Here is a 260,717-nt window from a genome sequence, read left to right on the forward strand (position 1 = left end):
ACTGACTGCACTCACTGAGCTGGCTCTGACACTGCACTGAATGGAGAAACCTTTTGTTGGGACAGTTTTTATTGGACCTTTATTCCAGGAGGAAGCTAATCTAATCTGTGAACAAACACTCTAATCTGTATTCTGAACCTGAAATTATGACACCACATTCCTCCAAGAAATATGCAATACATTTACTTAATTCATTTCTGTATAACCTTTGCAACATTTAATTGCTCTTTAACGTAAAAAAATCTATATATATTATTATAAAATTATCTCACAATTTAGACTTTTTCTCTCTGAATTCTGAGTTAAATCATGCAATTGTGTTATTTTCCTGAATTGTCTGTATATCTTGTAATTCTGTAATTTTTTGTGTGTGTCCACCGCAGAATAATAAAAAAGTAACTGTTAATTTTTAGCTCATAATTCTGACTATTTTTCTTGAAATAGCAAAATTATTAATCACAATTTTGACTTTTCTTCTCAGAATTGTGAGTTTATATTGTGCAATTCTGAAAAAAAAAGAGATAGAATTATGTGAAAAAGTCTGAATTCCCTGTCAGAAAAAAAAATACACCTGGTTAGGTGTGTTTTGAAGCATGGCTGCTGGTTTAAGATGGTAATGGGCTGGTCCTAAGCAGCTGACTCCTGCTTAGCACCAGCACATGACCTGATAACCAGCTAAGGACCAGCTCAAACAAGCAGCCATGCTTCAAAAACATACCTAACCAGCATATGCTGGTTTTTTCAACAGGGTTGTGAGATTGCAATTAATTTTTTACATGTTTTATCCTGTGGCAGAAACAAGCTTCCCTAAAAATGTGACCTGGACATTTTCTTATCTGGTTACATCGAGAGGATTTAGTGGTGAAACTTCTTTTAATTGCATTGAAAAAGCCTTTGAAAAGGATCTGTCAGGATAAAACAGAAAAACAAAATACAAAATCTTATACAGTCCCTTATGATCTGTTGCACTGATACTTTACTTTTACATAATTCCCAACTCTTCTCCGCAGGAGTTTTGATCAGATGAGCATCCAAACAGCAGATTATGTGATGACCGACACCTGTCCTACCCCTGTCCGTTCTCTGTCTAAATCCACCCTAAGCCTGGACCTCACATCACTTCAAGATCCATCTTCTCCAAAACGCAAACACAGGAAGGTAGGTGGAAATATTCTGATACGGGTAGCTCTGGGTGATGTCTTTCAATGCTTACATAAAATACAGATATTAAAATTCACTTTACTTTGATATTTCCTGTTAAAAACATACTGATCTTAATTACATCACTAAAGTTTACCATAAGGAAGAGAATGTAGACTGGATTTCCAATGCAGAGACTAGTTTGCTATAGCCTTGGGCAGCTGCTTCTCTACTTTCATCAGAGAATCACATTACAGCAGTCACAACTCTCTGTACAAGGAAAATACCATCAAATTCTAAATCTGTCTGAAATGTTTTCCGTGTTTTATGTGGTCCTTTTTTTAATTCTGCACAGATGTTTTTGTAGAAAAGACTCATAAGCCGAGAATACAGTAGGCCTAAACAGTTTCTTCTGCTGGTTTAACTATACTGTGTGAAAATACTTAGTAAAAATCAACTGGTGAAGAAATACCCTAAATGTGTACTTTTTATAATCCTTTTATTTAAAACAAAAATGTTTGATATTAGTGAAATAAGTAGTTAGGTAAAGTTATTTATATTCGGTTTTCCAGTGAACAGCCTCTGTGTTGTTAGCTTCTTAATTAGCCTACAGAGGGCAGCACAGGATGAACAACAGCTCAAAAAAATACAAGTCTATAGTAGCCTACTACAGTCTTTACCACGCTAAACAGAAAATTAATACTCTAAATTTGTAATATGTATGGATATCAAATACTCATGAAAATGTGGATATTAATAAGATTTAAACATTATATATAATTATACAGTATATTAAACATATATTAATATGTATGGAAGAGGATATGGGCCAAGCAAAAATTAAAAAAAAAAAAAACCTACTCAAAATTAAAGTCATTATTAAGCGAGATTAAACTCGTTACATTAAAAAAACTTGTTAAATTATGAAAAAAGTCAGTCCAAATTAAATGTTGAGAATAAACTTATTAAATTAAGAGAAAAAGATTGTTGTGTTTTGAAAAAAAAAGTCATTATATTTCGAGAAAAAAAGTCAAAATAAAATGTTGAGAATAAACTTGTGAAATTATAAGAATAAAGACGCTGATTAACACTGTCCAATGAGAGAAAATGAACATGACAAGAGTGTGTTTGCTTATTTTTTCTCGAAATTTAACATGTTTTTTCTGCAAACACGATGACTTTTTTCTCGTAATTTATTTCTCGTAATATGAGTTTATTCTCAACATTTTAATTAGACATTTTGCTTGAAAATGTAAGAAAATATAATGCACGTTTAATCTTGCATTATAATGACTTTAATCTTGAGAATTGTATTTATTTTATTTGTTTTGCTTTGCCCTTATCCTCTTTTGTTGTTGTGCCCAATTTGGACCCCCGGCGAAATTATTACCCACCTCGATCAAGTAGCTACCTGATTGCCTAATCCTAACCCCAGCCCTAATCCTACCCTCTCACTCACACCTACTCCTAAACCTACCAACTGATAGTTTTCATGTGACGTCACACAGGAACGCACCCCCACATGTTGACCTCAATTGACCGCCAGTTATTTTTATGAGGTTTGCATTTAATAGTAAGACAGTGATATTTAAAGGCCAAATTTGGTATACACCTTATTGATGATGCATAGTTTGTACAGGCAAACAGATGAACGCAGAGTATAAATGCAATGCGCATTATAAAGAAGACACAACCATTTAGCGCATTGCATTCCAGGCTCATCTGCTTGCCTTTATGAAGCACACATCATCAATAAGGTGTTTGATCTTTTAGTATCACAATTTTAAAGGCACTTTAAGTGTTTCACATTAAACATTTTAGAATGTCCCATTGTGTTTATAGTAATTGAAATATTGCTGTGGGTGATTTGGATTGCTAATGGCCCAAAACCTGTTTTTTGTTCACATATCTTTGTTTTATTCTTTCGAGAGATGATCTAAATATTTTTGGATTGGAACAGATAGAAAATCGACAGTCTTGTGCTGCAGTTCTATGGATGTTTTGCATGCCAGGTCTTCGAGCTGGTCACTTGACTGAAAACTATCAATACTAGGGGGGTAATAATCTGGCAGGGGATCAGAATTGGGCTCAACAACTGTAAGTATGTATTATACAAGTGACATGACATACTTGGAATTCGTGCTCTGCATTTAACCCATCCAAAGTGCACACACAACATTGACCACACACCCGGAGCAGTGGGCATAATTTATGCTGCGGTGCCCGGGGAGCAGTTGGGGGTTCGGTGCCTTGCTCAAGGGCATGTCATGGTATTGAAGGGGGGAGAGAGCACTGTACATTCACTCCTCCCACCTACAGTTCCTGCAAGCCTAGACTTAAACTCGCAACCTTTTGGATTATAAGTCTGACTCTCTAACCATTAGGCCATGACTTGTAACAATGCAACAATGTAACAGGGATCTTAAATGTACACTTTTTCTTATACAAATATATACATTTGAATTTAAATTTTTTGAAGTCGGTTTTCCGAACATGCATTAGCTACTGATAAACAGACATATATGCCCTAGATCAGTGGTTCCCAACCTTTTTCAACTCGCGGCCCACATAACCAAACAAATATGTTTGCGCGGCCCACTGCAAAAAAATTAACTGACCCTGCTATTGTTTGGTTAATAACTTAGCACTCAGAAGCTAGATTGTTAACTGTATTTATTGAATGAACTAGGGCTGTGCGATATGGACAAAAAAAACAAAACTATTGCGATTTCTTTGATCAATTTAGAGATTTCGATTTTAATCACAATTTTGACACACACATATATGCTTTACAGTCATAAATGCATTCAGGATTATTTTGAAACATATTTCCAAAAGTAAACCAATTAGAGCTTTATCAAAAAGTTGTGAGGTCTCTAGAACAGACATACGTCAAAATAATCGGTATAGTAAAGGTGTAACAAAATAGACTTACTATGGCAAAAAAAAAAATTTTTTTATATATATATAAATAAATCCCATGTCCAGGGACTTTTTTCTTTTTTGCCATGCATTGTTCATAGAGCTCATTAATTGTAGCGGTGCCTCAGGTGTTGAAATAGATTTCTTATACATTATACAGGTTCACACGTTATGTGTATGCGGTGCAGAAGCAGCAGCGAGAGCGCATTAATGTAACGCGAAAGCACATTAAAATAATGCACAAGCGCGAATCTCTCCGCTCGCATGTGGATTTCCTTTGCTTTGTCACAAAACCAGACGTGCTTGCTCAGATACACGCTGATCCATTAACATGGGCTCGGAAAAAAGGCGCATCACAGACAGTGTGTGAACCTGGAGCTACGTAGGCATATGCCCACTTGCCCAGCCAGCCCCGGTCCATTCTGTTCTCGCGCTAGGCGCGCTCCCGCCCTGCATTCTAATTGGATCAGAAAGCATACTGCGGGAGGTCAGGATCGCGGAAAATTGTGCTATAAAGCCATTTAGAAATCGCGCACGCTCAAATCGTGATTTTATGACGATTTCTATTAATCGCACAGCCCTAGAATGAACTGGCAATGAACAGAAAATATCTCGGGCTGGCACCGCTCAGCAAAACGGGAAAAACCAGATCCAGGCAGAGCTCGGCAGCGGGAAGGCAGTCAGCGGAGCAAGCAGTCAGGAGGGAACATGTTAACAGCTATTGAATTTGTTGTTCTGTAGCATATGCAGCAAAAATATAGTTTATTACTTAGTTTCAGTTTAATACTTATTTTTGTTATTTAATTATATATATGAAATGATGTTATTATGTTATGACTTAGACATTTTTACATATATTAGCAATATTATTATTTATTTTAATAGTAATTGGCAGCCCACCTGCAATATCACCGCGACCCACTAGGGGGCCGCGACCCACAGGTTGAAAACCACTGCCCTAGATTTTATTTTTCTGTGGCCATTTATGCATAGTCCACTTTTAGTCCTTTTAGTCACATTGCTCATTACCAATTGATCTGAAATGCTGATTGTCTCTTTATCAAAGACTTCCATAACAACAGTTGAAAATATAATTAAACTATTCAGTTTGACCTTCTGAGTTGACAGAAAACTAAAGTCAAAGTCCCACAATAGTGAAGTCAAACAAAGACCTCAATGGCAGTCTTAAGGAGTGCTGGCCTTGCTGTTGTCAATAACAAAGAGAACTTCAAGGTTTTATTCCTCTATGTATAGCCATGTGATGCCAAACAAATAACACACCTTCCCTACTTATGATTTATGTTTAATGCTATTTAGAAGAACATTTTCATCTTATACTTTACTGAATGTATATTAATTCAGCATTATTCTTCAGTCTCATACTCAAGGCTCAGTGCGTGTAGAGCAAGACTGTGATCAAACAAACTGTGAAGTTCATTGGTCATACATAATTGCGACTGAACATGCAAATGTAATAATGATACATTAGAAATGTAATTTTATTTTTAGGGGTTCAAGTGTGTAGTGCTGAAACCCTATTGTAATTGTTAGAATGGCCAAGGCTCAGCACGTAAAACTAATCGCATAGACCAAACTGTAAGTCATAGAGACTTGAAAATTGGAGGGACATATCTTTTGAACGGAATGAGATATCGTCGTCAAACTCAGAACACTCATGTAAGAGGTCAATCTGAGGTCACATGAAAAAAATGTGGAGCTTGGCCACTATAAGCTATAAGAGGAAAAAACATTAAAATGACTATGCGCACCCATTTTTCTATATATATATTTATTTATTAGGGGTGGAGCGGTTCAACTTTTTCACTTCGGTTTGTTTCACGGTTTTAGAGTCACCGTTTTGGTACAATTCGGTATGTGCTATGTTTTTGAAAAACTATACTTTCAAAAAATTGTATCATATATTATTAAGAATATTCTAACTACAAGTAACAGCACAAATAAATACAATAAGGTAAAGATAGAAATAAAACAGAAACAGAAGTTACAGAAACTTTTTAATCAAGAGCAGTGAGTGATTTCTTTGTTGTTGCATGCTGTTCGATTAATATAAAGATTGTCACTTCCAGTGCTCTGATACAGTAGGCCTACGCTCAGCCGGCTTTGTCTCCTGTAGGATACTTAACCAAGACGGGGATTTTGACATTATTTTCGTCAATTGTTTGTACAATACTTCAGAGAGAGATTGATATTTGCGCGCGTTCTGAGCAGGTTCTGAGGCGCGGGATTGCGCGCGGATGAGCGCACTCACAAATGTTCTCACTGCGCGTGCGAGCTCGAGTCTTTTGGCTCTTAAATGTTTAAACTGACAAAGCTTAAATGAGTTTAGTTTAACCACAAATTTCAACGTGTGGTGGTCAGGTCTCACCTGTGCGTGCACGCCATCACCAGCCGGGTAATGACGGAATAAATGACTGATCATACTCCAGCATACAGCATTCGCATTGAACAAGAGTGAATGGTTTTTCCACGTGTTTTTTTTTTTTTCGTTTTTTTTTTCTTCATCGCTGATGTTGTAGTAATGTCAGGGAAGCCCGAATGTGCATCAATCAACAGAAATATTAGCTGAACCCTGTTTGTTTTACTTGTTATTTGTAGCAAACCATATTACAGATGGTTTGTCAGATTTAAGCTGATCCGCGGTCCCAGCGCGTGCCGAACCGTGTGGAGAAGAACGGTTCGATTTTCTTCAGTGAACCGTCCCACCCCTAATACAGGTCCTTCTAAAAAAATTAGTATATTGTGATAAAGTTCATAATTTTCCATAATGTAATGATAAAAATTAAACTTTCATATATTTTAGATTCATTGCACACCAACTGAAATATTTCAGGTCTTTTATTGTTTTAATACTGATGATTTTGGCATACAGCTCATGAAAACCCAAAATTCCTATCTCAAAAAATTAGCATATCATGAAAAGGTTCTCTAAACAAGCTATTAACCTAATCATCTGAATCAACTAATTAACTCTAAACACCTGCAAAAGATTCCTGAGGCTTTTAAAAACTCCCAGCCTGGTTCATTACTCAAAACCGCAATCATGGGTAAGACTGCTGACCAGAAGGCCATCATTGACACCCTCAAGCAAGAGGGTAAGACACAGAAAGAAATTTCTGAACGAACAGGCTGTTCCCAGAGTGCTGTATCAAGGCACCTCAGTGGGAAGTCTGTGGGAAGGAAAAAGTGTGACAAAAAACGCTGCACAACGAGAAGAGGTGACCGGACCCTGAGGAAGATTGTGGAGAAGGACCGATTCCAGACCTTGGGGGACCTGCGGAAGCAGTGGACTGAGTCTGGGGTAGAAACATCCAGAGCCACCGTGCACAGGCGTGTGCAGGAAATGGGCTACAGGTGCCGCATTCCCCAGGTCAAGCCACTTTTGAACCAGAAACAGCGGCAGAAGCGCCTGACCTGGGCTACAGAGAAGCAGCACTGGACTTTTGGACAAATTTTGCATGTCATTCGGAAATCAAGGTGCCAGAGTCTGGAGGAAGACTGGGGAGAAGGAAATGCCAAAATGCCTGAAGTCCAGTGTCAAGTACCCACAGTCAGTGATGGTCTGGGGTGCCATGTCAGCTGCTGGTGTTGGTCCACTGTGTTTTATCAAGGCCAGGGTCAATGCAGCTAGCTATCAGGAGATTTTGGAGCACTTCATGCTTCCATCTGCTGAAAAGCTTTATGGAGATGAAGATTTCGTTTTTCAGCACGACCTGGCACCTGCTCACAGTGCCAAAAGCACTGGTAAATGGTTTACTGACCATGGTATTACTGTGCTCAATTGGCCTGCCAACTCTCCTGACCTGAACCCCATAGAGAACCTGTGGGATATTGTGAAGAGAAAGTTGAGAGACGCAAGAACCAAAACACTGTAGATGAGCTTAAGGCCGCTATCGAAGCATCCTGGGCCTCCATAACACCTCAGCAGTGCCACAGGCTGATTGCCTCCATGCCACGCCGCATTGAAGCAGTCATTTCTGCAAAAGGATTCCCGACCAAATATTGAGTGCATAACTGAACATAATTATTTGAAGGTTGACTTTTTTTGTATTAAAAACACTTTTCTTTTATTGGTCGGATGAAATATGCTAACTTTTTGAGACAGGCATTTTGGGTTTTCATGAGCTGTATGCCAAAATCATCAGTATTAAAACAATAAAAGACCTGAAATATTTCAGTTGGTGTGCAATGAATCTAAAATATATGAAAGTTTAATTTTTATCATTACATTATGGAAAATAATGAACTTTATCACAATATGCTAATTTTTTGAGAAGGGCCTGTAGCCTATATATATATCCGGCTCATGCAGTTTATATATATATATATATATATAAAAAAATTTAAAAGTGAAAGATGGAAGTTGACTGCAATACAAATTTTAAATCAGTAATTCTTTTTTATAGGTATTTTTTAATATTAAAACTTAAGATATTTTTGTCTACAAATGACCTTCTACTTTATCATCTAATCTGACATGACATAATAAAGATGTTGCATTATTTGGCCTTATTAATGTCCAGTAGTCTGTTGAGAGAGGCACGCTGGTAAGAGAGGAAGGGTGTGGCGTTTGGCTGGATGTGCTCGATTTTCATACTTTGACGGGATGAATAATGCTGTTTATCTTTGAGTTGCACAACAGCTCTAAAGGGAGTTCGCTTGCATGTGGCATAACCTGCAATGCTCATGGACTGGTGCCACCAAAGTAAACAGAACATGATTTCGACTTCAAAAAGTTTTGTGATTTGTCCGGCTCATGCAGTCTGCGACTGAACAGCGATTGAATGACAGACAGTCGGAATATCGATTGTAATCGAGGACCGAGCTGGATTAATACCTGCTGGCTATGTGTTTCTTCTGTTTTTATGGCTGACAACTTTGGATTGCTTGCAACGATTTCTGCGTCCTGATGTCGGTACATGTGTAAAAAAAAAAAAAAAAAAAAAAAAGCGGGGAGACTAACTCGATCCTTATTTCAAGCTGGATAAAATGGTAAGGAGAAAGCTATTTTGTTTAAAGCCAATAATATGTTAAGGGAAAGTATCTGTGTTTGTATTCGCTGTTTTATGGCGCTGTGCAGTGGGGTTTTGACTATCAAAATATAGTGAGCTGCCCAACGAAGCCTACCTAGACAAGCACGTTTAGGAATCTCAAATACGCGCTCAATTTTTGCCCGAATGTGCTGTTTGAATCTTAATCCGAGCTGAGCTGAATTGGACATTTATGATTATGATGCCCAAATTTGACATTTATGTTTATGATGCCCAAAATGCTGTAGGCAGCACTCATAGACAGTAAAAGATTTTGAAACACCAATTTCAAAATGAATTCTATTCAATTCAGTTGAAATATGGGCCGGAATTCGGATGCCCTCTTACATTTAATTACTTAAAATTACTTGAGTTCAGCTATTAAATGCTCATTTGATTATTCTTCTCTTTCAGTCATGCCAATTTATTGAGTTTATTAAAAAAAAAATAGAATAGAATATTTTGAATTTTACATTGTCACGTAAAAAAATATTGATGCCAATGGCAATGTCAAGATTTAATTTATTACCACATTTTTATTAAAGTAAAAGCTACTGTAAATATTATTTTGTTGGATATAACATTACCAAGCTGTAAGCATTTCAGTTGCACTGTTATGAATCTGAAAGCTTATATAATGTCGGATTAGGGTTCTGTGTTGCCATGAATATTATGTTGAGGTGCTTCCTCTTGTTCTCGGGTGACTGTATGTTCTTGCACTTATGCTCTCCAGGTCTGGGTTGGTCTCGTTCAGATTTTGAAATTATAAAGAGGATGTTTTATGACTTGTCTCAAATTGTCCTGAGACATTACATAATTTCTCAAATGACTGTGTGTGATAGCGGTCTTTTGTTGAATCTCTTAATACGATAACTAAGATTATGCAGTTTATATTTAATTAAGAGTATAATCATGAATAACTGAACTTGAAGCAATAAAGTACAATAACCTGTGTGCATTGTGCGGTATAGATAGAGTCGTCCAGGAAGTTCTGCTCGCACGTGGGGGGAAACAAATATCAGTTACTATAGATACTGTTTCTATTGAGGAAATGAAGATAAACAACCAATAGTGAAGCTGAATAAAGAAGCAAAAAAAGTGAATATGAAAATTCTGGAAACACAAATAATGCAGTGACTCTTTGCTTTGAATACTTAAAAAAAAAAAAAATGTGATGACTGAAATAGAGAAAAACACGGCACTCTCATTTTTTGTATATTGCCCTCCTGTTTTATTTTACCATTATAATATAATATAATTTAGCCAGTGGAACTAAAACAGTTCATTTCTGACTGAAATCTCCAACCCCTCTCAGCATGGCCACAATTGCTCCAGTTTAATAACAGTTTCATAACTGAGATATGTATTTATTTAGATGTTCTTACGTGTTTTCCCTTTCTTGTTTTACCAGAGTTCTGAGGAGAAGAGTGGAGTTCTCAATCGTATTGGAAGCTTTTTCACTCGGAAGAAAAAAAACAGAACCGCATCAGATGACAATGATGAAAATTTGTCACCGGAGGCAAACAGCTCAACCAAGTATTCAAGATCAGAACACAAAGAGATCGAAGATTCAGTGTTTGGGCCGGGGAATAGAAGTCCCAGTGTGTGTAGTGTAGCCTCTATTGTTGCAGATGGAGGAGACTTGCCTTTTGCTGACAGTGACAGTAGTGGACGAGCAAGTGTAAAAGAGGTGGAAGTGATCAAGGGGAGCAGGGTTGCTACTTCCAGTGACAAGAGGACTGAGAATCTGGTGAAGGAGGTGAACAAGAAGCTCAAGGTGTACCTGGAAGAAACAACAGATTCAACAATAAAGAAAAGTTCAGACGTCCCTATACACACCCCTGACACACCAAAGTCTCCCGCGGTCTCAAGCAGGACGGAGACTAAAAAGACAGTTTTGAAAACCACCGTCACAGGTGGTGGGAATTACACCGCATTGGTGGGGGTGACTCTGGGATCACAGTCCAGAAATTCATCATCCTCTGATATTCAGCCTGGAGAATCAAGAGAAACAGACATAGAGAAAAAAAACAGCGCCAAACGAAGCAATCAAGAAAGCAATAATGAGCTTCTCGCCCCAATGAACACCACTTCACCTGAGGCAGAGGAGAGGTCAGTGCAATCATCTCCCTCACCTGGTCAAGTACACAAAGCCCTGTGGGTGGAAACTCACGTGAAAGAGGAGGAGAGTGAGAGCTCCATTACTGACTCACTTTCTAATACAGAACCTGCTCTGGCCAGCCCAGCTAAGAGTTATTCTACCCTCTGTGCAGCTCCTAGCAACACTTTTGCTCCTTCTCAAGCTGCAGAGCCATCCATCTTCACCTTTCATGCTGCAAAAGACAGCATTGAACCACCAGAGGAGGAAACTCAAGACAGCCTCATTCCTAAACACCTGCATGCTGAGAGCAATGAAGAGAAACGCAGAAGCTTGAAACGGTCAAACAGTGAGAAAGCTTTTGCTGAAAGAGTGCTTGTTGGTTCTCAGTCAAGCCTAGACGGGGAAGAACAAGCTGAAACAGAGGCACAAAGTGAGACTAACTTGGATATAACACAGAATTTACAGCAGGTTAAGGTGAAAATGTAAGTATTCTTGTGTTGTGTGTGTGTGTCTGTGTTGGGTTACTGAGCAGCGAGTCCTTTGTTCAGACTGCAATGTGATACTTGGATTCCCATGATTTTGAGTACGAGATGAACAATGACTCGTAGATCTTTCCATAGTGTTGGAGCTACATTAGTTTGCTTTCAGTAGTGGTAATTCTGTTAATTAATTTGTTTACTATTATGATTTTGCTCATATTAGTAATATATATTATGGTAATATTCTTTTGTTTGTTTGTTTAGTTAATTGGTTTTATTTATATGTTTAGTTTTATTTTTGGTTAGTTTAATAACTACAATGTTTGAGTTAGACACCTGAGGGCAGTAGTGGGCACAGGTAAAGGTAAATATAGGTAGGAAGTAGGAGGTGTCCTGTAGTACCTGGGTGATGGGCATATGGTTTTTACCAGCGCGAGAGATGCTCTATTGTTTGCTCAGTTTGAACAAATAAACCAGCCACAACCCTGAATCCAGTTTGAATTAGATTTATTTCTTGCCTGCGTACATCACCTGCCCAGGGTGCTAGAAGTTGTCGTATGAAGGTTTGATTTAAGTTTAATTTATTTTGTTTGTTGACAAACAGCCACTACACATAGATTTAGATTTTTATTTTTGTGTGTGTGTCTGTATATATGGGATGGAACAGTACACAAATGTCATGGTTCGGTATGTACCTCGGTTCGGGGGTCACGGTTCGATATGATTTCGGTACATATTTAATTTTTTTTATCTGCAGTACACATATACATACAAGGAATAAATTCTTGAAATATATTTGATTTGCCATGTAATCTGCTGGTGTTGGTGCACCGTTTTTTTTGAGGTCCAAGGTCAGCGCAGCCGTATACCAGGAAGTTTTAGAGCACTTCATGCTTCCTGCTGCTGACCAACTTTATGGAGATGCAGATTTCATTTTCCAACACGACTTGGCACCTGCACACAGTGCCAAAGCTACCAGTACCTGTTTTAGAGACCATGGTATCCCTGTTCTTAATTGGCCAGCAAACTCGCCGGACCTTAACCCCATAGAAAATCCATGGGGTATTGTGAAGAGGAAGATGAGATATGTCAGACCCAACAATGCAGAAGAGCTGAAGGCCACTATCAGAGCAACCTGGGCTCTCATAACACCTGAGCAGTGCCACAGACTGATCGACTCCATGCCACGCCGCATTGCTGCAGTTATTCAGGCAAAAGGAGCCCCAACTAAGTATTGAGTGCTGTACATGCTGATACTTTTCATGTTCATAATTTTCAGTCGGCCAAGATTTTTAAAAATCCTTTCATTGTATTGGCCTTAAGTAATATTCGAATTTTCTGAGATAGTGAATTTGGGATTTTCCTTAGTTGTCAGTTATAATCATCAAAATTAAAAAAATAAACATTTGAAATATATCAGTATGTGTGTAATGAATGAATATAATAAACAAGTTTCACTTTTGAATGGAATTAGTGAAATAATTTTTTTTTTTTGATGATATTCTAATTATATGACCAGCACCTGTATACAGGGCTGGACTGGGACAAAAAAAGGGCCCTGGCATTTTTGCTCACACCGGCCCACCACAGTCGGTCAGACATAACCAACCAGTACACCATCCTTGCGGTCCCTGTAGATATGCACATCTACTGTTCCATTCCCAAAAACCCCTACAAAGCTGAGAACTAAGTGCCATGGACCAGTGTACTCACTCTCTTTTGACTGACTCCCTGGTGATCAAAGGTGCTCTCCTACACTGCTAACTCAATCTGGCTTGACTATACATACGGACAGAGAGAGAGATGATTACAATTATTAGGAAGAGTTATTAAAAGTACACTTAACAAACTATGCAAAATCGCTTTCATAATCGCAGACGATATACAGGCTGTAAATGGTCTGCCATTGTGAAAGCGATTTTGCATAGTTTGTTAGAGAATTAGGCCCTGTGTATTAAAATGGATTGTACTTCAGTTCCAACAGTGACAAAGAGGAGGGCGCGCTGAAACTTGGTTCAATGTATTTTATTTTGATAAAGTATCAACTGGGTTGTCAAGTTAGCAATGCTGGAACTGATGTGTTGTTTGTGTGTGTGTGTGTGTGTGTGTGTGTGTGTGTGCCGGCGTGATCACTTCAACTGTTTCCTTACGCCAGCTGAATCAACTTTAAACACTTAATGTCTGATTAATAATGCATCACTGTATAAAGGTCTGCTTTTGTATTTGTGTACACTTGATGAAAACAAAACAAAAATAAAGAAAACAAATAGGATGTCACTTTTTGCCATTTGAGTTTCTTTCTGTGCACAAAAGTAAGCCTGTCACAATAATGGACTGAAACTCAGCATATATAGGCTATGTTACGTGTCGCCCCTTCCCCCCCTTGTTTATCTGTTAACTAAATCAAATATATTTTAAGAATGTGTTCCTTGTATGTATATGTTTACTGCAGATTATATATATTAAATATAATAATAATATAATAAATATAATAAAAATAATATTAATATTTTCACATGTAGGTGGGATTTTTTTATTTCTATTTATACTAATGTCTTTTCAAAATAAGTTTGTGATTCGCTAACCGCCGAGTGCACGTTGCCATCCAGGCTTCAGTGTCATATGATCCTTCAGAAATCATTCTAATAGTCTAATTTGGTGTTCAGTAAACATATCAATAATGTTGAAAACATTGCTGATTTTTAATATTTAATATTTTTATATTATAAATAATATATTTAATAAATTTTTGTGGAAATAAATGAGTGTTACATAATGTTAAAAAAGTGCTGCCTCAATGTAATATGATTTGATTATCTCGTTCATCATGCTTTTATGTCTTTCCACAGATTACCTAACCCCAAAAGTGTGAATGTCAAGCAGTCTAAACGACAGACGAATGAGTCAGTAGAAGATTTTGCTGTTTTTGTCCAAGAGCAACCTCTTGATGAAGATGTAGACTGCTCCTTTGAACTTTCAACGGAAAACAGAGACGCTACAGACCTTGGGAAGGAATTTTATTTACCAGAAATGCCTATTAATAAAGTACCATTGAATACTAGGATGACCAGTGATCAAAACTCATCTGTGCCATCCAAAGGTATGGAAAGAGCCACCAGTGGACCAAATGGGGCAATTAAAGCAAAGACCCCTTCACCACAACTTGCTCCTAAAACAAAAGTAATGTCTCGCATTAAAAGCCTATCTGAGGCATCAAAGGTGGACGTGCCTCCAGTACGGAGGATTTCACAGAAGCAGACAGATCAAAAGGAGATTAAATCTCAGACAGAAAAGGACCGATCCGTTACACTTAACAAACCAATTGACATCAAGACTGGAATTCCCAAGAAAAACGTACCAGAGATTCAAACAAAACCAAAGAAAGTGCTGGAGGTTGTTACAGTGTATAGTGTTTCTACAGAAGCTGAAAGACAGATGTCCACCAAACGTCAGAATGAAGCAGCATCAATAAGCCCAGAGCGGAAAATGTCACCGACTAAAAGAGTGGAAGAGAGGGATGTTTATGATGCCTCCCAAATGAAAAAAACTTCTCAGCCCAATAAGGAACAGGTCAATCTTTCAAAGCCTAAAAGAGAAAGAAGTCTAAAACATTCCCTTTCTGCTGATAAATCCCCATCTTCCGCAACTTCAGTGGAGAACTCTAGTTCAACAAAACATAACACTGAATTCAAAGCATTTAAAGATATCCAAAAGTCAAAAACACAACCGACAGTTGCAACTGAGAGAAGTCCAACATCAAAGAGTAGTTTTTCTTATACAAAGAGTAAAGTCAAATCAGGTGACATTGGCAACATAACCGAGGAAAAACCTTCTTCCTCAGCACTTGGCACGGACCGAAAAGAGCAGAACATTGAAAAGGAGAAGCCAGCGAATGAAACCCAGCTGAGTGAGCCAAAGAGTCCAAAAAAATTCACGACTGATGTGTCACCAACAGGAAGGAAGCTGCCTCAAATGACACCACTGAGCCCTCAAAAACAGTCCTCAGATGGAGAAGTTGCCCACGGAGAGAGTGAGTCACATGAACCAGTCTCACTGCCACTTACCAAGCCAGAGAGAAATGAGTCATCACTGGTTAACGGCCCTGTTGCTGATGGCAAATCTTCCAAATGTGATCAAGCCACTGGGAATGCTGTAGCCAGGGTATCACCAGAGCTCAAATTGGAAAGCCATATTAAGGAGGTGGATGATTTACAGTCAGCAAATCCATGTCTCAAAAGTCCCACAAAACTCAAACCCAAGAAAGATTTTAGGAAGGCGGAGCTAACAGCAGCTTCAGATTCAAAAATGGACAAAGGCAAGAAAATGACAAGTTTGTCTGTCACAACCACAGCTGCTTTGAAATCTGACAAAGTAGAACATATTTTTACACAATCAGCCATTTCTGAAAGTGAAAACTGTGATGTTGCTGAGACCAAAGTCACACCAGTTGTGTCACTTTCAGAAAACAATGATTTACCATCCAATCGAAAGACAGAATCAAATCTATCAATTTCTACAGACCCACATGTGCAAGTTGCATCAGATAAACTGCCAGATATTTCTAAGACGGATGAAATTTCCACAACATCTAAGACGGCTAAACAATCAAATGCCTTTTCTGAAACAAATGTTGAGAATTCTGTATCTTCTAAAACCAAAGTAACACTGTATTTGTCTTCAGAGAAGACCGATTCACACTCAGAAAAGCAGACAGAGTCAGATCTTCCAGATTTATCAAACCTACATGTCCAGGATATACCAAATAAGCAATCAGTCACAGAAAAGCCACTTACTGAGTTCAAGAAAGAGAAATGTGACCTTTCCAAGGAAAATGAAATTTCCTCAATACATGTGACAGACCATAACACAACCAGTGATCTTAGCACTCAAGGTATTGGTAAACAACCAAAACCCACTTCTGAAAAAAAGGGTGAAAAATCTGGTGCTGTTGAAAACACAGTCAAACTGGATGTGTCGCTCTCAGAAAACAAAAATTTGCAGTCCACAATACCACTGACTGAATCAAATATACCAGATTCATCAGAGTCACATGTCCAGATTACGCCAGATAAGCAGTCAGATGTTGACCCAGATAAGAATCTTGAATTCGAGAAAGAGACATGTGCCCTTTCTAAGGCCGATGACATTTCCAAAATAGCCAATACATCCAAACCATCAAAAGCCACTTTTGAAATAAAGAGTGAAAAATCTGGGGCTTCTGAAACCAAAGGAAAACTGGATGTGTTGCTTTCACAAAAGAATGATTCACACTCAGAAAAACAACAACCAGAGTCTGATATACCAGTTTCAACAGAGTCACATGTGCAGCTTGCATCTAATGAGCAGCCAGATGTTGTCAAAGAGAAGTCCAGTGCTGGATTTGAGAAGAAAGCTGATCTGAGTGTTAAAGGTACAGAGAAGTCTTATAGGGAACAAATTATTCAGGTCATTTCAGAGAACTCGTCTAAGACAACCCAAATGTCTGAGACTAAAGAGCAAAGTGTGGAAGATAATGTTCATTCAGATTTAAAACATCCAAAAACAATTCCACAACTAGATGAAAAGGTTGCAAGTGAAGAAGGAAGTGGGAAATGCAAAGTATTAGAGACGCAACCGGTTGAGTCTGGAGACTTGTGTAAAACAATCCCAGAGTGTGTCAAACAGAATGAATCAAATAAACTAAAGCAAGTTGATGAGACACCATTAGCAGTGATCACGGCTCCAGAGGCTGCTTCTAAACCCATTCGAAAAGATGATCAGACTTCAGATCAACAACTAACCTCAGTTAAAATAACAGATAAATTGACTTCCAAAGTGGACAGAAAGAGTGAAGTCCAAGTTAAAAATACAGAATCCAAACTGAAAGTCAAGAATCTTATGAAGCCTAATGATAAAATACCAGCTACTAACTTACAAAAGCTGAAACCACCAACTGACCAAAATATTCACCAGTTTACTTCTCAGAATCTTCCTTTGGAGCCCAAAGGCCTCTCACAAAATAGCAAGGCACCATCTAGTTGGTTAGACGTGGACCAAAGTTTTGAGAAGAAGAAAACAGAGAGACGTTTGGATTGTTCTGCAAGTGATGACAAACAGCTTGACACTTCTAGTGACTTTGATGATTTCATACGTAACATCAAGGAGAACTGTTCCCCTTTCTCTTTACCACCAAGAAAACATGGGCAGAACAAGATGCCGTCACCTCCTTTTGCCATGCCTGCCATTAAAGAAGATCACTTTGAGAAGATATTTGACCCAGAACAGTTCCAGTTTGGGACAAAAAAAACTGTAGGACCTAAAGATCCCTCTCCAGCCATGATGATCAAGAAGAAAAATGAACAGGCAAAAACCCACCCACAGTCCAAACGTTCTGAGGAAAGCCTTCTTTATAAAGGTCTCTTGTCTAGACGGGAACAAGACAAAGACAAAAAGGTCACAGTCACTGAGGAGAAAACTGATGGAGAAAATCAGAACACTGAAGGTTCAGGAAAAATGCCCTCAAGGTTGGAAAAAATGTCAATAATCTCAAACCTTGTGAACTACCCAAACAGAGCCAGAACTGACCCAACAGGGGTGGTGCCAACCTTAGGAGATCGGAGGGACATATCGCTGACCCATGCTATCACCACTGTAAAAGAGGGGCTTGCTGATTTGCCAGATTGTGGCAATGTAAAGGCAGGACCTGTTGATTCAGTAAAGAGCCCATACACACCTCCACCTCTTCCAACTTTCTCAGAAGTCAAGCTGCCTGACTTTTTGGAAAAAATAATGAATAAAGGCAAAGAAGCTAACACCATGAGCCAGCAAAGGCCTGACACTGGCTCTGTTCCTTCATTGGATTTGAATCTCACTTCCAACAAATTTAATTCAAGCATGGGACTGCAAGGCATATCGGTAACATCCCCATCCAACAGCACTCAGCAGATTCCACTGCCCACACCCAGCACTCTCTCACCAACATACACAGAGGTAAGGAAGATGTTAATACCAAATGTCCATTGTTTTCAAAAATCTTCTGAGTAAGAATTAAGCCCCAAAATTCTCTTGCTTTACATACTATTGAAACTGAATACTTGTAGTTTTACTAAATTACCAGTTTTCAAGAAAAAAAATAGACCTTCAAAGTACAGAAAACGTATTTCTGTGACAGAAATCTATCATCTAATTAAAATGTTTCTCTCTTACTTAGATTAGATCAGATCACATTCCAGTGAATTGTAAACTTTTATTTAAAAAATCCTTTTCAATATTAAATGTAATTCTACACTACTCTAGTCATTTGGTTAATCAAATGTAGTCATTCTTGTCGAGGGAAATCTCATGAGCCACCAAAGTACAGTCTTTAAAGATATTTTTTTTTACTTTTGAGTACTTCAGTTACACCTTTCACTTTAAGTATGTTTTTGGCTAAATTTTTGACACCAATACTGTAACTACATTTCATAATACTTTTTACACATTTTACACAAACATTATTTATACAGTAATTGTATTATGTTAGTAAAGCATGTGCTTCATACACTAGTGCTTATGTGTACAAAAGCCTTTATTTATAGTTTTTTTTTTTCACAGAGATGTAGGGAAGTCTTGCTTCACTTTTGAAACTGCTTAGGTTGTCTGTACTTGCCAGGTTCAATCATTATCAGTGGAAATTTTGTCAGTCTTGTCTTTAAGACACAAGAGGAATGTTAAGCCCTCTAGGCTTCAGTTTGTTTTTATAGGTACCACTGATCTCAGTACCATATTGAGCTGTGTTGTATTTAAACCAAATATCCAGTCAGTCTCACAAAGTAGTTTTGAAAATGATCGATGTTCATGTCAAAAATTTTATAATGAAAATAGTGTTTGAGTATTAACTAAAGTTTTTTGATTTCTAGACATCTGGTGTAAGAGGCTTCCACAGACGCCCTGGAAAGGTATTGCAAAACCGAGGATACTGATCTGTACAGAGTTGAACATAATAATAATTTACCATACATTTATTTTGTATACATTTTAGTGCAGCTAGTTTATTGTTATTTTCCAGTTCATTATGAACTTTTACAATGCTTCAAATAAGAAAGGAAAAACAGTTGAACACATTTATGGAGAATGTTTCAATATCATTGCTTGCAGATTGTGATATACCAACAACCTAATTTTGGAGGAGAGACATATGAGGTGTTCAGAGACATAGAAGATGCCACCTCCCTAAACCTCTGTCCACTCATCTCCATAAGGGTCGTTAGAGGATGGTAAGGACAATCACTTCCTTCTACTTAGAATGTGACGAATCCTGTGATATTTTAAAATGCAAGGTTGCTAATGTTAATGTTTGTCCTGTTAGCTGGCTGCTGTATGAAAAGCCAGGTTTCCAGGGCCGGTCCATTGCACTGGAGGAGGGGCCATCAGAGATAGCAAATGAGTGGGCAGAGACAGAGCCCAGTGGGGAAATACAGCCAAACGACCAGCTGCTCCCAACCACACCCATGGTTATTGGCTCCATTAGGCTTGCAGTAAGGGTGAGTCAAAAATCGTGAGTCATATACTTCAGTGCTTGACCTCAGTCCTCTGATCAATCAGTCAAATTAAACAAAAAAAAAAAACACTAGCATGCATGCTTTGATCTTTGATAACTTGCTCTAGTATTTTACTCTCAGGACTACACCACACCGAAAATTGACCTGTTCACAGAGCTGAATGGGATGGGACGAATGTCTTCATTCTGCGATGACACCATAGAGACCTGTTCATTTGGTATTCCTCAGAATACTGGGTCCATTAAGGTTCACAGTGGAGTGTAAGTGAACTTCTGATCTTACATAAATGTTTGTACCTTTAAGATGATGTTTTACCCCAGTGATGAAATAAATAAATATACACTATTATATATATATGATCCTCGAGAAATAATTTTATGAAAATTTAAGAAACTTTTCTTATTATTATCAATGTTGAAAACTTTTGAAAAACTTTTTTTTTTTTTTTTTACTTGAAATTGAAATGTTATAAATGTCTTTACTGTCACTTTTGGACAAAAAAATCTTACTGATCCCAAACTTATTATCAGTAGTGCATGGGAGCAAAACTTAGATATCTCAGAACTTAGACACAAGCCTCATGTTTGTCCTCAATGCATGATCAAGTGGAAAGTTTTGAGTTTGTGTTAAGAGGTTCTGAGAGGCAAAGAGACTGCGTTTCAGTTGGAATGTTGTTTTCTTGTTGTTGCATGTTGGATGGAGATGACATTTTCAAAATATTTGTTTTCTGCATTGGCATGTTTGTTCTTTGCCAAAACTTCATGAAGCAATAAATTACAAAATGAAAGTTATCTTTTACCAGGTTCTAAAATCCTTTTTAGATCGATTCTTACTGTAGTTGTGTGTTTGTAGTTGGCTGGTCTTTAGTGACCCAGGTTTCCAGGGTCTTTTAGCTGTTTTGGAGGAAGGAGTATATCCCTGCCCTCAGGACTGGGGCTTTCCCACTCCCTTTGTAGGATCACTGCGGCCCTTGAAAATGGTAATTTCATACCACTCACTTTCACACACTCATTTCATCTCATTCCATCTTTTAACAAAATGTATGAACAGAGGTTTATATAAAACTGTTCCTTTTGCTTTTTACAGGGTGTAATTAAGGTGGAAAATCCCAATGAAATTAAGGTGAGCTTTACATGTTAAATCACAATAGATGTAAATGAGCTCACTGAGAAAAACACAACAATTTAAGACTACCTAATTTTACACATTTATTTGGTGAAAGACATTCTGTACAGCCTGGAATTAAAAAGTACCTGTTGGTGCAGGTACTCTGGACCAGATTGAGCTTGCCCAGAGGCGGGGTTTGTCCTTGATCTATGCCTGCTCAGCCCGTGCCACTGTTTGTTCTTTTTATTTCTGAGCCGTGAATGAGCAGCAGTATTGTGTCTGACTTTGAAACTAAAGATAAATGCAGCCAGAACTTTGGCAGTTCATGATTCTCACAGCAGAGGCATATGATCCGATAATGCTTTAATTACAATTAAATATCACTTGCAAGAAACGGTCAAATGGTTATAATAGACCAGGGAAGTCAGCTTAGTTTGTTGGCTTAATTAAGTTCCTGGCATTCCTCCTGAACTCATGTCCTTCTGGGCTTTGAGCGCAGTATACAGGGCTTGAGTCGGCTCTTTTCTGAGGCTCACCGACACTGGGGGAAGAATTCAGAATTCCAGAATTCAGAATATTCTGCCCACAAGTGTACGCACACATAATGCAGTCAAACACTGAACATGTCATGTATTTTGCTGTATGAAATAAAGCATCTTTTTCATGGTAGTTTTTTATTTACTAATAATTGAAATGTACAAACTTTAATAATAACTGATGCAGTGTAGAAAATGAATTTCTGGTGACCTCTGTTGCTTTCAGTATTGATTCACATTTTAGATTTTAATGAAGTTTTAGTGTGTCTCATAAAATATGTGTGAATGTAGTTGACAGGAAGTTATTCTAAATATTCAGGAAGCTTTAAAGTGTTTTTTTTTCTCTATTTAAAATCAGGCGGTACTCTTTGAAAAACCAATGTTCAAAGGGGAGTGCTTAGAGATCGAACGGGATATTTACAACTTTGATGAAGTAGAGGAAGAGAAGAAGGATGAAGAAGATGAAACTGAGAGTCCTGACAGCATCAGGAGAAAGAGGCTGAGTTCTGTCGGCTCACTGAAGATCCTGAGTGGCCTGTGAGTACATATTTTGACAGTATGGCTGACATGGTAGGATTTTGGTTTTTTGGTTTGGTCTCAAAGTCTGCAAAGGCATCCAGACCTTTAACATGTCACTTAATAACTGTAGATCTACAAATACCTCAATTTCTTGATGGTTTATTGCCTATAGTTGGATCCAGCAGTTATTCATGTCATTGTTCTGTTCATATATAGCTGGGTGGGATATTCTGCACCAGACTTCGAGGGTCGCCAGTATCTTCTGGAGGAAGGAGAGTATGCAGACTTCACTGACTGGGGTGGATTAGAAGACAGGCTCCTGTCTATACGTCCTATATTAGCAGTATGTACATGGAGATCATTTCTGAATAAAACAGTTCAAGATTATTATTAAATAAACAATTTACAGCATAACCTCCTCACAGCAAGTTATGCTGGGAAGACCTGAAATGAAAACCATTAATAAACTTTGTTTTTCTGATGTACACTGCTGTTTTCTTGGAATAAGAAAGTTGCAAGTTGTTTCATGGTTTGGTGTCCTTCTGTAGGAATTCATGACTCCTCATGTGAGAATGTTCAGTGAGCGGGATTTCAGCGAGAGAGGGATGAATGTGGACCTGCTGGAACCTGTCATTAGCATGGAAGCCACTGGCTTTGGCATAAAGACACAGTCGGTGGAAGTCCTCTCTGGCGTGTAAGTGTCTGCATGTAAACTCCCTGTTTCCTCCTCCAGGCACCATTCTTTCTTTTTCTTCCTTTCTTTCATAACCTTTGACCTTGGTACTCCGTAAATCTGTCAGTGAAATGTTTATATCCCTTGTGGGCAGCTGCTTACAGAGATAAAATAAAAAGTAGTTCACTCAAAAATGATAATTCTGTCATTATTTAACTCATTATTTAAGTGTGCAGAAGTCATAAGGATTAAAAGGAAGTCCTCAATACAGAGTCATGAACCAAACTAACCAGCTGTTTCTGTAAGACATATACATATTTTTAGGGAAGTCAGTACTTTTATTCAGCAAGGATGCATAAAAATTCAGCTTTGCTATCACCGATATAAATTACATTTTAAAATTTGCCTTTACATTTATGCATTTAGCAGATGGTTTTATTCAAAGTGACTTTGCATTCAAGGCACACATTTTGTCAGTTTTTGCTGTCCCCTAGGGATTGACCCCATGATCTTGACATTGCTAATGTAGCACTATGTTCTACTGTTTGCGCTATATGTGTATATGAATGTATATGAATATATATATATATATATAAATGTGTGTCCGTTAAAAGCACTAACTCTTTAATGTCTGACTGAAAAGGTGGATAGCGTTTGAAAAGGCACACTTTTTGGGTGAGCTGTACATTTTAGAGAAGGGTCTTTACGGGAGTCCAGAGGACTGGGGAGCACACAACTCCAAGATCTTGTCAATTCAGCCTGTGGTTTTGGTAATCATTTGTCTGCAATATCTGCCCTATTTTTGCAATTATATTTTTTTCAATTTTATTTGTTAATCAATAAAACCTTGCTTGTGTTTGAATTGCCATATCTTATCATCTCTTTTTTTCTGCCTCAGGAACAGGCTGAAGGACTGTCCAGATATAAGGTGAGTTTAATGGACTTGCCCAAATGATATGGTCCCAACTGGATTCTGATTATAAAGGGAAATCTATGCAATGGATTTAAAGCTAAGAGCTAAGAGTACCACAGTCCTATGTAGTACTCTTAGATTAGGGAAATGAAGATGATAGGCAGGATGTGTACAGCTTTGTGAATGACAGGCATTCAGGAATTCTGCAGGCACAGAGTGCTAGTTTCAACTGAAGTGAAGATCTAGTTATTCCAGTTTTTGTGACCATCTTCTGCATATTATCAGAGTGATTTTATATCAGGAAGCACCTTTAATTAAAGCTTCATTCATGTGATACACTAATGAAACACTGACTCTTGTTGGTTCTCAGGTGCAGTTGTTTGCTGAACCAGGGTACAAGGGAGCAATGCAGGCTTTAGATGAAAATGTGGCATTCCTGCCGGAGGGCTTCTACCCCATGTCCTGCAAGGTTTTGGCTGGGAGGTGAGAAATTTTGCCTTCAACCAGAATTACATTAAATGTGCATAAAACTTTGCTCAGAATGATCAGCAAGATTTGAGTGTTTCAAAATAATCAGCATTTCATTGGGTATGTCTCTGCTTGAAGCTGGGTGGTGTTCGATGGCCCACAGTTCACTGACAACATGTATGTACTTGAAGAAGGAGAATACCCCAATCCCGAGTCTCTGGGCCTACTCAACTCAGACTGCAAAATCAGCTCTGTCCACACTGTAGGACATGTGAGTACTGAAGAGACGATGGGGTCAGAAGAAAAAGATCCCTAGGCTATTCAGAATATTTAATTTGGTCCAACTGAAAATGGGGCTCTGAGGTTGAACCCTCTTCTCGTGCCCTATTGGATGAGTGCTGTCTTGGCACTACATATTACTTTCATTGATCATGTAGGTGTGTTTTTAAGCCTTGTTAACTTAAACAACTAGACATTGTTGCATTGAACATAATATTCATCTTGCTTAACAGGATGATAATTTTTTGTAAAACCAAGAATGACAATGCTGAAAATCTAAAAAGAAATACATAGAAAAAATATATATTTTGTATTGTATTTAAATATTTATATATGAAGAAAAACATTTCAGCATGTCTTTCAACTGAGGTGTGTTCATGTAGTCTGTCACGTAGTTATATTATAGCTATTTGTTTTTTCCTGACAAAATATGTTGCTAAAAATAATTGTCACTGTGGCAAAAATATTTTTTTTTCAAAAATAATTTGTGGTGAGGCAAAATAAAAGTGAAAATGTTGGCAGGAAATAATTCTAGAGAGATTTCTGACATCTTCAGTGTTTTGCCGGCAAAAAGGTACTAAACATTACAACATATTCAAAGCACAGCCTATGATTTCTATAATTAAATTATTTGATTTTTATAATAAACACATGTTCACTGTTTCTCTGTCCGCTCAGGAGTTCTCTATGCCCTCCATCACACTCTTCTGTAAATCTGGCTTCAGAGGACGTAAAGTGGTTCTGACCGATGGCGTTTTGAATCTGTCTCTGGCTGGCATTGATGGGCGGGTCAACTCTCTGTTGGTTAATGGAGGAATGTGAGTGGTTTTTGAAGCACATTCAAAGCTCAGATTTTGGTGTAGGTGTAGAACACCAAATTTAGTGTTATTGTTCTCCTTTATGGTTCATTTGGATGTGAGAATATTGTTACTGAATAGATTTTTCTCTGTGTTATTTGTGTTTGTTATTATCAGCTGGGTGTTGTATGAATACAGCAACTTCCATGGTCGTCAGGTCCTGCTCCATCCCAGCGAGATCGGTGATTGGCAGAAGTTCCAAGGCTGGGAGCAGATTGGCTCTCTGCGTCCGTTATTACAGGTATTAAATGCCACCACATGCCTAGTTATCAAGCGAAAGTCCTAAGCGAAATGACTTGTGTTTTACTGTGTGCGTGTTCAGATCCAGTGGGGTTTGGCTAGTTTTGCTTTTACAGTAGGTGTGAGAGTTAATTATTTGGGAAACGCACATATAAAGGCAGGGCGTGTTCAGATCCAGTGGGGTTTGGCTAGTTTTGCTTTTACAGTAGGTGTGAGAGTTAATTATTTGGGAAACGCACATATAAAGGCAGGGCAAAACCAGCACAGCATATGGACAGTAAATCCAGAATGAGACCGTTAATACCCATGATGATATAATAATACATTGTTAAGAGTGTTTTTGAAAGAAGATCTTTATCAATAGTAGTTTCTATCATTAATAATATTGCTAGTTTTAAACATTCAAAAATGATAATGTATCTTCTGTGTCTTTCCCAATAGAAACGTGCTTATTTCCGGCTGCGTAGTGCTGAAACGGGCTACTTGATGTCTCTGACTGGACCACTGGATGATTTAAAGCTGCTCCGGGTGCAAGTGCTGGAGGAAACTGGTGGTCCAGAGCAGATATGGGTCTATGAGAATGGACTACTGCACTGCAAGGTACTCAAGACATCTTTCCAGATCCAATTCTGTACTCGAGTGCACCTGTGATGTTGACTCTGGTTCTGTTTAATTCAATTCATGTTTATTTGTATTCACAATAAAACTTGTTGCAAAGCAGCTTGACATAAAATGAAAGTTTCTACATTACATTTAGGAGTAGCTTATCAGTGATGACTATGTCAAAGTGATATCCTTATGTTGAGTAAAAAACATGCAGTTAGTTAATGACGCGTTCAAACAAACGGTGAACACTATAATGATGGTGAACAGCAATGATTATATGTTGTGATCAAACTTATAGGAAACTTTGGTAGTTTTGTATGTTGGTTCAGGGTTGGAGTCAACTGAGGTCCTCTAAGGGGTTGGCATAATCTCTTCTCAGGTGTTCAATCATCTCAGATCTTTGTATGGGCTGGATCCAGACTGAAGCTTGTGTAATTCCAAGTAACCTCAGGATTCCCATCCCGTGGCAAAAACAGAGGAGCAAATAGACAAAAATAGTGTAGCTGCTGTTCAAACCAAGCAAAACATTATAATGTGCATTAGATCAGAAATAACGGAGTATGAGGTTATGACATATTGACATTATGACATCATTATGTGAATGATTGGTTAAAGAGATGTGTCTTTAATCTGGATTTAAACAGAGAGAGTGTGTCTGAACCCCAAATGTTATCAGGAAGGCTATTCCAGAGTTTGGGAGCCAAATGTGAAAAAGCTCTGCCTCCTTTAGTGGACTTTGCTATCCTAGGAACTACCAAAAGTCCAGCGTTTTGAGACCTTAGGGAGCATGCTGGATTGTAGTGTGGTAGAAAGCTAGTTAGGTACGCAGGAGCTAAAGCATGTAGGGCCTTGTATGCAAGTTGTAATATTTTGTAACTGATAAAGGACTTGAGTAGCCAGTTTAGAGATTTAAAATTGATCATGATCATATAATCTTGACCTGGTAAGGATTCTAGCTGCTGCATTTTGGACTATATGTAGCTTGTTTATAGAAGATGCAGGACAACCACCTAGAAGTGCATTACAATAGTCCAGTCTAGAGGTTATGAATGCATGAGCTAGCATTTCTGCTTCAGAAACTGTTTCTAAGTTGGAAGGAAATTGAAGCTCTTTTTCAAAAGACGAGTTGCTGTCTGCTTATCGTGACCATGATCTCTCTCGCATTTTCTCTTCAGATGGTCGAGGACTGTTGCGTGGAGACGTCTGGAGGTGTGGTGATGGCAGGTGGCAGGTTGAATATCTCACCTGAACTAGGCAAAGACAATCAGTTCTGGAGCATCACAGGAGACGGAATCATACGCAACAATCTCAAGCCCGACCTTGTGCTGGAGGTCAAAGGTCAGTACTTCATACACTTAAGAAAAAGTGTAAAAGAAAAGACACTGAAAAGAAAAGACATGAAATTAAACCAAATAGCTGGAGTGGAACGATAGATAAACATTTACATGCACATCTGGCGTGTGTGTCTGTCATTGATAAAACAGCACCCTCCACTGACGAGGTCATAAACTCTTACTGATGACACTTTCTGACGTCACATCATACCTGTGTGGTATTTTTATTGGCAACTGGGCGATATATAAAACAAATGTATATCTCGATATTGTCCACATTTTTATGATATTCTATATATATCTCGATATGTTTGCATTTCCATTTAAATAATAAAAACATTCTAGACTGAAAAACAAACAAGCTGGAGTTGAGTGATTTAAATGAAAGCATCATTGAGCCGGTCTGTGTTCTGTCATGAGATCTCGAATGTATTGTTTGCGATTGTTGTCGCTGTATAAATGCAGTGTATAAACTCAATCGCTGTTGTGTGAATAGAGAAACATTCAGGCTATGGCAGTGTGAAATTACTATTAGGAATTTCACTGTTATAATGTCTTTCATTTGTTTTACCAGTTTTCATAATATAGACAGAGAGACTGTATAAGTCTTACCTATATACCTATGTGCTTCAACAAATAGCTCTCCATCTGAGAGGGTTTTTAGTGCCAGTGGGAACATAGTTTTATGCAACAAAGCTTCTTTTAAATCAGAGACAGTAGACAGACAGACTTGTGTTCTTAGCTAAAAATTTGTAAAAAAAAAAATACATATCCCAGTTTAATTAGTTACTCCAGTTGCACAGTGTAAATTGTGAATTGCATGCACTAAAAACGTTGACAGGATGCACTTTCTGTACTTGTTTTGCACTACTTGAGTTACATATACATGTGTTCATTTAATAAAAAGCAGTAAGTGATCACTTAGTCTAGAGTTTTTTTAATTATTTAAATGAAAATGGAAACATATCTAGATATATATAGAATATCGTAAAAATTTACAATATCGGGATATAATTTTTTTTATATATATCGCCCAGTGCTATTCAATGGTCAGAAATACTTTGAAAGGGAATAATTTGAAAAATTCTTTTCACATGTAAAGCAGGAGATAAGGGACAACATGTAAGATAAGGTTAAATTATTAATTTGGAGTTTGACAACAATCTCTGTGATGAAAGATCATTGCTGTTTTGCTCCTTTTGTTTGTCTGAATTCAGAATGAGGCTGTTTTGGTTCAAATTTCTGTGTAACTTGAGCGTCACTGTGATGTCAGTCATCACAGTGGAAACCCACATTTGATGCCACCTAGTACCCACTTAATGTATTACACCTTGTCTGTCTACATTTATTTGATCAGAAAATACAGTGAAACAATATTATAAAATATTATTTCCATTAAAAGTAACAGTTTTCTACTTGTTTTAAAATGTCATTTATGTCTGTGATGGCAAAGCTGCCGCTACTCCGGTCTTCAATGTCATGTGATCCTTCAAAAATCATTCTAATATGCTGATTTATTGCAAGAAAATCATTTTGGATTAATAGAAAGTTCAGCTTTTACTTGAAATTGCAATCTTTTGTAACATAAATCTCTATTCTGTCACCTAATGCATTCTTTCTGAAGGAAAGTATTCAATTCTATAAACCAAACTTTTAAATGGTAGTGTAATTTAAATCTAGAGAGGAGTGTTTAAAGTTACTGCCTGTTGAAATCTTGAGAAGGATTTGAATTTCTTAATCTATTCCTCACCCAGGTGGCCAACAGTATGATAAAAATCAGGTGATTCTCAACACCTTCGATGAGCAGAAACCCAATCAGAGATGGACTGTGGAAATCCTTTAGTGCTGGAGTCAGAACAGAACTCCTGCTATCCAGCAGAAACCCTAAAATGTCTGAAGATGTTGTGCACTGAGAAGATTATCTAAATCAAAAAACCCAAAATGGCTCAGATAAATCTCTGTCACCGATGGGATTCTTATCCCAAGATGAGAATGTGTGGGAGACCAAACCTTTTGAAATAATCCATCTAGATTAGTTAATCTTCGGACGTTCAACTGAAGTTCATAGACTCCATCAAGGACCCTAATGATACCTGCCAGTTTCATCATCTTGTGTGCTAGTTCTCTTTTTGTCATTGCTCTACATTGACCTATAAACACAAAGTACTGTCCTGCTTGCAATGCAATGGTTTTACCAAAGAGTGCGCAGTAGCATAACGATTTGTATGGAGCTGCACTTACCTTTTGTGTCAGAAAAGAGTCGAGGTTAATTCCGTATGTCCCAGTTTACCCTTTGCCTGTCCTAATTACACTTTATAGGGGCAAAAAGCACCTTCTTCGTTTCATAAGTAGCTGTGTATTTTGACTAAATTATTTTTTGCAAGAAATATATAAATTATAGATACTTAGTATAGTCATATACCGTACTACTTGTACTATTGCCTTAATATCTTAAGAGCTCCTAAAGGTTTTCTAGTCTGCAGCCTTTCATGTCAAATCTCAGGATGGTCTCTAGTAAAGGGCTTGTGCATGTTATTGTGCCATCAGCCAATCAGCAGTCATGACATTATTTTCTTGTGGCTCTAGAGTAATTAATCACATTAATGGCTTAGATGATTGGCTCAAAACAACCTCGCCGCTGAACTAGGCGCCCATGAGCAAAAACTTTACGTTTTAAATGACATACTTCCAAGGGCTCCTGCACCAAATGAGCAGCTGTTCAGATGAATGAGAATACAAACAGATATTATAGACCTCACTGAATGTCAGGCAGCATTTATTGCCATTCAAACTCAACTGAAGGCAAAATATGGGAACTCACTGACTCGTACAATTTTACAGTCGCTGTACAAAGGTTTTTTTTTGTAGTATGTCAGATTATTCTGCAAAATAAGTATAAAAAGCACTATTGCACATATTATAATTTTTTATAAACATTTCCTCCTAGCTGTGCAGATCTGGCATCAGTTCACTCCTGCTAACAAACTCACATAAATTTGAAAGATCTGTTGTTCTGCTCTTAGCTTTTTCTGTCTCTCAGTTTTCTTTTATACTGATATTTTAGTAGTTGTTGTTGTGTGTATGTTTGTGTACATTTTCTGACCTGTTTAATAATCTGTTTTAGCGTTTTTGTATGTTCATGGCCATATTTCCAAAATATACTGTTACATTTAGATTTTTTTTTTCTTTTCTTTCCAAGTTGTTTACGAATATGAATCATATGTAAAATAGTAATATGTTTTAAAGAATGAACAGGGCTTGCCTACTGATTTTATAATGCAAAATAAAGACACTAGCCATTAGACAAATGTTTTTAATTCATCAGACACTGAAAAATGTGCCACCATAGGTATATTTTTGGTTGCTGTAGTTACTCTTTTTGGTCCTCGATGGAGACTACAGTTTTGCCACGAGCATGACCCTGCTCTACTTTCTGAAAGGCCTGAGGCACCAGAGCAAAAGAGAACACTTCCTCCACCACGGGACGGACCTACAACGACACAACAACACACAAATATAAGAAGTGAAATTGAACATCCTGAGAGGACTTGAATAATGCCTGCAGTTTAACGTGATGATGACTGATCTGTGTCACGTTAATCTCATCCAAATCCACTGAATATAAATTGTTAAAGTGCGCCTGTAATGCATTAGGTGGTGTTCGAGTGGTGGGGGTGTCAAGTGGGTGTATACTATGTTAGCTGTGGGTTTAGTAGTGTGGTGTTGTGGTTAAAACTCGGAGCTAGTAAACAAGAAACTGCTGGTATGACCCACACAAGAACCAAGCTACGAGTCGTCGATTTGCTTTATACCTGTAAAGATGAGGTTTCAAGTCACCTTTGTGGTAAATGTACTGTTGTCTTCATGAAACATATGATGTGCTGAACTGATTTATTTCATTCCTTATCAGAGGTCAATATATTATAATCTGAATGTCTACAATCTGAAGCATTAATAACACTAATATGAACAAAATAAATACTTTAGACTTCCAACGTGGTTAGGAGTTACTAAATAGACCAGAAGTCTGGCCAAACACTGTTCTAAAATATTGAAGATTTTAGTATCATGTATATCTTCTTAAAACACTCATTAACCACAGTCCTATAGTTAAGAGCGGAAACATAAACATAGTTGGTAAGCAAACACAGCACTTACAAGCACAGCAGCACACTGCTTTAAAGGAAATAAGATGAGACACATTTCCTGCCTGCTGCACTGCTGTGATGTTTCTGTAAATGTTTTTCTGCTTACCAATATGGAAAAGCTCCCTTAAATGCTACTTGACATTAAACCATAGAAACAGAAATAATCAAACAATATAGTACTTAAACTTTTTCATATGGTTTCTTTCTTTTCTATAATGTCTGACATTAAATTCACTAAAATCTCAGCTCCAGAACAACTCTTTCAGTGAAATGTTTTTCTTGTGCATACAGTACGTCTGTTATCTGCAACACCTGATGTTTATCATATGGTTAGTTACACTTCACACTGTTTTTCCCACCATGAAGCTGATGCACCGTCATAACACGAGTTCATAATGACTGTTCTGTCTTGTTTCTGTGTTCAAATACATGTGGAAGTGTGATCACAGACATTTTGTATTGCTGGTTGTAACGATATCAACCTTCATATTCATCCGGAAGAAGGAGGCGGGAACCGGCGGACAATCAAAAACATTTTAATAACAAAATAAACACAAAACAGCGCACCAGCCCCTCACGGACGACTGGTGCGCATAAAATAAAAACCAAAACACAACTAAAAGCCCAGGCCTGGTCCTCTCTCGTCCTTCACTGTCGTCGCTCCAGTTTTATATCCTTCCATCTCCTCCATGGGCCTCGAGACCGGTGGGACGAACAGGTGTAGTTCATCTCCAATCACTCCCCCGGCCTCGCTCCCATGTACCTCGGCCCCGCCCCACTCGTCACATACCCCCATCGCCCCTCGCAGGCCGGGGGGTACTCCCGAGACTGCGCTCTACTCCCCCCCCCCCCTCCCTCCGGGGGGGCCGCTCCCGGGGACCTGCGGGAACCTGGGGGTAGGACAGGCGAGGCGAGAGAAAAGGAGATGGAAGGAGGAGCGACAGAGACGAGAGAGGGGAGAGAGGAAAAAAAAAAAAAAAAAAATTCCGGTTCCCAGACGCACCGCTGCTCGGCCCTCCACCAGCTGGGTGATCTCCTCCGCGGTGCCTGGCGGTGGCACTGGACGGCCCTCGGTGGACGGCACGACACTCCTCCGCCGCCCGGTGGACGGCGACGGCTCCTCCGGTTTTGGGCAGCCGGCAGGAGTCCCCCGTTCCCTGCTCCTCCCCGTTCCGGCGGATGGCAGCAGGCTCCGGCCACCTGGCGAACGGCGCCGACTCCTCCGCTCCCTCACGGACGGCAGCCGTCTCTCCACATCGTGGGCGGCCGGTAGCGAGCTCGCCCGTCCCCGGCAACTCGCTCCAGCCCACCGCCTCGAGCGTCCATGGCGGCACACTCCTCGCCAGCTCGTTGGCACCGCGGATTCACCACAGCGGCGAGGGATCTTCAGCAGCGCGTCCCTCCTTCTCCCGGGCTTCGGCACCACTGTAACGATATCAACCTTCATATTCATCCGGAAGAAGGAGGCGGGAACCGGCGGACAATCAAAAACATTTTAATAACAAAATAAACACAAAACAGCGCACCAGCCCCTCACGGACGACTGGTGCGCATAAAATAAAAACCAAAACACAACTAAAAGCCCAGGCCTGGTCCTCTCTCGTCCTTCACTGTCGTCGCTCCAGTTTTATATCCTTCCATCTCCTCCATGGGCCTCGAGACCGGTGGGACGAACAGGTGTAGTTCATCTCCAATCACTCCCCCGGCCTCGCTCCCATGTCCCTCGGCCCCGCCCCACTCGTCACACTGGTAAAGATAAGATGTCGTTCTGTTTTGATAAGGAGACATTTTTCTTCCTGCGAGATTCTGCAGGGGAAAATAGATAGACTGATGTAAATCACTGTCCGTGTGAACAACCCAAACTACAAAAACTGAGAATCATGACAGATCGAAGAGACATGTCAGACACACACAGGCTTCTGTACCTTTCCAGCATCAACCATCTCACTGATCTCGTCCAGCGTAGGCCCGCTAGGAGCAAAGAAACCCCAGCGATAGTGCACTCCTTTCCTGAGGTGCTGAGAAAGAGAGAGTTAGTACTCAAAAGACTTCTACTTCCCTGACAAAATAATGAAACGGTATCAGGTGATGAGGTTTAGGTTCCTGACCCTTCTTCCTTTTTTTCCATTCTACCTTCACCCATTCAGGATCAGTATATACACTCATTAAATCACTAGATCAATGTAGATCAAATATAAAATACAACTACACAATTAGGGAATGTAAAAAGACAATAAAAATAAAGTTAAATAAAGCACTGCAGGGCACATGGCAGATCTGTGAAAACCAGTGAAGGGAACAAACTGCAGATAAAAATATTTTTAGTGCAAAAAAACCCTTATTCAATCTGATTAAAGTGTGATAATGAAATGTTCAGCCATTTACTGGGTCAGTATGTTAAAATGGCACCAGGAATTCATAATCTAATTAAAATGTGGAAAGTTTAAGGATTTTGCTACGCATTTACATCATATATACATGTGCAAAATGTAAATGTTTGTACTGTACTAGCTACTATAAATACAATTTGTCAATTTAAAGCAGCACTATCTAACTTTTGGCGCTCTAGTGGTTAATAAACAGAACTGCACGAATCCCGCGGAAGAACATTCTAACCTGAACCACTTCTCTAAGTTTCCTTCTATTGCGATTCACGTAGGTATGTGTTATTCCGCAGTGGTGACGACCATAGACAGTATAAAACATCTAGGTTACGTATGTAACCACGGTTCCCTGAATAGGGAACGAGATGCTGCGGTGACGTCACCGGCTATGGGAACACCCCTTGATGTGACGAATGTCTGAAGCCCTATACCATCCCGCCAATCCTATTGGCCAAATAGCGCTTGCACCGCCCTACGCATGCGTACGCATCGTATACCTGAGTGCCGTGCGCTATTTCACTCAGATTTCATGAACTGAAGAAATGCTATCAAGGTACGGAGCGGCCGGGACCGCAGCATCTCGTTCCCTATTCAGGGAACCGTGGTTACATACGTAACCGAGATGTTCCCTTTCATAGGTCACTTCGATGCTGCGGTGACGTCACCGGCTATGGGAACGCTATACCATAACGCCTGACGGTTAGTTGGGATTTATTAGTACCTGATAGTTGGGATCCAAGGAAAGCATCTGCTCAAGCGGAGAGAACCTGGGAGCCAAAAGCCATCCTCACATCCAGACTGTAAATCTTGACAAAAGTGCTCAGTGAGGAACATCCTGCCGCAGCACAGACATCACATAGAAGAACCATTGAGAAAGCTTGTGATGAAACCACTGCTCTCGTGGTATAAGCTCTAAATCCTAAGGGCGAAGCGAGTCCGCGGGTCTCATAGGCTAAAGATATAGTCTCCATCAGCCAATGTGCTCTGCTTTGTGACAGCATGGCCTCTATTTTGTGTCCTAACAGACAAAGCTGGTTGGACTCACGCCATGGAGCTGTTCAGTCAACATAAGTCTTCAGCGCTCTAACAGAGCAAAGACTCAGATCTCCTGACCCCACCTCTGCAGGGGGTAAAGCCTCCAAGACCACTTGTTGAAAGTGAAAGGGTTCGAAGCGACCTAGGGACATAATTAGGCCTCGGTCGCAGCAATGCTTCCACAGAGCCTGGTGCAAAATCCATGCACGAGGGCAAAACAGAAAAAGCCTGTAAATCCCCAACTCTCTTGAGGAAGGATAAAGCCACAAGAAGAACTGTCTTTAAGTCAGGATTTTATCCGGTATAGTTTCAAAGGGCTAACGAATGCCCTGATAAACCTTGCAACACAATGGATAAATCCCATGAAGGAACTCGCACAGGGCGGAAAGGCCTCAGCCGTCGCACGACTTGTATAAAACGAGAGACCAGCGGATGACGGCCCACTGAAGCACCATCTATATATATATATACATATATTATATATATATATATATATATATATATATATATATATATATATATATATATATATATATATATATATATATATACGTGGTTAGCTGAAATGGCTGCAACGTAAACTTTCAGAGTGGCTGGCGTTACTCCATAGAGAAACGGTCTTGAAGGAACTCCAGTACTGAAGCCACTGGGCAGTAAACCGGATCCAATTACGAATTCCACACCAGGTCGTAAACAGTTTCCATTTGAAAGCATATAAGCGTCTCGTAGAAGCTGCCCTAGAATTCATTATAGTCTTGGTGGTTTCAACAGAAAGACCGGGACATATTAACTCACTCCGCTCAGAGGCCACGCCCACAGCTTCCATAGATCTGGCCTTGGTGCCAAATCATTCCCTTTTGCTCGCGATAGTAAGTCCTGTCTGAGGGGAATCTCCATGGAGAGCCCGCTAACAGACTGACCAGGTTTGCAAACCACGGCTGTGTGGGCCACCACGGAGCTACCAGCAGCAGCTGCTCCACTCTGTCCAGCCGAATCCTTTTGGATAACACCGCTGGAATTAACGAATCGGAGAAAAGCATACAAGCTGGTTCTGGCCCAATTGTGAGCTAACGCATCCAAGCCCAGGGGCGATGGAGGGCATAAGGAGAATCACAGCGGGCAATGCGTAGTCATGCTCGACGCGAATAAGTCCACTCTTGCTTCTCCAAATATTTGCCATAAAAGGCTCACCATTTGGGGGTGCAACCTCCATTCCCCCTTTTTCATTTTATTTTTTTTTTGCTCCAGAGTCTGTCTGGATAGCAAATCCACTCCGAAATTCAAACGTCCGGGTACATGAAACTGCTCTGATCGACAGAAATCTGTTCTGAGACCAAAGAATAATATTTCTCGCCAGCCTGCGAGAGCGTAATCCTCCTTGATAATACAGATACGACACAACCACTGTGTTGTCTGATCTGAGTAGAACATGACGGCCGATCAGCAGATTCGAGAAATACTGGAGAGCTAGAAAAACCGCCAGTAATTCCAACCTGTTTATATGCCAACTGCGTTGTGTCACCGTCCATACTCCGTGAGCTGAGCGCCCTTGACAAACAGCTCCCCAACTGGTCAAAGACGCATCCGTCGTGACAGTCTCTCTGGAAGCACAAATCCCCAGCCGAACTCCAGCTAGAAGGAATTCGGTTGACATCCATTGTCTAATTGACATAACACACCTCCGTGTCACCGAAATCGTCCGATGCGGAAGACAACGGGGTGAAATGTTCTGGCTTGTCGTGAAAGGGTGCATATGAAGTAAGCCCAGACGGATTACAGGGGATGCCGCTGCCATTAGACCTAAAAGTCTGTGACCCACTTTGAAGTGACGTACACATGACGCGAGAGACTGAGCGCGCGAGAGAGATAGTCTTGCTGTCATCGCGCGAGAGTCAAGTTTATTCCAGAAGGTTATCTGCTGAGAGGGAATTTAAAGCACTCTTCTAGAAATTCGTGCATGAGCCCATGCTGTTTAGATGATTCAGCACAAGATCCCGATGGGAGTGTGCTTGAGTCTGCGATTGTGCTTAACACCAGCCAATCGTCCAAGCAATTCAATACACGAACGCCCTGGAGCCGCAACAGGGCTAGAATTGCGTCCATGCGTTTCGAAAATACTCGATGAGCCAAGGCTAAGCCGAAAGAAGAACTGAATGGTGTATCCGTGACGAATTGTGCGTAACACCCATAGTGAAAATGCCGGGCAAGCGCTACCTTGCGGCCCATAGAACGTAGTGGTTTCAAAGCCTCCGCCTGCAGCGTTTCCACATGCATTAACATCCGAGCACGGAAAGCTCACAGCGTCCGTAAGCAAGGAAAGCGCATGTGTAAAAGTCACTACGTTTCGTTGTGTCTAATCCTGAAGCGTATCCGTGGCAGAATTAAATTCAACAAAATGAATACCGGGCAACGCCTCTAGCGTGATTACAGCAGCTGTGTGAGCCGTCATAAACAGGCTGTCTTAGTCAGCCTCTTGTGCCGTCCCTGAACTCTGAAGGCTGGATTGTGCAGAGTGTCTGAGGGGGCGCTCAAGTGATAGCTCGATCCAATGATGCTGCGAGGCAGTCAGTGTTAGAGCGTGGAGACTGCAGTGAGAGGGTTGGATGTGCATTAGCGGTCCAACAGCGCTCTCTAATGGAGGCACAGTCCCTGGCGAACAGGAAGGAAGCGCATGCGTCAAAGTTGCTGCGTTTCGTTGTGTATAATCCTGAAGCGTATCCACGGCAGGATTTAATCCAACAAGATAAACATCGGGCCACGCCGCTAGCGAGAACGCGGCAGCTGTGTGAGCCGTTCATAAACTGGTCGTCTTTGTCAGACTCTTGTGCCGTCCCTCAGACTCTGAAGGCTGGATTGTGCAGAGTGTCTGAGGGGGCGCTCAAGTGATAGCTCAATCCAATGATCCTCGAGGTGCCTTTGCTGCGAGACAGTCAATGTTAGAGTGTGGGGACTGCAGTGAGAGGGTTGGATGTGCATTAGCAGTCCAACAGCACTCTCTAGTGGAGGGCACAGTCCCTGGCGAACAGGAAGGGAAGCGCATGCGTCAAAGTCGCTGCGTTTCATTGTGTATAATCCTGAAGCGTATCCACGGCAGGATTTAATCCCACAAGATAAACATCGGGCCACGCCGCTGCTGATTAACACGCTCGAGTGGGGGAGAGCGAGCAAGTGGAAAAACTCCAGTGCATCACTGTATTCATAGTCAAGCCGCACATATCGCCCCAAACCACCACCTCGTGCGCGGCCTCAGCGACCGCAGAAGCGAAACGGTGGGGGTTAGACGAGAGGGGACTTATAGAATTACACTCCAGAGCGCGGATTCTTTTTAATTTATTTTTTTTTACTGTAGCCGTAGGCTATCACGGAGAGAACGCTGCTAACGAACCTCTCATGAGCGCCTCCTCGTGATAAACCCATTATACGGCTCTTACCTTTCGTTGACTCATCGCGTCCGCGAAGAGGAGTTACACACTGCTGGAAGAAAAAACCCGCTGAGAACGCGAGATGGTTTCCATAAGGCACAGATGATTCGCTTCCCTGAAGGAATGAAATCTGAGCGAAATAGCGCTCAGGTATACGATGCGTACGCATGCGTAGGGCGATGCCAAGGTCAAGGTCAAATTTATTTCTATAGCACCTTAAAACAACATGAATGTTGACCAAAGTGCTTCACAATCTCAACACAGATGCACATACAGTTAAAACATAGCATATCAAATACTTCAAACCAAAAACACATAAAAGATAAAAATAAAAATAAGGACAAAAGCCTAGTAATGACACAAAAATGTGCAAATTACATGATCATTTAAAAAATGCATACAGCTTTTAGACGCATTTTAATATGCTTGTGCAAAAAGGTACGTTTTAATCGATGTTTTAAACACTTTTAATGTAGGGGAAGCTCTAATTGATAGTGGAAGTGTATTCCATAGTTTTGGAGCGTAAACTGAGAAAGACCTATCACCCTTTGTTTTCAGACGGGTTTTTGGAACGTTTAATAATAACTTAGATGACGATCTAAGTGATCTCTGAGGAGAATATGAACTTAAAAGTTCAGATATATAACTAGGGGCGAGTCCATTTAGAGCTTTAAACACATAAGTTAAAACCTTAAAATCAATTCTCTGTTTAACAGGGAGCCAATGAAGAGAGGCCTGGATAGGTGCAATATGTTCCCTCTTTTTTGTCCCAGTAAGGAACCGAGCTGCAGCGTTTTGGACAATCTGCAATCGTGAAATCGATGATTGACTAATTCCAGCATACAGTGCATTACAATAATCGAGTCTTGTGGATATCAGAGCATGAATTACTATCTCTAAATCATTAAAAGTCAGAATATGCTTCAACTTACGAAGACACTTTAGTTGATAAAAGCTGGCCCTAACTACAGAATTTATTTGTTTGTCAAACTTCATCTCACAGTCAAAAATGACCCCTAGGTTTTTAACATAAGAGTTACTTTTTAACTGCGAATTGTTTAAAAAAGCACTGTATTTGTTAATTTGGGTTTTGGAGCCAAACAGGATAACCTCCGTTTTATTTTCATTTAATTGGAGAAAGTTCTTGTCCATCCATTCTCTAACATCCTTTAAACAAGCTAATAGGAAAGAAGCAGATTCATTTCCAAAATCTAGTAATAAATAGAGTTGAATATCATCTGCATAGATGTGATAGTTGATTTTATGATGCTCAAAAATCAAGCGCAATGGAAGCATGTAAAGAGAGAAGAGAATTGGACCCAGGATGGAGCCCTGAGGCACCCCACAAGCTATTGGTGCTGTGGACGAAGAAAACTCTCCAATTTCAACAGATAAGCTCCTATTTAAAAGATAAGACTCAAACCACTGCAATGCATTGTCACGAATGCCGACCTCATAATTTAATGTCTGCAACAGAATAGAATGGTCCACAGTGTCGAAAGCTGCGCTTAAGTCTAACAAAACAAGGACTGCACAGTTGCCAGAGTCGACTGAAATCAAAATATCGTTAGTCACTCTAAGTAAGGCAGATTCAGTACTGTGTTTAGCTTTGAAAGCAGACTGAAAAGGATCTGAGATGTTATTTACAGTTAAGTACAGCCAAGCGCTATTTGGCCAATAGGATTAGCATGGTATAGGGCTTCAGACATTCGTCACACCGAGGGGTGTTCCCATAGCCGGTGAAGTCACCGCAGCATCGAAGTGACCTATGAAAGGGAAACTGTAACGTCCCGATCGGGCTACAACAGTCCAAACATAAGCACTTATTATCAGTTTACTGTAGTGGTTCGGGATAAGACAAAAACCTGGTTTTGAAGATGAAATCATGATGTACTCGCTCATTATATATATTTGGCAAATTTTGAGTACAGAAAAAGTTACATAGTGCAGTATGAGTGCAGCTTTAATGTCAGAAAAAAAGGTGTGGATTTCCTGCTAAAACATCAAACAACTGAAAAAAGTGATCTGGCAAACTACCAAAGAACATTTAAAAAAAAGAGAAGAAAAAAAAACCTTTACAGTGCAGTGCACAAAGAGGGTCAGTAAGTTTAAGTTTTTTTTGTTTTTGTTTTTTTTTGAAAGAATACTTTTATTCAACAGGGATGCATTAAATTGATCAATGGAAACTGTAAAGATATGTATAATGTTACAAAAACGATTTAGATTTTAAACCAATGCTGTTCAATGCTGTATCACGGATTCCACAAAAATATTAGGCAGCACTTTTTTCAACACTAATAATAATAAGAAATGTTTCTTGAGCACCAAATCACCAAATTGATAATTATGCTGAAATTTCAGCTTTGCCATCACAAACATTAATTACATATTTAAATATTTGTAAATAGAAAATGATTGATAATAATAATAAACTTTATTTTATAAAGCGCCTTTAAAAGCAGCTTCTTAAAGCGCTGAACACAATATAATCAATACAATAAAAAAAACTACAAAATCAACACGCAAATGCAAGTTTGAAAAATATTTATTATTTATTAACTGAGCATCCTTCAGTTCAAGTGAAGTTCATTTATTGTAATAATATTTCACAGTATTACTGTTCTTACTGTACTTTTGATCAAATACATGCAGCCTTGCTGAGCATAAGCAACTTCTTTCAAATACATAAATAAATCATACAAATCCCAAAATTTTGAACAGTATTGTGTAAACTCAGTATCATCCCTATTTTCAACCGCTTCTTGGGTCTGGCTTCTGATAATCAGACAGTAAAAATCAAGTTGAGGATGGGAGGAAGTCCTTCATTTACTTTCAGTTTATTTTGGTTTCTTTTTCCTGCAGCTTGGTGATATTATTAACAGAATCACTGAAGTGATTCATGCATGCTGCTAATACACCCACACAAGGTTGTGGCAGAAGAAACTCATTTATTCTTTCTCAACTCATGGAAGGAAAGTCCCTACCTTCAGCACTTTGCATCCTATGGTGACTCCAGACTGCATCATTCCACCTGCGAGGCCCAGTCGGTCTGTGTTGTGCAGGACTGGTGTTACTAGAGTAACATATTTAGCACCATTCCAGGGTTTCAGAAAATCCAGTGCCCATTTTTCACTTTCACCCCCAATATTATCTAAAATCAAATCAAACCTGAAAGAGAAATAGTGAAAGGGGAATAAACTCAAAGTCAATGTCAAGTAAAAAGAAAAAAAAAGTCACAAACTGCTCAAACACTAACTTTTGTAATGTCTGTAGTTGTTTTTCAACTGGTCCAGCAGTGTAGTCCACAACATCATCAGCACCCAGATCTCTCACCAGCCGCTCGGCATTCTGGGAACATGTTACAGTCACATGGGCGCCCCAGGCCTTTACCATCTGTAGAGAAGCAGAAAACTAGATTAAAAATGTCACATATACAGAGACATTACACACAGATGATTATGTTTGAATGCTCATTGAGGAGATGAAATAGAAAAAAGTGTGACTCCAACATTTTTGTAAAATGTTTAAGGAAAATGCTAAAACTATTTTTCAATCATTATTATCACCTGTAAAGCTAAGGTTCCCACTCCTCCTGATCCTCCCAGAATAAGAACACTGCATCAGGAAAGGATAGCTCTATTACAGTCAGTCTTAATTAACTCCACATCATCCATATGATTCATCCAAACTGCTAAAAATAAAGTAAGACTGATATAAAATCATCATTGTTGTGTTCAAGAAGTGTTGCTGAGATCACTATGTAGGCAAAAAAAGCAGAATTTCTTGCATAAAATGATATGATAAGAAGAATCTGCTACATAACGTAGCATATTTGTAAAATAAATGCTTCAGTCTGTTACTTAATGTTTTTTGTAATTATTTTGAGATGCCTAATCTAATTTTGATACATGCTAATTCAGTTAATAATTCAGTTAATACCACAATGACATAAGTAACGGAATCAGTTAGTGTCTGGAAATAAAACAAGAGAGAACAAGAGGAACAACAAGTAGTTTTAGTTTAAAGGGGTCATACGATATATTTCCATTATTTTTTACCACTTATAATGACATAAACTTCCCTTTCTCTGTTCCTTGGGATTAAATTGATTGCATTTCAAACATTTAAGAATGTGAAATGAAATACAGGAGTTAGGAATAATAGTATCAAATCAATGCTGCAGTGGATTTTTATTTTTGCTTTATTTTCACTTGATTCCACGCGATATCACCCCTTGAACTGAATGAACTAAACACCTGAACTGCTACTCGACTCAACAGGAACAACAGACAACATGGGACAATCACTGAAATAACTGCAAATCAGTACTTGCCGTTTCTGAGAAGAGTTGTCTTTGTTCAGGCCTCCAGTAGTGACGATGGCAGACCAGGCTGTTGCCACCGCATACGGGATGGATGCAGCTTCCACATGCCTCAGTGATTTGGGCTTATGTGACACCTGAATCACAGACATGAACATTAAACATCTAGACGTAGAGGCAATGAAACGGCATTAAGGACAACAGCTGTATTGTGCTCTTAATCTATATATGTGAATGATCCATGTGTAAAATGTTTCGTCTGTTTATCCTAAAGTGAAGTGACATTCAGCCAAGTATGGTGACCCATACTCAGAATTTGTGCTCTGCATTTAACCCATCCGAAGTGCACACACACAGAGCAGTGAACACACACACACACACACACACTGTGAGCACACACCCGGAGCAGTGGGCAGCCATTTATGCTGCGGCGCCCGGGGAGCAGTTGGGGGTTCGATGCCTTGCTCAAGGGCACCTTAGTCGTGGTATTGAGGATGGAGAGAGAACTGTACATGCACTCCCCCCACCCACAATTCCTGCCGGCCCGGGACTCGAACTCACAACCTTTCGATTGGGAGTCCGACTCTCTAACCATTAGGCCACGACTTCCCCCTACTACTCCTGTACTCATACTACAAAACATCTGAATATTACCTCATTGGCACTGAGAACTACAAACTCTGCCAGGCTGCCCTGCTTCCACGGAGGGATAGCGGCCCACACCTGAGAGAGAACAACAAGCAGACACTGGCCTCAATAACTGACGACTTATGGTCTAGGGTTATTAGTGTCCATTATATATATGTAGTTACAATGTTATATGGAATAATAGCTGAATTTGGCACCTGATCTCCTGGTTTAAAGTACTTCACATCTAGCCCACATTCCATGATCTCTCCGGATACATCACGCCCCAAGATTAGAGGAAACTCACTGCCTGACTGCTTCATGTTCAGTCGGTCACGTTTCATGGCCATAGCAGCTGCTCCATAACCACCTACAAGAAAGATCAAAGAAAGACCCAAGTATACTGTAAACTCCTACCAAAAATGTTTTAAAATATTCAATGTATATAAAAAAAATGCATGCTCTTTTGTAAGCATTTACGGCATTAAAGACCAGGTAAGGCCGGTCCTAACATGCCTTGTGACTCTTGATTCTTACACAATAACACAATAACACAATCAAGTGGTTTGTTTTTACATGACTTAGCATAAAGGCAAACTGGTGCAAAGGTAGGTTCACGCTGTATATTTAAGGAGGGTTTGTAAAGATTCTCTGATTTTGATCAGTAGTAAAGATATGTGATATTTGAGATTTTTTATTTTTTTTTAATAACTACACTTTGCACATGTCCTCTCAAAAAGACTTCAGGATGAGGTTTAGTACTTTTAGGAAAACTTGGTTCTGATTGGTTATTATATTGTATATTGTTCAACAGATGTAAAAATTAAACCGAAAAAAGAAATAAAATATAACAAATAATATATATATATATATATGAAAAATACTGGCGCTTAAACTAAAATTAAAAATATAAAATAATCGAAATAGTACATAAATAAGCTTCACTAATTACAGTTCATAATGACTAGGCAAATTATGACTGCATGACAGTTTCTTTATGGAATATGGCCTTATGTCATTCACTGTCGTAGATTTTTTTAACCATGTAAGATTCCTACATTCATTATTTCTGCCACAAGATAAATGAAACATATAAACACAGTGATATGAGTGATTTGGGCGGAACGCCTGTCACTGTCACTTTACCTCTCATACTGATGTCGAGGATGATTTAAACCCGCAGCGTGCACCTTCACGGTCACTTCATTGGGATAATTGATGATCGGAAGAGCCGCGTTCTTGGTGAACCTCAACACCTCGTTTTTCCCGTATTTGTCGATGACCCATGCGGGCATTACATTCCTGATGGAGGCTGAGAAACTGAAGCGTCCTCAGAGAGCACACCAACCACCTTCTACACATAAACATGACTGATCAGTCTAAAACACTCCAAAGCTCTTCTCCTGAGAATCTCTCACGGTGTCATAAACCCGTCATTAGTTATAAATAAAACACCTAACTGCTTTATACCATCAGGTTCAGCGAAAACGCATCTCGTGCCCTGCAAAAGTCAAAACAAACCAGTGAACTTTCACACGACTGACTGAACCAATCAGAAAGCAGAGACGATAGGACGTCAACGGGAAGTGTCATGTCAGCCTCCGGCTAACCAAAAATGTAACTAAAGGTTCACCGCAATGTTTTTCTTGGCACCGTGTTTAGGCTGGGATAACAGTTAGATCAGCCTAAACGTTTTTTAGCAGACTATAATGGATATTTTAATCTAATATCTAGACACGTGGTTTAAAATTACATTAACACAAGACTGAAACATAAGTTCAGGAGGTAGCAGTGGCATCTCTCAGCAGCTTCCTGTGAATGTTACGCAAGCTATATTTAATATCCAATATATGCTTGGACTTTTGCTTCAATACAAGCGTGCTCATAAAGCTTAATTCATATATTTGAGCAGGTGCTCTAAGATGAAGGTACAGGAATAATCCTTTATATATCTGAAACGAAATATCATATAATTCAATATTTTTAGCATTATTTTAAGAACAGATGTAGATATACAGTAACACATTTCACATTTTGGTCCTTGTGAGCATTTATTAGTGTATAATTAAACAATGTATTTGCTTAGCAATGTAGTGCTCTACATTTGATTAATAGGTGTTCATGTGCACACCTTGAGTTATGTACTGTATGTAAAAAAACCTTATTACATGAGGCTTCAGATAATATTACATACATCTGGTCTGTTCTTTTCTTTTAGAGCTTTGGGATCTGATACAGGAGGTTCTACACAAAACCCTAGTTCTCTCTGTGGGGTTGTGGCTCTGAAACACACTTACGGCCTGCTCTCCACTGGGATTGCTCAGTGTGGCTAACAGCTGAATGGTGTAGGCTGGTGATGCAATGATTCAAACTAGCATTGTTTTAAAAGCAGGACAAATTATCTTACCATATGTCCAAAATGTTATGTTTAGATAATGAGAGTGAAAATCGATTTTACGTCAATATACGGGTGCATCTCCAAAAATGTGAATATCATGGAAAAGCTCTTTATTTTTTGTAATTTAATTCAAAAAGCAAACTTTCTTATATTCTAGATTCATTGCACACAAACTGAAATATAGCTAAAGATTTTTGGTTTAATTCTGATGGTTATGACTTACAGCTTAGGAAAATTTAAAATTCAGTATCCCAAAAAATGTATAATATTTTCTCAAAGATTAATTCTAACGGATGTTTATTTATGTACTCAGTACTTGGTTGGGGCTCCTTTTGCATGAATTACTGCTTCAATGTGGCGTGGCATGGAGGCGATCAGCCTGTGGCACTGCTGAGGCGTTATTGAAGCCCAGGTTGCAGCTCCTCTGTATTGTTTGTCAGATGTTACTTCTCTTCTTCTCAATAGATTCTCTGTGAGGTTCAGGTCAGGTGAGTTGGCTGGGCAATCAAGCACATTAATATCATGGTCATCAAACTACTTGGAAGTGGTTTTGGCACTGTGGTTAGGTGCTAAGTTCTGCTGCAAAATGAAATCAGCATCTCCATAAAACTTTCGAGCAGATGGAAGCATATAGTGTTCAAAATCTCCTGCTAGATGGCTGCATTAACTTTGGACTTCATAAAACACAATGGACACTTAGATGGCTGCATTGACTTTGGATTCTGTGCCTCTCCAGTCTTCCTCCAGACTCCAAACCTTGATTTCAAAATGAAATGCTAAATTTACTTTCATCTGAAAAGAGGACTGCGGACCACTGAGCAACAGTCTAGTTATTTTTCTCCTCACCTGAGGTGAGATGTTTCTGACGTTTTCTCTGGTTCAGGAGTGGCTTGGTTCTAGGAATGTGACAGCTGTAGCCCTTTTCCTGAAGACGTCTGGTTGTGGTGACTCTTGATGTGCTTCACTCCACTCCTTTTGAAACTCTCCCAAGGTTTTTGGATCAGCTTTTCTTGACAATCTTCCCAAGGCTGTGGTCATCCCTGTTGCTTGTGCCCCTTTTCCTATAACACTTTTTCCTTCCAGTCAACTTTCTATGAATATATTTTGATACAGCACTCTGTGAACAGCCAGTCCTTTCAGCAATGACCTTCTATGGCTAACCCTCCTTGTGGAGGGTGTTGATGATTGTCTTCTTGCCATGTGTGTACAGTTTTTATTATAAACAATAGAAATCACTACACAAAGTCAGATCAAACTATAGTAAATATTTGTTTTGTCTGCCAAAAAGAAAATTCAATCACTTACACAGCAATTACAGTATTCCAAAGTATGAAGCTAAAGCTTTAGGGTTGCACTCTTTTGTATTGTATTTATTTATTTTTATAATTTTTTTGTTTTTGTTAACTAAAATATCATGATAAAATTTTATGATGATGCAAAGATTTTGGTGTAAAGTGAACTGTACATTGAAGTTGTGTGTTGTTACGCTGCTGAGTCTTGTTCTAATGGTAGTGTTACAGAGATCAGCGTTTCGAATCTTCACATTGCACTCCTTATCTTTCCAGAAACTATGAGCGTTACTTTGTGAAGGCTCAACAAAATACTCCGCTTAATTCTAAGAGGTGCATCCTTTGCATGTCCTTGAGGGCTCCTCTGGTTTACCTGTGCAAATGTGATTTGTATCACCTGATCTGAAAGGCCTCTATCACCTCCAAATCCGAGGCCATGGTCCTCAGTCGGAAAAGGGTGGCTTGCCCACTTCAGGTTGGTGGAGAGTTCCTGCCTCAAGTGGAGGAGTTTAAGTATCTTGGGGTCTTGTTCACGAGTGAGGGAAGGATGGAACGGGAGATTGACAGACGGATCGGTGCAGCTTCTGCAGTAATGCGGTCGATGTACCGGTCTGTCGTGGTGAAGAAAGAGCTGAGCCGCAAGGCGAAGCTCTCGATTTACCGGTCAATCTACGTTCCTACTCTCACCTATGGTCATGAGCTTTGGGTCATGACCGAAAGGACAAGATCCCGGATACAGGCGGCCGAAATGTGCTTTCTCCGCAGGGTGGCTGGGCGATCCCTTAGAGATAGGGTGAGAAGCTCAGTCACCCGGGAGGAGCTCAGAGTAGAGCCGCTGCTCCTCCACATCGAGAGGGGTCAGCTGAGGTGGCTCGGGCATCTGTTCCGGATGCCTCCTGGACGCCTTCCCGGGAAGGTGTTCCGGGCACATCCCACTGGGAGGAGACCCCGGGGGAGACCTAGGACACGCTGGAGAGACTATGTCTCCCGGCTGGCCTGGGAACGCCTCGGTGTCCCCCCAGAAGAGCTGGAGGAAGTGTCTAGGGAGAGGGAAGTCTGGGGTTCTCTGCTTAGACTGCTGCCCCCGCGACCCGGCCCCAGATAAGCGGTAGAAGATGGATGGATGGATGGATGATCTGAAAGGCCAAATAACCTTACTGATGTCAGTCGGGGAGTTTAGCATGGCAACAACAACCAAGAAGGGCATGAAACCTCCAGCTAAATGTGACCCTCTGAGAGTAGGGTCTTTTCCTGAAGCCGTATAAATGGATATTTATATTGATATGGATATGGATCAATGAACCGACCAGCAAAACAACACTTTTCTGATCATTTCTAAGACAAAATAAATCCTGCGTATGTGTATTTGAGATTCAGTGTATTTACAGTACATGATCTTCACACACAGGTTTGCCTGCTGTCATGGTACCAATAGCACTTTCAAACCGAGGCAGCTGACATTACAGGACTGGACCCTGTTGAAAGTAGCCCACTAGATGGAACAACAAGCCAACTTCCCAATGATCCATTTGTATGGAGAATCCAATGAGAGAAAGCTGGACCGATCGGTCAGAGAAAGGACACACACAAAAGGATCATATCGAAAATGCAAAGACTGAACATGTAGAGTTCAGAGGAAGTGAAACCAATTAGAGTTAAATTTGGTGTCTAGGTACATAAGTGAGAATGTGAGTGTAAATGCTGTATCAGCGCACACTGGATCTATATGAGACTGTCTCTATTAATTCTTCTTAATTTGATTAAAATACAACTTACATGTATTCTGCAGCATTGGCATAAGTGGAGTCACTGAGTTAAACTGAGTTATAAACTGTGATCTTGAAAATGACCTCCTGTAAACCTTACACCATAGTACAGTAGCAGATATTGTAAAAACATGAAAACAATTCAGTGAGGGAAAACTTGAATGAAGGTAATTGTAGTCTGAGAGATAGCTTGTAGATTTCAGAATCCACAGTTTGCATGACAAGCAGCGAAACTGCATTTGTTCTTTGCAGTTTAACCACGCTGTGAAAGTGCACACATCCTGTTTCTAACGTATGACAATAGCTTTTTACATCGGAAATGAACTTCAGTGATGTACAGAATATGGAGTCATTATTTATAGGTTATTTACTGAATAAAGAGAGCTGATGTCTTCCCATCAAAAGTCAGGTTGCAATTCATTATATATATATATATATGTGTATATATATATATATATATATATATATATATATATATATTATCATCTAATTCTGTTTTTCTTAAGATTCTTGTGTTAATTGTGTTGAAATCATTGATCACATTTTGAGTTATGGTTAATTTCGATCATAATAGTGTGTTGAGTTGTTCAGCACACAATCACAATCATGTTCAACACTGATAAACAATGTCTGTACACATGTGAAAGAAAATAAATTACATATATACCATGGGTTCAAGTTTAATATCTTTGGAGCTCTGTCACTTTTAAAAATGTTTACAGTTGTACCAGTATGAAAAGTTAATCTTTAAAATTAATGCAGTATATTATACGTACTGTATGTACAGTATACTGTTAAAAGATTTGGTCAAGATTTTTTTTACATTTTTGATATGCTTGCCAAGGTTGCATTACTTGATCAAAAACACAGTAAAAAAAAAAATAATAATATTGTTAAATATTATTACAATTTTAAATCACTGCTTTCCATTTTAATCTATATTAAAATGTAATTTATTCCTCTGATGGCAAAGCTGAATTTTTAGCAGCCCATACTCCAGTCTTCAGCCTCACGTGAGCCTTCAGAAATCATTCTAATATGCTGATTTTGGTGCTCAAGAAACTTTTAATCTTATTATCAAAGTTAAAATCAGTTGTGCTGCTTAATATTTTGTGGATCTGCCATTTCTGGCCGCTGCCTCTTATAATGTAACTGTTCTGAGTTTGAGAGGTGCATATGAAATCACACACAATCTTCACATAGCAGTCTAAAAACACCTGACCACAACACAAACACACACACACACACACACACTGGCACAATACTTGTTACAGTACAGGTTTCTCAAAAGACAAGTTAAGAATAATAATAATATAACTAATATACTTAATAAAGAGTAATTCATGAATCTCTTTAAATTATCTTCATATTCAAAACAGAAAACTATTCACCAAGAACCAGTGGTGGTGGTGGTGGGGGTGGGGGTATATTAATGTTGATGTAGATGTTATCATATTAATTTATTTTTGCACTCACTAGCATGTAGCGCAAACAGTTTAATTGTTTGTAGTATGGCATGCACTGTTATTTATACCAGTTAGTTCTCGCTGCCTTTTTCATTTCTCAAAGAGGCTCAAATTAGTAACTCACAACAGGCCAAAACAAAACCACATCCATCAGTGACATCAGGGTTTTTTTATATGACACTTCAGCGTGTCCTTCTGTTTTCTTTAGAACAGATGGTGATCAATTTATTTTTTAAACAATTAACGTCAGTAAGTGACGATGACCATGATGAGCCTAGGGAGGTTTTAGAGAGCATGAGCTCCTCTCCAGTAAAGGTACATTTATTTTCTCATGGGTGAAATACAGTTATTTTCAACAGGAATCTGTGTGATTGGAAGATTCAACAGAGGGTGAAAATGTTCTCCACACAGATTTTAGTCATTCTAATTTGTCGTATTGACCAATATAAAACTGCTTCTGTGTGGCCAGTGATCCATACCTTGTTATTCTAATAACATGGACCTTTATCAGTGGTAATGTTACTGCACCTTTAACACTATGTCTACACCAGGCATGTCTACGCAGTCTACGCAACGGCCATCTACACTATGCGTCATAGTGAATGTTCCAAATCCATTTGTTTTGTCATCAGATCTAAATTAAGTTTGCATATTGTGTTAGAAATAGAATAGGTGCTATGCAGCACATCTGCTGTAGACAGCATCATTGATTATATAATGGGTTATATTTGTTTTTACGTGTCCCATTCACACGAAGAACAGTTTCTAGAATTCACACCAAAGCACAGTAACATTCTGTTTATTCTGTTTATTCTGAAATTCTCAAGCTCTTTAAAGCACGATAGATTAGGAATTGTTGTTGATCAGCTTTTAACAATAACAAAAACAAACAAATGATATAATCTGTGCTGTTTACGTTACTGCTGTTTATTTTTTTAATTTTTTTTAGCACTTTGAGATTTTGTTGAAATAAAAAGTGCATTATAAATAAATTTATTATTTACTATTATTCTCATAGAATTAGGTAACATTACATTTATTGTCCTTGGTTTGAATAGGCCTTAACTGAGATGTTCTCTGACTGAGCTACAACAGTTTTCATTAACCATTCACTTCTTGTCAGAAATAGGGAGGTTATATAAATTAAGAGAGATATTTTTTTATTATCTACCAAAGTATTCATCTAAAGCTTTTGTTTTTAGATTTTTTAAGTTTGAACTTTTAGTATTTTCTATCATGCTTTTGTCATTTTTATTAGTTTTGTTCTTTTAAATATACATATACTGTAAAGCTTTATTTTTAGTTTTATTATAGCTTTATAAGGTCTTCATCTAACATTTATTTCAGCCGTTTTCAATTACTGAAATCGAATAAGTAGTTTTAGTTAACAATAACAACAGTAGATTCTATTAAAGGCTGTTTGTTTCAATATCAACTCTAAATGATCAGTTCAGGGGTCAAATACACTGCAAACCATCCCAGATCCTCAAATGTTTATAAGCAGATAAAAAAGGTATGATGTTTACTGTAAATATTCAACACGGCTGAACTGAGACATTCTGTTCCCCATCAGTTCGGCCCCTATGGGATCATTATGAGAAACAATACAGTCTTTTCTTGAAATGACCTAATTGAAACCATTTATTGACCAAACATTTGGCGAATGTCTGCATGTTCATTGAGAGGCCTGCTGTTAGCCCTGGAGGGTTAAGTGTCCAATTAATATGAAGAGATAAATGCAGTTTCTCGCAAACACACTCCTAAAATAAATTAACCAAGTTCCCTGTTCGAGTTTCGGGTGAACTGACCGCTTATACCACTCTAATGTAGTCTAACATCAGAGGGACAAAAACATCAGCATCTCAAAAGTGACCTTACACACTGTTTAAGGTAACCTGTTATGAAGAAGTACTAAAAATATTTTTTTTTCAAGAAATCACTATTTTAGTCTTTCTACTTTGGTTTATTCAGTGTGTTTATGCATCATTACTTAAATTACTCTTTAATACAGAAACTTTTATAAGATTGCAAGCCAGCTTCTAATGAGCTTAAAGGAACACACCACTTTTTTGCAAATAGGCTCATTTTTCAACTCCCCTGGAATTAAACATTTGGGTGCAGCAGGTGCAGTGATATTACGCAGCGCCTGAAAATAGTCCCCAGCAACTCTGCTATTGCTGCAACTACACAAACTATAGGGTCTATTTTCAGGCGCTGTGTAATATCACTGCGCTTGCTGCACCCATGATACAACTGCAAAGTTCAATGATCATTACACCGGAATGAGGGTATAGTTCCTACTGTAGGTATATTCAAGAGTCAATATTCAAGATTTTTATTTGTTACATACAGGATTAAATAGGGCATATATAACCAGCAATGAAATGTGAGTCAGGTCCGCTCCATGGACAGTGCAATTATTAAAGAATACAACACAGATGAAAATGTACATAAATATGGGTACGAAAGAATGAAATAAAAGTAAACAATAAAAATAAAAAATAAAAAAAATCTAAAAAAGTTGTATGCTGTAGAATTAAATATAGAATATAAAATAATGTGCATGAAAGTATACTGCAGTCTTAAATATTAAGATACACAGGAATGTACAAGAGGTGAATGTGCAAACAGGTTGACACTGTCACTATGTGAGGTGGAGAATGTTAAATATATTTTCCTGATTAATTCAATATTATGTGGAGATAAGTCGACATGTATATGCCTAGAAAAACGCAACTTTTCATTTTCTGTCCGTCTTAGTACATGATGTAACTACATAAGAGTCAAGTTTTCAAATGGAAAAATATTGAAACTCTTTGTTCATTTTTGAGTGAGACGCTATCGGTCTAATCAGATTCAATGATCTATGCTAAGCTAAGCTAAAAGTGCTGCCACCAGACCAGAGATCGGCTGAATGGATTCGAGAACGGTAAAACCCAAATGTTTAACTCTAGGGGAGTTGGAAAATGAGCCTATTTTTTTTAAAAAAGTGTAGTGTTTCTTTAAGTGTAATGGGATACAATAAGATGGAAGAGTTGTAGTTTGAAATAACAATGTTTCAATCTGGATAGAGAAAAAGAAATGTGAATGAAGTGAGTATAAATACAAAAGAAGACAGTGATGAAGAGAGAAACTGAATGAAAGGAAACATCTGTTCCAGAGATGGAGGATGTGGGGCAGCAGATAAAGAAAAAGTGCACACCCATGTGATGTGAACGTTTTTCTTTAATGTCAGATTAATTGAATCCTGAGCAATCAAACTGATTCTGATCCGAGAACATGTCTGAACGGAGGCCTGAGTCATTTTTTTATTGTACTGAGTGGTGTGAGAGCATGGGCTATTGTTATTTTATTCTGATCTAGTAGGCAGATATTGTAACCTGCTTGATTGTTTTTTAAAACTGAAAGACTGCACACATCCGTCTTCCTTCCTCTGAACACAGGTGTGCCAAATAAACTGCTTCAAAGCCAAATTCAATAATTATATTGACAATGTTAAAGGAATTAAAAAAGGTCCACTCCAGTGTAATACTACAATCTATGCGCATTAGTCAAAATCTGATAGAATATAGAATAGATAGAATGTCTGAACACATTTGAATTTGGATTAAAAAAAAACACACACACAACCATATAACATCATCCACTTTATTTTTGCATATAGAGACATTTTTAATTATTACAATTAATAGTTCATCACAATTAGAACAAAAATATATTGGAGGAGGTGGATTACAATGATCAGATTCGTAGTCTTTCACAAGATGTTGCGACTGACGAGTTCAATGGAAAGCAGGACTAAAACATAGCAAAGAGTCTAATGGTGTGCTTTTGTTGGGGTTTGGAGGACCCTTGGTACATTATACATATATTTTATAAAACAACAACAACAAAAAAAAAAAAAGTAAATGACTGTGAGTTGTTGTGGCACCTCCTCGTCAAGTTGTTCTTGTTGTGTCTTCTATCTTCAAGAATTTTGGAAAAGTTTGCTCTTCATGTCTTTGTTCCTCTTGGTCATCTAAACATTCTTCATCAGTTTAGGATCTACTGTGGATGAAGCCCAGGGTGGCTGCTGGGATCAGCAGGCACAGCGCAGTGGGCAGCGGACCCAGTCCTGCAGCACTGGAACTTTTATCATTTGAATTTACAGTAGAATTGGTGGTCTTTGTTGATTGGTCCTACACCAACATGAAAAAAATCAGAATAAATATGCAGAATATTTTATATTACTGTAATGTACACTGTTAAAAGTAGAAATGTGCAGCTGATCAGACTGTTAAATAATGTTTGCCGCTGTAACCTAGTTTAGTCAGGTTAATACAGCCATATTTAACATAATTTTTTTTTTTTTAATTATATCTACTTCATTTTGATGTTACCACAAAGCCCATTTTAGTTTTCCCGCCCGTTTTTTTTTTTTTAACAGTATATGTCAATTTAAAATTTATTTTAAGAAGCTGCTTGAAAATGCACTTTGTTGATGGTATTACTATTCTAGTAAGGTATATTGACACTTAAAATTAACAGACTCTATCATGTTAAGTAGAGAAGACAAAATCCACTCACGCTTCTGCATCTACATGGTATGCAAAGAATTGATGACACCTTTCTTATATAATAATAATTAATAATTATGTAACAAATGTATCTAAGGTTATTACAAATTAATTAACAAAATTACTAAAGAATAAATAAGAAAGATGGAAAATGCAAAATGCAAAAAAAAAAAAAAAAAAATCTTAAGGCAAGAGTGAAAGAAATGATGTTTACCGCATTAGATGAAAAGGGTAAGGTTATAATCAGAAGCCCAATGCACAATGCAAGTATTTTATTCATGATGATGCCTTCTTCTTCTTCTTCGTCCAGAGTGTTTTCTGTGCCCCAGAGAGTCTGTGCTCAGTGATGCAGGCGTGGTGTTTTATTCTCACAGTTACTGATGTGTGACGTGTGTAAACACCTGCCCATTGGTTTATAAAGTATCACATCCTCTTATCTGAGAAGATCTCTATATAAAAGCTATTTTTAATGTGAAATACACTACATTTTTGAATAAATTTCAATCTAAGGTAACCGTATTGTCTACTCTATTACCTTAATAAAACTATTATGAAACTCTCTTTTGTGTTACTTTGTTCGCTCTGTTGTTGGCATGAGAAAAAATATGGAGAATCTGATAATGCTAAATATACAGTATCTGTACTCATCTAATTCTTCAATAAAACCCATGGGGAAAACTATTATAAAGCTCTGATTATAAATCTTAGAAGAACAAATTTATACCAGTTTGACTTTAAAAACAAATGAGATACGAACATATACTGTACAATCATCTAATTTATTTGAGCATACAGACACATTCTGAGATGTGTCTGTGTATATTGTGTATATTGATCACATTTTAGTAAATGTAAAACTGTACACATCATGTCTATATAGAAATGGAAATTGGGCTGACATTTTAAATGCGTGATTACTGATTTAAATAAGGGAGTTCTTTGACCTGCTTAACCTCAATCATATACTGAGCATAGGAGAAACAAACTCTACCAAGAATACTTGCCATTGAGTAAGTGAGATCTAAAACAGGGACTTTGGAGCAAAACACGACAAAGAGCCCAGTGGTGTGTTCTGTGGCAGGACTCCGAGTGGCAGGTGTCTTTCAAGCTCACTAAAACAGGTGCAACCAAACAAATTTCTCTTGGAGAAATTCTCCAGACTTTACTCAATTTCATTAGTTCAAATTCATTACAAAAATGTGAGCTGTGAGTTCTATCTTCAGAATTTGTAGACGTTTGCTCTTTAGGTGAATGGCTGTCCATTTTACCACTGTCTCATTCTTGGAGATCAATGGCGAACGCTCTCCATCCATCAGTTTAGGATCTACTGTGGATGAAGCCCAGGGTGGCTGCAGGGATCAGCAGGTACAGTGTGGGGGGCACAGGACCCAATCCTAATTTGTGGAAGTAATGTCTCCAACTGTTGTCTTAGGAGAGTTATCCAACACCAAACATGAAGGCAAAGGAAAGTGCTCACATTTTACTGTGTCCATGTTACAGAGCAATTTCATAAAACTGGATCTATCAAGATGCATTTGATACCATATATTATTAACTATGCTTACTAAGTAAAGCATGTATGCAACAAATAAGTGCACAAATCATTTTCTATAAACCTAAGACTACAAATGAAAAAAATCATAGCACCTACCTGAGTTGAAAATGGTATGGTGATGATCAGCATCGCAAAACACAGTATCCAGACGTTATTCATTGTTATGCCTGTGTCGTCTTCTTCCAGAGAAGCTTTCTGCTGGACCAAGGGTCAGTGCTCAGGTGTGGGGCTGTCGGGCTACTTTTAAACCCAAAGTGACGTCAAAAACACCTGCCCGCCCATGAGGTAAGAGAGTAGGCTAATGATGAATTGTTAATATATTCAATTACCATTACAGGTTCTCTAACTTACTGAAGTAATATATTAAAGGTTATATGCTAAAGTTAGTCATAACCATAGCAAAAGTAGAGTATACTGCTCGAGCGCTTTCCGTTAAGATATCGTAAAGTAGGCTACATCGATAAAACCCATTACTTATCTCTATGCTATATGTTTACGTAGCTACCACGACTGAATAACAAAAGCTGTAGTGTTTTGTTTAAAGCGTATGTAGGAGAGCCACCTTCAGGTCGTGTTACGCGTGCATTTTTTTCTGTGAAATCTTTTTTGTTTATTCAGAATTAACATGATCATTGTACAATGTGTTTTCCTAAAGGAAACAGAATAACCTATAGAAAAGCACATGGAAAGATTTCCAATAGATATTTCTACTATCTCCAATGACAATGTCAATTTGACATAACCATATAATGTAAACATGTCATTTAGAACACAGAAGAACATTAGAACACCAAAGAACCATACATTCTGAAAGCTTTTTACCTTAGCACAGCACAGCTGCCAGCCTCTCATGAGGAGGCAAAACCATAAAAATCTCTCTATACATTGTGTCACATAGGGGGAGTGTTTTATCCATCTAATAAGGATGCATTTTCTTGTCACAAGTAATTTATCTATCCATTATGTAACCTTGTTGTATCCAGTGGCAGTGCCGTTGCCTTTCTTTTGGACCGCAGTCCCAAAAGAAAAAGACCGGGATCCATTTTCAGTTTTCAGAAAATAGTAAAATCTAGATACAAACTAATCATTTTATATTGTTAGTAATATTTTAAGATGAGAATTTACTGGACTGAAGAAACTTGTTTAAAATGTTTATATCAAATATGATACAACAGTATTTTTTTCCAATCTCCTTTGTATTGAATTATGTGTTTTGCCCTCATGAAAGACTTGATCTATAAACTAAACATTTCAAAGATTGTATAGATTTATACAGTTTAAATTGCTCTCATCGCTGCCTTCGAAGTCCTTAATAGACACCCACAGCGCCCTCTTGCGTTTCAAATCCTGACTCACAACATGAAAAAGGCGTTTTCGTTTATATGGATGGTTTGTTTGTTTTCAGCTTCCGTACCGTAGATGTGCATTGCTTTTATGGTTCCGGTAGACACAGAGTGACGCCAATGCGGAGGAGGAGGTCACATCCCACAACAAACGCTCGTCCTGGTCGCAAACTCACCTGTCAGAGTCCTCATGCTGCTGGTTCGGCGCTCGGCTATAGGTTTCGGCGGTGTGGCTCGATGGGGACTGCGCTGTCTGTGCTCCGGGGGCCGGTACCGGGACACGGTGCTGCTGCCCCGCACTGAATTCCCCATGAGAGTGAACGGGCCGAATGTACTGGAACGAGAGATCCAGATCCAGCAGGTAAATGTGAAATAGATAACTTAAAATAGCTGCTTAAAACCGAAGAATCTGATCTATCGTTAAACGGTTCTGTTCTGAAACTTCATTAATCATTAAGATGATATCACTTGTAGTAATTTACTTCCATAACACCCACACACCTTGAGATCACGGATGAAGTGGTCGTTTTAAACTTTTCTGTTGTTCTACAGAAATGTGGTTTTGACCAGCTGTACACATGGCAGAGAGAGAAAAAAGTTAAAAAGGAGTACTGTCTTCATGATGGACCACCATATGCCAACGGAGACCCTCATGTTGGGCATGCTCTCAATAAGGTACATTCTGTCAGATCATAAGTAACGTTACACAGTTCATTGCACACATTCAGGGTTTTAGAAATCCCAAAGTCCAATAGCTGAGCTTGTTTGGGGAATTAAAGTTTCAAGTTTAATTTGTCATGTACAAATAAAATTTACGTTGAAATGCTTTTTGTAAGGCTTAGACGGTCAACAGCAGTACAAGAATAACAACAGAAATAAATAATAAAGGGGCAAGTAATTCCCGGCCCCTCTAAAAAAATGTTTAATCCCTACTTATGTGTAAAGTATACATTGTGCAATATCTTTACAGCATCCAAGTGTGTTGGTATTGTTATTAGGAAATTATTTCACAACTTTTATTACACACCAATATATATACAGAGGTCTGGTGAGTACAGCTTTGAGACAAGTAGATGTTCCTGGATCCAGCAGATCCTTTATTTTTACTTCAAAGACATCTTGTATAGTTATATGCCTAAATCTACAGGAATGGAAATATGCATCTTCATTTGATCTCTCCTGCAGATCCTCAAAGACATCCGGAACCGTTTCGAGGTGCTGAGAGGAAGACAAGTGCACTTCGTGCCCGGTTGGGACTGCCATGGGCTTCCCATTGAGCTCAAAGCACTCGGAGACCTGGGAACCAATGAGCTGAGTCCTCTACAAATCAGACAGAAAGGTCAGGATGTCACATACAATGAACGCTCTGGTTTAATTAGTAATTTGTCTAGATCTTAGAAGCTTGTGTTTATTTGAGAAAAAATAACTGTCAGTAAAGTGATGTTGCTAAGATATGTGCCTTTTGGTGAATCAAGAACTTCCTGTCTGTCTCTCCGTTCAGCGCGGGAGTTTGCAGACAGGGCCATATCTCGGCAGCGTGCTGCGTTCCAGCGCTGGGGTGTGATGGCGGATTGGGAGAACTGTTATTACACCTTTGATGGGAAATATGAAGCGGCCCAATTGAAAGTCTTCCAGGAGATGCACAGCAAGGTGAGATAAGTTTTTCCACTACAACACAGCTTGACATGTTTGATTTTATTCCATGTGAAGGAGTAGTTTGCAAAAAAAAAAAAATATTCTGCAATGATTTGTATTACGGTTGATGCTACTATAAAAGTTATTACAGTCTCTTAAAAAAAGAGAAAAAAATGCAGTATTGTAAGGCTGAATTCAATTGATCAAAAATACTTTTTAAAACTCTTTTCTTAATATTTGAATATATTTTAAAATATATACTTCATTCCAGTCTTCAGTGTCATATGATCCTTCAGAAATTCTTCTAATATGCTAATTTGTTGAAAACAGTTATGTTAGTTAATAGGTGATATTTTTTATCCATATTCTTTGATGAATAAATTCAAGTATTTCTTTGAAATAATAATCTTTGTGTACAGGGTTTAATATATCAGGACTACAAGCCTGTTTTCTGGTCACCATCATCCAGGTGAGAGAAGCTCAGTGTGTGCAGTCTCACATAAAGCTTAAAAGACATGAAGCTTTGTATTTGAGGATTTAGCTGTTGTACAGTATTTCTGCTATATTCTCTGTCTCGGTGAAGGACAGCGCTTGCCGAAGCTGAGCTGGATTATAATCCAGAACATGTGAGCCGTGCTCTATACATCACTTTCCCCCTGCTCACCCTGCCAGCCAAACTCGCTGCCAAAGCAGGTGTGTGTGTGCGTTTGTCTTCTACACAGAGTTAAAATTGTTTAGCTGTTTCTAATGCCAGTATCTTTGCCTGTGATTTAGAAAGTTGGGGTCGTGTGTCTGCTCTGATATGGACGACTCAGCCATGGACAATTCCAGCCAATCAAGCGGTTTGTTACATGCCCAAAGTACAGTAAGTCACACACCCATGCATCTCTGAGTGGAATGCACATGATACAGTATGTTTTGATGGAGTTCGTGATCACATGTTTTTCCTCTTCTTCAGGTACTCTGTAGTGAAGCGAGCTGATAATGAGCAGCTCCTCCTAGTGGCCTCAGAGCGCATCAACAGCCTCGCCTCTATACTGAAGACAAATCTAGAAAGTTTGGCCACATTCCCAGGTAGATCCAGTGTTCATTTGTGGCCTGAATTACTTCACATGATGCCTTTTAAACTGCCCTTTTAAAGCATTTCATTCATCTCCAGGGTCAGACCTCGAAGGTGGAGTCTGTCAGCATCCCACAATTCCTTCAAAACAAGTGCCTTTGTTGCCGGCTAATCATGTGACCATGACTAAGGGAACGGGATTGGTCCACACAGCTCCTGCCCATGGCATGGAGGACTACAGTGTTGCCACACACTTTAATCTGCCAGTAGTAAGTCACACCTATGTATGCTGAAAAAGTAAGAATTTGGGGTTGTTGGCATGACTTTTAATCATCTGTCTCTCTTCACTAGGAGTGCATGGTGGATGAGGACGGCAGGTTTACAGAACTGGCCGGGCCTGAACTGCAGAAGAAATCGGTGATGACTGAAGGCAATGCCACAGGTGCGAGAGACAGATGAAAGAAAGAGATCATGTTGATACAAGAAAAATAGAACTAGCTCAGACCATATGAAATAATAAAGAATACGCATTCTAGGAATCATAACTAATGTTTTGTGTGCATGGGCAGTAATCTCAGTGCTGCAGGCAGCAGGTGCCGTTGTGAAAGAGGAGGACTGTGTTCACAGTTACCCATATGACTGGAGGACCAAGCAGCCAGTCGTGATTAGAGCCAGTAAGCAATGGTTTATTAACACAGCCAGCCTCAAAGACAAAGCTAAGGTGAGACAATAGAAAGAAGACTGTTTAGATTTTTTGCATAGTGATTTTTTTTTAAATTAAATTATCCTGTAATGCTGAAAAAAAATTCTAATTCTCATTTCTGTAATGTGAAAAAGTTTTTTTTTTTTTTTAGTTACTCAAGCAGAAGTATTACAAATGTGACAGATTTCTAATAAGTTTCAAGTTATAGAAGTGCTTATCTGCAGATAATAAACTCTTGTTGTGTATTTTATAGGACGCCCTGCAGAAGGTGCGTGTGATACCCGAGTCGGCGAGGTCCAGTTTGTTGGCAATGTTGGACAGAAGAACATACTGGTGTATATCTCGGCAGAGGAGCTGGGGCGTCCCCATCCCAGTGTTCTACCAGAAAGAGACTGGAGAGCCACTCTTAAACAAGTACATACTTACACCGTCATAGACACACTCAAACACACATAAACTACACATTTAATTCCCACTTTCTCCCTCAGACATTCAGTGACACACATCGCTAAGGTGTTCTCTGAGAAGGGGAGTGACAGCTGGTGGACGGAGCCAGTAGAGACATTTCTGACTCCAGAGGTTCTTCAGAAGGTACTTTTTCATATACTACCGGTAGAATTAAAAAAATATGTATAATTTTTTTTTAAAGTCTCTTATGTCACACGAAATCATTCTAATTTGTGCTCAAGAAAGATGCAGTATATGTTATAAATTGTTTGTCAGAGTAAAGCAGGTGCTGTATCTGATTATGTACGGGGTGAAGATGTCTTGGATATCTGGTTTGATAGCGGTGCCTCATGGGCCGCTGTGCTCCCAGGTGAGTAATCAAAGTGGTGCTTAATTGTATTTACACATTAAAGTATTTGGTGTCTGTCTAGTTACAGAAGTTTTTTTTTATCTGCTTGTCTTGGGTCCTTTGTAATGTAATCTTACTGCCTCTCTTTCAGAATCAGACCCGCGCGCAGACTCGTATGTGGAGGGGAAAGATCAGATCGGCGGTTGGTTTCAGTCGTCTCTCCTCACCAGTGTAGCTGTACGGAATAAAGCCCCTTACAAGTGAGTCATATAGTCAAATGAAAATATACATGTCGAAAAACATATTGGTGACCACCTTTGTGTGTTTCAGAGCTCTAGTGGTCCATGGATTTGCTGTGAGTGAGAGAGGAGAAAAAATGTCTAAGTCTGTAGGCAACGTGATCGACCCAGATGTTATTATTAATGGAGGGAAGGTAAGAGACGGTCAAACAATAATAGAATGAAATCATCAGTCTGTGTTTTCAAACATCAGTTTCTCTCTCCAAGGACTTGTCTGTCTCTCCTCCATATGGTGCTGATGTTTTGAGATGGTGGGTTGCAGAGTCAAACGTGTTTTCTGAAGTTCAGATCGGACCGAACGCTCTAAACGCTGCTCAAGACAGCATCAACAAGGTCTGGCTTATAAACTAAAGCTGCTAATTAATGCTAATTCAAAAGGAGATTTTTACACTAGCTTTTAAAAGTTTGGAGTCTGAAAGAATTTTTCATTAATACTTTTGTTTATCAAGGATGCAGTAGATAAAAAAAAAACACATTTAGAATGTTACAAAAGATTTATATTTTAAATAGATGCGGTTCTTTTGAACTTTCTAGTCCTCAAATCCTGAAATAAAAATGTCACAGTTAGTGTACAGTTAATGTAACCGTTTTCCACATTGAAAATAAGAGTAATGGCTGCTGAGAATTCAGCTTTGCCATCACAGGAATAAGTTAATTTAAAAATGCATTCATATAGAAATCTGTTATTTTATATTGTAATGTTTCACAGTATTATGCATAAGATGTTTTATCACCTACCCTAAACTTTTGAATGGTAGTGTAGATCAAAGTTTTATATGCTAATGGCCTCTTTCTCAAACTGCTGTTCTCTCTCTCCAGCTGAGGAACACACTGCGGTTTCTTTTGGGGAATCTCCAGGGTTTTGATCCTCGTTCCCAGGCCGTGGACCCTAAACAAATGCACTACATAGATCAGTACATGCTGCACGTGCTCAGAGAGTTCAGCATGAAGGTGAGTCTCCGTGTTAACCAGTTCGAATGTTTGTACAGCATAAATCAGCTCTACACTGCAGTCGATCATGTCATGTGTGTTTGTGTGTACTGAAGGTAACCGATGCTTACAGTGAGTTTGACAATTGCCGTGCTATCCGTCTGCTGCAGTCCTTCATCACTAGAGATTTATCTAACTTCTATTTCAGCATCATTAAAGATCGGTAACCACTCATTCGGTTATGTAACTTTGTGTTTTTAAATCCTTAAGCAATTTTTTTTAATATTCTCTAGTGAAAAAAGAAGCCTCACTCTCTCTTTCTCCCTCTCAGGCTGTATTGTGACCCTGAGGACTCCCTTGGTCGGAGATCATGTCAGACAGTTTTAGAAGAGATTCTGGATGGAGTAAGTCGTTCTATCGCTCCTGTACTCCCTCATCTGGCTGAGGAGGTGTACCTACACGCTCCTGGACATGATGGTACACACACTTTCTGTATAAAACTGATGCTGTTCATCTATGGACTCGTTATCCCACTGTAGCGCTTCTCACCTCCCTCTTTGCCTGTAGTGGGGGACACTTTGTTTCGTAGTGGTTGGATTAAGACCAGTTCAGTGTGGCGGAGGCCAGGACTGGAGGAAGCAGTGGAGGGAGCGTCTGCTGTCAGAGATTCTTTCCTGTCATCTATTCCGGGATGTAACGCTGCTGAGTATGAGCTCATCATTGCCATTGAGCCCGGCCTGTTCTTTGAGCTCATGGAGGTACATCATTGATTTTAAGGCCTGTTCACACTACAAATGTTGGACACAGAAATACAGCCCGATTGTGATGTGTCTGTTCAGACAAGTGCATAAAAATGGAAGATCAACATGCAAATTCAATACCTAACAGTAGGTAGTCCATAAAGCACTAAGCAACTTTCTGTTTCTGACACATGTTTGTTACAGAGATAAAAAAAGTAAGTTAGTCTGCATGAACGTGTTTAAACAACCATTTCGATTTTTGTGTTTGCTATGAGTGCCATGAAGTTGTGGTTTTATGTGACCGCAGTGGCCCTGGGCCTGTAAACAAAAGCACAAATCTTATTTGCTGCCCAGTTTTGTTTGTAGTGCAATGGAAAATAAATTAGAACTCTGCGTGAAAAAATAAAAATGTGACCTTGACAGCATGCAAATGTTTGTGTCAGTCTGAACACACACATTAACATCTGTTCATTCAAATGAACAACATTTTGTGCTTCATTTGCTTGCAGCTAAAGTTTTTTTTCACTCTTCTCTGTCAGTCTCTTCAAGAGGAGCCCACGTCCACCTGCTCCCAGCTGACAGAGCTCATGATGGCCTCACGCACCACTCTGACAAACTCTCTCCCGCGGGATTTGCCATCGGATGCCATCACAAGCACAGGAACCTTCCTCATCAACCTGGAAGGTAAGATACTTTTCTTCAGATATAAATTATCCAGTGTTTCTTTCTTTTTATATATAAATTCTCTGTGTGTTGTGTAGGGGGCCTGATCCGGGAGGAGAGTGCATACATCGTAGCTGCGATGCCCACATCTCTCTCACGCTGTCCGAGATGTAGACGATACACATCAGATGAGCCAGACTGCCTCTGCCCACGATGCCAGAATGTGCTGGAAAATGCCAAGTAATCACCCTGACTGTTGCTATGACTACTGCTCAACCACTGGCTCTCCTCCTCCTCCTCCTCTGGTGAAAATGATTGCAAGGGCTAACATGGACCAGATTGAAGCTGCTATTGTAAAGGGCAGAAAGTTGTCTGAAGGTGTGGGAGAGGGGGATGGTGTTTCTCAGGGGTCAAACGGGAGATGAACTGTTATAAGGAGGAATTTGGAAGGAGTTTATTTGTATGTATATTCAAGTATATTTTATTGTGATAATTTGAACTGAAGACATGATGTCAGTGTGACTAATTCATGAAGCCAAAGCAGAAGTCAGTAGTGAACCCGGTCTTAAATTGTGACATCTAACAATGGGTTTACAAACTTTGAATGTTCATTCTGCTTGTTTCATTAATGAGGCTCAGTGAGAGGAGAGTTTGTTCATTTTAGTTTTTTTGATGCTTTATGAGTCACTTTTATTGCTAAACCAATAAACAGTACATACATGGAAGAGAATAGGAATGTCAAGATGAATCTTCATGTGTTCTCACTTTCCCAAATTTATGTACCGTAATAATATTGTCTTCATGACAGATTTACTCAAGCATATGTAAATTACTAACAGGTTAAGTAAATGAGCTCGTCTGCAGTTGTTTTTTCTTGCTGGCTAATGAGCTATAGCCTATTGCACATGGATTTCTTGAGGAAACTATAATAACGTGAAAGCTAATACACTTCTAATATACCACACTGTGTTCATTTTTCCCCATATTACAGATAAACAAATATGCACCGTAGGGACAGTACTACCGGTGTTGAACCAAGTTCCTTGACCATAGTAGGCGCTGTATTGAGCTAATCCAACCTACTCATAAACCCAATCTCAATCCTAATCTTAAACCTACCCTCACTACAGCGCCTGCTGCTAGGGTCACATAATTCGGTGCAACAAATATAATTAAATGTCTTTGTGGTTCTTTTATTCTAACTATATTCTAATGTTGTTGCTAGTTTTTTGCTTTTGTTTTGAGTACAATGAGATTCACAACCGTTCTCTGAAATTCTTTATTTTTGGTTTCATGGTTAACGTTGCATTTATATGAGCAGCCAGGCACAGCTGGTACGGGACTGCATAAAAGGTCAGAAATCTTTCTTTTGTCTCACCTTGCAATCACACCTAAACTTGCACATTTACAATAACATACAATAACAGATGTCATTTTAATGCTTGTTTACTAATAAACAGCATAAATGAGACATTGCAGACATGTTTAATCAGCATAATAAATGAACAATAACATCTAGAATTTGGAATAAAAAATATAACCCCTGTGGTTTTAATATACTGTAATGTTTTGATTATACTGTTTACAGCACAATATTATTTAAATTTAAAGCTTCCTTGTAAAGCACATCATTCTTCTTTTAATACATGACTACTGTACATGAATAACATTGTTTTTAACCTAATAACACTCTAGACACTAGAGACTCAAGGCCCTATATTTGTGACACGTTTAGTGTGCACAGGCATTGTGGGATAGCACATCCTCTAGAAAGTGCTAGTGCTCTAGATATCCTATTTTAGTGGCAGCTGTGAAAAAGAAATTCAAGTTTTAATTCAATTTAGCAGATGACTGATGACGATGAAGATGTGTTTATTTAAGCTACTGACTGGGTGGTTTTCCAGGTCTCAGGGCTTCTTGAAATCTTTTAAAGTCTATATTTTATATATATTTTTATATATATATAAAAAAAACACATGATTCTCATTCTTTCTTCCTGTGCATTTCTTTATATCAGGGCTCTTCATGTAAAGAGTCCACAGCCTCCAGCAGGTTGAGGGCAAGGCTGTACTGGCCGTGGTTTTCGGGGAGCATCTCGATGACTTTATTGATCAGTCGACTGCTCTGAGACAGAGGGACTGAGGGACAGCGCAGCTCACTGGGGTCCTAGCAACACACAAACCATGACACAGATGAGTGTAAGATGGTAAGAGATCTGAAAACTGTGCAGTCTGTGTGATCTCACCATAGCCTTCAGCCAGGTGCAGAGGGTGGGCGGCAGACGGGCCAACAGCTCCATGTTGGGTTTGGTCTGTAAATGGGAGTGGAGCAAAGAGAAAGCGAGTCTCTGACCAGTCAACACCAGCAGCTGAGAGCTCAAAACATCTTTGTCCTGCACCTCCATCATCACCTGCGATATAATGATAAAAAGAACAAGTACAAAGAGAAAGTTAAAAATAAGAAAAAAAGATAAAGATATATACTAAAAGAAAAATGAGAAAAGTAGAAAGATAAAATGCATACTAAGAAAAAAAATGAAAAAATTAAGAAAAATAAAAATTAAGCAATACATTACAAATAAAAAGGAAAAGAAAGAAAAAAATTACACAATGAAAAAAAATAGAACAAAAGAAAAGGTTAAAAAAAGCAAAAGCAAACAGCTCATTAGCATCTCTATATTTCACTCTTGTATATATGCTCAGGAGGTTTAACAGAGTTTGTGTGTGTGTGTGTGTGTGTGTGTGTGTGTGTGTGTGTGTGTGTATGTGTGTGTGTTACCTCCTCTGCCCGCAGATCCAGGCCCTGGTTGTAGAGCTCACAGACGAGGTGTCTGCGCAGGATGTCAGTATTGACCTGCAGTACAGACGAGAGCTCCATACACACAGATGGCCACATGTCTTCAGTGCTGCTGTGTTTGACACCGTTCTCCTCAGATTCAGCTAGAACCTGCACCCAGCCTGTTAACACGTTCATCAGAAACTACACACACACACACACACACAAACACAAGAGAGTCATACATCAACACTGGATTCAGAGGCAAGCTATAAACATCTTATGATTTGTTATTTGAGAATCTCTTAGTCTTCATTTCACTGTACAAGATGTATGTGACTATAAAATCTTTGGAATAAAACAAAGCCATTTTGCATGGATCTTGATTGCAGTTCTCCCTCCAATATTGAGAGTGGCACTGTGACTCACCTCTTGTCTCACAGCCACCAGACTGTGGTCCATGTCTCCACTGGGCAGCAGCTGGATAGAGGACAAATCTCTAAAAAATGCATTCTTACCCTGTAGGTGACAGAAAAAGACAACATGAATTAGTCATAAAACAGACATTTCAATAACATTTTTCTTCCTTATAGTGATGTATATTCGAGTAAAACTTTAGAAGTAAAAATTAGGTCAGTACATGTTGAGTTGAAGCTGTGTCACTCATAAGAACCATGGCTAATAATGTCACCATTGCTTTTTTTTAAGGCACCAAACAGCGAATTTCAAAATTTGATTGAGGTGTGCATGTATAAATGCAGAATTGTGTGCTTTTACCTTGCTGTCAAACAGGCTGAGTGGTTTCAGGCGCAGAGAGAAGGTCATGGCCGCGTGCAGCAGTGATGCTAACACACAATGATGCTGAACGAGAGGATAGTGAACGGACCTCTGATCCAGAGCTAACTCCACTATAGACACTGAACCCTCAGCACCGCCCCACACTTCGTCCACGCGCACATCTGGAGCAGACACTTTCTCCACCGCTGAATCTGCCTGAGAGAGACAAGACAATTAGAATATATGTCTCGCTTTTATTTCAACCCATTCATTGCAAATCATTGTAAAATCCACAGTAACTTAAGACATGCTTCCGCCCATGCATCCACTGTTTAATCAGTCCTTACTCTAGAGAAAAAAGGAAAGAAAGGAAGAATAGAGGAAGACGAGACCTCCATCAGGGCTTGCAGTAACTGCACACTGGAGCCCAGGAAACTCCTCAAAGCTGCGTCTCCCATTCCTACATCCTAAACACACACACACACACACACACAGAGAGAGAGAGAGATGTTAAATTCAAATGAAACAGATCTGAATGTAATTTATGCTTTGTGACTTCTCTTACCCGTCTGCACAGTCGGTCTTTTGGTGCCTTTCCCACCTACATCAACACATGCACAGTCAATTCTTAAATCTTAAACGGCACACAAAGAGGAAGAGCCACAGTACACAGAAATACAAACCTTTTCCATCAGGAAGGCAGCAGCCGAAAACCGCTTGACTATGAAGGTCTGCCACATCATAACAGAGACACCTGAGAGAAGAGCATAGATGAAGGAGAGAGTTCCATGTGAAGAAATATGCTGTGGCAACTTCCTTTCCATTGATCTGCCAACACAATGAGTTTTCTTTTAATCAATGTACATCATATATCTCTTACCGAACTGAATGTGAGGATTGGATATCATCTTTAAAAACTCCACTGACCACTCTAAGTACTGCCCCACCTGAAGAGAAAGGGAGAGATGACTGGTTGATGTTTCTCCAGTAGCAAATTACAAGGAATTCAAGTTCCTTTAATACTTCTTTATTTTTACGAACAAGCACTTAGAAATAAATAAATGCAGTTCTTTCACAAAACGAATGAACAAAAACAAAACTAATTTGGTTCCGGTATTTTTCGGGTAATTTCTAAACAAGAACTTGTTCTTAGTTACCAAATCTATTAAGACAGCTTTGTAAGTGTTTATAGTCTTTACCTCAGGGTCTTTGTTCCACTGGACCATGTTTTCCCAGCTACAGTGAGCAATCAGCACATCAGGAGACAGAGAATTTGGGAACCTCTGACACACACACTCTAGTAGCTCTAAGACAACACAAACGCAGATGCTTCAGTCAACCACAGAACACACTAAAGCTTAAAGAACTGTTATAAATGGAGAACACCCTGGAACAATTTTAAATGATCTAATATAAGGAACATGATCAGGAATCTCCAGAGTTACCCTCCAGTTTCTTTTCCTCGCCTTGCTGTAATTGCTGTTGCATGGGCTCATTCTCTCCCCTCCGTTGTAGAATATCCCTCAGGAGATCTGGAGACACACCCTGTCTGAAGATCAGTTTAGAAACACAGTCTGCTACACCACCTAAAAGACAAACAATTCAAAGAAGAAAACATTTGAATTCATATCATTTAATCTTAGCTGGTATGAAAGCAGATATTTTAAATCTTATTGTTACTGACAGCCGCAGTATACACAATTGTTAAAAAGTTTTGGGTCGATAAGATTTATTAAATACTAAAGAAGAAACTAAATAAGATTCTTGCGCTGACCAATACTGCTTTATTTAATCAAAAATTCAGAAAAACTGTTATATTGTGAAATTTTTGTAACATTTTAAATAACTAATATACTAAAATACTTCTTAATGTAATTATTCCTGTGATGGGAAAGCTGAATTTTCAGCAGCGATTCATCTATTTTTCTTAATAAAACCATGATTTTTTTTTAAGAATATAAACTTCTGATCAATTAAATGCATCTTTACTAAATAAAAGTATTAATTAAAAGAATTAAAAAAAAATAATAATAATAATAATTTTGGAACAGTAGTTTATTGTTTGATTATGTACCTCTGCCACTCTCTAATAGCATTTTGACCGAGCAGCGTGTGACAGCGCCACCTGTAGAGCCCTGAGGAGATGGCAGGCAGAGCAGTGTTTGTAGAGCAAGAACATCCTCTAACTGCTTTATACACACCACCCACTGCTCCAACTCCAGAGAAACACATTCCCACTCCTCCTGAAACTGCACAGATTGAAAGAGAGAGAAAGAGTTACACACATACTGCACTCTATATCTCTATAGATATATATAAAAAAAAAAACCCACACACACACACCTTGCTCTCTGCCAGCCTAGTAATGGCATTCTTGGCTACACGATGAGCGACTAGAGCCGCCAGTAGTGCGGCAGCGGAGCTCTCAGACTGAACACAAGCGGTGCGCACCTGCTGCCACCAGGGCGAGACAGACTGGCCATCCCATGACTCATCCACCGCTCCTGATGGCCATATGTGCACAATTAAAAAGTTGTTATACTGGATAAAAATAAACAGGTTGATCTCTCTCACAGATGATGTTAAAGACCTTTGATGGAGCTGAGGGTGGACAGCAGTGTGCCCAGGTGTGAGACGGCGTCTGGGTACTTGAGTACATCCTTCTCTTTGTTCAGCCAAACTGACAAGAGCAAAGACTGCCAGAGAGAGACATAAAAAAGCAGAAATTACATTTAAGCAAATCATGTTCTATTCTAACCATTCCAACCCATTTTTTCTCTTTATATCACTTACCAGAAGCTGCTGAGGGCTGATGCCACTTTCCTGCAGAGTCTCACAAACTCTTTGTAAAGGACTCTGACCAGACAGACAACCCCAGAACAGGAAACTACCTGAAATACATACAAAACTCACATTTGTGATGCACCAATACTAAAATTTAAATGTTACAAATTATTTTCTTGCTACTGCCAGTAACTGATATTACAGAAAATTCTACACTATATTGCCTAAATAAAATAAAACTAAAACATTACTAAAATTTGAAATGCTAAAAATGAGTGCATAACATTATAATATACAACATGAAAATTGATAATCATTTTGAGATTGGCTAAAGAGTACATTAACAGTGTTCTTAAATGCACTATGCGATAAATATCGAGTTTTACCCAGTTGGGTCCAATCGGTATCAGGTTGTTTAATCACTCTGAGCTCTCCATTCACCCACTCCAATTGAGACAGAAATGTTCGGACTGGCAGCGGCCCACTTGAGTCTTGAGCAAATGAGACACAGGGCCGAGAGTTCATCTCTGTGTATCGCTGCAGTACTGGGTCGACACGAGCAAGATCCTCCTTAATGCCAGAAAACGACGGCTGTATGGAAAGGAGGACTCTTTAGTTCAAATCCTAGTGTGACAATAATACATTATTTTAGGTAAACTAGATAGTGTCTGTATTTCTCACATGTTCAGGCTCAGTGGGTGATGTATCTGGTGTGTGCAGTAATTGAACGTCGGTGTAGAGCTGGAGAAGTCTGAGCTGAGATGAACAAAACTGCAGCAACGATTTGTCCACTGCTTCAGGATCTAAAACAAACACACATGAAAAACAGATTAAACATTGACATAAGTGTTTAAATATGAAAGAATACACAATGCCCAGTGAGGACTGAATGTGTTACCTTGTTCTTTCAGGCTAGCCAATAATGAACGAGTAACATTGGTCAAACAGGACACTGGTGGATTCTTATTGGACAGAAGTGACTCCAGAGCCTGTCAATCAATCAGATATTTTATTTAAGAATTTGTTAACATATGCTGTATAACATATTTATGTTTGTATATGTCTTACAAACCTGTTTCTTAATAGCTGGATGTTTAATGTCCAGTAACACACTTTGGGCTTCACTCTCAAGCAGAGCTGTCAATTAAAATGTACAGGTCAACTCAAACATGTTAACACATTTGTGCAATAGAACTAAAAGACAACATTGAGTAGTGGTTCTTTGAATTTTTTTTATGGATGACAACTTGAAGGTGTTTCACGTATATGCATGGTCTATCATGAATATTAATGAGGTAGGTCTGACCTGGCTCCACCTCCTTGCTCCTCAGAAGAGTGGTGAGTCTCCTCAGCAGGTGCATGTCTTTAGCGCGCTCACTCTTTTTATCACTGACCAACACAGAACAGACACATTTGCACTAACCTGCATTGTGTGTGTGTTTGTGAATATTAATGTGCACAGCTTCATGAATATTTATGTATGATTGTGTACCTGAGTGCCAGGTGGAATGGTATGGTGATGGCTCTCAGGGCTCCACTAACTGGGTCAAACAGACACACTTGTTGTGTGTGGATTTGCCACCCCTGACTGGTTACACTGTTCACACCCATTAACCTGTGACCTGCATACAGCAACCTGAAAGAGAGAAACCTGAATGAATATGCTTCTTTTTTTTGATGGCAGCAATCAGGAGAGTGGTTTTTAGTTTTGTGTGTGAGTATGTACCTGCAGTGTTTGCCCACAGTAAAAGCCCCTACTCGTGGTCCATGTTGAGTTCCCCACACCTCTAAAATGCCCCTACGTGGGGCATAAATCACCAGAAATTGGGCATGCCGGCGGGGCATAGAAGGAGATGTGGCTAGATCTCTCTCCCCACGAGCTTCGGACACCTGCACCCATCCGAGCTGAGCGTCACGATAGCCTGCATGGACATAATACAGATATTATCTAAAAACATTATTGTTTATATATACTGTTCAAAAGCTTTTTTAATAATATTTATCAAATATAAATTTCTATATTTGTGAAATCATTTTTCTCATGCTCAGCAAGGCAATGTTATTGTTACAATACTGAAATATTATTACAATTTAAAATTACTATTTTCTATTTTAATAAATAAAGGTGAATTTTGTGGTGTCTTCAGTGTCATGATCTTTCAGAAATAATTCAGGAAACATTTCTTATTATAAGGAAATAGTGCAGCTTAATATGAAACCACAATAATTTTTTTTTTTGTTTTACTGTTTTAATGTTTAAAAGGATTTTTTAGCTTTTCAACACAAACCTGTCATATAGACAAACCGTCCGTAATGATACTGATTTAAGTAACAGCTGTGATGCTTTTTTTAAGTGAAGCATTCATCACACTGATTCAAATCCAGTGAGTCACATGTTGTTTTGTGCAATTTAATAGGAACAGGTTCATACGACGCCTGTTCGCAAATCTGACTACATTAGTCGTGGTAAACTGCTCACCCTTCCACATCCTGATAGCGATGCCTCGTGCCACATCCAGCAGCGTAACTCTGCCAAAGTCATCTGTGACTCCAGCCATAGTGTTACATGGAGAGAGACAGATAGATTCACCATGCCGACGAGAATCTGGAAGACCAAACCTGAAGAAAGCCGAAAAATGTTAAATGTGTTTTTTTTTATTTTGTGTATATAATTACAAGAAGTTAACAGGCAATGATGTGCATGGTAGGAGGTAGTTTTATTGTACATAAACTTACCTAACAGGAAGGGATGTGGCCGGCTCCACTTTTGGCTTCTGTTTCTGCACGGTCTCCTCTTCATTTTTACTCTTCCATCCCAACCAGCCACTAAGGAGGAAGATAAGAGAGAGAGACTGAGACCAAGAATGAGTAAACATGGAGTGAGACTAAACATGACAGGTCAGTGCTAATAAGAGCCAAGACTTAAAATAACCCTGACACACAGACCTGGCAGCACTGAACAGAGCTGATGTGAGTTTGCTGGCCACAGCCAGAGCCACATGGGAGAGAAGAGGCTGAGAACTACCCTGAGAGAGTGAGAGAGAGAGGAAAATTGGCCATAATCAACAAGAACTACTACAAACAACTCCTAGAAAAAGATGTGTGTGTGTGTGTGTACCTCTATAGCATAGAAGAACCCAGTGTAGGGTCCACCTCCCACTGTGATATACTGACTCATAGCAGGAGGGCTTCCTTTAACCGAAACATGAAATCCTCCAAGCAAAGATGCATTTTTCATCTGATCGAACACACTGAGAGTAGTAATACCTGAAAGAGAAAGACATTACCTTACACTGCAATTCAAAAGTTTAGCATCAGTAATTATTTTTTTAAAGAAAATAATAAGCAGTGATGCTTTCAACTGATTAAATGTGACAGAAAAAAAAAACATTTGTAATATATCAAAAGATTTCTACTTCAAATGTTCTTTTGAGCTTTCTATTCATCAAAGAATCCTGAAAAACATTTATCACGTTTTACACAAGAAATACTGAGCAGCACTACAGTTTTAACACTGATAATACTAAAAAAATGTTTCTTGAGCACCAAATAAGCATATAAGTATGATTTCTGAAGGATAAAAAAGAAAAAAACATAAGAGTTAAGAACTCTTTTACCTATGCTGGAATGGTCTGTAATTTTGTCCATGTCTTGCAGGCCCCACTTCTTATAGGTCAGTGGTGGAGGCTGGATGACATCACTTCCTGCTGCTGCAGCTGAAAGGTAAAGAAACAGATGCAGGGAATACACCGGGTGAAATCAAATAACATGAGGCAAAATTAAAAATAGGTTAGGGACTACTGGTCACATGATAACCTGTCAACATCTCTCTCTCTCCTACCTCTGGCAACCTGGTTTCGACAGGCACGTAAAGACTGGAAGAGACTAAAGCCATCGATGGTGACAAGGGCTGCTGGATACAAAATACTGAGCTCCTCATGCTGATAGAGAAACAGACATTTCAACATCTGATCAGAGCGTAATTAGAGTAGGTGGACTGAGTTTGGGCCACTGTTTAAGTTAAGATGTCATGTTTAATCTTGCTAACAATTGCTTAACACATGCTTTGTGACGAAATGAATACATCAAGTCTGCGTAAGATGCATCTGTACCTGTTCTGTTACTCCAGGGTGACGTGGAATCTCAAAGGTGCGACACTTCAGTTGCAGCACAGGATCTTCATGCAACAATTGGGCCAACAGAAGAACACCGCTCTACACACACACACAAACGGTGGATAAAACCAGTGGATTGTCTGCTCTGCTGATATTGGTCTGGTTTTGATTAAATATGACTTTTTATTAAACATATCAATGCATTAGAGTCTGAATTCAGCTGGTGCGCTCATAGGTCAGAAAACATCACGGTACCTCTGTGTAGAAACGGACATAACCTGAGCTGAATCCAACCACAACACAGGTCCAATCAGGCCGGCCAGTAGAACTCCTGAACACATAAACACATTACGAGCACAGAGATTACCATTTGAGGTCGGTAAGATCTTTTAAAATGTTTTCAAATGTTTTTTTAAATAACTCTTATGCTCAACAAGTTTGCACTTATTTTATCCAAATTACAGCAAAAAAATAGTAATATTGTGAAATTTTATTATAAATGAAACAACTGTTTTCTATTTTAAGCCATTACTCCAGCCTTTCAGTGTCACATGATCCTTCAGAAATCATTCTATTATGCAGATTTGGTGCTCAAGGAACATTTCTAATTATTTTCAATTTGGAAAACAGTTGAGCTGCTTAATATTTTTGTAGAAAGGGAAGTTGTGGCCTAGTGGTTAGAGAGTTTGACACCTAACCCTAAGGTTGTATGTTCGAGTCTGGGGCAGGCAATACCATGACTGAGGTGCCCTTGAGCAACTGCTCCCCGGATGCCACAGCATAAATGGCTGCCCACTAGGGCTGCACGATATTGGGAAAAAATGACATTGCGATATTTTATTTTTCTGCGATATATGATACGATATGAAATCTAATTTAATTTTTTCTTACAAACAAAAATGGGGTGAGCACACTCACATTCTCATTTTAAATCATTTAAACATCAGAGTATTATTTAAATTAGAGTAAATAATTTTTAACTTTAGGATATGGTTTAAATTGTTAACATATCAACTAACATGAACTTACCACGAGCAATACTTTTGTTACTATATTTATTAATCTTTGTTTATCTTAGTTTATAAAAGCACAGCTGTTCATTGTTTGGTAATGTTACTTCACAGTGCATTATCTATGTTAACAAATACTATACAACTTGCTCGTTCTTATATGCGCCCTGTTAAACTGACTTAAAAACACATGCAAATGATAAACTTTCACTCTATGATGGTTGAGCTGTGCAATTAATCTGCGAATCACATTCGTCAAGGGCTGGGGAGCAGCTGGCCCGTACAGTTAATGAAAAACGGATCAACTACGACAGCCTACATTGCACATCCTGCGATGTGACAATCGTGGATTCGTACATCGCGATATCGATGCTTAAACGACACATCGTGCAGCCCTACTGCCCACTGCTCCAGGTGTGTGTTCACAGTGTGTGTGTTCACTGCTGTGTGTGTGCACTTTGGATGGGTTAAATGCAGAGCATGAATTCTGAGTATGGGTCACCATACTTGGCGGTATGTCACGTTACTTTCACTTTTAAATTTTTTTTAGGATTCTTAGATGAACAGAAAGAAGCATTTATTTTGTCACAATTTACTTATTGAAACAAAATAAAAGGCTTTACGGTCACTGTATACAGGAACATGTATGTAAGTGTGATGTTCTTACCTCTTCTGGCTGGACAGTGGAATACAGATAACACTACTGATACACTCCCTGTGGAAAGTGTATAAAAAAAAATTAAAACCAGTGAACAACAACAACAACAACAACAAAAAAAACTATTCTCACTTTTTACAGTCCTCCTTACAGTAGACATATGTTTTTTAAAAAACATTTACAAACTCCATTACACATAATATAGCTCAGTCCTTCGTTTCTGTCTTGTAACTCATTCTTTCTTGTTTGAGGGATTAAATCCCTTCATGTCATTTCCCATAAAACCATCCAATCCTGACCCTCCCCTCTCCTCTTCTGTCTCTCACCCCTCCTCAGCGCTCAGCGTTCCACTCCAGGTCACAGTGAGGGTCATCTCCTCCTGCCCACTCTCCTCTGTCCGCCATTTAGCTGCAAATCATTAAATTCACATACAAGTTATGCCAATCAATCACCAATAAAAAAGAGAGTAATCACTGCTGTGTGTATGTGTGTGTACCAGAGAGAAATGTGGCTTTATGATCTCGAGCGATGACCAGCAGATCTGAGCAGGGTGAGAGAGACAGCACACAGTCCTGTAGCCAGGGGGCGCTCTGCTGCTCCTCCTCCTCAGCCTAAGAGAACAACATGCCGAATTCAGAGGAAAAACATATTTTTTTTATTGTGCATTTATGTTATTTTGAGGTCCCTGGTGGAGTTTATGATTATTAATGATTATTTATGATTATTAATGATTATTTATGATTATTAATGATTATTATGATTATTAAGTGCCAGCCGTTCTATCTGCCGAGGGAATATACTGCTATACTGCTCATTTCGGTGTACATTCCCCCGTTCAACATCATCAGCAACAGGAATGAAGCACTAAATGAACTGTACCAGCACATCAGTGAGCTGCAGACAGCACACCCTGATGTTTTTCTCATTATAGCTGGGGATTTCAAATATGCTGACCTAAAGAGTGTGTTTCCAAAAATACACCAACACATTAACTTTCCATCACGAGGTAATAACATTTTGGACTTTGTTTACACCACACAGAGAGGAGCTTACAAAGCCCTCCCCTCCCCCACCCCGGAGCCTCAGATCACATCACTGTCATGCTAATGCCTGCATACAGACCACTCATTAAAGTCACCAAACCAGATCAAAAACAGATTCAAGTGTGGCCAGAAAGATCATCAGAGGTTCTTCAAAACTGCTTCAACACAACTGACTGGGACATGTTTAAGCAGGCTGCCACATGCAATAACACCACTGACCTCCAGGAGTATTTAGAGACTGTCACTGCCTACATCAACAAGTGTATTGATGATGTAACGGTCACAAAAACCATCACTGTCTGGGCCAACCAGAAGCCGTGGATGACAGGGGAGGTCTACAGACTCCTGAAGACACAGAACGCTGCCTTCAGAGCTGGAGATTAGGTGGGCCTGAGAACAGCCAGGGCCAACCTGTCCCACGGCATCAGAGAGGCTAAGAGACAGCACTCCAGGAGGATAGCTCATCAATTCAGCGACAGCAGAGACACTAGGAACCTGTGGCAGGGGATACAGACCATTACGGACTACAAGCCCCCACCACGGACCTGTGACAACAACATCTATCTGCTGAACGAGCTGAACGCCTTCTTCGCTCGCTTTGAGCAACAAAACAGCACCACTGCACAGAAGACTCCACCTCCTCCCAGCGACCAGGTGATGATGCTGACCCCAGACAGCGTGAGGAGATCCTTCAGCAGGATCAATGCACGCAAAGCTGCGGGTCCTGACAACATCCCTGGGCGTGTACTGAAAGACTGTGCAGCAGAACTCACTGATGTCTTCACAGACATTTTCAACATCTCACTGAGTCAGGCTGTTATTCCCACATGTTTCAAAACTACCATCATCATTCCAGTTCCGAAGAAGCCATCTCCATCCTGCTTCAATGACTACCGTCCTGTTGCACTTACCCCCATCCTCATGAAGTGCTTTGAACGGCTAGTCATGCACCACTTGAACGGCTAGTCATGCACCCCTCCCTGGACCCCTTCCAGTTTGCATATGGGTCCAGCCGGTCAACCGATGATGCCATCGCCACTACCCTCCACTCTAGAGCTGAAGATCTTTGCCCGCGGGTTCGGGCTTAATTAATATCATCTTATGCGGGCTTGGGCTTGCGCTCCGGTTTGCGAGGTAAATGAGCGGTCATGTGATGTGTTTCGATTAGAAAATAAAGATCGATTTCGACGAGAAAGATGCGAAAATGAATGCTGAGTAGGTGTAACGGAGGCTTGCCTATTGGGATTACGTTTTGGTTGCACCAGCAACTAAAACAAAGTCTGAGGTGTGGAAAAGTTTTGACCATGTTTATAATGAGAATAATGAGTGAATATTGACGCACCATTAGTGAGCGCAGGAATGCGCCTTCTACAGTGGATTCAATCATTTTCCTGGACAAAAACATGTAGGCTTAGCCTAATCTCTGTGAGTAATGGTTTTTCAAATGATAACTAAATATTAATTGAGTCTTAAATGCATAATGTGGACAGAGTATTTACGCTAATGTTGGCATTATTCTTTTATTAAATATCATCTGCTAGTGCGAATACCCATCTTAATTTAAAATTTATCTTAATTTAATTTGTTAAAAATGACTCGTTTTTATTGTTGCGTTGGTCTATTTATATGCTAAATGAGCCTATGTCTAGAATGCTGAAATGTTACGATGTCACAGAGGACTTATTTTATTTCTTTATTCAAACTTCCAAGTGGTCTAGTCTACGTTAGTTATGAATAAATTATGTTAAAACATATATAAATGACTCATTATTGACAAAAGGCAAAAGAGTTGTGTGCGTGTGCACATTTAAATAATGTCGGGCTGTAAACGGGTTCGAGCTTTAAAAAAGCTGTTAATCAAAATGTACTTGTCGGGCTCGGGCCGAAACCTGTCGGGCTCGGGTCCTGTCGGGCCTAACTTTTAAGGCCTGATTACAGCTCTACTCCACTCAGCACTCACACATCTGGACAAAAAGGACTCATATGTCAGAATGCTGTTCATAGACTTCAGTTCAGCATTCAACACAATCATCCCTCAACAGCTCATTTACAAACTGGTCCAGCTGGGGCTCAACACTTCGCTGTGCAACTGGCTGTTGGACTTTCTGACTGGAAGACCTCAGGCAGTACGGGTCGGCAGCAACACACCCAGCACCATCACACTGAACACTGGGGCCCCCCAAAGATGTGTGATGAGCCCCCTCCTCTTCACTCTGCTGACCCATGACTGCACACCGTCACACAACTCCAACCTCTTTATTAAGTTTGCAGATGACACGACTGTGGTGGGTCTCATTAGCAACAAAGATGTGACAAACTACAGGAGCGAGGTGAGCCACCTGGCCGGATGGTGCAGTGACAACAATCTCTCTCTGAACGTGGAGAAGACGAAGGAGATTGTTGTAGACTTCAGGAGAACACACACTCAGCATGTTCCTCTGACCATCAACGGTGCGACTGTGGAGAGAGTGAGCAGCACCGAGTTCCTGGGTGTGCACATCACAGAGGACCTCTCCTGGACTGAAAAAACCGCAGCACTGGCCAAGAAATCAGCATCTCTACTTCCTCCGCAAACTTAGGAGAGCCAGAGACCCACCCCCCATCATGTACACCTTCAAAAGAGGCACCATCGAGAGCATCCTGTCGAGCTGCATCACTGTGTGGTATGGCGCCTGCAACACGTCCTGCCGAAAGACTCTACAACGTATAGTGAGAGCAGCTGAGAAGATCATTGGTGTCTCTCTCCCCTCCCTCCAGGACATTTACGGAACCCGTCTCACCCGCAAAGCCCTCTGCATCACAGGTGATCCCACTCACCCATCACACAGCTTCTTCAGCCTGCTGCCATCAGGGAGGAGACTGCGGAGTCTCCAGGCCAGGACCAGCAGACTGAAGGACAGCTTCATCCACCAGATCCCACATCCCCAGCCCCCCCCCCCCCCCCCCCCCCCCCCGCTAATATATGATGGCATGCACCAGTCACTTTGTGCAGCATTTGTCTGCTCACTACATCATTCAGCATGGAACTGACGTCATTCCACTACCTCATCAGTCAGTTAAATAAAATAACTGCTCTTGAGCCCTTTGTCACTTTAATCAGACTAAATACGTTTTTTTTTTGCACTAAAAATCTTTTATCTGCACTGTTGTTCACTTCATTGATTTGCACTCTATCTGCCATTTGCCTTGCGCTGCTTTATTTAACTTTATTTTTAATTTTATTATATGTCTTTTTTTACATTCCCTTATTGTATAGTTGTATTTACATTTTATATTTGATCTAGATTTTTAGGCTTTAATGTTAATGTTATCTGTATGCACCGGGGTCTGAGAGTAACACAATTTCGATTCTTTGTATGTATGTACTGTACATGTCAAAATTGACAATAAAGCAGGCTTGACTTGACTTATGAACAGTCTTTCTATGGAAAAGAGGGGTGCATCGATTCTTTAAAATTTCAACTTGTGTCTTCCACAGAAAAATAATAACATACAGGTTTAGAATGACATTTAGTTGAGTAAATAATGACATTAATTTTCATTTTTTGGTGTACCTGAGCTCCATTCTCTTTACCATCCGGATTTTCCCAAGAGCCCCAGTCGGAGTCATCCCACGTTAACTCATTCTCTAGAGAGAGAAAAGGATGTGCTGTAAATAATGTGGTAAGCAAGGATGAATGTATTCACATTAAACAGTCACTCAGCTTGATATTGTGTTTTTCAACCTCTGCGAGAGTTCAAACACACTTTCTCTTTTTCATCCCCTGCATGCTCATTTGTCTCTTACATCTCTAAGGTCAAGTGTTTCGTCAAAAATCGCCTGCCAATAGCACTGACAAAATCAAGAATGCAAGATTTACCTTACTTACAAACTCTTAATATAACCTTTCCTGTTTTCTTTTCTCTTCGTTTTTCACTCATTCATCTTTCATCTTCGTCTTTCACTCATTCATCTTTCGTCTTCGTCTTTCACTCATTCACCGTCTCTAACGCAGTCATGTGTTTCAGGACCTTTCTGCAGGATGACTCATTCACCAAGGGCAAATACACCTCCCTTCTTCTTCCCTACATCTCCCTCTCTCTCTCTTTCTCACTGCAGGGAGTGAACACATTATTCTGCATCACAGTCAGACAATTCACTTTTTCCAAACTGTTTCTTTTTCCAAAAAACACATGCAATTTGTTTATTATTAGCTCAATATAAAAACAGTATATTTGATATCCTTTATCTCTAAATCTAAGCCTCACGCAAATCGTTCTGCATTTATATTTTAATTAAAACATTTTTTAATCAGTTGACCACTGTCGTTTTATTATCGTTGTGAGGAAATTGTAGTTTCCGTAATGTATGCATAACTAAACCCAACACACACAGCCTGTCAGTTCTGGTTAGGACTTTGTTATTCTGCTTTTACCTATCAAAAATAATTTTTCAACCCTACCAACCATCCAGGCCGAACCTCACACACCCGAACTGACACCCATAAATCAGGAGAACCATCATGAAACTGGACTTTACATACACAGACATGCAAACTCCAGCAGTAACGTTACCTGCTCGTGTTTTCTCTTCCTCGGGTCCGGCGTTGTTGTGCTTTGGGAAGAGAAAGTCTCGCACCTGTCTGAGCTCCTGGACCCGGCCGAAATCCAGCAGACAGCAGGACATGTTCCGGGCGGAACCGGACCCAAAACCTGCGGATTCTACGACATAAACCCTCCGCCCGGTGCGCGAACCGCCTCTTATTGTGTTTATGAGCCTGTCAGTGAAGTTTGTGAGAGTGTTGAGTATTTTTTTGGACCCGAGCGGGTCAGAATACGCAGCTGAGGTGTCAATGTGTTGTTGTGCTGTGAGTTTGGCATGACACATACACATCCGCTATAGACAAGCTAATCGCGCTGTTGCCCCCTGCTGACCTGGAGGACACGCACTTTTCTATACTATGAAGTGCATTTTCTATAATATAATATAATATAATATAATATAATATAATATAATATAATATAATATAATATAATATAATATAATATAATATAATATAATATAATATAATATAATATAATAATCGAAGAGTGTCAGTGTAGAGAACTGTTTTCATTTAAACTGTTAAAAACTGTTTCTTTCCTGATTAAGACAGCAACTTCCTGAAGAGGTAAAGATAACAGATCCTTTCGTTCAGGTATGCTTATTATTTGAGCATTTTTACACAAGAATATATATATTTAAAAAAAGTTTTCCTTAGATAATATCACAATTTGGTTTTAGGTTTTAGGACAACTTTTATGAAAGGTTTTGATACACTTCAAATGTTGACTACTATATATATATATATAGTAGTCAACATTTGAAGTGTATCAAAACCTCATACAGACACCAGATATAATTTTTGATGTTTTTGTTTTTATTAGTGGGTGCAAGACGCTATAGTTCATTTCTGTAAGTGAGGATAGCAAAATAAAGTAAACTATCACATATTATACCAAAAAAAAATATATATTTAATTTTAAAATTAGATTTAAAAAATAAATAATAAATACAATAGTGACCAAAAATTATTCAGACACTTTGACCTGAGCATGTTTAGTCTTTTTAATTTTTTTGACATTATCATGAATTCGTTCTGACACAGTTTAAATCTGAGTTCTTGTCCTGTTATTATACCATTTTCTAAACTATAGCGAATAAACTGTGATAATGTGTGAAATTTGTGCAAACAAAAATCTCACTGGATTATTACAATTAATGGCAAAAATTATGTTGGGAAATGTAAAATGATATGTCCTACTGACACACTAATGCCAAACATAAAAATAATTTAAGACTTTTACACAGTACTGAATATATATATATATATATATATATATATATATATATATATATATATATATATATATATATATATATATATATATATATATATACTGTACACACACACACACACACACGAATAAATGATCCTGAGAACAGTTAAAAAAAAAAAACTTTTTAATTAAAATACTTTTGTCTGAATGTTTGCCAGTGATCTTATTGTTCACTTACCCAAAAGTTTTAGCAAAAGTAAGATTCTAGTACCAGTAGCATTCATGTGCATTAGTGCTTAACTTTATAAGAACACAGCTGTAAATAGATTTACTAATGAGATAAAATGTTCTTTGCAAGAAGCCTGATGATGGAGAAGAGATTTTGCATTAGAACAGAATGTGCTAAGAGAAGAATTTCACCGGGAGGCAAAGAGGTCTACATGAAGACATCGAACAGATCTCAGCTTTCAACTCAAGACCAACAGGTAAAAAAGAAACACACATTAGAAGCTGTGCAGACTGGGCCTGCCTGTCACTTATCAGTCTCCTTCACCCCACAGAACATGGTCAGAGACTGCAGGCTGGTTCAGTTGCTGAAAAACAGCAAGCTAGGTTGTTGGCTGAGTGAGATCTGTGCAGATACTGTCGCACTCCAGCTGCTGACAGCCGGCCTCTTCCTGCTGTTTGTCTGGCTCCTGGCAGAACTGCACGTAGTCCTGCCCTGCCTCCTTCTGTGTGGCTGCCTCTGTGATGAGCCACTCAGGAGGGCAGTGAACACAGCCTGGAACTGGATTACAGCTTCTGTAAGAGCTAAAGTGGTGAAGACGCTGCACACTGATGGAACAAGGTCATAACCTTATGATCAGACACTAATGATTAACTACACTAAAGTCCACCTTGAGTTTGCCAATTAAACAGGAATTTTTAATCAGAATGTAATATTTACTGTAGGTGCGGTCACATTTATCATTGCTTGGAGAAAGAAACATGGACCAGATGTGACAAATTTTGATAAATAACAAGGGAACAATGAAGACAAATCAATCCTATATAACTGCTTAAATGAACTGAACACAGTTTTAGCTCATTGTCTGCTTTTGGCTGCATTGTAACAGAGCCTGACCCTGCATGGCCGGAGTATCCATGACAACAGACCACAGATTGTCCTCGTGCACAATTTCCAGCACTGGCGAGTTACAGAGCTGCTTATTTTAATGAAACACTTGGAAAAATTCTGCTGAACAGCATCCAGAGCTATGGTCTCTGCCACTTTAATTAGCCTGGTATTTATCCAGTTGCTAAGAGACACAAACACAGAGGAGGCAAAGAGAGTTTTCTTCCATTTATTAAGATTGAAGCCCACTTATACAAAACTCATGAACTGCTTTTAGAACACTTTGATAGCTTTCCCAACATTTGGAAATAAATTAAGGAGAAGAAGTAAACAGCAACACACACAAATAAAACCATTACAAAAGAATGAATTATAACAGGTGAATATCAGGAATATGAGGAAATGCATCCCTCACAAAAAGGCATTTTTTAGTCACATGTGCTACTCCTTTAGGCAAAAAGCTCTTAAACAAATCCAATAGAATCAGTTTTAACCTTCAAAAATGATGTTGGGGAGCTTCAAACAAGTACAATTCTTTAATATTGAACAAACATTTGGAGGCTCTATTTGTGTCAGCTGTTTTGTTATCCAATGGAAAAATGGCTGGTGGACTACATTGTTTCAGACAGGTTATAACTGACGTGTACAAGGGTCATGCAAGTCTTAAGTGTTATGCTGCGACACTTTTCTCCTGAATTATTACTATCGTAAGACATAAAAACAGCACATTAAACAGAAGTGTATAGAGTTTCACTGTAAATCCCAGAGGTATTAAGAAAACAGAACATGCAATGCTGTTTGTAAATGCAGATGTGAAAATGTGTGTCACGGAATCAGAGTTAAAATCCCTTTTCTAGCTTTGTCCACACTGAACTAGTTTATCGACAATGGATTGTGTCCGTATTCATGTAAAGTATCTGCTGACCTGTGATCAAGCACCCCGACAGAGTTAAAGTATGAGTTTGTGTGTGCGTGAAAGCCTCTTGAAACTTCAGAGTGTAGCGAAATACACGACAACCTTCAAATACTTACAATCGTCACTCTTTCTTTATGAATCAACATTAATGTTCAATAATCAAAGAATACTGAAGAAAAGTTTAATACAATGTTTATACATCAGGACACTAAAGAGATCTTTGTGTGAGTGAGTGAGTGTGTGTTTTGCTCTGGGTTTTTTCATCTCAACAGCTGCTTCCCAAATAAGTTTTATTATTATTATTTATGTTATTAAAATACCAATAAACAAACAAGCAGAGCAAAAGAAAAGAGAATCCGACTGGTCACAGCAAAATTTCTGTACACAAAAGATTTTAAGAAAAGAGAAAGAAGTTTGGCAGGGCAAGTAGAGAGATTTTGGAGGGTAAAGCTGCCCCAGATAGGGGTAGTTTGCTGAAGGTTGGGGGATGGAGGGTGTGGTTCTGGGTGGCGAGTCGCTCACCTCTTCTTGGGGGCTTGAGCCGTACGGGGCGGGGTCACAGGTCGCCCTGAGTTCACCCCGCTGTACTGATACTTTGCCTTCTTTTCTGATGGCTTCAGGATCTGAGGGAGAAAACAGAGTGTGTGAATATATTGTGAGAGCAATGCATGTGTATGTGTGTGTATGGATGATAACACACCTGAAAAGAGCACATGAGTGACTCATCCACACTCATCATTCCACCGGCATTGTCAAACTCCCCGCAGTAGTTTGGTGCAGAGAACAGAGTGACCAACTGCCGCTTTGCAAAGAACTCATAACCATCTTCAACCACCTGCGAAACACGACATACTCACTGCATAAACTAAAACACAATCTACATATAGAAGCATACTTAACCACAATTATTCCAAGTTATGACATGGCTAGTGGATCCCGACTGGTTAAAATGAATTAGTACCTGATGTGCCCTGCAGATTAGGTCCAGATCGTGGCGGTTGAGGAATTTGCTGACTACGTCGGCACCGAAAGTGAATGAAACGCCACGATCGTTCTCCCCCCATCCCTGAACGTCCTTATCTGGGTCCGACCACAGCAAATCACACAGCAACCCTGCAAGACAGATAATATGTACTGTAATAATGTTTCATTACATTGAAATGTTTTTATTAGTGGTCAACCAATATTAAATGTAAATGTTATGTTATACTAGGTGACTAACTAAAGCCAATTATTAGCTGGAAATAAATGAAAACTAAAACTAAACTAAAACTCAAATTGAAAATCTCAAAATAAAAACTCATTTAATAAATAAAAGCTATAATACATATACTACTAACATAATGTAGAAGATCTAATTGTAAAATACAATTTAATTGCAGGAAATATTTTTAATAAAGAAAATGCCAAAGGTTGTCAGATTTTACAATGGAGACATTAGTGATTTATCGGCCTAAAACAAGTTTTTGTTTTTATAATACATGTACATACACACCTGTATCTGGGACATCAGTTGGTCGCATAATTCGACGTATCTGTTCCATTGACTGGAGATCAGGAGAGAGACCTAGAAGACAGACATAAAAGAGACAAGTCATCACACAGAAAAAGTGTTACAAAGAGCATGCATTAATATTTTTAGACTCAGCTGACCTATTGAATCAGGCCAAGAGTAATTTCTATAAAACTACCCATCTTTCATGCACCCGATCTCACCTCCATGGCAACAGAAAATCTTCTCATCTATGATGGCAGCAATGGGGAGGCAGTTGAAGCAGTCTGTGAATGTCTTCCAGAGTTTTATATTGAACCTGCGCTTGCCTGCAAGAGAATAATGTGCATATAAAAATAAAGTATGATCTGAAAGTTTGTTTAGTGGGTGAGAAATCAATATGATTTCAGATTGTTTGGTGTGGGTGTGTGTATGGTGTATTTATATTTGAATGTACTCTCACACTCATCATAGAAGCCATAGATTCGGTTGATGGAGGCGCACTCGTGGTTCCCCCTCAAGAGGAAGAAATTCTCAGGGTATTTGATCTTATAGGCCAGTAGGAGGCAGATGGTCTCCAAAGATTGTTTCCCTCGGTCAACATAATCACCCAGAAAGAGATAGTTTGCCTCCGGTGGAAAACCACCGTATTCAAACAACCTCAACAAATCTGTATACTGGCCATGGATGTCACCTAGAGACAGAGGGAGTTTTAAAACTGACATAAATCAATAAAGTTATATGGATTTTTATCAGAGTACGATTCAGAAAAGAAAAGAGTGTCCTAAAGATCTCAACATGCACGCGCGTGCGCGCGCGCACACACACACACACACACACACACACACACACACACACACACACACACACACACACACACACACACACACACACACACACACACACACACACACACACACACACACACACACACACACACACACACACACACACACACACACACACACACACACACACACGGGTCTGAGGTGTGCCACAGAGAGAAGAGAAATGACCTCAAACCTATCCTCATTATATTCATATTAATAACCTGCTCTACATACACACTGATTTCATAAACCTTAAGAAATGGAGAGGAAAGAATGTAATTAAAACAGTGGAGATGTTCCGCTGGAAAAGGGGAGTATCGAACCTACCACAGATTTTAAGTGGAGCCTCCAGCTCCAGCAAGATGGGCTGACTGAGAAAGATCTCTCGAGATTTAATGCAGAGTCCTCGAACCTCTGCTTCCGTCATCTGAACGATCTTTCCTGGACGACATCCTCGCACTGGAACAGTAGACATCAAAATTTTTTAATATCTGGTTAACATCATTTCCTAAGTGTGATAACTTCATTGCCTCAATAACTGGGTCAAATGTGGGGTTTTCTAATCACTCAACGGTCATATTGGCCCACTTATCATACAGTCATCCACTCAAACATATTGCACACAAAAATAGACTTTCACAATCTGGCAAACTGGTCTGGCTCTGATCTGATTGATCAGCTTTTTAATGCCTGGAAATAATGGCATATTAATAAGGAGCTGCATGAGTGCTTTGGAAGAAGAACTAAACACTAGATTTGCTAAAGGCTGAATTGTGACATGAAATCTTAGGAGGACATTCACAGTTATACTCGGTAGGATAGATATCTATGAGAAGAATTATATAATTTGTTTATTTTCTGAATGAATACTAGAAATTAATCTGTGCTTATTATTTGAATTAGCTTTTTTTTCCCCAAACTGGTATTTTACCATAGTTACCATTTCAGATAGGCACTATAAACATTTAAAACTATGATTGGTAAATACACATGTTTATCAGAAAGGTCTTTTCCTGTCTAAGTGGGCCAGAACAGGTTGCAAAGTGGACTGTGTCAATAGTCAAAAGTCTTACTGTGCCTTTATCCAATTAGGGTCTAATGTGACAAATATAAATATACAATTGAATCTCAATAAATTAGAATGTTTTGGAAAAGTTAATTTATTTCAGTAATAAAACTCAAATTGTGAAATTCATGTATTAAATAAATTCAGTGCACACAGACTGAAGTAGTTTAAGTCTTTGGTTCTTATCTAATTGTGATGATTTTGGCTCACATTTAACAAAAACCCACCAATTCACTATCTCAACAAATTAGTATACTTCGTAAGACCAATAAAAAAACATTTTGAGTGAATTGTTGACCTTCTGGAAATTATGTTCATTTACTGTACATGTACTCAATACTTGGTAGGGGCTGCTTTTGCTTTAATTACTCCCTCAATTCGGCGTGGTATGGAGATGATCAGTTTGTGGCACTGCTGAGGTGGTGTGGAAGCCCAGGTTTATTTGACAGTGGCCCTCAGCTCATCTGCATTGTTTGGTCTCTTGTTTCTCATTTTCCTCTTGACAATACCCCATAGCTTCTCTATGGGGTTCAGGTCTGGTGAGTTTTCTGTTCAGTCAAGCACACCAACACCATGGTCATTTAACCAACTTTTGGTGCTCTTGGCAGTGTGGGCAGGTGCCAAATTCTGCTGGAAAATGAAATCAGCATCTTCAAAAAGCTGGCCAGCAGAAGGAAGCATGAAGTGCTCCAAATTTTTTTGTTGGTAAACGGGTGCAATGACTTTGGTTTTCAAAAAACACAATGGAGCAACACCAGCAGATGACATTGCACCCCCAATCATCACTGACTGGGGAAACTTAACACTGGACTTCAAGCAACTTGGGCTATGAGCTTCTCCACCCTTCCTCCAGACTCTAGGACCATGGTTTCCAAATGAAATACAGAACTTGCTTTCATCTGAAAATGTGCCTTGACCCCAGCCTCAGTCCATTCCTTGTGAAGTTCACTCAAATTCTTGAATTGATTTTTGCTTTACAATCCTCATAAGGCTGCGGTTCTCTCGGTTGGTTGTGCATCTTTTTCTTCCACACTTTTCCCTTCCATTCAACTTTCTGTTAACATGCTTGGATATAGCACTCTGTGAACTGCCAGCTTCTTTGACAATGAATGTTCGTGGCTTACCCTACTTGTGAAGGGTGTCAATGATTGTGTTCTGGACAACTTTCACATCAGCAGTCTTCCCCATGATTGTGTAGCCTAGTGAACCAAAGTGAGAAACCATTTTGAAGGCTCAGGAAACCTTTTGAAGGTTGATTAGCTGATTGATTGATTAGCCGTCACAATATTCTAATAGGTTGAGATAGCGAATTGGTGGGTTTTTGTTAAATGTGAGCCAAAATCATCACAATTAAAAGAACCAAAGACTTAAACTACTTCAGTCTGTGTGCACTGAATTTATTTAATACGTGAGTTTCACAATTTGAGTTTTATTACTGAAATAAATGAACTTTCCATGACATTCTAATTTATCGAGATGCACCTGTATGCAAGAACACATACAACTACAACTACAAATACTTTTATTTGAACATTTTCTTATGATTTACACTACCATTCAACAGTTTGGGGTCATTAAGAAATTAATAATTTTATTCAGCAAGGATGCTCTAAATTACAAATACTTTTACATTGTAACGAAAAATATTTTTTCATATAAATGCTGTTATTTTATAATCAAAGAATCCTGAAAAAAATAAATAAAATTACCACGTTTTCCACAAAAATATTTAACACAGGGGTTTAGGCAAAAAAAAAAAAAAAGGGTGGGGGCGGAGCAACGATGACTGCGGAAACTTTAACATTTGAAAGGACACTATGGCAAAGTTATTGCTTTCTTTATTTAAACTGATTTTCTTTTTCATTAATTTATAGTTGACATGGAGAATGAAATGTCATACTTTTTTTTGGAAAATGATGCGCTATATCACTGCTTTTTGACGCTAGGGGTGTGACAATCCTCTTAGCTCACCAGATGAGACAGAATACAGAAACATGGTTCACTAGAACGTTAAAATATTTTAATACTATTTTTACGAAATTTTAAATTACAAAATATTTGTAACTTATCGAGAACGAGTCAGTCTTTTGTTCGTTATCTGGCTCGGCTCGGTGTTCATCTTCAGTTCTCTCTTCACAGCAGTTCAGTCAGTGTACTGTTTGAGTACATGAATTACTCCGGGATATTGGTTTGTTTGAACTCAGAGGGAGTGTCAGCCACATTAAAAAAAGTTAACAGCTTAAGTCATTTGTGGATTAATGCGTATTGGAGACACGAACCGTTTCAAACGATTCAGTTCGATTTGGTGAACTGGATTCAAAAAGATCCAATTACATCGAATGATTCGTTCGCGATATCACAAACTGCTTTGTTTTGAACTCTCTCACAACAGACACGGAAGAAAAGACAATGCTGAATAAAGTCATAGTTTTTGCTATTTTTGGACCAAAATGTATTTTCGATGCTTCAAAAAACTGACCCTCTGATGTCACATGGACTACTTTGAAGATGTTTTTCTTACCTTTCTGGACATGGACAGTATACCGTACACACAGTTTCAATGGAGGGACTGAGAGCTCTCGGACTATATCTAAAATATCTTAAACTGTGTTCTGAAGATAAACGGAGGTCTCACGGGTTTGGAACGACATGAGGATGAGTTATTAATGACATAATTTTGATTTTTGGGTGAACTATCCCTTTAACTACATTATGTTTTAAAACAAATGCCTGCAGAGGGCACCAATGGCCTGGTGATGTTTCACTTTACAGCGTGATTAAACAATTTTTAAATCCATTACATTTTAATATTTGGCCATGTGTAGAAATGTTTATTTTGAAATTGCGGTGTACGTACAATACATGGCATATTTAGACATAGGTTGATGTCCTCATGTGTTGGCAAAGGTTTATAAATGATTTACATTACAAATCTAGGGAGATAACGCACTGTTTTTCTAGATGAATTATGAATAAATATGACCTAGATGGCCATTTTTGACCATTGCGTCTTGCAGCTTTTGGTCGCGCTTCTCCATTCATCAGGGCTGCAACTCTGCAGTTGGATACTACTATGCGCATCTTGTGTTTATGAGAGTAAAACATTCTTATTGGCTAGTAATGTTAGTTTGGTTGAGAGTGAAATCTGCTCCTCTCATAGCATTGGTAGGCGAACTCATGGACTCGAAAGTGATATTTTTTTAAAATGTAGAATAATATATTTTTTTCCACAGCCAAACACTGTATGCCAGATAACTTTAAGCCCTGTAAACAGATCAACAGTTTTCAACATTGATATTAATAACAAATATTTCTTAAATACCAAATCAGCATATTAGAATGATTTCTGAATCACTGAAGAAGTTATAGCTGATTAAAATGTGGCTGTCATCAAAGTAATAAATTACGTTTTAAAATACATTAAAATAGAAAACAGTTATTTTAAATTGTAATACTATTTCACAATATTACAGTTTTTCTATATTTTTTTGTTAAAAAGAGCAACCTTAGTGAGTGTAAGAGAGAGTGGGAATCTTGAGAGTGACTGGAATTCTGCAGGAATGTTCCCGCCTTGGCAAGCAAAGTCGAGACAACCATTCTGCAAAACAGTTTGTCTAAACACTTCTCAGAATATCCGAGATACAGTATATGTGTCACAGAGAAGGAAAAGTTGTGCTCTTTTCTTACAGCCATGATTAGGGTTATATAAAAGCACTAACCATTTTAGTCTTCAGGCTGTCCACGCTCACAATATCCCACACAAACCAGAAATGTTGGAGACTCTTTGAAAAGAAAGCTGTAACCCCAACTACTGTGTGTGTGTGTGTGTGTGTGTGTTTGTGTGTGTGTGTGTGTGTGTGTGTAAGTAAGTGAAGAGCACTTTACGAGATTGCAAGCATGGTGCCATTTGTAAAGATTGAAGTGTATGTGTATAAGTCTATGAACTGTTGAAATGTCCCTGTTATTGCAGCATGACTAAACACAAGGAAAATCTGATTGTGTGTGTGTGTGTGTGTTTCACAAGACACAGTCCAGACCAGTCTGAGCTAGATTATGAGCTTGCCAGAAACAACTTGTTCAAAGTAGCAATCGACTTCAATTCGTAAAAACTAATGCATCGCTCTTATTCCTATCCTGTTAGGGTCACATTACATAACAATACATAAAAATGAAATGAAACAGACAAGCTAAACGGATCCACTTTCCCGCTAAAGCATTTTACAGCAATCCACAAGATTATCCAAGTCCTGACGGGCAGCCATTAGACGACCACCGTGGGACAGCAGGCCACTTGATCTTCACAGATAGAGGAGTGTGATTGAGAGACACAGATGGAATATGAGAGAAACATACAGAGATGTGTCTGTGAGACCATGAGAATCGAAGTGTGAAGAAGTGAAAAATGGGACGTTAGGGTCACACAGAATCACAGATGGCATTGCTGAGTGAGGGTCAGCAGGAGGGTGTTGGGACAGATGGACGGGCACGAGGCCATATCGGTTATTAAAGTGGTGCGATAATCCACAGCACTTTTCTTTATCAAAAGTATCTGAACAGCAAACGTTTGTGTAGTAGCAGAAGTCACCGAGATGGACAGAAATAACCAAGGATAAAGAGACAGAAACATTTGTCTTTTTACTACTTACAAATCTCTCTAATATTTGATATACAGGCTAGTAAACGGTTCCAGCATTTATAAAAGGCTTTTATTAAAGCCAACAATCCAGTCTACAGTACAGGAACCTTCACAGAGCCAAGCGGCCAAACCAGATTGCAGAAGATTATAATATTATTTATATATAATAAATTATTATAAAGATTATTCATGTTAAATAGAATGTGATGTTCCGATTGAAAGGTATTTTACAGCAGGAAGATGATACACTGTAACAGAGAACATAATTACCATTCCATTCATTAATTATTCGCTTGTGACATACTGAAAACAAAGCGAACTTTAGCAAAGTCACAGAGCAAAGTTACTTTACAGTAAGAGAAAATAATGTGTAATATTACTAAGAGAATATAGTGTAATGTTACGGAGAGAATATTTGGTGTGCATTATTACGGCACCAATACTGTGTGACATTACTGAAGAGAATACAAAGTAATGTCACAAAGAGATTGTATAAAAGGGGATAAAATATCAATGCAACATTATTAAAATATAACATTACACTGAACCCACTATATAATAAAACACTATTCTTTTCAAAAGTTACACAGTGTTATTTTAGTAAGGTTATGCTATATTCCCTTTATAACATTACTTTGTATTCTCCTTAGCAATGTTACACTCAATCATCTTAATAATAATAATGAACGCTATATATTACATGTAACATAAGAAGAAAAGAAGGTTAAGCCATAAAAGGTAACGAATATTTATTGGTTCATTATGAAGAGGATTCAGTGTAATACTCCGTGTAATATAAATGCAAGAACTGAAAACAATTAAAGTTACACGTTGCTAAGAGAGAGAAAAAAACCGTGCAGTAAGATAAACGACTAGAGTAACGCTGTAAACATACAGTATACCATTATGCGTAAGATTCGGCGCATTATTACAACAAATATAGTGTAACGCAAATAGGAGGATTTAGAAAACACACTTGTAACATTAAAGAAAAGTAAGCACACGGTAACCTTGTATAGTGAATACATTATGAGGAAAGTCGAATGGAGAATCAGAATTACGTCGGTTACATTCGCCTGAAGTCAACGACGCAGCGGACACTGCATCGTCCTGCCCTCTCTCACATTTTCTCGGTTTCTTTCAGAACTGCTTTATAAAAATAAAATAAAAATTACAGGCATTCACTTCTCGTCCCTGCTTCGCTAGATAAAGTCAAGGTTAGCTCTAATCTGAAACTCCCATTGCTGGTATGAAGGCTGTCCAAACCCCAGGGCCAGTGACGTGTTTGTAAACAGGGCGAAGATAGCCCTCTCTCTACGCGCACAATTTCCCATTCACCAGCAGAAAAACAGATCACGACAAGTAGCTAATTACCGGGTATGTTTATCTGAACGTTAAAATGCCATCGCATCCTAACAGCTTACCTTCAAGAAGCCGAGAAATGAGACTGTCAACGTTTAATTCCCCCTCCGCCATCTTCAGAGCCGAGTTCTGCATGCAGCGCTTCCAGCAACGACCGCCAGGTGGCGCTCGCAATGACGTCATTCACTTAGCAACAAGCGGTTACGTCAATATCACGGATCTTTTCGTGAATATTTAATCGCTTTGAAGGCCAACCTTTGACCCGTTTTTATACAGTCTATGCTGTTGAAAGCAACTTAATTGTTAATAGTATTTTCTATTGTTTTACGCGATTCGTGTATCTGGTTCCCCTTCCCTTTTTTTAATCAGAGTTTTTCACCTAGGCTATAGTTTATATGTAATCAGTAATAATTTATTACAATAGATTCGGATTACAGTGTTTTCTGTGAGTAAAATTTTGTTTATTGGTTATACCAATATATATATAATATTCAAAGTTGCAATTATCTTATTCTGTTACAAATACAGGGAAATAATAATCTACGAATGTTTAAAAAAAATTTATACGAGAAAATAATTATAAAAATACTGTTGACCAGATTGCACTTTAATTAAACAAGAATTAATTAAACAACAATCAAATAAAATACTATTTTTTATTTCACTATTTTATTACAATGAAGAAAACTAAGTACAACTCTCTACACAAGTATTACAAATTATATGAAATAAATATGATTTTAATTTTAAAAATGCAAAAAGGGAAAGCTTAAAGGTAGGTTCAGTTTATATTATACAATTATATATTTATATATCTGTGTTAAAAAAAAATCTTATTAGAACTTAGTTCCGTTCATTTCTGTGCTTTGGTTTCTCTTTCTGTTTTTTCGTTCTCTGTAGTAGAAGATGATCCAAGTTACAATCCAACCAATAATCAAGCCTCCTACAGCCAGAACAGCAGCTGCCCAGGCCGGTATAGAATCACTAGAGCAATCTGCAGGGAGAGGGGTGCCTGGTGCAACTGTGGTAGGTACGGCAGTTGTAAGAACGTCAGAGACACTATTTATTCGTGTAAAGATGAAGGGATGCTCCTAGAGAAGATATGAAGAGAGATCACTAATTGAAAGACCATGCTTGGTTAAGTTGTCCTCATAGTGGTTTCCATTGGATATTTACTTACCTTTGTGGGACACTGGATCTTACTGCGGTCATATGTGAAATTATTGTAGTTTTGTTTACTGCCCACAGGCTCCAGCTAAAACCAAAACACAGGACATTTGAAGTCAAATCCAATAAACCTGCTGTGAGATTGTGTGTATGTATGTATATTTACCATGTTGTTCCAGAGCGCAATTGCCATCTCTGCATGTCCACGCTCAGAGAAATGAAAACAATCCACAGAGAAGAAAGTCAGGTCTGGCGTGCCATCCTAAAGCAGAAAGAGATATTCACCTCTTAACAATACTGAAACTCTATGTTTAAACTGTTATAGTGTGAGTTCAAATCCAATCTCTAAAAGCATTACATTAGCCTAACATATTTATATACATATTTAAACAGTTTATATCTGAATGTATTGTTTAAATGTGATCTCAATGGGCGCTATAGAGAGAGAGGTATTTTAAGGGTGCTGACTTCGACTATTGCAACAGCAGAGTTCTCGAAGAAAGGCTGCAGCACTACTGCAAAGTCCTGTCTTCCATCATACCGTCCCCCATACACCAGCCTTTCAGTCTCCATCTAACACAGAAAACAGCACTTCTATTATTGAAGATCAAGATAATCTAATGCCCACTCAGCTAAATCAGTTATCAATGAACTGACAACTTAATTGGCTACAGACCTGCAGATCTCTGTTGACCTTCTTCATTTCATTTATTTCTGGAGAGTTCTCACGGGGTTCCAGAAAACATGGACAAATATTCCTGTCACACACACAGTCATGAAAATGCTGTTGGTTTACATAAGAACATGAAAATGTACACAGATTTTAGATTAAACTGTTTATTTATTTATTGACTTACTCTTGCAGGAGGCTGCAGCCCAATGTGTCCCTCTTTATCATTCGCAGATCCTCGATCTCTAATATTCCAACAAAATTTACCAGCACTCTGGGAACCTGCACACACACACACACACACACACACACACACACACACACACACACACACACACACACACACACACACACACACACACACACACACACACACACACACACACACACACACTGGGTTTACTTTCTATCCCCTTACCCTAAGCATACCCCTCAAAGAAAACTTACTGCTATTTTAGGTTTTCAAAATCTCATTCTATACTATTTATAATTTTGTTAAATAATTTCACATATAAATAAAATATAAGTGAAAATGTGTAATTGTCGTGAAAATAATGTCACTGCAAAAGCTCTTAATTTTTTATGCAAAATGAATGATTTTCTAACTAATAAGAATTTAATTTCTTATAGTTTCTTTTGATTTTGTGGGTGAAAGAAGATTCAAGAATGTGATATGGATCATTAAATGCATCTCTCTCACCTCATTGTACAGCACGTCCAGACTGTCTCTGATGTGGCTGATGTACTTAGAAGGAGACAGAGAAGCCTGAGTAGAGAAAAACACAACACACTTTTTTTCCCCCAGCAAAATGTATTTGTTATTTACTGGTCTTAGATACGAAAAACAACATTTACATGACACTGTGTCTTGTCTTTTAGTATAAGAATGGATTTTAGCTGCTTGAAGGTCACTGCTGAGGTGCTCTTATGCAAGAAGAAACAACTTTTGATGTGGAGCTGAGAGCCTTTATTAAGAATCATCCACTCACCCGGTCATGACAGTACTGGCAAAGGTCATTTCCCCCAATGAACAGTGTCACCAGTTTCCAATCCTTCTCAAAGTCCACTTCCTGAAAAAAAAAAACTTTGTATAAATCTAATTCTTTATTGCCCTACAATAATTGGTGGAATTTGCTTTGTGTAGCAAAGAGTTGGCACATGCATATTTTACAATAACTTTAAAATGACAGAAGACAGCAAATGAAAAATGATTTCTGCCACTATTTTGTTTTTTCTGTGAATTTAATAGATTAAACAAGCATACTGACCGTGCTATCCTTTAAAGTTGTGATAAGATCCCTCACTTGTTCTGGTATATTACTGAATAGAGATAATGAAATCATTAGCTGAGAGGATACTGTAATTGTGTTTGTATGTATATATCTATGTGGGTTGCTTACCTTGCTTTGGCACCAGTCACTGCCATATTGAGGCCATTTGGCCGCTTACTTTTCCCCTTTGAGAAGCCGAAAACATCTGGATTGAACTTCTTAAGAATGTCTGATACCAAATAATGACACAAGGCACTCATGATCATCATGTTATTAAACAAAGTATAACAAAGTATATTAAAAGTATAACTATACTGCTAATAATAACAACCAATAAAATGACATGACGGGTTGCATAAGGTTATACACACTTGGCAATGTGGTGACAGTATCCAAAGTTTCATCCCCACCAATGCTGTCAATTAAATGAAACACAGACACTTAGAAAACATGCAGCACAAAATAATTCTATAAGCATACGGTAGACTGACACAAACTGACCTCCATGCAACTCCTCGCTCCTCATCCAACAATTGCAGAAGATTTTCAGCTTTTGCACCTAAGCCAGCCTGAAAGAATCAGAGAAAGAGAATGGTAATTACAGCATGACAAAACATCGTAACATACACAAATATGCACACACACTTACAGTAAGTGAATCTCCCAGAGATGCTACCACTTTAATGTCACCTGGACGCAGCCTGTGAACTGAGAAAGAAATGTGATTATGTGACTACCTGGATGCCCAAATACAACAACAAAGCAACTGTGCAGTGCTACTTCAACCTAAAAGAATTATAAATCATGGCAGGAGTCTTGCCTGCTGGTCTTTATCAATCATCCTATGTACATATTTACTATTTCTCCTCTTTCTTGTATTTTTTTTAAATCTGTTATTAATCTTTCTTTTTATTTGTTTTAAAACATTCAGTCATTTACACAAAATAAAATAGACATATTAAAATAAAATAAATAAATAATATATAAAATATTTGTAAAACATTTGCAAATCTCATTACATGCAATATATAAATAAAATATAGTTTAGTTTAGTGCATGGATTCATAGACCACATTTGAAAACAACAGGTGTTGAATGTGCTGCACAGGAAATATACAACAGGATTAAAACATAATAAATCTAGACAGTAAACACAAACAAACTGACAAATGAGAATTTACACTCTCAGGAAGAATTAAAACACACAGAATAATCATCTTCAAAGATGATTTGAACATAGAAATAGAAGGAGTAGACCTAATATTGAGAGGAACACTAGGGGGCAGCCACCAAGGAAGCCTTATCACCTTTAACTTTAAAAGGAGAATGAGGAACTGAGAGTAGGAATTGACTAGATGATCAAAGGGGTCTTGAAGCAGTATACAGAGAAGATCATAAATGTAAATGAGGTGCAAGTCCATGCAAAGCTTTAAAAACAAAGAGCAAAATTTAAAAAACTGCACAGAACTTAATTGAAGAGAGGTGAGCACAGGTGTAATGTGCTCACGTTTTAAACCATTTGTAAGCGATCTAAAGCTGATTTAGGCAAACCCAGGTAGAGAGAATTACAGTAGTCCATTTCTGATGTTATGAAAGCATTAAATAATGGTTTTCAGTTCCTCCTTAGGAATCATCATCTTGCGTCTAGAAATAGATCTTAACTGAAAGAATCTGCTTTTCAAGACAGCGCTAATCATGCTAACGCACAGGTGGGACCAAATGTAACAGCAAGGTATTTGACACAGACATGTACATTGAAAGAGAGGGGACCAAGGGGATTGACAATTTCAGAGGTCAGAACTGATGGGCCAAAGATAATTATTTCAGTTTTGTCATTATTTAGCTGTAAAAAAAAATTCATATCCATTCAGCATGTTATGTCACACAGACAATAAAAAAAACTGGACACAGAACAGCTGTTATCTTTAACAGGAAGATAAAGCTTAGTGTCGTCAGTGTAGAAATGATAAGATAAGTTGTGTCTCTGAATAATATGACTTAGCAGAAGCATATAATGCAAAAAGAAAAGGACCCAAAATGGAACCCTGCAGAACACCATAAGAGATTTGTGCACAAGATGAGAAGCATTCACCTAAATTAATAGAAAAAGTTCTCTCCTTGAGGTAAGAGCCAAATCACTCCAGCACAGACCCCTGAAACCCAGCTACATGACTGAGTAAAAGAATTTCAGACAGACAGAGATCAGCATTCACTCATTAACTCAAAAAGTCAAGAAAAAGTCCATAACGCAAATTCCATTAAACACGTAGAATGTAATCCTCTGATAAAGGGTGATAAAATTCACAATGTCCAAAAGGTATAATCCAAAATGGCAAAACAAACCAAAACAAAAACAGAGAGCAGAAGCAGAGAGATGGAAGCATATGTGGGGTTATGTTAATACAAAACAGTTCTGTATCTAAACTATATCTCAACCGTGATTACCTGGAAACCTAAACACAACAACAAATCATCAATGCAGCGCTTCTTGTACCTAAAAAGATAACAAACAATGGCAGGATATCTGAAAGACTAGCTGTCTTAAGTCTTTGTCTCTATCCATAAACCTATGTACATCATAAGTATATCTAATTTTTGCTAGTAATTTTTATCTATAAAAAATGTTGTCCTCCTTAATATTTTTAAAAGTATTACAGCATTTAATTTCTTAAAATCCAAGCAACATTTTAACATTTTGCAATTTCATTGACAGAATATGCATATACTGTTTGTGTGTGTTGTGTACATATAATATATCTCTGTTAATTAAACACCAAAATACAATTTAGTAAAAACATTTGAATTTTAATTACTTTAATGCTGTAATACTTGCTGTAAAAGATAAAACAAAGATTTGTTATATAAAAATACAAGACAAGGAGAAATAGTTAGAGAGTTGGAAAGTTATCTGGTGGCAAAATTTTAGCAAACTAATTTCTCTCCTCTCTCTTTCTTACCAGATGTTGGCACAGTGTCAGAGGATGCTGTGTCCACACATGTGAAATCACTTCCCCAATTCTGAAGAGAAAGGGAGAAATCAGTTCATAATGAATTTTGATCACTTTAAGGTTGCATTGTATTTCATTAATACTGTATGTAATATATTTATGTGACTTACAGTTATGGGTGGAGGAGTAGGAGGAGGTATGTTGTATGTGTAATTGCTGTTGTGATAAGTCCTCAAATAGGGTGACAACTAAAGAAATATATGAAAATAGACTACAATGAGACAGAATTATAGAGTTTACAGAAGGATCGCAGAGATTTAACTCACTTTTTCTGGGCATTTAAGAGGGAGAGCTGGATTAAAATCCTCACTATCTGTCTTATTACCTAAAGGCTCCATCTACAGTATGTGGGAGAGAGAGAGAGAGAACAAATGAATGAAATTGGAAATCCTTTTAGAGAGTTAAGATGCTGTGAAATGACAATATATTAAGAAAATCTATTGAAATGTAATTTTTCCTGTTGAATTGTATGTTAAATGAACACAATTCAATTACACCTCTACAAAGAGGATACCGTTGAACAGCATTCAGTCATTCACAGTAAATAAAAAGATAAAAAAATTAAATAATAAAAGCATTCAAGCATACAACATGCTTGTAAAACTAATTACATACAATATATTAATAAAATATGATCAGGCTTAGATGTTAACATATGTGTATCTAATCATTTTAACTCATATGCTCACCAAGTTATTCCAGAGAGCCCGAGCCATGTGCGTGTGAGCTTTCTGACTGAGATGAAAACAGTCCGGAGAGAAATAGGAACGGTCAGGCCTCCCATCCTAAAAGAGCATGGAAAAAATGTCAAAGATAATGAGTAGCCTACAAATAGTTCATGAAAGGATAGCTTGTGTACTAAATGATGTAAGATTGCTGTGCACCTCCAACACAGGGAGAAACACATTTCTGAAGAATGGCTGTATGACCACGGTGAAGTTATCATGTGTGTCATATCGCCCAGACTCCACCAGCTCGCTCATACCACGCTGAGAATAAAACACAACAGCATACATTAAATATTAATATGCACTTTAGCACAGCTGCATTTTAGAATCATATTAATATCAATAATATAAACATATTAATGTGTACAATTGCTTTGTAATATCAATAATAAATAACACTCACAATAAATATTTATATACAGATGTTTACACAAAAATGAATTAATTTTCATGTCATAATTTGTGTACCTGATAGGCTTGGTTGAACTCCTGCAACTTCTGGAATTCATGAGATTCATCTTTAGGTTTCAGAACACAGCGACACAGCATGCTGATAAAATAAAACACAAAGCAATATAATGCAAGACTAGCATGTACCAAAAACTTTTGAATTCAGTTCTTCGACCTGAATCAAGCCGAAATTAGGAGAACCAGTATATAAGGCAAAACACACTTGACCAGCCAGGTAGGGCATCCAAGAGTGGGGTCCTGATGGAGACGGCGCAGTGGCATAAGATCCAGAACCTCCACTAGGTTCACCAGGGCACGAGGGACCTGGAGAAGGAGACATGATTAACTCCAACAGGCAGCAGGGATTTACAATGGCGTTTGGTTACCAATAATCTGGTTTTGACCATTGTTTTTGCTACAGTGCAGGCCTATCATAACAAACATTAAATAGGTTTAAAATAAAAAAGATATATAAAGAGAAATATAAAGTGGGCTCCAAAAGTCTGAAACCAATCTATTTTATCTATAATTTTTTACATTTTCCTTATTCAATACCATTTTTTCTTTACAAATTATATTTTCTATCATAACAAAATGAATGAAATTTGCATACCTGATTAATGAAATTTTGCAGAATCTTAATTTGATCTTTTTTTTTTTTTGATTACGTTTTTATTTTTCAGACACTTTAGATTTCACAGACATAAATATCCTCAAAAAAAATCGTCAATATTGGGACACATCACAGTATATTCTTTTTTTTTTTGTTTATTTGTTTCACATTTTTCAAAATCTTAAAACTTCATTTCAAGATTTGAATACCTGATTTTTAAAAACTTTAGCTAAAACTGCCTCACCTCATTATGCAATATGTCCAGACCCTCACGTATATACTTCACAATGTTATCAGGAGAATAGTACCGCTGAGTAAAGAGAGAGAGAGAGAGTGATAAAGATAGAGAAATTAATTGCAGGTCTATTACTGAAACTCTGATAATAAATAAAACAGGCTCTATTAATATCAGCTTACAGTATCAGAGCAGTGGGCACACATGTCATTTCCTCCAATGAAGACTGTGATAATCTTCCAGTCATTCTGGAAATCTATTCGCTGAAAAGTTTCAGACAGTCTGAATGAGTTTCAGATTCAGCCCAATGTGTCAGATTTTGACTACTGTTGGGGAATAAATATCTCTCAAAACAATAGAAATACAACTAAAAATACAAACTAAACAATAACTTCACGAAAATATGTGGAATGGAAATATCATTATAACATTATGAAAACATTTTCAATGACAAAAGAAAAGCCAAAGTGTGTATGTTTGAGATTTTGAGAATGACTAACCGGGTTGTCTTTCATTAATTTGATGACAGCATGAGCTTGTTTGACCATATCACTGCAAAATGAAAAATCACATTTTAGTAATTTTACAGTATTACATTTTTTTTTTGAAAGAAATGAATGACAAGTTCTGTCATGAAACTCTAGATGGCACAGGGTGGTGGGTCAATAACGTAAACTGATGATGATATTCACAGCTTTAAACTACTTGGCACAAACTGATTGATTCATGTTGCATACGCAGCCAATGAGATTAATGCTTTACATTTATATTTCTGGTTAGTATTCATTTATATTAGACTGCTTTCAGATTTCCTCTTAAACACTCCACCTTCCCCAGCTCCACCTGTCTAGATCTGCTATGGGTTATTTTAAATGCTATTTGTGCAGAAGCAGTATATTTCAAATACTCACAGCACCATATCGGCACATGTATTGCCAGTAGCAAGTTTCTGTACTTGCTTTGCAATAATCTACAACAACAGCAATAACCAACAGCAGCAGCAATTCAGCAGCAGCAGCAGCATAGCAGTCCGTCGAAAAATACATTAACATCATATTATGTCATATTCATTACCATACTACAATCTTCTGAGAGTTATACATCATAGAAATACTTAATTCAGCAAGGATGCATTTAATTGATCAAAAGTGACAGTAAAGACAATTACAATGTAAAAAAAATATTATTTTAAATAATTCAGCTTGGCCATCATTGATATGAACTTCTATTAGTTATTAGTACATATGTGTGTGTATTAATGTGTAAAAAAAAAACAATGCTTCATACTTAATCAATCATTTATTCAGTCAGTGGTTTATAAGATGAGAAGCTACTCACTCAGATTTGGCTCCTGGTACTGCTTGGTTCAGAAAACTCCGTACAGAATTCTCACTTCCTTTTCCCAATGAATAGCCAGTGAGTGAAGGGTTAAACTCTCTCAATATATCTAAATGACAAACAAGCATTATCTTATACACACAATCACTCTAAATCTGATTCCCATTTTAATCTAATCCATGAAAGTGAAAAAGATAAAGAGCTTGGTAAGGGTAATAATATCTTATAATAAGTATAATATCTATAACTTCACCCTTGGACTGCTTAAAGTTATGTAGTACATAACAGAGATTAAAAAGCAGCTTTTTACTCTATAAACTTTTGTGTCATGATCAGCTATTATGTGGTTTAAAACACTTAATGACTACAATTATTTCTGAGTTGATTATATTCCTGATTAATGATTAATCATAAATCTACAGTACATAATAATAAGAGCATGACAGGAACATGAGCACTTGCACATACTTGGTAAAGTGGTTATAGTTGTTAGGTTCTCATCTCCACCGATGCTGAGAACAAAAAATTAAATATATCTGTCTTGAGATCATATAGATAAGAATTTAATCCTGTAAAGCATATGGATAAAACTAATCCAGCAACATATGTGTGCAATTAACAGAGGGTTTACAGAGTGATCAGGGTAAACACTCACCTCCACGACAGGCCGCGATACTGTGTGAGCACTCCCAGGAGATTGTTTTGTGCAGCACCCACCCCATTGGCTGCCTGTTTTTTTGGAGGGAGAGGTCAATACTTTTATTTAGCAACCATGCATTAAAATGGTCAAAAGTGACAGTAAAGACGCATTATTTTACAAAAGATTACTACTTTCAATAAAGTGTCTGAAAAAAATACATCTAGAATCCAGAAAAAAAAACACACATCATGGTTTCCACAAAATAATAAGTACCAAAGGAGTACCAAATCAGCATATTAGAATAATTTCTAAATGATCAGGTGACAATCTCAAAGGGAATAATGGCTGCTGAAAATTTAGCTTTGCCATCACCAATATATTCAAATAGAACAGTTATTTTAAACTGTAATAACTTTTTACAATATCACTGTTCTCACTGTATTTTTCATAAAATAAATGCAGCCTTGGTGAGCATAAGATACTTCTTTTAAAACATTTAAAAATCACAATGGTAGAGCATATTTAAGAAAAGGATCAGTATTAGCAAATATCATCAATAAATTAAAAGTTTGATGTTTATCACCTCACCGTCAAAGAATCACCCATCGCTGCAACCACTTTGATGTCTGCTGGCCGTAAGGCATGGACTACAGAAGAGACAGAGAGAAATAAGCTTAAAAAACTCCTAGAATTTCCAGCCAGGGTGTGCTACAAGTGTAAGGTCCCTGTTTAACTTACCTGAGGTAGGTATGCTGGGAGATGGAGACCGGTCCTCACAGGTGAGCTCACTCCCCATCACCTGAAGGTCAGATGCAGCACAAGTGAGACATAGTGTAAGTCAAAGCAACAGGGCGAATTTATGGTGAGAATGGACTCACGTTGTTGAGAAGTGGAGAGTGGTCCTCTGTTTGAGAGATACTGAGCTCAGGTGAGTACGAGTTTTTCTGTGTTCGCAAAAACGGCTTTTCCTGGGACAGAACATCAGGTTCAGTAAAGCATATGTGAATGTTTATTTCTGTTTAGAAAAAGAAAATCATCCAGACTTGAACATACACATTATGAACATTGTGTGTCTCTACCGTGCAAATATATAGGACAACATGAGTGCTACATAAATGAAATGGAATAGAAATACACTTCACCTTATCACAGGTGAATGACAAAAACTTGCATAAAACATAGTTTTCACCAGATTGGTGAGATAAAGGCATATTTATGAACCCACTATGATTCAGCAATTCGCATTGTGATTGCTAAGGAGATCATAAATCAAATATCTCCCTCACCTCGGAGGGGCACGGAATGGTGAATATGCCCCGCCCATCCATCTCAGTCTTGTCTGTCATTGGCTGCAGCTGGAGAGAGAATTATTAGGATTGGTCAGAAAGAAGGCTCCAGCTCTTCTCATATAAAGGCAAGATTAGATAGGTAGTTCTAGATGGGCTTCTATGCTGAATAGGTTTCAGATTAGATGTTATCACGGGAGCTGATTATCAGTCTACTTGTTATCAGTCACCTCAGGGCCTTTTAACACTTTGAACTTTTATAACTTGAAAGTAAAGTGTCCAGGACTTCACCTCTACCTTGTCTATAGGAACAACGTACACGTGTTGACTCCATTAATATTAACTTACCAAATTATTCCAGAGTTGTAAAGTCAGCATGCTTATGTCACGTGAGGAGTCAGACATTGAAGCTTTCATCTGAAAGCAAGAGAAAAGTACAACTTTGCATAATAACATTTCAAATTATCCTTATAAACTTGCTATAGCGGGCTTGTTTCTGTAGCACAGCGTGAGTCATATCTATGGTTTTAGAAGAGCAGATTGATTCAAAAACAAATAATACTTTTAAGTCTCCTTACCTGATAAAGTCTGACTGAGTGAAGCACTAGAAAGGTTATCTATCTATCTATCTATCTATCTAGTGGCCTGTTTCAAATGATCTCTGGGTGTTATAGACTCACTGAGTTTGACAGATCCGTGTGCACTGGACTGGACTGAAGCAATACGCTGAAATCTTCTCGGTCACTGAACCAGCCTCTTCTCTCTAGAAGAGCACTGATTGATTCCTGTTGAATAAACATAATGTTTGACAATGTCAAACTATTTTAGCACAGATTTAGCACAGTCACACATGTATCAATTTGTGTGTGTGTGTGTTTTTTTGTACAAATTACATTGACTGTACCTGCAATGAAGCCATGAGCACTATTGTATCCAACCTGCGTCTGTTTTCATCATATCCTTCCTCACAGTGGAACTGACACACTCTAAAATACATAGACACCGTTTTAAATTAAGCTGTTCATTGCAGAATATGATCAGAAATAGGCTTTGAAGAATGTTGTCTGATACTGACCGCTCACGTGAAAGTCCACTCCAAACAACAACATGAACTAGTGTAAGTTTCAACTAGAGAAAAATGAAAGCTCTTGTAATAAAGAATTTCTATTAATGATTGAAACTGCTGTTTGAAGGATATTGACTGTCTTCACCTTCTTATGAAGAGAGTCCAGTGTCTGTTCCACTCTATTCACTGTTGCATCAATGGTTGCACTGAAGTCCTAAGGACAAGTACAGAATAATACAGAATTAAAGCTGTATTTTGATTATTTCCTAAGTCCCATGTAATAGAGATTGATAGGATTTGTAGACAAATGTCTGACCTGGTCTGTACACACAGAGAGCTCATCAACTGGTATGAAGAGCAGGAGCAACTTGCACTGAAATGACAAGACAAGACCCCTTTAAAGAATTCAGCACAACACCGGATCTAACTTTTGTAAAGGCCTGACTGTGTTTACCTGAGCAGGGCTGAGTGACTCCATAATGTACTCTGCTTTATCAATCAAGCTTCTGTCACACAAAGATAGTCATTGTAAACATACAGAAAATGTAGTGTCTGTAATGAAATAGTGAATATTAATTTCTTTCTATGATACCTTTGTTCAGGTAGAACAGTTGACACATCTGGATTAAAGGTGAACATTATTTCTAAGGCAGAAAAGTGAAAAGATGTTATTTTGTATTTAAAGATGACTGTGTGTGTGTGTGTGTGTGTGTGTGTGTGTGTGTGTGTGTGTATATATATATATATATATATATATAAAATAAATAAAATAAACTTTAACAGAATTGGCTGAAACACTAAACAATGTTGCATTTATAAGAGGAAAAATAAAGATAGCTGTAGTCCTTTTCCAGAGGACATCAGAGAAGCCGACTGTCGATAACTCTATCAAAAACAGTAGTTAACACATCAATTGTATCAGGCCAACTGATGCAAAACCCAAAACAAAGTCCTTAAGTGTGCAAGATAAGACAATATTATCACATTTGATTGAGATTAGGGACATTTTTGAAGAATTTCCTTCTTGTAAAAAAAAAAGTTCTCTCTCTCTCTCTCTCTCTCTCTCTCTCTATATATATATATTTATCTATGGTATATACATATCCTTTTTTTTGTCATGTCATGTATCGTTTATCTCAGAAAATTAACATTTGAAACATCTGAGTGTTGTTTATTCAGATATCTCTCCTCTGGCCATGACTTTCATTCCAAGGTCTTAGGCTTAATCTTTCCAAAACCTTTATACAAAGATTTAATCAAGCCTGACAATCACACAGAAACATGTAATAATTGGTCGTTGTGAGCTAAATCAATGTGTTAACTTTTAACTTAAAAAAAAGGGGTAAGTAAAAGCCGTGCAGATTCAACAATGACATTCTAATAAAGTTCGAGCACAATACTAAATGCAGGTAATGGTATTATGTGTCTGTTTATTTCTATAGAATAAGATTGGAGCCTTACCAGATAGCATGTTCAGGGCTCTATTTTCATCAGATCTGGCATAAAAAACAACAAGCTTAATCATTTTGAGTGGCATAATAATAGTTAAGTAAGGAAATTAATTAATTAACTCTAAAAATGTGAATGAATCGCAAGTTTGATCTATGCTAATTATAATATGCACCTGAATTGAGGTATAAATTAACTTGAGTTAAACTAATGTGCTGGTCTATGTTAGTTAAGTTTTCCGACCTTACATTTCTTCCTTAACTCCAGTGAAGCTTAACTGATATTTTAATGCACTTGTGATAATTTGGTCATACCTCTCCACATCAGACAAAACCAGTGCAGATATCACAGACACGTCAGCTGGCCTCAGAGAATGGACTGTGAGAAGGATGATAGGACAGTTTATACAATGAAACCAAGTATAGATGTTCATTTCTTTTCTCTATGTCTTATTCACAAGATTCTTTTAGATTACTTTACCAGAAACTGGAGTGCTGGGTGAAGGTGATGAAGCAGCACAATACAGGGGACCAGATTTAACTGCAGAAACAAAACAAACCCTGATACGACACTAGCACACATCAACAAACTTAACTCAGTGTATTGACATGGAAGCACAACTTTGGAGTGACAAATACATTTCTGTGAATGCATTACCTACATTGCACTGGATGAATTAGAATTAAAAGACTAAGAAGACAAATAGAAAGTGTATAACGCATACAGTCTCACATCTGCTCCATGACAGAGTAATTATTAACCTCTCAGTGGGCTAAAAAGAGATATAATTTCTAAAGTGCTATCAAACCAGTCATGTAAATGTCAGGAAAATAATCTAAGGAAGCTTTATGCATTAAATTGGAAGCAGAGTGGTGGAATGTCAAAAATGATTAAATACCTGCTGAACACCTGCATGCTAGAAGTGCCAGGATCATAATCTGTGCACAGGAAGAGAAAGTTTTATGTTTTATTCCCATGATGGAAATCTGTCTGGAGCCACGTGGTGTAGAGAGCAGTTCTGAAACTAAACTGCTGAAACGTTTAGCAACACCTGCTCTAATATATGACTGTAATCCTCCTCAATCACTCAGACACGCCTCCTGTTAGTTTGCATGTTTCAAGGTAGACGGCATGGAATTTATTTTTTATTGATCTTATCAAGGTGTTTATTGGTAAGATATTGGCTAGGTCTATAGTCCTGTGGCTGGTTGCATAAAATGCTTACACTGGTCTTACAAGGCAGCTAATTTTTCTTCTTCTTTGAGACTGGCCATACATTTTATATTAATTACGTAAAAAAGTCTGCAAACAGCAAAACAATAATCTTATAATAACTGCATCATTTATTAATCCAAAGTATGCTGGGAACCCACACACCAGTCAATTATATTGTTCCATTTGAAATGCTTTGTTCAAACAACTGTGTTTGACTAGTTGGGACAACATTTGGGGAATTCTGTGAGGTTTTTATTTAAATTCACTTTATTCACATTTGTTAGTAAAAATCGCTAAACAAATACAGGTGCATCTCAATAAATTAGAATGTCGTGGAAAAGTTAATTTATTTCAATAATTCAACTCAAATTGTGAAACTTGTGTATTAAATAAATTCAGTCCATACAGACTGAAGTAGTTTAAGTCTTTGGTTCTTTTAATTGTGATGATTTTGGCTCGCATTTAACAAAAAACCCTTCACAAGGAGGGTAAGCCACAAACATTAATTGACAAAAAAGCTGGCTGTTCACAGAGTGCTGTATCCAAGCATGTTAACAGAAAGTTGAGTGGAAGGAAAAAGTGTGGAAGAAAAAGATGCACAACCAACCGATAGAACCGCAGCCTTATGAGGATTGTCAAGCAAAATCGATTCAAGAATTTGAGTGAACTTCACAAGGAATAGACTGATGCTGGGATCAAGACATCAAGAGCCACCACAAACAGACGTGTCAAAGAATTTGCTGAACCACAGACAATGTCAGAGGCGTCTTACCTGGGCTAAGGAGAAGAAGAACTGGACTGTTGCCCAGTGGTCCAAAGTCCTCTTTTCAGATGAAAGCAAGTTCTGTATTTCATTTGGAAACCATGGTCCTAGAGTCTGGAGGAAAGGTGGAGAAGCTCATAGCCCAATTAAAATAACCATGGTGTTGGTCCATTGGGTTTTTTTGAAAACCAAAGTCACTGCACCTGTTTACCAAGACATTTTGGAGCACTTCATGCTTCCTTCTGCTGACCAGCTTTTTGAAGATGCTGATTTCATTTTCCAGCAGAATTTGGCACCTGCCCACACTGCCAAGAGCACCAAAAGTTGGTTTAATGACCATGGTGTTGGTGTGCTTGACTGAACAGAAAACTCACCAGAACTGAGCCCCATAGAGAATCTATGGGGTATTGTCAAGAGGAAAATGAGAAACAAGAGACCAAAAAATGCAGATGAGCTGAAGGCCACTGTCAAATAAACCTGGGCTTCCACACCACCTCAGCAGTGCCACACACTGATCATCTCCATACCACGCCGAATTGAGGGAGCAATTAAAGCAAAAGCAGATCCTACCAAGTATTGAGTACATGTACAGTAAATGAACACTTTCCAGAAGGCCAACATGAAAAATGTTTCTCTTATTAGTCTTACGAAGTATTCTTATTTGTTGAGATAGCGAATTTGAGGGTTTTTGTTAAATGTGAGCCAAAATCATCACAATTAAAAGAACCAAACTACTTCAGTCTGTCTGCATTGAATTTATTTAATGCACGAGTTTCACAATTTGAGTTGAATTACTGAAATAAATGAACTTTTCCATGACATTATAATTTATTGAGATGCACCTGTAAATTGAATTTGAAAAGAACATTTTTTATTTGATCTTAAATGATTTTTGACTGAAAACTTTAATTTCCGTGCTAATTATCCCAGTGCCAAAGTGAATCATTAGAGTGTGTTTGGAGATTCAGGAGTGCAGATCTTGAATCTGATTAGATATGATTAGAAATGCTGAGAATGAGTAAAGTAATTAAAATTTATGAAGATTTCTGTGATTGACAAGATAAACATATCACCCTGAGGTTACTAAACACTGGCAGATAGAAGATAACTCATTTGTGTAACATTGCACATGCATCTACAACTCAAAATGATTGACGTGAATGAGATGATTGATGGCTGAAATGTTAATAAAGTTCCTGTGGGTTAGGCTATGAGTATTGTCATGTTTATATAAATGAAATGATAAAACCAAAATTCGACTTTCTGGTTGCAATGATAATCATGTGGCTGTGTGGTAAAGGTCAAAGCTACCTGTGTGGATCTGATTGTCGATGGTCTATGGATAAAAAAGGTCAGATCTCAAAATGCTTCCAAAAGCTATACCAAAAATCTGAAATGCTGAATGTAAAATTGTCAGAAACTTCCAAATGATAAGCACTATGCAGTGCTTTATAATGAGTTCAACCACTATATTTGGTTATGGTTAATACATGATTAAAGTAGCAATAGTTATTTGCTTGTGACTGACTAAGGTGCCAGTTTGGATGCCTGTTAAGCCTTATTGCAAAAGTATGAATGTTTTGTCTCAGAATGTGAACTAAATGCAATATAAATCTTGCTTTCAAGATTGTGATTATATGACAAGCTGTTAAATTAATCAGTTGGAACAAATTATACATTTAACAACACACCATAATGTGATTCTATAATCAGTCATAAATGTAAAAGTTTAGAAATATGTATGTGATTCACAAGACATTTTTTAAACTTTTAAAATGCCATTGAAATTGTATTACATTTCAAAGGAGGATCAGTTTATTTAAATTCGGTGCCATATCAGGAAAATCTATCATGAAAACAATAAATAGCCTATCATAAAACGCAAATCTTCATATAGTTAACTCTGTCAAGAGTTGTTTGCAGATGTTGGGGTTGTCACCCAAATGAGCAGCAAATTGGGTTCTTGCACAACATGGGTTTGGTCATTAACCTCAAAAACATAAATACAATGTTATTCAAAAAAAAAAAAAAAGACCTGGCAACCAAGACCACGAATATAGCTTCCAGCTACTGTAAATAACAAGTCCCTAGAACATGTTCAAAACTACCTGTGTATTAACATCAGCAGCATCACAGCAAGCATCAACAAGGCTGTGGATATCTTGGACGGCACATAGGGCAATATGTTTTTAAACTGAGAACCCTACCAGAGTCTGGCTAAAAATAATCAAACCTGTTATAGATCCTATAACTCCTATATAGATCCTCTGGCCTACTCACCTTCCAAAAATCCACCAGAGAGTAGAGAGTTCGCAGGTACAATTCTGCTTTTATGATTGAGACTCCCCATAATGACAGGGAAAAAATGCACTTATAATAAAAAATGAAAATGGAGACATTACATCTCATGAAATAAAATTCTTAAAGGAACTATTTTTGGACGCGGACAAACTTCCTAGATTACGAAGACGAAAGGTGTTAAAAAGAAATAATACACATCCACCAGCAGATGGCGATACAAGACTGGAATTAGTAGACTTTAGTAGCATTAGTAGCACTGCAAACGTCTACTGTGACGATTCAGCGTCATCCATTGATTTACCTCGGAACACCTGCTGCTTCACACGCCAATAGATGGCGCTGTGTCGCCAGTTTAAGGCGATGGTGGAGGCTCAATGGGGTGGAGGAGAGATGAGAGCGTGAGGACTGGAGAGCCCCGGGTCCACACATCACTGGATGCGGCAGCGGCATGTGGACGACAGACACACCGGAGACGTGTGCGGGGACTTTATGCTGACGGCCGGCCTCTCATAGGAGCGCATGACCCGTCCTGATGGCCGGGGGACGCAGAGGACTAGTGGCCCCACAAAACACTTTTCTGGAAAATATTGTCCGAAGGTCTAACGGTAAGACGCACCACCACATCCTAAGCAGCGCACTTACAAAAAAAGTAGCTATCAGCGGTAGTGTCGCAGATAAAGAAAAGAAAGAAAAAACTTTGGGTACGCAAGAGAGTTAACTTAGAGGAAACATTTACATAAAGACAGCGTTCTTTTGACTATATAGGCTACTTCAACAACTACACAAACTAGAAAGTTAAAGGTGTCTGGTAAACCCCATGCAGGTGCATTCTAGTGAATGTTTTATAGTAGATAATTTTTTCGTTTTTTTCTTACTTGAATTTACGGAGCAAAAGTTAAATACACAGTTTTATCAGTAGGCTACAGTTATTTTCTAGATTTTATAAATGTATTGTTGTATTATAATAATTATAAAAATACTTATATGGGCTGCAGGAACATTGAGATGTTGTTCTGTATTCGATGTGTGACAGCAACTGCTGCTCTTTCACCATTTGAGTTGGTGAAAATACATCCATACATCCTTCCATCAGCATGCATTGTGGGATAGAGAACAACTTTAGGTTGAATTAATATTTAATAGCAATTAATATTTAAGAGTGCTGAAAGGTTGAAAAGTGGCTGAGGATCTTCACCAGCACTATCTGTGAGATCAGACTGTGTTCTTGCACCCTTCTGTAAGGTCCTTAAAATAGAATCCAAGATCCCTTTTATTGATGTTTATCCATTAGTCCTGCTTTTCTTATTCATGCAGTTTTGCTGCATGCATATGGCCATTTTAAACTAATCGAACACCAGATGTCTATTTGAAACAACCTCTGTCTATCTTTTTGAGCATTGAACCCTAGTAGAGAGATCTCTCAGCTTTAAAAATATCCCAAAGATATACTTTTCATTAGGACTTCTATAAACCTTTGAAAACATTGATGTCTGTAAGACCTGTTTTCTTCATGTAGGGTCACTGGCCGTCTTGGAGAAGAACAGGAGGATGAATTCCTCTTCCTCTATGGTGTTTGTGTATTATTTTAACTCTATTTCTGTTTTCTTTAACTTCCAGTTTGGACATTATCACATAGACACACAGGTATAAACCTTCACCGAGCAGAACGCTTGTGCTTTAACCTATTCCATCCCTCCATTATCTCTCTTTCTCTATCTTTTGCTTTCTGTCTTTCCTTCCCTCCCTCCCTCCCTTTCTAGTTCCCTTTCGACATTTAATAATGTTCTATAACAATATGTGTTAATTTAATTTAATAGTCTGAATTTATATGTAAAGTTTGATTAAACTCTTTTTAGTGTTAGCGTTGTTAGCGTTTAGTGTTAAAGTGGTTTAACAGTGCTGTTGATATTTCAAAGTTGCTTAGTTATGGTGAAAATTATGCAGATGTTGCTCCCTGGTCCTCATTCAGCGCTGACAGCACTTGCTGTAAAATAACAAATGTTGGCATGGAACGTTTTTCCTCCATTGTGGTGCGTGTGAGTCCACATATGTGTGTGTGTGTGTGTGTGTGTGTGTGTGTGTGTGTGAACTTCCCGTGTTTATGCTCAGTAGAGGAGAACTGTGCTCTGTGGCAAATTCACTACCATGTTCTTAAATCAATTGATATCATAGATCTGAGTTTTCCTTCACTTCTGATTCTGATGCCACCCTTCCACATTTGCTCATCTCACATTTACCCTCCACATTAGCCATAGAAAGATTAAATGTCTGTCTGTGTTTCCATCATATGTGCAGTCAAAGTGAAAGATTTTGCCATTCATGTTATGTCTGAATGAGGTGAAGGAGATATTTTAAAAACTTACAGAGCATACAGTGGGGGTCAGAAGCCTGGGATTAAAAATCTTGAAAAAATAAAAAAATGTCAACCTTGAAATAAACAGGAATATTAACAGGAAATATAATTAAAAAAAAGAATATGAAATGAGTTTTCATACTATTTCTATGTAAACAATCAAACAAATCTGAGACATTGATCACACAAAATCTTAATTTTATGAACCCTACTGTATGTAAATATGCAAATAAAGGCTGTGGGACTGATAAAAGTCATGATACTGTTTACAATGTACATATTACATGAGGACAATGCTTATATAAAGGCAATTTCTTGCTTTTAAATACTGGAAAGGTCTTCACTGTACCTCATTTGTGACAGACTTTAGTTTATAATTCTTTTATATCAGATTACAGGTTGTATAGTGTTACCGTGAGCTTGCTCAATCTTTGAGATACACTTTGTTAAAAGTGCTACTGGCTTACTCAGCAGCCGTTAAATCACCATTGTCAGCTAATCAGCCTGATAGCCTGCTTAACACACTAGCCACTAACACACTAACATTGACAGACATCAGATGAAAGGTTAAAGCAAGGTTACAGAGATGAAGCCTATTACAGATGATCCTGGCACAGAGCGTTTTCGACACAGACGTTTGGAAAACACACACAGGACTAAAAGTTCCGGTATAACTAAAAATGGCTGTGATACTCCAGAACAACACAAACTGACTCTGTGTGTAAAGACACCTGTTGTGCATTTGGACAATGAAAAGATTTATAAGAGACATAGCAGAGTGCTTGAAAGTTTTGTGAAGATGTTGAAGGTATCGGGTTGTGTGTTTTAGCTACTCTCTCATAGTTTTATGGGTGTCAGAGAAGAATTTTGGTACTATATACATTACTGTTCAAAAGTTTGGGGTTAGTAAGATTTTTAAACTGTTTGTGTAAGAAGTCTATTTTGCTCACCAGAGCTGCATTTGATCTAAAATACAGTTAAACCAGTAATATGTGTTTTTATTTTTAGCAGCCATTATTTCAGTCACATGATCTTTCAGAAATTTGCTGATTTGTTGCTCAAGAAACATTTACTATTATTACCAATGATAAAAATGGTTGTGCTTAATACTTTTGTGGAAACTTTTTTCAGGATTCTTTGATGAATAGAAAGTAAATACTTTTTGTAGCTTTGTAACATTTTGTACCATATCTTTTTTGTGACTTCTGATCAATTTAATGTGTCCTTGCTGATTGCTTTTTAATTTATGACCCCAAACTTTTAAACATAGTGTAATGTAAAACATAATCTTTCATATTTAAGCTTATACTGTCCAAAGACCAAACAGGGACGGGATACATGTGTATGACCAACCACAACAATTTGTTTTGGTGGGAATTTATTTATTTTTGCTTCAAAACTGATGTAACAGTGATAGTTTAGGTGGAATACACAGGTGTGATCAAGCATTTCTCCTTTACTTGCTTATACGTTTCTCAAACAAAACTGTTGAATATTTTGAAAAGATTTGTTACTACAACCCCGCAAACTTTGGCAAATTCAGCAATTATTATTTCCTAGACTTGCAAACACAAACTATGAACCCTGACTTCCATTAATTTAAGAGAAACCAATTTAATTATATTTAAACAAACTTTTTGCAGCCAGATCTTTTCAATTCTTCATGCAATATGGATTAGAGTCCTGCACGGGTCCATTTTTGGAGACCCACTCCCGCCCGTACCTGCAAAGTTCAGCACCAGATTCGACCCGTCACCTGTGATAATATAAAATTAAATCCGCACCCGCACCAGTTAATATTTGGCCCGTTACCCGATCCGGGTATTATGGGATTATTTTTTATCTCGCACCTCTCTCAACATCACGACAGTGTCATTAATGTGCTAATGAAACGAAAGTGCACTTTGTTTTGCGCCATTCAAGTAGCCTACCATCAGCACCTAAATAGGCTATGGAACCTGATAACTATATGCAAATAGACCTATTAATAAAAAAATAAATACAAATAGAACAAGAAAACATACAACCTGAGCCTGTCGCTCACAAACTATGCATTTATTTCCCTTAAGGTTACTGTGCAGGAAAAGGATATCGTCCACAGTCCCAGGTTTAAGTTGCGTTCTCCATTCTTGAATTACAAATCCAGCTGTGGAAAAGTCTCTCTCGCAGCGCTGTCGCACTGTCGCAGTGGTGGTGACGTGATGGGTCAAATGTCATATCGTTGTTGTGTATGTGTAATGGTAATTTAGACATAGAAATATTGCACATATTTTTCATCCGCGCTACTACCCGCGCTACTAGGAATGTCAAAATCACCCCGTTTCAGCCACTTTTATGCGGGTATCCGCAGGTACCCGACTCGTTGCAGGACTCTAATATAGATCACAGCAGTCTGAGTGGTTTGTGGGTTGTTTGAGGCTGAGAGTACCATGTTTCTTTTTGCTCAACTTTACAATAAAAATCCCTATTAGGCAGGGAACTGTATCTGGACAAGAAGATCTCAGAAGGAACATAGAGATAAACTTGTTATTTTAGTTTGAATGGGGTTGTAGGATAATCTGAGAGTGGTTCATGTGCTGAAGCAACACTACTGTACACAACCATCTCAGGAACCGGCTGATAAATTTGAAGCTGAAATACTCAGTGTTTTCAAAAACATGTCAGATCAGTGGCTTTCAGCTGGTGTGACAATGTCCACCCATCCATTACCATAGAGACGACCTCTAGCTTTCTTACCATTGACCTTGTGCCTGGTTCCTCTCACCTGTTTCCTCCCCATACCCTCCTGTGCTCTTTCCACAGACACAAACTTTGTGTTGGGAAATGCCCAGATCGTAGACTGGCCCATCGTTTACAGTAATGATGGCTTTTGTAAGCTGTCCGGCTACCACCGTGCTGAGGTCATGCAGAAAAGCAGCACTTGCAGGTATCAGACTTCATGCAGAGATGGTTTTTATTTCTCATCATATTGATCATATTTTCTTTCTAAGAGAGAGGATGGTAGAGAGAGAATTGCAAGTTCTTGTAGAAAGGCGCTTGAATTCAGTAGACATGCAATTTACCATTTATACTGTAGTATTAAATACCGCATTAGACAGCACAATATACAAGATAGTATAATAATGTTTGTAATGAAGTATGCCCACAATACAACTCAGTATACCTTCAGTACAATATTGTATTACAATATGCAATATAATACAGCAGAGTATATAGTACTACACTATAAACTATGTAGAGTTGAATGTGGGGACGTAAGAGTGCAAAATAATTTATAATAAATATATATTTAAAAAATACTAGTAAGGATGCATTAAAACATCAAAAGTGACAGTAAAGACATTTAAACTGCTACTAAATATTTATATTTCAAATGTAATATATGCTGTAATGAAATTTATGTTCATGACAGAATCCTAAAAAAATCACAGTTTTAACAAATATTGTATTAGCACCAAATCAGCATATTGGAATGATTATTTGACACTGAAAACAGGAGCAATGACTGCTAAAAAAATCCAGCTTTGCCATCACAGAAATGTTTTTTTTATATATATATTAAAATAGAAAACACTTTAAATTGAAATAAGTTTTCTCAATATTACAGTTTTTAGCGTAATTTGGATCAAATAAACACAGCCTTGGTGACTGTAAGAGTCTTCAGACACATAAAATAAATCACACTAATGGCAACTTTTGAACGCTTTAGTGTATGTAGCAGAATAAACACAGTCAAATGTATTCTGCATGTATTCCGTTACATATGCCTTATGTCATTTTTAAAAATTTCCTGTGGCAGTTTTTTATATGATAAATATCAGAAATGGAGTTTTTGAGAAAGTGACTGTCTTCTATGGGGTTAGTTGTTGAGCCAGTAAGCTTTGAACTCTTACTTTTCCTTGATTTGCCAAACACAACAACAAACACATTTTTTTGTCAACCTTTAAAATAAAGTCAAATTAAATTCTCAAAGACTGCTTGAAAACTGTCTGTATCTGATTGTGATTTACATTTCTTTTCTTTCTCAGCTTCATGTATGGAGAGCTCACAGATAAGGACACATGTGAGAAAGTTCGGCTGACTTTTGAGAACTATGAAATGAACTCATTTGAGATCTTGATGTACAAGAAAAACAGTGAGCATTGTACACACACACACACACACACACACACACACACACACACACACACACACACACACACACACACACACACACACACACACACACACACACACACACACACACACACACAGGTGCACACATAACTGAGCTGTAAGAACTGGGAGCAGAAACAAAGGAGTCCTGGTGCATACATTTGTTATGCTAATATCTTAATGAGTATGCATAAATGTGTAAAACAGGCAATGTTAAATACAGATTTACAGCATGTTCAAATGTGCATGGTTTTGTTTTTTTCAGGAACGCCGGTTTGGTTTTTTGTGAAAATAGCGCCTATACGAAATGAACAGGAGAAGGTTGTGCTCTTCCTGTGTACGTTTAGTGACATCACAGCATTCAAACAACCAATTGAAGATGACTCCTCCAAAGGTACGTTATGCAGATGTATTTTATGAACATGTTAGTGTACTTGATATCAGTGCAAGTAAGAGTGAATGTTTAATGTGTGTCATCTCTGTGTTCAGGATGGGGGAAGTTTGCTCGTCTGACTAGGGCTCTGACAAGCAGTAGAGGAGTCTTGCAACAACTGCAGCCCACTGTACATAAAGGAGAGAATGTACATAAACACTCGCGCCTTGCTGAGGTACGTCTCTCTCTGTGTGTGAGTCAGTCTGATACATTTCATTTCATGCCTGTGAGTGATTCTGGTGTGCATCAGCAAGTGTTTGCTTCCATCCGTGTCAAAGATGAAACTAACACCAGGAAGGCTATCCCTTCACACTGTGTGTTTCCAGTCCTCCTGCAGGGAGATTAATAAGATATATGGGGTGTTTTTGAATAGTTTAACAACCAAGGTCAGGAATTAACAGGACTGTGACAAAAGTGCCACCAAATGTGAAGAAAAGACCCAGAAATTTAAATGTGGCGCCAAAAATGCCCCATAATGAATTAATCTGTAACAAATGATACATTTTGTTTCATTCTATTCTAGGCCTAGCTAATTATACCAATATCACATAAAAGCTGTCATGCAATGGAGCTGCTACATTAGTTCTGTATCAGTTATTTAATCCATGGTGACAGTAGACAAAAAATAACAATATAATATGAACAACATAAACTGACTACTGTATATAATCTGCTCCAGCTAATCATTTGCAAAAAATATGTAAAGGGAGAATGTACAGTCCAGTGTATCAGATGACTACATAAATAAATAAGAGTTATTTACATTTTTTTTAATATATAGTTAATTGTAGAGATTGCAGGAAGACTGTTATACAGCGTTGTGATTGACAACAGTCATTATTCAGAAATATTTCAAAGTATTCCAGAGTCATGTACTAATAAATTATATATAAATAATAATAATAATAATAATAATGGTTATCTATCTATCTATCTATCTATCTATCTATCTATCTATCTATCTATCTATCTATCTATCTATCTATCTATCCATCCATCCATCCATCCATCCATCTATCTACAACCCGAATTCCGGAAAAGTTGGGACGTTTTTTAAATTTTAATAAAATGAAAACTAAAGGAATTTCAAATCACATGAGCCAATATTTTATTCACAATAGAACATAGATAACGTAGCAAATGTTTAAACTGAGAAATTTTACACTTTTATCCACTTAATTAGCTCATTTAAAATTTAATGCCTGCTACAGGTCTCAAAAAAGTTTGCACGGGGGCAACAAATGGCTAAAAAAGCAAGCAGTTTTGAAAAGATTCAGCTGGGAGAACATCTAGTGATTAATTAAGTTAATTGATATCAGGTCTGTAACATGATTAGCTATAAAAGCTTTGTCTTAGAGAAGCAGAGTCTCTCAGAAGTAAAGATGGGCAGAGGCTCTCCAATCTGTGAAAGACTGCGTAAAAAAATTGTGGAAAACTTTAAAAACAATCTTCCTCAACGTCAAATTGCAAAGGCTTTGCAAATCTCATCATCTACAGTGCATAACATCATGGAGAAATCTCTGTGCGTAAGGGACAAGGCCGGAGACCTTTATTGGATGCCCGTGGTCTTCGGGCTCTCAGACGACACTGCATCACTCAACGGCATGATTGTGTCAATGACATTACTAAATGGGCCCAGGAATACTTTCAGAAACCACTGTCGGTAAACACAATCCGCCGTGCCATCAGCAGATGCCAACTAAAGCTCTATCATGCAAAAAGGAAGCCATATGTGAACATGGTCCAGAAGCGCCGTCGTGTCCTGTGGGCCAAGGCTCATTTAAAATGGACTATTTCAAAGTGGAATAGTGTTTTATGGTCAGACGAGTCCAAATTTGACATTCTTGTTGGAAATCACGGACGCCGTGTCCTCCGGGCTAAAGAGGAGGGAGACCTTCCAGCATGTTATCAGCGTTCAGTTCAAAAGCCAGCATCTCTGATGGTATGGGGGTGCATAAGTGCATACGGTATGGGCAGCTTGCATGTTTTGGAAGGCTCTGTGAATGCTGAAAGGTATATAAAGGTTTTAGAGCAACATATGCTTCCCTCCAAACAACGTCTATTTCAGGGAAGGCCTTGTCTATTTCAGCAGGACAATGCAAAACCACATACTGCAGCTATAACAACAGCATGGCTTCGTCGTAGAAGAGTCCGGGTGCTAACCTGGCCTGCCTGCAGTCCAGATCTTTCACCTATAGAGAACATTTGGCGCATCATTAAACGAAAAATACGTCAAAGACGACCACAAACTCTTCAGCAGCTGGAAATCTATATAAGGCAAGAATGGGACCAAATTCCAACAGCAAAACTCCAGCAACTCATAGCCTCAATGCCCAGACGTCTTCAAAGAAAAGGAGATGCTACACCATGGTAAACATGCCCCGTCCCAACTATTTTGAGACCTGTAGCAGAAATCAAAATTGAAATGAGCTCATTTTGTTCATAAAATTGTAAACTTTCTCAGTTTAAACATTTGCTATATTATCTATGTTCTATTGTGAATAAAATATTGGCTCATGTGATTTGAAAGTCTTTTAGTTTTCATTTTATTAAAATTTAAAAAACGTCCCAACTTTTCCGGAATTCGGGTTGTATCTATCTATCTATCTATCTATCTATCTATCTATCTATCTATCTATCTATCTATCTATCTATCTATCTATCTATCTATCTATCTATCTATCTATATATCTATCTATCTATCTATCTATCTATCTATCTATCTATCTCTCTCTCTCTCTCTCTCTCTCTCTCTATATATATATATGTATATATTATTATTTTTTTTTTGTTTGCAGTGTATGTGTCCATTCATTCTTCATTAATATGTAATGGTAATATACATTTATTCTAGGATGGTTTATCCAAAATGTCTATTAAAAATGTATTGTAGTCAGTGACAAGGCTTCGTCTGTATCTGTTAAACAGACGAGATGAGATGTTTAACAGGATGGGATTTTTCTTTGAGGTGAGTCTCCTGTAAGCCGAGACGGATCATTGCTCGTCCTCTCCACTCAGATAAACAACCATCCCCTGCCCCTCTCTCTCTGTCTCTCTCTCACACACAGGTTCTCCAGCTGGGCTCAGAAATCCTGCCCCAGTACAAACAAGAGACGCCCAAGACCCCTCCTCACATCATCCTGCACTACTGTGCCTTTAAGACCACCTGGGACTGGGTCATCCTCATTCTCACCTTCTACACCGCCATCATGGTCCCCTACAATGTCTCATTCAAAACCAAGCAGAACAACATCACCTGGCTGGTTGTGGACAGCATTGTGGATGTGATCTTTTTGGTAGACATTGTACTGAATTTCCACACAACGTTCGTGGGCCCAGCCGGGGAAGTGATATCAGACCCCAAACTGATTCGCATGAATTACTTGAAAACCTGGTTTGTGATTGACCTGTTGTCCTGTCTGCCTTATGATGTCATCAACGCCTTTGAGAACGTGGATGAGGTAAGTACAATGTAAAAGTTTATTTACACACACACACACACACACACACACATGAAAAAAGATTAATAATCTATTATCAGATCGAAAATGTGTGTTATGCCATTGTTTTTATTCTGGTTTTCCAGTATGCTGAAGTTTATTACAATGTTTAAAGTAAGAAAATGTATATATATATATATATATATATATATATAGGAAGAGTTAAAATAAAGCAGCAGCCTACAATAATATCAGAGAGAGGAAAATATACTTTATGTAAGATGTGCCAAGTTAAGGAGTTTGCAAGGGAACGAAGATCATTTTTTTGATATGACAAATATAGCCAAGGTGAAATGCGTTATTTTTGTTACTCTATAGTGCCACATAGTGTCCTAGCATTACAGTGCAGTTGCAAAAATAGTGACTGTCTGCAAACAGGTTTCCCATACTGCCATTGGTCAGGCAAGCAGATAATCCTGCCCCAAACACATGGGGCAACCTGGATATTAGCATCACCTAGCATGGGGACCTGAATGAATTATCAGAACAGACAAAATATTTTACAATAAAAAACATGCAAAGGACAGGTGAAGTGGAAAACATTTTTGTCCCATGTGGGCCTGGTAATAGACATGCATAATGCATTTAAAAACAGAAAAACTGCTTTGCTGGCTCTCATTACAGAGAAACTTAGCTAGCATTGATGTTACAACTCACTAGTCTAGTGGAGATCTATATTTAGGGTCTGCTCGTAACTATCTTTAGATATTATTTTAAATGCACCAAGGGGAAGGACAGGAAAAAAATAAATAAAGCTAAATCCAATAGTATTTTTTACATACAGTAGGCACACTTTGTGATGAGACTTGATTGTTCCATATGTACCTCAAAACACCTGTTGAGAATGGCTATTAAACCTGCGTGTATCTTTACAAGTGGCAGTATAACAGCCCTGCAACATCAAACTGATCATTTGTCTGAGTACTTTGTGTGAGGGATAGTATTTGAGCTTGTAATGGAGCAAATCTTTGGTACTAATTAATATTGATCAGGGGGTGTGAGAGTGAAGCACACAAACCCTTTCATTGATCTCGGGTTAAGAGTTCATTTCCATGCTATCATATTTACACTTTGATTTTTTATTTAAAGCATTTGAGTGCTTTTGAGTAGAAGTAGAAGTTAGTTCTTTATTTGTGCACCTCACTTTAATTGTCTGTGTGTCCGTCTCTTTAGTTTGCTGGATATGGGTGATAGTATAGTAAAGTTGGGCACTGACTGAATCGATGGTGCATGATTCTCTGTGCTGGTGAGGTTGGAGTTGGTGTACTGGATGAAGCTTTTGCTCTGGATCAATCTCTGACCGTATAACGATATAAACTGAGCTGTCTGTCTGCATTTAATTGAACTCACAATCAATTTTCGTCACTGCACAGAGGATAACCAACCCCCCCCCCCCCCCCCCCCAATGTTAACTGCCGTCACACTCCACACCTGCATTCCACAGCATTCAACTATTATTTTTGCTTTAAGGGATTGTTCACCTGAAAATTAAAATTGGGTCAACATTTTAAAAAGGCGTTTTTGTTTCAAAGTGTCAAACCACTTCAGAAGGTGGTCTGCTTTCCAGACGAAACTGGACAAGTGTAAATTCATCAGGTTGTTGAAACCACATACAATATGTAAATTTTATTCCTCCCAAAATGTTAAAATAAATAAATATATACAGGTGCATCTAAAAAAAAATGTGAATATCATGGAAAAGATCTTTATTTTTTTTTATTTAATTTAAAAAAGCAAACTTTCTTTTATTCTAGATTCATTGCACACAAACTGAAATATTTCACGAGTTTGTTTTAATTCTGATGGTTATGACTTACAGCTTAGGAAAATTAAAAATTCAGTATCTCAAAAATTTGAATATTTTCTCAAAGATCAGTCAAAAAAGATTTACAAAACAGAAATGTTCAAGATCTCCAAAGCAGGTTTAATTATGCACTCAATTCTTGGTTGGGGCTTCTTTTGCATGAATTACTGCTTCAGTGTGTCGTGGTATGAGGCGATCAGCCTGTGGCACTGCTGAGGTGTTATTGAAGCCCAGGTTGCTTTGATAGCGGCCTTCATCTCCTCTGTATTGTTTGTCAGATGTTACATATCTTTCTCTTCACAATACTCTATAGATTCTCTGTGAGGTTCAGGTCAGGCATGTTGGCTGGCCAATCAAGCACATTAATATCATGGTCATCAAACTACTTGGAAGTGGTTTTGGCAATGTGGGCAGGTGCATAAGTCCTGCTGGAAAAGGAAATCAGCATCTCGATAAAGCTTGTCAGCAGATGGAAGCATAAATTGCTCCAAAGTCTCCTGCTAGATGGCTGCATTGACTTTGGACTTGATAAAATACAATGGAGCAACATCAGCAGAGGTCACCTGAACCAAATCATCTCTGACTTCAGAAACTTCACACTGGACTTTGTATTCTGTGCCTCTCCAGTCTTCCTCCAGACTCCAGTCCTTGATTTCCAAATGAAATGCTAAATTTAAACTTTCATCTGAAAAGAGGACTGTGGATCACTGAGCTACAGTCCAGTTCTTTTTCTCCTCACCCGAAGGGTGAAATAGTTCTGACGTATTTTCTGGTTCAGGAGTGGCTTGGTTCTAGGAATGTGACAACTGTAGCCCTTTTCCTGATCACGTCTGAGTGTGGTGACTCTTGATGCGCTTACTCCAGCTTCAGTCCGGTGAAGCTCTCCCAAGTTCTTGAATTCATGGAAATGTTCGTTTTCTTCAGGAATACAGAAACAGCTGTGTCATAGCACTCACAGAATCCTGGCTAAACGAGGAGGTCTTGGATAATGGCCTGTGTGTTGATGGTTTTGGTATACCATTTTGCCTCGGTCAGGAGTGCAGAAATCACAGGTAAATCCCGCGGTGGGGGTGTGTGCCTCTATGTCAACAAGCGATATTGTACTGCGGCGATCTGTACACCCGACATTGAATTATTGCCAGTTTCCCTTCATCCATTTTTTTTCCCATGGGAATTTCCACAAATTTTTATGACGGTTGTGTACATTAATCCGAAAGCTAACGACGTCATTGCATCGAACATTGTATCGAACATTGTATCTGATGTTGTTCAAGGACTTCAGAATATTTCACCAGAGGTGCCGAATTTTATTTTGGGAGATTTTAATCATGTGTCACTTAAAAAGACCCCGCCAAATTTCTATCAATACATCACATGCCCAACAAGACAAAATAAGATGCTGGATCTCTGTTATGGGAATATAAAGGGGGCATATAAGTCTGTACCATTGTCAGCACTGGGATCTGCTGACCCCAATTGTGTGCAGCTCCTTCCTATATATAGACCCTTATTCAAGAGAGACAAACCTCAGATGAGAGAAGTCATAATGTGGTCCGAAGACTCTATCGCCCGTCTGCAAAGGTGTTTCGATTGTACGGATTGGGAGTTGTTCAAGGACTCTTGTGAACATATTGACGAACTCACTGATGTTGTTTGTTCCTATATAACCTTTTGTGAGGATATGATTGTGCCTGCATATAAATTTAAGGTTTTCCTAAATACTAAACCATGGATGTCAAAATCAGTCTAAACAAGTTTGCAGAACAAAAAGCTAGCCTACAATCAGGGGGAAGGTTTAGAGAGGGCAATAGCGAGGAAGGAGGTTAGAATGGAGATCCTTAAAGCTAAGCAAGCATACAAAGTTAAGTTAGAAAATAATATGGCAGACAATAATTTAGGCTCAGCTTGGTGTGGTATGAAGAAAATTGTGGGATTACAGCATAATGTGAAAAAGAGCACTTTGTGTATTGATGGTTTTAGATCAAATGATGACCTTTCAAATGCTCTTAATAGGTTTTATTCAAGATTTGAAAGTTTTGATTTTAAAGATGAAGTAGAAGAATTGCGATACCTGTGTAAGGATGATTCCCACATAGTCTTAGAACAGGCAGCAGTGGAGGACATTTTTCTCTCCACTAAGGTGAATAAGAGTCCTGGCCCAGACTACATATGTGGAAGAATATTAAAGCACTGTGCAAAGCAGTTAACTTCAATATTTTCTGATATTTTTAATTGGTAACTACGGGAACAGAAGGTACCTAGCCTGTGGAAAAAGTCTACTATTACTCCTGTTCCCAAATGGAATAACCCTAAAGTGTTAAATGATCTGAGACCAGTTGCCCTCACCTCCTTAGTAATGAAATAATTTGAGAAATTGGACTTTTTAACTAACAGAATGCAGAGGGTAAAAGTGAATGGTAGCTTCTCAGATGTATTATATTTATCCACATGATCCCATCAAGGCAGTGTTCTTTCACCGTTACTATATATTTTGTACACCAATATGTGTCAAAGCTTACATGAAAACAGGATATTTATTAAGTTTGCGGATGACACAGTGATAGTGAGCCTGCTATGTTGTGGATGATTTTGTGACCTGGTGTGATGATTCTTATCTAAAGTTAAATATTACTAAAACAAAAGACATGATAATTGATTTTAGAACACACACTGTTGATCACTTCACTACTACTATCAAAGGACAGGTTGTGGATCGTGCAGAGAGTTATAAATATCTTGGCACAGTCATAGGGCCCTATTTTATCGATCTAAACACAAAGTGTAAAGCGCACAGCGCAGGTGCACTCAGGGCGTGTCCAAATCCACTTTTGCTATTTTAATGACGGAAAAACAGTTGGCATGCCTGGGCGCATGGTCTAAACGGGTTTTCCCTATCCTAGTAATGGGTGTTTTTTGGGTGTAACGTGCAATAAACCAATCAGAGTCTCGTCTTCCATTTTCTTTAAGAGTCAGTTGCGCTCGTGCCATGACGTATTTGCTTTTTACACAGCGGAATTTGGCAAGCAACGACAGAACGCGTCTCCGACTCCGAGATGAAACAGAGCTGCTCGTGTGCGAGCAAACAGATAGCCTAATTCTGATACATGCGATGACTATCCATTATGACATGTAGGCATTTTTATATATGTATATATATATATAATTAGCCTACAAAAAAATCGTATGCATTGCAATCCTTTAATTTTTAAAATTTGGCATGTTTGTGTGCTTCTGTGCGTCCCTGTGTTTAACAAGCAGCGTGTTCGATCTTTAAATAACAAAGAAAAAACATTGTTCCAGACTTTAGACCAGGTTTGAGCTGGTCTATGGCGCAGTCTATTTTCAGCTCCTTAAAATTGCATTTGCGCCAGCAATGCGCCTTGAACACACCTCTTTTTTAGACCAACACGCCCATGGGCGCAAAAATGAGCGCAAATGCATTTGCTAATTAAACAACATGGCGCTGGACGGGAAAATGCGAAACAGCGCCGGACTGAAACTAGCAAACACACTTGCGCTGCGCCTTGCGCCGCATTGTTCTGGGTGTATGATAGGGCCCATAAACTCGAAACTGTAATTTGAGTTGAATTGTGAAATGGTCTGCAAAAAGGGTCATCAACGCTTGAGTTGCCTTAGGAAACTTGCTAAATTTAACATTGATAGACACATGCTGACTTTGTTTTACTGTGCTTTTATTGTTTCTGTTCTGTCGTTTTCCATTGTGGTGTGATGTGGAAGCATGTCAGTGAAGAATAAGAATTTCTTAAACCAAATTGTTAAATGGGCGAGTAGGATAATTGGAGTAAATTAACGGAATTTGGGAAATATTTATACAAATCAGCTCTACCGGAAAACAAGTGTTGTCTTGAATGATCGGTCGCATCCCTTAAGGAATGACTTTCAGTTACTTCCCTCTGGTCGTCGGTTTGTGCTCTTGAGATGGAAGACTAGACGGTACAGAAATACTTTTGTTCCAGTGGCAATTGAAATTTTAAATAATATGAGTAAGATAAATGTTTTAGTATTTTATAGTTAATTTGGATAGAGGATGTGTATGTGTCATGGTGCAGCCTGTTTTATGTCTGTTTTATGTTTTCTCTGTTTTATTTTGGATGACCGAATTCTTCTTTTATCTGCAAAACAAATTTAACTGCCAGTATGAAATAAGGATACCTTGACCTTGACCTTGGATCAGCTTTTCCTGACAATCTTCCCAAGGCTGTGGTCATCCCTGTTGCTTGTGCACCTTTTTCTACCACACTTTTTCCTTCCAGTCAACTTTCTATGAATATATTTTGATACAGCACTCTGTGAACAGCCAGTCCTTTCAGGAATTACCTTCTGTGGCTTACCTTCCTTGTGGAGGGTGTTGATGATTGTCTTCTGGACAACTGTCAAGTCAGTAATCTTTCCCATAATTGTGGTTGCATGTTCTAAACTAGACCAAGAGGTACCTAGTATTTATACTCAAAATTAATCAAACTAATCAAGCTCAAAATGTAATATTCACTTTTTTTGAGATACTGAATTTTTAATTTTCCTAAGCTGTAAGTCGTAAGCATCAGAATTAAAACAAAACAAACTTTGTGTGCAATGAACCTAGAATATAAGAAAGTTTGCTTTTTTGAATTAAATTACAAAAAATAAAGAACTTTTCCATGATATTCTAATTGTTTGAGATGCATTTTTAGCATCGCTAACTGCTGCAAATGGAACTGAAAGGTAGCAGACGATCAACAAACAATCATCTACATTAAAAGTAGTGAGACTAACTTTTCTTACCAGTGCTTACCAGCCGCGCTCTCTACTCTTGCGGTCTTTGAACTTAAAATTAGCTGATGATGAATAAAATACAGCACATATCTGTTGCTTTTGTTGCTTTCGTGTTGTTTTGAATCACACTGACTTAAATTTTTTGGATAAAACCAGGTGAAATATGTTTTTAAATCTGAAAAGAAAGTCATAGATTTTTGGAACAATATGAGGTTGAGTAAACAATTTAACAATTTAAATAGGTTATATATATATATATATTAGTGGTGGGCCGTTATCGGCGTTAACGTGCTGCGTTAACGTGAGACTCTTATCGGGCGATAAAAAAAATATCGCCGTTAATCTATTCTCAAAGTTGGGTTGGGAGCTGGGTCTATACTAAGCAAGCTATGATGACTTTCACCTTGATATTTTATATAACCGACTGGCTGAGGCCAGCCTAAAAAGATGATCAGGACAGTTGACCGGCCACTGCTGCGCATCGTCACGAAAGCTTATCTTTTTCACGTGTTTTTAAGCCATACCGCTTGTCGATTTAAACATTAAAGCATCCAAAAACAAGACGCGGAAAAGCTGAACAGAGTAGCTGGTTACTCGCGCGCTGTATTCGGTGCGCACGAGAGAGAGAGCCAGGTATCACGGACAGCGACACTGAACCGAGCTCTCTTCTGTGAAGTTTTCCTCGAAGTCCCTCCTGCACCTGAACGAACAAATACAAATCGCAGTTTGAACAAACAAAAAGATGTGAAAGAGCCCAATTTAGTACTCGCGGTGTTCTGGTGTTCAGTGCTCATGCAGAGAAAGGCGTCTCAAAACACTTGAACACCGAACTTGCTTATTTTTGCTCTTGTGCCGACAAATACATACAAAATATGTAAAAATATCCACCTTGGAAATTATGCTAGAAAAAACTGTCAGTTATTTCTTAAGTGAAAGTAAACAGTTGAGGAAAAAAATGGGATGTGTATTATATTGGATGCGTTCATCGTCTCTTAAAGTGACCGCGTCTAATTTAGCTACTGGCTGCTGTAATGTTCATCCAAGAAAATGAAAATGAAAATCACTCACTGCTCTTGACTGAATTACTTTGTAGTTTTAACAGTCAAACCAAAAATTATTCAGACACCAGATATAATTTTTTATTATATATAGCAAAACTGTAATAATGTGAGAAATGTTGAAGGTGTCTGAATAAATGTAGGTTTGACTGTATATTTCATTTTTACATTGAAGACTATCCAGTGCTATTTTACATTTAATTATTTGGTTTCTGTACCTTGACACCTACAAACTTGACCAAAACTTAAACATTGTGTAAATAGCACAAATAAATAAAAATAAACAAACTTACAAATTAAACAATTTCAAACAGGGCCCACTGGTACAACCTTCACCGGGTCCCCGCTGACCCGAGCTACGGCCCTGCTCACGCCTCTTTCACACATACTCCGTCTGCAGTGCGTATGCAGTCCGTGTGCGTTACGTATGTGGTGCAGCACGGACTTGATGTGCTTTCACACAGGATGCGTTTGCAGTTTGCTACTCGGTACGTAAACGATCGCTGCACTGCTGCAGACGCAACACTCCTGGAACGCAACTGGAATCCGTTAACATGGGTGCGTAAAAAAATATGCAACGCATACGCACTGCAGACAGAGTATGTGTGAAACAGGCGTAAGATTGTTTGCACCTTGTGCAATGTGGAATTAGTTTACAGCTTTTTCAAGCACTTTGTGATGCATTTTGGAAACAGGAGATGAGCCCCTTTTCTAATGCACCACCTAGCTTGATAAACCCCTTCTCAAAGACTTACTGTTTGTCAATTTTATTTGGGTAACACGCATATTCTGAATGCCTTCGGCAGAATTCGAATGAACCATTTTAATCTAGATTAATCTATCGATCACAGTGAGATTAATCTAGATTAAAAAATTTTACATATGCCCACCACTAATATATATATATATATATATATATATATATATATATATATATATATATATATATAATTGCTGTGATTCCCAGTGAAACACACACACACACACACACACACACACACACTCGCATACTGTAAGTCAAGTTACAAATGAATATGATACCAGCACATTCACCCACTCAGACATTCTTCCTCCCCACTTCCCCTGTGTTGTGCACAAACACACTTGCACATATGCAGGATCCGAGCTTTCATCTTGCCCCTGGGCATATGGCTTTCCAGAGGGGGTGTCAGCAGCAGTTTACCGTGATCAGCTACATCAAGCTCATCAGATCAGTCTGTGCACACTGCCGGGCAGGAAACACACTAGGTTAAGGTGAACCTTAACAAAACATTTGTTACTTTACAGCAAGAAAGCATTCGAAAAAAAAGGCAAATACAACATTTGGGTGGTTAGAATAAAAAAGGAGCATTGGACAATTTTATTTTAGTTGAACTTATAGTTTTCATTTCCTGATAAAGACAAAAAGAGGATGTATTGCATTAGCTTAAGAAAATGAAATGCAAAAATTTACATTTGATTATAACTGATCAACACTAATGATCAAGGCTTTGGGGTTGATTTGTCATGTTATTGAAAGAAGGCTCTTATGCTCACTAAGGCTGTATTTATTTGATTAAAATACCTTTAAAACAGTAATATGTGAAATAAAAATACAAAAAACTGAGTTCTGTTTTAATATATTTTTGAAAAGTCATTTATTCCTGAGATGGCAAAGCTGAATTTTCAGTAGTCATTATTCCAGTCTTCAGTGTCACATGATAATTCAGAAATCATTCTAATATGCTTAAGAAACATTTATTATTATTGTCAATGTTAAAAACAGTTGTGCTGCTTAATATTTTTGTACAAACAATGATAATTTTTTTTTCAGGATTCTTAGATGAATAGAAAGTATAAAAGAACAGAATTTAATTGAAATATATTATTTTGTAACAATATAAAATATCCTTACCCTCAATTGATCAATTTAATGCATCTTTTGAATAAAAACTATTAATTTCTTTCTTTCTAAATAAATAAATCTTACTGACCCTAAACTTTTAAATGATAGTTCATGTATTTTGTGTTTTTGCGCTGCCATAGGGAATGATGGGAAATGTAGTTTTGCCAAACAAGTCTGTTAACTCATAAAATGCCTAAATGAGCAGAATAGTCATTATCACAATCTTAATATGAATAATATATTTGAGCCTTCCATCATAATTCTTTTATTAACATGCAACCAACGCTTGAAGAAAATCCACAGCTTCTCATGGGTTATTATGATATTGTGGTGCCATTAATGATTGTTCATAAATACATCATTATTTCAACATATCCTAAAGGCAGCATTAGATCTGCTTTCCAGATTATTTGTATGCTGAAATTGCTTGGATGGGAAGTGTGCATCTATGTTTAAAGGTACAATTTGTAAGATATTTGCAGTAAAATATCCAAAAACCACTAGGCTAGTGTTCTGTCCAGCTGATTACTAATAATATCTCTAATGTTTTCAAATACTTGTAAATCATGAGAAAATTCCCATTTTAAACAGTGACATGGGGCAGTGCAGTGGCCTGTCAATGACGTTAGTTACCCTTTGTTACTGCCTTTACTGACGTAGAAACCACATGACAACAGGGTCGTGGAAAAATGCAGAAAGTAGCTTCGCGACAAACTTCAACTAGAAAGAGATGCCGAACTCGCTTGTGTTTTACTCGACAGGTGAGTTGTTTTGATTCGTATCTTACAGAAAACGTATGTTATTATAATGATCAACAAGATTAGCATTATGGGGCATACACGGCAAACTCGGGGCATCGCATCTCTAGACCCGCGCGAGGACGCTTCTGATCCATAGTCTGATCACGTCTTTGCATTGACTTTGTATGTAATCTACTTGCGCAAATTGTTGAACTCGCGTTAAGTCCATGATTTATCTTTTTGTCTGATTGATGGCCGTCAGCGGTTGGGTAAAAGACAACAAATCCCATCATTCCACGCTCTTTCTTAGCGTCATCAAACCACACGATTGTTATTGTTTTGGTAGTGTGCCCTCTAGTGGCAGGTCCTACAACCTGTACCTTTAAGTTAACAATGTCACAAACTATGTCAAAAACACTATGGCATATTATCTTATCATATTATCTTATTACATACTGTCCATTGTCCATTTCCATCGGCAAATGACACACAGGATATACTTTTAGAATAAGATAATACAAATTGAAATGCAATCACTATTTCTTTCTCTCAAAGGACAAACACAAGGACCAGGCTTACATGCACACACACATTGCTCTGTTCCGTTAGCTGGAACAGGTGCATATTGTTATGGCCCACAGGGAGAGCTGTGTGGTTTGTAATAATCAAAATCCTCCTCAGGCGTTTCATTTCAAAACTTTTGTTTGCATAATTATCTTACATTGCATAATTCTTGTCTGATTTCACAGAGACATCTGTCATTGTTTCACATTGCCTTTGCAGGGGAAGCTTGATTATTAACGTCTGCGATGCTTGTGATCTCACTAACAGGCCAGGCTCTGCTTTTTCACTCTTGATTCAAAGCGCCATGCTTTTGTTTGCAGTAACTGTTCACATATTCTTCTGTTGACCATTGTCATTCTCTTTTGTGTTTTTTCCTCCTCATCCCTCTTTCTTTTTGCATGTCCCTTGCACTGCCTATGTTTGTTGTGGGCCAATGAAGAACTGGAATCATCGAGCTGTCACTCAAGTAGGCCTTTCATCTCAAAACTCGGCATTTGATTGATATACTGTGCCTCAGGGTATCAATAAGACATTGATGTAAACCAAAACAGTATTACACCTTAGTTTATTATATCATGTTTCTAATCAAATCATTCAGAATCTTTTTTATGAATTTTTGTAATTTGTTTGGTGTGTATTAAACTATCGTCTGTGTGTGTGTGTGTCAGTGTTTGTAACTCAATGGATGTGTTGATTGGTATGTAAGGATGTTTAAAGGAATATTTCACTCAAAAAAAATAAAAAAAATAAATAAAAAATAAAAATAAACTCTTGTTGTTCCAACCCTATTTGCAATCTCTTGCTGTCAGTGGAACTTTTCCCGCCACTCCGTTTTAAACATACTTGTACAAAGGTTTAAGGATGGAAAGGAAGAGGACGAGGGGTCGGCTTGACTGCTGACATTTTTATTTAAGGAATAACTGATCTCTACGGTATCACTCACACCGGCAACAACAAAACTAGACAGACTTCCGGGTTGCGGCTTCCGGTTCGTGCGGGCGTCAGCAGTCCTTCTCTCTCTTCTACTCCCGTTTTCCCTGGCGTTAAATACTCTCTCCACGCCAATTACTGAAACAAGAGACAGGTGTGGATTATTTCCGTTCAACCCGCTCACTCACCATTCGTCTCCCGACTCTCTCTCCCGCTGCAGGCTTCGCTAAACCACGCCTCCGCCTCCACAATACTTAATGGTGACATCATCTGTTAAGCACGACATAGACCAAAAAGCACCATAAAAGTAGTCCATATTATTTATTACTGGTCATCTGAAGTCAAATTAAAACTTTGTGTGTAAAACACAAAATAAGCAGTTATTTAGACTAGATTATTGATTCTGTGAGTTGAACTCATCAATAAATTGTTCAAAACGGTTTAACAACCAAGTCAACCATTTCATTGAAAAGAACTGGCTCAAAAGAATCATTTATTCACTGATCTGGTTCTTGAGTTCATCTAAATCAGAACATAGTTTGTAGTGGCTTTTTTGGTATTTGGTAATTTCAGAATTTAAAATAAAACTGCATGTAAACTCTAAAGTATACAACTGCATACAGGTTTGGGATGACATGAGGGTGAGTAAATATTGACAGAATTTTCATTTTTGTAATAACTATCCCTTTAATAAAGATTTCATGCACACTGACTGGAATTACTGTAATATCACAAAGCAGCAGCACAAATACTATGCAAAATGTTTTTTCCCCCCCAAAATGTCCTTTTTATTTTTTCAATAAAGTTAAATGGCTAGAAAGAAGCTTAATTGCTTTTCAGTGTCTCTTCGAAGAGAACTGAAGAAATCACTAGACGTGTTGTAATTTGTATTTGTAATAACTAAATCCATGGAGAAAATAATATTCTTATTCGTGATCTGAAAGAGTGTGTAAAAAATAAAAATGCTCACATAAACAGAGTGTAGGGATGCATGGTGATTTTGGCTTGAATATTTAAAACCGATATTATACATATTTAATATTATTGTTGTGGCAAGCAAGTCTCTAGTGTATTGTGTAATGTGTATTGATGTTCTTGTGTATAGTATGTTTGATTGGCGTGCAGTGTACTCAAGAAAGCTGTTTTATTTATGAACATGCACTCATAGTTCACCCAGTAAAGAATATATAATATATAAAGGAAAATTTCAACCAAATTTCAAAATTAAGTCATCAGTACAACTAGTGGTGGCTCATCCCCTGTTCTGTTTCTCAGAATAATGATTGCAATAACTCTGGTGACAATAAATAATAGGGGAAAGAAAATAGAGAAAAACCATGCTTTGACAACACAGAAGTACACTTTTAAGATTGTACACTTAGGTTATTTTTAAATCTATTCCAGCATGTTTGTTCAGATCTGAGGAGTTCTATTTTCTGGCTGCTCAGGTGCTGTTGCAGCTCTCTGTATTGTTGATTTCAGACGGCTGGCTTGGCAGACACCTGTGCACATTTATAAATGCAGAGAATCTGTGCTAAGACAGACAATGCACTTTGTTTAGACTCAAGAAAAAGTGTTTGTAGAATTACTTCGGCTTATAATGTTTGTATTTGATGGATGGATGGACGAAAACATATCAGCACACGTTTGAATGATTATGCTGTATGTATAACTCTCTCTATCTCTCTGTCTCTCCTTCAGGGTATCAGTAGCTTGTTTAGTTCGCTGAAGGTGGTTCGGTTGTTGCGTCTGGGCCGGGTGGCTCGCAAACTAGATCACTACATTGAATACGGTGCGGCTGTTTTGGTTCTGCTAGTTTGTGTGTTTGGGCTGGCGGCCCATTGGCTGGCCTGCATCTGGTACAGTATTGGAGACTATGAGGTGATTGATGAGGATCATAACACAGTACGTACATACAGCTGGCTTTATATGCTGGGTGAGACCATCGGGTCACCCTATCGCTTCAACACCAGTGGGACGGGAAGATGGGAAGGTGGACCTACAAAAGATTCTGTCTACATTACGGCTCTGTACTTCACCATGACCAGCCTGACCAGTATTGGCTTTGGAAACATCGCTCCCACCACAGATGGGGAGAAGATCTTCGCCGTGGCCATGATGATGATTGGATGTGAGTTGAAAAGCTTTATTTATTTCTAAACTAGAGTGAAAACTGTACAACTAAGTCAGCAAGCAAGTTCAGGCCTCGGCAATAACAGTGTTTTAGGCCAGCTGACAGAACTGTTCTACATTTTATCATTATTTGCATGCATGTTTATGCCTTGCAAATGTAATCATGTTTTTTTTCTGTGACATTTGGGTGCAAAATCTGCTTGACAACTTTTTGTGAAACTGGCCAATATAGAAAAAGTTTTTAGCTACAGGTCAAAAAGGATGTTGCCATCCATTTCTGATCACATTACCACCTCGATTGTGTTTTGATTCATTTGTGACCATTTTTGGTAACTTAGACAGCTACCTTTAATTAAGTTGGCTTGAGAAAGCCAACTTACTGAAATCCTATTTAAACTTATTATTCTTCTTCTTTTTATTATTCTTCTGACCCAAAATTTTGCAACTCTAACTCCTCCTAGAGCTTTAACTCTACAAACTCCAAACTCGGGTCAACTTTCAGACTGTTTTGACTTGGTGTGCTATATCTTTTCAGACTGATTTTACTTTCAGTTTTCTTAAAAATTATAAAAAACCCCATAGACTTACATTGCAAAGAGCTCAAATTGAGCCAAGACTAGGGTGGCCCATTAGTGCACAAGCCAAAAATTCAAATCTAAACTCCCGGAAGCACTAGACTCAATTAAACTACCATTCTATGTCTATCTGTCTATCTATCTATCTATCTATCTATCTATCTATCTATCTATCTATCTATCTATCTATCTATCCTAGCAACATGCTAATGTTAGAAACATGCTATTCAAATGTTAATCATGCTAGAAAACATGTTAACGACATGCTAGTCACATGCTAGTCATGCTAGAAACATGCTAACAACATGCTAGTCGCATGTTAGTCATGCTAGAAACATGCTAGCAACATGCTAATCATGCTAGAAACATGCTAGTCACATGATAATCATGCTAGAAACATGCTAGCAACATGCTAATCATGCTAGAAACATGCTAGTCGAAGGATAATCATGCTAGAAATATAATAGCAACATGCTAGTCATGGTAACAACATGCTAGAAACATACTAGTCGCATGCTAATGATGCTAGAAACATGTTAGCAAACATGCTAATCATGCTAGAAACATGCTAGCAACATGCTAGTCGTATGCTTATCATGCTAGAAACATGCTAGCGACATGCTAATCATGCTAGAAACATGATAGTCGCATGTTAATTAATGCTAGAAACATGCTAGCGACATGCTAACAACATGCTATTCATGCTAGAAACATACTAGTCACATGCTAATCATGCTAGAAACATCCTAGCAACATGCTAGTCGAATGCTAATCATGCTAGAAATATACTAGCAACATGCTAGTTATGATAACAATATGCTAGCAACATGCTATTCGCATGCTAATCATGCTAGAAACATGCTAGCAACATGCTAGTCGCATGCTAGTCATGCTAGAAACATGCTAGCAACATGCTAGTCATGCTAACAAAGTGCTAGTAATTTGCTAATCATGCTAGAAACATGCTAGCAACATGCTAGCAGCATTATAATAATGCTAAAACATGCTAGAAACATGGTAGCCCCATGCTAGTTATGTTAACAACATGCTATTCGTATACTAATCATGCTAGAAACATGCTAGCAACATGCTAGTCGCATGCTAGTCATGCTAGAAACATGGTAGCGACATGTTAGTCATGCTAACAACATGCTAGTAACTTGCTAATCATGCTAGAAACATGCTAGAAACATGCTAGAAACATGCTAGCAGCATGTTAATCATGCTAGAAAAATGATAGCGACATGCTAGTCATGCTAACAACATGCTAGCAACATGCTAATCATGCTAGCAACATGCTAGTCGCATGCATTCTTTCTTTTGAACTAATCTATCTATCATTCTTTCTTTTGAACTAATCTATATCATTCTTTCTAACTAATCTATCTGTCATTCTTTCTAACTAATATATCTTTCTTTCTTTCAACAAATCTATCAATCTAACTTTAAACTATAAACTTCTAACTTCTTTAAACTTCTTCAAACTTTCTGGTCAGGCTTTCTCTAGCCAACTTGTCTCAACAAATGTTTTTTCTAGTTTGGATCTGTTAGTGATCAGTGATTAGTTACAAAGACAGATGAGAGACATAATGGAGCGTTGACTCTAGAGATGATGCCTGCGGGGTCATCCACGGCGGGGCTCTCGCAGATCACACTGCCATTGAGCTGTGATTCACCACTCAGAGGAAAATGAGTCAGTTCCATTATATGTGCTATTAAACATGACCAGCTGCCAACACACTGTTATTTATATGGTGGAACTCCCTCATGAGAGGCTTATTTTCTGAGTAAACATACATATGCTTTCTGGGCAAACAGTCATACAGTACAGAACATCATTAGCTTCAGAGGTGGGATCTAGAATTATTTGTATGTGAGATAGGCAAAACAATTGAAATTAATTAGCTAAAACTTTTTAAAGTAGCATGAAGCCGTTTCGTCACAAGAAAGGATAGTCTAGATTGATTTGGATCATTCATTGTACATTCTAATTTCTTGTATATGTTCATTTAAATTACTTTCACCATCATTCAACTTTACATAGTAAGTCTTTAAAAACACTGATCATTTAAATGTAATCCTTAGCAAATGTTAAAATGAATATCCATTTTTCATACAATCAATGTTGCGATTCACTTTAAATAAACGACTGATTTTAGTTTTTAGTGCAAATTATCTGGTAACACTTTACAATAAAGTTGCATTTGTTAACATAAGTAAACTACATTAGTTAACACAAATGATCAATAAATAATAATAATATAATAAAAATAATGTTAATTCCAACATTTACTAAAATTAACATAAAACTTGAATCTGTTCATTTTATTTAGTGGACCTCAGTTAACATGAACTAACAGTGAACAGCTGTTTTTTTTATTAACTAATGTGAACAAAGATGAATAAATGTAGCAAATGTATCGCTCATTGTTATATAATATTAATTTATTTCCCATTAACTAATGGGACCTTATTTATAAAGTGTTATCAAATATTTAGACACAAGAGTCAGTTAGAGTCAGTTTGAGTTCTGTGGAATCATATTATTTCTATAATTATAACGTGCAGATTATCTGCAAGGAAATAATATCACATAATTACACATAAAGAAAAGTTTTAAATGTAAATACATGAAGCAATGAGGCTCGCAGGCATTTCTTTTGAGCTGTGAAGTATCAGTTCAAGTGCCAAACTGTTCTTGTAGCTCATGTCACGTTGCATTACATAATAGTCTAAGTCATGTTTTATGCTCATTTAACAACAGTTAATGAAAATGTGCTTCAAGGCTATGTGAACTTAAAGTGCATTTCAGAATTTCTGAAGTCCGCTGATGTTTCACAATGTTTATAGTTACAGTTTAAATCAGCGCTGAGTGTAAACACTTAATTGGAGCACCGTTTGCATAATTCTCAAGGGCTTTATTCCACAATCTAGAGAACTTGTGAGCAAAATAAGACTCTTCTTTTGAAACAAAACCAGAAGTGCACATGCTGATTTCATGGGTTGCTGGCAGCAGGTGCTGGAATGCCTGTTCTGTTGCCATGGCAACCACTAACTTGGGGCACTAGTTTAACGACTAATAGGAAATGTAAATCTGACTCCGACAGACTAAAAGGGTAGAGACATACATGAATGGATTGCTTTTCTCCCATATACCTTTCTGAAGCTGGCCTGTGTACGTGTGCTGATGTACACATGCAGAGGTCTTTGAGACCCAGTGACAAAAATAAAGCAGCTTTCAGCTTTTCTCCTGCCAGAGTTTTTGTCAGCTAATGACTTCATACATATTAGATGTGTTTATGAGGCAGGTATATGCAAATTCATCTCAACACTGTGAAATGTTATTGTATTCCTCCTCCACTTGTTGTCACGCTGATGATGACAAATGCGACTTTGCAGTTTTGCATTTTTTGTATCTCGAGTCAACTTGCAGAATAATTTAGACTTTTAGCCCACTTGGATTATAATAGCGATTGCTCGTCCAGTGCCATGGCTGCTGAAGTTTGCTTTACTTATTTGCTATCATCTCTGTGCTCTCTAAGCCAAAAAATGTAGATATAACAACAAGACAGTTCATTCATAATATTATTATAAAAATTGGAGAAACTGCAAAGCTAGCGCGTTATGACGGAATAAGTCCTGCCTTCCAAATAAAAAAGCCAGTTGTCAAAGGTAAAGTCATTGCATTGTGTGTGTTTTTTTCCCCACATTATTTAAAATTACCGACTCACACTTTTCTCATCCTAATTTTACAACACACGCACAGCACAGACTGACTCTGATAACGGCTGGGTGTTCTCAGAGGCCGATCAACTCGGTTATTACACACAATGTTAAACAGACCTATGACCTGAAGTAATAGATTGGGACCCGGCTGACCATTTAAAATATAACCCTGAACCTGTACGGATCTCCGGTCCTCTGTGTAGACCTCTAGTATGAAGTACCTGAACGGCTGATCTGTCCTTTATTTTTATCTGTTCTAGTGCCTGTTTTCCAGTAGATTTGGTGCTTAATCAATTTACCTTGGCCAAATTCCCTGGCATCCTATAATCTTTCAACTGACAATAAAACAGATTTACAGTGTTTGCAAACGTAAAGCAGAAAGAGCTTTCGCTCACCCTGCCGTCACATGGCCCTTTGTAGGCAATGATGCAAGTTCAATCGGAAGCAGAGATGTCAAGATATAAAATATTCTGTCACATGCTCCTGTAATGGAGTCACAGCCACAGGGAATCTTTTGAAAAGGACTCGTTTCATCTGATCAGATGCACTTTCTTTCCCTTTTTCATTCTCTCTCTTTTACCCCTTTCTCATTTTCAGACATGATAAAGAACAAACACCACAGATAAAAAAAGACACATATACACCCTCAACACATAACAGATTTAAAAAATGGTGGCAACAGAAATTATATATATATATTAGGGGTGTAACGATACGCGTATTCGTATTGAACCGTTCGGTACGAGGCTTTCGGTTCGGTACGCAGTACGCATTATGGACCGAACGGTTCGTTGGACTAATTAATTATATTTGGAAAATAAAAAAAATTGTGAAATATAATGATATGCGTTCAACAAGGTAGCCCAATAACCCAAACGACGTAACAGGCAACGCCCCTGACACCCCCGAAGAAGAAAAAAACACCAACTTATATGTTTATGTTAGGCTACTCAGTCAGTCAGGCGCTCGCTCACTCAGTAATACACGCTGAAGGCTCGTTGCAAAATGGCCAATGCGTTAAACAGACAAGAAATAGAAGATCCTCCAATAACCAACAGGTCTGGTGTTTGGGTGCACTTTGGATTCCCTGTAAGCTATAATGGTGATGGCAAGAGAGTGGTGGATAAAAATCAACGATATGTCGCATCTAGGGTACACCAGTGGGAATACAAAAAAAAAAAAAAAAAAAACACCAGCGGGAATACTTAAAACATGTCAACTCATTTACGCCGACATCACCTTAGTGTGTCAGTATCTGGGAAAAGACGGAAAAAAGGAGAAACATACACGCAACAAACTATCCCCGCAGCATTTAGACAGACATTTCCAACGGATTCAAACAGGGCAAAAGACATCACCACGGCGATTGGTAGGCTACATTTACGTTATAGCCGCGGATATGAGACCTTACTATTTACCATTCATTCTATCATCACCATTATAGCTTACAGGGAATCCAAAGTGCACCCAAACACCAGACCTGTTGGTTATTGGAGGATCTTCTATTTCTGGTCTGTTAAACGCATTAGCCATTTTGCAACGAGCCTTCAGCGCGTACTGAGTGAGCGAGCGCCTTACTCTGTAGTGGAAAACGTAGGTTTTAAGAACATGCTTAATGTAATTGAGCCCCGTTACAATATTCCTTCACGAGCCCATTTCAGACAGACCGTAATTCCTGCTTTGTTCCAAAAAACATAAGCCCTATAGAGAACCAATTGAGTAAAAACACACTCAATATAAAGAGTTATAGAGTTCCATATAAAAAGTTACATCTTTGTATTTGTTCATAACTACTACAATAATATAACATTTTCATTTTTTTTTTATAAGGAGCTGTTTTTGTTTTATACAGTATGCTGCTAAGAAAACACCATAGAAGATGGGTAAAAGAATAGCTCCATCAATGTTCATTGTAAAAAAAAAAAAAAGCATACTTTGTTAGTTTTAATAAATAAAACATTTTTTAAAAATCAAGGAAATTTATCTGCCAATTTTTTCTTTTTGCTGTATCTAAAACGTACCGAACCGAACCGTGACACCAGTGTATCGTATCGAACCGAACCGAACCGTGAATTTTGTGAACCGTTACACCCCTAATATATATATATATATATATATATATATATATATATATATATGCACTCTACAAAATCTGGTACAAAAAAGGTACCAGAAAAAAAAGGTACAAAATCTGTCACTGGGGCGGTACCTTTTCAAAAACTACAAAAGTGTACCAGGTACACTTTTAGGTACTAATAAGTACACTTCAAGTATTAATATGTACCTTTAAGGTACCGATGTGGATATGGACTGTTTAGCTACAAAACTTTGCCCTTATATATATATATATATACAGTACAGACCAAAAGTTTGGAAACATTACTATTTAAAATTTTTTTGAAAGAAGTTTCTTCTGCTCATCAAGCCTGCATTTATTTGATCAAAAATACAATATATTATTACAATTTAAAATAATTGTTTTTAAATTTATTATACTTTAAATTATCATTTCGCAAATCAGCAAAACCTAAAATGATCCTTTAGAAATCATTCTAATATGATGATTCATTATCAAAGTTGGAAACAGTTCTGCTGCTTAATATTTTTTCAGAACATGTGATACTTTTTTAGGATACTTTGATGAATAAAAAGTAAAAAAAAAAAAAAAGAAGCTATGTTTTTAAAATATAAATACTTTGTAATAACAATATACACTACTGGTCAGTAATTTGGGGTCAGTAATTTTTTTTTTCTTTCTTTTTTTTTTAAATAAAATCAATACTTTTATTCAGCAAGGATGTGTTAAATTGATAAAAAGTGATAGTAAAGAAAATATATTATTAGAATATATATTATTATAATTTTTTTTTTCGAATAAATGCTGTTCTTTTTAACCTTTTATTCATCAAATATATTAGACAGCAGAACTGTTTCCAACACTCATAATAAATCTGAATATTTGAATGATTTCTAAATGATCATGTGATAGACTGGATGTTACATGACACTGAAGGCTGGAGTAATGATGCTGAAAATTCAGCTTTGCATCACAGGAATACATTATTTTTTTTAAAGTATATTCAAATAGATAACTATTATTTTAAGTTGTAATAATATTTCACAATCTTACAGTTTTTTCTGTATTTTTGATCAAATAAATGCAGGCTTGATGAGCAGAAGAAACTTCTTTCAAAAACATTAAAAATAGTAATGTTTCCAAACTTTTGGTCTGTACTGTATATATATATGAATATGATATGTATTTCATTGCAATACTAGTTGAGCACAAATAAACTGTCCATTTAGCCACAAGACTGTGCTGGGCTCTTGTTTATGAGTGCGGTACCTAATGAGGATAATTGGTGCTTCTGAACAAACAGATTAAATGATGCTATCACTCATGGCAATGGATGAGTTAGTAATGGCTGATTGGAAGACAAGAGATTTCAATAATGAGATATTTTCTTTTGAATTACTGATGACTAGATAATTACATTTGAATTACTTATGAAAAGATTAATATTAAAGCTTACTTTTATTACATGAAAGGTACACCCTAAGGCAAGGGTAGGCAAGTTCAGCCCTAGAGAGCCACAGTCCTGCAGAGTTCAGTTCTAACCCTGAAAAAACCCTCACCTGCCTGTAGCCTTAGTCATCCTGAAGATGTTGACGTTGTTCAGGTGTGTGTGTGTGTGTGTGTTTGTGTGAAGCTGACTGAAAAAACAAGTGCTGATTGTCATCACAGTAAAATGATAGAGCATTTCATTTATACAAAACCAAAGACTAAATCTTTAACACTATTATAATTCTACCATTCAAGCACTGGTATTTTCTAGTTAATTTGAGAGATCATGAATTTGAGATTTTTATATGATTTACTTAAATCTAAATGTTTTTGTTATTAATATTCACAAACTGACTTTATATAAAGAAATGTATATAATATTATTGGCAAAGCAATGGGATGATAAAGAGAAAGAGAGGGGAAGAGATGGAGGGAAGAGCCCAAGTATTCTGCTGACAGTACAGTTAATCGTCTGCTCTAATCAAATTACACTAACACAGGCTTATCTCCATCCACCCCATGTTTTTCCTTGTTCTACCGCTCATTCTCTCTCTCTATCTCTGGCAGCAGCCCAGCTCAAGCAGACGGCGTGATGTGCGCGTCTTTTAGTGAAACAGTGTTGTGATTGTGCCATGCCGAGACAATTGCCACTGCACTTTTCTAATGAACAGAGAAAATGTACAAACATCAGATCTATAAAATTTGAGAAAAATGTATACGTTTCCACTAATGAGTCCTGCTTTACTGTACAGTCGCAGGACAGCCCCCTGGGGTTTAGTGTTGATTTTGCTCCTCTTTCAATGACTTGAACTCGCACGTGTGTGCTTGCACGTTTTAAACAGAGCACATGGAAACGGGTGTTTGGTGGATTTAAGGCTCTTATATGAATGCAAGTAAGATTAATGTGGTTCACCTAGAGTCCATACATTGTTTCCACACTAAATCGCATGCTTGATATGCCATTTCCTCGTTTGAGGTGTTGTGTACTTCAGAAGGAACAGAATAACCTGAATGTGACTATTTTTAGAAAAGATGTTACATTTATGAAACCTCAGCTTTAGCTGTGCTAAGGGGAACCGTAAATGAGAGAGTGAAAGAAAGAGGGACAGAAAGTGAAAGGAGGCACTTTAATGTGTCAGTCACATAGCTTTAGTGACCAATTTAGTGTCCGGTAACATATTCAATTACAATTTACACTATCATAGAGAAATATTACAGAAAACTTCACTGCCTTGAGATCTGCACAAGATAATTAACAGTAAAAATTCCCTCCACACTGTAAACCTTAAAGGGATACATCATCCAAAAATGTAAATTCTGTCACCATTTATTCACACCTCATGTCATTCCAAAAGTGAATAAAGTCTGTGGCTGTCAAGCTTTAAAATAACAAAACACCATAAAAGTATCATAAAAAGTCCACACAATTTCAAAGACTTCATAGTCTTTGTTTGACAAAATGACCAAAATGTTATTCTTTATTCACTGAAAATCTACCACAGATCTTATTTCAATATTGATGAATGCTTTTATTACAGAAGTAGCCATGTCTAATTTGTAAATGAAACATTCTTTTGAGTCAAATCTTCTCAAATGATTTGGTTGATTCAGTGTTGAATCAGTTGAAAACAGATTTGAACTGATCTGGTTCTCAGTCAGTGGTCTGATCCCAGTGATATGTTATTTTGTTCTGTTAAATTTTGTTATTAATGCTCTGTTATCATTTCAGAAGTCTTCTATATATACATTGGGTATAGGAAATAATAACCCTGCACTTATTAGAGTTGCTGTAGGCCTCTTGGTCACCTCTCTGACCAGTTTCCTTCTCGTTTTTTTTATCCAGTTTGAAGCGACGTCTTGATCCGGTGAGAGTCTGTGTTGTACCAAATACCTTCCACTTCTTAATAATAGACTTCACTGTGCTTCTATTTTTTTTTATCCATCTCCTGACTTGTGTCTGTCTACAAATTTATCCCGGAGATCTTCTTACAGTGCCTTGCCACCCATAGTTAATTGTTTGTTTCAGTTGCACTATCAATGACTAAGATGCTCCAGGAAAGCTCTTTTAATGCTGAGATAATCAAAATGACCACAGCTGACTACAGTTGAAAGTCAAATGGCTTTGTGTGCCAACGAGAAGGTGATTAGTTACACCTGATTGAGTTTAAAAGTCATTTTTGGGAGTGGGGGGGGGTCTTTTTTCCAACTCTGTGATTCAGTTTTTTTTATTTTTTCTGATATGTTGATGTTATATCATATATTTTTTACTTAGATGCTATAAGCGGTGAGTAAATACAGCTTGATAAAACAGAAACTGTGTCCGTCTTCATTTCAGGCTGCAAAGCAACAAAATGTGATTATTTTAAAGAGGGGTGATTCTTTTCTATACCCACAGTATATACATACAAATATGTAAATAATAAATCAATAAACCTGGCAAATAAATTAAATATAAATATATTTAAACATATTATAAATATTACATTTTTCTAAATTGAATATACTAAAATTGTGATTGGGGGAAATTTAGTTAATTTGATTGAATGATGGTTGAATCCAATTGACAGCACATTTGAAAACTTCAGGAGCTGCCTAGACAATCCATAAAATGTCAAAGAACAAACTAATGACTCACTCAAGAAATACTAACACACACAGTCTCTCTCTCTCTATATCAGCTGTGTTAATGTAAGGGGAGGGAGTGTAATGAGCTGCCTGGCTCACTTATTTGTTCATTTGTTAATGAACATTCACCCATCGCTGTAATGAAAAACAGATGTGAGCTAGTGTGTGTGTGTGTGTGTGTGTGTGTGTGTGTCTGTGTGTGTGTGTGTGTGTGTGTGTGTGTGCTTGATTTGACAGGACAGTTCACATTGAACTGTGAAAGCAGTTAAAGTTTGCAGGGTAAACAAATGCCCACTCTGTGACCTCACACATTGAAACATCTGTATGTGTCTGTGTCCTATGTGAGGTGTCAGATTCTCTAGAATCTGTGTGTGTGTGTGTGTGTGTGTGTGTGTGTGTGTGTGTTTGTGTGTGTGTGTGTGTGTGTGTGCTTGTGTGTGTGTGTGTGTGTGTGTGTTTGTGTGTGTGTGTGCTTGTGGTCAGTAGGACAGTCCCTGTCAGCTCCGTTCCATGTTCTTGTCACCCTAGAGCCAAATCTGTCCCCAGATCAGCAAGGACTGTCACAATGCATATCTATACATCACTGCTCTCTCACACATTACACTTCAATAATAATAGCTGGGGTCCCAGAAATCTGCAGCTGGGTAGTTGACAAATACTGTGAAGCTTTGAACTTTTTTTTTTTTTTTTAAATCAACATCTGCAATAATGTTTGTGTGCACAAACTTAAATGACAGTGTTATTAAAATGCCTATTTAAAGAGATAATTGGCAGAAATTATTTGTGTGCTCAAATTTGATCATTTTTAGTTAAAGAAGTTCACCCAAAACTTAAAATTCTGTCATCTTTTACTCAGCCTCATGTCAATCAAAACCTGTATACTGTTATTTTTTCTGCGTTACAAAAAATGAGTATTTTAAGGAATCTTCCAAATCTTGCGTCCACTCGATTTATGAATTGTACGCACGTTTTACTAATTCTTTCCCTCGATTTGCTAAATCGTGCGAATGATTTAACAAATCGAGTGATCGCAATAGCAAATCGAGGGAATGCAATAGTAATCCTGTGCATGTTTTAGTACATTGAGGGAATAAATTAGTAAATTTTAGCACAATTTATTTATTTTTTCTTGCATGTCATGTGCGGGGCTCCTTATCATCAGAATGAAATAATGACTTTTTATTTTTCTCACACAAAACTTTAAGAAGTGTCTTTAAGATTTGGAATAGACAGTAGAGCATGAATCATATGCACCACAGACAGTCACAGGCACCTGCTAATAAGCCCAAGGGGGGACAAGGGGTATGTTTCTGAGGGACAATGTGGGACACTGCCTTGCGCGGCGGTGCCCCCACCCCATGAGCAGACTCACTGATAGTGGTTTACCCATTTCCAGTGTTGGGGAGTAACTAGTTACATGTAACGGCGTTACGTAATTTAATTACAAAATTATTGTAACTGTAATTAGTTACAGTTACTAAGAAAAAATGAGTAATTAAATTACAGTTACTTATGAAATTTTTTACGATTACAAAGGGGATTACATTTGAATATTTACACACATCCACATACAGATTTAACTGATTTCTTTCCCAAATTGCACTGACTATTCTGAGACATACGCCCTAATAATTTCCGGGATGCGGAAACACAGTCTGGTTCGTAGAATACAGTCATTAAAACGAAATGCCTAACGCGGACGGAATATGCCACATTTTGGATGACTAAATCAAAAGTAGGTCAGTACACTTGAATCAAAACATGACATCGACTAGTGTCTGTTAATATAAAGCCCCAAAAATGCAATATATGACTTGCACGTTCTGCGTGTCTGTGGAAATCAGGCGCGGACTGGACACCGGGAGAACCGGGACAATTCCCGGTGGCTTGGCAGCCGATTTTGCCCCACTATTTAATATCATTATTGTATAATTGCCTGCCGAATGTACTAAATTGCGAATCCGCCATTTGATAATTGAATCTCTAATAAGTCATGAATTGTTAGTCATGACTCGCGCGCTCTCCGCGCCTCCGCCAAACGGTTTGGATCAGACTCAGAGTAATCAATGCGAGAGAGAGAGAGAGAGAGAGAGAGAGAGAGAGAGAGAGAGAGAGAGAGAGAGAGAGAGAGAGATAGAGAGACTGACTAGAGTGGACTGCTGGAGCAGAGAAGCAGAACTCCTGTTCTGGGTTTCATCTGTAAAGATGCTTTTTTTGTCTTTGTTTTTTTATTTATTTAATCAAGCAGCAGCACGTTGCTCATCAGTCATCACTCAAAATACTATATAAAGGACATCATTATTATCTGTTGTAATGTTACAGTAGGAATTTAGCTGAAAAAAAAATTCAGATTTTTTTATAGGTTTAGGGGGAGCTACGACAGACAACAACACAACCCTTACGAAAATTAACATTTTAATATTTAACTATAAATCCAGAGAAAATGGTTACTATTGTTTAACTGTGATAACCAAAAATGTAAAATTATTTTACAAATGTATTTATTTAAAAATAAATACAAATCCATTTGCAAAAAAACAAGGTTATTTTACTTTTATATAGGCTAATAAAAGCATGGTAATTTTTTGTAAGGGAAAACATGACTCGTGTACAGTATTAGGATTTTTCTATAAAGATATTGTAGTATTGTATTGTAAAGTATAGTTTTTTTCAATCTTGAGTATTAAAGTCATGAGAGAGATGGATAACAGGGCAAAATAAAGAGACTGAAGAGAAAAATGGAAGTGAAGGTGCAGTTCGGGAGAGAACTTTTAATTATTTTGCATGTCCCCAAATTAAAGATTTAAACCTTTTTTATGTCAGGTCCATACAAAAATATTTTTTTTAAATTAATGGCAAAGACATGGTTTCATTTACTACACATAGGCCTGCCTCAGTATAGGAGTACACAAGCACATAAACATAATTTCTAGAACTGCTCTGTGTCACTTCATGTGCATTTTACTTATTTTGAGAAAACTATCATCATATACAGAAACAGCAGTTTAAAAAAAACACCAATGTTTCAGGAGTTTATTACACAGAATACGTCACATGCTTATTAGATAACTGTATTTAAGTTGATGTATATGCTTTTATTTATTATTCTTTAACTTTTACAAATTTAGAAAGTAATCAAAAAGTACTCAAAAGTAATTAGTTACATTACTTTAATAAAGTAATTGAAAAAGTTACACTACTATTACATTTTAAACAGGGTAACTTGTAATCTGTAACCTATTACATTTCCAAAGTAACCTTCCCAACACTGCCCATTTCTAGCACATACCACCTTACATGGTACAACCCGAATTCCGGAAAAGTTGGGACATTTTTTAAATTTGAATAAAATGAAAACTAAAAGACTTTCAAATCACATGAGCCAATATTTTATTCACAATAGAACATAGATAACATAGCAAATGTTTAAACTGAGAAAGTTTACAATTTAATGCACAAAATGAGCTCATTTCAATTTTGGTTTCTGCTACAGGTCTCAAAATAGTTGGGACGGGGCATGTTTACCATGGTGTAGCATCTCCTTTTCTTTTCAAAACAGTTTGAAGACGTCTGGGCATTGAGGCTATGAGTTGCTGGAGTTTTGCTGTTGGAATTTGGTCCCATTCTTGCCTTATATAGATTTCCAGCTGCTGAAGAGTTCGTGGTCGTCTTTGACGTATTTTTCATTTAATGATGCGCCAAATGTTCTCTATAGGTGAAAGATCTGGACTGCAGGCAGGCCAGGTTAGCACCCGGACTCTTCTACGACGAAGCCATGCTGTTGTTATAGCTGCAGTATGTGGTTTTGCATTGTCCTGCTGAAATAAACAAGGCCTTCCCTGAAATAGACGTTGTTTGGAGGGAAGCATATGTTGCTCTAAAACCTTTATATACCTTTCAGCATTCACAGAGCCTTCCAAAACATGCAAGCTGCCCATACCGTATGCACTTATGCACCCCCATACCATCAGAGATGCTGGCTTTTGAACTGAACGCTGATAACATGCTGGAAGGTCTCCCTCCTCTTTAGCCCGGAGGACACGGCGTCCGTGATTTCCAACAAGAATGTCAAATTTGGACTCGTCTGACCATAAAACACTATTCCACTTTGAAATAGTCCATTTTAAATGAGCCTTGGCCCACAGGACACGACGGCGCTTCTGGACCATGTTCACATATGGCTTCCTTTTTGCATGATAGAGCTTTAGTTGGCATCTGCTGATGGCACGGCGGATTGTGTTTACCGACAGTGGTTTCTGAAAGTATTCCTGGGCCCATTTAGTAATGTCATTGACACAATCATGCCGATGAGTGATGCAGTGTCGTCTGAGAGCCCGAAGACCACGGGCATCCAATAAAGGTCTCCGGCCTTGTCACTTACGCACAGAGATTTCTCCAGTTTCTCTGAATCTTCTGATGATGTTATGCACTGTAGATGATGAGATTTGCAAAGCCTTTGCAATTTGACGTTGAGGAACATTGTTTTTAAAGTTTTCCACAATTTTTTTACGCAGTCTTTCACAGATTGGAGAGCCTCTGCCCATCTTTACTTCTGAGAGACTCTGCTTCTCTAAGACAAAGCTTTTATAGCTAATCATGTTACAGACCTGATATCAATTAACTTAATTAATCACTAGATGTTCTCCCAGCTGAATCTTTTCAAAACTGCTTGCTTTTTTAGCCATTTGTTGCCCCCGTGCCAACTTTTTTGAGACCTGTAGCAGGCATTACATTTTAAATGAGTTAATTAAGTGGATAAAAGTGTAAAATTTCTCAGTTTAAACATTTGCTACGTTATCTATGTTCTATTGTGAATAAAATATTGGCTCATGTGATTTGAAATTCCTTTAGTTTTCATTTTATTAAAATTTAAAAAACGTCCCAACTTTTCCGGAATTCGGGTTGTATATTAATAATGCCCTATTCCCCTAAACATGTGTAATTGCTGATGTATGCTCATGACAGAATTGACAGATGCACTTCTACTTACGATTTACTTTAGCTATTTTATTTATTTTTCATTAAAATGTATTCACTTTAAATAAATTATAATATAAAATTATAGGATTAAAATGAATTGTAGTTGCTCAACACCACAGGAACAGTTTAAAAAAAAAGTCTAAACTCACAACTCCAGAGGTTTACGGAACGAGAAGGGGGAGAAAGGATGGTGAACTTGCATGTTAGTAAAGGCAGGCGCATGAAAAAAAAAACAGTTTGAAACAGGACACAACTTCTCTTTTTTAATTGATGATGGCGGTGGCTCACTTTCTCCATTTTTCGAATTGGAAAGCATGCATCTAAAAGTTCCTTCCCAGTGTGTCTGGTATGCACGTGCGTATACAACAGTAGCGTGCTGAACTGTCAAGTAATGTTCGTTTGGCTGCCTGGGGCTCGAGGATATAGCGCGACCAACTTTTTTTGACCAAGCATTGATTATGCGTGACACAGTATCAATTTGTTGAAGGCCATAAATTGGGCTTCAAACGCTGTGCGCGCACGCGCTACGCGGGACGGGTGGTCACCCTAATGGTCACTGCAAACTGTTGTACAGAAAAAAATAACACCATACAGGTTTTGATTGACATCAGGGTGAGTACATGATGACAGAACTTTGGATTTTTATGTGAATTATCCCTTAAATATATCTTGGCAGTGTATCCTGTGTTCACGAGACAGGCATGTAGAGTAATGGCAGCTCATAATTCTTATCTGAAGGTATTTAGGAGGGGATTCACACACACACACACCTAGAGTCCATACATGCGTAATTAGATTTTCTTCTGTGTGCGCAGCCATTAAAGGCAGGCTAAATCAGTTTAAACGAGACAATCTCTTGCCTTTATTGAATCTTCTTCTTTCTGTCCTGTGCTTTCACTCATTTACAATTCACTTTGTCATTTATTATTATCGTCATCTCGGTCTCCCTCTCTTCTGGAGCTGGTAACTTATGAAATAATAGTTTTTCCATGTAGCTTTTCTAACTGCTAACTAAACACAGTATGTCTACTGCATATATACAGTACTACTCAAAAGTTTGTGCTGTTAAGATTTTGTAAGAAATTTTTTGTTTGAAAATAAGTCTCTTATGTTCACCAAGGTTGCAATTATTTGTTCAAAAATACAGTGAAAACAGTAATATTGAAAATAAAAATACAATTTAAAATGTTTTCTATTTTTTATATGTTTAAAAATATAATGATTTTTGTGATGGCAAAGCTGAATCTTCAGCAGCCATTGCTCCAGTCCTCAGTGTCACATGATCCTTCAGAAATCATATTAATATGCTTGTTTGGTGCTCAAGAAATATTTCTTCTTATTATCAATGTTGAAAACTGTTGTGCTGCATGATATTTTTATGGAAACTGCATATAATACATTTTTTAGGATTCTTTGATGAATAAAACATCCAAAAGAGCAGCATTTATTTAAAATAGAAATCTTCTATTCTTCTGCAGTTAAATAAGTTTCTTTCTCCCTCTCGTTCCCTTTCCCACAGCTCTCCTCTATGCTACCATCTTCGGTAATGTTACAACTATCTTCCAGCAGATGTATGCTAACACAAACCGCTATCATGAGATGCTGAACAGTGTGCGGGACTTCCTCAAGCTGTACCAGGTGCCCAAAGGCTTGAGCGAGAGGGTTATGGATTACATCGCCTCCACGTGGTCCATGTCCCACGGCATTGACACCGAAAAGGTGAACACCCTGTACGCCCAATTCCAATTACCCAGCATGCAACTCTGGACACCCTTCAGCAGCCATCCTCCTGTCTGTTGTGTGTGTGTGTGTGTTATTCACTCCTGCTCTGAAATGTTTATGTGATTGTGTCTGGCTAAGTATTTTTAAACATTAGTGTGATTCTTTAGCAAGATGCTTTCTCACGTTATGTGTTTCGACTCGTCCTGTCGTTAATGCTTAAACCACAGGGGGGAAACTGCATTACTCTGTGGATATGAAGTCCCCGTTGGGTGGACATTTTCAGTATGCTCCAGATGTCTCCTCCTCTCTCTCTTTCTTTCTTGTGATTTAGCTGTCTCATCATACAGACTCACACTGTTCTTCCCAGAGCCAACCACTATGTCTCCTTGACAACCACATGCAGAAAGGGAGATGCTCTGGAAAAGTGAGCGCTGCTGGGATTGGCAGCTCAGGGACATGTCACACACTAATGCACTCAGATGCAAACATGCATGCCGGCACAGGTGTCCTGTACCTCTGTCTTTCTGTGTCGGCCTCTCAGTATGCTTCACTGGCATGACAGTAAACATAATATTGATGGTGTGAGAGAGTGTTTATAAAAAAAGAAAAATGCTAATTTTTAATAATTTAATAATAGTGGTTACAGAGTTTGACTCCTAACCCTAGGGTTGTGGGTTAGAGTCTTGGGCCGGCAATACCACAACTTAGGTGCCCTTGAGCAAGGCACCGAACCCCCTGTTCCCCGGGCCCCCCAGTATATAAGTGTCCCACTGCTCCGGGTGTGTGTTCATGGAGGGTCTGTGTGTGTTCACTGCTGTGTGTGTGCACTTTGGATGGGTTAAATGCAGAGCACGAATTCTGAGTATGGGTCACCATACTTGGCTGTATGTCACTTTCACTTCACTAATAGAAAAATATATAATTGGGGCTGTCAGTGTTAATTCAGTACAATTAATATTGTTAATTTAGTACAATTATTTATTATTATATAAAAAAAGAAATGAATGTAACAATGCCCCGGCTGATACAACAAAATCCAAAAGAAGGGATTTTCAATCAAAGCTATGCATTTAAAAACAGCTGGACGTTGAACTTTTAACTTGGCAACTTAACTCATAAAAAATTGAAAAATTATAATAATACAAAAATTTTACATAAAAAAAAAACAGTTATTGTCATCCGTAGAAATGTGCCCGAATAGTGAATACGAATTCAAAATGGCACAGAAAACTAGTAACGTGTTCTACGGAAGCCCTAAAGGAAATAAATATGAGAAAAAAATTATTTCAATGCTTTCTCTTGCAAGTATATCGTTGGGTACTTATACTGTAAATTATATAAATTGCGGGTATCAGGAAGCCGCTATTAATTTGCGTGGTATTAAAATCACGATCACATGTACTCTGTGTATACGGTGCACCAGTACTTAAAACACATTTCACAAGATTATATTTTTGTCAGTGGTGCTCAGGATCTGCAAATCATTCACCATTGTCCTATCAGTCATCTCTCCATACTCTGTTTATGTGGTAATTTTATGTACTGTAATGTAACAGACTACTGCTAGCAAGCAGCTAACCGTGTTCCTTTAGTGGCTCCATAGAACACGTTATATAATATTTTTTGCGCCTTTCCCAATTCAAATTCACTATTCGGGCACATTCGTAGTCATCAGAATTGGAATATACGTAACCATTTGAATCACGATAACTATGAAATTTTAGCACATTAATGGATATGACAATGTTAATCTATTTGGGCTTGGCAGACTACATCTGATGCAGAGCAAGTGTGGACTTGCAACTCCTAATAGATTCATAGACATGCTGCTGCGAGGGTTTAAGGTTTGCCACTACTGCAAGAATAGGTATACATAAATACCATAGTAGATCTAAACAGGTGGAACTGGGGGAGGTGGAGGGTTTCAGAGGAATTCTTACAGGACCATCTTACAGTGAACACTAAACTAGGCTACTTAAATCTTCTCAACAGATCAACAGAGGCCTATCAGCTTGTGCCATAGTGTAAATGATGTGATTGCTATAAGATTGCATGTAAAGGCCTGTCTAGAGTTTCATTAATTAATTTTAATTTTGACATTCATTTGATATTCAACAAATTTGATAGAATTTTATGTATGCAGCTAGGAAACTGTTAAATTAGATATTGAAGAGATGCTGTTGCTTATAATCTAGTCTCTTAATTGTTGCCATTTGTAAGTATGAAAGTTATAGTGTGTTTTCATATTACATTGAGCTCATTTAAGATCAAAGAAGTTACAGCAGAGTAACCACTTATATCTGTTATTTCTCTCTTATTACAGGTTTTACAGATCTGTCCTAAAGACATGCGTGCTGATATATGCGTGCACCTGAACAGGAAGGTTTTTAAGGAACATCCTGCTTTCCGTTTAGCCAGTGACGGCTGTTTGCGGGCTTTAGCCATGGAGTTCCAGACCATCCACTGCGCTCCAGGAGATCTTATCTACCATGCAGGCGAAAGTGTGGACAGCCTCTGTTTTGTGGTGTCAGGGTCACTGGAGGTCATCCAAGACGACGAGGTGGTTGCCATTCTAGGTAAGAGGAAAACAGAGACAGGGAAATAGTTCCAGATCTGAATAAATGAATATTGACTGGGTATGGATCATGATTGTTGACTAGCCATCCAACATCTGACTGGATTAGTGAAGTCAAGTAGTTTTCGATTATTTTATTTGCTACATTTGTAGCAGCGGTGCAAACTGTTAGACAATTTTGACACCACAAGGCTTAGGCCTGCTTCAGCTGTTACTGTATTCAAAACTAATTTCCTCTACAGACTCACTGACATGAAGAAGAAGCATCCCTCTGTCTTGGGTTTAGTTCCCAATGGGAAGATTATTTGCATCCACAGAGCTTCTATGTGATCATATATCTTGACTGACACACAGACTATCACACCCACTCCTCCGCACTGTGCTATCCCTCTCCCTTTTGTTTATTCCCACATCCTGCACCCTGTATCTTCTTTGATCAATGTGTCCTACTCTTTCTCTTCCTCTGTGCGAAAAACATTCAGAGAACAATAATAAAATAAAATTTTGAACATAAAGCATGTTAAATTATGCAAAATATTGTCTAAACTGAGATTAAAAAGTAACAATAAAAAGATATTTGAAAAATAATATAATTATCAGTTCATCCTTTTCTGGCAGTAATATCTGTCGCACAGTGAACTATGAGGGTTTATACCACAGAAAGCTTTAAATGCATAGATCTGATATTAGGATCTGATTTTATTGTCCTGCCTGTCATCACTGCTGAGATTAGTATTAGTTCATCCTTTTTTAATATCAACCCAACATCCCTAAAAAAGAAATAAAAAAGTCAAACAGTGATCTTAGGTCAGACATGTGACTCATGGATGTATACAGCCCATGATGTATTGTAGTATTTGTTATTTCTAACATAGGCTGCTTTGCCTCGTGAAGCCACCTGAGCATCTAATGTCCGTATTTTTCTCTGTTAACAAACTAACGATGCTTTGCTAAATTTAACTGTCTGCCACGGCTGTTGAACTGATTTAGGATCAGTCTTAAAGGTCACAAATGTTCTCTCTTGCTTCTAGAATTTGAACACACACACACGCAGATCAGACTGTGAAGACAGAATAAAAAGGTTTATCGATCTGACCACTTGTATCTCGAGTGGGTGGATTGAGCGAAACTTTGGGTCAGAGGTCAGTATGCATGCATCTGAAGGCTCATTAGAGTGGTGTGTTATACTGTAACCTATAGAACTATAATGGCACTGCTGCTATACAACATACACTATAGACTCTCTCTGTTCATTCACTCTCACTTAAAAGTAAAAAGAAACAGTGCAGCGACAGTGCCCTTATTTTGGGTGTTTATACCTACTAAGCAACTACAAAACTGATACTGAGTGCAGGCCAAAACAATCATTCAGTTTCACACACTGCACAAGTATGCTTTCTTTTATTCCATATGTCTTTAACTGTCTAAAGTTATACAGATAAATGTATTTAAAATGAAAATTCTTTCATAATTTATCCCTTATATATATAGTCATCCATATGTTATGACTTACTTTATTCTGTGGAGCACAGAAGATGATGTTTGGCAGAAAATTGCAAAATTTAAGTTATTATACAGAAACTCTTCCCATATCACACACACACTACCATTTAAAAGTTTGGGGTTGGTAAAATGTTTAAACGTCTCTTATGCTCACAAAGGAATGCATTTATTTGATCAAAACTACATTAAAAATGCAATATTGTAAAATATTATCACAGCTCTAGAATGACTGTTTTTCATTATATATATATTTTATAATGTACTAATTTATTCATGCAATGGTATAGCTGTATTTTCAGCAGCAATTACTCCAGTCTTCAGTGTCACATGATCCTTCAGAGATCATCAGATTTAGTGCCCAAGAAACGTTTCATGTTACTATCAATGTTTAATATTTTAGTGGAAACTGTGCTAAAAAATTTTTTTCAGGATTCTTTATTTTTGGTGCATCAAGATGCATCAATGAATATCGACCACCACTGATTCTTGATGTTGCATAACCAAATGCAATACTTTAGATATTACTAGAGGTGCTGACATATCTCTCTCCACCCACAGAAAAGAGTCTGGATTCTAGAACATTTAATGAGACACAAAAGAACCGTACAAAAATTGATCCGAGCTGACATTTTGGCTCTGTAACCCTGTTCATCCTAGATGTGAGCAGATGGAGATAGATGGACAAGAGTTTTGTTTTCAAGTGCATTTGTTCATTTCAGTAATGGATTGGAATAGATCATCTCATCATTTCGCCTCTGTCAGAAGTGCTAATGATACAGTATCTAGAGCTATATCCTAAGTGAGTCATAATGAAAGTGTGTTTTTATGCGAGAATGTTGTTTTGTCAGATTTTAACAATGCTTTCAACTGCTTAAATCATCTGATCTGACGTGTGTTTGTGATGGAATTTTACACAAGTTGAATTTAACACCAATGAAATCAGTACACATGATCTGTCTACTGCAATCTGAGACAGAGAGGAGACAAAAAACTGAATAGTTTTATCATTTGCAGTATTTTTTGCTGTAGAAAAAGTGTTAGAAAATAAGAAATAAATTAACTTAACATGGTTTAATTTTGAAACTACTGAAAATGGAAGACATCATGCACTTATATTCAATGACAACAAGTCATAATACACTACCGGGTGGTAAGACCCAAGGCTGCAATAAAAAAAAAACAGGTAAAAACTGTAATACTGTGAAATATTATTTTCATTTAAAATAACTGTTTTCAATTTTATAACTGTTTTCTATATTTTATTAAAATGTAATTTATTCCTGTGATTGCAAATCTGAATTACGCCAGTGTTCATTGTCACATTATTTAGACAGCCACAGTCCTGCATGAATGTACCAATCAGGCCTGTTTGTGTGAATAAGATAGTGTCTGTGTGTTTCTCCTCAGGTAAAGGTGATGTGTTTGGGGATGTGTTCTGGAAGGAGGTGACTCTAGCTCAGGCATGTGCTAATGTGAGAGCGCTAACATACTGTGACCTGCATGTGATCAAACGGGACGCGCTTCAGAAAGTCTTAGAATTCTACACCGCCTTCTCCAACCACTTTTCACGAAACCTCCTGCTTACGTACAACCTGCGCAAACGGGTGAGTAAATACTGTCTGCCGTTTTCTTTCAGTACGCTTTCATTTTCCACTGGCCCATGTCAAACTGCATATGCAAGCAGAATTTCTCAGCACCCACATTAACAGGTTACAACATTCAGTCTTTACAGCACAGCATGAGCACAGCCTGAAGTAGATTGTAGCATGCTGAACTCCTGGGGAAATATAAAAACAGCTCCTAAAGCTATTTATCAACATACTCACATACATCACAGCATATAGTGAAAAACTATCTATTTAGTAAATCAGAGTAAATCCAGATGATTTAGGCAGTTTAATATCTACACTTTGGGCTTTAGGTATTGAAATGTTTTTTTTTTTTTTTTTTAATACTAAACATACAATAGCATTGTATTTAATCCAGTAAACATCTGGATGATATTTCAACATAGTAGGTGGCAGTATAGCTACTTAAAAGGACAGTTCACCCAAAAATTAAAATTGCTCACCCTCATGTTGTTCCAAACCTGTATGACTTTCTTTTTTTCTGCAAAAAACAAAAGAAAGTTATTTTAAAGAACGTTGTTAATCATATAGTTTCAGTTCCCATAGACTTTCATTGTATTTGTTGTCTATACTGTGGAAGGCAGTGGGAACCAAAACTGCTTGCTTACCAACATTCTTCAAAATATCTTCTTTTATGTTCCTTTTTTTTTATATAAAATTGAAAATGAGCCAATACTAACAACAGCTGTTATACTTAATATATTTGAGTGAGAGTTGTTAATATATTAAGTATTGCTGAATTAAAGAACAGTGTACCATTCATCTGAATGAAAGGAAAAAGAAAGAGAACAGTAGAGCTGCTTTACCATTCAATCAAAAAGAAAGACAAATGGAGTCAGAAAAAGAGAGAAATGGTCTGATCAGAAACACAAACAACACTAAACTGACTGGCTAGAAATGAAAGAAAAGTGGATTAAGGGAATAAAGGAAATGCAGGTTCTTTCTAATCCCTGTTTTTATTTAATTCTATTTATATCTTTAATTGGAGAGGATAGTGTAGATGTGACAGGAAATGAAAGAAAAGGTTTGCCTGTATACAAACCAGAGAGTGAACACAGCACCTGCCAGGCCACATCCCTGACTGTCCCCCATTTTTTTTCTTTTTGAAAAACGTTTCTCCAGAAAAACGTTGACTCGTGTTCTCATTTTTCACATCAAATCACATTCAAGTGAACTGTTACACTCCATAAACCAGATCTTGAAGTGTAGCAATTATCCTACCCATAAATTATTCCCAGTTCATAATAAAGACAGCTGTCAGTGTGAAAAAAATGACCCTCAGTGTGTCTAAATTTTGGATCTCTGCCCTGCTTGATTTCTCAGGGAACTGGGTCTGAGGCGGAGGCTAATAATAGCTCAGCGAGTGTCTGCCTCTTTATTGGAACAGCTTACACTGTACAGTTATATATATCCATATGGGTTAAATTTAACTATCATATACCTCAGCAAACACTTTCATATTGGAGCCAGGACTAAATTCATTTACACAATCCATCTGCTACATAAATATATAGTGTTTAACAGCTTTTCACCAATAATGGCAGAGGTGAGAGCTTCAGTGAATTGTCTCTCTTATGAGCTCTTCACACCTACACTTGTTTGTAATGGACTTTTGTCATGTTTGCATCACTTGTTCGAAAAATAGCTGGATCTTTATCTCAACACGATGGTTTTGTTAGCTATAACAGTCCATTCTCTTAAACCATACATTGAAATGTGAAAAAGCAAAATATGGTCTTAATGCCAAGAGGGAGCCTTTAATAAGCTCATGTCTCCATGAGTTAATCATGATGTCATTTGATTGTGACCCAGATAGAAAAAACTTGTTAAACATGGAAAAAAATGTCATAGGAAGACTACATATGTTATATTTATGGACAAATTCCATTTTCAACAGTAGACTTTATACAGTGGTCAAATAGGCCATTGTGGCCTAGATACAGCAGCAGCAGCAGCAGCAGCAGTGACATAAACAGTGCATATGATGCTTTTAATGTATGCGTGTGTCCTCATTCCTAACCACACAAAAAAACAAATTAACAATCTTGTTACACAACAGGGTGGATAGTGCCAGTGTTGCCATCTTTCTTTCTTTCAGAACGAACACACTCCCATGATGTTAAGAAATGACATACAGTCTTCGGTCACAGCTGCATAAATAAGTGCTTAAATGATTCATCCAATTTGTTTCTATGCGTGTTTGTGGTTGCCAGGGTAACACTGCAAAATCCTCTTCATCTCAACGCTGCTGTGTCAACAGTTATTTTAGCTTTGATTAAGGTTACCGTTTATGCAGCTGTAATGGGTAAAACACAAATTCATGCACACAAAACTGTACAAAAGACATTCACACCCTTCAAGATGCATCAACATGCATGCAAAGAGTTTGTTGCTGTGATTGAATTGCTGTCAAAAGTCACGAGCGGTAAAAGGTCATTTACTCAATATGTCCCTTCATGACCCTGTGGTCTGTGTGTGTTTGGCAGGTGTGAGTGAATCAGTCGTCGCTGAGGGATCAGATTCTCTGAGGTCGTGATGAGTGTGGTAAATCTGATCTTAGATCAGTGACAAAACCAGTCAGTCAGCATGAGGCACACAGTGAAAGCACAAGATACACAGTGTTATTAATATTAGTGCGAATATGTAACTGTAATGACTTCTAATGTTTTTGAAAGTATCTTATGCTCAACAAGGCCTTGTTTATTTGACCAAAAATACAGTAAAAACAGAAATATTGTGACAAATTATTGTAATTTAAAATAATTGTTTTCTATTTGAGTATATTTAAAAATGTAATTTATTCCTGAGATGGCAAAGGTGAATTTTCAGCAGCTATAACTACAGTATTAAGTCTTACATGACCCTTTAGAAATCATGCTAAAGGTGCTAAAGAAACATTTATTTTTAATGTTAAAAAACAGTTTATTTTTTTGTAAAAACCGTGACTTATCTGATGATTAAAAGTTCAAAATAACAGCTTTTATTTTAAATAGAAAACATTTGTAGCAATGTAATGCAATGCAAATTCTTTAATGTCACTTTTGAACAATTAATACAATCTTGCTGAATAAAATTATTAATTTGTTTAAAATAAAATCTTACTTAACACCCATTTTTTAACAGTAGTGTACAGGTGGAGCTATGTTATTCAAAAGCATCTAAAAATGAAATAAAACATTCATTACAAATCACACACTACAAAACACTGCATTGCTGTCACAAATATTACACACACTCAACTACATTGAAATAACAGGGATAATCATAAATAACTGGAACGACATGAGGGTGAGTTATTAATGACATAATTTTGATTATTGGGTGAACTAACCCTTTAAATACACAATGTGACGTTGTTCGTCAAACTTCATAACATCATAACAAACAGCGAAGTCAATTTAAAGAGCAGTCACTGAAATACAAAGTATGCAGCATATTTAACAATGGCATATTGTCTCAATTTATGCATTAATTAAACATGAAATTGTAGAGGTAGAGAAAGTAAGTTAGGTGTGTGTATGCTTTTATTTTAGAGTATTACAGTGTTATGGGATTTTGTTTCTGCTTCATTGTGCACACAGTCAGCTTTTAGTTTGAATTATGAAACAGTGGTGATGTGAGTGCTCCCTCTTGCCTCACTGTCTCTCACTGTCCCCTCCTTTTTACAGTTCTATCTGCAGACTAACACCTTCAACATCACACACACATTTTGAACACTTTGAGAGCTGCAGAATGAGTTTCCCTGTTTGATGATGATAAACTTAGGGGAAGAAAAGCAATAGCAGAATACACAAGAGGGCTTTGCATGCGTGGGAGTGCGAGGGACGCATGGCAACAGAAGGATTATAACAATACACCATTAGAAATCTCTGCGTGAGCAAATAATACCACCCTCCTTCTACATGCAGACACACACACCTTTGTGTAATGCTTCAGCTTTTGCTCTGTAATCCTTCTCTGCATGTTTGTCCTTTCTCTGCCTCGTATATCTTTCAAGGGCAAGGGTTTATAAAACACCAGAAACAATGGCAGCCCTCTGTTTCTGTCAGCATGAGCGCTGAGGTGTGGAGTTTGTTGTAATTTAAAGGAATATTTTTAATATAAATACAATTTTAAGTGTCAGAATATCATTTGTGAAAAGAATAAAGTGTTTAACCCTCATGTTTTCTTTTCCCTAAGTTCTAGTTAATGAACCATGCATAACAACTACGAAAAAACAAAAAAAATCTTATAAATTTATTGTAGATAAACTGAGGTTCATAAGCAAAAAGAAACACAAAACCTGTGCTAACTGAAAGAACGCTACCTGACTAAAAATGATTCCAATATTTGGTGATATTATAGTATAATGAGAGATTTACATGCAATTTTTTAAAAGACTTGTTATTGACTGAGAACACTAAATTAGGATTATTAAAATGATTTTCATCACAGCAAAAGTGATGCATTTACAATAGAAGTCTAAAAGGAACTTTTTACCAGTGGGTTTAACAACACAAATATGAAGCTTTTAGGTTTGCTAAAGCAAAATTATATGAAATATATATGATTTTGTGTATTAATGTAATACCTGAGGATGAAGTATGCTCCATATATAAAAAAATATATTTTTATTGCTTTAAATGACCAAATTACTATTATCATTATTATTTCTACTCTAACAAACTGAGAGATTAGTTCAAGTGATTTTGTGGAAATAAAAATCACATCACAGATGCTGTTGATTGAGCTTAAGTATTATTTAAAGAGATAATTCCCCCCAAAATGATTATTCTGTCATCATTTACTTTGGACAAAAAAAACAAAAAACAAACAAAAAAACCTTTGGTATTATTGTCTGCGCTAAAGCTGGATACAAAAGTGTGTAATGATACTGTGGCTCAGAAATATGGATGATGGGTATATTTATTTCCGGATAGTGGAAGGGCCTGTGTGTGTCTGTGTCCAGAATGTGAACGGCTGAATGGGAGGGCAGCGGTGTAGTCATTACTGTCCATCATCTCTGTAAAGCAGAGAGAAACAAGGCCTTTGACGTCATTCAGAAACGCAATCTACTGAGGCTGTCTATCTGTCTGACTGATTTTTTAGCCTGGATTCTCAGAGGGAGCGGCGGTAATGTATTTTTCCACCTGCTGCCAAACACGATGAGTTATTTAGAGTTTAATTACAAAGAAACATTACATTCGGATGAAAAGTGGCAATATGACAAATCTGAGCACATTAAAGCCCAAATGAAACAATTTTTATGCGAGACATCATGGCCAAATGCCTAATATGCTCAGTTTCTCCCAGTAATACACATCGCTTAAGGATTATTTTTTGGTGTCTAAACTCAAATATGGAAAATAATGGGATTGTGTGCATAGCCACCATTTGCAGGACGGTGCTCTCAGACATGTGCTCAACCTCCCTTTAACCAGCTTGCTATTTATTCTAGTGAAATCACAAAAGTGAAACAAATATGCTCCCACTCCTGTTATACATTCATTGATGTACAGCTATTATTTTAGCTTTTTAAAACAAAAAATGATCAGCATCATTATGAAAAAAAAATGTAATTGAGATTAAGGTTAAATTAAGAAATGAGGTTCACTTGTAAGATGTAATTTTTATATAAAGTCACACTGTGAGATATAAAGACAGAATTGGGAGATGTCAAACTGGGGATATAAAGTCAGAAGTCTGACATATGAAGTCAAAAATCGATATTTAAAATCAATTTGTAATATACAGGTGCTGGTCATATAATTAGAATATCATCAAAAAGTTTATTTATTTCACTAATTCAATTCAGAAAGTGAAACTTGTATATTATATTCATTCATTACACACAGACTGATATATTTCAAATGTTTATTTCTTTAATTTTTATGTTTATAACTGACAACTAAGGAAAATCCCAAATTCATTATCTCAAAAAATTAGAATATAACTTAAGACCAATACAAAGAAAGGATTTTTTAAATTTTGGCCGACTAAAAAGTATAAAAATGAAAAATATGAGCATGTACAGCACTCAATACTTAGTTGGGTCTCCTTTTGCCTGAATAACTGCAGCAATGCGGCGTGGCATGGAGTCGATCAGTCTGTGGCACTGCTCAGGTGTTATGAGAGCCCAGGTTGCTCTGATAGTGGCCTTCAGCTCTTCTGCATTGTTGGGTCTGACATATCTCATCTTCCTCTTCACAATACCCCATAGATTTTCTATGGGGTTAAGGTCCGGCGAGTTTGCTGGCCAATTAAGAACAGGGATACCATGGTCTTTAAACCAGGTACTGGTAGCTTTGAAACTGTGTGCAGCTGCCAAGTCTTGTTGGAAAATGAAATCTGCATCTTGACCATAAAGCTGGTCAGCAGCAGGAAGCATGAAGTGCTCTAAAACTTCCTGGTATACGGCTGCGCTGACCTTGGACCTCAGAAAACACAGTGGACCAACACCAGCAGATGACATGACACCGCAAACCATCACTGAATGTGGAAACTTTACACTGGCCCTCAAGCAACGTGGATTGTGTGCCTCTCCTCTCTTTCTCCAGACTCTGGGACCCTGATTTCCAAAGGAAATTCAAAATGTACTTTCATCAGAGAACATAACTTTGGACCACTCAGCAGCAGTCCAGTCCTTTTTGTCTTTAGCCCAGGCGAGATGCTTCTGACGCTGTTTGTTGTTCAAGAGTGGCTTGACACAAGGAATGTGACAGCTGAAACCTATGTCTTGCATACGTCTGTGCGTAGTTGTTCTTGAAGCACTGACTCCAGCTGCAGTCCACTCTTTGTGAATCTCCCCCCATTTTTGTTTCACAGTCCTCTCCAGGGTGCGGTTATCCCTATTGCTTGTACACTTTTTTCTACCACATCTTTTCCTTCCCCTTGCCTCTCTATTAATGTGCTTGGACACAGAGCTCTGTGAACTGTCAGCCTCTTTTGCAATGACCTTTTGTGTCTTGCCCTCCTTGTGCAAGGTGTCAATGGTCGTCTTCCCCATGATTGTGTAGCCTACAGAACTAGACTGAGAGATAATTTAAATGCCTTTGCAGGTGTTTTGAGTTTATTTGCTGATTAGAGTGTGGCACCAGTGTCTTCAATATTGTGTCTTCAATATTTAACCTTTTCACAATATTCAAATTTTCTTGGGATTTTCCTTAGTTGTCAGTTATAATTATCAAAATTAAAAGAAATAAACATTTGAAATATATCAGTCTGTGTGTAATGAATGAATATAATATACAAGTTTCACTTTTTGAATGGAATTAGTGAAATAAATCAACTTTTTGATGATATTCTAATTATATGACCAGCACCTGTATAAAGACAAAATTGTAAGATATAGTCAAATTGTGAGATATAAAGTTAAATTAAGAGATTGTAAGATATTACATTACACCTGACCACTTGTGATTGGATCATCATAGACAGATGTTGATAGCCGGTCATGTGTGTCATTTGTTGAAAAAGTGTTTGTTTTTGATGTGATATGAAAGCAAGAGTCAGTCTCATGTCTCAGGAGAGGATTTAAACCCCCAAAGCTACATCTCAACCTTTCACAAACACCCTTTGATGGCCTGTTCACACATACACAACATTTACACAGCCCTTTGAAAACCTTTACAGAAAAAATTATATTATAGTCTTCAACTTTTCTTTTCAGATGAAATGTATCAGTTTAATTATATTAAACAATAACAATAAACACATGGCCAATGAAGGTAAATGAATATTGTGAAATTGTTCATGGCGCATAATAAACAAGCTTCCACAGCACTAAAGCACTATCATCTCCAACTAGACATAAGAGAAGAGCATGTGTGGGTTTTTCTGTTCCCAGTAATTTCAAACACACACAGACAGTCTTCTTTTAATAAGCGTTTTTACCATTGTAAATATTAAAACATCCCATCAGCCAGTCAAAACCGAATGCCAGTATGTGTGTGAGAGAAATACATGCCTTCAATCTCTGACCAATGTGCAGCATTGCAGTGTGTGTAACCCCCCCACACACACACTGAGATTTTAGGCAGACATTCACACAGCATAGGCATGACTTTGGGAATCTGCTCAAGAAAAGTTTTGAACTCTGAAATATACATGAGCTCCAATAAATAACTTAGAACTTAGAATATCTTGCAAAATTCACGACACCGAAAGCAGGGTCTCCAGGACAGTGAATGTGGTTGTATAAACAATACACCCGGAGTGGTTGTAAGTGGTCTAGACCCGGTGAAGTCTATATATTGCATAATCTTGCACTGCCAGACCTTGGACTATTAACATCTAATATTTAATATCTAATATTTTAGATTTTATATATTTTATTAAAAGTTATGCTTTATAATTGTATTATGCTTGAGCATTTCTGTAATTCAAATGGTAGAGCACAGTGCTAGCAACACATGGGTTTGATTCCCAGGGAATGCACAAACTGAAAAATGCATACATTGAATGCAATGCAAGTTGTTTGGACAAAAGAATCTAAATTATAGCATAAAATTCTTCTGTTTTGATGTGCTTGTTTAATGATTGCCTGACTGCATGCATATGTATAACTTATTCTCTGTGACTTTTCAGCTTGTGTTCAGAAAGATCAGTGATGTGAAGCGTGAGGAAGAGGAAAGGCTGAGGAGGAAGAATGAGGCCCCGCTGAACCTCCCCCCTGATCATCCCGTCCGCCGTCTGTTCCAGAGATTCCGCCAGCAGAAGGAAGCACGTCTCGTCGCTGGGCATCCCAATACCAATGACTCTGATCTCGAGAAGGGCCAAATCCACCACGAAGTCATCAGCCAAGATGTAGTTGCCACCACAAGCATCATCACGGTAACAGAGATCCCTGCCACACCTATCCCGTCCCACCAGAGCAAAAACCGTACCCTGGGTCCATTTGACCAGGCCAAGCTTAGCGCCCCTGCCCCAAATGTCCCTCGGACATCAGAGCCACGTGCACGAGGTTGGGCGAGGTTTAGGGAGAGCATGGCAAAGCCAGAAAGCTGGGGAAACGTTCCTAAAGCGGAATCAATGGAGACTTTGCCAGAGCGAAGTGATTCCAGAAAGATTTCGGAGCCCAGTGGACTGAAGAAGACCGATTCCTGTGACAGTGGCATCACCAAAAGCGACCTCCGGCTGGACGAAGGTGGTGCCCTCACCCCTGTAGACCGAAGCCCGGTCCAGCCTGATGGAAAATCTCCCCTGATCCCACCAATTCCCGAACACACACTGCACGCCTCGCTCCTGGAACTCCGTACTGAACTTAAAGAGGAGCTGTCTGCACTCGGTAACCGAATGGTTGCCTTGGAGACACAGGTTGCTGAGGTGTTGAGGTTGCTAAGGAGCACAAAGACTCCGACCTCTCCCATGTCACTCTTCCAGATCTCACGGCCTACATCACCAGACACAGACAAGGAGGACATGTTCCCTTAAAGAAAATGAGGTAAGCATCTTTCATCTTGAAAGGGAAATGACTGAGAGACTTTCTTTGTGAAAGGATAAAAAACTAAAAAAATTTAACCCATTGTGCTAGCAAAAAGCATGATAGACACTCTGAGAGAGTGTATGTGTGAGAGAGAATGAGTGAGGGAAAGGATGAAATAAGACACTGGAACGAAGAAGAGGATGTCTTATCCCATGGCAGAGCATCTGTGATACCAAAGTGATGTTGTGTTAGTTGTCACGCAGACACTCTTTATGTCGAACTGCTCTCTGTTTTCGTCCAGCAAGGCTGACTGGCAGTGAGAGCTCTTGCCACAGGGCCTACTCCGACTGATGGTTGTCATGTCAACACACCGTCCCCAACTGCAAGTGCGGGCCCTTCAAGATCCCACTCATGTAGCAAGTCTTCCCCTCTCTCTGTCACTCACACACACACACACACACAGACACACACAGACACACACAGACACACACACACACACACACACACACACACACACTGCTGTTTGTGCTCTACAGTCTTCCTTGTATAGGGATCTATTGTGCTCTTTCCTACTGGTTAACTCGCCCTCAAACACGAGCCTTTATCAGGAATCACAGAGCTAAGCGTCTTACCCAAACACATGGTGGTGTGGAGATAAGTTGCTTGACAAAAGACTGGAGAAGCTATGGAACTATAGAAACCCCAGGGAGCTTTGGTGAATTACTTTAGACAAACGTGTTTGTACAATGACAAATCGCTACTATCCCAAGAGTTGTACACATTACTGGAGACTAATGAGCTCTACAGGGGTTTTGAAGTGTGACAGCTGTTAAGGTCCTTTGCCATGACTTGCATCAATGCACATCTCAACAGAATTAAAAATAAAACCAAACAACAATGGCATTGTACAGTTTTAGGGATGCACAATATATCGGCTTACAGATTTATTGGATATATATCAGCCAATGTTGAATATTTAAAGGTGCCATAAAATGCACTGATACAATATTTTAAATTGTTCTCTGATGTCCCCAGAGTGTCTATGTAAAGTTTTATCTCAAAATACCCAACAGATAATTTTTTATTGCTTGTTGAAATTTCCACTTTTAGGGTGTGAGCCAAAACGTGCAGTTTATGTGTATGTCCTCTTTAAATGAAAATGAGCTGGTGCTCCCACCTCCCTTTTCAGACGAGTGCGGAGCAGAGCTTCAAGATCTCATGCTCGCGGGCATACCACTGTTGTTATGTTTTAACTGGTAGTGATCGACCTCACATTGCTTCCAAACACAATTTTTAACTACCACATTCCTATTCAGGATCATTCTGGTAGCATGTGAAGGCAGCATTAGTGAAAACAGGCAGAGAAAATGGTAGCTTTAGCAACATTAGCCTTACAGAGAGCTATGAAGTTCAACCAAAATATGATGTGATGCTTACTTTGTCTGGAGTATGGATGTTGGCGCACAAAGCGTTGGCATTAATCCCTCTTTCAGAAGCAATCTTTGCACAACTGCAGCGCTGAACTGACCCTCGTTTGTGAGGCAGTACGACGTAAAATAGTGTAAGCACAAAGTATAGGAAATATACTTTTCTGGTTTTTTTTTTTTCCCTGTTACATTTTCTTCGAAAATGAAGGTTAACCACCGTGTCCTCAGCGGTCTATGAAGACCCCAATGTTCGTTGGTGCATCCCAACACAGACACTTTTAATGGCTCTTTGCAACTCACATTGTACCTTTAGCAGTTACAGCAGGAGAACAGTAATGGCGGACCGCAGCTTCTCACTCAGGGCTGTGAATATGCTAATAGGTCAGAGAGCATCACAAATGGGTGGGACTTTCCCCAGCTATTTCATTATAGTAGGGAGAAACCTGAAACTGTGGAGAGACTGTTTTTTGGAATTATAAAACAATGAGTGACTGGATTTTTTACCATTATAGGCTGGTTGTTTTCACACACCATGTAAAAGTGATTTTTACATTCTATGGCACCTTTAATAGTATAGTACATGCTCATTTCCGCTATATTTACATATAGGTTCACTGATAGTTAATATTTAAAAACATTAATAATTTAACAAGACTGTAACATTTTCTTAAAGTAAGTGTAGCCAATTTCTAAATTAATATCTATTTTCCATACTGTACATTATAAATGTTGTGATGCCTTAATTAACTTTTAGAAGTCGCCACCATGTTTCTTCAGTAGCCCTAAACGGACAGCTAGTGCATAGCTAGTGCATTGTAGCTTTGTTTTACAAAATGAATTGATGGATGTAATCAATACACATGATTTGTCACAACACCACAGAACATAACACAGTTGTGAAGAACTTTCAGAATTACAGCAAACATCTAAACTCAAAGAAACTCAGGAATGAAGAGGGGTGATGGTTTGAGAGAGCTCATTCCGACCCCTTTCCTGGATGCTTTTACATATTAAATACTAAAGATGTGGCATTATTATCTCACCAGGCCTGGTATGATGTCTGCACAAATTCTAATCTTTCAATTGTTCAATAGGAGAGACTGGGGTTTGGTGTCAACACCCTAAAATATATATATATTTTTTAATACCCACTCTGTCAACTGGTCAACATGTTCAAAGTACTGAAACTTTGAATTCGGGAACCAAAACTGTAAGGTATGTGTCTATAAAGAAATGGCCTTGTAAAAATAAAACAACCTTGAGAAATATTCACTGAAGTAGTTGACGGCTAGTCCCAGTCTCCCCTATTATTATATTAAAGCTCCTAATGCAAGTCTGGGAGGAGACTGTTCAGTTAATCACTTTGCTTAGATATAAATAGCTGTTTATTTCACTCTTTTTTTTTTCCAGTGTCCCTCCTCCATATCAACTCCACCTTGATTTCCATGAGGTCCAGGTGGGAACACAGAGATTGAGTGTCATGCATTAGCCCCTCTATTCAGAACACCACCAACAAACCTGATTATCTTTGTCTACATCATAGAATATATGAACTTGTATGTATATTTTCTGAGACAACTATCTCTAGTTAGAGATTTACAAACTCACATAAGCATGTTGCGAGTTGTTGTTATGAACATACTTTGAGTGGTTATGGAACATGTTAGCATGCTGTGTATTATTCTCAGGTTCGAGAGGTTATTATCAGGTCCACAGGAGAAGTGTCACCTGCTTCTCCACTACCTGAGAGCAGAGAGAGAGAGAAAAACTGGACTCAGAAGAATGACATAAAACCAAAACGCAACAAAGGTCATATCAGGCATATCATACATTTAATATAAACCCCTTTGTGTGAGGAAAATAGACTTTGTTGGAGAAAGAAAGAAAAGAAGCTCCAAACTCTGTTCTAAGTACATGAAGATTTATTTCGGTTACAACAAAAATACTTTTTGTACAGTATGGAGATTTTGTATGGCAAAGCATCCTAGATTCTTAAAAAAAAAACTATTACATATATATATATATATATGTATATGAGAGATATGATTATCTCATTCTGTCAGCAAGACATCAGAGAAACAATATTAAATGGTATAATTCGCATTAAGGTTGTTTTATTTTTTAGAGCATGTTTTACAATAATCTCAATTAGCTTCAATATTATGGGTCATTTGCTTATACTCCAAACACTGAGCAGAAATTGGAAAAGGGTTAGCGTTTGTACCCTGGCCTGTGCAACCCAGAACGGATTTTTAAATAAGACATATGAATGTTACAGTAATAATAATAACATACTCAAATGCAAATCCATGTAAACTGGAATGTAAAGCATCAGCCTGAGCTGATTCTGAAGCAATAATCATTGTTGCTGTATTTCACACAGATTATTCCCACCACACTTTTCTAGCCCAGATGTAACATTTTACCTGAACCACAGTGTAAACAACATAATATAACAAACACAGCCCTGATGTCACCGCATGCCTCTGCAACACAGCAATAAGAGTCATAATAATCAGAGAATGCACTTTTTCATCATGAGAGAGAACGAGAATGAGGATTGTACAGAGTTGATTCCTTTAAGGAGAAATACTCCTCTCTTAGACACTAGCATGGTTTACTTGTGGAGATTAGTTAAAATCTGATTGTGACAGCATGGCTTGATTTACACTTAAAATATGGTTAAGACATGCATGGCAAATACAAAGAAGAACGGAATAAATTACCATTATAAAGAAAGTCCTCTTCTACTGCACGAGCATTTAATCTCTTGCCTCTTACCCCATAATGGATTCCCTCTTTGTAGCACTCTTGGTGAGCTAGTTCAAATTTGCATTTAGTAGGAGGAAATGAATCCTTGCAGATCTTAGACTGGCTTAAGGGTGTTTGCATAGCTTTTCAGACTTGAGAACCAAAGTTCCACGTCCACTACATGATTGAAGACTAGAGACCAATCCATGACAAAATGAGTAAATACCCTAAAAAATAAGTAAATTCCCCATTTAATACCAAAATCTAAAGAAAAAATTATGTTTTGTATAATGTAAATGATGCCATTTTTAAGAAACATTTTATCATGATATTAACATAAAATATTAATTAATGAATTAAATATAAAATCTGACATTTAATTTGAAATATTATCAAGTAACTATATTTATTCTTGCATCACAAGATTGAATTGATAACTGTATTACATAATTGTATACAAATTGATATTGCATTACAGTAAAAAAAATGTAAAATTATTTTGGTACAATAAAAACTACTATATGAATTTTAACAATTTGTAGAAAAAAAAAAAAAAGAATAAAAATAAAAAAATAAAAAGAATTTTTCCTTTTGAATTTGGGGTGAAATAAATGTTTAGGACAGATTCTGTGTGATTCACCCAAACACGCTATTGCACACACACACATATTCATGTGTGTTGGTGCATGTAAGTGTTTGAATACAAATCTTGACATGCACAGTACAGAAATCTGGGGAACAGTGAGTATTTTTAAGTCCTTAATACTGATAGTGAAGTTCAAATGAAGCTGTGCAGTTCTATCACACTGAAGGGTTTGGAAGAACAGACACGTCTGTCTGCTCATAGAGGTCATTCTAAGGGTCGTTCTTTAAAAACAGCCCTAATTAAACGTATTTCAGATGTACTCAGCAGACATCATGGTAATTATCAACTGACTGAAACATCCTCACTTAAATCATTTCTTCACATGGAAATTACTACTACTGTAAAGCACAAAGACAAAATTTGTAAAATTGCTGTAAAATATTATTTATGAGAATAAAATATTTTCTATACATATTTTCACTTGTTCTATCTTGCTGTCAATTTATGTATTTCTCTTTGTTTGAGCACATTAAAGATACTTATGAAAGCACATTATCTTTAAAGTCAGCATGAAATCAAATCTGGCCCAATTTAATGCAATTCAAAACATATAAAATTGTCCATACTATTTAAAACAGACTATTTGATAAGGACCAATAGCTATTTACACACTGCTTTAGCAAAATTGCTTTCATTTCTAGCTCCATTATAGTAAGTAATGTCCACTTTACATCGTCCAATCCAACTCGCAATGAACAAAATTAAATCCCACCACATATTTTTTCTCATTAAATATTCAATTTCACAAAAAAATACACCACATTACAGGGTGTAAATGGCAATTCATGCTGACTTTAAGCAGAGAGAAAGACTGAACTTGTTACATTTTGAACTGCAATTATCTTCACTTGTGAAGATTGTGCAATGTTACATAACAATTAATCAACATTCATTAATAGCAGAGTGACCGGTGTTGAGAAAAACGTACTCGGTTACTAACGTAACCTCGGCTCTCTCTAGAAGAGGGAACGAGCACTGTGTCTTAGCTAAGACGCTACTGGAAAAGTCTCTTTTCACGATACACTGAAGCAAAAAATTATCCTTAATTTTGAATTATTGTAAAGCGCATTTGCAGCAGCACACAGCCATAGTCGAGACGGCTCGCTCGCTCATTGGCTGCTCTGCGGCAACTGCATAAGCCTATCGAGCTTCGCGCCCTCCATGCCACTTCCCGCCGAAACGGGTGTGGCCTAGCCCTATAAAGGGAGCTCGAAAAGGCTGACTCACCTGATTTATTTCATCGCCGAAGCGAACCAGAGTGAATCGTACGCACGGCAGAGAACGCAGTACTCGTTCCCTCTTCTAGAGAGAACAGAGGTTACATTAGTAACCGAGTACGTTCTCTTACGAGAGTTCTCTCGTACTGTGTCTTAGCTAAGACGCTACGGGAACCCAATGTAAAGTGCCGTGCGTGCAGAGATCACACACCAATAAACCTGGAAGCGACGCCCAGGATTTACAGTCACCCGAGGGACTCACAGAGAGTCCTAGAACAGGAGGGGGGAGACCCTCCGTCCCATATCTAGCAGCGTCCGTAGACGCGGCAATATGACATCACATAATCAAGGCAAGGCCTGACCAATGTGGTAATGTGGGTCTTACGCAATACTGCCCATATAAGAGTCAGCAGCGCATAGCGCTTGCGATCTCAGAGTTCCAATCAGGACCCTGATTCAACTATACCGACAACAGCTATCCCATCCTGCCGCCATACATATATCCTGTAAGGAGATCCCACTAGACCACGCCCACGACGAGGCGACGCCTCTTGTGGAGTGTGCTCTGACGCCCAGTGGGCACTGAAGGCCCCTGGAAGCGTCAGCTAACGCTATAGCGTCAACAATCCATCTGGATAGGCTTTGTCTCGAAACAGCCATTCCCTTGGAACGTCCACTGAACGAGACAAACAGCTGCTCAGTCTATCTAAAGACAGCAGAGCGAGACACATAAGTTCTTAAAACCCTAACGGGGCAAAGAAGACTCGAGTCTCCATCCTCTTCTGACACCGACAGGGCAGACAGGGAAATAACCTGAGCCCGAAACGGTGTGTTGAGGGATTTCTGCACATAACCATGCCTAGGTTTGAGTATGACCCTTGAGTCATTAGGCCTAAACTCCAAGCACGTCGGGCTCATCGAGAGCGCGTGCAGGTCACCCACACGCTTCACTGAAGCGAGAGCCAACAAGAACACTGTCTTGAATTACAGATATTTGAGGCTAATCGTTTGGATAGGCTCGAAAGGGGAACCTTTCATGGCCTCCAAAACCGTCGAGAGGTCCCATACAGGGACTGACGGAGGTCTGGGAGGATTCAGCCTCCTAGCTCCTCTAAGGAAGCGGATGACCAAATCGTTCCTTCCTATTGACTGACTGAGCATTGTCTGAGAAAACGCTGCGACAGCCACCACATAAACTTTGAGCGTGGAGGGGGCTCTGCCCTTATCCAACAGCTCCTGTAGGAAGGAGAGAACCTCCGTCACCTCACAACTAAGGGGTGAACGTCCCCGAGCTGTGCACCAGCTGGAGAATCCTGACCACTTCGAGGCATATAGCCGTCGAGTCGACAGAGCTCTAGCCTGAGTGATAGTATTTAGCACTCCCACTGAGAGATCAGCGGGTAACCGTTGAGCGCCCACACATGGAGGGACCACAACTCCGGTTGAGGGTGCCAAATCGAGCCCCTGGCCTGCGAGAGGAGGTCCCTCCTCAACGGCACTGGCCACGGGGCAGTGTCTGCTAACTGCATCAAATCTGGAAACCATGGTTGGTTCTTCCAAAGTGGTGCTACAAGCAGTACTGAGCATCTTGTTTCCCTCACCCGTTCTATCACCTGCGGAGGAGGGAGACGGGGGGAAAAGCATAGAGCGGGCAGCGCGTCCACCTTTGTGACAGTGCGTCTTCTGCCTTCAGCTTAAGTTTGCTTTTGCAGCGAGCTAAACAAAGGCTTAGTAAAAGTCGTAGACAGTTTTCAGGGTCAAACTTTGTTTACTGAAGCCCAATTTGTGAAACTGTAACACAAATGAACAATAATATGAAAACATATCTCTTACCATGGTACATTCAGTTCACATAGATCAAACATGAATCACCTTTATATAACTTAGAAGATAGCTATGATGTAAATCAAGAACAATCAAGCATCTCAATATATACCCCTATTTACAGTTAACATGTCAGATGTAAATAGTTCTCAAACATGAGTACAACCTATCAAAATACATGTAACAATATTTTACTGCTTAGATTAACATTTTAAACTTACAGATTGTGCTGTTTCAGGAGCAAAACAAGAAGGAAGGACGTGGATGCACCTTCACACTCTGCTGCCATGAGCTCTAACATCCTAAAATGGCTGCTGTATTTTTATAGAAGACGTGCTACTTAAAATGTCCACAAGGTGTCAGTATTGACAAAATAAACTATAATATGACTAAGGCCAGGATAGCGCGCTTTCGTTCTTGGAAAAGAACGCGGGGCAGTGAGCGTTTTCGTGGGACGCGAAGAGGTCCACTTCCGCCCTGCCAAATCTCTCCCACAGCAGCTGGACTGTCTGTGGGTGTAGAGACCATTCGCCCGTGGGAATGTTGTTTCTGGAAAGTCTGTCTAGACCCAGATTCTGTAGCCCAGGCACATGAACTGCTCTTAGCGAGCGCAAGTTGCGCTGAGCCTAAACCAGGAGGCGTTCCGCCAACCTGTACAGGTTTCGGGACCTGAGACCACCCTGGCGATTTATGTAGGACACCACAGACATGTTGTCTGAACGGACTAAGACGTGGTGGCCCTTGATTCGGGGACAAAAGCGTGTCAGCGCGTTCTCTACTGCCAGCATTTCCAGACAGTTGATATGTTGGAGCTTTTCCCGTTCTGACCACAGGCCAAAGAACGGTCTGCCCTCGAGCAGCGCTCCCCATCCCGAAGTGGAGGCGTCCATCGACACCATTTTCACTTTCGAGGAAGTCCCCAGGCTTACACCTGATTGGTACCAGTCGTTCACTATCCAGGGTTTCAAGGCTGTAACACAGCTCTGATTGACCTTGAGACGCAACTGACCGGATATCCACGCTCTGCGCGGTACTCGCGCTTTCAGCCAGAACTGCAAGGGGCGCATGCGGAGCAGGCCCAACTGAAGAACTGGTGATGCTGAGGCCATGAGACCTAGCATCTTCTGAAATTCTCTGAGCGACAAGGTTTTTATGGGCGCAAGCCCTGTGTGAAGGGCTGTGCTTATATGTGGAGATGGGCACTGAGTAGTGGGCATCGAATATCTTACACCTTTTTCGGGAAATATCTGGGTAGCCGTGATAACAGTTTTTGTGTGCAGGCAAGCGGGCAACTGTACAGGCTTGCTCATTGCAAAAGACGCTGAGACAGTCACAATCCCTGGAACTGAAACAGCGGCGCGCTTGGGTGAGAGTTCGGCCGCGGCGGGACTCGTACACCGGCGCTTTCCTAGGAGTGCTAGGATGGCTTCGGGGCTTCCGGCCTCACCGTAATCCTCTGCCGTGGGGCAACGACCGTTAGAGCGAGAACGGGGTCTCGAGCTGCGTTGCTGACGCTGTTGCGATGAAGCAGCCGGAGGCGGGGGGTGTGGCTGAGAGCTTTGCGGGGCTGGTCTAGCACGACTCGCTGCAGAACCGGAGCGCTTCGGGAGGAAGTGCTTGAATGCTTGCAACGTTTTCTGGTCCTCGACGAATCTCTCAACGAACTCGTTGACAGAAGAACCGAAGAGGCCAGCGGGAGTCAGCGGGGCGTCGAGGAATGCAGTGCGTTCAGACTCTGCCATGTCTGAGAGCGTCAGCCATAGATGCCTCTCAGCCACCGTAGCGGAAGCCATAACTCGTCCCATGGCCTGTGCAGCGGATTTATTAGCGCGAAGAGAGAGATCCGAAGCACTCCTCGAATCCGCGAGACAGATAGCCTCAGGTCCCATCTCGTCCAGCTTACGGAGGAGATCACCCTGGAATATCTGCAGCGTGGCCATGGTGTGTAGTGCAGACGCAGCCTGCCCAGCAGCAGAAAAGATCCGCGCGAGCAGAGATGACGTCATGCGGCAGGCTTTAGATGGCAACACCGCTTTCGTCCGCCGTCCAGCAGAGGGCGGGCGAAGGTGCGTCGCTATCGCCTGTTCCACCGGCGGAAGTGACTGGTAGTTCCTGTTTTTAGCATCATTCAGTGTGGCGAAAGCTAGTGAGACAGACGAACGAGTTCGCGCTGAATATGGAGCATTCCAAGCCTTTGCCACCTCTTCGTGAAGCTCAGGAAGAAAGGCGAGGTTTTTGTGAAGGGATTATGAATGATTTAGCTGATGCTGATAAAGGTACGTAGCACAGATAAATCTCTTTAAAGTGTAATCTCTCTACCACTGAAACACACACGTCTTACCTCTCTTTAATAAAGGAGAAACTCCAGGCTAAAAGATCACTGATCTAATTAGAGCAGCTATTGCTGTTAGTAAGAAGATAGAAGTAGATAGACTCAAGAAAGAGAGAATGATGGATAAAAAAATGAGTTGAGATGGAGAGATCAAGACAAGAAAAATCAGAGGGACAAAATGAATGAGAATGAGCAATGGTCATGCTGTATCCTGGCCGCTGGTCAGAGACGTGTCACCATCAGTGTTGAGACAAACTCATAAATAAAGCAGCGACAGGATTAACCATCAAACTCACACCATTTCATTTCCACACACACACAAACTCCAAATACAACATAACTACTATACAAACACATGATATTGTAGAAGTTGATAGGAATGTTGGTTATCCACATTGTGACTGGTCCAAATGATTGTAAAACTTTAAATACCACTGTGTTTTCTGTGAGAAACGTTGTCTTCCCATCATTCTGATCTGAGGCATGTTGTCATCTCATGTCCCCACTCAATACCAACTTGAGCAAAGCAATAGAGAAAAGCAACCACTGGAACGGCTACAGATGACCAGTCTGTTGAAGAAAAAGAGAAGAGAGATTTAAATAATACAATACAAGCTATGAAGAAAGCATACTATAAGTGTCATGAACCTAATGTCACAGCAATGGTTCCCATATTATAAATCAGATATGGCTCATAAACAACTCACAATACTTTGAGAGTGTCAGCTGTCAAATCAGTAATGGCTCTGAACGATTCACTTTTTGTGTGTGTTGTTTTTGTGTGATTCAGAGGGTTAATTTAAGTGGAAATTCATTTAAAAGATCCATTTATGAGTTTTCAGACATTTATTTATCAGACATTATGACTCACGCTACGTTTGTTCTTTAGTACAGAAAACTTATGTTGATATATTATCTTGATGTGTTTTACTTGACAAATTTTTGCCAATCCAAATGAATCCAATACATTTTCAGATTCTATACTGAATCCTAAATGATGCATTTGCCTGGATGACAAATATCCTCCACTGACCAATTCTTACACATACATGTAATATATATGTAAACATATGCATTACAGCACTGTGCATGTGTGCAAAGCATTCTCATTCTTTTCTTTTTTTATTTATCTGATATCTTCAGATCAAAACCATCCCTTTCAACAATTCAGTTCAACTGTGGATTGTTTGAAATGTATACATGAAGGCTTTTCAGTTGATTAACAGATTATTAACATGTCAATGTTGTTATTTGTAAAACTGCATTTTTCCATCTCTAAAATATATCTAAATTACGGCCTATGATCTCAATGTCAAATGCAGGAATGTTAATCCCTGCATTTATGACCTCAAGGTTAGATTATTGTAATGCTTTATTGTGTGGTTGTTCTGCACGCTTAGTAAACAAACTACAGCTAGTCCAAAATGCAGCAGCAAGAGTTCTTACTAGAACCAGGAAGTATGACCATATTAGCCTAGTCCTGTCAACACCGCACTGGCTCCCTATCAAACATCCCATAGATTTTAAAATATTGCTTATTACTTATAAAGCCCTTAATGGTTTAGCACCTCAGTATTTGAGCGAGCTCCTTTTACATTATTATCCTCTACATCCACTACGTTCTCAAAACTCAGGCAATTTGATAATACCTAGAATATCAAAATAACCTACCTAACATTGTTCGGGAGGCAGATACACTCTTGCAGTTTAAATCTAGATTAAAGACCCATCTCTTTAACCTGGCTTACACATAACATACTAATATGCTTTTAATATCCAAATCCGTTAAAGGATTTTTAGGCTGCATTAATTAGGTAAACCGGAACCGGGAACACTTCCCATAACACCAAATATGCTTGCTACATCGTTAGAAGAATGGCATCTATGCTAATATTTGACTGTTTCTCTCTTATTCCGAGGTCATCGTAGCCACCAGATCCAGTCTGTATCCAGATCAGAGGGTCACTGCAGTCACCCAGATCCAGTACGTATCCAGACCAGATGCTGGATCAGCACCTAGAAAGGACCTCTACATCCCTGAAAGACAGCGGAGACCAGGACAACTAGAGCCCCAGATACAGATCCCCTGTAAAGACCTTGTCTCAGATGACCACCAGGACAAGACCACAGGAAACAGATGATTCTTCTGCACAATCTGACTTTGCTGCAGCCTGGAATTGAACTACTGGTTTCGTCTGGTCAGAGGAGAACTGGCCCCCCAACTGAGCCTGGTTTCTCCCAAGGTTTTTTCTCCATTCTGTCACTGATGGAGTTTCGGTTCCTTGCCGCTGTCACCTCTGGCTTGCTTAGTTGGGGTCACTTCATCTACAGCGATATCGTTGACTTGATTGCAAATAAATGCACAGACACTATTTAAACTGAACAGAGATGACATCACTGAATTTATTTTGCATTATTGACACACTGTTTTCCTAATGAATGTTGTTCAGTTGCTTTGACGCAATGCAATTTGTTTAAAGCGCTATATAAATAAAGGTGACTTGACTTTACTTGACTTATGACTGGTGCAGCATTACAAAGCATTGGTGATGGTTTTTGGCCACATTCAATATAATTTTAATCTCAGTCAAGAGCCCTGAAATTTCAACACTTAAACACACAAAACACTGAAGCCTGGTGCTTTCCTGTACAGAATCACTAGCTGTGCTTACTAGAAGTTCCTGCAGTATCCAGTGATAATTACCCCCATGTGAGCTCTGATTTATATCCTCACACAGATTAACAGATATAACGTGAAATTTTATTAGACTACAGGGTTGTATTCACTCATTTACATTCTCTTTTGCCCCCTGCAGTCAGTTAATGAACAATTGTGTAGTGGTGCCCTCACAATGTGGCACAAGTTCACTTTTTAAAACTTTTATACAATAACCTCCAAACCTTCACCTGAACAGCAGGATCTATTATAATCCTCAAAACGCCTGAAGACACACCTTTTCCCGGAGTGCTTCACTTAATACAGTTATATATCTGCTCCTTTCAAGTGCTTATGGATTTGTGCTATGACAGTAATATTTGGATTACATTTTCCCTTGGATTAATTGCCTCTGTTTGTGTTACTCTCATTTGTGGCTTTTGATAAAAACAGAAACATGCATTAATGTTATTAAATGTTATTTTCACATTACTGTTGAGCTATTTTATATATATATATATATATATATATATATATATATATATATATATATATATATTTCCACATTATTATCAGTCAATGTTATATATACTGTACATAAGGAAACACTCATAATCACAGTTCCCCCTAAGCATGTGCACTAATAGCCCCAGCAGACAGGTGTGTGTGTTTGTCTCTGGTGGGATCATTAAAAGGACCTGCCTTGTTGCATCAGGGACAAGAAAAGAAGGATGGAGCAGAAAGAAAATGAGTGTAAATGAAAGAAGGGAGGGTGCTGATTACATTTGGTTACACCTCATTGTCCTTCAGGTGCTGGAGTCACAGCTTTAGCCAATTAATGCATTTCCCAACAACAGTCACAAAACTGCAATGTAACAGAAAGGCTACAAAAAAGTCAGATGGAAAAGAGGCTCAGAGGCAGTGTGTGAGTTGTGTCTAATTTTGACTACAAGACTACAGATCTGTGCGAATGTTTTCTGAACTTTGTCCTCATCCAGCGACACACAAACCCTCTTAACATGACTCAACCTGCGTCACACCAAACCCACCTGTATTAAATAAGGATCAGATACACGTCAACACACACTTACAGAGGCAAGACGAAGAACAGAATTTTGTTATATCAAAAGGACACTCTTCCAAAACACTTGCTTAAAAACATAAATTCTAATAAACACAGACCTTCTATGCGTGAAAAGACACATAGGACATAGCTAATAAATGTAGCCACATTGGCCTGTACCAATGAGGTGAAAATTATTTTAAAAGTTATTGCCAAAAATTTGTATTATAAAATGTCTATCTATCTATCTATCTATCTATCTATCTATCTATCTATCTATCTATCTATCTATCTATCTATCTATCTATCTATCTATCTATCCATCCATCCATCCATCCATCCATCCATCCATCCATCCATCTATCTGTTACTCTAACTTGCATATAGAGCACAACAAATCCAAAACAGTTTGAAATTCTAAACAGGTAAAATTCATAATATTCTTTTTTCTATATTATTGTTTAATTTGGTGACATGCTACGGAACTGAAATGTAAGACCTGAACTATTTGAAACTTCAAATTGTCATGTTGTAAAAAAAGAAAAGTTTGATTAACATAACTGACCAATAAGCCAATATATATATATATATATATAAAAGGTGCTGAGTAAAGTGATATCTCGGCGTGATAGAAATGGTCAAATGGTTGGAGCTCTGTTTTCACTAAATATCACGCCTGGAAAATGCTCACATCCAATCAGATTCGAGAACCAGTAAGAACTGTTGTAGTATATATAGAAACTGTTAAGGCTGGAATACACCTACTTTTAAAAACTGAACAGAACTTAAAATACTGGGAATCATATACTTACTGACTTTTTAATAGTCACAGAGAAAAAAACTGGCTATCATAGACTAAATGACTGAGGATCAAACACTATGTGTTATTATTAACAAACTCATGCAGAAACATGTGCCTTGTTACTAGGAGACACATGACACGCCATTGTACGTGTAATTTTCTATGAAATCTATCAACTCAAAACTGCAGACTGGCTCTGACTAGCGTCAACTTCTCCAGACAGTAAATCAGCAGAAAATCAGGGCAAAAAGCACATAGTGCATTGTAAGGGAAACAGGTAAATTTAGCTCAAAGGGAATCATTTAAGATCTTAAAGGGAATTTGAACAGAATCACTGTTTCAGGGATGATCACTGAGACGCCCTGCGATTCACTTAATGAGCCGTTTAACATCAACTCTGCGCTGGATATTAATATCCAAAGTATAGTGAAAACACTATCAATTAGCACATTAACAAGATCGGCAGTTTAAGACATTAACTTTTAAGCACAAAACACAAGATACTTCTCTTTTCAATATGAATAAGGCTTTATTAGATAAATCTAAGACATATAAACTAATCTAGCACATAAACGCACGCACTCACACGTTCACACAAGTTGCAGGAAGATCGAAAGTTAGGGAAAGATGAGTTTAAGAGAATGGAAATGTGGAATCCCAAGTTTACAGCAATACGTGAAATTGCATAGACATGAACAACCATCAATCACTTAATTAACCCTCGCATTGAGTTTCTCGATGAGGTTAATTTTATATTAGATACCAGTACAAATCAGAGTCTGGAGGTACATTGCCTGTGTAAAGGTGTCCCTTTGTTGTCGTTGAAAGGGGGTTTCCCGATGTCGCTGACTGGCTGGAAGTTCAGTAGTTGCTGAAGTGACGTCTTGGGAAGCCCGTGGTTGGGTGTTGGCTGACGATGCGGAGTTGTGTGGCTGGTTGAAGTTGAACGGGCACTCGAGGTCAGACACGGCGTTACAAAACTTAACTCAGAACGCGAAACTCTCAAACGGAAAAGAAAAGAAGTAAAGTTTGGCGAGACTAGGTGGTGTTTCTTCTCATCGTGGCTAAGTATCAGCAGGCGTGCAGGCCGAAGCACACTGGAACCGCGCTCAAAGAACGCTGAAAGTGATGACTAAAAGCATGGCTAGTAGCTAAAAGCTAAAAGGTAAAAGCAGGCATGACTAATAGCAGAAGCTAAACGCAAGCTAAAAGCTAAAAATAGACATGACTGATAGCAAAAGCTTAACAAAAGCTAAAAGCAAGATTTTATGGTGTCCTAAGTATTTAAACTGGCCTGTTGGCCACACCTCAAATGTTGTCTTGACCAATCAGATATTGTCTTGGCTCGGGGGTATCATAAATCATATGTTATCTTATCAAGCATGTGGTCCGAATTTTCCAGCTCTTGCAGGGTCTAATTATGGACATGATTCCTATAACAAGAATATGATACATTTGACAAATAACTGATGGTCAGGACTGTTTCAAGCTAACAGATTCAAAAACCTACACACCAAACATGAAAATGTATCCTTAAGCTATCCAATAGTTATTAAAAAAACATACACAATAAGTGATTAAACATGATAGTCAAATGTGTGGGTTACATATAAATGAATATGGAGTGAAGCGATGGACTGATAATCGTTTAGAAGTCTTTTTGAGTTCATTTTGGTCCATATATATGTAGAAAAGACAGTTTTCTGTGCCATTTTCTGACAAAGATTTCTGTGGAGACCAGAGGTTCAAAGGCCCCCCTTAGGAATTTCAGTTGTGGCACTAAGAAAGATTTATGACCTCCGGTTGCCTTTCTGAGGAATTTGGCTCATGTTTCAACCAAAGTCCTGATCGATTCTTTAATTTGTCTGGTTCGGGTCAGATCCGCTACAGCATAGAGCAAGTTAATCAGAGACTGATTATGAATGAATGAATGATGCATTTGTATAGCACTTTATTGTGTATTGCTGTACACCCAAATCACTTTGCGATCTCTCCTCAAACACCATGAGTGTGCAGCATCCACTGATGATGCGACGGCAGCCACAGGACAACCTCACACCAGCTACAGGTGGAGAGGAGAGAGAGGCATAGAGCCAATCAAGTGGATGGGGATTATTAGGAGGCCATGATTAACAAGGCCCAGTGGAGGGAATTTGGCCCGGAAACCGGAGTTACACCCCTAATCTTTACAAGAAGTGCCATGGGATTTTTAATGACCACAGAGAGTCAGGACCTCGGTTTAACGTCTCATCTGAAGGACGGTGCTTGTTGACAGTATAGTGTCCTCATCACTATACTGGGGGACTAGGACCCACACAGACCACAGGGTGAGAACCCCTGTTGTCCTCACTAGAACCAACAGCAACCTAGTTCTCCCAGGAGGTCTCCCATCCAGGTACTGACCAGGCTCAGCCCTGCTTAGCTTCAGTGGGCAACCAGTCTTGGGCTTTAAAATTTAATTAAATACATACTTTTCAAACAGTTTTTTAAATTACTGTTTACTGAAATTGTCATGTACTTTAATTTTTATGTAAACCAGACGTAAACTAGACAATTATTGCAAATTTGACTAACAAAACTGACTTAAGGAAACAAATTAAATGTAACTAAAGTAGTAGGATATGGTTCCTATAATAAACAGAGAATTAAATGAATAAATGGATGAATAACTTCAGGATCCTGTGAGTCTCTGTGCCCAGCAGGTCTCTCTCTGAGCTTTACTGTACCCCGCAGCTCCTGAGCGGCACAAAACCTTTCTATCAGCGTATGACTGACAGGTGCTGTAGGGGGTGCTTGTGATCAGCATGGCCACCTTTCAGAGATGCCAAGAATGAATGATACCATGGTGACCGTTGTTAAGACTCTGTGGTGTTTATGGTACCCGGTGGCAAATGGATGAATATCAGCTTCTAGAAATTTCCAGATAGACATTCACCTGCCTTTATTTGATCTCTCTCTCTCTATAACTCTTCATAGATAAATGCCCAGATGCCCATTGGTGCTTCATTTGACATTAAATGTTAATGTCACCAGCAAGATCCTGAAGCAGTTTGTGAAGACTCTTTTTTACAAGTGACCAAGAAATATATCTATTGTTATGATTTTCAATCACATATTTTTATTTTTTCAGAATTTAATACCACAAAAAATATAATTATAATTTATAACAGACCAATTCAATCCTACAAACAATCTTACAAAATCATTTGTAACATCTCATATGCACCACAAAATGTGTTCGGAGCACTTCAGAATGAATTAATTTGTGTCTGATCTGGGATGAAATGACACGCAGTCTCACATCATTACATTACAGAACCAAATCATTACAGCTGTCTTTCTGAATTGCTGCCTCAACATGACCCACAAAACGATAAAGGGTTGAAAACTTTCACATTCCCAGAGAGTTTAAAAACACGCTGTCAGCAGCTGTGGGTTGACTTGTCAGCAGTTATGGATTGAGGGAAACAAATCTGACTGATGACATTTGAATGTCTCTCTTTTCTAAAAAAGTGCTTAAAAAAGTGACAGTGAAAGTGACGTGACATACAGCCAAGTATGGTGAACCATTCTCTGAATTTGTGCTCTGTATTTTACCCTTCCAAAGTGCACACACACAGCAGTGAACACACACACTGTGAACACACACCCGGAGTAGTAGGCAGCCATTTATTACAGCAGCACCTGGGGAGCATTTGGGGGTTCGGTGCCTTGCTCAAGGGCACCTCAGTCATGGTATTGATTGTGCTGAATGTGCACTTGTAGTGCAAAAATCGTTTTTTTAAGTACTTGCAGATAATATAAGATTAATGCAACAAAAAAAATATTAAGTACAATTAAGTGTCACTTTCATGTTTCTTTAAACACTTTTGAAAAGTGTTAAAGAGTTTAAGAGTTTTACTAAGGAGGATGCAATGCTAAATATCTCCAGATCTATTCCATTAAACAAACAAACATCTTGGATGGCCTGATGGTGAACAAGTTTTCAGCAAATCATTCAGAAATTCAGTGTCTGAAAACATTATTCAATTAACACCGAATAATATATTTAATATTATATATATATATATATATATATATATATATATATATATATATATATATATATATGTATATATATATATGTATATATATATATGTATATATATATATATATTTAATATTTAAAAAATATTTTTTTAAGTATGGTATAGTGTACTTCTTTTTCACAAGGGTATGTAAGAAAGACCATATATATATAAATGACCCACCTTGGACAAACAGCCTCTTCCAGAAGATTCTGCCCACACGGATCCCTCCCAGAAAAAGCAGATTGGACAGAATCAGAAAAGCAGTGTAGAGGGCGGAGATAAGTGCTAGGCCACGCCTCTGCATCAGAGGTGACAGACAGTGCACCTAAGATGAGATCAAAAGAGCATGGTATTATTTATGACGTGTTATACTAACTTTTATACTATAACTTTATTCAATGCTGATAACTCAAGAGGAGAGGGTTTGTGTAAACTCACAATAACGTGATGAAGAGAACGAGAGGAGACGAGGAGTGCGAGAACGTTCTCCACCAACACCCCAATCCAGTTCAGCAAGGCCCAGTACTGCAGGTAGTCATGACAACCATGCCAGAAACACACAAACCGTAAAGGCAAGCGCCGTGGAGACGAGCTTCCGGAACACACCGTGACGAGAGCCTCCAAGTGGCACATATATGTACTTAAAAACATACAAATACACATGCTCAGCAAAAAAATATGACAACTGTGTGTGTATCACAAGAGCTGCTGTCTTCTTTTATGCTTAATGTGACAATTTTTGTTTTTTTGCAACGTTAATATTTAGATAATATTTTACATCCTCCAAACAAACATCTTGCATTTTTACAATTGGATTATGACATTGTTTATTAAGCCATTTCTATCACATGGTCTGTTAGATAAATGTTTGAAAAAAAGAGGAAAAAAGTGTCTTCAGATGATATACTGTCTGTAAAACGGCCACCGTTCACTTCACAGTGATAACACACAGCAGAGAGAGAGAGAATTCTGGACTAAACCCGATCTCTCTCCACGGCAGTATGGTAGAGTTTCCATTTCAGGGCTGAGAGAGCACCAATCTGTTCTAATGAGGCTGTTGGGATAGTGGAGGACTTGACTCATTTGTGTGTGTGAGGGAGATAGTGAAGAGGATAAGATTAGCCCCTGACCACAGCTCCAGCTGACAGCGTGTGTAGAGATCAAGAAAAGAAGATCAACTGTGCTTTATTCTATCTCACTTAAAAAAAAAAATCTCTGCTCTTCTATTTTTATTCTTCAACATTCATGTGTCTGTTTCTCCCCATAGGATGTCTAATAGGATCGATGGGTTTTTGTCTGGTGTTACTGATGGTTTATTGATAGGGCTCATTAGGGCACAATGTCATCTAATCAGAAGGAAGCAAAATTATGCTCTAAAAAAAAAAAAGGTTCCATTCAGTCGGTCACTCTCGACGTCACGTCGTTGACCGACAAATTAGGATCTGGCAAGGATGCATTACAATGATCAATGGTGCCAGTGCACATGTATGATGTTTTTAAGACTGAAGATCTTAGTTTTAAATGCATGTTCTTTTAATTCAGCTATGAGGTCACACTGTGATGCATCAATATTCCATTGGTCACACATCTTCATGTGATATGAATTCGCAGGTTAAAGTTTACCAAACGTTAACTTTGAAACACAGTGAGATGTGAAACACGTGCATGTGTACCAGTAGAAGTCAATGGAACAGAAAGTGCAGTGTGACCGCCCCTTTAGATTTGATGACAAAACTAAAAACTAGAGGGTGAAGGCAAATGTGTCTCTGAGTTTGCAATAATATCCCAATGCATGTATATAACCCATCACTCTAAAAGCTCAAAAACCTGTGAATAGACGCCTTATCTTACAGTTAAAATCTTAAATAATCTGTCATATATCAATATAATATTAAAAAAAAAAGTTTTGACATCATGCAACTGATTAGACTCGTCAGTGGGGTTGGGCTGATACCAAAATAAGAATTTGGTGCGATTTTGACTAAATACATACTTTGGACGACACCTAAACACCTGAACAGCAATGAGCAATGACTGATGAACTGACACTTACAATTAATATTATGTTTATGCTTACTTATGTACACACACAGATATACTATATATATATATATATATATATATACTATATATATATATATATATATATATATGTATATATATATATATATATATATATATATATATATATATATATATATATATATACACACACACCAAATAACATTATGCATAATACATATGGTTTATAGACATCTGAAAGATCTGTATTTCTGCAACAGCGCTCGCATACATTCTGTTTCACAAGCACTATCAATAGACCGGGGAAATGCAAATCTGCAATAAATAATATAACATGTTCCCCCAAACTTTACTTAAAGGAGCTATGTGGAGGTTTTTACTTAAAAAAAAAAAACTTTAAGATAGAGTTTTCATTTGTACATGTATGAGCCAACCATGATGTAAAAAAAAGAATGACACCTCGACTGTCCACCACGGTTGCCTCTATCAGCCTGTAGGCTCAATTGTGTGTGGAGGAGTCGGGCCTGAATTGGCGCAAAAATTCACAAAATGTGACGTCATGCGCGTTCTCGTCTACTTGGGCTTACAACTGTACGGCACACCAGCCATTATAGTAAGCAGCGGCAATAGTGTTTTCAAATGGACTCTGCGGATGGAAAGAAGCGACCAGCCTCCAGCACAATTCAGAAACCCACGGACACTCCTCGTGAGTAAAAAAAAAAGAGCGGGCGCACTGAGAACGAGCATGAGACTGGTTGCAGTTCCTCTAACGGCCACTGGTGTAAGTAACGGTTAGAAATTTCAGAACCTACGCAATGCTCCTTTAATTATATATTTAATAAAATGGTCTCATAGTCTTTATATACATTTTTCTACAAAAATACATAATTTCAGATTTATTAGGATTTCATGATATTTATGTTCTGTCACAAAAAAGTGCAAGTAATCTTTCTTCTAAAAGTAATCTAAATTTCATAATGAAACTATTCTAATGTCAAACTTAGAACCCATTTAATGAATCACATTAACTTTTAATTCATGTCATGATTCCTGAAGTGAACACATTATCATCTAGGTATCATAAGGTAGTGAAATCTGTAGTTACATGGTCACCATAATACATTAGTACAGATTTACCTTGCAATCCTACTGGATCTTTCAGTTTCTGGTTCTTTTGTTAATGTGCTTTTTAAAGCCCAAGTGTAGACGTTGCTCTGCTGAGAAAAGTGTTTATGAGCACATCTTCATTATGAACAGAAACAATAAGGTCTTGTTCTGTTTCAGTGGCCACCGCAGTATAATCTGAGCCCTCTCTCACCCTTACATAAGCTCATATGAACTGTGCCTGTGATTTGATTGTTGTGAGCACATTTCAATAGACAGGAGATGACACTCAACAGGCTGAAAGCGAGGCGTTCAAGCAGACAATAGTGCGACAGGAGGGGTGCGCGGCATGTGTCTGTGGATGCTTTAAGATCAGCAGTGAGTCACACGAACCATTCTCTCCCACATCTCCTCCACACTCCAAAACTCAGCTCTTCACAATAACTGCACATTTAAAAGCACATTAAGATCTCTCCAAATGCACTTTACAACACTAACTCTCTTTCTCTCTCTCACACACACACACACACACACACACACACACGTCTGGTTTACCATCACTGTGGGGACTCTCCATAGGCGTAATGATTTTTATATTGTATCAACTGTATATTTTATCACCCAACACCATTCGGGTTTAAGTCCTCACAGGGATAGAAAAACATGTACACACACACACAGCCCACATTCACACTCCAATTATGCAGATCAACTCTCTTTGCCACACTGCAATCACTACACATTTTAACAGAGAGAAAGATAGAGAAGATATCGTCAGGAAGAGATGGAAATGTTTTTGGTTTTCTGTTCACAATGAAGGGGTTACTCAACATACTCAAATTCAAACACAGTGTTCCCGCTTGAAAAGTATGGAAGTGTTTACACTCTCAGCTTTCTGATTGGTGGGATTCAGGGACCAATGGGACATTCCCATTTGGGCGGGAAATATATAATGCAGCTCTCTGTGCTGTATTCCCACCTGTCTGAAAATTACTCTTCTCACAGTTCTTCTAAATGCCAAACTAGGATCTATGGATATTTTTATAGATAATAACACTTTAAAGTTAAATCAATCAAATTAGAAAATAAAATTTTGGGGCAAAAAATTATAATATAGTGAAATATATTTAGTTTTAATATAGTTTCCTGTCACCTAGCTTAAAAGATGGGTTTTTGAAGATTTATTTATTTTGAACATACTGTTGAACATTTATTGTGTAAAGATGTACTACTATAGAGATTTTGATTGATACTTATAAAGCAATAATTATTTTCATGTTATAGCCGATAACAAAAATAATAATAAAAAACTTCTTTACTATTTTGTCTAAATATATTACAAATAAAACACTAAAAATGTCAATGTTACATGAATTTAGGAATCACAACAGAATCTTAAGTAGAAAAATGGATATCCATTTTGAAATTTGCTAAAGATTACATTTAGCACTGTTTTTGACATAAATTATTAGGGTTAAAAAAAATGACTTTAGGTGAGTATGAGAAGACTTAATATAAAAGTGAAAATAGAGGAAATTAGCAGAACTTAAATTAGCAGAAAATAAGTGAAGAAAAATATCTAAATCTATCAAGAGCAAGCATCCGTTTTTATTATCAAAATTTAATTTAATCATTAAAACTTAATCCAGAAAAATTAAACCAGATATCACAAAACTTGAGAAAAATATAAAACATTTCATAATGTCCTAAAAAAAAAAAAAAAAAAAAAAATTTGTAAAGATATAACATGCATCCCTTTTATGGATGTGTGATGCACATTGTGCCTGAATATTTTCTGCGTGCTGTGATGGGCCAGAATTGGTCTCAGGCTGATAATATGAACTCATTTTCTTGGACTGTCTTTCTTTGTAAACATCATGGAAATCTGCATAAGACACATAGTGTCTTGTCATTTGCCTTGATGTTCTAAAAATAAATAATAAATATTAAATAATTTATAGGCTTTTTGGTTTGTGTTATTGACTCAGGCAACATCACACGTAACATTACATTTCTCAAGTACATATTCACACAAACTGGCGAGTTTCCAGCATGAGATAGAATAAGATGCTCATCGTGCTAAATACATGCTAATACAACCCTGATCAAACATCTTTTGTCTGTGGAGATCGCAGCCCTGCCAAAGACTGACAATACAAAACCCAGGACGAAAACACATCCCGAGCTCTCTCTCCAAAACCTCCACAATGATCTCTCCATACAGCTGGAGGACATTAGAATATGAATAACTGTGTCAGGAAATGCAACAGTTGAGCAGATCAGGACCTCAAGAGTGTTTTGTTTATATATAATATATTGCATAATAAATTCTGTAATATTACACAAATATGTATTGGGGAATATATGCAATACATTCCTATTCAACAGACATTACAAACATTTTACTGATAAACAGCTATTTATTTTTATTACTAATATTATTCTGAGGTATCAGGTATTTTGTGGAAACATTCAGCAGCTGTATTTCAAGTGCCACAACTCTAAAATTGTTTTTAGCAAGGCTAAATCCATCCAAAATTACAATATTCACCATATCCCGCCTATTGTCAGAGTGTAAATCAAATCACAGAAGTAGAGGGAATAGGGAAAAAAAAACAAAAAAATATTCTAATCTAGCGAGAACAAAAGAAAATAGATGCAAGACCAGTTTATTGTGCCAGAATGGTGATCAGAAACGTGTGTAATTGTTCTAGTGATTATGGTTTTTGATTATGATTATTATTCATGTGCTTTTCAATCTGAGACAAGAGATAACCGTGTCCATAGCAGTGCAAAACATCCCCCTCTTTCTCACAAACCCATACAAAATAAGAAGAAACAGAGGAATCATACCTGATGAGCCATTTGTAAAGCCCCACGTCAAAGTGTCTGAAAAGCAAAAGACAGTAATGAGTGAGATCAGGGGTTGGTTTGAGGTACACAGATGGTTTGAGGTAACACACAAATTTCAGAACATAACACAACACAAACATGTGCTTAATCAGAACAGACAAAAAGAAATGAGAATCTGCATACATGAGATGCTTGAAGAAACCATTTTAATGAATCTCTTGGGACAAACGCTGGCATTTGGGGAGACATTTTTATCAAAGTGGCTGATCCCAAAACAATTTTACCTTTTGTCTAGTTGAACTGCAGTCCAACGCTGGACTTTGTGGCAGGTTTAGGACACACAAAAACAAACTCACTGATCTGGTAGGCATAAACAATATTCATGCAGTCAATAGAAACTGTATTTGCTCATTTTCGAAAGGAAATGTGAGGGAGAGAAGAGAACAAACTTGCCCATGCAACACTTGCAACCACAATGCTAGTGTGCCACAGGTCAGGTGGTTGTCAGGATGTTGCCATGTGGTAGCTTTTGGATGGCTGCTAGAGGATTTCTACTGGCCAGAGTGCATCCGCAAGTCTATATGATATTCTGGTCACTAGATAGCTCTTTATATATATATATATATATATATATATATATATATATATATATGTGTGTGTGTGTGTGTGTGTGTAAAATAAAAAAATATATAAATATTTTAAAAAGTATAAAAACATAAATATAAATAATAAATATACAATATTAAAAATAAAAATAAATGTAAAAATAAAATAAATCATGTTGAACTGGGCTGAAATTCATGAAAAAAATTATTTATATATATACTGTATATATATACACACACACACACACACACACACACACATATATATATATATATATATATATATATATATATATATATCTGGATCCGTAGAAAAAACAAGAAAATCAGGTCTGGATCTCCATTAATACTGTATTTTTCTAACAAACAATATAAAGTGCCCTTTGACATGTAGCTCGTATCAAACCATCGTGACAGCAAAAATATTGAGTTGGCCATTTGTGACAATTGGTTTCTCTGCAGGATTCTTTCTTCTTCCTGTTCCTCTGAGCAGTTGCAAACAGATGTCCTCAGATCATCACTATTGTTATCCTCACTTTACTTCTAGTCATCCATCTATCCACATTTCATCCCTCTTCATTCGAACTGACAAAATGCTATTTGCTATCGATCAGATGTTGGGTGAATGGAAAGACAGGTCAAGATTTTCACTTTACAAGTCACAGTGAAAAATGGATTAAGGTTTAAATGGATGAGTAAGTGGACAGTAACATGGATATCTCCATCATCTCATCCAATTAGAGCAAACACAATCTGAATTTAGAGCAAACACAATCTGAATTGGACACCAACGGGCCATAAAGCTTTTATAGTCCAGTCTGTCCAAATACACCCAGACCCCAGAGACAGCAGTAAAGATCTGGAACTGCTTGCTTCTAAAAACAGGCCTGTATGAGGAGAAACAGACTCATGCAAGCAGATGGCTGCTTACATGACAGAAAGCCCTGACATGAAGTTTTCATGAGACAACAGAAACTATCAAAATCTTGCCTACATCTACATAATGACTCCTAAATCAGTTTGTCCAGGATTGTTGATTCATTCCAGCAATTCCCAGTATTCATTAGCAACTATTGATGAAATCTGCTTCAGCTCTGGGGAAATAAAGTCATCCGGGAAGGCTAGGAGAACAGATAAAGCAGAAGTAATTTCACTCTATATTAATAAAACATTATGTGGAGACATGCAGTTGTGCTTGTCTCTACTATTTAAGTCCAAAAATAAAATACACAAATGTTTGGCCAGTGCATTTGTTTTACATAATTTAACAGATGAATAAAACAATTACTGTAAAGTTTCCTCATTACAATCATTTGGGCTCAAGCTCTATATGAACACCAAAGCAGAATTATTTAAACAAATCATCTTATGTTTTATTATCATTAAATCATTATTAAAGTTAAAAAACTGTACAAGTATAGTAAACGTTCTGCTAAGAGTCAACATAAATACACACACACACACACACACACACACACACACACTGTGTATGTGTGTGTGTGTATGTGTGTGTGTGTGAGAGAGTGAGCCAGGTTTTGCCTACATTGTGGAGACCCAATGTCCTCACAAGGGTAGTTAAAAGGGCAGTAAAAGACAAGCTAATTGTCCCCATGAGGAAAATGTGTCAATGAACATAGTAAATAATGTTCTAATGAAAATGAAAAAATCTGTGAGAGCTGTTTAGGGACAAAGGACAGAAAACATAATGTATTAGCTTGCTATAAGGATCAATAACAATAAAGAAAAAAGAAGGAAAAGAAAAAGCATTTTTGTAGAGATCTAGAGATTAGGTTTTCAGAAATGGAGTCTTTGTATTCATGTTGGTTTGATATGGTTTTGGAAAAACTTTTATTAATATTAATTTTCAAGAAAAAAAAAAAACATTTCATTCAAGTAACGGCATATTTCCCTACACTTCAAATATGTGAGAGTGTGTAAAACATTTTAAAATATATTTTCCCAATGTAAGAAGCATATATATATATATATATATATATATATATATATATATATATATATATATATATATATATATATATATATATATATTTATTTATTTATTTATTTATTTATTTTTACAAGGATCAGGAATTATTAATTCATAAATGTTTTTAGCAAGACACACCACATGGCAATCGAACAAGCCCCCCCCCCAAATAAAAAAAATAAGTATGGCATAACTTGATTTTATCCATCAGTTGACTGGATTGCAATTGCAGTTGACTTAACTGCACCATGGTCATATATGCGCCAAGTTAGGATATCACAAAAAGAGCAAGTTATGACATTTTGGCTTAGGTCAAAGTTAACAAGTACAAAGTCAAATAAATGTTATTTAAAAAAAATGCTCGGTTTTAATTGTTCAGAATAAAACCAAAAACATGCATTAAGACAACAAATTTTGATTTAATGCCAAATTTTAAATAATAGCCTTGTGCCATTGACCAATGAATACAATAGATCCTTTGAGAGTGATCAGATAGCTATAGGCAGGAGTAAGCAAAATAGTATAGTGTGTGTTTGTGTGTTGGTGCTAGACTAAACAAACAGTGTTTTATAACAACCCATAAACCTTTCTACCATTGTAAACTCAGACCATGATAGTGAACACACTAAATCACACACATGCATTGCACACACAGCAATACTCACACATTCATGCACATGTGTGCAGACACATGCACGCACACAGACAAAGCAATCTCCAGATTTAACTACAGCCAAGTGCAACATCTCAGCCTCTCTTTCTCTGTTGTTCTCAGTCTCGTCCACTCCCTGTAGGACAGTTGCACTGTAATCAGAGACTTTGCTGTCTTAGAGTATGGGGTAGTGTCTCCAAGTGGTATGTTGAAGCCGTTGGTACCGGGCCATTAAACACAGAGAAGAGCATGTGAGTGGGATTTAGAAGTATATCAATGTGTGCGAATGTGTTAAGGCTATGCTGATCTGTTAGAAAAAGTGTGTGTGCTTGCGCTCCGTCGGGTCCAGAGGAGCCGAGTTCTGTCTCTCTGTGTGGGATTGAAGCCAGACGGGTCTTACAGCAGGTCCCGCTAAAGTCTCCGGCATGCGTCTGTTTCCTTACAGCTCTCATTTATCACACTCTAAACTCCATCACCTTCAACACCATTCAGACACAGACACACTGGTGTTTAACCTTCCTGGCTCTCAGAGCTTCAGCAGCTGTCTGCAGCGCAGATCTGCTGATATACACAAAACATGCACGATTACACAGGAAACAGAAGATAGTGTCACTGTGACGTTGAATGAAAATTAACTGACAATCACTGGTATAGTGAGGTAGATCATTAAGTTATTACAGTTAGTTGTTGTTTTTACTACTGTAAAATAAATTAAGACCATTTAAAATAATTTTAAACGAACATGGAATCTAAAAATAGGCTTTCAGAATTTTTGTGTCATGTTGTTTAATCTTTTTTTTTTTTGGCAGTGATGGTTAATATTATAGTATATAATACAAAATTATATATTGTATAACTACCATACAAAAGTTTGGAAAATTAACACTTTTCTTCCACAAGGATGCATTAAATTGATCACAAGTAACAGTAAATACACTATTCTACAAAAGATTTCTATTTCATTGAACTTTCTATTCATGAAAAAAGACTGAAAAAAGTCAAATGGTTTCCACAAAAACATTAGGAAACAGAACTGTTTTCAAATTTGATAATAACAAGAAATGCAGAAAATCATCATATTAGGAATATTTCTGAAGGATCATGTGACACTGGGGTAATGGCTGCTGAAAACTCATCTTTATGGTCACAGGAATAAATCACATTTTAATACACATTCAAAATGAAAATAGGTATTTCAAATTGTAATAATGTTACACAATAGTAATGTTTTTACTGTATTTCTGATCAAATAAATGCAGCCTTGGTACTGCGTAAAAAATAAAAATAAAAAACTTACAGACCCTACGTTTTTAGTGGTATTTCAGTAATTATTGTTATTATTATTTGATTTGAGTCCTTTGTACACTGCATTATGGATTTATGAAAGTAAGCAAATACATTAGTACAAATTTGCATATTCTACCAAGTTTAAAGAATGTGATGAAAAAACAGACACAAAAAATAATATCAGGAAATCTAAAACTCTGCTGTTTCCAGACTGGTGGTTGCCTAGGAGACCATTCCAGACTATTGAAGTAGAAATGCTGTGAATCTTTATCAAGCTTTCAAGCTTTTACAGTAAAATCCAATCATCTTGAGGGAAGCCTGCATGTATCAGCCTGTTCGACATTGTCTCACGAGACATCTAAATGCTAAACTCCATCAGAGAAGCGGAAGCTCAATTCCATATGTTAGAGGCAAGATGTTTGTGACATTAAACAGAAAGCATGGATCTTGTTATGCTTCTGTAATGTGCTTGTAGATGGGTGTAAGTGAGTCTTATAGCCTTGTGCCACTCTTTTCATGGCTGAATCAATTATAGTGAATGCAGTACAGATCTGCCCCCTGCAGTTACACAGAAGTACTGCAGGTGATGACAGAATCGCTTCAAAATCATTCCAATCCAGCTCTACAAAAGTCAGAAAGTTTGAAGTTTGACAGAACACAGAAGTGTGTGTATATTTACCTCCACATCCCAGTGAAGCTGTACATGATGCTGACACAGCGTGGTAACTTGGGCGGCTCAAGCCCATCCAATCTGACAAGCAGAGACACCCTCCAAACAAGACCAGATACTTGACATAGAAAAACTGGACCAATGCAAGAGCCAAACCACCTGCAGGTGAAAAAGAGAGAGAGTGGTAGATGACATTAAAAAGTATAGCAACCATGTGCTTGATCTCACACAGACATTTGCCCTTTACAAAAACAGGAATGACAATACATCAGATGCAACAGTTTTGTGAACTGATGAACATCAGATATGATGATTCATATCATATTTCAGTTTAATTCTGAACTATTTCATAATTTAGTTATATCATCCTCATCCTCTCTAGTCATTTCTCCCTCTTCGCTTCTCTCTTTTTGTGTATCAGTAGAAACTGAAAACAGGGTCTGTTTTCATATATCCCACTGCTACAGAGCTAAAAGCTTGTAAAAAAAAATAGGAAAGAATTTCTGAAAGCCCTTTCTATACAAAACAGGTACAAAGTGGCGATAATGGCTTGATGTTCCTGCTGTATAGACCCTCTCTACACTGCTTTTTCTTGCAGAGTCTGTGTTTTTGAATCAAAGTTCAGGCAGCAAAAATCAGCAACTTCCACAGATCAATAGACAGCAGGTGCAGAAGTTAAGATGCTGCACACAGCTGAAACTGTGTGTGTGTTTTCGCTGTGAACATCTGTGCAAGATAATATTGTAATAAACACTTTCACAATCAAAGAAACAGAAGTTATGCCATAACGGACTGTATCCATTCTGAAAGACATAAATTGGAAGACATAAAGTGTATCACAGTTTCCACAAAAATATTAAGCAGCACACATTTTTTTTTAAACACTGATAATAATAATAAATGCTTCATTTATGTAACACTGAAGACATCTCCGGAAAATTCAGCTTTGCCATGACATAAATAAATGCCATTTTAAAATATTTCTATACATGATTTCATATCATTCTAATATTTCACAATGTTACAGTTTATACTGCATTTTTCATCAAATAAATGAAACCTAAAAGACTTCTTTCAAAATATCCCAACAAATCTTACCAACCCCAAGCTTTTAAATAGTAGTGTACTTATTGTGGTGGTTGTTAGCACGTTTTAGAAAAAAATAAATAAATAAATAAAAAAACCAAGTACAAGGCCAACATGGCAGATGTAGTATGTCTGGAAATGCATTCATACTACACACTTGCATCCCTAAAGACGGATGAGACAGTCTTCATCAAATTCAGTATATACTATGAAAGTTCATGAATTCATATGCAACTACAAACTTACCCAGTGCCCAGGGCGGCAGCGTCTCCAAGTAGGTTTCGTTGCTCTGGATGGCGTGCATGTACATGAAGCGGATCATGAATTCGGCTAAACACCACCAGACACACACGCGCAGTATTCCGCTCAACACATACACCACAGAGACTTTACACACCGGCCTGTCTATCTGCAGAGATATAGAAAGATTTTCCCAGTACATCTGGATAAAGAACAGACCCAGCAGCCTTTTAATGAATCTCATTTTCTTCTACCTGTTCACTGAAGTCTCTGTAGGTCACAATGGGTCCGTTGTAAAACAGAGGGTGATAGAAACAGTAAGCAGTGAGCTTGTAGAACTGAAAAATTAGTGTCTTCAGTCCTTTAACCTCTAAAAGGGGGCAGTGGTTTGGTCCTCCAGCCTGCAGAGGGTGCCAGCACAACTCCAGACAAAAGCTGATGCAGCGCAAACTACAAACAGCAGTACTGAAGATCAAGAGGTAGTACTGGTCCTCAAGAGGTGTACCAACCACGCTAGAGACAGGGTATAGAATAGAAAAACAGGGTGGAAAAAACATTTAAATTAACCTGCAAACCTGCAATAATGGATGCATGTGCCTCTGTGGTAGCATCAGGGAGACTTTTTGTCATTTTTTTTATTTAATAATTTGTAATATATTATTAATATTATTATTAGGTCAGTCTGGAGTGCCATTGGTGTCCCCTCAAAAATAACGAAATAGAAGATGACACAATCTTGTCAGAACTGGTGAAGCAGGACCACAATCTACAAAATTAATAGAAAAAGAAAATCACAAACAGAAGTAACAAAAAAGTTTGCTCCAATGTATTCAGATCCAATTCCCCAAAATAACCTGTCACCCTCTGCTAATTCTGCCAAAGCCCCCAAGTAAAAATACATTTAGTTTACTCAGGATTACAACCTTCATGGGTTCTGTGGGCTTCTGGTTTCAAAACGGTCATTATTTTTCCAGTTATGCTTAGTGCCATCAGTGAGACAGAAAGGACACACTTCAAATATTTATAAAAACTATAAAAGTACTTAAACAATACTAAAATTGCTTTATCAACCTCATTAATGTGGAGCGTGGCGAAGGAGCTGGTCACTTTTAAGGCAGTTTTATGAAACTGTTATGGTGTATGATACTTTTTGAAGCTTACAACTTCTGAATTACAATGTTTGATATGTTATATCCAATGCAATGTTACTCTGAGATTTTAAGTGCAACTTAAGTGTCCAAACGTGTCCAGTTAGTTCTTTGTATGTCATAACGAGGGCAACGACAGCTCCTTAACAATATTACAGCGACAGAGTAGTGTTCGCTAGGCTACTGTGTAAGTGATGAATAACTGCTGTAAACCACAGCTCCATCTTTCCAGAACACTCCACCTCAGACCAGCATCCACTGATCCTCTGTGGTGAAACCAAACTCTCATGATCTACTGGGCATGCTCAGAGGATGACAGCTGGCATCCAGCCAGGAGACACAGCAGCAGCCACTTTAAAAACTCATTATCACCACTCAAAAATAAAGCTATAACTACCTCTGAATTACACTAAATGTATGTCATTATGGCGATCTCAGCAGTGGCTGCATGGTTATTGCTGTCTTCCTGAGGGTTTTTCACAGCTCAAAAGAAACAGAGGTAAACAGAGATGAACTGAAAAAAATAGATCATTAAAAGCGAATAATAATCACAATAGATGAAATTACAGTTGTTTGTTCTTCAGATGGGTGTGTTAATGATTGCTTTGAGTAATAAATAATAATATAATGAAGGTTTAATTAAGAGGGGCAGCTTTGGGCCTGTGTCACAATTAATCAAGGAGAAACTCGAGGCAAAGAGGGAACTCATTTGTCACTCAGATCAATATTCCCTCGGTCTCTTTCCTCCTCTCCATCTGCATGAGCTTGCTGAACTCGTTGCTTTCCCCTTCAGTTAGATATCTAATGACAGCTGTCAATCAATCATTCACTGTGTTAAGTGACTAAGCAGATAAAGAAGAAAAAAAAACAAGACCTTCTGGGAGACAGCTGGCTCTTTTTGTTGTGCTGTTATAACAGCTATTGTGTGAGAAAAAAGGAAATACACAAGCACTGTTGTGCATGTAAATGTTTGACTTTGAATGTTTGCATGGGAGTATATGCAACTGTTTGTGTGAAGAGAATGGTGACATTTAATGCAGGCTTGTTTCAGTCTCATCTCCATTCTCTCTGCGGAGCTCTGCAGATGTGCTCTGAGAGTCCTGGAGACAGCACAGACTCTGCTGGACTTGATCTTGAACCAGACAAATCCCTCACTCTGTCATTCACACCTCCCCCCATCAATACAGATGGTGTTAAAGGGATACAGGTGGTTCAACCAAATACCCAATCATTTCTGTCATCATTCACCAAACCCATATGTCTTACTTTGTGGAACACAAATGGAGAAATTCTGAAGATTGTGCTGGTCACTCTTTTCCATGCAATTACAATAAATGGGAATTTAAGTTTTTAATGTTCATAAAAAAGGGCACAAAACTGCTCCAAGTGATTCATGTTCTATATTTCAAGCGTCCAGAAGTCATAAAACAAATTTGTGTGACTAACAGACCAAAATTGAAGCTATTCACTAATAATTTATAACTCCAGGGAGCTTTTAACATAAGTTAGTTGAATGAATCAGTGTGATTTATGCATAAATCCTTCATAATGGTTTTCACAACCAAATCAACCATTTGTGATTGCAAACAACAAAACAAAAATGTGAAAACTATTCAACATTTTTTTGTTATTATGAAAATACTAACATTTTGTTATGGAAATTAAATACAATATAAATATTACATGGAAATCTTGACAATTAGAAATGTTACCTGGGCAATTAAATGAAAATAAATTAAGCTTAAGTACTAAAACTATTACAAATCAAACTGAAAATTAAATAAAATTAATTAAAGCTACACAGAGATATTTAAATAACATACACTTGCTAAAATCTAAACTTAAAGAAGAAAACTGCAGACATCCCTCCTCTCCTGGGACGTCTGGAAGCTCCCGCATATGATAGCAGCCCTTAGAATATGGTGCACGAGTCATATGATATTTATTTGACAGTTTTATGATACATTTATGTGGTTTTGCATCCTTTTTTAAGCCTGAAAGATCTAGCCATGGCTCACAATAATTTCATGGAAAAAGCAACCAGCACATCATTTAAATATTTCCAAGAAAAAAAAAGCCATAACGACTTGAAAAGTGAAAAGTGAAGAAAAAAACAACAACAACATGAAAGTGAGTAAATGAGGACAGACTTTCAATTTTTGGGGTGAACAAACCCTTTTAATTGGACACTTTCATGCATTTTTAGAGGAAGAGAAAATTTAGTGCCTCACATAGATGGTTTACAGCTATTACTGACACACACACACACACACACACACCTGTAAATCCTGGAAGGCAGTGACATTGAGTGTGGAGAGCAGCAGGAGGGAGCAAAAAAAAATGAGAGGATGGAGCTACGTAGCTGAGCAAACACCAGTGAGATACTCAGATGAAGCATCAAAAGAGTCAAGCCATGCACTCCCAGAAGCCAACCAGCTGAGAGGAAGCCACACACCATTAAGACAGCCAGTCGGAACTGTAACATAAATCTAAAAGAAAAAATGCAGAAACATGCAAATATTTGATGACTTTTTTCAAGCTCATTTGCTCTGAATGACACTTACCTGAGGCAGAAAACAAGCCGCCAGTCTGGACACCACAGCGTGGCCAATCAGAGACCACATAAGAGATTGCCATGCCCACTCATTCCAAAAACTCCACTCAAAGTCAGTAGGATCCTAAAAAACACAGACAGAAAAACACCCACATATACAAATGCATACACACAAAGTGTGTGTGTGTGTGTGTGTGTGTGTGTGTGTGTGTGTGTGTGTGTGTGTGTGTGTGTGTGTGTGTGTGTGTGTGTGTGTGTGTGTGTGTGTGTGTGTGTTTTGCTTTTCTGTATTAAAGGAAATTGATTGAGAGGGAAACAGAAAATTGGGGTTGGTGGGGTACTGTACATCAGCCAAATGTGTCAGCCTTATTAAAGTCACTAATACAATCACCATGTGTTCTCTCACCTTCTTGAGGAATATAAGGAATCCTCTCTCCAGCTGCACCTCTCTGTCCAGGCTGACCTCATGCTCTGTCAATCACACAAAGTAAACACATTTCCCACACACTATTCAGGAGGTAAACAAAGTCCACACACAGGACTATTTTGGCTAACAAAAATCAGAATTGTGTTTACTGGCCAAGTGAGTATACACCTTGTTGAAGTTTATTTGGCAAATGTATTTTGATGTTCCCAAAATCTAATTCAAAAGAACTATACAACACATAATAAACATTAAAGACAGTGGTTGTCAACCTTTCTGACTCCATGGTCCCCCATTGTGCACATGAATTTGCCAGCAAGGATTAAGGATAAGGATTAAAAAAAATAAAAAATAAAAATCACAATTGCTAAAATAAAAATAACTAATACAAAGTATAGTATGTATATGTATATGTATATGTATATATATATATATATATATATATATATATATATATATATATATATATATATATATATATACATATACATATACATATACATATACATACATACATACATACACACATACAGGTGCTGGTCATATAATTAGAGTATCATCAAAAATTTTATTTATTTCACTAATTCCATTCAAAAAGTGAAACTTGTATATCATATTAATTCATTACACACAGACTGATATATTTCAAATATATCATGTTTATTTATTTTAATTTGGATGATTATAACTGACAACTAAGGAAAATCCCAAATTCAGTATCTCAGAAAATTTTTATATTGCTTAAGACCAATACAAAGAAAAGATTTTTAGAAATCTTGGCCAACTGAAAATTATGAACATGAAAAGTATGAGCATGTACAGCACTCAATACTTAGTTGGGGCTCCTTTTGCCTGAATTACTGCAGCAATGCGGCGTGGCATGGAGTCGATCAGTCTGTGGCACTGCTCAGGTGTTATGAGAGCCCAGGTTGCTCTGATAGTGGCCTTCAGCTCTTCTGCATTGTTGGGTCTGACATATCGCATCTTCCTCTTCACAATACCCCATAGATTTTCTATGGGGTTAAGGTCAGGCGAGTTTGCTGGCCAATTAAGAACAGGGATACCATGGTCTTTAAACCAGGTACTGGTAGCTTTGAAACTGTGTGCAGCTGCCAAGTCTTGTTGGAAAATGAAATCTGCATCTTGACCATAAAGCTGGTCAGCAGCAGGAAGCATGAAGTGCTCTAAAACTTCCTGGTATACGGCTGCGCTGACCTTGGACCTCAGAAAACACAGTGCACCAACACCAGCAGATGACATGGCACCCCAAACCATCACTGAATGTGGAAACTTTACACTGGACCTCAAACAATGTGGATTGTGTACCTCTCCTCTCTTCCTCCAGATTCTGGGACCCTGATTTCCAGGTAATGCTAAATTTACTTTCATCAGCGAACATAACTTTGGACCAATCAGCAGTAGTCCAGTCCTTTTTGTCTTTAGCCCAGGCGAGATGCTTCTGACGCTGTCTGTTGTTCAAGAGTGGCTTGACACAAGGAATGTGACAGCTGAAACCCATGTCTTGCATATCTGTGCGTAGTGGTTCTTGAAGCACTGACTCCAGCTGCAGGCCACTCTTTGTGAATCTCCCCCACATTTTTGAATGGGTTTTGTTTCACAGTCCTCTCCAGGGTGCGGTTATCCCTATTGCTTGTACACTTTTTTTCTACCACATCTCTTTCTTCCCTTTGCCTCTCTATTAATGTGCTTGGACACAGAGCTCTGTGAACAGCCAGGCTCTTTTGCAATGACCTTTTGTGTCTTGCCCTCCTTGTGCAAGGTGTCAATGGTCATCTTCCCCATGATTGTGTAGCCTACAGAACTAGACTGAGAGACCATTTAAAAGCCTTTGCAGGTGTTTTGAGTTAATTAGCTGATTAGAGTGTGGCACCAGGTGTCTTCAATATTGAACCTTTTCACAATATTCAAATTTTCTGAGATACTGATTTTGGGATTTTCTTTAGTTGTCAGTTATGATCATTAAAATTAAAAAGAAAAACATTTAAAATATATCAGTCTGTTTGTAATGAATGAATATAATATACAAGTTTTTTATAATACACTTATTGAATGGAATTAGTGAAATAAATGAACTTTTGATGATATTCTAATTATATGACCAGCACCTGTATGTATATGTATATATATATATATATATGTATATGTATATATATATATATATATGTATATGTATATGTATATGTATATGTATATGTATATATATATATATATATATGTATATGTATATATATATATATATATATATATATGTATATGTATATATATATATATGTATATGTATATATATATATGTATATGTATATGTATATATATATATGTATATGTATATGTATATATATATATATATATATATATATATATGTATATATATATATATATATATATATATATATATATATATATATATATATATATATATATATATATATATATATAAAAATGTCTATGAAGTTTATGATTTTATTAACTTATATGACTTTTCTGGCATAGAAATCACACTTTTAGAATTAGGCCTCTTCATATATCTATTTTTTACAATAAAAGCGAACTCAGGGTTAAAGCAGCTCTGACATTCTGCTAAACTTCTCCTTGGTTTTTCCGCAGAAGAAAGCAAGTCATACAGGTTTGAAATGATGACAGAATTTTCATTTTTAGGAGAAAATCCCTTCAAATCAACTGTGTTACTACGAAGAACACAAGAACTCCAAGGCACGTGTTGCAAAATGGATGAAAAAAATTCAGAAAATTGGATCTCGTAGTTGGAAGTTTTAGTTGAAGGTTAAGATCACTTGCATATTCTCTGCACACATGCATTAACTCTATTCTTTCTCCCCTGCAATGCAGTGTGAGTTTGGTATTGTTTTTTCCACCCCGCCCCTCTCTTTCTCTCTCTCTTCACTCCTCTCTTTCTTCATCCAGTTTCTCAGGACGGACTTCTCGTCACCTCTACAGACGGTTTTCCTGCAGGGTGCACTGGCAGGCATGGATCTATCCACACATACATAAACACGCACACTTTTTCTAGAAATAAAATTGTAAGGGGAAATAGAAGTGAGAACACAGTGCCATCTGGTGGTTGCACTGTGTTGAAACACAAAGACTGCACAAAGTTTTCACGTGCATGTTTGCTGTGAGTATAGATCATAGACTGATATAGAGCTCAAGTGACACTGACCAGGAGTTATATTTTGTATATTCAATCACGTCAGAGATAATGTGATTAATGGTGTTTAAAGTATCTTCAAGATCAAAAAATCTATCCACGCAAAACAAAAGGCAATATTAAAGATAAAAAAGAACCAGTTTGCCATGTTCAACCTGTGAATAAAACTTAAGAACACTGACTGACTGATTTCTTTCAATTTATTATTCACAAATATATCAAGTTAATGTTTGGCCTAAGATCTTAAGAATTCAGTTCAGCTTTATTCAAAATGATTTATCGGAGACAATGCAACTTAGTCGACTAAATGGTGTTCTTTAAAAATGCTGTTTGTGTGATTGCTAAAAAAATGTAGGTTTAAATATATCAGGACTTTCACCCACTGTTACTATTTATGCAGTGTTTTCTCTGTGCATGAGGACCCTATTTTGAAGCTTTATTTTTGCACTTTCTTGACTGGCATGTTTTGGTTGAAACAGATAAAAAGGGTGCTGCTGCGTGTTGCCTTTTGCTGACCTGAGATCCCAGCGTCCCTCAAAATGACAGCACAACCTTTTCAGAGCCCTAGAGTCAGCAGTTAACACGACAGGAATGTTACACACACCACAGCAGCCCTTTTCAAAACGAACACGTCATCGAGTAAAGCCCATAAGTGCACAAAAAATGCAGGAAAACATGTATTTTATATTACTTTTGGATAATTTCATCCAAATAAATTCACACTGCATAACTTGTTAAACTTCCCTTAATGTGAGGTAAAATTTTCAAGTTAATGATGTCACACGATTAGCTCTTTTGGTAGACAGTTACAAGAGCAATATGTTCACTCCAATAGTTAAAATAAGAATGTTAAGGAGTTTATTGAGGTACTCATGTTCAGAGTTTTCTACTTAGCGGTAAGCTAATCTTTTATATTTTCTATCTCAGGTCTTTTTTTTCTTCTTTTCCTTTAACTAACTTAGTTCTTTTAACTTTAACAGGCATCCAGTTCATTATTTTTATTTTTTTGGATTATGACAGACTTCCGTTTTAGTTCCTTAAAATAATATCTCTGAATGTAAGAGGTATTCGCGATAGCACCAAGAGGAAATCAATCTTTTTAATCAGTAGACGAAAAAATGCTGATTTAAATTTTTTACAAGAGACTCATTCGGTGGACGATGATGTGAAGTTTTGGAAAGCACAATGGGGTGATATATGTTATTTCTGTCATTCCCAACAGTCTGCAGGTGTCGCCATTTTACCTAATAAATTTAAAGGAGATATCATTGAATCAATGAGGGTAGATGGATAATCTTGGTTCTCAAATTAGACAATTCTTTTTTTATAGTTTGTAATTTATACAACTATAACAATACAGCTCAAGCAAAAATAATGTTTTTACAACTTTGTTTGAAACTTGAAGTCTTTAAAAACAAATATAAAGGGGCACATTTAATTATTGGAGGTGACTATAATGATGCTCCAGATGATCTTGTAGATAGAGTACCTGTAAGAATAACTCCACATTCGAGATTCAAAAGTACTGCATACATTTGTGAACAACTAGAAATTATAGATGTTTGGCGTTTTCTAAACCCTGATATTAACGAATTTACCTGGAGCAATGTTAGTAGATCCTCTCAGTCTAGAATTGATCTATGGCTTATATCTCCCTCTTGTCTGCAATTTGTGGCAGAATCCTCGAATCATCACATAGTTATGCTCCATTTTCTGATTATAAATTAATTGCAATCCATTTAGCAGGAACAAAACAACAAAATGGTAATATACGTGGTTATTGGAAACTAAATAATAATTTATTAAAAGATAAGGAGTTTTGTGATTTAGTCAAAATAACAGCAAAAAGTATATTTGATAAAGATGTGAATCACTTACAAAAATGGGAATTTTTCAAATTTAAAATGAGAGAAATAGCAATTAAAAAAAGAATATAGCAAAATAAATAAGCATTATGGATAATTTAAATATTTTAATGATGAAGAATAATCTTTCAGAGGAAGAAGAAACTATAATGAAAAAATTAAAAGAGGAAATAGATGATATGTATATTGATATGGCTAAAGGAGCTTTTGTAAGGTCGCGAGCAAAATGGCTAGAGCAAGGAGAAAAAAATTCGAGTTATTTCTTTGCTTTAGAGAAACGAAATCGCAAGAGAAATAATTTAACTACTCTTAAAATTGATAATAACATTACCTCTAATTCTTTAGACATTTCAAGATATGTTGGTACATTTTATAGCAATATATATAAGTCTAATATTCAATTCATTGAGTGTGATAAATTCATTGAATCAGTTAAAGCATTTACACTAACTCTGAACAATTTAAGTTAAATTGCGATCGTCCTATTACTAAAGCGGAAATGTCAGAGGCTGTTAGTTCAATGAAAAAAGGTAAATCACCAGGTAATGATGGGCTTTCAGTTGAATTTTATTTGCATTTTTGGGAAATGATTGAAAATCCTTTATTTGAGTTATTTAAAGAATGTATCTTAAAAAAGGAAATGTCTTCGAGCATGAAGCAAGGTTTAAGATGTCTTCTCCCTAAGCCTGATAAAGATCATTTATTGATAGAAAATTGGAGACCTATTACACTCTTAAATATTGACTACAAAATTTTATCATTTTTAATTTTTCGGACTCATTTTTTATTTTTGCTAAAAGATTAAAAAGAGGTCTTCATGAGATAATAAGTGAAACACAAACAGGTTTTATGTCTAAACTTCACATTAGCTCCAATATAAGACTTGTTCTAGACCTGCTGGATTAATCTGATAACATCAATACTGGTGCACTAATAGTATTTCTTGATTTTTATAAAGCATTTGATACGGTAGAACACTATTTTTTATTTAAAGCACTTCAGATTTTTGATTTTGGACAAAATTTTATATCTATAGTTGAAATGCTTTATAAAAATATTGATAGTTCTGTGATATTATATCCCAACACAACCAAAAGATTCCCTGTACTGAGATCAGTTCGCCAGGGTTGCTCTATTTCACCATTTTTGTTCCTGCTGGTGGTTGAATTACTATCATTACATATTAAACATAGTCCTATTATTAATGGATTGTCTATTTTTGGTAGGGAAATTAGAGTAACTCAACTAGCGGATGATACAGCTCTCTTTTTGAATGACAAACATCAAATTGATAATGCTATAACCCTAATTGACCAATTCTCTGCTGCTTCGGGTTTAATGCTTAACAAATCTAAATGTGAAATCCTATGCCTGTATCAGACTGAAGAGAAAAAAATGTTTCATTTACCTGTTAAGAAATGTGTAAAATATTTAGGTATTCATATCTGCAAGGATCACAAAGAACGTCAACAACTAAATTTTTCATCTAAATTGAAGAAATCTAAAACAATTTTAAATTAATGGCTTCAAAGAGATATTTCTATTTTAGGAAGGATTCTTTGACTAAAGCAGAAGGGATTTCAAGATTTGTTTATCCTCCTCTCTCTCTCTTAATGTTCATGATTCAATATGTAAAGATATAAATACCATATTTACAAATTTTGTGTGGAAAAACAGACATCATCACCTTAAAAAAGCGGTGCTCTCTGGTTCGAAGGATGAAGGCGGATTTGAACTTTTGGACTTCGGCAGCGTAACGGTGGGGGTTAGACGCGAGGCGACCTATAGAAAATACACTCCAGAGCCGTCATGAACGCTGCGGGTTTCGCCACCATTGCTGACATGGCGGACTGCTGTTATACAGCGTTCTATGACGCGGATGTTAACATTCGAGCACCACCTTGGCTAATCTCGCCGACATTACAAAAACCTGAGTTGGATGGCAAAAGCCTCTCGTCCTCAATCCCCACGCTCCAACATTGACTGTCTCGCAGCAAAGGCCCCTCGAGCATCATTGGATTGAGCTATCACTTGAGCGCCCCCTCAGACACTCTGCACAATCCAGCCTTCAGAGTTTGAGGGACGGCACAAGAGGCTGACAAAGACGGCCAGTTTATGACGGCTCACACAGCTGCCGCGTTCTCGCTAGCGGCGTTGCCCGATGTTTATCTTGTTGGATTTAATTCTGCCGTGGATACGCTTCAGGATTAGACACAACGAAACGTAGTGACTTTTACACATGCGCTTTCCTTGCTTACGGACGCTGTGAGCTTTCCGTGCTCGGACGTTAATGCATGTGGGAACGCTGCAGGCGGAGGCTTGGAAACCACTATGTTTTATGGGCCGCAGGGTAGCGCTTGCCCGGCATTTCACTATGGGTGTTACGCACAATTCGTCACGGATACACCATTCATTGCTGTGGAAATCTCCCATGGTTGTTAACCAAATCGTGGTGCTGCAGCAGGAGCATCTCTGCGGGGAATAGGGGCTATAAAAGTAGACCCCTCTCAGATGGAGTCAGGTTTTACAGCCGCTATTTTGGTCAAATAAATAAAAGTGACGATTTACGCCATTTGAATCTTGCACTCAAGATGAGCAAAATCAAGATGTTAACGGTAAAGTCTATTCTGTCTCAGATTCAACCAAACGTCTCGGGTTACTTGACTGTAACCCTGTTCCCTGAAAAAGCGGGAACGAGATGCTGCGCTCAATAGCGCTAATGAGAACATTCTTTGTTCGACCGGTTGTGAAGCATGTGTGTCAAACACGCCAAGAATTGGCTTAATTAACCTCCGTAGGTGACGTCACTGATAACGTGCACCTGCAGGTTATAAATAGACGTGAAACGGAAACATCCTCAGGTTACCCCTTTGTCTGAAGAGACGTCCGGACACGTCGACAGTGCGGCATTGAGGCGCAGCATCTCGTTCCCGCTTTTTCAGGGAACAGGGTTACAGTCAAGTAACCCGAGACGTTCCCTATCAAAAGCTACTCTCGATGCTGCGCTCAATAGCGCTAATGGGAACGAGAATACCAACGCCGCCGCACTGTAAGTGTCTGGACCCCCAAGGTTGTGTAGTGTGTGCGCACAAACATCGAAGAGGTCTCAGACATGACTCTGGGATGTGGACTCAAGGGCATGCGAGCCCGGAGTAGCATCGACATCCAAACTATAGAATTTGACAAATGTGTGCGGAAAGGACCAACCTGCCGCATTACGCACTTGCTGCAAGGGCGCACCTCTTGCTCAAGCCATTGAAGATGCAACCCAACTGGTTGACTGGGCACTAACTCCTAGAGGCGAAGTTTGACCACACGCCTCGTAGGCTAGGGCAATAGCAACCCTCACCCAATGTGAAATTGTTTGCCTGGTGGCAGCCGCACCCCTGACTGCGGCCCCCACAGCATATGAAAAGCTGCTCTGACTTACGCCACTGGCTAGTGCGGTGGAAGTAAATCTGAAGAGCACATACTGGACACAGTAAGTGAAGTCTTTCCTGCTCCGGTGTTGTAAATGGCGGAGGACAGAAGTCTTTGGAAATGAGTAGGATGGACATCCAAACTATAGAACCTGACAAATGTGTGCAGAGAGGACCAACCTGCCGCATCACACACTTGAGCAGGAGCATCCCTCACCCAATGTGAAACTGTTTGCCTGGAGGCAGCCACCCCCCCCCCCCACCCCGGTTGCGGTGCGGCCCCCATGGCATATGAAAAACTGCTCTGACTTATGCCACTGGCTAGTGCGGTGGAGGTAAGTCTGAAGAGCACGTACTGGATACAGTAAGGAACATTCGGAAGATAATTAGGGTGAGGATGCAAAATAGCTTTGACTCGCCTAGGGGCAAAATCGGAACAGGATGGTAGGACTGACAAAGCCTGTAAATCCCGAATTCTCCTTAGAGAGGTAATGGCCATAAGAAAAACCATCTTTAGAGTCAGAAGCCTGGCAGGCGCTGATTCTAATGGTTCGAAAGGGGTGCCAGCCAGCCCCTCGAGCACTACGGCTAAATCCCCTGAAGGGGCCGTCGCTCTAGTGGGTGCCTCAACCTCTGAGCCCCATGAATGAAGCGGGCGACTAGAGGGTGCTTCCCTACAGAAACCCAGTCAATCAAAACATGGCAAGCCAAACTAGCGGCCATGTAAGTTCTGAGAGTACTAGGGCATGTGCCTGAGGACAATTTCTCTTGCAGGAACTCCAGTACTGAAACAATTTGGCAGTGAGCTGGGTCTGCATGGTGTGTCATGCACCAGCCCTCAAAACACTCCATATGAGGGAATAAGTTCTTCTAGTGGAGGGAGTCCTAGCACTTAGAATAGTCTCTATTACTGTGGCTGGAAGGCCAGCATCTGTGGTTGGTCCCCTCAGGGGCCAGACGTGAAGGTTCCAGAGCTCAGGCTCACAAAATCTGAGATGAAATACTGTCCCCTGTGCCTGAGAGAGAAGATCTCTCCTGACTGGAATCGCCCAGGGCGAGCCATCGAGGAGGGATATTAGATCTGAGAACCAAACTCTGGTCGGCCAACGGGACGCTATCAGTAAGAGGCGAGACCCCTGTTGACGGACCTTGGCCAGGACTCCCGGGAGCAGAGCAATCGGAGAAAAGGCGTAAAGACGCAGTCTTGGCCACGCATGGGCCATAGCGTCCAGACCCAGGGGAGCTGGATGAGTCAAAGAGATGTAGAGGGGACATTGTGCCATCTCCTGTGAAGCACAGAGGTCCACTTCTGCTACTTGAAATCTTTCCCAGATTTGAATACTTAGGGGTGGAGTTTCCATTTCCCGTGTTTCACAGCTTGTCTGGACAGCAAGTCTGCTCCCACATTCATATGCCCAGGAATGTAAATCGCCCTGAGGGACAGGAACTTGTCCTGTGCCCAAAGCAGAACCTGGTGCGCTAACTCGTTTGAGCGGCGCGACTGCAGTCCGCCCTGGCGACTTATGTAAGAGACTACAGATGTGTTGTCCACCCGCACTAGGACATGGTAGCCTCTCAACTGCTGGAGGAAGTATTTCAGGGACAGAAATACAGTCTTCATTTTGAGACAATTGATGTGCCAATTCGAGAAGATGACCTCTCCAGATCCCTTGGGCTGGACAGCCAACTAAGGCCGCTCCCCAGCCCATGAGGGAAGCATCTGTCATTAGCATCTCGCGATGACAACACGGACCTAGAGTGGGACCCAAAGTCAGAAACCGGGGTCTGAACCACATAGATAGGGTACGAAGCCCCTGGCACGTAACCCTTATTTGCCACTGGGGATTGGCCCTTGGATGAAATCCCCTGGGTCTGAGCCACAACTGAAACGATCTCATGTGCAGGAGGCCCAAAAGTATCACCGCGATTTCTCTTCAGAGATCGGCCATGGAGAGCGTGGCACACATCTCTTATAGAATCAGCAAGAATAGTTAGAACTTTCTTTTTCCTTTTTTTTAACTCTCAACATACTTCCTTTTAAACTAATACTTTCATCAGCGTGACACACACACACACAATGCGGTCTCTGAAGACAAAGAAACCTGAGGATGTTTCTGTTTCACGTCTATTTATAACCTGCAGGTGCACGTTATCAGTGACGTCACCTGCCGAGGTTAATTAAGCCAATTCTTGGCATGTTTGACACACATGCTTCACAACCGGTCGAACAAAGAATGTTCTCATTAGCGCTATTGAGCGCAGCATCGAGAGTAGCTTTTGATAGGGAACAGTTGGTTTGTCACGATCGATCTGAAGGATGCATATTTTCATATTCAGATCATCAAGAGACACAGGAAGTCCCTCAGATTCGCTTTAGAGGGCAAAGCGTATAAATACTGTGTTCTTCTTTCGGCTTAGCCTTGGCTCATCGACTATTTTCGAAACGCATGGACGCAGTTCTGGCCCCGTTGCGGCTCCAGGGCGTTCGTGTATTGAATTGCCTGGATGATTGGCTGATGTTAGCACAAGCGCAGACTCAAGCACACTCCCATCGGGATTTTGTGCTGAATCATCTAAACTTATTCGGGCTTATGCACGAATTTCTAGAAGAGTGTTTTAATTCCTTCTCAGCGGATAACCTTCTGGGAATAGACTTGGACTCTCTCGCAATGACAGCAAGACTATCTCTCCCGCGCGCTCAGACTCTCGCATCATGCGTGCGTCACTTCAAAGTGGGTCGCACAGTGACAGTGAGTTTGTACCTAAGACTTTTAGGTCTAATGGCAGTGGCATCCCCTGTAATCCATCTGGGCTTACTTCATATGCGCCCTTTTCAGTGGTGGACGACAAGCCGGAACATTTTACCCCGTTGTCTTCCGCATCGGAACGATTTCGGTGACACGGAGATGTGTTATGTCAATAAGACAATGGATGTCAACTTAATTCCTTCTAGCCGGAGTTCGGCTGGGGATTTGTGCTTCCCGAGAGACTGTCACGACGGATGTGACCTTTGACCGGTTGGGGAGCTGTTTGTCAAGAGCGCCCAGCTCACGGAGTATGGACGGCAACACAACGCAGTTGGCATATAAACAGGTTGGAATTACTGGCGGTTTTTCTAGCTCTCCAGTATTTCTCGAATCTGCTGATCGGCCGTCATGTACTACTCAGGTCAGACAACATAGCAGTTGTGTCGTATTTGAATCATCAAGGAGGATTACGCTCTCGCCCCCTGTGCAGAAGAAATATTCTTCTTTGGTCTCAGAACAGATTTCCGTCGATCCGAGCGGTTCATGTCCCCGGACGTTTGAACTTCGGAGTGGATTTGCTATCCAGCTTGAATGCTTTTCCCCCGATTCGTCTAATTCCAGCGGTGTTATCCAGGATACGGCTGGACAGAGTGGAGCAGCTGCTGCTGGTGGCTCCGTGGTGGCCCACACAGCCATGGTTTGCGGACCTGGTCAGTCTGTTAGCGGGCTCTCCATGGGAGATTCCCCTCAGACAGGACTTACTATAGCAAGCACAGGGAATGATTTGGCACCCAAGGCCAGATCTATGGAAGCTGTGGGCGTGGCCTCTGAGTGGAGTGAGTTAATATGTCCCGGTCTTTCTGTTGAAACCACCGAGACTATAATGAATTCTAGGGCAGCTTCTACGAGACGCTTATATGCTTTCAAATGGAAACTGTTTATGACCTGGTGTGGAATTCGTAATTGGATCCGGTTTACTGCCCAGTGGCTTCAGTACTGGAGTTCCTTCAAGACCGTTTCTCTGATGGAGTATTGCCAGCCACTCTGAAAGTTTACATGGCAGCCATTTCAGCTAACCACGTATATATAGATGGTGCTTCAGTGGGCCGTCATCCGCTGGTCTCTCGTTTAATACAGGGTGTGCGACGGCTGAGGCCTTTCCCCCCTGTGCAAATTCCTTCATGGGATTTATCCATTGTGTTGCAAGGTTTATCAGGGCATCCGTTTGAGCCCTTTGAAACTATACCGGATAAAATCCTGACTTTAAAGACAGTTCTTCTTGTGGCTTTATCCTCCCTCAAGAGAGTTGGGGATTTACAGGCTTTTTCTGTTTCGCCCTCGTGCATGGATTTTGCACCAGGCTCTGTGAAATTATTGCTGCGACTGAGGCCTAATTATGTCCCTAAGGTCGCTTCGAACCCTTTTCACTTTCAACAAGTGGTCTTGTAGTCTTTACCCCCTGCAGAGGCGGGGTCAGGAGATCTGAGTCTTTGCCCTGTCAGAGTGCTGAAGACTTAAGGCCAATTTATACTTCTGCGTCGGGTGCGCGTAGTAGGTACGGCGTAGCATACGCATTGACGTGTACCATACGTCGTACCCTTCGCCGTACCTTGACGCGCACCTCCTCAAAAATTTAACTACGCGTCACGACGACGCAAACTGCAAGATCTGTGATTGGTCGGCTTGGTAGTATCACGTTTCCTCCTGCGCATTTCCGGAATGATATTCTGCACTCTGGACCGCCCGCCATTTTTAAATTCCGAAATTCAGTGACTTCACCAGCCATCTCTTCCATCCCCGCAGCCATCTCTTCCATCCCCGCAGCCATCTCTTCCGTCCCCGCAGCCATCTCTTCCATCCACGCAATCATCTTTTCCATCCCCATCTCTTCCATCCCCATCTCTTCCGTCCCCGCAGTCATCTCGTCCGTCCCCATGATAGCATTTCTTCAGTTCATGAAATCTGAGCGAAATAGCGCGTGGCACTCAAGTATACGATGCGTACGCATGCGTAGGGCGGTGCCAAGCGCTATTTGGCCAATAGGATTGGCGGTATAGGTATAGGACCATCTGTGCCTTTGGACATAAATCCTCTGCAGAGGTGAGAGCAGATCCGTCGCTGGCTGACGAGCTAAGCACTTTCTACGGCAGACCTCAAGTGGTGAAACTAGGGCAGTACACCTCCAGCTCCATTACCCTGAATGTAGGAGCACCGCAGGGCTGTGTCTTGAGTCCCCTGCTCTACTCTCTCTACACACATGACTGCGTGTCTTCGCACAGCTCCACATCTATTATCAAATTTGCTGATGGTTCTGGGCCTCATTCACAACAATAATGAGACCGCATACTTGGATGAGGTAGAGAAATTAACATCATGGTGCCAGGACAACTGTCTCTCTCTGAATGTGAGCAAAACTAAAGAGCTGATTGTGGACTTCAGGAAGAGACAGCAGCAGCCCTATACTCCTCTTATGATCAGCGGGACCCCTGTGGAGAGGGTGAGCAGCTTCAAGTACCTTGGTGTAAACATCTCCGAGGACCTGACTTGGACTACTCACATTCAAACACAGGTTAATAAAGCCAGGCAAAGACTGTACCATCTGCGACAGCTGAGGAAATTCAGGGTCTCACCAGCAATCCTGAATACTTTCTATTCTGGGGCTATAGAAAGTGTATTGACTCAGTGTATCTCAGTGTGGTATGGAACAGCTCCAGTCAAGACTGCAAAGCCCTGCAGAGAGTTGTGCGCTTAGCTGAGCACATTTCAGGGTCTGCTCTCCCCTCTCTGCAGGACATCTACCTCAAACGCTGCAGAAGTAGAGCTGCTAAAATCATCAAAGACTCCACCCACCCCAGTAACCATCTTTTCACTTTGCTGCCATCTGGTAAGCGCTACCGTAGCCTGATGGCAAAAACTGAGAGACTCAGGAGGAGTTTCTTCCCCCAGGCCATCAGGCTCCTAAACTCTAAACCAGCCTCTTAACATCCTCATGCCTCCACTTTATGTTCACTTTATCAGTAAGTTATTCATCATTCACTACCTCACATAGACACACTGACTAGAGCCCTGCACGGGCCTCAAATCTAGGCCCGAGCCCGGCCCTGGCCCGAGACGCTCAGGCCCTAGCCCGACCCGTGTCCGACAGCTCATCAGAATTATCGGCCCGAGTCCGACACGAGCCCGTGTTTTTATTTATTTATTTATTTATTTTATTACACAGCAGAAGCCTGCCCTATTCGCAGGAATTAAAAAAGGGGTCAGTTTTATGTTATGTTATGTTTCTTTTCATTTTCATCATTGAAGATTTAAGTTAATCAGCCGAGCCGACAGCGAGTAGCCTAAAACATATTTAATCAATTAAGCCTTTCAAATTAACGCTAATACTTCACTTGGCTACAATAAAATCCATAGATATAAAACACTTCAAGCATATCACACAGACAGTTAGTTTAATATATGTTTATTTATTAAACCACAGTGAGTAAAATAAAAAAAAATTGAAATCCTGAGGCAGGCTTGCAACAGCGCTTGCAAACGAAATGAGAAATAGCCTACAATCTAAACAAATTAAATTAATTAAAAACAAACTTGCAGGTTATCTTGCCTCAAAAATGCACCACAGAACATTATTTTTTTCCATTAGTTTCCAACAGTTAAACGAAAATAAAGTCCAGTCAAATGAAAAGTTAGAACAGTCTCTTACAGAGAATCGTGGAGAAAAAGAATAGCATCCAGAGTGGAAGGTTTTAACCCAGTCCTCCTCTCTTCTATCACTCTTCCCGCTGCGCTGAAGACACGTTCGCTGCTGCTGCTGCTGGCCAGACACTAAACACAGAAGAGTGGTGGCGCCACTCTTCTCTCTAGAAATATGGCAAATAGTCTTAGTGTTTATACTTGACTAACTGGGGCCCAGGTCAGGAAGCAGACAGACTGGCTAAACCGACCGTCTGCTAGCTGCCTCCTGTCACAGAGGTCAATTAATTCTCAGCACATAGAGACTTTTTCACCTAGATATCACACTATAGAGACTGTGTCTGTTCCCCGAACTAGAAAAAACAAAAAACGTCCAAACCAAGTTAAGATTAACAATTTAATTGAGGTTCAACAAATAAAAAACAGAAGCAATATGGATAAACAAATGATAAAGCTTGGCTTATTGAATATCAGATCCCTTTCTACGAAAACACTTTTTGTAAATAATATGATCACTGATCATAATATAGATGTACTCTGTTTGACAGAAACCTGGCTAAAACCTGATGATTACATTATTTTAAATGAGTCCACCCCCCAAGATTACTGTTATAAACATGAGCCACGTCTAAAAGGCAAAGGTGGAGGTGTTGCTTCAATTTATAACAACAATATAGCCAAAATTGTAAATTCTACTTCTTGTTACAAGTATGGAAGAACCATCACTTCTAACACAAAAGACTGCTTTTTAAGTTATCTTCCTGATGTATACAAATTCCTTAGCATATCCAAAACCTCAGAACAACTTGATGATGTAACAGAAACTATGGACTCTCTCTTTTCTAGCACTTTAAATAAAGTTGCTCCTTTACGCTTAAGGAAGGTTAAGGAAAACAGTTTGACACCATGGTATAATGAGCATACTCGCACCCTAAAGAGAGCAGCCCGAAAAATGGAGCGCAGCTGGAGGAAAACAAAACTAGAGGTATTTCGTATTGCTTGGCGGGAAAGTAACATATCCTACAGAAAAGCATTAAAAACTGCTAGATCCGATTACTTTTCTTCTCTTTTAGAAGAAAACAAACATAACCCCAGGTATTTATTCAATACAGTGGCTAAATTAACGAAAAATAAAGCCTCAACAAGTGTTGACATTTCCCAACACCACAGCAGTAATGACTTTATGAACTACTTTACTTCTAAAATCGATACTATTAGAGATAAAATTGCAACCATTCAGCCGTCAGCTACAGTATCACATCAGACAGTGCACTATAGACCCCCTGAGGAACAGTTCCACTCATTCTCTACCATAGGAGAGGAAGAATTGTATAAACTTGTTAAATCATCTAAACCAACAACATGTATGTTAGACCCAATACCATCTATGCTCCTAAAAGAGGTGCTTCCAGAAGTCATAGATCCTCTTCTGACTATTATTAATTCCTCATTGTCATTAGGATATGTCCCCAAAACCTTCAAACTGGCTGTTATTAAGCCTCTCATCAAAAAACCACAACTTGACCCCAAAGAACTAGTTAATTATAGACCAATCTCCCTTTTCTGTCCAAGATACTACAAGTAGAAAAGGTGGTATCCACACAATTATATTCCTTCTTAGAGAAAAATAGTATATGTGAGGATTTCAACATTCTTTTGCATAGACTTGAACACTTTGTTGGCATCAGTGGAAGTGCATTAGCATGGTTTAAATCGTACTTATATGACCGCCATCAGTTCGTAGCAGTGAATGAAGATGTATCCTATTGATCACAAGTGCAGTATGGAGTACCTCAAGGCTCAGTACTAGGGCCGCTACTCTTCACGCTTTATATGTTACCCTTGGGAGATATCATCAGGAAACATGGTGTTAGCTTTCACTGTTATGCTGATGATACTCAGCTCTATATTTCTTCGCAGCCCGGTGAAACACACCAATTTGAAAAACTAATGGATTGCATAGTCTATATAAAAAACTGGATGACGAGTAATTTCTTACTGCTAAATTCTGAAAAAACAGAGGTGTTAATTATAGGACCTAAAAACTCTGCTTGTAATAACCTAGAACACTGTCTAAGACTTGATGGTTGCTCTGTCAATTCTTCGTCACCAGTTAGGAACCTAGGTGTGCTATTTGATCGCAATATTTCCTTAGAAAGCCACGTTTCTAGCATTTGTAAAACTGAATTTTTCCGTCTCAAAAATATATCTAAATTACGGCCTATGCTCTCAATGTCAAATGCAGAAATGTTAATCCATGCATTTATGACCTCAAGGTTAGATTATTGTAATGCTTTATTGGGTGGTTGTTCTGCACGCTTAGTAAACAAACTACAGCTAGTCCAAAATGCAGCAGCAAGAGTTCTTACTAGAACCAGGAAGTTTGACCATATTAGCCCGGTCCTGTCAACACTGCACTGGCTCCCTATCAAGCATCGCATAGATTTTAAAATATTGCTTATTACTTATAAAGCCCTGAATGGTTTAGCACCTCAGTATTTGAATGAGCTCCTTTTACATTATAATCCTCTACGTCCGCTACGTTCTCAAAACTCAGGCAATTTGATAATACCTAGAATATCAAAATCAACTGCAGGCGGCAGATCCTTTTCCTATTTGGCACCCAAACTCTGGAATAACCTACCTAACATTGTTCGGGAGGCAGACACACTCTTGCAGTTTAAATCTAGATTAAAGACCCATCTCTTTAACCTGGCATACACATAACATACTAATATGCTTTTATTATCCAAATCCGTTAAAGGATTTTTAGGCTGCATTAATTAGGTAAACCGGAACCGGAAACACTTCCCATAACACCCTATGTACTTGCTACATCATTAGAAGAATGGCATCTACGCTAATATTTGTCTGTTTCTCTCTTGTTCCGAGGTCACCGTGGCCACCAGATCCAGTCTGTGTCCGGATCAGAGGGTCACTGCAGTCACCCGGATCCAGTACGTATCCAGACCAGATGCTGGATCAGCACCTAGAAAGGACCTCTACATCCCTGAAAGACAGTGGAGACCAGGACAACTAGAGCCCCAGATACAGATCCCCTGTAAAGACCTTGTCTCAGAGGAGCACCAGGACAAGACCACAGGAAACAGATGATTCTTCTGCATCTGACTTTGCTGCAGCCTGGAATTGAACTACTGGTTTCGTCTGGTCAGAGGAGAACTGGCCCCCCAACTGAGCCTGGTTTCTCCCAAGGTTTTTTTCTCCATTCTGTCACCGATGGAGTTTCGGTTCCTTGCCGCTGTCGCCTCTGGCTTGCTTAGTTGGGGACACTTCATCTACAGCGATATCGTTGACTTGATTGCAAATAAATGCACAGACACTATTTAACTGAACAGAGATGACATCACTGAATCCAATGATGAACTGCCTTTAACTATCATTTTTGCATTATTGACACTGTTTTCCTAATGAATGTTGTTCAGTTGCTTTGACGCAATGTATTTTGTTTAAAGCGCTATATAAATAAAGGTGACATTGACATTGACACAGAGCGAGTCAGTCTTGACAGTTGCGGTAGCAGGGTCTCGTGCTGTTTCCATCATAGCAGCACATCTCGTCCATCACCTTCCATGTTGTGATTGAGGCGCATGTATTGCTGTACTTCATCGTCGTCATCCTCGTCCTGCTCCACAATGTTTTCAAATTTGGCCAGCGCTCTCTTCTTTGCTGCGTGGCCCACAACAACAGGTGCAGACACATAAATGCTCGCCGCTGCATGAATCATCATTTTATAATTATTAGTTGGCCAACTAGGCTATGATTAATCCATTAATTTAGAGGCCTATAATAGCTACTACTACAATAAGTGGATATAAGTGAAGTATAATCGTGGGTCTCGCTGACGGAAAAGCGTGCGTGCGTGAGACTCATGTCAGTATGTCAGTATAATTATAACGGGTTGAATTATCAGATTATGAAAGTTATGAGGTTATGAAATGTCTATGTTTGTTTTTCTATCGTCGACGTCAACTTCTCTTTTTTTTTTTTATTAATGTCTAAAAATATAAATAGAAGGATAACCCAAAAAAGGCCTGAGGCCCGGCCCGCATGTGAGCTATAACGTGAAAATTGGCCCGAAGCCCGGCCCTAGGGGCATAAATAAGTCGGGGCCCGTCGGGCTCGGGCTGAAATGCAGGGCTTTAACACTGACAGTGTCACCCTGTTTGCACATTTGCTTCAGTACCACGACGTAGGTGCCCTTGAGCAAGGCATCGAACCCCCAACTGCTCCCCGGGTGCCGCAGCATAAATGGCTGCCCACTGCTCCGGATGTGTGTTCACAGTGTATGTGTGTGTGTTCACTGCTCTGTGTGTGTGCACTTCGGATGGGTTAAATGCAGAGCACGAATTCTGAGTATGGGTCACCATATTTGGGTGAATGTCACGTCACTTTAGTCACTTTCTTGTACATTCCTGTGTATCTTAATATTTAAGACTACAGTAAAATGCACATATGCACATTGTACATCCCTGTATATCTTAATATTTAAGACTACAGTTTACTTTCATGCACATTATTTTGCGTTCTATATTTAATTCTACAATATACATCTTTTTTATATTTTATTCTTATATTTTGATTGTTTACTTTTATTTCATTCTTACATAGCTATATTTATGTATATTTTCATCTGTGTTGTTTTCTTGTATAATTTTGTATGTGACGAATAAAAATCTTGAATCTTGAACCTTGAGCTTCAGACATTCGTCACACCGAGAGGTGTTCCCATACGGTGATCTCACCGCAGCATCTCGTTCCCTGTTCAGGGAACCGTGGTTACATACGTAACCGAGATGTTACTTAATGCAGTGTATAACTCGCTCGTTATCTTAGGTTAGGAACAAATGTAAACAAACACGCCCACAATTTGCTTACATATAAATTATTTACAGGTGAACAGGGGAAACCCATAAATAACACACATTTAAATAAACATGATCGCTTTCTCTCAGTCCACTGAGCAGCACATTTTGATCTGCTCAGAGACCCAAAAGGACAAGATTTTCAGAAGGTGTGTGAAGGAACTGAGTTCATGGTACAGTGCAGCTCATTGTCCCACATTCTCTTTCTCTCTCTCTCTCTCTCTCTCTCTCAATTCAAAATTGCTTTATTGGCATGAATGTAAATGATACAATATTGCCAAAGCTTTGTGTACATATATAGAAAAAAATAAAATAAATGATAACAATAATAATAATTAAATGAACATCACAGTAATGGAACTGAATATTATAACATCTTAGAATATTAAACATTTGATACCACAGTCTCTGATACCACAGTCTCTCTCTCACTCACTCACACACATACACACACACACAGACTGGTGCACTATCCTTGTAGGGACACAGGACACTCCATAGGCGTAATGGTTTTTATACTGTACTACAAACTGTATTTTCCATCGCCCTACACTAACCCTATAACTAAACCTAACTTAACCCTCACAGAAAACTGTCTTATGGGCTGCGTTTTTGATTCAGGAGAGGGTTCCAGATAAAAATGTGTCCAGCAAAGAAGGAAAATAGTTTGAACAAAATCTATCTATCTATCTATCTATCTATCTATCTATCTATCTATCTATCTATCTATCTATCTATCTATCTATCCATCTATCCCCTCCTCCACTAGGGGGCAGCAGTGTTGCCAGACGTACGATAATTATCGTATTTGTACGATAATTTTTACCTCTGTACGATGTACGATCAATAATGAAAAAAAATCCCGTAATGTACGATAATTTCAGAATTTTATGAAAATTTTAATGATAGTAGTTGCAGTCATAGGGCTTCTTTACTCATGCAAGAAATCGGCTCATTACAGACACTCTAAATGCTTTCCTGAGGGTGTTTTCCTGCACCTGAGGGTGTGTTAAGAATGCAGGAGAGTGCCCTGCTTTAAAGCCAACGAGCACTAGTTGCGGTCCATGAACATCAACATCTGGCAACACGCAGGATTCCGATAACAGTGCAGTTAACTGCACCACGCAGCAACAGCTAAATTCCTTCTTCACTGGACGCGACAAAGCAAGTGTTAAAAATCATTTTAATATGTTTTAATATGCAACGCGACGCAGACAGTCACTGAAAATAATGGGATTGTATTTTGTCTCACTGCTTCCGTCCAACAATACGCCTTGTTATCTATTGTGGTAATTTCCCTGCTAACACACGACGTAACAGTTACGTAACGTATTGGTAATTTTTGGTAATTCCATGACTTACCAATTGACAACGTAACTACGACGTCGCATGCACGTAATTGTATTACCATCACATTACCAACTCACAACGTCGTCAGTACGTCCTTCCAACGTAACAAGATAACCAAGAACGTCCCAGATAGGTCCTCTATTCGTAATATATTGGTAACTTCATGATTTACTGGCAACGTAACTACAACGTCGTATGCACGTAATTTTAATTACCATAATTTTTGTACATTCTTTATATGCTCCCTGAGTATAGTGCTATTTATAAAGTGTAATTAAACTTCAGACACACGATTAAACGTTCCTTAAAGATAAATTGTGTTTCTTTTCACCAAGTCAGAATATGGACATGCTTTTAATATATAGTGACGTGGCATACAGCGCGCGCGCGCTTCCACAACTGACGCACCCACGCGCACAATATTGACAAGAAAGTAAATACATTTTTCGGAGTTGTGAAACTTTCTATTTCGTAAGGAGTTGTGAACGTGAAATAATGACAGACTGGCTGCACCATCTCATCTGCCGCAGATACAGTAACGTTATCAGGAGGACAGCGCCTTTGTTTGAAGTACTTTTCACTTCAACTGTGTCTGACAGGAGAAATGGCTTTTCTGAGGTGGGTCTTACAATTTATAATAAATAAAGAGGTTGATAAAATGTATAAAACAAAAGTCTTGATCTCCGTAAAGACGCTAAAACCCTTTTTTAATATTATTGTTTTTATTAGCCTACTAGCCGTTGAGAGTTACCATGGCAACCGCGGACACATCAGCTGCTGGAGAGGAGAGTACTCGTCTGACAGTTTCTCTGTTTCTCGTCAGTTATACCAAAGAAAAGTTCAACAACTGCGACACATTGGTTAAGTAACATATGTTAATATTATCCACAGTCTACTTTAAGTACTTTTGTTAACATTTATACCTCTGTGATTATGGCATCTTAATTATCTGATATTCTCTTGGTCGGCGTTACGTCACAAATCATGTGACCTGCATAGCAACAAGCCGCCGCCGTGTTTGAAGGGTAAAACAAACCGAAAGCAATCAAGGCAAAGCCCGAGGAAAATCAAAAAAGGTATCTATTCACAGAAGTTTTGTTGTGGATTATGTCAGTTATGGATACTAACGGACTACTTTGTATTAATGATGAATGATATCTGTGTATGCGAATGTATGTCGGTGGTGAGAAGTGAAGTGAATGTAATAAAACACTCATGTAAAGCGCTTTGTGACTAACGTTAGATGTATGTGAAAGGCGCTAGCAGCTATACAAATACAGATCTTCTTTCTTCTATTACAGAATGTCTTATCAATATATAGAAAGTCTACTTGCGCCTGCATTGACCAGGTACCACAGAAAGCTGTCGCTTGTAGGTTTAACGTTACAATCTTGTCCCTATCGACATCCAGCTGAGTCCTGGGAGAACAACCCAAAGCCATGGCCCAGGCTCGAGTATCCAGACATATACAATTACCTCATCAAATCCCCTGGTGTGAACACCATGTGTACATACCATGTGTCCTACACTTGCAGTCATGTTTAAATAGGAGGAGCAAACGTAATGGTAATCGGATGTAGGCCGCCATAGTTTTGTGCTGTGTGGTGTAACACCTCGTCCAATCGCCTGGAGCCATTTCTCTCTCCTTTCTGGCTCAGTTACCTTGCTAGGTATCATATAAAATGAGAGGTCACTCCTCTTTACGCTGTTGTTTGTGCAACTAACAACACAACAGTTTTTAGGCATGATTCTCGGCAGTTTTGCGCTTGTTTGTCTTCCGCTTCGTGTTGCTTAATGGCGAGCGCTTGTTTGTTTTACCCTTCGCCGCGGTTGCTATGCGCGCGCAGTGCATTATGGGAGTAAAAGTCCCGGATGTCCGACCTCGAGAATGTCTGCTAGCAAATATTATGCTAGCTTAGAAGCATAAGTATAACATAATAGATTTGAGCTCTTATTAATGAATGTTTGGGCTTTTAATCACATCTTATGTGTAAAGGAGCGGTTTTGATAGCTTTGTAAACTTTTTTGATGATAATATGTCAAAAGATAAATGGAAGTAAGCTAATTAATTAAAACTAAAAGTCTGCACTGTAGAGTCTATCAGTGACGTCACTCGCGGTCTAAATTTGGCTGACACTATTTCAAACCAGTGTTTCAAACACGTTTTGATTTTTCATTGTAAACAAATATGGATTAAAATTGTACTGTGATTTCAGGAGTGTCTTAAAAACCTTCTAAAACAGAGGGGAAGTTCCAAGAGAATTTCTAATGGGAGCTGCTGACAGAGATAGAAAACACAGGTCATCCGAGGAAGCTTATTAAATAACTTAATATTTATTTTACACAACATATCATTATGCATCTGTAACATCAAAAAATGTGAATACTGGTATTTTAAGATTTATATGTATGTTTTCCATTTTGCTATTTTTCTTTTCTGCATTTCCCCTATTCTCTAGTTTGTTTATTTCTAATAAGGAGCTGGAGGCTGTGGAGAAGCAGATCCGTGACCTCGTGGAGAAGCAGGCCCAGCTGAGAGAGTGGAGAGCTGTGCTGGAAACATTCAGGGGTTGACGCTCATAAGTCCAGGGTAAGTAAACAGCTAACCCTACTACCACCTCTACTCTGTGTGGTTCTCAGCACAAGCTTGGTGCACCCAGGACGCGATCTTCCCAGATGTCCACAGCGTAAGACATGAGCCAGGACCTGGGCGATGACCTCTCTCCTTAAAACGCCTCCGGTCTTCAGGATCTCCACCTGCAGGAGCTCCACTTCGCGAGACAGAACACGACACTGTTATCATCTGAGAGGGTTAACGACACCACGCTGCGGCAGACGGATACGCTGAAGAGGGACTTCAGCAGCCTGATCGAGACGGTTCGCAGCACGACGCCCGCGGCGACGATCATCGTGTCAGGACCACTGCCCACGTATCGACGAGGATACGAAAGGTTCAGTAGACTTGTTGCTTTAAATGAATGGTTGTTGTCATGGTGTAAAGAACAGAAACTGCTATTTGTTAATAACTGGAATCTTTTCTGGGAGCGTCCTAGGCTGTTTCGCGCTGATGGCCTGCACCCCAGCAGAGTCGGAGCGGAGCTAATCTCTGACAACATCTCCAGGACACTTCGCTCCATGTGAGTAGTAAGACAATTCTCAAATAACTATTATGATCAGTTTTGTTCTACACGCTCAAATAGAAGTACTTGTGCTGTCCAATCAATAAAGATTGTGTTTGTTCCAGTGTTAATTTTGACAGGCATTTTTGATTTAGCATTAGTCTAAACTCCACCAAACTACTGTTATAAGCATGAGCCCCATTAGACTGGTAGTGGCTGAGGTGTTGCAACAATATATAGTGATATTCTCAATGTTACCCAGAAAACAGGATACAGGTTTAACTCATTCGAAATACTTCAGCTTAATGTTACACTGTCAGACATGCAAAAGAAATCTAATGTATCTCTTGCTCTGGCTACTAGGGGTGTGACGAGACACTTATCCCACAAGACGAGATGAGACACGACTGGGTTCATGAGAGCGAGACGAGATTTTTTTTTTTTTTTTAGAGAAATCCTCAATGATTTTTTTTTTGCATTATTGACACTGTTTTCCTAATGAATGTTGTTCAGTTGCTTTGACACAATGTATTTTGTTTAAAGCGATATATAAATAAAGGTGACTTTGACTTTGAATGATAAAATAAATATTTCATTTCATTTCATTCATCTCCTTTTTCGTAGTACATACATTTTCACATCAATTTATTAAAAGTAAAAAAAAAAGAAAAACATGTTTAGGCCCTATGAAATGTTTCATTTTTTCCCCAGCATATTATTTTTTATTATTATTGTTAACAAATTCTGTATTTTAGCATGTCTAACTATTTGAATGCATAACACAACTTAATTTATTCATTTTATTTTTTCTTAAAGGTAGCCTTACTGATACAGATATCATACCTCAAAGTGTTGTTACTGACCACTTCCTTGTATCGTGCATGCTGCATATTACTGATATTAACTATATTTCCAAAATGAGCATTATGAATGTAAGAGCCTTACATTACATTTATAACAATCATTGTTAATGTTTGAATTGTATTTCAGGGCAGTTTGTGAAGACAGATAATCAAGAGAAGTCAGTTCCAGATCCACCTTCCACACCAGACCTCTCTCTCACGAGGATTGCTGTCTACTAGCATATTGTGTTCTCTTCAGACTTCGCCAGATGCAGATATTACTCAGGGACATGAACACTTGAATATTGCAAGAATAGAGAAAGTAAGAATTACTTAAGATTTTAGAATTTAATGTTAATTGCTTAAACATATATACATATATATATTTTTTTAGATATATTTTTTTGTGGCAGTGTGAACTGGCCATAATGCTGTATGATAGGTGTGAGATTCATTAAACTTGATTTGCTATAATTCATCTGTTCATAAGCTATTGCATATTATTTTCAATGAATTATTTGTAGTGGTTTGGTTAAGGGTGTGATTAGCTGACCTATTATTTGTGGGAGCTTGTGATTAGTTGATGAATGTGTGCATTGTTAATGCTAATATTTAAATGCAATGTACTGAGTGCCTACTAAGACTTGCGTGTTGGTGCATAATGTTTTGACCCTGGATGCTTACAGAAGGGTATAGATATTTAAATATATGGAAATGTATTTATTATTAATATATCTCAATCTATGTGCTTCTGTATGGGCTGAATGCTTTCAATCATATTTCGCTGTATATCCTATGTTTTTATTAATAATCTGGGTGTATTACTGTTCATATTTGCTTGTTAATAAATTAACTGAATTCATTTCGAGTATGTATTCATCATTCACAGCTGCTGAAACAGCCTTTAAATTAGTTTGGGCATATGAGGACATAAATTAGGTTCAAGTACTGCATGTCCGCCCATAGAATAATTATAAAAAATGACCAACTGATTACCAGCACACGACCACCGATCCGCGACGTTGCCACGACGTCGCAGTTACTTACTGGCAACGTCACAAAGTTACGTTGTGGCGACGTATCTGGGGATTTCACTTTTCCGGTTGCCACGACGTAACTAATTACGTCGCCACGACGAAAGTTTGGTCACAAGATTACGTTGCAGTTACGTAGCAGTTACGTATTTGTGTTAGCTGGGTTGCAGGTCGTGTCAAAATGTTCTTGGTTTAGAATAGATAAATAACTATTTTGACTCGTGTACGATAATTTTCTTCCAAATACGATAATTTTGAACTTCTGGTACGATACTTGGACATTTCCAATCTGGCAACACTGGGGCAGAAAGAGTTTGGGGTAGTTGAGATTGAGAACAACATCGAGAGACCCAACGTGTCGCACTTATGATCCAATTTTAGAAACCAAAGTTTTCTGATAGTTGTGTAAGTGCACCATGACTGTACAATCCAATTTTACGTAACATCCATCCCGATCAATAAAGGAAATTGCAGAGTTGGAATCGGAGGTGAAAACCAAAGCAGCGCTTGTGGTTCAGTTCATGACATGGTTGGGTTATAACGAAGATGATTTAGGAGGCGGTTTGAAACTGCAGTCACGCCATCTGCACTTCTTCACGCGGGCTCTTTGTCAACAAGTGTCCTCCTCCTCCCTCTCTGAGAAACAGTCACGGGCCACCTGCTGTGGAAACTTGAGCAAACTTCACTCCAGCACAGACTGGGTGGAATAATGTCTGGACGTATGTGCATAAGTTTGCTGAATGCTTTGGCCAGGGGAAATGTAATATTTAGGAAGGAATGTGTGCGCAAAAGTAAACGTGTTGTGTTGATCTCACGGTGTCACGCCAGGTCTCTGTCCAGCATCAGCGCGGCTCAACCGGACCTCAGCTCGCATCTCGCTGGAAAGACCTACTCAGATTTATATGAACTGTCAGTCAAAGATCCAGAAACTTTCTGGGGATCCATCGCCAGGGAAAGGCTGGCATGGACCAAACCTTTCGATCAAGTGACGGACTGCGATCTCACCAGCGGGAAAATTAACTGGTTTCTTGGAGGGCAGCTGAACGTCTCTGGTGAGTGGCACCTTTCTTCTTTAATAGTTTGTCGTGTTGATCGCTGATAAACCTCCACTTGCCGATATGCTAGATCAAATATTTTTATCTATCAGAACAAAAATGTTTTATTTTAGCTGAGATAAATTTTCTCACGCTGCTTTATAAATCCACAGATAGCAACTTTCTATCTTGTCTACAGTGGGCATAGTAGTAATTTTATATTGCATTGATCGACAGTGAACTGTTTGGATGTACACGTGGCAAAGGATCCAGACAGAGTAGCCTTGATTTGGGAGAAAGATGAACCTGGCACAGAAGAAAGGATCACATACAGGTACATTTGTAGGTCCTGAGAAATTCACATGTGGCTCTTTATCACACCCCCAACCTCATCCACCCCCAGACTTACATTTTCAACACACAGGGGTCATAGCAAGCAGTGTGTCTCTTTAAAATAACTATTAACTACTTTCATGATGCTGTTATTTTAGATTTGCCACTAAATAATTTATTCCAATAGTAGACTGGTAGTGATTACATAAATGTAGCATTTACATTTTACTATTATTTATTTAATATTATATGATTTATTTAGTTGTATGTATTCATATTACATTATCTATATTGTATAATTAGCTTAATTTTTATGCACTTTTCCTTTTGATTAGTTTACGTTTTTCAGTATTTTCTGTTTATCTTAAATATAACATGTAAGTTTTAGTGATTTTAGTATGTCTGCTTTCTGTCAGTAATTTTTTCATTTGTCTATTTTCTTCAACTAATATATAAATTTATTTATTTTTAAGTTAATTAAAATGTTTTTAATAGTTTCTATAAACAGTATCAACAATGCAAGTTATTGTTCCAGCTGGATTGAGATCTAATAGCATTATTTTCCTTATGAATTCTGACTAAGACTAGGATTGTAGGTTTTCATTTAGATTACCTTTGCAGTCATCTAATGCTCACCTCAAGTTAATCTTTAAAAACATTAATAATTTAATAACACTGCGAAATGTAATCTCAAATTGAATATCAGTTTTCATACCGTTCTCCATAATATTGTAATAGATTACAAATCCTGGCCTTGCTGGGATTGACACGGATAACATGTAAACTACTGAACAGCACACTACTGAAGAGTTTTGGGGGAGTTCTTTCACATGCGCTTTCTTATGGAGAACAAAGGCAGGTTTTGAGGGTCCTGTGATGGAATGTGCGCCCCCCACTCTTTAGTGCTTGAAATAAAGATTGAATATTCCTGGCTGTGGTTCAGATCACTGCTGTTAACAAAATAACTAAATAATTACAGGATCTACTGTCCTCAATGTTACCATAACACAACAGCCAGCAGGCTGTTTTCTCTCATCTAGCCTGCACACCGAACCTCGAAAATGAACTATTTCTCATCTTTTATGGCGGAAATGTGAAGATTTTGTGAAGAAGCAGTCCGATTGCACAAACAATCATGTGTGTAAAGATGACACCTTTAGCAGTGCACATGTACATGTCACTTTCCTGCTTTAACTGGTGAACAGAAAGTTAAAAGACATTGATGTGCATTAGTATGAAAGTGAAAATGTTTTGTCCATGGTCTCACAGTTTAGACACATTTCTGTTTCTCATCTATGACCCAAGATCCTGATTAACAGTTTCTTCAGACACAATATGGCATAATAATATGTTCATTAAGCCAACAAAAGCTTGCCTCTACTTTTTTGTAGTATAAATACACTATTAAACTAAACCCCATAAATGCCAGTTTGGTGCATTATGACCATGTGACTTCGGTGTTTCCGTGCAAGTGCATCAATTCAGCACTTGAACCACTTGAAATTAAACTATCACATATTTACTTTCCCATCCGCAGTTTCTTGTTACACAGCTGTATGTTTATATCTGTAAAACATTCAAATCTCAGGGAGCTTCTGGAGAGGACCTGTCGCCTTGCCAACACTTTAAAGAGTTATGGTGTCCAGAGGGGAGAGCGGGTGGCCATCTACATGCCGGTGTCTCCTATGGCAGTAGCAGCCATGTTGGCCTGTGCTCGTATCGGTGCCGTGCACACTGTGGTGTTTGCAGGGTTCAGCTCAGAGGCTCTGGCTGGCAGAATTCAGGATGGTGAGTAAAATAATGTTGCCTTGTTATAAAGCAGTGACCTGTTTATCTCAGCAGCTGTGAAGTTGTTTTTAATAGCGCTGTACTACAAATCGTTGCAAAAAATATCCATGATGTTTTTAGTTTAACTCTTTTTTTATTTTTATTGATACTATTCAATCAGAGAGATACAGAAAAAAGAGAACAGCAATTTTTTCAATCTATTAACAGAGATAAAAATTTAATTATTCAAAAGGTTCCTTACTCTCCGAGTCATACACAAAATAGAATTATGAATGTTAGCTCCATGAACAAAAAGCAAACAAACAAGTATAATAATAATAATAAAAAAAAGCAAAACAAATCAAAAAGTAAATACGAATATATACATACAATGCAGCAATAGTTAGAACAATTTAGGACTATTTTTTTGCTGACTATTAAACATAACTACAAAGATTAAAGTCCTCCACTGGTTATTAAAGTCTTGTAAAGTTCCTGTATACTTTTCAGGAAAGCTGAGCTCGAATTTGAAGAGTCAAACTAAATTAGGGAAAGCTAGTTAGCTAAACAAAATCCCTGGGCATTTTGGGATAAGTGTGTGTACATGATGGTCTGGACAGAGATAAGTTTCAGAGGGAGTTTGTTCTTAGAGAGACCATTCCTTATCTTATATAATAGAGCAGACACTGAGCAGAATCAGACACTAATTATGAACAAATAACATCCAAAGACAGTGGTTCAGTTGAGAAAGTTTTCATAGCTCCCAGTGGTAACAAGTACGTTCATGTGCTGTATCAGCTATTGTACATGGACTGGATAGTGTCTGTTTAATTTTAATCTTTTTTCTCTTCCATATACACAGCCCAGTGCAAGTTTGTCATCACATGCAACCAAGGTGTGAGGGGCGGCCGTATCTTCGATCTGAAGCCCATGGTGGATAAAGCAGTGAAGAGCTGTCCATCTATCCGGCATGTGTTTGTGGCCAAGAGAACTAACAATAGTGTGCCGATGGGCAAACTAGATATTTCTTTAGATGAGGTAAATCATACAGCAGTGACCTCCTGCAGTGTACAGAATCAAAAGCCAAATTAGAATATGTTTTTGTTATTATTTGGTCTTTATATACCTCTGCCAGGACTCAACAGTAGGGATGGTCGGCAACAAAGGAGAAACGCTTTAGAATAAGTAGAATATTACATTTGTCTAAGCATCAAATACATAAACCTTTTCAAGTGTATTGTATCTGTGCAGCAAGCCACTTTCTGGTAGTTTTGCACTTTTTAGGGTCTCATCTACCAGAAACAGAGTTTTTGCAAAGCTTTGTAATGGTTCGTTAAGGGGAGAAGGAATGTGTCCCTAAATTGTACCTAATTAGGGCACAAAACTAGGAGTATACAGTAGTTCTAATTCTACTTCATTTTTTGAGTAATTTGGGCACAGTCCATCTTGTTTTGTCTTGCCAGAAGTGCCTGTGTTTGACTGTCTCTCGTGATGTTCATCACTCCTTGTCTAGAATTGGTCATAGTGGTCACATGTTGGTCAGTTTGACAGTATTCTATTTGTAGGGACAGTTCAAGGAAATACTAGATCACGTGTGATAAAAAAAAAAACGAAAAAAAGAAATAAAATAAAAACCGTAGAGGATTACTGTGCAGAAAAGCTGGTCTGGGCCTCGGGAAACTCCACATGCTGTTTAAATGGGCTGAAGAGTTATGTTTTAAGATTAATGTTTTGTTTGCAAGGTAAATATCGTGTTTAATCTCATTATTTGCAGAAAAGACATTAGTCTCCAACATTAACAATGGCAAAACAAGTGGAAAATCCATTTAGACTAAACAGACGTTATTATTAAACTACAACAGATAGAATAAAAGACCATAACAATGAAGGGCATGACTGAAAGTTAACTCTTGACTGCTGGACAGAAACTCATATTAGACATCCAGGTGATTGGTGAATCTATATTGCACTTGAGTGATTATTAATTCACACCAGAGACAATGCTCTGCGGTCACAGCTGAATTTGAAGTTGTGGAAAGTTGTTCTTCCAGCCTGTGCAACATCCATATCAAAATAGATTTATTTTTACCTATTTTATCTTATCTTTACACGATTAACATTTAGCATTTTAACTAAATGAGCGTAAAAACAGCATAAATAATAGTTAAAAAGCATTCTATAAGAATGCAGTATGTGATGATTAATGTCATGCAACTAAATTTAGCAGTTTCTCAGTTCCAAAGTTTTTTATTAGTATGATTGTTTTATATATATATATATATATATATATTAGTATTTACCATTTATACAGCAATACACACAATAAAACATGAAAAAAAATGGTGCTGATAATATAAGTAAAATGCTATGTACTTTTTCTGTCTGTTCCAGGTGATGGCGGGCCAGTCGTCAGTGTGTGCTCCAGAGCCCATGGACAGCGAGGAGATGCTGTTCATGCTGTTTACCTCAGGTAGTACAGGTAAACCCAAGGGCATCGTGCACACACAGGCCGGTTACCTGCTCTATGCTTCCCTCACACATCAGGTGTGTCTCTGAGCTTCTCTGATCACACGCATACTGTCACACTAAATGTATATTTATATGTGCATTAGTGTATATGTGCGTGTGTGTTAATATATAGATTTTTTCTTTGACTGGTATAGTATATGTATATTATAGGATATGATGTATAGCGTTATGTTTGTCTGTCTACCTGTCTGTTGTTGCAGTATGTGTTTAACTACACACCTGGAGATGTATTTGGCTGTGTTGCTGACATCGGTTGGATTACGGGGCACACTTACGTGGTGTACGGACCCCTGTGTAACGGAGCCACATCTGTTCTGTTTGAGAGCACACCTGTGTACCCTAATCCAGGTGAGATATCAAGAGAAATGACCAATATTAATGATCCATGCAGTATAGATAATGTGCGCACATCTCTTTTTCAGTTGCAGATTCAGTTGTAGTGTAGTGGTTTATCGGCAGGATGAATAATTTGCATTTACATTGCCAAAGCATTGCACCGTATCTGCCGAAAACATAAAAGGTTATTTATATTATTAAGTAAAGTTGATTACAATGAATGTTTTCAAATGCATCACATCCTGTTTAATTCTCTCTTCAGTGGAGTGTCGGTCATGTTCCTCTTCTCATCCATTCTGATAGAGGTGATGACCCCTCTAGATCATGCCAGATAGTGTTCCTGTCCCTCCCAATCCTTCAAACTGAATCAACTTCTTTTGTTCAGTTCTCAGATAAAATGATGCGACACATTAACTGTATAGCAAGTCTTATCTACCTTTATGAGTGTATTTTAATGGAAATGAGCCCGCATGAGTGGCTGTAAAGCAGTGTACTCTTTAAAGTGTGACCTCTACTTGAAACCTTTTCTGTGATGTTCTCCTAATAAAACCTACTTAAACCTGGTTTTCTAAAACTGGTATTAATTAGGAAATGTTTTTCTGTAATGTTTGTAGTCATAATTACTGTTGATGTTCATGTTTAAAATTGCTTTATTTTTTTTGGTTCCATAACCGGTGTTCTGTTGAAGAGCTGTCTCTGGTTCTCTTCATTATCTTTGTCTTGACTGTTAGAATGTGTTTTGTGACTGTTTTTAGGTCGTTACTGGGAGACAGTTCAGAGGTTAAGAATAAATCAGTTTTATGGAGCTCCTACTGCCATCAGATTACTTCTGAAGCATGAGGAAAACTGGGTGAAGAAATATGACAGGTCATCACTAAAGACACTTGCATCTGGTAAGCCTACAGAGGTTTAGTAAATAAATAAATACAAATAAATTAATAATACAGATATTGTAATGTTTTTGGAGGTATAATATAATATATTTTTGTTATAGTATACTACCATTGAAAGGTTTGGGGTCAGTAATATTTTAAAAAGAAAACCATGTATTTGCAAGGATGCATTATATTGATCAAGAGTGATACAGACATTTATAATTCTACACAAATATTCTATTTGTTTGTCCTATGAACTTTGTATTGATTAAATAACCCTGTAAAATGTATTATGGTTTCAACAAAAATACAGCATCACTACTGTTTTTAACATTGATAATAATAAGAAATATTTTTTGATCATCAAATCAGCTGATTAGATGTCATGTGGACACTGAAAACGGCCCAAAAATTGTACTTCCAACACCATGGTATAGTCAGCTCTTTATGGGAGAGAGTTCAGCCACTGTTCAAATTCAGCCTGCTTACGCTGGATGATTTTTAATGAGTCTAGTCACAAAGCCTTTGAGATCAACAATGGAAAATCTGACTTTGTGCCAAACATTAAGGACACTAGACTACTGCGCAGCCGATCTGGGTTTTGTTTGTCCCTTTAGGGCCTGTCAGTTGAAAAGATAGAGCTAAGATTTCCTTGAATTGCCAAGTCACTCGATCAAATCAACTTAGAGACAAGTTTTTAAGTGCAGTGTTTTGGTTGATGAATTTGTCAATATAAATGACCATGTGAATGTGTGATCTGTTGACAGTTGGAGAGCCCATTAACCAAGAGGCATGGGAGTGGTTTCATAATGTGGTCGGGGATGGACGGTGCCCTCTGGTGGACACATGGTGGCAGACTGGTAAAACGAACACCCCACGAGACTGTCAATCGCTGCATCTCTTCTTGTCCGAGTATCGTACCCTTAGTCCTTAGTCTAGCAGCACTGATGGGATGATTTACCCCATGTGTGATGTTATTTAGAAATAAATGGATGATTCACTGGGCTCTCTCTCTTCAGAAACTGGCGGGGTGTGTATTGCCCCACTCCCAGCTGAACCAGGAGCAGAGATCCGGCCTGCAATGGCTATGAGACCCTTTTTTGGCATACAGCTGGCACTACTCGGGGAGAAGGTGAATTAAATTCTTCAACAACACATCAGTACAGAAGCACATCCACCTCAAAGTAAAAAAATGTAAAATGTCAAAAACAAAAAGACAACTGTCAGATATGAAGTGACATTGTGAGATACAGTGATAATTGCGAGAAATAAAGTAGCGATTGTGTCAGGATTCCACCATCAACACCATCCTCATCATCACTCCCTCCTCCCACTCGCTCGTTATCCCCTGAATATTAATTATCATCACCTGCATCTCCTCATCCTCATCACCGTCATCTGCTATCCTTCATCACTGCTCACCTTTATATACCCACTCTCAACCTTCAGTCTCCGTCTGATCTCGTCATTTCATGGCATACAGACTCTATTTCTACCCTCACCTGAGAATCCGCGACTCATCAGTCATCTCTCAAAGATCGGCCAGTCCTCCTCTGCCTTCAGTCCTCCTTCTGTGATCCCTAACCCACTTCCTGTGATCAGAGACTCTTCAGTTAAGTCAACATTGGTTCATATCATCCTGTTCGCTCTCATATTACCTGTCTGGTTCGGAGCATTCTGTGAATAAAACTATTAGAGTTACCATCTTGTCTGCCTCCTGTCTCATCCGTGACAGAAGATCAGACCGAAGATGCAGAATCCTACGGAGCCTGTGGGTAATCCGTCTCAAGACCCGTTTGCTGAACTAGTTCGAGCAGTGCGCCAGTCAATCCTATCATCTTTACCGGACAACCCCCCCACCATCCCCGAAGCAATCCTTCACTCTGCACGCCAACACCAACTTCCGCAAACACCCGCTTCATTTCAACCCAGCTCCTCCAAAAACTGAACGTCCGCAATCACCGCAGTTATCAAGAACTCAGAATCCAAACCATTCACGGAAAGCCGCGAGGTCGAATCAGTCATGTTTCTCCCACATTAACGCTCCGCATTGGCTGTTTACATGCAGAGGAAATCTCATTCTTGGTGCTGGAGGAGTCTACTGCTGAGCTCATCCTGGGACTCCCCTGGTTGGTCCAACATCAACCCACCATTGACTGGAAATCCGGGGAGGTCCTTCGTTGGGGAGAAAACTGTACTCATACCTGTCTAGCTCCAGTCAAGAGGAACCCGAGAGCCCTATTTCCTCCCTCTTCTTCGTCTTCAGTGCGAAAACCCAAGCTTCCAGTCTGTTCGACTTCAGTTGAGAGTCCAGAAGTCCAGCATCAAGTAGGCGTTCCAGGATGTGTTCAGTAAGCAGTTGGCTACCAAGTTACCACCTCATCGGCCATGGGACTGCGCCATCAACCTGCTTCCTGGAGCCACTCTACCTAAAGGCCGTGTCTACCCTCTCTCCATGGAGGAGTATGTGAAAGAAGCCCTTCAGCAACAGTTCATCCGTCCATCGGTTTCACCTGCCACTTCCAGCTTCTTCTTCGTGGCTAACATGGATGGAGGCTTGAGACCATGTATTGATTACCGCCATCTCAACTCCCAAACAGTCAAATTTCGCTATCCCCTTCCTCTGGTCCCAGCAGCCCTGGAACAACTACGTGGGGCCCGTATATTCTCCAAGTTGGATCTGTGCAGCGTATACAACTTGATCCGTATTTGTTGGGGTAACGAGTGGAAGACTGCTTTTGTCATGTCCTCCGGCCACTATGAGTACAGGGTAATGCCTTTCGGTTTATCCAACGCCCCTGCAGTCTTTCAAAGCTATATGAACGAAGTATTCCGAGAGTACTTCAATAGATTTGTCGTGGTTTACTTGGATGATATCCTCATCTACTCATCGTCACTTCCTGAACACAGACGCCATGTCACTCTGGTCCTGAAGAAATTGAGAGCCCATCAGTTGTTCTTGAAATTGGAGAAGTGTGAGTTTCACACCACGTCGGTGCAGTTCCTGGGCTATATCATTGGTCAGCATGGAGTGCAAATGGACCAGAGGAAGGTGGACACCATCCGGAACTGGCTGCAACCCACTTCTGTGAAAGAGCTTCAAAGATTCCTCGGATTTGCCAACTTTTACAGAAGATTAATCCACAACTACAGTATTATCAGTGCTCCTCTGACCTCTTCCTTGAAAGGCCAGCCCAAGTCTCTATCCTTCTCCTCCGAAGCCATCCAAGCCTTCCAACAACTAAAGGACGCCTTCTTAACCGCTCCCATCCTCGTCCATCCTAGTCCAGATCTGCCATTTGTTGTCGAGGTTGACGCATCTTCTACTGGAGTGGGAGCGGTCCTCTCCCAGTGGCAGGGTGAATCTTCCAGACTCCATCCATGTGCCGCCTTCTCCAAGAAGCTGTCCCCGGCGGAGCAAAACTATGACATCGGGAATCGGGAACTGCTTGCAATCAAGCTTGCCTTGGAAGAGTAGAGGCATTGGCTGGAGGGAGCTAATCACCAATTTCAAGTCATTACCGATCATCGTAATCTGGAATACCTCAAAGAAGCTAAGAGGCTCCATCCTCGTCAGGCCCACTGGGCTCTCTTCTTTACTCGTTTTGATTTCGTTGTTTCCTACCGACCTGGCAGTAAGAATGGTAAAGCAGACGCTCTCTCTCGTCTCCATCATTCCTCGTCGGAGGAGCGCCTCCCTGAGCCCATTCTCCCTCCAGCCGTGTTCGTCTGTCCGATCCTCTGGAACTTAGACGAACAGATATCCCAGGAAGACCGTCTCCACCCCACTCCGCCTGGAGGTCCAGAGGGGCTCATCTTTGTACCTCAACAATTCCGCACCGCCCTTCTGGACTCTGCTCATACAGCTCCGGGCTCGGGACATCCAGGTAGCAGGCATATCCTCTCGCTCCTCAATCAACGGTACTGGTGGCCATCTACCAAGATGTTTCCCGGTTCGTTCAAGGTTGCTCAGTCTGCGCCATCACTAATACTCCCAGAAAACTCCCGGAGGGTAAACTCGTACCACTTCCTATACCCCATCGTCCGTGGTCTCATCTTGGAGTAGACTTCATGACTGACCTTCCGAAATCTAATAACTTCACCTGTATCCTAGTAGCAGTGGATCGGTTCTCGAAGGCTTGCAAGCTGATCCCCTTACCTGGACTTCCTACCACCTTCGAGACCGCTGAAGCCTTGTTCCACCATGTCTTCAGAAATGTCGGAATTCCCGAAGATATAGTATCAGATAGAGGTCCGCAGTTCATATCTCGAGTTTGGCAAGCCTTCTTCCGACTACTTGGGGTTACGGTTAACCTCTCCTCAGGATACCACCCTCAGACGAACGGCCAGACTGAGCGGAAGATCCAGGAGATAGGACGATACCTCAGATCATATTGCCACCAGTACCAGGACAGCTGGAGCCGCTACCTCCCCTGGGCTGAATACGCCCAGAATTCTCTCAGACAGTCCACCACCGGGCTCACCCCATTCCAGTGTATCCTGGGTTTTCAACCTCCTCTGTTCCCTTGGTCTGGTGAGCCCTCGGAGGTTCCAGCTGTTGACTATTGGTTCCATCAGCGCGAGAGGGTATGGGGCTCAGCTCACGTACACCTCCAACAGGCAGTGCGAAGGCACAAGACCCAAACCGATCGTCGACGGACAGACCCTCCCCAGTATCAACCTGGTCAAAAGGTGTGGCTCTCAACCCGAGACATCCGCCTTCGCCTGCCCTGCTGTAAGCTGAGTCCCCGATACATCGGACCATTTACCGTGCAGAGGCAGCTGAATGACGTCACTTACAGGCTCAACCTTCCACCTCATTACAAGTTTTCACCTTCATTTCACGTCTCCTTGGTAAAACCCTTCACTGATCCTGTCACTTCTCCTCCCTCAGATCCAGGACCCAGTGACGTACCTCCTCCTCTCGTTCCAGTAGAAGAAGAACCTATCTACCGTGTCCGCACTATCATGGATTCACGGCGACGAGGTCCCCGGCTGGAATATCTAGTAGACTGGGAGGATTATGGCCCCGAGGAACGCTCATGGGTACCCCGCGAAGACATCCTGGACCCAGCTCTCCTCACCCAGTTTCATGCAGACCATCCTGACTGTCCTGCCCCCAGGGGTCGTGGTAGACCTCGCTGCCATCAATGCCCCTCTTCTCAAGCGTCAAGAGCCCCCTTGGGGGGGGGGGGGGATTCCTACTGTCAGGATTCCACCATCAACACCATCCTCGTCATCATCCCCTCCTCCCACTCGCTCGTTATCCCCTGAATATTAATTATCATCACCTGCATCTCCTCATCCTCATCACCGTCATCTGCTATCCTTCATCACTGCTCAGCTTTATATACCCACTCTCAACCTTCAGTCTCCGTCTGATCTCGTCATTTCATGACATACAGACTCTATTTCTACCCTCACCTGAGAATCCGCGACTCTCAGTCATCTCTCAAAGATCGGCCAGTCCTCCTCTGCCTTCAGTCCTCCTTCTGTGATCCCTCACCCACTTCCTGTGATCAGAGACTCTTAAGTTAAGTCAACATTGGTTCATATCATCCTGTTCGCTCTCATATTCCCTGTCTGGTTCGGAGCATTCTGTGAATAAAACTATAAGACTTACCATCTTGTCTGTCTCCTGTCTCATCCGTGACAGATTGTGAGATGTGCTGTGAATCCCCAATTGTAAGATGCAGTAAGATTCTAAAATATAAAGTTAAAATTCTGAGAGATAAAAGTCATAATTGTGAGGAATTATGTTTCAGTAGAGATTTGATAATCTAAAATATAGTTATATTGTAAAATAATAATTCATAATTGTGAGAAATTTGCAATTGTAAAGATATAGTCATATTCTGAAAATTACAATTGCAAATTAAAAGTCAGAATTGTTAGAAATAAGATTGCAACCATGAGATATAGATAGTTGTCTAAAAAAAAAAAATTATAGTTGTGAAATAAAAAGTCATAAATGTGAGATATAAAGCTGCACTTATAGAAAATAAAGCACAGTATAGTCATAAACTGAAAAAATGGTTACAACTGAAATAAAAAGACATTTGTGAGATATAAAGCCCCGTTTGCAAGAAATGGTCACAATTGTGAAATATAGTAATAATCTGTCAAATTAAAAAGTCACAATCACAAAAAAGTGACTGTTGAGAGATACAGAGGCATAATAAAACTCACACTGTTAGACTTGTCAGTTATAACAAATAAAGTCACAGTTGTTGTATATGACGTCCCAGTGTGATATATAAAGTTACAGTTGTGAAACGGTCACATTGTGAAATATAAAGTCAATTACAACAAATTAGTTCTAATTAGCTCTTTACTTCCTGGTTTTTCCAGTGTAGTTAACAACTGTACAAGACAGTTGCTAGCAGACTATCAGACCTAAAGAGGGTTATATTTGTCTTTTGCTCTGCCTGGTTCTGCCTGGATCCATGCGTCCAGCTTGATTAAAGAAAACTTTGTGTTACAGACAGTGATGAACTTTGAACCCTCAAATTCTCTACTGCAGCAGAAAAAAAAAGTGAAATAATGCATGCTGAAGTGCATGTAATCTCCTCTGAGGCGCTCTTTTGTTACGCTCCCGGGCTATTCAGAGAGATTTTTACCCCCTCCCATTAAGATCATCCAAGGAGGGACATGACCTCTCCGTGCACGTGTTTTTAGTAATGTAGAATAATCAATTTTGCTTTATCAACAGGGACAGATATTAATTGGAAATGATGTCAGTGGAGCTCTGTGCATCAGCCAGCCTTGGCCTGGAATGGCCAGAACCATATTTGGAGACCACCAGAGATTCGTGGATGCATATTTTAAACCGTACCAAGGTGAGCAAGACCCCAGATGCTCTCTAAGCTCCTTCTTGCTAGGAAACTTATGAAACAGAAAAGTTGGAATACTTGCTGAATTATTTAACTGTTCTTTTTGACTTTGACTTCAAAGCGAGGGCATGAGAGGAATGTTAGCAAGCCCTATCTGGGAAAATGTCAAAATAATCTGTTTGGATTTTTCAAATGTGCCTTCTGTTGTTGTAGATTGTACTAACTCCATTTTAATTTTCACGCCATAAAAAATTTCAAATAAAGTTAACATGAAAATTTATGGATGATCAGAGGTATAAGCTAGTATAATGGTGTAAACTGTCATAGGCCAGTATTTTTCGGGTGATGGGGCGTACCGCACTGAAGACGGTTACTACCAGATCACAGGGCGGATGGATGACGTCATTAATATCAGTGGGCATCGGCTGGGCACTGCTGAGATAGAAGATGCACTGGTGAGACCCCAAGATCCTTTATCATAAGCATAATTTAGCATTCTTGACCCAAATGCCTTCTTTCAAATCATTTGAATATCCCCACACTGCAATAATTGGGCAAATTAGACCTGATACAAAAGTGTTCTATAGAGAATCTGTATTTACAGAGCTATGCAAATACACTGCTGTTACTCTAAAAGTTTGGGGTCCGTAAAGGTTCGATAATAGTTTCATTCCAAGCGCTCGCGCTTTAAATTATCAAGCTCATTATAGCAGGATTGATTTTGATTGGCTGTCAATGTTTTTATCATTCATCAGATGGAAAAAATCATTCTGAATGTGATTCCAACTATATTGTTTCTCTATGCCTTTATCGTTATAGTTGTGGTGTGTACTCTGCTATTCTTTAATACTGAGAACGATTTTTAGAACTATATTAATTCAAAAATGACTAAATACATTTATAATGTTGAAAAAGATTTCCATTCTAAATAAATGCTGTTCTTTTGAACTTTCTATTTATGAAAGAAACCTGAAAAATGTGAACAAAAATATTAAGCAGCACTTATTTTTAACATTTAATAATAATAGGAAATGTTACAATGAAGACTGGAGTAACAGCTGCTGAAAATCCAGGATCGTATCACAGGAATAACTGTTAAAACTATAGAATAATAGTAATATTTTGAAAAGTTTTTACAGTTTAAAATAACTATTATTGTTTTACTGACTTTTTGATCTAACAAATGCAACCTTGGTGAAAATGAGATACTTTTTTCAAAAACATTAAATAAAAAAATATTACTGACCACAAACTTTGGAATAGTAGTGTAGAAGCAAACTTTTTGGTTGACAATGTGTGTTTCTCTGTTACTAGGATGGACATCCAGATGTTCCTGAGACCGCAGTTATCGGAATTCCCCATGAGATCAAAGGAGAAGGTGAGGCCCCCTGCGAGCCCTCGATTTGTTCTTCCTCTCACCTTTTTCATTCATGCGCCATCTGGAACACCCCCAGCAACCAGAGACCTTTTGACCACTTCCATTGTGTGCTTTACAACACCCTTGGTCATTGCGAAAACAACATAAAATAATAGATATAATTGACCATCACATAATCAGTGATCAAGGTGAATCCGATCTTACTTTGCCAAATGTTGACATGTCTCTCACTTTCTTTTCCTATCTTTCTCTTTCACCAGTTCCATTTGCATTTGTAGTTTTAAAAGAATCTGCTTCTGAGAACCAGCAGGCTGTTGTGGAAGAATTGAGACACCTAGTGGCTACCAAAATAGCTAAATATGCGGTCCCTGAACATTTCCTGGTAAAATCAGTGACTTTTTTTTATTGAACCTTGTTGTACAGTGTTAACCCTTGATTTATATTATTCTTACGGTGGCCGAGATAGCTCAATGCGCTGCAATTTAAGAAAACACATGCAAATTGAAAAAACACCAGCAAATAAAAAAAAAAACATCTTCATCAATTTGACAACACAAGTGTTGCAAATCATCACAACACATGCATTTAACGAAACGTGCTGCAAATCCTTCACAATACATGCATATAACGAAACGCGGTGCAAATCATCCCAACACATGCATATAACGAAACCCTGCAAATCATCCCAACACATGCATATTAAGAAACTCTGCAAATCCTGCTACAAATGGCCCTGACCACAATGGAAATGTTTCGAGGAAACCTCAAAAAGTGTCGGACCCGGCTGGGATTTGCTTATCGTGCAGTGGCTACTGGTCAGGGGAGTTGTTGGTGAACTGAAAGGTGAGGTTTTAAAAAAAAAAAAATTTAAACACCCTGATTGCATGATTCCTTTATTTTTTGGATATTATTAGCCTAAATAAGCTGAATAATTACACGATTAAATGTAAAACATTACTTAAGATGGCTAACTTTAATATCCTCAGCTAAATATAATTTTAAGGTTAATGAAAATAAATTTGCTATGGTTCATTAATTGTTTCTTAATGTGCAGGTGTTGTGATGATTTGCAGCATGTTTCGCTAAATGCATGTGTTGTGAAGGATTTGCAGCGCGTTTCGTTATAATGCATGTGTTGTGATGATTTGCAGCGTTTCTTAATATGCATGTGTTGTGATGATTTGCATGAATGATTATGACTGATCACAGGTGTGTAGTCAGTGCAGATCTGTTGCACAGATGGTTTGGAGATTTATTTTGTCGGCTGTGAAAGCATCTCTTCTCTCTTTTAAGGTTGTAAAGTGTCTTCCTAAAACACGCTCTGGGAAAATCATGAGGAGAATCTTGCGTAAGGTCGCCATGCAGGACACGAGCAACCTGGGGGACGTCTCCACGCTGGATGACCCCTCCGTCGTTTCAGAGATCATCGAGGCCCATAAACAAAACCGAAGTCATGCAACTCAGAAGTAGAAAAAGACTGTTGGAATGTTGAAACGTTTATTTTGAGGAACTGTGATGACAGGGAAACTGTACAAGTAATTCAAATGTAAATGTGAGAGTAAATATGTTAGCACACAGAATGGATAAATTGCAGGTTAAGTGCTCTCATATGTAGTAAAACTTGCTCATTGCCACCTAAACTGGATGTTAGCCCCTCCATAAGACAACTTGGACAAACCTCTTTTTAAACCATAATTATGAAGTTCTGCACAGTGTTCTTCCTGTAGTCAGAGACTATGTGAGATTTGCTGTGTCACACCATGCTTAAGAGATGATTTCATTTTTAAGGTGCTCAATCAGTTTGTATTCCATGTTCTCCTTTTTTCCAGTTGTATGCCTTCATTTCCTAATGTTTGTGACCAGATGAACGTGAAATGACTTGAATTTTCAAAGCAATATATATTACTATATAATTATGACATGATGCCCTTATATTATTTAAGTGGAAATTTTAAGCTTCTCTCTTTAATTTCACTACCGTTACTTATTTACAAAGATTAAGTGGTAACACTTTAGAATAATGGTCCTTTAGTTAATGTTAGTTAATTCATTAAGTAACATGAATAAACAATGAACAATACATTTATTACTGTATTTATTCATCTTTGTTAATGTTAGTTAATGAAAATACATATATTCATTGTTAGTTCATGCTAATTCACAGTGCATTAACTAACTTAAGCACAAATTTTGATTTGAATAATGCATTAGTAAATGTTGAAATGAAAATCAACTAAGATTAATAAATGCTGTAGAAGGATTGTTCTTCCATGTTAACTAAAGTAGTTAACTAACATTAACTAAAGGACCGTTATTCAAAAGTGTTACCGATTAAGTTTATCATCACTTGATTATAAGGATTTCATAGCTTTTCATAAAACTGTGAACTGATTCTATGTATTCCTTTTTCTTTCTTTACTATATATACTATTTCTTTACTATAGACTGCATTTAAAAAGCTTTAATGCTGATAATGTACTGCGTGTGTCTTTACACAAATACTACATGATGTAAATAGCCTAGAAATGAAAAACACAGGAACTCATAGTGAGTCCAGCTGCAATATCATGATGAAATCATTGTGATGTTGTTATAATGATTATTAATTTTGATTTATATTAAGTTTTTGAGGGGAGCATCTTATATTCTGGTCTGTGATAAACATAACTATACTTTGAGATATTGTTGTGCAAGGTAAACCTCACACACTCACACCCAAACATTCATGTGTTAACATACATGGAAAAATAAACCACTGTTTCAAAACGTGTGTGTTTTCTGCATGAGTGTGTGTAATGTGCATTATAGAACAAAATGTCAAGCATCTTCAAGTTTTTACATTATTTGACTCATTAATTGAATAAAATAGAAAATCTTGAGGGAAGCGTTGGAGAATTAATCTTTATTAGTCAGGTTTTGTCTTCACAACTAAACAATTATATTCCCGGAGAAAGACAGAACTGAAAACTGAAATAAAATGTGTTTCTTGAGCTGAGATTGATTCAGAGGATTTTTTTATTTTATATATATGTATGTATGAGTGTGTGTGTGTGTGTGTGTGTGTGTACATGTATATATTATATTTAAGGAGCTCATTAATTAAACACAATTTGGAACTCGTCCACAATTTTTTTTGTGTTGTGTCATTAGTTGTGTCTTAATTTGATTAATAATTATTACATAAATAGTATTTTAAAATTACCTTTCAAATTGTTTTATTTTACTAATTTACTATTAATTTATTCTTAATTTTTGTCTATTCTGTATTATTCCACCCTTGATATTACATATTCTTCTTGCTATTATTAACCTATTATTGTTCAGTTATTTATTATGGTATTATTCATATTATACATATAATTTTATGCTATTATAAATCTATTATGTCACATATGTTATTGTACCGTTGTACTCGCTTTTTATATTATTCACTTTACTTTAAGTTGTACTGCATATATTTTTTAATACAACATATCACTTTTACTATATTTCTACTGTGCACTGTATCAGTGCATATTTTAATTTTCACTGGATCCATAAAGCCTCATCAGTTACATGTGTTATTATTTGTTGTGGAGTTCATCTGTAGGCTATAGAGTGCTATCAAAATGAAAAGCAGACTACAAGTGTGTCACTTTTTGATTTGTATTTACTTGTTTTATTAAATTTTCTCAACGATAGTAAATTATTAGTGTTTAAAGGTGTATTATTTAGATTTTATACGATTTTATATTCAAGGGAATGAGCTGTGTTCTTACCTGAGACACAAGAAAGAGAGAAAAAAAGAAAGAAAAATGTTGGGATTGAACACAGAGAAATCAATAAAACAACTACATTTCATTTAATGTACATTCAAATTACATTACATGCATATGTCACTACTTAATTTAGTTATACTAAATTAACATTAGAATTGTAAACCGAAAAAATCAACGAAATCAACAAGTGAGACAAATGTGAGCTTTCACAATTCCTTACGAAAATTAATAATTTTCCAAACCTAACTAAATAATTGGAAGCAACTGCCGTTTTTTTTAACTGCACGTAAGATCACAAACCTCCGAAATCGGTTGATAAATGTGAACGTTATCGTGTTGTTGTTGTTTTTTTCAGAAAAAAAACGCAGCTCCCCCGTTTACTTTCATTTGTTTTTAAGGCAGTCTTGCCCTTACTAACATGGCGGAGGCGTTGACGTATCGCGGCAACGAGATAACGTTCACATTTATCAACCGCTTTCAGAGGTTTGTGATCTACGCGCAGTTAAAAAAAAACTTTGCCTCCAGTTATTTAGTTAGGTTTGGAAAATTATTAATTTTCGTAAGGAATTGTGAATGCTCACATTTGTCTCACTTGTTGATTTCGTTGATTTTTTCGGTTTACAGTTCTAATGTTAATTTAGTATAACTGTGACATATGCATGTAATGTAATTTGAAAGTACATGAAATTAAATGTAGCTGTTTTATTGATTTCTCTGTGTTCAATCCCAACATTTTTCTTTCTTTTTTTTTCATTGTGTCTCAGGTCAGAACACAGCTCATTCCCTTTGAAATACTGGGATAAAATCTAAATAATACATCTTTAAACACTAATAATTTACCATAATTGAGAAAATTGAATAAAACATGTAAATACAAATGAAAAAGTGGCACATTAGTAGTCTGCTTTTCATTTTGATAGCACTATAGCCTACAGATAAACTCCACAACACATGTAACTGATGAGGCTTTATGGATCCAGTGAAAATTGTAATATTATGCACTGATACAGTGCACAGTAAAAATATAGTAAAAGTGATGTTATATTAAAAAGTATATGTAGTACAACTTGAAGTAAAGTGAATAATATGAAAAGTGAGTACAACGGTACAATAACATACGTGATATAATAGATTTATAATAGCATAAAATGATATGTATTATATGAATAATACCATAATAAATAACTGAACAACAATAGATTAATAATAGCAAGAAGAATATGTAATATCAAGGGTGGAATAATACAGAATAGACAAAATGAAGAATAAATTAATGGTAAATTAATAAAATAAATAATTGTAAAATGTAATTTTAAAATGATATTTGTGTAATAATTATTAAACAAATTAAGACACAACTAATGACACAACACAAAAAATTTTGGACATGAATTCCAAATTGTGTTTAATTAATGAGCTCATTAAGTATAATATAAACATGCACACACACACACTCATACATACATATATATATATATATATATATAAAATAAAAAATCCTATGAATCAATCTCAGCTCAAGAAACACATTTTACCGCTTCCCTCAATATTTTCTATTTTATTCAATGAGTCAAATAATGTAAAAAACAAACTTGACGATGCTTGACATTTTGTTCTATAATGCACATTACACACAATCATGCAGAAAACACACATTTTGAAACAGTGGTTTATTTTTGTTAATACATATGAATGTTTGGGTGTGAGTGTGTGAGGTTTACCTTGCACAACAAAATCTCAAAGTATAGTTATGTTTATCACAGACCAGAATATGAGATGCTCCCCTCAAAAAACTTTATACTAACCAAAATTAATAATCATTATAACAACATCACAATAATTTCATCATGATATCGAAGCTGGACTCACTATGAGTTCCTGTGTTTTCATTTCTAGGCTATTTTCATCTTTTGTGTAAAGACACATGCAGTACATGATCAGCATTAAACAGCCTGTGTGAATCACTTTAAATGCAGTCTATAGGTAAACTATAGGAGGAAACTGGTTATATTTAATTATTAATAACTAATAATTCGTTACATTTATATAGCGCTTTTCTGGGTACTAAACGCACTTTACATAGAAGGATGAATCTCCTCAAACACCACCAGTGTGCGCATCCACCTCCAAATATTTTACAAAAACTACAGAAACATTTACTAAGGTAATTATATTAAATTATATTGTTATAAAAATTACCTTTACAGAGAGAGAGAGAGAGAGAGAGAGAGAGAGAGAGAGAGAGAGAGAGGTTAGAATATGAGCTGAGTCATTCTGTCGATTCATTCAGGGCTGCTCTGGGTTTAGTACAAACACAACATTAGTCTGTGGAGGTATAGTCTTGTCTCTTGGAAATGCAGAGAACAGCTTTCCTCAGCTTTCCTCAAGGCATTCCTTCTCTTGTTTGCAACTGGCTAAAAGGGAAGAAAAAAAATACATAGAATCAGGTTACAGTTTTATGAAAAGCTATGAAATCCTTATAATCAAGTGATGATAAACTTAATCGGTAACACTTTAGAATAATAGTCCTTATGTTAATGTTAGTTATCTACTTTAGTTAACATGATCTAAGCAAGAACAATCCTTCTACAGCATTTATTAATCTTAGTTGATATTAATTTTCAACATTTACTAATGCATTATTCAAATCAAAAGTTGTGCTTGTTAACATTAGTTAATGCACTGTGAATTAGCATGAACTAACAATGAATATATGTATTTTCATTAGCTAACATTAACAAAGATGAATAAATACAGTAATAAATGTATTGTTAATTTTTTGTTCATGTTAATTAATGAATTAACTAACATTAACTAATGGACCATTATTCTAAAGTATTACCACTTAATCTTAAATAAGTAACGGTAGTGAAATTAAAGAGAGATGCTTTAGCTCCATTACTAATCTAGACATATTGTGCTCATAACACCATTTAGTTTATGATATAAACGTTAATAAGAATTCATTTCAACTTTGAATTCTTATAAAGTCTCAGCTTTCACAGCTAACTACGTTACCGATATCGCTAGCTATTAATAGTCTGACACTGGTGGTTAATTAAGCTGTCAACATAATGTTAAAAATGACCAAAAAGCTTAGAGAAAGAACTGTTGAGTCTTACCTACGAAAGATAATACCCCGAGATATGTTTTTATTATCGTGTGACGGGTTGTAGATGGCCAAGCTGCAGACGAGTCAGGTATGTTTACTTCTGTTCTGATGTTAGAGTTATGGAGAGTTGCCCGCAGACAGTGAAGCCACCGGAAGTGTTCGAGCCGCCATTTTACTAATCCATACCAGCTAGGGCTGTGAATCTTTGGCAAGGCAGCGATTCGATTCGATTACGATTCATAGGTTTTCGATTCGATTCAAGAACGATTTTTGCAAATTTAGAACGATTCAATTCGATTCGATTCACAATTAAATTCGATTCGATTCGATTATAACGATTCGATTCTGCATTCTTTAAGTGCATTCACGGGATTATTTAAATGCTTCTACTAAATTCTTTAAATGCTTAGTCAGGGGGCAAATTACAGTAGCATTTATGTTTAGAGAACCATAGGTTATAAAAAAAAAAAAAAAAAACTTTTGTCCATTGTTAAATGCTAGTTTAATGATGCGACATGGCATACGTAAAAATGTATGTAAGCCAAGTTTTTAAAAAAGAGCTTAAAGAGTATTATGTATAAGCTAACATTTTGTCACACCAGGGGCGTAGCCATAATATCAGAAGTGACAGAAATGTCAAATACAATCATTTTATGTATGTAGCCTATATAATAATAATAATTATTATTATTATTATTTTATTTTTTTTACAAGGAATTAACTTCTTTTTTAATTACTTTTAATTAGCTGTAATAAATCAAATACACTGCTGGACAATAATCAATCATTTGTAATCGATATTTTTTTCCTAATGGCAATTTTATGATTGTTTTATATAGTAGGCTACATTTAATTAGCAATTATTTAAATTTTCTGCACAGAATAACGTAGAAAATATACTTTATAGTTTCTGTACTGTCATAAATGTCAATTAGCACTGCATCATTCATAAATTGTTTGTGGGTTTTTTTAGTTTCATCAGTTCATTCTGCTTTTATTCAGTCTATGAGAGCGAGATCGCTTCTCTTTCATGTGAAAACGTCTTCATCTCTATTTAACTTTTCCTCTCCATCATCGAATGATTCTGAGAGAAAACGTGCCAGATGTCTGTTTGCTAATGAAACAAACGCTACTTTCATGCATCTGATTATCAGATAAATCTCGCGCTCTTATTTTAAGGTCGTTGTTAATGCTGTGGTTAATTTTAAAAGTTTCCTTCGTATATTCGGTTCGTCCGCATTGTTTAAAAACATTTATCATTCAATGGAACTGTGCGTATGATTTAGACACTTACATTTCTGCTCCTTCCATGCATTAAATACAGCTGTCGACGGCTCCGGTAACTCCGTCGGTAAGATGCAGAGAGCCATTGACAAACTACAGAAAAGTAAAACTACTTCACGTTAGCATTACTGGACACGAGTCCTATAGATCACACATCAGCTGCGTCAGAGACGAACGGAGCGCGAGCGCAATCCTGTGACAGTCTCAGGCGGTAAACAGTGGAGCACGTGAAGGACAGATTAGAGCCACGATTCACGAACACTCTTCAAGGTCTCCATTAATTCGTGCGTGTAGTAATTTAATGTGTATACATTTTGAAAGCATTGAATCGCTATAGAAATCGCGATTCATTCGATTCTTAGCATTTTGAATCGATTACTGTCCAAGATCGGTGATTCATGATTCAAAAATCATGTTTCAAGATCGATGCATATGAATCGACAGGGTTTGTAATCGATGCATCGAGAAAACGAGTGAATCGTTACACCCCTACTACCAGCAGAGAGCACCATTGAGTTACATTCAAACCGCTGTCCTAAAATAACTCGATTTGAAGCAAATCAATCAAACGGTGTCATGATTCTGCCTTCATGTCCTGATTTTCCTCTGGTCTTGAGGCAGGATCATGACAGGCCCGTGTTTTGTGTACAAGCACATGACCATGTGCTTGTGTTGTCTCGTTTCCTTGCCCCACCCCCCTTGTTACCCTAGTTTTGTCATTATTGATTTACCTTTGCCACCTGTTGTGTCATTATTAGTCTCCCTATTTATATTCCCTTGTGTTCACTGTCTTGTGCGGTTCATTGCTACTGTTGATGCAACTTTGTCACTCATTGCTACCCTCAGAAGATACATTGTGAGTCCTGTGAGAGTTTCTCTGTAGTTTGTGTTCTAGTGTGAAGAGTATTTTGTTAAGTGTTAGTTCCTAGTCTTGTTAATTCAGTTTTGTCTTTACCCTAGTTGCTGTTTTCCCCCTCGTGGGCTTTGTTTTCCCCTTTTGTTTATAAATAAACCCTGTGTGTTGTGCATCCTGTCTGCGCTTGAGTTCATCCCCGCACCCCATCCTGACAAATGGGACTCGTTTTTATGTTACGTGTAATAAATTAATCTTTACTTCAGATGTTATCTGCAGTGTTGGTCTTTTGGGGCAGGATAAGCGATATTATATTTAAATCGTTTAGGTGGGTGTGTCTGCCGTGCACTGATGACAAAGGTAACTGATCCAACACAAAATATATACCTTATTTATTTATGAACATAATTATACAGGAATTATTAAACATGTGCGTATTAGTATCAGAAATGGATTTTAATTTATTACAATGAATAATACAATGTTGTTAATATTGCTCTATAATGAAATGAAAAGCTTAACTTACTATCTGGGAAATAAAGCTTTATGTCTTTAAATCAGCACTGTATATAGTCAGCTATTTCTCTGAATAAATTCAGATTTCAGAATGAACACTTTGTAGTTTGTTTTATATGTTGAGGTCTTGTCCGTCTGATGTTTATCACGTTCATGATACTCACTAATGAACGTAGTTTTCTTAATAAGTTGGGGAAATTCCCGACATTTAAAAAATAACCATTTACATGCCTAGGGTGTTTGCATTGTAATAATGTAAAGAGATACTTCATATTTATAAACGCTTACTTGTTAGGTGATGTTTTCTCATTAAAATCATACAAATTCCTATTAATTCAATGGAGCGTTTACGCACACTAGGGATTACCAATATGGTGGCGCGGCGGCTTCACTTTCATGACGTCATGAGCAATCAGTGATTTTAACCTGTGAGTGTAACGGGTTAAATAACTTTTGAACTTTTAAACGGGTTTTAATAACTTTTGACGGGCATTTTAAATTAAAATTAAATTAAATTGAATTTTACTACAAATTAGCTTAAAAATTTATCAAAAATACATTAATTTCTCGTTACACTGGAAAACCGTTGTTTTGACTTTAATGAACAATGGCTCAGTACGTTTCTTAATGCAGTGTATAACATCTCGGTTACGTATGTAACCATGGTTCCCTGAATAGGGAACGAGATGCTGCGGTGAAGTCACCACGTATGGGAACACCTTCGGTGTTACGAATGTCTGAAGCCGGGAAGGAAGCATCTACTCAAGCGGAGAGAACCCGGGAGCCAGTAGCCATCCTCACGTCCAGACTGTAAGCCTTGATAAAAGTGCTCGGTGAGGACCATCCTGCCGCAGCACAGATATCGTCCATAGAAGATCCACTGAGAAAAGCTTGAGAAGAAGCCACTGCTCTCGTGGAATGAGCTTTAACTCCTAAGGGCGAAGCGAGCCCGCGCGCCTCATAGGATAAAGATATTGCCTCCACCAGCCAATGGGACTGTTTTGTAACCGCATGGCCTTTATTCCTTTGTCCAAAACAGACAAACAGCTGGTCAGACTCAACCATGGGGCAGTACGATCCACATAAGTCTTTAAGCTCTCACAGGGCAAAGACTTAGATCTCCAGACTCCGCCACAGCAGGGGATAAATCCTCCAGGACCACCTGCTGAAAGCGAAAGGGATTAGATGCGACCTTAGGGACATAATTAGGCCTTGGTCACAACAACACTTTCACAGAGCCCGGTGCAAACTCCATGCACGAGGGTGAGACAGAAAGAGCCTGTAAATCCCCAACTCTCTTGAGAGAGGATAAAGCCATAAGAAGAAGTGTCTTCAAAGTCAGGATTTTATCCGGTACAGTTTCCAAGGGCTCAAACGGATGCCCTGATAAACCATGCAACACAATGGATAAATATAAAGCATATAATCGTCTCGTAGAAGCTGCTCTAGAATTCAGTATAGTCTCGGTAGTTTCAGCAGAAAGACCGGGATATATTAACTCACTCCGCTCAGAGGCCACGCCCACAGATTCCATAGATCTGGCCTCGGGTGCCAAATCAGTCCCTGTGCTTGTGATAATAAATCCTGTCTGAGGGGAATCTCCCATGGAGAGCCCGCTAACAGATTGATCAGATCCGCAAACCACGGCTGTGTGTGCCACCGCAGAGCCACCAGCAGCAGCTGTTCCACCCTGTCCAGCCGTATTCTGCATAATACCGCCGAAATCAGACGGATTGGGGAAAAACGCATACAAACTGGTCCTGGGCCAGTTGTGGGCTAATGCATCCAAGCCCAGGGGTGCTGGAGGGCATAGGGAGAACCAAGCGGGCAATGCGTAGTCGTGTTCGACGCGAATAAATCCACTTTCGCTTCTCCGAAAATCTGCCATAGGAGATTCACCGTTTGGGGGTGCAATCTCCATTCCGCTTGCTCCAGAGTCTGCCTGGATAGCAAATCCGCTCCGAAGTTCAATGTCCGGGGACATGAACAGCTCGGATCGATAGAAATTTGTTCTGAAACCAAAAAGAACATGTCTCGCCAGCCTGCACAGGGGGCGAGAGCGTAATCCTCTCTGATGATTCAGATATGACACAACCGCTGTGTTGTCCGATCTGAGCAGTACATGACGGCCGATCAGCAGATTCGAGAAATACTGGAGAGCCAGAAAAAACCGCCAGTAATTCCAACCTGTTTATGTGCCAACTGCGTTGCGCCGCTGTCCACACTCTGTGGGCTGGGCGGCTTTGACAAACAGCTCCCCAACCGGTCAAAGACGCATCCGTCGTGACAGTCTCTCGGAAAGCACAAATCCCAGCCGAACCCAGGTCAGGAGAATTCGGTTGACATTCATAGTTTTAACGACATCACACACCGCCGTGTCACTGGAATCGTCCGATGCGGAAGACAACGGGGTGAAACATTCCGTCTTTTCATCCACCACTGAAAAGGGCGCATGTGAAGTAATCCCGGACGAATTACAGGGAATGCCGTTGCCATAAGACCTAAGTCTGAGGCACAATCTTGCTGTCATTGTGCGACCCGCTTTGAAGCACCGCACGCATGATGCAATCGACTGAGCGCGCGGGAGAGAAAGCTTCGCTGTCATCGCGCGAGAGTCCAACTCTAATCCCAGAAGGTTATCCATTGAGAGGGGATTAAAACACTTCTCTTGAATTTCATGCGTAAGCCCAGGCTGTTAAATGATTCAGCACAAGATCCCAATGAGAGTGTGCTTGAGTCTGCGATTGCGCTAACACCAGCCAATCGCCTAAATAGTTCAAACACGAACGCCCTGGAGCCGCAATGGGGCCAGAGCTCCATCCATGCACTTTGAGAAAGTACTGATATGCTTTGCCCTCTAAAGCGAATCTGAGGAACTTCCTGAATCTCTTGATGATCAGAATATGAAAATATGCATCCTTCAGATCGATCGTGACAAACCAATCGTTTGGTTGAATCTGAGACAAAATAGACTTTACCATCAACATCTTGAATTTGCTCGGCCTGAGTGCAAGATTCAGACGGTGTAAATCCAGAATGGGTCGTAATCCGCCGTCTTTTTTTTTTTTTTTTTTTTGTACCACAAAATAACGGCTGTAAAAACCCTGCCTCCATCTGAGAGGGGTGTACTTCCTCTATAGCCCCTTTGCTCAGCAGAGTTGACATCTCCTGTCTCCGCACCGCTATTTCCATCGGTTTCGCCACCGTGGAAAGAATTCTGCGGAAAGGAGGCGGGCCTTATTGAAACTGAATGGTGTATCCGTGACAAATTGTGCGTAACACCCATTGAGAAATGTCGGGCAAGCGTTCCCACACGGCCCAAAATCCATACTAGCGGTCTCAAAATTTCCGCTTCCTGCAACGCTGTCATACACGTTAAAATGCCCGGGCATGAAAAGCTCGTGCCGTTCGTGCACAGGGGAAGTGTATGCGTAAGAGCCGTTGCGTCTCGTTGTGTATAATCCTGAAACGTGTCCACGGCAGGAATTAGGCCAACAGATTGAACATCGGGCTCTGCCGCTAGCGAAAAAGCGGCGGCTGTGCGAGCCGTCATAAATGGGTCGTCTGTGCAGGACCCTTGAATCGCCCCTTGAATTCTAAAAGCTGGATTGCACAGGGCGTCTGAGGGAACATTTGGAGTTACAGCTCAATCCAATGCTGCTCGAAGCGCTGTTTGCTGCGAGGTAGTCAATGTTAGAGTGTGGGGACTGCAGTGAGAGGGTTGGATGTGCATTAGCAATCCAACAGCACTCTCTGGTGGAGGGCACAGTCCCTGGCAAACATGAAGGAAAACGAATGCGTTGTGTATAATCCTGAAGCGTATCCACGGCAGGATTTAATCCAACAAGATAAACATCGGGCCACGCCGCTAGTGAGAGAGCGGCAGCTGTGTGAGCCGTAATACACTGGCCATCTTTGCCAGCCTCTTGCGCCGTCCCTCAAACTCTGAAGGATGGATTGTGCAGAGTGTCTGAGGGGGTGCTCAAATGATAGCTCAGTTCAATGACGTTCGAGGTGCCTTTGCTGCGAGACAGTCAATGTTAGAGCGTGGGGACTGCAGTGAGAGGGTAGATGTGCATTAGCAGTCCAACAGCACTCTCAGTGGAGGGCACAGTCCCTGGCAAACATGAAGAAAAGCGCGTGCGTCAAACTCGCTGTATTTCGTTGTGTATAATCCTGAAGCGTATCCACGGCAGGATTTAATCCAACAAGATGAACATCGGGCCACGCCGCTAGCGAGAACGCGGCAGCTGTGTGAGCCGTAATACACTGGCCATCTTTGCCAGCCTCTGGCCCCGTCCCTCAAACTCTGAAGGCTGGATTGTGCAGAGTGTCTGAGGGGGCGCTCAAACGATAGCTCAGTTCAATGACGCTCGAGGTGCCTTCGCTGCGAGACAGTCAATGTTAGAGCGTGGGGGTTGAGGACGAGAGGCTTCCCACACGTAATCCACCATGCGGGTAGCCACATA

At 38.4% G+C, this 260,717-nt stretch overlaps 7 protein-coding genes, 1 long non-coding RNA gene and 2 pseudogenes across 13 annotated transcripts; 5 read left to right on the top strand and 5 right to left on the bottom strand.

The window, feature by feature from the left end:
* Positions 1–15,217: 15,217 nt before the first annotated feature.
* LOC132111552 (beta/gamma crystallin domain-containing protein 1-like) lies at positions 15,218–30,905 on the top strand. Its single transcript, XM_059518951.1, has 19 exons — positions 15,218–18,659; positions 19,568–19,606; positions 19,806–19,924; positions 20,017–20,191; positions 20,330–20,469; positions 21,062–21,188; positions 21,296–21,331; positions 22,211–22,389; positions 22,588–22,714; positions 22,920–23,065; positions 23,688–23,814; positions 23,943–23,972; positions 24,328–24,440; positions 24,564–24,696; positions 25,383–25,522; positions 25,679–25,802; positions 26,243–26,401; positions 27,583–27,745; positions 29,496–30,905. Exons 1-19 carry the CDS (start codon positions 15,228–15,230, stop codon positions 29,582–29,584), a joined length of 5,598 nt encoding a protein of 1,865 aa, XP_059374934.1. The 5' UTR covers positions 15,218–15,227; the 3' UTR covers positions 29,585–30,905.
* A 135-nt stretch (positions 30,906–31,040) lies between these two features.
* LOC132111553 (reticulon-4-interacting protein 1 homolog, mitochondrial-like) lies at positions 31,041–45,239 on the bottom strand (annotated as a pseudogene).
* A 12,904-nt stretch (positions 45,240–58,143) lies between these two features.
* LOC132111555 (isoleucine--tRNA ligase, mitochondrial-like) lies at positions 58,144–65,756 on the top strand. Of its 2 annotated transcripts, XM_059518954.1 has the most exons (23): positions 58,144–58,412; positions 58,604–58,726; positions 59,237–59,390; positions 59,553–59,701; positions 60,106–60,155; positions 60,270–60,379; positions 60,461–60,551; positions 60,645–60,760; positions 60,846–61,015; positions 61,098–61,188; positions 61,316–61,467; positions 61,703–61,863; positions 61,938–62,040; positions 62,173–62,266; positions 62,397–62,505; positions 62,576–62,678; positions 62,752–62,877; positions 63,364–63,495; positions 63,591–63,697; positions 63,806–63,951; positions 64,042–64,232; positions 64,754–64,898; positions 64,976–65,756. In XM_059518954.1, the coding sequence occupies exons 1-23, from the start codon at positions 58,242–58,244 to the stop codon at positions 65,119–65,121; spliced, it is 2,940 nt and encodes a 979-aa protein (XP_059374937.1). In that variant the 5' UTR covers positions 58,144–58,241; the 3' UTR covers positions 65,122–65,756. The 2 variants fall into 2 exon arrangements, with proteins under 2 accessions (XP_059374937.1, XP_059374939.1); XM_059518956.1 differs by lacking the exons at positions 58,144–58,412; positions 58,604–58,726 and adding an exon at positions 58,990–59,099.
* A 386-nt stretch (positions 65,757–66,142) lies between these two features.
* On the bottom strand, positions 66,143–82,929 carry LOC132111554 (rab3 GTPase-activating protein non-catalytic subunit-like). Of its 2 annotated transcripts, none has more exons than XM_059518952.1 (35): positions 82,594–82,929; positions 81,594–81,667; positions 77,493–77,607; positions 77,323–77,404; positions 77,006–77,053; positions 75,584–75,659; positions 75,326–75,427; positions 75,055–75,154; positions 74,831–74,929; positions 74,332–74,480; positions 74,160–74,239; positions 73,950–74,039; positions 73,693–73,832; positions 72,940–73,135; positions 72,706–72,849; positions 72,520–72,602; positions 72,286–72,350; positions 72,112–72,202; positions 71,895–72,016; positions 71,600–71,804; positions 71,223–71,320; positions 71,020–71,125; positions 70,773–70,933; positions 70,504–70,678; positions 69,875–70,015; positions 69,629–69,735; positions 69,310–69,376; positions 69,113–69,183; positions 68,995–69,030; positions 68,777–68,896; positions 68,430–68,645; positions 68,082–68,171; positions 67,656–67,856; positions 67,123–67,287; positions 66,143–67,043 (listed from the first exon to the last, which is right to left on the bottom strand). In XM_059518952.1, the coding sequence occupies exons 1-35, from the start codon at positions 82,910–82,912 to the stop codon at positions 66,891–66,893; spliced, it is 4,287 nt and encodes a 1,428-aa protein (XP_059374935.1). In that variant the 5' UTR covers positions 82,913–82,929; the 3' UTR covers positions 66,143–66,890. The 2 variants fall into 2 exon arrangements, with proteins under 2 accessions (XP_059374935.1, XP_059374936.1); XM_059518953.1 differs by having other exon boundaries at positions 68,822–68,896; positions 82,594–82,928.
* Positions 82,930–83,129: 200 nt separating this feature from the next.
* LOC132111557 (uncharacterized) lies at positions 83,130–84,558 on the top strand. 2 transcript variants are annotated; one of them, XR_009424818.1, is made up of 3 exons: positions 83,130–83,189; positions 84,197–84,323; positions 84,399–84,558. It is a non-coding gene; the product is annotated as an uncharacterized LOC132111557 (long non-coding RNA). The 2 variants fall into 2 exon arrangements; XR_009424819.1 differs by having other exon boundaries at positions 83,134–83,189; positions 84,200–84,323.
* A 607-nt stretch (positions 84,559–85,165) lies between these two features.
* On the bottom strand, positions 85,166–95,474 carry LOC132111556 (serine/threonine-protein phosphatase PP1-beta catalytic subunit-like). Its single transcript, XM_059518957.1, has 8 exons — positions 95,317–95,474; positions 88,518–88,649; positions 87,824–88,054; positions 87,585–87,689; positions 87,364–87,435; positions 86,830–86,981; positions 86,569–86,703; positions 85,166–86,491 (listed from the first exon to the last, which is right to left on the bottom strand). Exons 1-8 carry the CDS (start codon positions 95,435–95,437, stop codon positions 86,387–86,389), a joined length of 1,053 nt encoding a protein of 350 aa, XP_059374940.1. The 5' UTR covers positions 95,438–95,474; the 3' UTR covers positions 85,166–86,386.
* A 508-nt stretch (positions 95,475–95,982) lies between these two features.
* LOC132112072 (phospholipase B1, membrane-associated-like) lies at positions 95,983–110,201 on the bottom strand. Its single transcript, XM_059519664.1, has 42 exons — positions 110,074–110,201; positions 109,656–109,715; positions 109,490–109,553; positions 109,188–109,222; positions 108,319–108,370; positions 108,181–108,232; positions 108,043–108,099; positions 107,872–107,940; positions 107,736–107,788; positions 107,565–107,646; positions 107,341–107,445; positions 107,009–107,077; positions 106,661–106,729; positions 106,253–106,342; positions 106,113–106,173; positions 105,963–106,021; positions 105,390–105,463; positions 105,203–105,246; positions 104,735–104,843; positions 103,897–103,948; positions 103,579–103,659; positions 103,406–103,471; positions 102,772–102,872; positions 102,567–102,648; positions 102,255–102,359; positions 102,060–102,155; positions 101,637–101,708; positions 101,481–101,558; positions 101,320–101,380; positions 99,012–99,070; positions 98,864–98,931; positions 98,734–98,777; positions 98,492–98,591; positions 98,360–98,411; positions 98,081–98,161; positions 97,792–97,857; positions 97,279–97,373; positions 97,098–97,179; positions 96,890–96,994; positions 96,588–96,683; positions 96,435–96,509; positions 95,983–96,345 (listed from the first exon to the last, which is right to left on the bottom strand). Exons 1-42 carry the CDS (start codon positions 110,150–110,152, stop codon positions 96,091–96,093), a joined length of 3,255 nt encoding a protein of 1,084 aa, XP_059375647.1. The 5' UTR covers positions 110,153–110,201; the 3' UTR covers positions 95,983–96,090.
* Positions 110,202–113,875: 3,674 nt separating this feature from the next.
* Positions 113,876–174,157, top strand: LOC132111558 (potassium voltage-gated channel subfamily H member 1-like). Of its 3 annotated transcripts, none has more exons than XM_059518958.1 (13): positions 113,876–114,059; positions 115,072–115,098; positions 118,610–118,733; positions 119,836–119,942; positions 120,228–120,356; positions 120,452–120,570; positions 123,464–123,856; positions 137,351–137,780; positions 154,773–154,972; positions 157,299–157,551; positions 160,461–160,657; positions 169,247–170,102; positions 172,922–174,157. In XM_059518958.1, the coding sequence occupies exons 1-12, from the start codon at positions 113,987–113,989 to the stop codon at positions 170,090–170,092; spliced, it is 2,898 nt and encodes a 965-aa protein (XP_059374941.1). In that variant the 5' UTR covers positions 113,876–113,986; the 3' UTR covers positions 170,093–170,102; positions 172,922–174,157. The 3 variants fall into 3 exon arrangements, with proteins under 3 accessions (XP_059374941.1, XP_059374942.1, XP_059374943.1); XM_059518959.1 differs by lacking the exon at positions 172,922–174,157 and adding an exon at positions 170,390–170,547; XM_059518960.1 differs by lacking the exon at positions 115,072–115,098.
* A 6,590-nt stretch (positions 174,158–180,747) lies between these two features.
* On the bottom strand, positions 180,748–218,655 carry LOC132111912 (protein-cysteine N-palmitoyltransferase HHAT-like; annotated as a pseudogene).
* Positions 218,656–232,236: 13,581 nt separating this feature from the next.
* LOC132111559 (acetyl-coenzyme A synthetase 2-like, mitochondrial) lies at positions 232,237–248,784 on the top strand. Its single transcript, XM_059518961.1, has 14 exons — positions 232,237–232,692; positions 232,912–233,008; positions 234,596–234,795; positions 235,637–235,812; positions 237,166–237,318; positions 237,504–237,651; positions 238,395–238,532; positions 239,282–239,374; positions 239,534–239,646; positions 245,227–245,353; positions 245,675–245,802; positions 246,662–246,725; positions 246,986–247,107; positions 248,019–248,784. The coding sequence occupies exons 1-14, from the start codon at positions 232,350–232,352 to the stop codon at positions 248,193–248,195; spliced, it is 2,079 nt and encodes a 692-aa protein (XP_059374944.1). The 5' UTR covers positions 232,237–232,349; the 3' UTR covers positions 248,196–248,784.
* Positions 248,785–260,717: the final 11,933 nt, after the last annotated feature.

Source organism: Carassius carassius, chromosome 31 (genome assembly GCF_963082965.1).
Source record: "Carassius carassius chromosome 31, fCarCar2.1, whole genome shotgun sequence".
In the NCBI taxonomy this organism is placed as follows: Eukaryota; Metazoa; Chordata; class Actinopteri; order Cypriniformes; family Cyprinidae; genus Carassius; species Carassius carassius.

Excerpts from the sequence above, each read along its gene's own strand:
- LOC132111555 (XM_059518954.1), top strand. The coding sequence starts at position 58,242 with ATGCTGCTGGTTCGGCGCTCGGCTATAGGTTTCGGCGGTGTGGCTCGA. Across the intron at positions 60,380-60,460 it reads CAAACTCGCTGCCAAAGCAG|AAAGTTGGGGTCGTGTGTCT; the intron begins GTGTGTGTGTGC and ends CCTGTGATTTAG. Across the intron at positions 64,899-64,975 it reads CTTCCTCATCAACCTGGAAG|GGGGCCTGATCCGGGAGGAG; the intron begins GTAAGATACTTT and ends TGTGTTGTGTAG.
- LOC132111558 (XM_059518958.1), top strand. The coding sequence starts at position 113,987 with ATGGCCGGGGGACGCAGAGGACTAGTGGCCCCACAAAACACTTTTCTG. Across the intron at positions 118,734-119,835 it reads CAGAAAAGCAGCACTTGCAG|CTTCATGTATGGAGAGCTCA; the intron begins GTATCAGACTTC and ends TTTCTTTCTCAG. Across the intron at positions 157,552-160,460 it reads CGAGGTGGTTGCCATTCTAG|GTAAAGGTGATGTGTTTGGG; the intron begins GTAAGAGGAAAA and ends GTTTCTCCTCAG.
- LOC132111559 (XM_059518961.1), top strand. The coding sequence starts at position 232,350 with ATGTCTGGACGTATGTGCATAAGTTTGCTGAATGCTTTGGCCAGGGGA. Across the intron at positions 239,647-245,226 it reads TGGCACTACTCGGGGAGAAG|GGACAGATATTAATTGGAAA; the intron begins GTGAATTAAATT and ends CTTTATCAACAG. Across the intron at positions 245,803-246,661 it reads CTGAGATAGAAGATGCACTG|GATGGACATCCAGATGTTCC; the intron begins GTGAGACCCCAA and ends CTCTGTTACTAG.
- LOC132111556 (XM_059518957.1), bottom strand. The coding sequence starts at position 95,437 with ATGACGTCATTGCGAGCGCCACCTGGCGGTCGTTGCTGGAAGCGCTGC. Across the intron at positions 87,436-87,584 it reads GATTTTCTGTTGCCATGGAG|GTCTCTCTCCTGATCTCCAG; the intron begins GTGAGATCGGGT and ends TCTGTCTTCTAG. Across the intron at positions 86,704-86,829 it reads TAATCTGCAGGGCACATCAG|GTGGTTGAAGATGGTTATGA; the intron begins GTACTAATTCAT and ends CGTGTTTCGCAG.
- LOC132112072 (XM_059519664.1), bottom strand. The coding sequence starts at position 110,152 with ATGGGAATAAAACATAAAACTTTCTCTTCCTGTGCACAGATTATGATC. Across the intron at positions 109,554-109,655 it reads ACCCAGCACTCCAGTTTCTG|TCCATTCTCTGAGGCCAGCT; the intron begins GTAAAGTAATCT and ends TCCTTCTCACAG. Across the intron at positions 102,360-102,566 it reads AGTTCAACCAAGCCTATCAG|CGTGGTATGAGCGAGCTGGT; the intron begins GTACACAAATTA and ends TTTTATTCTCAG.
- LOC132111554 (XM_059518952.1), bottom strand. The coding sequence starts at position 82,912 with ATGTGTATGTGTCATGCCAAACTCACAGCACAACAACACATTGACACC. Across the intron at positions 70,934-71,019 it reads CACCCTCAGCTCCATCAAAG|GAGCGGTGGATGAGTCATGG; the intron begins GTCTTTAACATC and ends TATGGCCATCAG. Across the intron at positions 67,044-67,122 it reads GCACCTGGCTGAAGGCTATG|GACCCCAGTGAGCTGCGCTG; the intron begins GTGAGATCACAC and ends GTGTGTTGCTAG.
- LOC132111552 (XM_059518951.1), top strand. The coding sequence starts at position 15,228 with ATGAAAAAAACTTCTCAGCCCAATAAGGAACAGGTCAATCTTTCAAAG. Across the intron at positions 20,470-21,061 it reads ATTAAGGTTCACAGTGGAGT|TTGGCTGGTCTTTAGTGACC; the intron begins GTAAGTGAACTT and ends GTGTGTTTGTAG. Across the intron at positions 21,189-21,295 it reads CACTGCGGCCCTTGAAAATG|GGTGTAATTAAGGTGGAAAA; the intron begins GTAATTTCATAC and ends TGCTTTTTACAG.